Source organism: Amphibalanus amphitrite, unplaced genomic scaffold (genome assembly GCF_019059575.1).
Source record: "Amphibalanus amphitrite isolate SeventyFive unplaced genomic scaffold, NRLGWU_Aamphi_draft 000884F_arrow, whole genome shotgun sequence".
NCBI lineage: Eukaryota > Metazoa > Arthropoda > Thecostraca > Balanomorpha > Balanidae > Amphibalanus > Amphibalanus amphitrite.
Genome location: NW_024882378.1, coordinates 1 through 288,358, shown reverse-complemented (window position 1 = coordinate 288,358; position 288,358 = coordinate 1). Strand labels below are relative to the sequence as shown.

The following is a 288,358-nucleotide window of genomic DNA, read 5'->3' as shown; positions in this document are numbered from 1 at the left end:
GCGACACAGCAAAGGTTGAGGAGAAAAAGGGCGCCTCCACTCAGAAGTTGGGCTCACCAAGCACGAGAGCGACGCCCAATTGCCCGTTCCCAGCAGATGAGAGTCGCCCCAGCAGAAGAGCGGCGTCTTATTAAAAGAATAAAAAGATATCTTCTGTTCAAGAGGGGCGCCCCTGGCAGCGGAAGGGCACCCCCAGCAGGAGAAAGCACCCCTGAAGAGGAGCGACGCCCCAGCAAACGGAGAGAGGCGCCCCCATTCCGAGAAGAAGAGAGGCGCCCTGACAGCAGATGGGCGCCCCAGCAAAAAAGGAGCCCCATAAGAAGAAAATGAATGCCACTAAGAGAAGAGGGGTGCCCCCGGCAGCGGAGGGGGCCCAGAAGAGAAGGGTTTCCAACAGGAGAGGGGCGCCCCCACCAGAAGAGGGGCGTCCCAGCAGAAGAGAGGCGCCACAGCAAAAGTTGACCAGAAATAGGGAGTCTCCGGCAGAGTTTTGGCTCGCCAAACAGGATAGGGGCGCCCCATTGACAATATCCGGCAGAAGACAGTTACCACGGCAGCAGATGGGCTCCTCAGCAGGCAGCAGTCGTCGGGTGCCCCCAGTAGAAGAGGGGCGCCTCATTACAAGAAGCAGAGGAGCATATTCTGCACAAGAGGGGCGCCCCTGACAGCGGAAGGGCAGCCCCAGCAGAGGGGCGGTGCCCCAGAAAAAGGAGAAGGGTGCCCCACTCCGAACAAAAGAGGGACGCCCCAGTAAAAAAAAAAAAAACATAAAAAGGGGGTGCCGCTGGCAGAAGAGATAAGTCCCCGCAGTGGAAGGGCGCCCCCAGAAGAGGTGTCTCTAGCAAAAGAGAAGTGTCCCCTGCAGAACAGGGGCACCCCAGCAAAAGTTGGACAGAAATGGGGCGCCTCCAGCAGAATTTGGGGTCGCCCAACAGGAGAGGGTCGCCCCATTCACAGTAGAAAAGGGGACTCCCCAGCAGCAAAGGGGCGCCCTATGAACAGAACAGGTGCACTCCAAGTAGAAGTGTGACGCATCAGGAAGAAGAGGGGCGCTTCTAGCAGAAGATGGCCGTCCCAGATAAGTGGGTCGCCTACAGCAAATAGGTCGTTCTTAGAAGAAATGATGCGACTCAAGCAAAGTGGGCCTCCCTATGAGGCATTGGGCGATCCAAGCAGAGGTTGGGCGCCCTCAGGAGAAGTGAGGCAAACCAGCATAAGTGAGACTCTTCCAGAAAAAAAGGAGAAGAAGGATGCACCAGCAAATGGAGGCCACCTTTTTGCTAATATTTTTTGCTAACGTAGCGGCGCCCATCTACGACTTTTAACCCGCGCCGTGCTGGTGGTCTGAGTTTTCCGTGTCGTGCTGGGGGGGGGGGGGGAGGTCACGTCCCCTCGTCTAACTCGGCTCTTAGGTCGCGTAGAACTAGAGGCGCGGTAAGCGGTTTTCTAGGTTAGGTCAAATAAGGTCAGGTCACCAAAGGTCATCAAAGGTTTAGGTATAAAATGTTGCCTATTTCAACAATTTTCGAAACGCCGGCACATAGCTCGGAAACCAATAGAGCTATAGTGCCGCGGTAAAGCGCATTCAATAGCCCTTTCAAAGGTGCTTCTGTGAACTGCCCTCAGAATTGACCTCTGGTCAACGGTCTAGCCTCCAGAGGGCAAAAACTCTAAAAATAGCAGTTTTACGAACAATGTTTTCCTGCAATAGCTTTTGACTCAAGAGAGGCTCGACATTACGTTTGCCAGCATCACGTTTCTGTCGTCGAGACGCGTCGAATGGACTACAGGATGACCTTGAAAGGTAATTTTGATAATTTGACCTCAGGTCAAGGTCATGAACTCACCGGGAAATGTCATGTTGCATATCAGTCGATCTGTATCGTCGAGCTGAACACAACGGAGGTGTTTTTATCGTTCTAGCATATGTATCTATCAAAAACTATTTTCAAAAAACTGTTCAGGACCTTTCATGACCTGGGATGACCTGTAGGACACAATGAATGGTCACAGGTGCAATTTTCTTATTCAGTGTGTTGATTTTACATTTATCCTAATGCTTGCGATTGTCTAGAATGGCGCTCGTCCAAAAGCCTTTCAGTTGTCTCACATAAACTTAGGTATACCCGGTATACCTAATGGAGATTGGAGAGGTCGCAAAACTGACTTGACCTTAGCCCACAAATATCAAAATTCCGAGATATACATTTTATGAATATTGTTGCTTTCATCAATCGCTGACAGTTTCAAAGCGACCGTTCTGTCGGTATAGCAATGGTGAGCATTTTAACATTCTGGGGTTAGGTCACTTGTCATGACCTGGTGACCTGCCGTTGCATGACCCGGGCCTGACACTTTCACAACATGTGCGAAAAAGGTGCATGATAATGTGTGCTGAAAACGGCGGCGCTGCGCACAGCTGTTTTTTCAGATATTTGCGAAAAACCTGAGGGGGAGCACGACAACGTCCCACACCACGGCGCGGGTTCGACAACTTTCGATTTTGACGACGGTTTGGCGCCCCTTCGTATGGAGCGCCCCCAGATTGCCAGGTCGCCCCTATTTTGACTTGCCGCCCCCCCTCCCGAAAAATCCTGGATCCGCCCCTGCAACAAGGGACTCTTTAACGTTCACATAAAAGAAACGGAAAATTGACTGAAGATGAGAGGACTTTTTGACGTGTTGACTGTTGAAGTCTCGGTCGTCTCAGTCATATACTCGGAATCGGACGAAGGCGAACGAAAGACTAGTCCGATCAAATTATCAAGGATTCCATAAAATCAGGATGACAAACAGCGGCAGCATTCCAATAGCCACAGGTATAGATGACTATTGTTGGAAATAAAAATTATCGCAATCATCTCAATCGGCAAATAAGAGGCACTTCTATATGAGCCGGGTAAATACCATAAAAATCGGGTTTTACCAAACAGGTAGCTATAAAGCAGAAGCTGGTGGCAACAAGAAACTTACGAAAAGATTCACGGAATAATTTGCCAGTGTATGAAGGACGAAGGTGTCTGATTTTCACATCTCGTCTACCTATTATAACCCGTTATACCCCCAAAACCTCCCCTAACCGGTCACCAATGCCTCTTCCCCCCTCCCCCCTCCAAACGCGGGCATACCTGACTCGCCACAGTCATTTAGCTTTGCCCAACATCCTCAAAGTTCTGTCCACTGTATCACAGCACCACGACGCCGGTGGGTAGGGTAGCACAAACCTGCGGGAAGGGCGGGTCGTGGGGAGGGCCAGAGGGAGGAGGCCTCGGGGCAGCGGCGTGGAGGGTCGGCGTGGGGACGGGTGGGGAAGGGTGGGTGACCCACCAGGCCAACCCACGCCGGAAGGAATCGTATGGCAGGCCGGGCAGACGGGCACCTGTTGCGGTCGGTAACTGACGCCAATCCACCCGTCATTGATCAATCACTGGGCCGCCACTGATCAGTCACTGTGGAAGGCAAGCAGAGGGCGCCAGGCAAACACCTGTTGCACCCGTTTTCTGGTGAAGCGACCCCTGCGATCGGTAAGGAAACCAAACTTAGAGCAACTTCTGCCATCGTGATGAACGGTAAGAACGTTTGGGAGTTTGTGCATCAGCCACTTGCAACTTTGCCGAAAAACGGTAGCAAAGTCGAACATCTTTCTATAGTTTTTGATATTCGACGCTTCTGAACAGTGGCAATCTAACACCTTCATGCGCTCTGCTCCCTTTCAAAACGCTGACAGAAACCCACTTATCGGCGCAGTCAGCTGATTAATTATCACAATCAGCTGATTAATTGCCATGTCCGGGCGGCGGCGCGGGTCGAGCCCATAATTGGCGCGTATCGCACTACCCTCGGATTGGATAATGACCGTTATTGTGCGCCCGAACCGCCGACCCGTCACCGACAGGTGCCGCGTGACGCGTAGTGACGTCATCGTGACAGAGTAACGGCGGCGTAGGCGTAGGGTGATGTCCTAAGGCTATCCCTCAGTGTCTGTGTAGAATCCAGAGAAAGCAGACGGTCCGGATTAAAAGGAGGGAAGAGCTGTTGCCTCTCCAAGCCAAGACCCAAAGACCCAGAGACCCGAACCGAGAACTAAAATACCTATGCATATAAAGCCAATCACCAGCCAAAACACCTAATCTACCATCCAGGCACCAGAAATCCAACCAAATCTCCAGCCAGAGCACCAAATCCCTACATTCGAATCTGATTTCGACCAGTCCGCCTCAAGTCACCAGAACCCAGAGTCCTTCCCTCCCTTTCCACTCCTCCAGGCTCCGTCCGGGGCGGCCCACCGGCACCGGCTGCTCCTCCGACACCCAAGACCGATGGCGGACCCCGCGGGGGTAATTCTACACCCCCAGAGATTCATGGCCCGCCCCGTGTGGGGTCGCGTTCCGGGCCGACCGGGCGGCGCGACAGGAAAAAAATCACGGACAGGGGAGAAAGAACTCGGTGACAAGAAACGGAAATTCCGGGGAGGTGTGAGAGTTTGGTGAAATGTGTGATTAGGGCAGCAATGGCAAAATTGAAACAATTTTATTTATATAGTCATTATGCGACCCAAATAAGGTATTGTCTAATGTCAGAGTTGGTTAAGGGCAGAAAATTGGCAAAAAATGGCAGGTATTTGTAAAAGAGGACAAATAATGGATCGAAGGCAGGCTTCCTAACCGACTAAGCATTGACCAAGAAATGAAACACACCATTCGCCGAATACTTTACCGCGTGATTTTGCCCCAAACTTCAGAACCTTCCGCAGTCTCGGTTTCAGTACCATGCACAGTGCACACGGTCCACATTTTAGCACGAGCGTGCACGTACGCTGCGGCGACGAGTGAAAAAGAACAGTCGCGCGCGTGACACCATACGTGTCGGCTGTCGAAGAACGTGTTCAATGACACCGATACTGGTGTCCGGCCTGCCTCTATACGTCCACGCCAAGTGCCGCTCGCTGATTTCAAAATCACACATTTGGATACAGTTAGTGATATCAAATCACCCAACTCTCAAAGTGCTAACATGAGGTTAATGACATCGGACGATGATTGAATTAATCAAGTGACAAGCAGTATCCGCCGCCAATGACTCTAACTACATCACCGTCAACCGCACGCAAGCTAATCGCCCACCCAAGTCCACAGAATGGAAAACAAATCGTTCTAGCCCTGGTAATGATTTTCAATATTTGAAAATACGTCAGCTGTGCTATTTCCCCTCCGGCACTACGCCAGACCTCCACGACTACCGCTGCCGTAGCCGCCGCCGCCGCCGCCGCCATCATCGCCCCAGGCGCTGTCCAGGGCTAGTCAAACATCATGTCACGCATGTGAGGGTCATCCGTCAGCCCTCGGCGCCGCACCTGAAATAGTCGGCCCGTCGACAGCGGCGCTGTTAAAATATTTACCCCGAACGCCGCCCGCCCGGCCGGCCGGTCGGCCTGTCGGCCGCTTGGCCACACCTGGATCATGACGAGGACATCGCGCATGGCCATAAGAACGGCGAGAGTTGAGAGTTGAGATACAGCAGGACAGGCTCAGGACTTGCATGAATCAAGACAAATTGGAGGACATACTGCGTTTGACATGCCTTGTTTGTTTGGTTGTTTGTTTTGTAAGTGTTCGGCAGCTGGCATACCTACCTATAGATACCGACATTGAAAAATAATTAACATATTTGAGTCGCACATCATTTCCGATCACTCAGAAACATGTGAGCTACAAGCTAACCACATCAAATTTTCAGAAACCGCCAACTTCAAGGGGCCAAGCAACACAAGAATGGGGCACGAGTTACCCTTTTCAGTCACCATCACCGGAAGTCTTTCAAAGAGGCAGTTCCCGCTAGCGACAACAATTGACATTCACATGTGGCCTCTGGTCGTATCATTAAAGCCCGGTTGGTGCTCGCCGCGGTGCGCCAGCTGGGTCAGCCGAGTGGGCGGTGCCGGCAGATCGCCGGCGAGTCCACTGCAACATCAAAGGCGCCGCGGGGGAGGTAATATCGAGCAGCGCACCCAGCGCCAGATCAAAACTCGGCTAATCTGCGCCTAATTCGGCGGCATGATGTGACGCACCGGCGGCGGCGGCGGCGCGCGGCACTTTGATCCGACTGAGCCACTTCATGGTATCGATATGACCGCAAAACGGTGCAGAGTCTAGTAAACATCAAACCGAGTTTGCTCGTCGAATGAGTGCAGGCGAGCGCGCTTACCACAAGGAGTATCTCTATCAATAACAGCCTGCGCGATTTTCCTAATGAGTCATGACGGACAACATGGAGTTGAATCAGTATCATATGATGATAACAAAACGCTCACGGTTCTGGTATAAGACCGCGTGCACGATTTTAAGCCACCCGACCCCACCGCACCTAGCCTAATCCTCAGATTTGTCGTAATGCCCGTCCAGCTGGAAGAAACTGAAACATAAGGCGTCGGATGATATGCTGACGGGATTTTCCGGTTCTAAGTCACGAGCTGTGATTCCACGGGATCCCTTGACCACACATTATTGTGGTCTTGAGTGTGGCGACGAGGCACCAGTGGCCCCAAAAGACTCATTATCTGATATGACGATATCATTCACGAGAATCGTAATGTTGCACACGACGAAAATACTTTAAAAAGTGCATTTCACGCTTCGGAATGAGTGAATCGACAGCCAAAAGAGTTATTAATGATGCAAAGAGTGATCAAATACTTCAATTCTGACCTTGGGTTTAAAATATGGCACCTGACTAGTCTTGTGGACTTTCAGATATTGCGTTCGCATGTAGGTACCCACGACATTTTATCTACCTTGCAAGTTGCAACTAACTCAGCAACTAACACTTACGTGCAATGTGGCACTTGTAGGCTTCTGTTGACATTCAACCATCCTTACAGCGCGCATGACCTCAGCCAAACCCTGCCGCCGATCGCTAACGAATCCCGAAAATAACTCAATTACAGCATGATTCCACTCTCGACCAGATGTCCATACAGGACCTTGCAGAATCTCCTCAAACATCGCCATGCTGCACGATGATGATGATGCTGATCGAGTGTATGATTCATGCACTTCGCAATGAAGGTCGCCAGTGATGATGATAATTTGGATTTCAGGGGATAGGACTGCAGTGTTCCGACTATCAAGTCGTCCCCGATAGAACAGAGTAATGTGTGTTTGTGACGATTCACAGTCACTTTTGTGACCTTGTGGAATATGTCTTCGTCTTTGACCGCTCTGGTCATGAGTTGCATGCAGCGTCGCGAGTTTGAGGCCAGGAAAGGGATTCAGCAGTATAACAGTTGTCTTTATCGCTATCTCTATATCGATCCAGCCTGTATTCAAAACATAGTTATACCAGTTGGCATGGGCGTGCCAAAATTCGAAAATTTAAAGTAGCTGAAGAGTTCTCAGGAAAAATGGGTGAAGTTTGCATACTGTTGTTTGGCTACGGGGGATACCAAAGCTTTGAAAAAGCATCCACTAGGGAGGCAGCTAACAGAAGCCAATTTCGTTTTCATGACTTGTCTGGGCTGCATGCCATGCCACCATTACGTAAAAATCTCTTTACATTAACAAGCCTCATCATCTTTCGTTTCCTCTTAAGCTGTATGCATTCACCAACCTCAAGCACACCCAGATTCGGAAATAGCACTACCATAAAAGCACAAATACCCTCAGCAGCGTGAAAAAAATCCTCAGCAACTGCGAAAACACTTCCACACCACCTGTGCACCGTGCAGCGTCTACCCCTGATGACGTCATTTGTGCGGTCTCCCGCAAATGACGTCACTGAAGGCTCTAACGACTAACGAGCCGCAGTCAGTCACCCATAACTAGGTGCCGTGCAACTTCTATCTGCCTTAGATCAATCCATGCAACTTCATTTTAGGCGGACCCTTCTTTGCACGAAACCAGAAGCAGAGACCAAGTCTGTGGAAAATAGCCATAGCCGCGGAAAGAAGCCATTCTTCAAGTACGGCTTACCAAAAGCGGATTGCAGTGCAGTTGCATGCTGGCACGAAATGAGAGGGAAAGCAGGCGATAGAGGCGCTAGTTTGGAGTGTTTCAAATGTGACGGCCTCCCCGAAATAGCACCGTGGGACTGAAATACCACATAAGCCACCTGGCGGGGGAGGTACTGTTCCCTTCAGAATCTACAAAATGATTAAACATTCAATACTGAACATAACTATACGCCGGGAATGAGGCTAAGGTATGTCTTTATTTAAACCGTCATTACACTGCTGTGAAATCAACACAACAATCAAGCCCTCGCGAGACGCGGTGACGGGTCATTACGCGAGTCCACTGACCATGAAACCACCACCATTTCACAGCGTCAATCACAGGGTGATAATCACGGGCAATCACCAGCTGATTCAGCGGCGCTAACCACCCCGTCGCCAGCGCCAGCGCCGGTGACGTATTGGTAAGCGAGCGATACTCAGCTAGACCCGATGGGTAACAGACGGACCCTCAGCTTTGTGCTGAGAAAGTAAAGGGCCTAGGGGTGTACAGTTGTCCACTGTGGACACTAGACACTGGCGGATCCAAAGAGGTTGTAGTTGACCGGCAGCCAGCGAAACCGCCCGCTGACGCCAGCCAGGACCGAGGCCAGCAGTCTTCCAGCTCTAGCGAGCCGCTATGGGACACGGCCCGTATCAGAGCGACCGTCCATCTCTTCACGCCAAGAAGCGTCGCCCGTAAACTGACAGGACGCGCTTCGCGGCATGACGAGCGGCAACACCTCCGAGGCGTGCCCTCTGACCCCACGGTGACGGCTGGACGCCCCCCCCCCCCCCCCCGCGGTCAGCCCCCCCCCCCCCCGCGGCGCCTGACCGCCGCGTGGTGCGCTAAACCAAGACGCGTGTAGCCACCGCAGCAGGAGCGGTCAAAGTTTAACGGTTCTTAAGTTCGCGTATCCAGGCAGCCCCTTACAAACGCGTATAAATGCATAAATATGATGCATCGAATCCCTAGAGACTCTTACATTGCTCTCATCCGATTTGAGCCTCTATACAGACGACAAACACCGCAAAAACGCCTCGCACTGGAGGGGGGGGGGGGGGGGTCCGGCTAGGCGGCGCCCCGCTCCACCACAAGGCCAGCCGGATGACCGGCCGGTGCGCGGTGGCCGGCCGGCGCGGCGCGGCTGGACCCGCCGCCACCCGGCACCCGGCGCGGACGGCGGCTCAGCTCCGGCGCTCCGGCGCTGGCGATCTACAGCCGGTGACATTTTTATGAAGACGCGAGGGCGCGCGCCTATTGCGGCTGCTGCTGCTGCGGACGCCCCCCCCCCCCTCTCCCGGTGGGTTCTGCAGGCGGTGCCCCCCCCCCTCCCCCGGCGTCGGACGACCACCGGCCGGTCGGCTCGTGCAGGGCCCACCCAGCCGGCGCACTGCATGCCAACGACGCCGGGCCACTCCTCCCGGCCGGATCTGTATGAAAACCGGCGCCGCCAACAAGCCGACTATAAACGGTAATTACTTGGCCGGCGGATTTATTTGCCAGTTGAAGGCTGAAAAATGCACGTCCGCAAGAATGCAGAGAGCGGTGTTGATTGCTTCATAAATATTATGAGCGAAATGCACGAAAACAGCGCTTATCATCAATGCCATGCCGGTAAGGTTGATGTGACGGTTGTTTAGTGCAGTATTATGAACATTATTGCCGACAAAGAGGGTGGGTGCCATGATGCAACCTTGCGCAACGCTATATACATTATACACCCCGGGTTGCTGGGTTTGCCATGACAAAAGACTGGGATTGAATGAAGCCGAAATATAAATTTAGCCAGTTTGTGATATCATTTTTGAGATAATCCAGCTGCAAACCACTGAATAATCGCATGGGGTAGTAAACTGCACATGCAACATAAATATATTACCGAAAAATCAAGAATTGAGCGATTTAAAAGAAAAAATAACCAAAATCAGCTTCACGATATCAAAAATCATCAACAGATGAGTTGAACTGTATCTGTAGCCGCGCTCATTCCCGAGTCTGATAATTATGATGATAAATTGGGGTTTTTGGGCGCCGGGACTATAGTGGTCATCGGCACTCATTCCCGAGTCTACAAAAAATATACAAATAAAAACCTGTCAATGGCACACGACAGATCAGATATGATATAATCACCTGTAACTCACATTGCGCCAGCCCATGCACGATGCATCGGATCTCAGAAACCGAGCAATTACCGGTTTGCAGATTTCGCCCCGCCAGAGCGGAGCCTGAAGCGCCGGCATGTCCGCTCCGGTGCCAATACCTAGCGGTTCACCTCCCCCCGCCGACCGGCCGCTCTCCAGGGACTCGTCATCAGCCTGCACTTGAGTCGGCGCTCGGCTCCTCAGGGACCTCCGCACTATTGACTGAGAGCTCCTCATCTCTGGCCAAAACCCGCCGGCGCACGGTGGGCCGGCCTCAACCCTCCGGAGCGCTAATGAAGTCTCCATTGTTCCGACTCTCATTATCCCGGATACTACAATCAGGCGGCGGCCGGCTCGCTTTCAATCAACCAACCGGCGGCCAATCAGCTGGCGTGACGTCACTGGTGACGCGTGACGTCACACGTGTCGGCACGTGTCGCGCCGGAGGCGTTATTTGGATACGAGCCACTTTGCCGCGTTCGCCTTGTTGGAAGCAGTGGGGGTTGTTAGTCGTTACTGAGCTTCAAACACACCGAGCTCGGGCAGGGGTACGCGATTTGGTCGAGCGTTTTGCTACAGACCAGCATAGTTAGTGAGGTTTCCCTGTGCGTGGAGGTTTTTAGTTTATTTCGAGCTTAGTCTCCAAGACCGTCAAAGAACCCGAAAAGACAGGAAAGCTTTGAAATATCCTGGATATTCTGAATCATATTTGTCACACAAGGGTTGATTAATTGCCCGTGATAATATCTCCTCACTACCCAGTGGAAAGCATGGGGTAAATATTACGAAATGGTGCAAACACTTGGACCGTTCTATTGCCGACACATTACTCATGCCATTTTGGCAAATATTTACCCCGCACCTGGTTTCCTTTCCCCTGTGATTCACGCCAAATTCCAGGTACAATTTAGACGGTCACATTCAGTTTCCCGCTGACAAGAGTCCATCGTTGCCGGAGACTCAACAACGTCCTCGGGGCATGGAAACAAGACAGATGCACAAATTGTCTAATGATGTGGTCCCGTGAAATAATAGGTCTGGCTGCTCGAATGAGCCGTAATTTTCCCGACACGCTAATGCGGGGGGAGGGGGGAAGGTATTTCTCTGTTTGTTCTCTACAGAGAGGCGAGGGCAGTGGAGTAAACGGGGGAAGCGAACACGACTCCTCGACCCCGCCCCGGCGATGGCCAGACGTTAATTCCTACCCTCCGTTCCACGCTTAGAGGCGGATATTTCACCGGCCCAACCAGGCGGCCGATCCTCCCATCTGACAAGAAAATCACTGCAAAGAGCGGCGTCTGGGCGACAACGGGTGGTTGCCATGGTAACCGGCAGTCAGCTGACAGCGAGGCGCCGCCATGGGCCGATGCCTATCGCTAACAACCGCTTATTACCTCACGGTCAGAGCCGCTGGCAAACATGAAGGGACGAACAAAATCAGCCGATGAAATGCCTACAGGGTACAAAATTCATCGCTCAGGTATTCAAACAAACGTCAGGTTTCAGACGTGTTTTGTGTGCAAACTGTCTCCAATATCTTTTATATGAAAATGTCGCCAGCCATACATCATGCAAATTTAAACTGACATAAAAAGAACATTGAGCAGCCGAGATAAGTGAGAAATTTGAATATGACGGACATCTCTGCAAAGTGCAGGTGCATTCGTTCTCAGTCAACAGACTCGCCAACCGACAGCACCAGTTGCAACTTCCGCGGCACCTGCACTTCGCTAACAGTACTGCCGCCGCGCGCCAAAGTGCGCATGCCCGTTTGTCGACACACTCATTTATTGTCTCTCGCGACAGTTGCGGCGCGTGTTGGCGTTTTTCGGCGCACGTCGACAGAAACTGAGAGGAGTATCAGCCAGAGCGGCCGTATCAAACGCTTCCGCCGGCCCAGAAACGAACATCGGCGAAAGACAGGTGGGAACAGGTGGGAGCCCTGAGGTACACCGGCGGCGGCGGCGGGATCCACGCAGCAGGCCGACGACAGACCACCCGCCTCCCGCACGCAAACAAGCATATTGATTTCGAGCTGGGGGCGTTTTGCTGCCGCCCTCATCAGCGCCCATTGCAAACGCGGATGATGTCGAGTGACAATGAGGGGTCGCGTCATAACGCGAGCCTAGCCGTCATCGCCGGGTTACATAGCATGGCAGGAGCGAGGGGGACCCGTCGGAACAGCTGGAGAGCTAACGGAACACCCACGGAGAAGTCCGAGCATAACTAGAACACCTGCGTAGCCCTGGATAACCCGTTGAACGGCCAGGCCACCTTCAGAACACCCAAAGATCTGCACAAATACCTACTCGTAGATCGTGGCGAAGAACATACCCAAAGAACTTCCCAACAAAGCTAGAGTAATCAGCCTTGGAAAACTCGTGGAGCACCCGTCACTGTAAACAACCCCGCACCGCAGATGCACCCATACAGCACCCAACACCCACAGAGCACTCGCAGAGCACCCACAGGGCTCCTGGGTGCTCCGGAGACCCGACAATCCGCTAGAGAAAATCGACACCAGTCTGCAGGGATTTCCACCCGCTCGAAACGCCGGACTCAGGTTGCAGGGAGCTGCCCGTTTCAGTACAGCCTGTCGTCACGGCAGCTAGACAGGGCGCCGTCACCGGCTGGCGACGGTGTAGGATGATTGAGTGATAGTCACGCCCTGGAGACTAACCGATTTTTGAGTGATATTCACGTTCCGAACTGCGGCATTAACCCAATAAGCTCTCTGCAGGAGCAAAGACGGGTTATCAATCGGTACGTTTTCAAATTCGTCTGTGCAATTTACTTGTTTTATTCATTAGTAAACGTAACATCCTACCAATGGAACAAACTATTTTTTTTTTTTAATTATTTGACCAAGTTTGTTTAATACTAGTTCAACTCAAAATGAAAGCAGACTTGGTGCCGGCGGACGCTGTTGAGAGCAGTCCTACCAATTCCCGTCCTTCGAGCGTCCCTATCTTATCTGACCTGTCACGCACCCCCACTCACCCCCACTCCTCCCCCAGCTATCGGGCGCCAGACGCACACACATACAAACACCTAGACACTGTGAGCACACACCAGCACCTCAGGGGTGCACACAAACACGCGCAGACCCGCGCGAACAGGGGGACATCCCGACACATCCTTACAATTTCTACAGAAAAAACAGTCCTGGTTCGTCGGTTAACCATCATACTGATTAGTGGTTGATGTGTGAAATACAAATTTTAAGACATATTATGCAGGAGATCCGGCTTGCAATACTAAGTAATGCGTAAAGCAGGGAGCCAACGCCATAAGCCGGAAAAGGAGGCTTAGATTTAGTGCAATGTCGTAGATGCAAAATGGAATCCTGGATCATCATTCATCGGGCATTATTTTCAAAAGCCCAAATCCGTACCTATTTTTCTTGAATAAGATTAACAGAAATAACATTCTGACGGATATTCGAATGTTCGTCATGTCTGCCGTAAAAAAATCAAACACAAGATTGGAAAGTTCCACGCTGAACTGTGACGCATATCGCACGGTACCTCACTTCCATGAAGCGTCGGGCCGGTGAGAACTGAGTAAGCACCACGGCGGTGAGCGCCGTGATCTCACCACACGGTGAGTGACATGACCCGTAAGCAGGTAGCGTCCACACGGGTGGATCCGATCGGACGGGCTACCGGCGGCCACCCTTTGAAGTTTGGTCACTTCCTGGTGGCTGCATTTTAGCGAGCTGAGCTGTCAAGGGCTCAGCGTATCAGCGCTAGAAATTCAGCGGAATTGACTGGATTTTGCTCCAGGTGCCCGGACAAACGGCAAAATAATCCATTTAGCTTGCAGGCATAACCTCAGGTAGACGTTCATGGAAATTAACGCTGAATCACACAAGGAAGTTAGAAGTTGTATGATGCCACTGGGGCATGCGTAAAAACGGATTTCGAGGCTTGGCATAGCAAACACTGACTTACGCCAGCATTAAATCATGTTCAATGCGATAGAGGCACTCATACAAATGAAAATAACAGTGAATTGATTTGGGATTTAGCAGTCAGCCGGCGTCTTACGTTTAAACTGCTATAAATTCATAAACAAATTTCAAGCAAATCCACGTACTTTTTAGTAATCCTCACAAATCATGCATAATGCATCATAACGTAATCGAACTTTGAAATGCCATTGGGTATTCGAACGACGAATATATATGACATGAGACGCCGTTCCTAATTCGAAAAAAAACTACGCACTGCAGTGTAGAGTGGAATCCTACTCCATTCCACGGAACTCAGCCAGCGGCAGCCACCAAAGGAAACCTACAACTCTGATTTCAAGTGATGCTGCACAGTTGGTCTTTCATCTCGGAGACTGAGCTCGTGTTTAATTTTATTATTATCCAGTTCCTGCGACATACTGGCTTTTCCTCGCAAACCACAATTTATCAAATTACTAAACGTTGACAGGATTGTCACACAGTTTCCGACGTTTTGCGTTCAGTCCACGCATCACAACATCAAATGCACCCAACACCATGATCTTTGGCACGCATAAACCACATCATTGTAATGACCGACATAACGAGACAATAATTCCGCCAATCCCCAGCGGGCGTTACTCCGAAGGCGCGTAACAACCATTAACCAAAACACCCACCGTCGATCCGCTAATACCACCATTACAAGTCCGAATCCCACGCTTCACCCCACCGCGGCCGAGCGATCAGCTGTGGCTCGTTTCCGTCCCGTCCCCTCCCCTCCCCTCCAACCCTTCACCGAGGACTGTGGTGTGGGGGTCCGTCGCCTCAGCCCAGCCGGTGTCTCCGACAGAGGCGGGGTCAGGGCGGTAAACAAGGGAGGCAAGAAACTCGCCAACACGAGAAAAAAGTACAAACATTGTGAACTTCATTACATTTTACCTGAAGCCATGTGATGTAAGTTAGGTACAACGATGAAAAATGTGAAATGACACCTATCTGATCAGAAAATTTGCCTTTATCCCAAGAACAAGAAGTCACATGCCTTATGTCTCGTAGCAACTAAAACATGTCTCAAAGAACTATGGTTCATTAGTCACCTGCTTCAAACCCATTAAAAAAAAAAAAAAATCTGCCCCTCCTGCCCTCCCCTCCCCCCGGGTCTCTCGCTGGGCGCGCCGCTGACCAAGGTGGGGCCGACCGGCGCCGCTTGGTCCCGTCCGTATAAACACGTCATTACGGGGCCGGCCGGCGCCGACCGTTTTTACTGCAGCGGAGACATTGGCGCGCAGTGGCGCGACCAGCGGAGCGCGATGGGGTAGGTGTGGGTGGGTGGGCTAGATACGGGAGGTGTCGCTTTTAAATAGCTGTCTAACGCCAATAGACACCTTACGCCAAGCGAGAGACATTCTTCAGGCCTTTTCTCGCCACCCAGCAACTGCTACAGGAGGTAGGGTTACACCCCGCATCCTCCCGGATCTCTCGACCTGACGCCGCCACTGGCGTCGCAGATAAGCCGCCAGTCGTCGCCGCGTGCCGCCACGGCCGCCGCCGCCACCTGAGCCAAGCGCGAGCGCGCGAAACAGACACCGCCTCATGGCGGCGGCGGGTCGACGACGGTGGTGGTGTTCAAATTCGCGTGACTTTTTAAGGGCAATGAACTCAAAAGAGTAGTTGCATTAAACCATTCAGCTAAGTCGGGCACTCGCCGTCTAGCTTGAACTTGAACACCCTGTACAGTGTACAGTGTACACTGTGTGCATGAACATGAATCCAGGGACGTCTTCGTCCAAGATGGATGCATGAAGATCATGAAGATAGGGGCTTCGAAATGGCGACCAGTCGTTTATAGTGAGAGAGGTAACCACCAGACATGGGCCCTGGTGAGATCTCGTAGGTCCCACAGAGAACATCTTCAAGAGTATACAATAGAGGGAAGGAACGCGATCGTACGTCAAGACCCATGAAATTGCAGTAAAGGGAGGACCGTAAGCCCTTTCCAGAGGAACCCTTTTCCAAAACGTGACGCCGATGATCAATCAACCAGTTAATTCGTTCCCTATAAAGAACTTCGACCTTCGAAAACACGTCAGATTCTCTCCTGAAGCGAGCCTATACGCGCTCGCGACACATGCGGCGCACACCAGCCGCGTCAGAAGCGCCGCAAGCGCGGCGAAAATCCGCCAAAGAAGTGCGGCCCGGCGTCCTAAGCGGCATAATCTGCGCGCCTTCCGCTGGCCAAACACCGGAGCACCCCGACGCTTTGTGGTGGACCGGGGCGGGTGCGGGGCGGGTGAGAGAGGGTGCCGACCCTCAATAATACAGATCCCAGGTGGGATAGGCAGCGGACAAATCCATCAGACGAGCCGATAATCTGACAGAGGCGGCTGTCTCGGGCCGGAGGCTTGACCGGGCGCATAGTTTGGAACGTGGTGAGTTTATGGAGAGTTAATAACAACAAGGGAGGGGCTGCAGGTGATTTTATCCAAACAAAGTCAACCGTAGCTTATATTACGGTATGGCAACATAAAACAAGCCGTGAAGAATTCCACAGAAATTTTAAGGGGCATGTTCCGAAGAAGCCCGAACGCATTATAAATACATCACACCAACTATGAACACGACTCAATCACAGTTATTATTCCCCTTTTCCCAGCCGGTCACCGGTTCCCGAAAAGTTCCGGCAGGGTCCCGGCCGCTCCCAGCAGGGTTTCTGTCGGGTCCTGTCGGGTCCCTCGGCCGGGCGCGGCTGGCCCCCGGGGACCGGGGATCCACGGGGGGTCTGCCCGGCCCCTCCATCCGCGGAACGCCCCCCGCAGAGTCAGCCGGTCCGTACGGCTCAAAATAGCCCTCCGCTAAAGGGGTAAGTCACCCTTACGACATGTGGCGGCGTACAAAGCCCGGCTAAACGGTGGGACAGGTCGCGAAATTGTGCTGCCACGCCCTCTGGGTGATTTATTCACCTGCCTGTCCGGACCAGAGACAGGTCCATGGACGGGCGTAGGCGTTCCTACACCAACCCAAAGCTGCCTTCACAGAATGGCACGGTTTCCGGTAGTCGGAATTCAAAACGAGAAGACGGCACACGCCACCGGTTCGGCGCGGTGTTTGTTTTCGGTTTGGTTTTTCAATTAGTCGGGGAACGGCCAGGTGACATGGTGTTTGAACGAGGCGTCGTGATAATAACGGTAAGTCTGGCGCTGAGACTGGAGCACCGGATGTTTTTTATTCAAAGTACTGTAAGTTAATAAATAATACTTTTGCCGACGTGACTTCTCATTCCATACGTAATTGATGGAAAACTGCGACTGCTTTTTCAGCAGATACAAGTGACACCATCAGGAAATAAATGAAAATCTCCCCCGGGCTGACCCTTCCCGTCCTATGCTTACCTCTAACCTTCGCCCCCAGTCTGACCCCGCCTCTACCCCCTCACCCCTCGCCTGCACCCGTGCAGGCACGGGCCAGCTTCCGGGGAGACCACCGACCCTCGCAGCCGGCTGCCAGACGCGCCTGCCAAGACTGACCGTCCGTGAGGTGCCAGCACGCAGCGGCCGGGCCGCCGGCCGCTGCCAGCAGCCGCCTGCGCCAGTCATCGTCTGCAACAGTCATCCCCCGGGTTCTGTTCGCCCCTCCCCCCCCCACACCTGGCGGGCCCCTGTGCGCCCCACCCAGACACCCCTGCCCGTCAGGACCGCAGCAGCGGTGCCACGGAAACTGCGGTTAAGAGTTAAGACCGCATCCAGCAACAAACCCAACTGCCAAATATTTTCATGTTTTTATAAATAATTCCTCAAATGAATTTCAATAGAAGCTTATTTTTTTCAGCGAAAGTATTCATTGTGCCTTGTATCACCCCACCAATTAAAATACAAAAGGACTGTCAGTAAAGATGTTTGTTTCGTTATCAGCTCGTGACAGGAAATCCAAATAAAACAGGCCCCAAACGGCAACCCTGGCGAACACCTGGCATCAAACACAGCCAAGCACAGGCGGAGGCCGGGGGAGAGAGCACCATTTTTGTAAGGGTGCAAATGCATGCTCGCCGAAGGTGCGTTCTCCCTGACCCCGCTGAGCAGAGTGGAGTAGAGTGGGGGGAGTGGGAGGGGGGGTGCGTGCTCCCAGTCGGGTTCAAACCCCACCTCTCTCTCTAATGGCGCGCTGTCTGGGCGGGAGCCGACGGCTGAGAGCGCGGCTAATAACACATCAAAGGTTCAGACAGCACCGGCGGCACGGCCCGTAACGAGAACGGGGCGACGCGACACGGCGAAAACGATATATGGGAGGGCGAGGAAAGGCGTGGGCGGGCAACGCCATATGCAACGCTTCTGCAAGGGCGACCAAGCCTATACCCTCAGAAAACTGAAAAAATGATGCAAAAAAATCAGCTTACGACCAACAGTCACAATTGCATGCGGTGTTGTAAAAATCAGAAGCGAAAGTTTTCAAAGAAATGTGATTCCGTATTGGACAAAAACCTTATGATAATCGCAATTAACACTCCATTATTATGTACAATGTAAGCGCCAGACGTGACGAAGTCATCATCAATTGACAATTGCCAGCTCTTTACGAAATCCATCGAGGTGCCAAACCACACTTCATCCACCCATCTGACACCTTACAGCGAATCAAACACCTGTCCCCAACCTCACAGTGTCTAATGACGAGGCCTTCGCAATCATCGCCGAAAAAAGCTGTATCGTCATCCCCACTATACCCTGTCCATCAAACCACATACAAAACTCCTCATCCACCTAAACACCGTCATATGGCCGCGTCGGTGGCGCCGCTGGCGTCGAGGCATGAAAAACGCGCCGCCTTTCGGCCACAAAAAGCGCCAGCCACTCGCCAGAGGTCCCATCATCGCCGCCCGGGCGCCACTAACGCCGCAGTTATGGCGCTGTGGCGCACACTTTGTTTGGAAACAATTAGCCCGTCCGCCCCTGGCCTAGTCACCTCATTGAGTGGACCATTTTCCATTTGACACGGTGGTTTGGGGACAGGAGCGATTTCGCGCGCAGAGACACCTAAGTGATTTTCGCTTACGAAAACAGTTCTGCTAGTTCAACTAACGATTTTGACATGTGGATAGATAGGGGACATGACAGTCGCACACTAACAACCACGCAAATCACTCAAAGGAAATTATCACTAGACTCGTTCCTCATTTTCTGACACTCCTCCACTCCACAGACCTCTTCTCCCACGCTTCTGCCCCAAATCCACACTGGCCCGGGGTCCAGTGAACAGAGGCGGGGGCAGTGGCTGACCCTGCCACCGATTACGACCCGTTTGATTAATTTCCTCCAGCGTCTTGCGAGCGGTGGTCTCGAGCGCGAATCTCGCGCGCTGGCGCCGCCTCGTCCGCAGACCCCGCTCCCCCGCCGTCCAGATCCATAAATCATTGGGCCCACTGCATTCCTGGACTAACGAAACACAAGCACAGTCGGCAAAAACAACGGTCCACCCCGGGACCGGATAATGAGAGAGGATTTGGACCACTGGTCGGGTCTAAGACCGAGTGGGGGATCGGGAGAGATAGAGAGGACGGATGTGAACCCTTTCTTCTTTCATGCGTGAAAGGGTTTCACGACACCTGCACTTCATAACGATTATTGACTTGGTCAGGGCCAATTGAGAGATTCGACTAACCCCAGACCAGCAGAAAAGGCTGAGTGAGGTTAGAAACTATCCAGCTGCACATACCTACGTGAAACCTGAACTTGTAGCTCGTCTAGCCAGCCACATCACTCTGATTCGTAGCTCGTCTGCCACATCACTCTGGATACGTCAGCCACATCACTCTGGCGTCCACCCAACCCTGCAACTGCCTCAGCTGCCGGCGTCCTCCACTTCGCCCACCGGAAGCTGCGGCACGCCTCTTCAATCCGTCCCAGACATCTCCTTCCCGTCCAACCGCAGCGCCGCACGTCTGGCGCAGACAAACCTGGCGCCGCACGGCGGCCAATGCGCCGCAGGTGTGCACACATGAGACAGATGTGACGCAGGCGGTGCGCCGGCCACGCCTCGTTAACCGGGAGCCCCGCGATAGCGTCGCATGGCTGGAAATAGTCCATGGCGCGCGGAGCTAGGCGGCCCGGTTGGAACCCGGCGGGACCATCTGGCCAGGGGCGTAAAGTTTAGGTGAAGTCGCCTTGGCACCGGTTGCAGTGAGTCAGCCTGATGAATACTGGCGCCTGCTCTTGCCGCAAAGTTTCGCGGTTGCAGTCAGACAGGAATTAAAATAGAAAGTGAATGATGGTAAACGTTGGCTCAATAAGACAATTAAAAATATGTTGATTTTCAATTGTTCATATCACATTCATGGCAATCAAATGGCCAGCTCGTTGTCTTCAGTTGTCATGACAGGCAATGGCAGTTGCCGTCAACGCTAACGTCAGTTCAGCCGTAATGTAACGTCAGTCTCAACATCAGTCCACCGGGCAACGTCAGTCCCGACCGTCAGTTAGAGACTCAGTCGCCATCAGTCCTATCGTCAGTCGCCATCAGTCGCCGTCAGTCACCGCGTCAGTCCCACCATGTCCCACCGTCAGTCGCCGTCAGTGGCCGCTCCAGTCACCCCTCCCCCACTCTCAGTCAGTTCCAGCCTCAGTCGCCATCGGCCCCAACGTCAGTCCCCACGCCAGTCGCCACGTCAGCCCCACCGTCAGTCCTATCGTCAGTCCCACCGTCAGTTGCCGTCAGTGGCCGTCAGTCCTTGCGTCAGTTCAAACCTTAGTTCAGTCCTACCGTCAGCCGCCGTCCGTCTCCGTCAGTTCCTGAGTCACTTCCAACGTCAGTCCCACCGCCAGTCCCAACATCAGTCCCCAGCCACGTCAGTCCCCACGTCAGTGGCCGCTCCAGTCCCACGTCAGTGGCCGCTCCAGTCACCGTCAGCCCCACCATCAGTCCCACGTCAGTGGCCGCTCCAGTCGCCGTCAGTGGCGGCTCCAGTCACCGCCACACCGATCCCTCTGATAACCGGACGGGTTCTGGCCGACCCGGCGCGGTCCGAGCTGATCGCTGCCCTGATAACGGCAGGTACGGCGACGGGTCCGCGGCGCTGTCAGACTGGCCGGCATACCACCCAGTCTGGACACATCCGGACACCTTAGTGGGCAGACTGGAGTCTGGACACAGACTGGCCGGCATACCACCCAGCCTGGATACATTCAGATACCTTAGCAGGCAGACTGAGGCAAATATGTACTGGACACAGACTGTTGGACAGTCTCGACTCTCGAATCGACAGACTTGGCGACTTTGCCGGACAGTCAGGGATCGCCCAGTCACCCCGTAACGCAATTATTACACTCCTGGTTCCAGGACGCCTCGTGGAGTATTACTGGACACCTTGCCAAATAGTGTCGAAAGCGACACTTGCAACCTAGCGGAGAGCATTCTGGGCATCCTGGCCCCTTCCGCAAGCGAAATGGACAGTGGACACTTCGAACAATTTAGCGAACAATTCTGAATTCGCAAGCTAATAAGCTGCTCAACAGCCAGACAGACGATTGGCAGACAGCCGGCCAGACGGGACAGTCTAAAGGCTAAACGCATATTTGCTGGAAGCCGCTGCCGTAACCAAACAAGCCCCACCAATGCAAAACGGTCAACGCACACTGGATGGAGTCCGGTAACCAAACGAGCCACCTGACGAACAAACAGCGGAACGGCTGCCGAACTAAGCAAACATGGTGTCCAAGTTGCGGAACCACCACGTCCTTCCAACATCAGCTTCAGAAGGATTGGTTCGATAAGACGAATCGAATCGCTTGATGTGGAATATTCTATGGTCACCTTTTAGTGATGAATATATGGCGGAAATGATGAGCCGCCAAGCATAGCAAGTCAGGGTCAATCAAGCTTCCCTGGCTTCTCCTGGTCCACCTTCTAGCATGTCCCGTCTTGACTAACCTCCGTATGTGGTACGCCCTGTACCCCTACCCACTCACCCCCCCCCCCCCCCCCCGCCCAGTATCCCCACAGGACTTACCATTGAGAGGGATCCACTGTAGCTCGAGTAGAGGCTGTATGGGTAGCTGAACGGGTGACGCTCAGCCAGGGGCTCGTACGGCCTCCCACCTGCCAGAGAGCACGCCAATGTCGCAGGGTCAGCATGTGGTCAGCAAGCGTAAACAGGCGACGATAAGGGCTATATTGGTGTGCGGCAAACAAGGACTAATTGTGAGATGGGGAAAATATATATTGACAGGAATAAGCGGAGCCCTTGTCGTTTGAGTGATCATCTGAAATAACTTATGTCGTTGCCTCCAGAAATTGCATCAGATGTATGATACCTACATAGAACAGCAAAGTTATGCTGAAAGCTAAGCTCAAGAGACAATAACTTGGGCAAAAAACGCTTGCAAAATTACCTTGTCAACTTCGAAATCAATAACAGTCGTCTTTATGTCACTCAATGTCCATTTCTCCTGTTGATCAACTAACAAAATACCAGCTCTATAAGATCACACAAAAACACATCTTGTCATTCCGTTCTAATCCCCCACCCATCCCCACCTGTCATCTTGAGGCACGAAGCGCTCCCCTCCCCCTGCCCTCAACTGCACCAATCAGCACCTATGTAACCATCACCACCTAACACCACCCCCGACACCTATCGTGACGCACACGCCACATCACACCTCTCGGGAACCAATCGCGACGCGCGTCGGATTCCGAAGGCAAATTCGGCGCGGACGCTGTCGCCTCATTAGAAGGAGGAATTTAATAATGCTGCGATGCTGGTGTGATAGTATTGTGGTCAGACAAGCCAAGGTCGCTGTTAGCGTCCCGTCGACAAAAACGACCCCGAACTAGCCGTCACGGAGGGCTTAACGACCGGTGGGACACGATGGGATATTGTGGGATACAGTGGGACACGGTGGGGTACTGTGGGACAAGGTGGGATACTGTGGGATACGATGGGGCCAGGTGAAATGGCAGCACGAGACACAGTGGGACACGGTGGAAATAAGTGGGCAGGGTGGGACATACTTGGATACAGTAGGACCAGGCGGGATATCTTACTGGGATACAGTGGAAACAGCTGGGATAATGTGGGGCAGGTTGGGATGGTGGCGAGATATGCAGTGGGACAGGGTGAGATAGTGAAACAGGGTGGGATGTAGTGGGACCCAGTGGGACATTGTGGGATACAGGACAACGTGAGGAAAGTTTGCACCTAGTGGGATAGTCATACAACAGTGGGATCGCCGATATTTAGTGAGGTTAAGTGAGAATGATATGACGCAGGAATGTGTATGCAAGCCATACTGCAGATATTTGTTATGGTTATTCAAACCACAAACCATTGACTTGTTCATCAAATTCCATCAGTTCAGAAAAAAACTAACTGAAAAAGCTGACTGTTCTTTCCTTATCGTATGTAGTCGGTGTACCTTCAAGACAAGATATATTCTATGCTGACAGATTAAGAAATTAATTGCTTCACAACCAGGCCATCACATACGACACAATCCGAACCCCAAAACATCGATTAATATGTCAGACTCGCGACAAAAACCAGAGAACCTGTCACCTGTTCCAAATTAGGGTGACCCACACCACCCTTCCTTGCCTAGGTCCCTAATGAATCGGTCAAAAATATCTAGGAACAACACATCGATAAAAAGATCCAACGAAAATCGTGTCCACTTCACGTGCTGGTGAGGTATTTCATTTAATCCATCACCGATTTCGATTTGATATGAATGAATAAGCACATCGGAGAATCAATAAACAAGTAATTTATAACAGCTGTGAAACGGGAAAAATGCAAAGCTATTTTTCAGAACATCGAAATAACTTTTTGCAAGACTTCTTCAAACCTTCAGTGCAAAACCCAAGCTAGACATTAAGCGAAAGCAGAGTGCCACAAATGTCACGTTGGACCTTTTCCTTTTACCGAAATCACGTCAAAATTCAGAGGCAGCTGTGCAGAAGCTGTTGAAAAACGACGTATGCCAAAAATTCCATCACGTCACGCGTGCACATTATCGCTTTCCGCCCTCACCGCCAGGTGGTATCAGAAATATGGCCGTCCCTTTGTTTTGATAAATGAAAAATAATGTGTAATAACACGGTGTCATTGTTGAAATTAATTGGATGGGGACGGGCCCACAGACGTTATCTCAATCTTCTCATCCAAATTATTGATTAAATAAACGCTGTGATGTTATCAAACCCGTCTCGTTTATCTATTTCCCGAATTTAGAACAAATTTTGGATCATTAATATCGTAACTTAACATCCACTCATCCCTTCCCAAAAAGTAGCGAAGGAAGGTGGCACAGGCACAGGCCAAGAGCCAAGAGCCGCGGTCACGGTTTTGAGCGCATCAAAATCGCATGCATGTGTAAAAAAGGCAAACGTTAGTTCCGGGAATTTTAATTCATATTTCTTATATTTCTGGGCCCCAATACCCGCACCCGTTCCCTCCAAAGTGCAGTCAGTTTTCGCTCCGCGACTGCGGATTGTCGGCCGACGGGGAGCCGGGTTCCCCGATCCCCGGCTTACCGAGAGGTCCGAACGCCGAGCCGCCTTCATTCTCACGGTTGGAGCCCGCATCAGTCGCTTTCTGGAACCAAAACAACAGGAGACAGTGTCACATGTTGTGAGTCAACTCTCCCTTCCCTCAGGAGGCCCTAAAGGGGTGAAATAAACACTCGCTAACATTACACCCCACCAAAGTCCGGCCGCGCTGGCATAGCGACAACGTGCAGATCTGACTTTGGCCGGGTGTTTTTATGGCGGTCGCAGCGTGGACGTCGTCCAAGTAAATAACATGTCCACTCCGGTAGCTGTGAGATGACCGGCGAAAATTGTGCACAGTTGCTGAACGGCCCGGGGCCCCATCTGGTGTCCGAGTCCACTGCTGCGGGTTGGCCGGCCGGCGCGAGCCCGCTCAAGGTCTCGGAACCAGTTCCCGACGCGGCGCCGGCCACCGCGCGCTCTTGAGACGCTGGCCGGCCGGTATCCCCGACGCAGTCAACAAAGCCACAATGCACGGAGTTACACGCTCATTGCAGAGTTTCTGGGGAATGATTGAGTTCACCTGACGGCTCAAGTGACTCTAGATAGATGCTAGAGTCATGACTCACCGTCTCCGACTCGGTGATGAGGCTGCTCTTGTCCTCCGTCAGCCCATCCTCCACGTTGAGGTCCTCCGCTCCCAAATTATCCTCATCATCCTCCTCGTGTTTGAACACCTTCACCTCATCCGTCGAGCCTTGTTCGTCGCCGTGCGGCATTTTGGCAGCGGTCGCGCACTCGTTCACAGCACCCACGCGGCCACGAGGCCCTCAGCACCCATCACCAGCGCGACCGTCACCGTGCGCACACTGGCGGCCGCGGCGGCGGCGGCCGGCGGCCGGCCGTCGGCGAGTCTATGTCGGCGGCCGACCAATCAGCGGCCGCCTCTGATCCGGGCGCCGCGGTGCCTTCAGAAGTGGGAGGGTGCTAGCTTCTGAACCGGCGCGCGCGCGCACGGGCGTCAAAGTGCCGACGCCGGCGGCTGCCCTGTGTCGGTGGGATTGTAGTTTTCAGGTGATGATAACTGGGCCAAACTGGGGTGGATTTCAATCGGGTTTTGAGTAGATGAGTGAGTGTGTCAATGGGAGAGTAGTGGCAATGAATGGTGGCGTGAACACTGAATGGGAAGGTGCTATAGTGGCTTCCCCGTGAGGCGGTATACTGACTTACCGCGATGTACCGAGTGATCTATATGCAATGCAGTTTCAGCAGCTCACTCATCACTGACATGTCCAGGGGGGCGGGGGGTATTTGGGGCGAATACCTCCCGGAGTACCGATCCAAGGCCGGCTTTTGGATTCACCAGCCTATACAGCAGCTCATCGTGAAAATGAAAAACCAGTGGCACAGTTAAAAAGTGATTGAAAACCAGCACACGTTCCAACCGAGTGCATTACACAATTATTTATTTTTCGCAATATAGATAGATGGCCTCTGAATCACGTAACATATGAAAGTGCAGGCCATGACCTGGGTCAGGGACAGACGTCACTTACCTACCTAAAGTTTGCGAAGTGCGAGGTCAAACTCAGGTCAAAAACCCAGAGCTCTGACACATTTTAACCCCATCCTCCCACGCCTTCCAAATATTTATGCTTGCCGCCACCTGGACAGCTCAAGCAGCAGCGTTTGACTCAAGCAGCTTGAGCGAACCGTTCTGGCGCCTCTCCATTGCTTTAAATTAATGTTGTCAATGCCAATTGATCATACATGATTGCGCTCAAATGACGCTCGCTAAAGTTGCTCGCATCGATACTGATGGGAAGACACTGTCGGATCCAGAAAAGCCGCTTTAGACGCTGCAGGGATCATATCATACTCGACCCCCCAAAAGAATCAAATTCCCAAAAGCATAAACGCATATTGTTTCCTTATACCTTGCTATGCAGTTTTCAGCAAACTTTTAATACGAAAGGTATTTTAGCTTTATTGTTATGTGAAGAAAACTGCAAAATTACGCCAGCTTGTTTCGTGCACTGCGGGAGGGACAAATGTTTTAAATGTCCCAGTGGCATCCACCAGTATAGGAATAGAAATATTTGAGTGAATCTCACATTCATTTGGTGCATCGTACTCGCTTGCTGATCAGCAAAAGGCGTTATAATGAGCAATATTATACAGAACTTGCAGTAAAGCTTAATTGGGCTACGCACGCAAAACTGTATAAACCAGCTAGCACTTTCAAAGCTCTAGCAATTCACTGACGGATTAAGTGGGGGGGGCATTTAGGGCTATGCCCCCCCCCCCAAGCCCGTTTGCCCACCTCAAGAAAAAGACCGAGTTTTAACATCTATGTTAAAACTTGTTACTTGTTACTTGGTGCATGGAAAGAAAGGGGCCATTTCGGCCAACTGCCCCCCCCCCAAAAAAAAAAACGTCCGGCTGGGTTCACCAATGTTCAATTGCAATAGCACTTTCCGAACCCTCATAAGAGTATGTAGAACTCAAAAGAAGAAGCTCCAAAGAATCCCCTCTTTGTTTGAGCAATTAACTATCACTGGCAAACGCAAACTGTTGCAGCAGCTAATGGTCCAAGTGTGGAATTTATCAGTTCAGCCGGATACGCTATCGAAACCATGCGTTGACCTGCAATGGACATAACACAGTGTTGGTGACATTAATGAACTCTACTGGTGCTATGGAAGGGGGATGGCAGGGGGTCTGTTGATTGACATGATTGAAACCAGTACCGGAATTCATTAGACACACTCCAGTGGCAGTCCTCAGCCAGTGTTATTTGTCAAAATGCTGTCACTTTGGACTCTGCGTGTTCAGTGGACTGGTATACAACTCTGCGGAGGTTATTCGATATTCGTTTTCGATATTCTGGGTTGTCTATATTGACTTAGGTATATAACGGAGTTTGTGTCCATAAAATAAGTCTTGTTTTTGCAAACTAGGCACACCTATCAGTGTAAGCCTGCGTGCAGCTTGAAATAATTAACCCGCGCATGACTGGGGTATTTTCCAAAACGAGAGTGACTGAGGGGGCTCTTCAGAGCCCCCTCCTATGATCTCCGAAACCACTGGGTCGATCGTCAAAATTCAAGGGGCTTCTGATCGCCCTGGAAAAACTGTCAAGGGAAACTGATTTGCATTGACCTCGAGGTCACCGATGACGTCACAGGTCAGGTCAAAGTAAAAATTATCAGCATTTTTGCTTGTTCGCAATTTAGCATCTGACCGCCGGCTGACACAGTAGCGGCGGAACACCTTCAGTTAAGGGGGGGGGGGGGCACTGCCGACTTTTGGTCCCATTCTTTCCATCATGCAACGCCCATAGGGCTAATGTTAAAATGCCCAAATCAAAGGGGCACGGTGCCCCGGTGCCCTCCCCGTTCCGCCGCCTATGGGCTGACAAGTCCGATCAGGCCCATTTTTGGTTTACGCACTACAATCGCTCTCAAGAGCTTAGTTTTTAAACTAGATCAAATTTCCTTGCAAGAGAGGACTCAGAATACTGCCCGTGGCTGAATGCCCGGGGCTGGGGCAATTCACTGGGGCAATGAATGAATGGAGCTGAACACCGCACCCAACTGTCTGAACCATTCATTGAATTCATTCGTTCATTCATTCATTCATTCATTCAATACATAGTTATGCCCTGATATGGACGTCCGGGTCGCGGCTGCAGCTCTGGTATTGGCAAATATTTGATGCTCGTTTTTGTCTGCTGCCATTGACTGCTCAATATGGCAAATTTTACCGACGAAGGTACCGCATTTAATCTGCCACAAATAACTTTTCATAACGCTTTTCTAAAATATCAAGATCTTCCATCTGTGTAGCCTGCGCCCCACTGGGGGGGGGGCTATACAGAGCCCCCTCGGCCCTCCCGTTTTTCTGCAATATTTTCTAAAACACTGGAGGTATCAACACGAAAGTTTCAGTACCTTTGGCTGCATTGATTGGACACCTTGTGTACCAGCAACATCTTGTAGCTACTATAGGTCGGCCGGAAATGACATCAGAGTGACGTCATCTTCGGCCGATATTGATGCAAAACAGCGAAGTACGACAATTGCTCTCAAAAGCTTAGCTTTGAAACCGGCAGCTAAGCTACGGAACCGGCAGCTAACCGTAGTTCAGTTGGTAGAGCGTTGGACTCCGCGTGGTGAGAGCACGCGTTCCCGGTTACAACAGTCCGGGTTGGAAGCGCGACGGGCGCTTGACATTTATGGGCCTGGCCTGACAGGTATGGTTGCGGTTGGTGGCAGGCCGTAACCAGGTGAAGTCAGTGAGGGGACCGGCCGTGCGCGGCTATGTGCGCACGTTAAAATTTGGACTCTAAATTCCAGGGCGTATTACAACGGATTTTCACTGGGTCGGCAATAACGATCAGGGGCGGCATTTCGCATCTGATGGGGGCGGCACTTGCATCTGATAGGGGCGGCATACCGATCTTTGATGATCAAAAAAAGGCGCATTCTATAGCTCTTTTATAACTCTTTCTGAGTGATGACTCAGCTCTATCCTAAGATCAACGGTATTACGTTTATTTTACCGCGATAGTAGTTCTCTGGCCACAATGCGTCAAACGAACTATAATTTGAATTTAAAAAGTAGAGTTGCAAATTTGACTTGAGGTCAAGTTCATGACCTGACCGGAAAAGACATGTTGCATACTTACTAATCGGTCCGCATCGTCAAGCTAAAAACATCCAGCGTTTTTTTTTTTTTTTTTGCTCTAGAACAGTGGTCGGGCAGGTCCCACCAGTCCCACGGGGTGGTGCCCACTTTTTGAGCGCTGGACGGGGTCATTACCCCCACTTATCATATCCCATTGCTTACACAGCAAGGGTCATGATATTTCATATCTTTTGGTGCTTCTATTTTTCTGCGTTAAGTTCGATCAGGTACCGTTTTCCCGACACTTGGATCATCGATCTGACCCGGAAGGTCAACGTAGGTCCTTAACCTGTGCCGTGCTGGGGGCGTTTTAACGCCCACTCCCCCACCCTCAGTTTTTTTTTTTGCGAATATCTCAAATGCAGCGGCTTTGGCAAATCTTATCATGCATCTTTTCTGCAATACCTAGGTCGTTCAAGGTCAGTTCACTAGGCCACGTCAAGTGAATTTGCCTCAGAAAAGTTCAAATTCTCGCTCGATTTAAAGTCAGTGGGAGAAAATTGAAAGGAGCATCTTTTGAAGGATTGTCAAACTAAACACTCAAAAATCCAATAACAGGTAAAAATGACACATTAAATCGGAAAATTGCCACCCATGACCCCTCATAACGTCCTTGAAATCATCTCAGGTCATGGAAGGGCTCCAGCACTTTTCTGGCAATAACTTTTGATATAGACATGCTAGAGCGATTAAAACACCTTAGTTCAATGACCTTGACCTGAGGTCAAATTTTCAAAATGACCTTTGAAAGTCAAATTGTAGTTAATTCGACGAATCCCTACGAGAGGTGCACGGTGCTGGCAAAAGCAATGTCGTGGCTTTTTTATGTCAAAAGTTTAAGTCTATTAGAGAAAAACATTCTTCATTTAAACGGCTTAATAGCGGTGGGTGTTTAAACACCCCCCTCCCCGTCCCGGCGCCGGTTAGGAGTTCCTGCCTAATGGAGGCTAGGCCGTTGATCTTAGGCCAAAGCAGCTGAGTATAGTCTACAAAAGGAACGTTGAAAGAGCTATCGAATGAGCTCTTCCGCGGCGCTGCAGCTCTATTTGTCCCCGAGTTATGCGTCGGTTTGTAAATAAATGTTGAAAACAAGCAAAAATTGACCTTTGATGACCTTTGGTGACCTGACATTTGGCCTGACCTTCAACTGACCATGCCACCTACACTGTAAGGAGCGCAATCATCACTTTGAGGGGCTGTGGCGGCACCATCACATTGAGGGGCGCCATGGGCATCTTGAAGGGCGGCAACATGACAATGATGAGCGCCTCCGACACTCAGAGACGCGTCAACATTACTCTGACGAGCGGGACCATCACTTTTGCTTTTGACGACACCACCGACACTCTAAACGGCGGCACCATTACTTTAAGGAGCGTCACACTCACGGATACTTTGAGGGGCGGCACCATCATATGGAGGGGCGTTACGCATTGTTAGGGGGCGGCAACATGATATTGATGGTTTCCTCCGATACTTCGAAGCATAGGCGTAGGAACAGGGGGGGCCAGGTGGGCAAGTGCCCACCCACTTTTCGAGGTGGGGAGGCCAACCATGTGTTTTGGCCCACCCACTTTTTACTCGAGGCCCCTCGTCTCGATTTGAGATGACGTCGTCACCTTCCAGAATAAACAAACTCGGTAAAAATAAGTTACACGAATCCCCACGCACGGACTCCAAGGGGCCGTGATGGATCCAAGGAGGCCCTGTGTTCATACTTGTCAGTCGAAGCCCCTGAGACTGATGGCCTGAGAGGCCCTAGTGGATCTGAGGAGGCCCCAATATCCACACTGGTCTGGGGAGGCCCCTGACACTGGCGGTCTGGGAGGCCCCTCCATCCACACTAGTCAGAATAGGCCCCTGACACTGGCGGTCTAGCCGAGGCCCCCTACCCTCACTAGTCAGAGGAGGCCCCTCTATCCTCAATAGTCAGAAGAGGCCCCTGAGACTGATGGTCTGGGAGGCCTATCCATCTACACTGTAGTCAGAGGAGGCCCCTGAGACTGATACCTGAGAGGCCCTTATAATCACACCAGGCAGAAGAGGCCCATGAGACTGATGGACTGAGAGGCCCTTCTATTCATACTGGCCACAGGAGACCCCCAAAACTTTCGGTCTGGGAGGTCTCTCAATCCGGCACCAGTCAGAAGAGTCCCCTGAGACTGACGGCCTGGGAGGTCCTTATATTCACACTAGGAATAGGAGGCCCCTGAGACTGATGGTATGAGAGGCCCTCATATTCACACCAGTCAGTAGAGGCCCCCGAGGCTGATGGCTGTGAGGCCCTTCTGTTCATATAACTGGCCACTGGAGGCCCCTGAAACCGGTGGTCTGGGAGGGCCCTCTCTCTATCCACACTAGTCAGAAGAGGCCCCTGAGACCGATGGTCTGAGAGGCTCATTTATTCATACTGGCCACAAGAGGCCCCTGAGACTGATAGTCAGAGAGGTCCACTCCTAATGAATCTGAGGGGGCCCTCTATCCACATTTACACTTCTCTAGGGAGGCCCCCGAGACTGATGGTCTGAGAGGCCCTTTTATTTATACTGTCCACAGGAGCCCCCTGAGATTAATGGTCTGAGAGGCTCTTCTATTTATACTAACCAGAGGAGGTCCTAGGATTGATGGCCTAATAGGCCCTTCTATTTATACTAGCCAGAGGAGGCCCATGAGACTGATGGTCTGAGAGGCCCTTTTATTCAAACTAGGCAGATGAGGCCCCTGAGAATGATAGTCCGAAGAGCCATGCGGCGGCAACTGGCCGTGGCCATATTTCGGCTCGGTAGGGCCCCACAGAGCTCATGAGAGCACCTCAAGGGCTCCTAAGTAGACACGCTTATCCTCACAAGGGTGCCACGCCGGCTTCTGAAGGCTCATTGTAGCCATCTTTACGGCCTCTAACGGCTCCAACCGCCTGTGATGGCTCCACACCAGTGTTTATGAGCGCCACACAGCGGCGCCTTTGAGGGCCATACTATGTAGTGTCTCTTAGCGCCCTATATCGGTGGCTCTGGGGCCCCCACACCGGCGCCTCTGTGGGCCACCACACCTGTGCATCTCAAGGCTCTATAGGTATGTATAGTCCACAGCAGAAGTAATGTGCGGTTTCAGTCATGGGTATGTTCTGCTTCTGAAGCTTAGGAACGATTAGCCAGACTACAATGAAACTTTGAATGTAGCTTATATGTATCGTCACCCTTGCAGCTGCAATTTTAGCTATTGACATCTTCTTTTCGATCACTCCGCATTAAACAATCGCCGGTCAAAGCCAATCGTTGAGATTGGTGAAACCCTACATTACTTTAGCGGTGGGCTGTACATCTGAAGGACCCACACAGACACCTCTGAGGGCCCCACACCAGTATCTCGGAGCTCTGAAGGCCCTACACCGGTGACTTTGAGGACTCACTGGCTCCTGAGAGCACCATGTTGATGTCTAACGGCTCCACAAGGCCACTGAAGGCACCACACAAGCTCTCACTGAGCTTAAATGTCCATGCACCAGCCTCTGAGGGATTTAAGCCAGCGCATTCATAGCTCCACACCAGCAATTGTAAGGATCTGAGGGTTCCACACCGGTGTCTCTAAGGGCCACATACCGGCACCTCTGAGGGCCCCATACCGGCGTCTCCGAGGGTCCACATCTGGCGGGCACCCATCAGCGACTGAAGGTCCCATACTGTCGGCTTCGAGAGCCCCATCTGCGTCTGGGAGCACCATGCCGTCTCTAAGAACCACAGCGGCTCCTCCGTACGAAAGATGGGCGTCTGCATGTCAAAGGGGAGCGGTGCTGAGACAGTAGGGCACCTACGTGCAATAGAGTGGCGCCTATGAAACCCATAGGGGCGCCTCAATGCGAAAGAGGGGCGCCTCTGAGGCCTACATATATGGGCGTCCACATGCAATAGAGGTCTGCAAATTGCAATTGATCAATGCCATGGGGGTGCATTCATAAGAAACAGGGGCGCCGGCATGGCAAAGAGAGGCGCCTTCAAGTGTCCATAAAAGAGAGACGCCTATGATAAGCGCACATTGTATGCGACAACGGGGCGACTGTGGGACATATAGGGATGTCTCTGATGACTATACATAGGGCGCTTATATGCCAAAGAGGGCGCCTATGAACCTAATGGGGGCACCTGGGAAACGAGGAAGACATTTGTGTAAGGGTTTTCAGGGGTCATGCGCCGTTTGCGGCAAATAGATTCTAATAAAAATCGGAGGGGGAATAAGTTTAAAAATGGTGCGGACTTTTCGCACTGTTTGCTTAAGCGGTTACGCCCCTAGGTACATCTGCCCGATCTCAGAAGCTAGATTTGGAGGTCATACTTGAAAGCAGCCAGCAGGACGAGGCAAAAGTTGGAGGCCCCTGAAAATACGAGGCCCCTGGAAAAGGAGGCCCCTTGACAGGGTGGCCCACCCACTTTTCATGACGTTCCTACGCCCGTGCTTCGAAGGGCGCCACCGTTTCTTTGAGGGGCGACACGATCACTTTGAGGGGCGCCGCCCACACTGTAAGGGGCGCCACCAACATTGTAAGGGGCGCCACCAACACTATAAGGGGCCCCACCACACTGCAAGGGGCACCACCGACACTGCCAGGAGCGCACCATCACTTTCAGTGGTGACGCCATCAAATTAAGGGGCGCCATGGACAGCTTAAGGGGCGCACCATGACACGGAGGGGTGCACCATGGCACGGAGGGGCGCTACGGAAGGTTTGAGGGGCGGCAACATGACATTGAGGAGCGCCTCCGACACTTCGAGGGGCGCCATCATTACTTTGAGGGGCGGCACCATCACCTTGACATTTGAGGCCAGACACCACAGACACTATGAGGGGCGGCACAATCATTTGGAGGGGCGCCACGGATACTTTGAGGGGCGGCACCATCATATGGAGGGGCGCTTCAGAAAGTTAGAGGGCGGCAACATTAAATTGAGGAGTTCTTCAGACACTTCAAAGGGCGCCACTGTTTCTTTGAGGGGCGCCACCGACACTGTAAGGGGCGGCACCATCACTTGAAGGGGCGGCAGCATCATTTTGAGGGGCGCCACCGACTGGTTGGCGGGCGACACCATCGCATTCAGGGGCGCCACTGGCACTTTAGAGGGCGGCACCATCCCATTGAGGGGCGCCACCGATACTGAAAGGGGCGGCACCATCTTCTTGAGGGGGCGGCTCCATCACATTCAGGGGCTCAACGGATGCTTAGAGGGGCGGCACCATTACATTGAGTGGGGTTACTAACAGATTTAGGGGCGGCACTATGACATTGATTTGCGGTATCATCACTTTCTATGGACGGCTGCTTCCCTTTAAGGAGCGGCATTATTATTTTGAAGGGCAGCAGCCTCACTATGAAGGACAGCGCCTAGCCTGCATGTGCTTGCTGCATCTTAGAGGGGGGCGGCAACTGGGTCGGCAAACGGCTGTCACTGGGTCGGCATTCTCCGTGACTGGGTCGGCAATTGCCGACCCAGTTAACATGTTAAAATACGCCCTGCTAAATTCTGCCATAGAACTGGAATTGCGCGATCGGAGGGTAGAGGGCAGGGTCACCTAGCAGTGGCTGTGTCCTTGTGAATCCTTCCCATCAAAAGGTTCGGACTAAATTTATATAAAAAAAGCTTTTAAGCTAGATCCAATTTCTTTGCATGAGAAGACTAAAAAACACAGGACTATCAAACTGCTCTGTCGGATTTTCAAAATTTCGAAATTTCTGAAAATAGTTCACATAAAAACTAAAAAAAAAATCATTTTTATTTTTGCTTATTGGTTTTTGATATTCCGAAAAAGAAAAATGTATGGTAGAACACATAGGTGGGTCTATTTTAGGACGTTTCAGCCTACTATTTTTGAGGATAGCTAAGTTAAATGCTTTGAAGTCAATATTTCAGCATTATCAAAAATTAAAATTCATTTTCAGTACGTTTTCCGTTTCGACATCGTAAACCAAAATAAAAAGACCATCATGCTTGTGAGCTTCAGCCGCATTTGATAGGCATGTTTCGCTGAAACATTTCAACTAGAAAACTGGACCTTATTTCCTCGATAATTGCCAAGACTAATGCTGTACAAATATATACTTTATTTGAAAGAATGTAATATTTCGACCACAGGTCTTTTTCAAACAGTTTCAAATTAGAAAAGATACCATTTCCATTTGCCGCATTTCCAATTTGCCGTAAAATAGCTGAATCGCTGCTGATAAGAAAGAACCGTCCGGAACTCAACAGTAATGTATCGTCTTGGCCTATTTTGTAAGGTAAACAATGCTAGGAACAACGCCGATGTATGTGTAAATGTGTACTGTATATGTTTACTGTGCACTAGGTACTGCGTATGTTCACGCGTTCAAAGCTAGTTAGTGTTTGTGTGTGTGTGGGGGGGGGGGGGGTGGACTATATGTGTTATTGATTATGGGCATCGAACGCTATATGTTATGGCATTGAACGCTATAGGTATGTTATGCGAGTATGCCAATTATGCCCATCTTTGCTTTCTTTGTATTCCATTCTGGTGTTACGGTGTTATGTGAATACTGGACGGATAGACACGTAAATGTGTAAAAGCCTGGACAGCATATGATAGTTGCTGGCATGCTGCATCTGTTATGCCTTGTAGACAGCTGGGTGACTTTGGACGAAATTGTGAGAAATAATGGCGAAGGCCTGTAGGATGTTTTGTGTTATGGTCAGTCGGTATGTTAATACTTACTTATCTCGTACGGCTGAAACTATGTATTTTGAAAAATAGGTGCCCTATGTGATGCTATTTTTGCTAGCCAAATATTTCATGAGTGGTGCGAGTGAGCTAGTGGGCACGATTCAACCATAAATTTTTGTTGAAAGGCAGTTGGAAATGCGGCAAATGGAAATGGTATCTTTTCTAATTTGAAACTGTTTGAAAAAGACCTGTGGTCGAAATATTACATTCTTTCAAATAAAGTATATATTTGTACAGCATTAGTCTTGGCAATTATCGAGGAAATAAGGTCATGTTTTTACATTTTCTACTATTTATGAACATGTTCCTCGCACAAGCACTAACCTCATTAAAGAACTTAGAAAACTGGACCTTTTTATCTGAATGTGACCCGATCTCAGCTGAGTTAATCTAAAAACAGCATCAAGTGACACATGCGACACTTATTCCGAAATATTCATCCTTAATGTACCATAAAATGTGTTACCTGACCGATGCCTTATATGAAAGTTTCGTGACCTAGGATGACCTAACCCTGACCTCAAAACAATTATAAGTACGGGGTTGGTGTCCTTAGGATATCTTAGGCATATATTCACGAGTGCGTAAACCAAAAAAGAGCCTGATCGGACTTGTTAGCCGGCGGCCAGAGCCCAAAATGTGAACAAGCCAAAGTTGATAATTTTCATTTTGACCTGACCTGCCACGTCAGCAGTGACCTCGAGGTCAATAAAATTAAGTTTTTTTCACGACCGTGTTTTCGAGGGCTATCAGACGCCATTTGAATTTTGACTATCACTCCAGTTAGCCCCCCTTCCCAGTTCCCCCTAGTGAGCCGGTGATAAAGATGGGCCGCGGTGGGGCGCGGGATATCAATATTGAATATTCACAGGATCATTTGGATACATTGCTAATTATCATGTCGTTTTGATAAGAGGCCAGTGGCCGAAAGCTCACCGTTTTAGGATATACTATTCGGTTTATACTTTTTGATGACGAGGAAAATGTCAACTTTATTTATTTGTTGAACCCTATTTATACTATGTAGTTTAATTTATATAGGCTAGTCTCCCACACAAAAATATTATAAACCTTTGAGCCGGGGAATATCGTTGTTTGTAATTTTTGATATCCAGATCCACAGATGCAAAGTGAGTAGTGAGTATAAATGAACAGCCACCCATTAAGCATACGACATGGACACACCGCTAGCTAAGCATCTCTCACTCGAGCTTTGAAACCAGCCAGTTCTGCTAATCACCAACGCTTATCCTATTCTACGAAATAACTGACAAGCTGGGCTTAAAGATTACATTATACGGCATTGTATTTTGTAATAATCTGGGACTTTACGTCAGATTCCCTCGCATTTATAATGTTTATGTATATTGCTTTTTTACTCACGAGTTGCTCTCAGATTTTAAGTCAAGATAGGCAGCTTCTTAAATATGGAACGATGTACCTAACCATGCACTACGAATTATGCACAAAAAGCGTAATCAGGGACCAGGGCCTCGTTTCATAAAGCGAGTCCGTAACTTACGCCGGTTTTTGGTCTTGTATCGCAAGTGTATGTGAAGCGATGAACATATTCCCACTTCTCCCTTCTGTTCTTGCTTGCAAGATAAATAAATTCAACGATTCAAACCAACTTCATCGCTTCACATGCACTTGCAATACAAGACCAAAAACCGCCGTAAGTTACGGACTCGCTTTATGAAACGAGGCCCAGATTTATCAACGCTATGAGCTATGACGTGATAGCAGGACTTGGTTCAAACATATATGGCCTTGGTTCAAACCAATCTGGCATGACGAGATTTTGAGAGAATCGTGAACAAAGTTGCGCACGAGGGATGCTGCAGGGATGCGCTCGCCTGAAACGGAGTCGTTGTTGCTGAAAGTTGCATAATATCCTGTATATGACATGACAAATTTGAGCTGGAAGATCATGGGAACAGTTGCCAAGGCGTTATGACGACAATCATGAAGCGTTTGGCGTTGTGATACAAAGTGCCGCACATCTAAAGGCAGGCTTAGTTATGACACATCCACTCATTGCCTTAAAATGAAGATATCATAATTCGTCGTCAAAAAATACAATCTGATATAATCTGAAGACGGGAGAAATCATAGAAGCTTCAGTGTATTGTGTATGGGGGGGGGGGGGGCGGGGGGAACTACTACCTACATTTGCATCTTTTTCTGTCTGGGCCCTCCTCCACGTAACCACATCCCCAATGTCAACTAACGTGGCTAATTGGGCTATTGAGCATCACTGCAACGGATCGATATCGTGTTTAGTTGGATCTGCGTAGCGAACAATGAGGCTCTTACCACATCAGTATTATTGTCACCCAAGTGGTGCGACACAGAAAAGAAACATCCGCGTAAACAGATTGATTCCTTCCTTCACTGAGTGGTGTGCATTGGCTTTTGATGAATAACTTTCGTCTCTCATGGTTTGTAACATAGGTATGCATTTTGTCCTCTTTGTTCGTTTTGTTGGGATAGGTTCTTTTAGCCTAATTAGACCATTTGAGAGCCATGGGATGAAATAAGGAGGCGGACCGATTTTACCCTTGACTGGAATGGTGCGAGATATCCTATCCTTATTATCCATCCCATTGGGTTGGGAGTCACTTAACATTCAGTCCAGAGCGCTATGACCCTTTTTAATTTTACCCCCGTACTCCCGTACTCCCAGTTCTTAGGTATGGAAACATTCAAGTATACTAATGGGCTGATCCAGAATGATGATTAGCGGTCTTCCGAAAAGAAGACCAATCTTGTTGAACTCTCAGATCGACCCTATTCGCAACTTCTTTCGAGGCTCAAGCGCTATAAGCGCGCTACTAGCGCCACGTGGCGGTAAATATTGAAACAGAGTTAGCTAGGTGGCAGCACTATCCACGCCAGCTGTGAGAGGTCCGGAGACGGCCTTTCGGCTTCGGAATCAACCGGGGCTGTGATTTGTAAGTAGCTAAACAAAAACATTTCTTTTAATCCACAACAGATGGCGAAATGGGAGAAGAAAATTCGCTCGTCCGTTCAACTCTGGAGAAAGCGCTATTCTAATTTGTAACTTGTTAGGTACTTTTTTGACCTATGTCGGTATCCTGTCAATTTATTGTCAAATACACAGGATGCATACGGAGAGGAGCTGGATGGGGGAGGGATGTAAGCCACGGCTGGAATCTGGAATAAAAGCAAAGTGATACATTAAAATGCATTGGCACACATGACCTATTACGAGCTTTTCCGGACAAGTTATAATAATTTTAGGCCCACATCGCCTTAGCTTAGGTCAGATAGGTATTCAAGTCTCGCCTTTTTAGTCACCTCAACCTCAGCCTCATACTGCTGAGGTGGCTAAAAAGCATGACAAATAAAGATGGACGTCTATTTATAAACGTTAATTTCCTTACAATTAATTCGCTCCCGTAATATAGATGAGGATATACGAAGAGCAATCCGTCCAATCCGTCACAAGTCACAACTGTTCGATGACCTTTGTCCCGTCCCACACCTCTCTCAATCACACCCCTGTCACCTCACCTTGCCTCACAGTGGCGTATCCAGGGGGGAGGCCAAGAGGCCATGGCCTCCCCCTTTGGCATCAAACATGCAAGTGGGCCCTTTGGGTCACTGGAGTGCAGTGACTTACCCAAGGGCGTCCACGGGGGCCCTGAGGGTCCCCCTGGTCACCTGAGGGGCCCCTGGTTATCTGAGGGGCCTATGGTTGTCTGAGGGGCCCCTGGTTATCTGAGAGGGTCCTGGTTACCTGAGGGGGTCCTGGTTACCTGAGGGGTCCCTGGTTATCTTAAGGACTCCTGGCTACATTAGGGGTCCCTGGCTACGGGGTCCCCTGGTTACCTGAGGGGCCCTGGTTATCTGAGGGGTCCCTGACTACCCAAGGGGCCCGTGATTGCCTGAGAGCCCCTGATTATCTGAGAGGCCCCTGTTTACCAAAGGGGCCTCTTGGTATATGAGGGGCCCCTGGTTATCTGAGGAGCCCCTGGTTATCTAAAGGGTCCCTATCTACCTGAGGGGCCCCTGATCCCCTGGGTGGCCCCTGGCCAGTGATCTAAAGAAACCCTGGTCACCTGAGGGGCCATGTTTACCCGGGAGTACCTGGTTATATGAAGGGCCCCTGCAGTCACATGAAGGCCCTTAGTTACCCGTGGAGCCCCTGGTATAACCGTCCTCTGTTTGTCAGAGGGTCCCCTGGTCACCTGGTGGGCCCCTGGTCAATTGAAAGACCTCTGGTCACCTGAGAGGCACCTGATTACCTGAACGGCCCCTGAACACTTGGATTCAATGGTATTAATTACCAAAGGGTAATTACCAAAGGGGCCAGCGTGGCCAGCGCGGACCCTCTGCCGCCAAATGGCACCGCAGGGCCTCTCGGGCCCGAGGGGACCCTTAACCCTATAACGGACACGTGCCCCCTCGCATTTGATCATAGGCCAGCGTAGGGCCCTCAGAGGCCAAGGTCGAGCCCCCAGAGGCTACCGTGGGGCCCTCAGAGGTCGCTTTTGCGGCCATAAAGAAGCTTAGACTTGAGCGTGGGGCCCTTTGACGCTGGCGTAGAGCACTAAGGAGCCAGCGCTCAGCCCTCTAAGGCCAGCGTGGGGCCCTCTAAGGCCATTGTGGGGCCTTCTAAGGCCAGTGTGGGACCCTCTATGTCCAGCGTGGGGCCGTCTATGTCTAGCGTGGAGTCTTTTAAGCCCAGCGACATGGGGCCTTCTTAGGTCAGATTGAGGTCCGTTGGCCACCGAGACCAGCTTGGGGCCCTCTGAAGACAATGTGGAGCCCTTTTAGGCCAGTGTGGGGCCTTCTGTGACCAGCGTGAACCCTCTGAGGCCAGCGTGGGGCCATCTGTCATCTGACTTCAAACTTCAGAGACTGGTGCTGGGCCCTCAGAAGTCAGCGCGGGCCTTCATAGGCTGGCGTCGGGCCATTAGAGGCCACCTTGAGGGCCTCGACAACCACTCTTCAGATCTTATGCATGTTTGGGCCTCGTGAGGTAGGAGTGGCCTTTAAAGGCCGGCGTGGGACCCTCAGGGGGCATCATGGGCTTCTAGAGACCAGCGTGGGTTCGAGAGCGGCATTGGGTCAGTACATAGAGACTGACTCAAAGCCCGGTGGCCAGCGTGGTTCACTCTGTTGCAGAGGCCTGAATGAGCCTTCAGAGGTCGAAGTGAGGCCAATGTGGGCGACATAGAGCCATCAGAGTCTAGATCAGAGCTCAACCCGAGTCGGGTCCTTCTAAAGTTAAGGGCATCAGCCCTCAACCAGCGCAAGACACTAAGAAATTTACATCTGCCCTTTGAAAAATGTTGCAATCGTATTTTTTTTTTTTTGATAATCTTTAGTGACCCTAGCGACGAACAAAGCAAAAAAAAAAAAAAAAACGCTATACCTACTGCTGAAATAATTTTTTTACTACAGAGCTATCGATATCAATGGCTTTTTCACATTTTTTTTCTTTTTTAAGATTGCCGAGTGTGCTTAAAAAGACTCCTCACAGGGCGAAAGTGGCAAAGAACCGCACCTGGGCGTGGGTTAAGTACGCTACTATTGGGGCCCCTAAGGTAAGGATGGGGCCCCTTGAGCAGGTTTGGCCTCCCCCTTTTCAAGATCCTGGATACGCCACTGTTGCCTCACCTGATCATGATCCACGCCTCCACATGCGTTTTGAGTGCATGTGTCCTCGCCTCCGTCACGTGCTGGGCGCTCCAGCGCTCGGCCCAGACATCCCCCCCCCCGCCCCCCCTCCACCGCCTCAGGCGCCGTCTGGCACCTCCTAGCGCGTGTGTTGTCAAATGAACCAATCAGCGATCGGTTGACATCCATTACCCACAATGCGTGTCCTACTTGCAACGCATTATGAGGTGGCCATTTTTGTTTGTTTTCTTTGGTTGTGATCAGAAGTGTGGTGAGTGTTGAGGTATAGTGATGCCAATGTTGTGTTGCCAGTGATCTAACCGTGCGTTTGTGTCGTGTTGTTGGACATGACTGATGTGATTGAAGAAAACATCAGCATGAAAACTGAAAAGATCTAAGCTCTGAGGTCAAGGCCATCCTCCCGCCCCCGGTGGCCGGCCGGTGTCACGGCGAATCATGGAACGGATCAGCGAACGGGGCATGGACCGACAACATGATGGTAACGTACCGATAAAAGCCTAGCTTTTTAGTTATTGTGTGGTGGTTGAAATTTTTTGTCGTGCATGTTCAATCGCCCAGTGTTATTTTGCCGACAATGATTTGCTTCAATTCAGTGCACTGAAGCATGCCACTTCAGTGGGTGCTTAATTTAAAGACTGATTGAAGGCAACGGTGACTCCGTCTCCGTAGTGCATGCTGCTGTATTGGGCGGGGGGGGGGGGGGCTGGTACTTTGTTGTTTCAAAGAGCCGGTAACCAATAATCTCTATGTAGTAATATATAATACTGAACGAGGCCGGTGTAAATAAATTTTCAAGAAGGTCTTGAAAATTTATCACCGGCCGAGTTTGGTATGTATTTTACTGTATGCCAACGATAAATTTATGTTCTGAACCGAAGCTCTTAGCGGAACGAGATCATCCCAAAATGTTGGCTTAAGTGCAAACTGGTAATGCACTTTTGACCGTGGTCAATTTGCTTACACCAGTTATTACCACACCCCTCCGGCTAATGTATTTGAATAGGCCAGGCATACAGTACAGCCTTTGATTTCTTTGAATTTTAAAGAAATTCAATCATATTAAAATGAACTCATCTCCATCCTACCCTTGAAGATTGCTGGCATTTTAAGTTATCTCATCTCGTAACGACTCTGGAAACTGGTGACATTTTGCTGTTTTTATTTTGGTGCTTAATTATCTGAAGAAAGGTGCACACCTTCAAGTAAGGGGGTGGGGGCACTGCCGACTTTTGGTCCCATTCTTTCCATGCAACGTCCATAGGGCTAATGTTAAAATGCCAAAATCAAGGGGTGGGGGCACGATGCCCCGGTCCCCCCCGTTCCGCCGCCTATAGTGCACACACGGGGGAAAGGGAAGGAAAGCCAAGGAAAGCTCCTCCATATGAATTTCAGGGGCTCACATGAGATGGCTAAAAGTGGTCTGCAATCGTCCTGAGGCGACCGGCTGGGTCAATTATTTTTTTTTTAACTTTTGTGGCGAGTTTTGACCGCTTTTAGCTATCACATAGGGCACAGAAAAAAGTCAATTTGGCTGAAGCTTCCCATTAGCGGCCATCCGTTGATCTGATCTGTGTATACTCAGCAGCCTAAAAAGGCCTCCAAAGCTTTTCCCTCGACTTTTTAGCCTCGCTTAAAGGTCGAGGGAGCCATTTTAACGGGAGCCCTTTTCGGCTGGACGACCCAGCGTGGAGGTACCTTCCCGTTCCAAAACCTTTGTAAAAAGAATATATATTGTACCGCGAGTAGGTAGAACAAATCTTTTAAACGTCGAGCCGATAGGCGAGACGTTTAAATGATTTTTCTACCTACGAGCGGTTTAATAATTTTATCCCGTACCGCTGATTCCTTTCGAGCGCTTAAAGGTAAAAAAATACATTTTATTTAAAAATACGACACATTTCAGCGGAGCCAGAGACAAAGAGAAGCCGACAGATAAAGCTTTGAAAAAACGGTCCAGACAATGTGCTCGGTCTGGAATTGACAGGTTCATTGAAGCTGAAGTCGCAAATACAAATAAAAAAGAAAAAGAAAACGATGTTTCATTGCGTTTCCCATGCGCATACTGGTGAAAATAACGAGACAGTCAAATGGAAGAAATGTCTACTAGACGTTTAACAATTTGTTAATCGTCACTAGACGTTTAACAAATCAGTCAAACGGCATCTCTTAATTTTCTCTCTTTGCACGTGAAGCAATTGTAAACACTGTCTTCGGTGCGGGATAATATATGTATATTATACCGCGAGTAGGTAGAACAAATCTTTTAAACGTGGAGCCGATAGGCGAGACGTATAAAAGATTTTTTTTTCTATCTACGAGCGGGTAATAGTTTTATCCCGTACCGCCGGTATCTTTCAGGCGCTTAAAGGTAAAAAATACATTTTATGTGAAAAAACGATACATTTCAGACTAGACGAAATGTGTACTATTTACAGACGTTTAACAGCTTGTTTATCGTCTATGTAGACGTTTAACAAATCAATTACACGACATCTCAGATAATTTTCTCTCTCTGCACGTGAAGCAATTGGAAACACTGTCTACGGTGCTGGAAAACATTTTTAAATCGGTATTTTTAATTTCAATCTGCTGACTATGGTATGCATTACGATTTTTTTGGTGCAATTTGAATTAATTGTCAGATCAATCCGGATCCTTTTATTGTTAACGTCTTAGATATCATGCATTTTTGTCAATTCAAGCAATTTTTTTCTCCGATTCCATTTTCTATTCAATATTCAGGTAATAAGTTCTTAAAGTTGGAACAGTTTGTGGTTTAGGTTTGTTGGTGCATGTTTTACTAAAATCCCTAATGGCCGTTTTCACGACGGAACTTTCGCGGTGGAACCTATTTGATACCTGGAAAGTACCAACCCTTTAACCCTCGCCCTGGCAGGGCATTTTTCATAACACGGCCTGGCAGGGGGGGGGTCGATGCGACCCCCCTCGCGATTGGCTCCTATGGCACCTAGAAACACCAAATTTGGTAGGTAGGTGGGCCCCTTGGAGTTCTCGCCCCTGTGCAAATTTGGTTGTTCTAGGTCAATATTTAGGGGGGTTTTGGGGGGTATAAATGTAAAAATTTCGCTAAAAACAGGTCAAAAGTTTTTCGCTTATAACTTTTGATCTAATTAAGATAGAGCAAAAAGAAAAGCACCAGTGAACTCATCACGTCAAGGCGTGTCGAATGATATACTTTTTAGCTTGCTTAAGTGTACTTAAAGTTTTTCTTAAATTTTAAGTAAACTTAAATTTATAAGTTAAGTTCAAGTTAACCAAATTGCATGATATCGCATATCATTCGATTCGGCTGATCACCAGGAACACAATGATACCATTTTTAAGCTCTAGCGTCATTGTGTGCCAAGTTATTGGCAAAAACGTCATTTGACCTCAGTTGACCTCATTTGACCTGACCCATGGATAAGTACACCAAACAAAGAAGCACCAAGTGACCTGCTGTTTAGTACTGTGGTTTCAAAGCACAAAAGTGATGGAATGAATTGGATATCTCCAGTATTTTCCGAATTTAGTATTTTCCCATAGGCTTAACATTACGACGTAATGACCTCTAACTGACCTGAGGTCAGTGACCTCAAAAAACCCGAACTATATGTTATACAACTCGGTGAACTTAGCACATCCTGAAAGTTTGAAGGAACTCAGTCCAAAACTGTGAGTTGGACAGGTGCAAAAAGAAAATTGAAATTTGACCATGACCTTGTACCGGTTTTTCTGACCTGGTGACCTGACCTTAGGTCACTCGGACCTGAAATTTTCAGGTCATATGTAAAAAGGTTGTCCCATAGGCTGTGCCAAATTTGGCGGCGCTGCGCGCCGCCGTTTTTACGCTATCTTCGAAAAACCTTAGGGGGGTCGCATCGACCCCCCTGCCAGGGCGAGGGTTAAGGCCTTAGAATCCTTACAACTGAGTTCTTTTGCCTTCAAAATATTTTTAGAAGTTGTAATCCAGGCGGTTTTTGCCATCAAATCGCTTATTTATTTACAAACAAGTCAATTTTCGGTTCTAGTAGCCCACCTTTCGGCTATGAGGGATCAAATCAGCCTAGCAACTACATAGATACCCGGCTTCTGTTTCACCGGCCCGACGCTGCGCGCGCCCTGGTGGTGACCGGGCGCAACAAATCCGCCGCCGCCTTAGCAGTGGCATTGAGTTCCGCCGTCTGCTGCGGCTCCAAAGCCAAGCCAGCGTGGAATTGGGAGAGCTCGGTCACCCGCAGCTGGCAGCTCAGCATATTTCCTTGTCATTGTACTGGCATTATATAGATATGCTTATTTCATAAACGTGCTTACGCTTTAGGTTTACGTGAGTGGTAAACCCTTAGATAAAATAAATTAAAGGGACTATCCCACCTTTAACATGGGGTTTGAGTTGAGATAGCCAAGCTTGCGGCGAGGTTCAGAAACCACTATCTATCTAGGTTGCAACCCCCGCGGCCTCTTGGTGTTAAAGAAATTCGTTCCCTTCATTTGAAAATGGGCCTTGTACAAGGCCCTATCTTCAACATGGAGCGACCGTTAGTGTGACGTCACCTCGTTTAGTCATTCTGGTTTAAATGGGTTTGTTCGTTGAAAAATCGCTTAAAACTTGGTCTGAACTTTGTTGTGGTGCCTACAGAGTAAAAAGAATCAGCTTTATGACAGTAATGTGGCCTGGGGAAGGAGGTAATTTTGGGCTGTGACGTCACATATTTGAAAGTTTGTGTTTGGAATATGGGAAGCCTAAGATGTTTAATGAAAAATAAATGCCAGAACCGTGTTCCTGGTCATCCAATCTATAAAGTCGGGCACAATTTAACTGGTTTTAACAACATTTTAGAAGGTGGGATAGTCCCTTTAATGTAATATTTAGTAGAAAAACAGCAAAGTAACGGGCCACTTATTCGAAAGGTAGAAAACCTACTACAAAGAACTCCTAGAATTCCTCAGGCATCAAAGAAGACTACTAAAATTCCTGAGGTATCAAAGGACCAAACAGGCATCTATTAGGCACCCGCTATTCTGTCGTGAAAACGGCTAATATAATATGGCATGTAAAATTGCCGCTACACTGCAAGCATTGCAATAGCTTAGTTTTTATTTCTCTGCGGAGGCTGTGATTCCTCTTCAATTTTAATTTCATCTCTTTTTGGAAACTTAAATCTACATGGGATTTAGAAAATTGTTCCCCTTCAGTGGTGTTTTTTCTTTTAATGAAAATGAGAAATGTGGTGAGCAACATCTCAACTCAGCCGACATTGGCACCGAACAATCACAATCACTCAACTAGTACACCTCTGGCATATTCTTATTCAGTTCAAACACCTTCCTCAATTGATGAGTGTATTTTCCAGTCTCGATCCATATCTCGTTTCCAGACACGCCGAATACAAGCGTTTGAATGCCACCAGACAATGCTAGTTTGCTTCAAGTCAGCAGAACATATTTGCCTCAAATAACAAACATCGAAATTACTCGGCATCCACCTTGACGGAGGAGCTGTGCACGTTGCCATGGAGACCGGTGACCGGGACGCCACTGTACACGGGGTGGGTGTAGGGAACGCCGGCGACGCCAGCCACGTGAACAGGCTCGGCGGTGTAGGTGCTCACGGGGACACCGTTCACGGAAACTCCATGATAACCCGTCACGGGGACTCCGTGATAGCCAGTCACGGGCACTCCGTGATAGCCGGTCACGGGAACGGCATCATAAGTCGTCAGGGGCACTCCGTTGTAGTTGGTGACGGGCACTCCGTTGTAGTTGGTGACGGGCACTCCGTTGTAGTTGGTGACGGGCACTCCGTTGTAGGTGGTGACGGGCACTCCGTTGGTGATGGGCACTCCGTGGTTCACCAGACCGGCGCCGTAGACGGTGGCCGGCACCACGCCGTGAGTGGAGACACCAACAACCGGGTCTGTGAAAATACCGGAGCAATGACGTCATTTTGTGTTTATTTGTTTGCGGAGTTTGTTGGGATGTCAAAATGGGGATCATCAGCTTATGTGATTTAAATGCCTTGTTTTGGGCCAACAATTCTGCCTTTTCCTACACAAAAATAACACTTATCAGTTATTCAGCTTAGTTAAATTTCACCCACACTGTTCAGCGAACGACAAATGCACAGCCACTGAACAGAAAGTGGCAGGTGCCAGTGAAATTTCCGTAAAATCAATCTTAGGTACAGTTACTTTGGTCTCCATCAACATTCGATTATAGCTGCTTTTGAATAAGCTGATTTCCTATATAATCAATCAACGTTTCACTAATAAAAGGCGATCTGTGGTTGGAATGATCTGTGATTCACCAGATTTTACAATGAACTGCAAGTGAGCAAATTGTACTCACGTGTGACGGGTGTGTGTCCGACGGCGGTGTAGGTGAGGGGTGCCGTGCTGGCCGGCACGGTACCCACGCGCTGGGACACCGAGCTGCTGTGGTGGGCCGCAGAGGCGGCTCCCGCCAGCAGCAGAACGGCCAGCTGCAGGGACCAGATGGGGGAGGGGTTAGTGCGACACGAGGGGGCAATGGGGAGGCATAGGGACTACATGCGACAGGGTGCTTGGATACGACAAGAGGGGGAAGTTATTCCGCAAAAATCTGAGCGATGATTTTTTCTAATAGATTTGCATGTTGATCAATTTGATTTAAATTACAACCATCAGGGGTCGCTTTTACCAATAAACAAAATATTTGATAGTTAATTTCATAAGTAGTAAGATTTTTCAAAAATGATTGGTTTCATAATAATCTGGTGAACCCTAAACATCGAGCTCAAACCAACTTACGACTTTCATGATGAATAGATGAGCTGTGTAGAGAGCGTAGCAGAGCAGGACTCGAACTGATGCCCATCTCCTGTTGGGATCCCATTATATACCCTGGTCATCCCTCCAGCGGTCAGGTGCGTCCATTCCAGGACTGACCCCGACAAAAACTAAACCCCGCGCCGGGGCGGCCTGTTGCCAGGAAGAGGCAGACACAAAGGATGAACGGCCGGACGGCCCCGCGTTTCAGCAGGCGAGTTTTAACTGTCAGTCATTCCTCCAGAGGATGGAACTGGTTTTTAGTTGAATGAATATTCGAAAATCCGAATTTTTCTAGTTCTAGAGAGCAGATATGGGCAAATGATTCTGTTCTTCGCATTTAGTTTTCTTTGATGCAAAATACAGGCTGCTATAAAAGTTTTACCCTCAAAGCAAGCCCCCATGCTTTTGGTGAATGGTGTCAATTTATTAACTTGTTTTGTGATTGAACTGGAAATTTAATGCCACTCTGAAACCCATATAAAATCATCACGGATAGTTTTACAGATCGCGAGAGCCTCTTTATATTATCCCGCGCCCCACTGGGGGTCCTGGATTTCCACGCCCTGCTGGGGGAGGGGGGATTGAACACCCCCTCTTAACTCGGCTCCTGGGCCACGTAGCGATATGCAGAAGGCGGCGTTCAAAAGAGCGCCAAAAATATAGACGAAATCACTTCAGTCCCTTTTTTGGTCAGGTCAAAGGTGAGGCCACCAGAGATCATTGAAGGCAAAATTTCGCCCATTATCAGGTCGAATGTTGATAATTTTTAATAAGTCAACGCGTAACTCGGGAACCAATAGAGCTACAGCGCCGCGGAAAAGCGCATTCGATAACCCTATTAACGCCCATTCTGAATAATTCTCTCAGATTTGACCTAACTTCAACGGTTTTGCCTGCAGGGGCAAACACTGCCAAAATAGCCGTTTTTCTGAGTTTTTTTTTATGCAGCAACTTTTGACCCAAGCCTTACACGAGCTTACTTTTACCGGCATGGTGTTCCTCCCGTCAAGACGCATCGAATGAACTATAACTTAACCTTGAAAGGTCAACTTAAAAATTTGACCTCAGGCCAAGGTCATGACCTGACCGAAAATGGTCATGATGCGTATCAGTCGATCCGTATCGTCGAGCTCAACACATCTAAGGAGTTTTCATCGCTCTAGCATGCATCTACAAAAAGTTATCTGCGAAAAACTGTTAGATACCATCCGTGACCTAAGATGACCTCAGGGGCATAAACAGGGGTCACGGACACCATTTCTATGTTGAGTGTGTCTAAGTTACTTGTACTACGGTGTTTGGCAGTGTTTATAATGGCTTTCTTCCAAAAGCGGCGCATTTCAGTTTTCTCCCCTTAACCCCTTGGTAATGGGGAGATCGCAAAATTGACCTGACCTTAGGACATAGATATCAAAATTATGAGATGTACATTTTGTACATGCTATTGCTCTTAGCAATCGCTGAAAGGTTCCAAGCGATCGGTCATTCGGTGTAGCTATGGCAGACATTGAAACTTTTTATGAGGTGAGTTCATTTGAAGACCTGGTGACCTTACCTTGAATGACCTTCCTCTGGAAGTTTCACAACGTGTGTACAATTGATGTATGATAAGGCGTGCCAAAAACGGTGGCGCTCCACGCCACCGTGTTTGAGATATTCGCGAAAAACCACAGGGGGGGGGGGGGGGGGGTGCAAACAATCCCCCTCTCCCCAGCAATGCGCGGGTAATAGCCTCTTTTAAAGGGAAATTATCATGCAGATGAAGATGCTTCTCTAAGTCTATATTCCTGTAAATATGTGCAACTCAATATTAATTTCTGTACAGACCCTTTCTCGCTGAAATGTAGAAACCTTTTAGACCGCCTGGAGGGCCTCCAGGCACCATTTGGGCCTCACAATGACTATGCGAATCTGTTTTACGTTGGTGTGTGGCACATGAGGTCTCCAAGCATGCCTACAAAGTTACACCATTCACCAATGACCTATACGTATCAGCCTGAGAACCATACTATACCTACAGTAAATAAAATCAAGCTACAATTGTGCATGGCTAAACTACACCGAAAATACTTATATTAAGTTTGCTTCTCTCAATTTCTGACAATCTAATTTCCACAATAGTTTTTCGACCGAAAGAAATATCCTTCTACCTCTTCCTCTCCCTCCCTCCCTCTCTCTCTCTCTCTCTCTCTCTCCTCTCTCTCTCTCTCTCTCTCTCTCTCTGTCTCTCTCTCTCTCTCACTCTCTCTCTCTCCTCTCTCTCTCTCTCTCTCTCTCTCTCTCTCTCTCTCTCTCTCTCTCTCTCTCTCTCTCTCTCTCTCTCTCTCATCAGTTCCTTCTCTTCCTACGTATCTTCCTTAGGTAATTCTTTTCAATAATTTCAAGCTGCACACATGATATTGATCACATTATATAATTGCATTTTTAAGAAGCTACGATTGAAATATATCTTAATAGAAACTTTTCAAGCACCATAAATCTTCCGTTTTGCTCCTGTCCATCACACGCCGCACAGTCAAAGGGTGCCGCCCATGCCCGAAATAGCAGGCGTGACCGGACAGTGCCCCTGACAGTGACCTTGAGCCGACCCCAGCTGCTCCCCTCCCCACCCCTCCACTCCCTCTACCCCAGGAGTCTCCCCGTGAACGCCCAGCCCGGTAACAGGGGGCGGCAAAAACTGGACGGCGTTTAAAACCGAGCGTGGGATCGTGATTGGAAGATACCTCGTCGGACGATGCCAGGCCCCATCTGAATTGATCTCTGGGGAGGCAGTAGTTGTAGGTGCGTATTAAGTGAGAGACGGCTTCACTGATTTTGCATAGTTTGCTACGATTTGGGATGAACCACTGGACTGAATTGGCAATGTTTTAGGGCTCGATAATTAAACGTTTTCATGTGAGCGCTAGCAATACCGTGGTCCAGTTTATTTTGATACCATGTTCCAATTCTGTTTCATTTTACTGTCACTGCTTTTTACATTTTAAACATTAAAAATGTATTTGATAATTATATATTTATTCTATAAAATTATGATGTTGCTAATTGGTTTCATACTTATAACGAATCTAAAAAATGTTGTCAAATCAAATCCTACGTAAGCAATTACGTAACAAAGCCAGTTATCATTTCAAGTACTTACCTTACCGTGAAAAGTTGTAAATTATTGCCTGTCTAAATAACAACAGTAGGTACTACTACTATTTTTATTTTATATCTTTATGACAAACTTTGTTAGCAAATTCTGTATTGCCTGCTTTGACTCGCTTTCTGTTGTGCGTAAAATTTAAACCCAGCGTTTCTCACTTAAATGTATAGCAGAAGGGCTGGCTCGAAGGAAAGGGAGGTAGAAGAGCAACTCAGGAGTCAGGAACGTGAGCAGAAACAGTCTCCAAACGACTTGGATGATGTCAGAGGAGTCCTCATCTTGACGGTAGGCTGCTTATTTTTGTGCCAGTTTTGTTTGAAGGTTTCTTCTGTTTTCAGTTTTCATCAGCTTTTAGCCTCTTACCCGAAATTGCCGATCACGCAGCAGTAGCACGCATGCAGTGATAAAAGTGTTAGGAAACGCTCTAATAAGCTTACATCCCTTTGTCGTAAGGTCCTGTCATAGGTGTCGCCGTAGTCGCTACGCCAGGTGGCGCTAAAAGTCACAAAATCTGGACCGGCTGATCGATGTTGAAACATTTACATAGAAATAATTTATGCAGTCATACATTTCACTGAAACTGCATTTCACCGGACTGTATTCCGCCGTTCCGTCATTTCCACCCTCATGATGGTCCAATTCTTCTCCTCCACGCCTCAGCCCTCTGTTCCGGGCTGGCCGGACACCTTTATCCCACACGGGTAGCTCCATCCCGAGCCGGCCCGTAGCCGGCTGCGGTGACCGTCAGGGATTGGGTGGCCGGCCTGTCGACATGATGGGCTCGCCCACGGTGGAGCACCAGGGTGCCCACTCAGACCAATGTCTCCCCCTAATTTCTATCGTCCTTTCGGCTCCAAAATGGTCTTGTTAGACCGAAACAGCCTGATCCCCCCCCCCCCCCAAATAAAACAAAACCATATTACATATTATCGCGTCATCCGTTCCGACGACGACATTGGAATCGAGCTTGGCTTAGATCTTTTCTGTCAGACTTGGTACAGCTTACAGTAGCTCCCACATTTAGCCCACGTCGATACAGTTGTTGAGACTCTCGTCAACCGGGCGATGGTGACTATCCTTTAGGTATGAGCTGACCTCCATGATTGAACTCTTGTGCCGCTGTGATGCCGCTCCGCATCGGAAGCCTGGGCGTCAACGCGTAGACTAGGCTCGACGGGGAGTGGGGAAACATGTTCAGATTGCAGGTTAGGTTAATTTCAGATTGCATTGGTTAGTTTAACTCAGGTATGTAACAGTTGCTGAAGGGGTGTCTCGATGCAGACGAAAGAGAACGTCAACTAAGCCTTGTAGTGTATTCCAGACAAATGCACACGGGAAAACATTCGGTCAATATGCGCCAGTGCTCGCTATAACAACTTAGTAACAACAACAAGAAACAAATATCTGTGAAAAAATGAAATACAGCGCGGATGCCTTCTGATGAGTTGCCGCTGTCGTTCATCGTTTGCCGTAGAAGCTCTTGGTTCGCTGTGGATGGTAATTCGCCCTTGGTCCGTTGTTAAACTTCTTCAAGAGACAATTTTCTAGGGACTGAACCCCTAGAAACACTTTGGCCGCTGTGACTGATGGCGTCTTCAAGGGAATGTTTCCAAAAAGAATGAACCAGAGGATAGTTCGAATTCTCGTCCACAGCGAAAACTTTCCAGGGTGTCTTGAAAAGTTTCCCTAGAAACACTGGGGCTTGGGGCAGCAGTGCGGGTACTCTCCGTTCGGCTGCTCCACAACAGTGATACAGTTGGGCGGCGCCACGAACGGCGGACAGCGGAGCCGCGACACGCTTGGAGCAGACGAACCTCTCACAGCCTGGCCCGGTCCAGGGCACATCGGGCTGGTGGACCCGAGAGCGGATAACCCCGTAAAAACAGCGGGAGACGTGACACAGCGTGCCCTTCTCCAGCCACAGAGAGCCGTGAGCGAACACCTTGTTCTTGGTAGGTGAGAAGCAGCTGCTTGAGAGCACCCCGGTGAGAAGGAGTGAGAGGGTGAGAACTCGGAGAGCTGTGGAGAGAGCCATGGTGAGGCGGTGGTATGGCCGGCTGGCTGGAGAAGAGTGAGGTTTGGTGAGGAGATGGGGTGCTTTTAAGGGGAGTGGAGTGATGACAGGGTGACCTTTTGCGACGGGACGTCCTGGTCTTGACGGCTCGTCGTGAGGAGGGGGGGGGGGGGGGGGGGAGGGGGCGTCTGTCGGTGGCATGTGTGAAACATAACGGTGCTGGGGTCATGTGTACTTTGATGACGCTGTGCGAACTTTGCCGGGTGCGCTTAAATTCAGAGCGTAATTGCGCACGTTGTAAAATATAGATGCGTAAACAAATAGCGTCCGTGCTCATAGGCTAGCGCATATTCAACGAATTAATGATTTTTCACGACTTTAAATACGCATCAATGCTACCAGATTAAAGGCTCATGTCTCGCCTGGTTATAAATGAAAGCATCGTTTTGCCTTTGGCATCGGCCATCAATGCACAGAAAATGCGGAGCCTTCAAATATTTGTCAATACTTGGAATCGGTGTGCCCCGTCGCTTTGACACCTGAAATCTAGAGCACTCCGGTCTGTTTTCGGGGAACACTGGCGGTCGTTGCCCTTTGAGAGGCACGGGGCAGGAGAATGACCTCTGTGACGTCACATTGGCGTCACTGCAGGCGCGGATACAAGGGGGGGGCCATGGGGGCCATGGCCCCCCCCCTTGGCCGATTTTTTTCAAAAATAAAATAAAAAGTTAAAAAGCTGAAAAGGGGGCCTCCTGAAAATAAAGTGGCCGAAATCCGATGAGTTTTTTTTTTTTTAACCTACCCACTTAGTTATTTCTTAGAAGACTAGCTGAGAAGACTTCTTTGTTAGAAGATTGGTAAAGCTTTTCATAACTTGGAGGTCTCTTATACTCACAGAGATGACCACTTTTACAGGGCCTCCTAACCTGCATAGAGGGCCTCCAAGCCTGCACAGATGTCCTAACAAACACAAAATCTCTTAGCCTACACAGAGGCCTCCACTCGCATCCGAACAAAGGGCCTCCTAGCCAACACAGAGGGCCTCCTAACTCACACAGAAGGTCTCCTATCCTGCACAGAGGGACTCCAAGCCTGCACAGATATCCTCTTCGCCAACACAGGACCTCTTAATCTCCACAGAGGGCCTCCACTCGCATCCACACAAAGGGTCTCCAAGTCTGTACTGAGGGCCTGCGCTCGCATCTGCACAGAGGGCCTCCTAGCTATCACAGAGGGCTTCCTAGTTCACATACAAGGCCTCCTAGCAGGGGCGGATCCAGGGGGGCGATAGGGACTATAGCGCCCCCCGGGCGACTTTCTCATTTTCTTTTTTTTTGCAAAAAAAGCATGATAGGGGGCCCCCAAAAATAAAGTGGACGAAATCCAGGCTTAAACTTTTGGGGGTAGGTAGGGCCCCCATCGATGGGGGGCCCCCGATTCGGAATAGCCCCTCCCTTGGCAAAATGCTGGATCCGCCCCTGCGTCACTGTGACGTCATCATCAACTGGGACACCCGGAGCTGTGCGCTTATTGCACGTGGGGGAAGCATCCCGACACGGAGATGAAACGGAGGCACGGTATTGAATTATCATGTCGTTATTAAACTCTCGGTATCTTTTTGTTATATGCCTATTATCCGCTCACAGATTTGTTACGCGACGGACAGCGACCGTCACCAAGCCCTTTTTGTATTTCTTCCCACTTGCTAAAACACACAGAGAGATCATGCAATGATTCTGCAGCGGCGACAATGTGAAGCTCAGCTTTGATCGGGGTTAGGACATAATGCTCCATTATATATCTTGTCTATGCATTAGGTAATTTTGGCGCACAGCTGATCACTATTTACGTAAATTTATAAAAGTAACTTATTGAGACAGAGGAGAGTTCTCAGGCGTTGCGTCTATGACAGCATATGATAATCATGAGCATTATCATTTGCTGATATGATAATGCCAGCAGGCTTCTGGTAGCATCTACCTACACTTAGACCAATGACAATTCTTTCCGCGACGCCATCAGTGTTTTCGGCTCAGTTAACTCTGCGGGGACTTGTCCGCCGGGTCGGTCGGTTCCAGTTTTTACAGTCCGTCGCTGCCGTTGGGAGTGGTCATCGTCGTACCCCGATCCTGTCCAGTCAGTGACCTGTCTGTGTGCTGACCTCAACAAGGTCACAGGACCGGTCGACGCTAGTTTGAGGCTAAAATAGTTGTAACTAGTTTAGATTTGCACTCTCGTGCAAATATTTTGGTGAAGTTTGTTTCGAATCTTTTAAATCCTCCCATTGCATGGTTTTTAGGAAGTTTGCTACGTTTTTTTGTTTTTGTATGTTGACTTAAAATTGTTGATGTATTTGTTTTTCATTTGTGTGATCAACACATTTCTGCGAGTTGCATGATTTTCGATTTGTACACCTTGCGTGCTTGATGTGGTTTCTGTATTTGCGTGCGGACGCGTCCGTTGTATGATGTAAAAGTTTGGCTGGATGGGTAAAATTAGTGCCATTCGAAATAAATTGCTGCTCTCTGATACAGTGATGATCTAAAAAGTAGATGGATTTTGAAATGTTTTGGGATGTTCTCTACATCTGCATTCCACAATAAAGGGTGATATTGTTATTGCTATTTAATACGTCGCGTGCTATGTGAATAATAAAAATCATGCCTTCTATTTTCATGACCTCAGTAGCCAGTTTTTTGGTAGCATCCCTTACGACGGCCCGTGATATTGTTGGCGCTGCCACCTAGGCATGTTTTTATATAAGCCGGTGCCGACAAGTTTAGTGCGTGCCGGGCTTTTGACCTCACATTGGCTGCTCGTCGATATATAGTCGTGTTATCGAACCGAACCCGGCAGTGGTAGTCCTGCAGTGAAATCGATCAGAAGCGATCATGAGGGCGGTAAGTAACTAATCATGCTTTTTTTCTACGATCATAGCTAAAGAAGGCTCGAGCTAATTGCACTTGCAGAAGTGATACGGCTAGGTATAACCCGGGAAAGCGAAGGAAGTTGAGGTTTCGGTTGCATTTTTTTTGCGGTTTCAGTGTTAGCGAGATCCTTACTGAGATATTTTTGTCCCATTTCACAATGTTCTTAGCTTTTTAAGTCTTCCTTCCTGAAAATTACGTGTTTTATTTGACATTATTTGAGGATTTTACTATACAAACTGTTCATGGTTTGCCATTTATTTATGACTTTACTCCTAACTCCTAAGTTGTCTCAAAGTAACTTTCCTAGAGAAGCTGGCTTAACTGCGCTAGAATACGCCTCTTTATTACCGTTAGAGTTGCCCGTCGATCTTCCTCGGTCAATCTTCGTTGCATTATGTGCTTTTCCTGCTTTATGATCGAGTGTTTTCCCCGATATTCTGAACTCTCCCCCTCCCGGACCCCGCAGTTGTCAGTGGTGCTGCTGGCGGTAGCGGCCGTGGCAGAGGATGTCACCTTCAGGTCACCTGAGGGTCATATCTACCCGGCCAGCACCGCACCTCTGAACAGGGAGGACCTGGAGCCGGACAGCTATCACATGGGTGAGCGGAACTGGGGGAGGGAGTGTGTGTGGGGGGGGGGGGAAGGGAGAGATAAACAGCGAACAAAATGCGTATAAGTGAGCTCTAAATAGTCTCTCGGCAAACTATTTATCAAATCATAAAATAGGTTAATACTGGTACTTCCAGTCTCGCTGTGTTATTTCTGTTCCATTTCCACCTCTCTTGGGAGCTTTATAAATTACTGGGCTACATTATTTCGTACATAATCCACGTTGGAAACTTCTGTGATTAATTGTGCACTTCAAGTTCGACTGCTTTAATGGTAGTCATGCAAAATTGATTATGCAATTTTCGACTTTTTCTATAGCGACTCTGAGCTTTATTTGACGTCTAAGCTGAGAATGATTTTGAATGATTTGAAAGGAATTATTTTGAATGATTTGAAGTTAATCTAAATATAGATCTGGCTGAAAGTCTGACACCCGTCTCCGTTTCTCAGACGACGCCTACAGCGTCCACCGGTCACTGGGAGCGGCCGCCGAGGTCCACACCAGAGCCCTGCTGGCAGGGGTGCAGGAGGCCACAGAGCACTCCGACCGCGGAGTGCATGCTGCCGGACACTCCGGAGTGTCCGTCACCGCTTACGACGATGCAGTGTCTGCTGCTAATTATAACGGAGTGTCGGAGGCTACTTATACCGGGGAGTCTGTCAGCTCTGTACCTAATCGAGTGCATGTTTATTCTCACTCGTACAGCGTAGTACCCGGCAGTGCTGCCGACGGAGTTTCTGCATCCCATTACTCTTACAATGGGGTTTATCCGAGCGTTTACAATGGAGTGCCTGCTACCTCTTACAACGAACTGCCTGTTACGACTTACAACGGAGTGCCTGTTACTACCTACAATGGAGTGCCTGTGAGCACTCATAACGGAGTACTGGTGAGCACTTATAACGGAGTGCCTCTAATCCCCTACTACGGGGTGCCCAACTATCATCAGGGGGTGCCGTTTTTCGGCTATACGGCCGCTCAGTTGAGCGCCCTCCACTCGGTAGGGGGTTACAGCGTGGCCCCTACCCCTGGCGAGGTCGGTTCCGATGTGTACGATGGGTACAGCTTAGGGCCGTTCCCTGTTGATGTCTCCAAGAATGATTATTGAGCGCCCCGTATCTCTGTATCTTTTGAGTACATGGTTCAATATTAGGTCAGAGGCTGCATTTATATGTCCAACATTGTTGCTGACATATGTACTGACTGAACGAGGTGATGCGAAAGGGCATGGAAACACAATGATTGAACGTAAATACACGTGAAAATGCGCGATATATGCTGTTTGATAACGTCTGTCAAACAAGCGGCGAGCAGCGAGCAGCGAATCCAGCAGCGAGAAATGGGCCATCGCGATTTAGCTGAAAATTTGCTCACAGAACCTTCTCAGCACGTTGATTCCGAAAATCATGGTCTCTAGGGTGGGAATCTTTACCGTTCTCGAGATAGAACCCTCTAAAGTTCTTACCACCCATGACCAGGCCATCCCGATTTGGATGTGCTCACAGAGCCTTCTCAGCACGCTTATTCCGAAAATCATGGTCTCTAGGGTGGGAATCTTTACCGTTCTCGAGATAGAACGCTCTTAAGTTTTTTTACCACCCATGACCGGGCCATCCCGATTTGGCTGAAATCGAGCTGTTAAGAAAACCCTTTTAAGATTGAGCTGTTCTTTACTAAACGGTGTGTGAATGTGATCCTGATGTTATGCCCTGACTGGCTGGCACTTATTCACTGGCACATTGCAACAACTGAACACATGGAAATAATAAACAACGCCAATTAGTTGTTTTGTGACGTTTTTATTGTGACAAAACGGACAGGGTAAACGACTCGATCAGCCTTGATTAAAAACTCATTGCGAAGCCGTTTCAATCCTGCTTACCTCGCACTTCGTTTATATTCAAAAGCTTTCAGTCAAAAACAATGCATAATATGCCTGCACCATGGTAATTACTCTGTATTTATTATTTTCTTCTCAGGTCTGCAGCTTAACATAGTTGAGAACACGTGAATCAAAAAGGGATAGAGAATCAGTGAAGCTAAGTAAGGTTGAACCCTTGCCATTTTTAAGCATGTGAAAGGATCCCATTAAAATGCATCCAGGTTCACAGTCGGAATAGCCAATGTCCTGCAGTCGATGACCTGGTTAACACCCAGTGTGGTTAGGAATGCCAGCGGCTGCACCCGGGTGAAGTCGTTCCCAAACTCCGGCCCAAGCGTGTCACACAGGATCCTGGCCCAGCTGCTCTTCCGAATTTCCTGCAGCTGTGTCGACGAGAAACTATGTGGGAAGCCACCGTTATCGTAGAAGAACCGGTCTCCGTAACGCAGGTCGAAGAATTGCTGGCCAATCAAGCACTGGAAGGTGGGACCGACCTGCGCCCCTGGTGCACGCTCCTCCGCTACACCTCCGATGAAGAGGTCCACGTCGCGAGGATCGTCATACACGGAACGAAGCTTGTCGATCGCTTCCGGCGACATGACTCGAAACAGGTCACCCCAGAAGGCGACGTCGACTATACCGCAAGCTCTAGCGACCTGCGCGTAGGTTGGAGTTCCGTGGTCGCGCCCGCGCTGGATGTTGAATGCGAGGAGGTCGAGGCCGAATATGAAGTTTGTGGTGAAGAGCTGTTCGTGAAGTCCTTCCGCCATGCTTGTGTCGAACGTTTCCGATCGGCGCGCGACTAGCGTCCGCGCGTGGCCGACGAGACTCTCTGTGATGATGCTCGGGTCGAAGAAGGTTCTGGTGATGTTGATCGACCTGAACACCTGACCTTCCGCGTTGATAAGGTCGTAGACATCTCGAACCATGCTGTGGCCGAAACGGAACGCAGCGCTAGAGAAAGAGTTGGACATGGACGCGTCAACGAGGGGATCGTATAAGTTTGAAAACCCGCTTCTCAGTGGCAGTAATCCATGCGCATTTGCGTAGTCATATCCAATGATGATCGGCAGCCACTCATTGTAGATGATATGCTGCCATTCGGCATTCAGGACCCTCCTGGCCTGCTGGAAGAGCAGCTCGTCGTTCCAGTTGGGATGCCTGCGGGCTAGGCCACGAGCGATGCGGTTGTGTTCGCGCACAAAGATGGTGTGGATGACGACCAGACCGCTCTGTTCGTTAACACGACTGTCACCACCCAGGAAACAAGCGCCGGCGGATGGGCGGCAGTCATTACCTGTCCGCGGAAGGAGATCCTGCGCGCTGGTAAGCATGAGACCACCTCGGAAGGCGCGCAAAGCGTTGAACTTCGTCTCGTCGCTGCCATAGACGTTGGATGAATCTAGATAAGCGGTGAGCTCGTTAAGAGGATTGGCAGGACGAGCAATGCACAGCGGATCTGGAGCTAGTAAAGAGCGAACAACGCTCATACAACGCTGGCCAAACTGGCTGTAGAATGGGTCGTCGCTGGGAATACGGATGGGGATGCATGCAGGATGAAGTGGAAAGTCTGGGAAAGTCCTGCCGTTATTCAGGCAGCACTCAATACCACTGCCATCGCTGCGTCTTGTCAACAGCGCATGCGTTAGATCATGATCGATAAATTGACCCCATTGCATCACAGACAATGTGAAGTCGCGTAGTTCATTTGACATTGTGTCCAGCACGCGTTCACTGACTTTCCTTGCGCTGGGAAGGGTACCTCCTCGGATTGCTCTGGTTCGAGTCGTGAACAAACCGTCGTCGTAGGTGTTTGGAAGGAGGCGCTTGAACCCTGTTCTTCCACGCCCTCTTGTTGGGAACCGCAAATTGTTGCAAACACCGGTGACCGAGCGGTAGAGACTGGGCTGGCACAGGGTCGGCGCCTCTGGGACACACTCAGGGACGAGCAGCACTGTCGCCAACGACATGGGAGCGCTCGAGCCGATCCTGTTTTCAATTTCGTCGGACGCTCCCGTCGGTCCAATGCTCTGCACGCGTTCTAGGCTGCCACTAGAGAAGGACTGAAGATCAGCAACTGTCGAGACAGACTGCTGCGCTCGCTCGTTTAGCGCCAAGGCTTCGTTTGAGGGCATGGAGTTAAGAAAGGTGAGAGCTGTCGGACTTTCTGGATCTGGAGATGGTGCTTGAGACTGAGCTGCTGCCGCGAACGTACTTGTGCTCGGAGAGAACGCCTGTCTTCCGGATTGGATGACGCCTTGAAGAGAAGTGACGGCAGACTGAGAAACTCGGAAAAAGTCCTTCGATCCCATTTTCGTCGTATCAATAGGACTAAGACTGGCCAGGGGCGAGGAAGTTGGAATCGCTCGTTTGGACCTGTGGGGTTTTGGGCCACCAGCGTTCTGGCTGCTTTGGGTCTGGGTGGCATGGAACTGGCAGATAACTCCGGGAGACTGATCTGGAAGACGACACCAGTTGTAAAGCAACAGATGAGGCTGGGACGCCACTTGGGCACACAGAACTAGTGGGACACAGGCGCCACCTCTTGACGTACCCTTCAGTCCTCTTCCGCTTGTCAGAGGAGCTCCATCACCTCGAACGAGTGGGGCTTCCTGACGAGTGTCAGATCCCGTACCGGAGGAGAAGCACGCGACTCCTGATGAACCGTCAGAGAGCTTACAAGTTGAGTGGGACCCTATGGCAGAGTGAGAGGTGGTTTTTGGACAGAGCACCGGGGGAAGGCACGTGACGTTGGGTTCATGAGGCAGGTAGGTCTCGTAGCTGTTCTTGTCCTTTGTTGTTGTTGCAGTTGTTGTAGTTTTTGTCGTCATTGGCTTGTTATCCAACTTCGTCGCTGTTGTTGCCTTGCTGTCTGGCATCTGTGATGTCTTTGTTTGGTTTTGCTTGGAAGTTTTGTTTCTTCTGTCTTGCTTCGGTGCTGCTGTGGTCTTGTTGTCTGTATTTGATGCTTTTGGGCTCGATACTATTGTCGTATTGTCTAGCTTCATTCCCATGGTTTCGTTGCTAACAGCGTGTTCGCTTCCTGTTGTATTCTTGCTTCTTCCATGCTGGTTTGATATGATTGAATTTTTCTCACTCTTGTTTCGATGGTCTCGTTGACGCAATTTTCTGTCATTCCCCTTTCTTCCGCTGTTTCTGTGTCTTGCATTTCTGTTCTTTTTATTTTCATTATCGTCATCGTCATCGCCATCGTCATCGTCATCGTCATCGTCATCGTCATCGTCGTCATCATCATCATCGTCATCGTCATCATCATCACCAGTTTCATCGTCATCGTCGTCGTCTTTTGACTTAGGCCTGCTGATGGAATGTTCATGTGGTCCTGACGCCTCGGTAGCCCCTCTCTGATGGCCCTCAGAGCCCTCACAGCACTCTCCCTTGTCCCCAGTGGAGAGGGCACACCCAGTCTTGGTAGCTGCTCGCCGCGGACATTGCTTCTTGCACTCACAGCCGGCTGTGAATTGGCTGACGCAGAATAGAATCACCGCCACGAGCAGCACCTGAAAACGGTGCAGAAGAAAGGAATCAGATGATGTCACACATTGAATATGCATGTTTAGCAATATTGTTTTTAATGCACGGACGTACGAATCAGAATTTTCCATGCAACCAATGTCATGATAAATCTTTTTGCAGTTATGTTTTTTAAGTCTGGTGCTAAGTCTTGAACTAAATTAGCACAATGAATAGGGCCGACTTTTGCACTGCTGCTTACCAAGTGAATGTTTACCAAATAAATAAATGCTACCAAATAAATAAATGTTTTAGCTCAGTAAGCAACGGTGACGATTTTATTGGTAGCATTTACGAAGAACAAAATAATATAAATAACCTCTGATGAAAAACAATAATTTTCTTACACTTGGTAAAAAAAGAGGAAAAATCACACGATACAAAAATAACGCGCGCGCTACGTAACGCTACGTTATAGTACTACGTATAGTATATTACAAATGCCTGAAACAGATCACAGTGGCCCATATAATTTTGCATACCATATACTCATTCTTACACTCTTACGTACCGTTTTGGTGTCCATGGTGGCCCGCCTTCTGAGACGACCCGCTCCGCCGCCCAAGCACCTTCCGTGAAGAAGGCACGGTACCTCGGTCTAGACGCTTCACTTCCCTCGACGGTACCTCTGCCCGTACCGGCCCGGTCTCGGGCCCGGCTCCTGCCGGGCTCTGGCCCCTCCTCGCCGTACCCCGCCTATATAGCTTCTCTGCAGGGTTGTGACATGTCAGCAACGTTTTCCTCAATGTGTGGTCAAAATTGATAACAATGGATGGTAGTGAGAGGGATTCCTGAGCTATAGTGCTGCGCCACAGTGTTTTGCAATGGTTTGGCTTCCTTGTGGCCATTTGCTGAAGGCATGCACGGTGCACCCCCTAGTTTTAGTTAATCATTGGAAAGCGGCAAATGGAAATTGAAGAGGCCCACATGTATGAACATTTTTGAATGTTGACTTGATCTTGGCCGGCTTAAAACATCGGTATTATAATCAGAAGTGTGAAACCTTTCAATGGCCCTTAATCCATTAAATTTCCTTTCAACTTCAAGTAGACGTGTTTCAGTGACATTTTGTCTTGACGATACCTTTGCGATCAATGCGATCCTTGTTTTTCTTGTGGCGTTTTATTTTATTGTCTAGTAGGTATCTACATTCTACACTCTACAGGCCCTTCAGTGTTCAATTACTGGTCAAGCTATTTGATTCGGTTCTGAACTGCAATGACATGATTCTGTTTCATTACTCGAGTCATGTTGAACACTGTTTTTAAACAAGCCGTGCAAAATGACGGAAGGGCATGTTTGTCATGTTCGGTGACAAATTCTCTTGTACCGTACACAAGCACAATGATGTGAACATATGGTGTCCCACAACGAACACAGTTTTGGGGTGTAACAAGGAAAATGCCAGCTGCGCATTTATTTGCGGCTGATAGATGATGGTATGCCTCTGCTGGTTTTTATCTCAGTACCCGATTCCAACGACGCTGTTGTGTTTTGACAGTATGTTACATGACCAGTCAATGTTTTGATAATTAAATAGGTGAAGGTACAGCAGCGCGAATAAGGAAGACCCAGACAAAGCTGAGCTCTTCGCCACTGCAGTTGCAGCTGATGATCAATGATTCAGTTTGAATTATGGATTATTTGGGTAAAGATGATGGATTGACACTGACACAGTTTCTGTATCGGAACCTTTGTTAGTCGTGCTACGCAGTTCCAGAGTCCAGGAAGTTCTTTGCAGCTGTTGAAAATAACTAACTGAAGACGTTTTCCCGGCCAGGCTGCAATGGCAGGTGGAACAATGCCGTGAAACCGGGGGGGGGGGGGGGGCACGGGGCCATAACCTACCTACCTATGTTTAGAATGTACCATATGAATTATCCAGATGGTAGGATGCATTGTATTCGAACTTTCTTACGCTCAATAGCTGTCTTACGTCACCGCTTATCGATCATCTGTGAAATACCCTCCACTCTGCAACGTTTTAGATATGTTGATTTTGAGGCTTAGACGGTGTACAGAGATCTATGGGCGATGCGTTTGGCTGTTAAGCATTGTCACTATTTGGTGAGATATAATCATATGCATGACTTGTGACTCGTGAAACACTGGGATTTTACCACTGGCACTACAAAACATGAACCAGAAATCGGCGGATCATGGGTTGGCATTAGATTGGAACCAATAACGAGCGTTTGCCGTAATATGCTTAAAAACTACGAGATAGGCGATTGAATCGTTTGACCGTGGGGTTGACCCAGCTTCACCCGTAACACGAACCATGATCACTTGGACACAATACGTTTTCTTCGGGCTTTTACCACACTGTCAGTCAAGTGTCAAGTATTTGTCCCCCAGCTTTTCAGTAGACTCCATCGGTGCCCCATTGCGTGTCCTCGGCTTCAGTCGTTCTCTGCAGGATTGCAACAAGCTCTACAAACATAACTGAATTGCGAACGGTTCTGCGGAAACTCCATATCACTAGAAAAATTTGCGAGGCACCAATCTGAGTCATAGTTGGTGCATCTTGATATCCTGGGCCTCTTACCGATGTGACACGCTCTGTGGCCACTATCCTGCTTTGAGGCAAAGGTAGGCTCAGGGTTGCCCGGAGTTTTTACAGTTTGCATCGTTTAAAAAAAAAGGCGTGGCGTCGACCTGTTGCGCGGCTGCTGTGTGTGTATGCTGGGCACTGGAATGAACTGGATCATCGTTATTTTTACGTTCGCTGCTAGAACCTACAGCAAGAAAAATTTCAAAGCTGCAACATTACATCAAACACCTATAGACATTGAGGAAACCTCTATTATACATCGAACTCGCTTTTTAACCCATTAGATACGCTTGGCAGCTTTTGCTGCCACCGGACAAAATAGCGCCGCATTCCTAAACGTTGCGGTGAACATTCAAGGTTTCTCACCAGAACGGAAGACCAAAACAATGCACGTCATGTGCGCTCCGAATTATTGATCGAGAAAGCGAATGTGCTGAGAAATAAACAATTTATCGCGAGGGTGCAAGGGGCGCGCGATGGCGGCCGTGCGGCGGACACCAAAGAAGGAAGTTGTTCGCGCGCCGTCAATGAGAAACGTCGTTCACGGGCTCTCAGTCCTCTATATTTTCTCCTCCATTCCTCCTCCTTCTTCCAGCGCTAACGGCCTGAGCCGATACCACAGAGCCTCGTACAACAGGAGCCAGGAGCCAGGAGCCTGAGCCGAGCCGTAACTAAAACACGCATACACACAAAGAAAACAAGGTAAGTTCCAGACAAATACATCCGTATCATAACATTAGTCAGTCGTATCACGATAATTTCAGAATAATAAGCAAAGCGCTTCACAATAGCATCCGACATTTGGTACGATTTAGTGCTTACCGACAAATTGTCACTCTCCGGCGTAACGAACAGTGTTCATGCTTAAATCAATAGCCAAAATTCTTCCTTTTCACTCAAACAACATTTTTGCCAGTCATCAATCACATCTTTCGTCTTTATCTTTCGTAATTATTCATATTCTAGCCAGACCTTGTCAAAATCGAGCCGAAAGAAAGTAAAAAACAAAACAATCCGGTAACCATAGCAACATAGCGTAGTTACCATAGGCGGAGGGCACCGCCGCTGAGCGGCGTCGCAACGGCACCGCCGCTGGGGGCCGTGCGGCGCTAACACCCGCCCCCTTTGAACCATCCAGGTTCAAAACCAACTTCTTAACTATACCTACATATAACAACACATAGGCACACTGCACAGCCTACCGAAACAAGCGTCGCTGAGATCAGCATCAACACACGCAAGTAGAACGCATCCTATATACATGCACCGTTCCTGATTTCTATCATTGTGATTGTATCATGAGCCTGTGTGGCGTGTCATGATCTAAAGTGTCCGGTGTCAATGACTTAGCGGTGTGCTGCTAGACTCATGCTGTGTTATACAGTGTAGCTGCAGCTCCATCGCTTCACCAAGACTGCTCTTCTGCGCCCAGAATCTTCACTACCTTCGTGACAGGTCTCAGAAACATGGTTCCTCGAGCGCGGACCTTCACAGAGCGCACACGCCCGTCCTTACTCATCAGGGTCTCCTTCACGAGACCCAGCGGCCACACACCGCGTGGTACCGATTCGTCTACCATGACGACGACGTCACCGATCCGCAGGTTCGTCCGACTTCTCGTGGCAGCGCGAGATCGCTGCTGCAGGAGAGGCAAGTATAGCCGTCTCCACGAACGCCAAAACTGCTCAGCTAGGTAAGCAGCTTGTCGCCATCTCTTGGGTCCATCCAGGTCATCTTCACTTGAAGAATCACATACCGGTGTCACACACTTCAAATGCAGGATGTGATTCGGAGTCAGAGGCACCTCGTCACGAGGGTCCGACGAAACCGGCACCAGCGGCCGATTGTTCATGATGCACTCGGTTTCGCACAAGAGTGTGTGCAACACAAGAGTGAGTGTGTGAGAGTGAGTCGCACAAGAGTGAGTGTGTGTTTGTGTGTATGCGTGTTTTAGTTACGGCTCGGCTCAGGCTCCTGGCTCCTGGCTCCTGTTGTACGAGGCTCTGTGGTATCGGCTCAGGCCGTTAGCGCTGGAAGAAGGAGGAGGAATGGAGGAGAAAATATAGAGAAACGTCGTTCACGGGCTCTCAGTCCTCTATATTTTCTCCTCCATTCCTCCTCCTTCTTCCAGCGCTAACGGCCTGAGCCGATACCACAGAGCCTCGTACAACAGGAGCCAGGAGCCAGGAGCCTGAGCCGAGCCGTAACTAAAACACGCATACACACAAAGAAAACAAGGTAAGTTCCAGACAAATACATCCGTATCATAACATTAGTCAGTCGTATCACGATAATTTCAGAATAATAAGCAAAGCGCTTCACAATAGCATCCGACATTTGGTACGATTTAGTGCTTACCGACAAATTGTCACTCTCCGGCGTAACGAACAGTGTTCATGCTTAAATCAATAGCCAAAATTCTTCCTTTTCACTCAAACAACATTTTTGCCAGTCATCAATCACATCTTTCGTCTTTATCTTTCGTAATTATTCATATTCTAGCCAGACCTTGTCAAAATCGAGCCGAAAGAAAGTAAAAAACAAAACAATCCGGTAACCATAGCAACATAGCGTAGTTACCATAGGCGGAGGGCACCGCCGCTGAGCGGCGTCGCAACGGCACCGCCGCTGGGGGCCGTGCGGCGCTAACACCCGCCCCCTTTGAACCATCCAGGTTCAAAACCAACTTCTTAACTATACCTACATATAACAACACATAGGCACACTGCACAGCCTACCGAAACAAGCGTCGCTGAGATCAGCATCAACACACGCAAGTAGAACGCATCCTATATACATGCACCGTTCCTGATTTCTATCATTGTGATTGTATCATGAGCCTGTGTGGCGTGTCATGATCTAAAGTGTCCGGTGTCAATGACTTAGCGGTGTGCTGCTAGACTCATGCTGTGTTATACAGTGTAGCTGCAGCTCCATCGCTTCACCAAGACTGCTCTTCTGCGCCCAGAATCTTCACTACCTTCGTGACAGGTCTCAGAAACATGGTTCCTCGAGCGCGGACCTTCACAGAGCGCACACGCCCGTCCTTACTCATCAGGGTCTCCTTCACGAGACCCAGCGGCCACACACCGCGTGGTACCGATTCGTCTACCATGACGACGACGTCACCGATCCGCAGGTTCGTCCGACTTCTCGTGGCAGCGCGAGATCGCTGCTGCAGGAGAGGCAAGTATAGCCGTCTCCACGAACGCCAAAACTGCTCAGCTAGGTAAGCAGCTTGTCGCCATCTCTTGGGTCCATCCAGGTCATCTTCACTTGAAGAATCACATACCGGTGTCACACACTTCAAATGCAGGATGTGATTCGGAGTCAGAGGCACCTCGTCACGAGGGTCCGACGAAACCGGCACCAGCGGCCGATTGTTCATGATGCACTCGGTTTCGCACAAGAGTGTGTGCAACGTCTCTTCTGTGAATGTTTGGCTGGTTAACAGACCATTCAGGATCTTCCGGACGCCTCTGATGAGACGCTCCCACACACCGCCGTGGTGGGAAGCGGCAGGAACGTTGAACATCCACTCGATGCCCTTGTCCAGCATCGCTCTCTTCAACTTCTCTTCGTTCGCGTGCAGTGCATCAACTTCTTCCTTCAGCTCCTTGTCTGCTGCTGTGAAGTTCGTTCCCCTGTCGGAACGCATCAGGCGAACGTTCCCGCGTCTTGCAATGAAGCGGCGCAAGGCACAAATGAATGAGTCCGCAGAAAGGTTGTCTGCGAGCTCGAGATGCACGGCTCTCGTGCTGAGGCATGTGAAAATGACTCCAAACTTCTTCACCTGACCTCTACCTCTCTTGGCGTATAGCGGCCCGAAGTAATCTACACCAGTGCTACTGAACGGGTGAGTGGCCTCCTCTACACGATCCTGTGGCAAGTCTGCCATCTTCTGTCCCTCAACTGGGCGCTGTCGTCTTCTGCACTTCACACATCTGTGCAAACACCGTCGTACTGCGCTGTTCCCTTTCAGTACCCAGTATCGAGTCCTGAGTTCAGAAAGAACATACTGGCGTCCTTCGTGTCCTGCCCTCTCGTGACGATCAGCGATGATCAGGTCAGTTACCTTGTCCTTGTCTGGGAGAATCAGAGGATGCTTGGCAGCCCAGTCCAACGCAGAGTTCATCAAGCGTCCGCGCATCCTGATGAGACCGTCCTCCACGAATGGGCTCAGCCGCGCCAGACGACTGGCACATCGCACCTCACGTCCCACTCCCAGGTCAGTCAGTTCTTGCAGAAAATGAGTTTTCTGAACATGCTTCACGATGATCCTCTCGGCATCTTCTATGTCAGCAGGAGTGAGCTCCCTCACATTGGAGGCTCCCTGCTCGTCTCTGGCCTTCAGCTGCAGAGTCTTGATCGTTCGGCGGATCCATGCCACCGCTCTCGTGAGTCTCTTCCATGACGAATGATATTCAATCAGACGATCGATGGGATTGGCGCTGGAGTTGTCAGCCTTCTTGTTCTGCACGACGACAGCTGCCGAACTTGTCTTCGCTTGCTTCACTTCCGGGTCATCCGGGTGAATCTCACCGACGCACGGAGACCTTGGCCAATTCTCCTGTGAGCTCCTGAGAAATGGCGGGCCGTTGTACCACATGTCGCTGTCTTGCAGTACTCCTCTTGAAACCATGTCAGCAGGATTCAGCGACGAGGGTACGTACCGCCACTGTTCGTTCTTCGATCCAGCGTGTATCGCAGCAAGTCGATTCGCCACATAGATGTGATAGCGCGAGGTCTCGTTCTCGATGTAACGCAACACGGTCGTGCTATCCGTCCAAAAGGTGACGTCATGGATCTTCATGTCCAGTGCTCGCAAGAGCTCTTGGTTCACGTCTACGGCAAGCTTGGCTGCGGCTAGTTCAAGACGCGGGACCGTAATCGCTTTGAGCGGAGCGACTCGGCCTCGGCTAAGAGCCAGGGAACAGAACACTTCACCATCTCCGCGCACAGTGCGTATGTATGACGCGGTGCCATAGCCCTTCAGACTGGCGTCACTGAAGTGGTGCAGACTCATTGCATCCGCGGCACTTATGCCATACGGATCATAACATCTTGGCACGCGTACGTCTGGCAGGGACTTCAACCCACTCAGCCATCTGTTCCATTCTTCTTCAACTTCATTGGGAATGTCATCGTCCCAGCCGGTTCGTAGACGCGTCAGTTCCTGAAGAATCATCCGTCCTTGAAGAACGCGAGGAGCAGCCAGGCCTAACGGGTCGTAACAGGCTGCGGTCGCGGAGAGTATTCCGCGTCGAGTACGTGGTCTTCTGTTTAGAGCGTCTACGTCGATGCTGAATCCAAGCTCATCCCTGTGAGTATCCCAGAGTACACCTAAGACTCTCTCGCTAGAAGAGGTTTCCTGTCCAAGGTGAGTTTCAGTCTTTCCCTTGTCATCTTCTGATAGCGCTCTCAGAACTTCGGTGCTGTTGGAGTTGAACTTCGTGAGTCGGAAGCCACCCATGCTGCACAGCTGCTTCAGGTCCTGCGCCATCTTCGCAGCGGAGGCTTCTGACGTCGTCGATTGGCATACGTCATCCACATAGAAACTTCTTTGCAGTGTCTTCTTCACTTCGGGGGTGTATCCTGTGCCGAAGTCTTCTGCCGTCCGATGAAGAGCGTAGTTCGCGCAACTGGGACTGGATGTCGCTCCGAACAGATGTCTTGTCATCCTGAAGACACGTGGTGTTGAAGAAGTGTCGCCTTCTGGCCACCACAGGAAGCTCAGATAGTTCCTGTCGCTCTCCGGTACCATCACCTGAAGAAACATGGACTCGATGTCACCGGTAAAGGCTACCGTCTCTTGTCGGAAGCGGACTAGCACGTCCACCAGGGAGTTCGTCAGGTTCGGGCCTTGCATGAGTACATTATTCAGACTCACTCCATTGTATGACGCGCTGCAATCAAAAACTACTCTAAGCTTGTTTTTGGTCGGGTGATACACCCCATGGTGCGGGATATACCAGCGCTCTTCTTTTCCTTCTTCTGAGTCTGGTGCTGCTTCCTCAGCATATCCTTGAACCAGAAGCTTCTTCATCTGCTCCTTGTAGTCAGCTGCATATCTTGGATCCTTCTCGAACTTTCTTCTCAGTGATTCCAGTCGTCTTGCTGCCATCACTCTGTTGTCTGGCAGATCGGGTTTCGCATCTCGGAATGGCAGACCGATTTCGTACTTCTTTCCGTCCTTCTTGCATGTATCTTCCACCTTGAGGCACCACTTGACGTCCTCGACTGAGTAGCCTCTGCGACTATCATGGCTGTCAAGGAACTCGAGCTCGGGATCTTCCAGCATCTTGATGCGGTTGACACGCGCGACGTGTGCACCTGGTCCCTTCTTACCCTCAACGCCACAGACCAGCCAACCGTATCTGGTTCTGACGGCGTAGGGGCCCTTCTGACCTGGGCAGCTCACCACTTCCAATGGTTCTGACACCACGCTGGCGTTTGCACCGATGAGCAGACCGATCTCTCTTGATGTCTTCTCAGTAAAACCAGCTTCAACTCCACGTTGTCGGAGATGTGGCCACTTGCTGATGTCTTCTTGCCGTACGATGTCTTGCTTTTCCACCGGTATGTGCTCTAGAACATACAACGCTGGAAGTTCAACTTGGTTGCCACCATCTTCAGTTCCAATACTGACACCAGTGACCAACGAGGTCTTCATTCTTCGCTCTCCATTGATGGTGGACATGACTACATATGTCTTCTCGTCTGGTTGAATGCCTAACTGACTTGCCAGCTTACGTGAGATGAATGAGTGCGTGCTGCCAGGATCTATGAAGGCTCCAGTCAGCACGGACCGTTCCTTGACGTTGGCTGATACTGGAAGCACCTGCAGCTTTCCACCGCCTTCACACTCTTGTGACACATGTCCTGCCGTCACGACGTTGGCGTTGGGCAGCGCATCTCTGTGCATACTTGTAGGATGCGACTTCTCGCACTTCTTACAGCGGCTTCGTTTCTGACAGTTCTTGGAGATATGTCCTTCATGTAAGCAGCCGAAACATAGTCCATGTTGACGTATGTAGTCAGTCTTCTCTTCCTCAGTCTTCGCCCCGAAAGCTCTGCAAGTCTCCAGGTCATGAGGATGCTCGCAGTAGGCACACTTGGCCGGTTGCTTCATGTTGCTTGCGTAAGCTCGACTTCTTCGTTCTTGGTGGAGCTGATGCTCCCGATTCTTCATCTGCTTTCCTGCAGGCTGCTGTGCTTTCTGCACGGTCGTGGCTTGTGGTCGTGTGTCCTTCTTCTCTTGAGCACTGAGCACATGTCTTCCATAGACAGAGTGGGACACGATCCTTGCTTCTGATTCGATGAACTCGACGAAGTCTCTGAAACTGACCTGCCTCTGGTCAGTCCTCTTCCTTTCTCCGTCTTCTCTTCTGTCTCGTCTCTGATCCTGTTCGATCCTGTCGACCGCTCTGCGCCAGCGATCAGCGACCCACGGCGTCTTCTGAATGGCCTGGCAGATCATCCATGAATCAAACCCACTGTCTGCCAAAACAGGTGAGTGAAGAGCGTTGAGAGCACCTCGCAGAAACACTGAGTAGTCATCAAGGCCGTTCACATCTTCATATCTCACGCGCGGGTAGTTTTGAATCTTCTCGATCACTGATGCTCTAGACTTCATCACATTGTCATATCTCACCTTGAGTAGACGAATAGCTTCACTGTAACCATCATCACCCAGGTAGACGCAGGTGGCTACAATGTCACGAGGCTTACCTTTGGTCAGCTGCAACAGGTACATCAGCTTCTCTTCTTCCCTGTCCAGCCTACATGCAATGTTAGACTGGAAAGCTGTGATGAATGGTAGGAAGTCTTCTTCGGTTCCATCAAACGCACGTAACTCCAATGGCTGAAGTCCGATTCTTCTCATCACCAGCCTGTCCGTTGTGTTGAGATCCATTTGCTGAACTGAGCCAGCCGACTTGTCATGAGATGCTCTTCCTGCACCTGCATGTCTGTCTGCTTTCGTTTCATTGTCTTGTTTTTTGTCATGTTTCATTTCATCTTGTTCACTTTCATGTGCTTCATCATCTTGCTTATGTTCATTTCCAGCTTCATCGTCTTCTTCATGTTCAAGTGCTTCAAATCGTGCCAGCACAGCTTCTTTGGCTTCACACTCCTTTAGTTCAGCCAGCAGTTGCACTTCCTCTTGCTTTCTGCGCAAGTTTTCTATCTGTTCCTCAAGTTCATGTTTCTGCTTCAATGCATTCATCTTCGCCTTCAGCCCGGCTAATCTGGCCGCTTCAATAGCTCTCTGTGACGTGACAGATGCTCTGCTGGACGTAGACTTGACTGATCTTGCATCAGTACCATCGTGACTTCTTACGTCCATCTGAAACGCTTCCTTTCTTGCGATCGACTCTGGATCAACATCGGCTTGACTTCTTGCATCTTCATCGGGCATCACCGCTTTCTTGAAGCACGCCTCCTCTCTCAGAACTTGCGCCAACCGCTCCTTCAGAACAGCTTTGGTTCCTCTGGAATCTTCTCCGCGGGCGTCCAGCTCACGCTTCAGGTCCCGCACTACCAGTTTCTCGATGTCAATGTCCATAGCTGATGTATGTTAATATACCTATGTGCATGTGAAAGCGTAATGCCAAATGTGTTCAGCACTGATAAACAGCAGCTGTCATAGTCGGGTGCATCTCGTGTCAATGTACCGCGAAATGTACCAATAGCAGTACCATATTGTACCCAAGAAGCATATAACTGTCAATGTTCAAATCGTCTGACTGTCAAATGTACCTACCAATGGCAGCATCATATGGTACCAAAACAAACCCATTGTCAAAGCTCATATTGCCTGGCTGTGGAACGTACCAAGGCAACATCATGTTGTACCAAATCAAGCCTGTCATCAAAGTTCACATTCCCTGGCGGCAAAATGTAAGGCAGCACCGTACCGTACACAACATGCGTCGACCAGGTTATATCCGGCCAGGCTGCGAAACGTACCAACGGCAGCACCGTTCTATGCACAACATGGGTACACTGCACTTGTACCAATGGCAACAGTTCAACATGGCAACACTGATCATCGGTACCACTTAGTACCAATGGTACACTCGTACTTCTAGCGCAGTCGGCGCAGGCTGCCAGTCGTACCAACGGCAACAGTCAACAAATGTTCCACGAGCATTAACACTGACGAATAGTGTTTTTCAAAGCAAGAGTTCATCTGGTAGGCAATGCAATGCGCAAATGGCGACAGCATCAAAGCAAGCTGCTGAAACTAGTGACATTGTGGCACTTATCGCGTTGTAGAATTTGAAGTCTGATGGCGCTGGAGAACTCGCCGTTTCCGCCGCCGTTCTTGAAGTCGCATTCTTGAAATTTGTCGTTACTAAATGTTCGCGCGCCGTCAATGAGAAACGTCGTTCACGGGCTCTCAGTCCTCTATATTTTCTCCTCCATTCCTCCTCCTTCTTCCAGCGCTAACGGCCTGAGCCGATACCACAGAGCCTCGTACAACAGGAGCCAGGAGCCAGGAGCCTGAGCCGAGCCGTAACTAAAACACGCATACACACAAAGAAAACAAGGTAAGTTCCAGACAAATACATCCGTATCATAACATTAGTCAGTCGTATCACGATAATTTCAGAATAATAAGCAAAGCGCTTCACAATAGCATCCGACATTTGGTACGATTTAGTGCTTACCGACAAATTGTCACTCTCCGGCGTAACGAACAGTGTTCATGCTTAAATCAATAGCCAAAATTCTTCCTTTTCACTCAAACAACATTTTTGCCAGTCATCAATCACATCTTTCGTCTTTATCTTTCGTAATTATTCATATTCTAGCCAGACCTTGTCAAAATCGAGCCGAAAGAAAGTAAAAAACAAAACAATCCGGTAACCATAGCAACATAGCGTAGTTACCATAGGCGGAGGGCACCGCCGCTGAGCGGCGTCGCAACGGCACCGCCGCTGGGGGCCGTGCGGCGCTAACAGAAGTTGTGAAGTTGGTGTGAATAAATGTTGCCTTTTTATTATTGATGATTGTAAAGAAATCTGTAATTATCACTGGGAAGAGCTCAGGTGCGACATCAATTTCTCTAAACATCGCCAATCGTGCGTTATATTTAGGTGGCAGCAAAAGCTGCCAACCGTATCTTACGTAGTCAAAAATGGAGCAGTTACGTCCTTTTTGCTGTGCCATTCGTACATGAGCAGCAATGCCTGACTTTATGGCGCATAGTGTAATGCCCCAGTTCCTTGCCTTTCCAAAAAGGGTCATTATCGGGGTTTCTGCTATGTATTCTTGTCTGCAGAGCATCACATACCAATGCACTACCAGGCGTATAATGTATTCCGCCATAGCTGAAGCATGGGGGCGTTGAACTACGCTCTAACGGAGTGGTGCGGACAAACTGTCATCAGAGGATCCATCCCTTAAAAGGCACGCCATCGCCTAAGGGAAGATGGTGCCGTGGCTCTATACTCTATAGACGAACGGGAAGAGGGGCGCCTTTGAGGCCTATGGGGCCGCCCCCGCCCTGCTCCCGCAGTAGCGGCGGAACACCTTCAATTAAAGGGGGGGGGGGGGCACTGTCGACTTTTGGTCCCATTCTTTCCATGCAACGCCCACAGGGCTAACGTTAAAATGCCAAAATCAAAGGGGGGCACGGTGCCCCGGTGCCCTCCCCGTTCCGCCGTCTATGCGGCTCCCGCCCCCCCCCCCCCCATGCAAAAGAGGGGCGCCTACAAAGGTCATGGCCATGATGGCGCATCTGCACTAAGAGGGGCGCCTGCATGCCGAAGACGGGCGCCTATGAAGCCCAGTGGGGCGCCTCAATGAGAAAGAGAGACGCCTGTAAGGTCTATAGGGGTGCATCTGTTGTCCACTCCATAGGGACACCTTAATGCGAAAGAGGGGCGCATTGCATGCGAAAAACGGGCGCATTGCACAAGAAAGAAGCGCGCCTCTGAGACCTATAGGGTTGCCTTTGATGACCAAATGGGCGCTTACCTGGGAGAGAGGGGTGCCTATAAAGCTATAAAGGGACGTCCGCCATGTGAAAAAGGGGCGCCAGGGACTTGAGCGCCCTTCCGAGCGGTCCGAGGTCGCCGGGAAGTTTGCACATGTCTAGCTCCTGCTGCACTATCCTCCAAAATAATTCGATTGGATTTAGGCCAGAACTGTTCTCTAGCCAAGTGTCCTTCCCCCAGATATCGGACAGATGGTTCTGGCACCGCCTAGTTCCGGAAATGGGCGCCGATGACCACTGTTATAGTGCGGGCGCCCAAAAACCCCAATTCATCATCATCATCATAGTTCCGAAAGATTGATGAGATGGAGTACCGTCCAGCATAAAAATGCTGTCCGACCTGCGGGACACCATGCGCCGTTGGAGCACACGGTAGTGGTGACCGCCCTGTTAATGCCAGATGCACGTTTTTCTCAGTATGTTTTCTGTGTAGTAGTCGGGATCGACTTCGTCTTTTGCTAGATCACGTCCAGCTGGTTCAGCTCAGGTCCTGCTAGGACATCGTGATAGATCGGCATACCATTGCGGCGAGAATTTTACGCCGAAGTCTGTCGAAACTTGGGCCGCGTTTTCAGCCCATTCTCGTTTTGATGGTCCGTGTGGTGAAACCATTGACACGGAGACTCATCGCCGAACTAGACCCTTTTGTACATACTTACTCAGTTTCCACTCTTCTACCGACCAGATTTTCCGTTTCGTGCAAATCTGAGGGCTCTGGGCTTGCTCATTTTCGTTAATTTTGGCCGTACCAATAGTCAAGCGCCTTCAGTCCAAGGGTGTTCCTCCCTTATCAATGGACAACATTATCCGAGTGATCCTTATGAATAAGACTTTTGATCAGGTTCTCCGCAGAATGGTCAAATTTCCCAGGTGCTTTCTTCATGACAATGTTGGCGACGGTTGAGACGCAGGAGGACCATGTTGATTGGGGTTTATACCCACGTGACGCTACTTGTCCCTAAAGTTCTTCCCCCAGCGCTTGTTGGTGAAAACGGGGGCTTAAAAGTGTTAGGCAGCGTCCTTCGATGTGTTGCCAGCTTGGAGCATGCAAATAGCGCAACTACGAAGCTCTCACTGTAAAGCTGACCGTCCATGCTTAGGCGTTCAGTACATACAATTCGCTGTAAATGCGCTGTTCAATGGTTAAACAATTACCCATACCAGTAACCCCCATTCGTAGAGGTCAGCTTTTTAGCTAATCTTCGCTTCAGAGAAGGACTCAAGGACACAATGCGTTCAAAGTAACGCGATAGCGCATTGGAGCACATTGGAAACACGCCAAGTTGTTTTAAATAAACGGTCGACGGAAGTAAACCTTCGTCGCAGCCTGTATAAGATTGTGTGGGGAGGGAAAGCGTGTGTGAGCTGAAATAGTGAGAGAAAGAACATTATCTCTCAGAACGAGCTGATCTGTTAGCTGATGTCTTGATTTTTAGCCATTATTCTTGAGAATAATTGGTTACGGTCGTTATTTGCAGGCTACGGTCGAATGGAAATCCGAACAATAACACATATTCAAGACCATATCTGGTACGGAAATAAAATAGCTCGTGAAAATTGTACAAGCACCGATAAGAGGCACTCTGTGGCAAAGGTTGTTGGTATCGAAACATCATTTCCTCGCGGTCTTGATATGTTTGTGCTTTGAAATGTGACAAACTACTCCATTTTTGACTACGTAAGATACGCTTGGCAGCAAAAGCTGCCAGACCGGAAACGTACACTTCCGGTTTCGTGATCTGGCTAAAAATGCACATGTGTTCTCCTAGAGGGTGCCTGACAAACATATGTTAAAATCGCAGTGAAAGTCGACAAAAAGAGTTTTCGGCTCTAATGGGTTAAGCTCGCGCTCGTCCTGGCGGATTTCCACCATCACCGGAAGGTTTTTCGAAAATCGCGGAAATATCGCAGTGCGTAGTGTGACAAAATGTTGTATGAATATTTCCCATCACTTTACATTTGTACGCAAGCGGCGTCCCTCTTGTTTTGAATGTCAGCTCACTAGATCACTTTGAATGACCCGACTCCAAATCACTTTTAAATCATTTAACCAATTTTATTTTGTTTCATTTCAGAAAAGGTCCGCCGCTAGATTTGTCGCGACGGGTGTGCTGACGTACATTCAACGTACCTTTGATTCCGAGCTAAAACAGAAGTTCGTATCTATTATTCTTGCTGTTCATTGGTAGTTCACCAATGCACGCATACACTAAGCCATTTTCGCGACAGAGCATTGGACACCTGTTTAATTGAATTTGAAAACAAAAAAGCAAAGCGATCGACATGGCATTCGAAAGGTGGAAACCCTACTAATAATAGGGTTTACAACCTAACCTACCGAAGCAACCTAAACCTAACAATTTTGGGTTTTACCTTAATAACCACTAGAATTTATCAGTAAAAAAAAAAAAAAAAAACGGATGAAGCGTATTAAATAGGTGCTGGATATTCCGTTGTGTTGTGAAAAGGGCTTATGCTCAGAATTGGTGTCGTGCATGCAATAATTGCATTGACATTGGCGGATGCAATGATGCAGCGCAACAAAGCACAACGTTTGAAGTTCAATGCAAATGTATGCACTATTTCAGCATGAGCTGCGCAGTAGAAGATCCTTGTGATCTTTGCATTTTCCGCCACAGAAAGGTTTATGGGTGTGATCATGCTGCGATCATAAGGAAAATATCTCACCCGTTAACAAGCCCTTGACAATCAATTTCAAAGATATTCAGAACAAAATAAACTCTTCTCATGTGAATGTGCTTCTTTTATTTTGCCCTGTCGGTGGATACACCCATTAGTGAGACAGTGCTGAGTTCGGTAGCTTTTATTTGCGAATCGCATCAATGCACGAAACAAAATCTTGATAACACATTGCAGGGAAGGAAAACGGAATGACAGGAAGTCAATGAGATTGACGTTTCTATAGCCAACACCTGAAAATGTACAATCGTAAAGGGTAAAGGTACAATATGGGAGCAAGTGCTTCCACGGGAAAGGATATCAGTTGAAATTCTCAATCTTCTTTTTGTTTGGAGTGAATAAAGCTTACAAAACAGTTATGTGGGTATTTGGTAACGGTGAAGCTTTCTGACAATAATTGTAATTGAGATGCTCTATTATTATTATTTTTTTAATCATCTGGCTATTCTTATGTGAATGAGTATCAATTGAAATTACTTTGACCAGGAACCTCGAACGTCGTATATCGTTTGACGGAATATAATTTGGTCAGGGAACGTGAGTCAACTGGAGGTCAGGAAGGGACGAAGAGAGCACCTGGTGTCATGTTTTTACTAACCAAGTCAGTGGCGGATCCAGGGGAGGGCAAATAGGGCAATTGCCCTCCACAAAGGACATCATTTTTAACATTGCGTCTATGGCAGTGCATGAAAAGAAACAATAAACTGTGATGGTTTGCCCCTCCCAAAACTCTGGGTTGGATCCGCCTATGAACCAAGTGCAAGAATATCCATAGGTCTGAGACTAGCCAGAGGCTGGGAAGCCAGAGTTGCTGATTCGGTTCAACGGAACATATATCCACCAGCACTCTGTCCTCCGCCATACTGCCCGCCGGCATGATATCCTCCGGCATTCTGCCCGCCTTCGCCCGCGTTCTGCCCGCCTGCGTTCTGTCCGCCGGCGTTCTGCCCGCCTACGCTCTGTCCGCTGGCGTTATATCCAACGGCGAACTGTCCGCCAGCATACTGCCCTCCGGCATTATATCCACCGGTGTGATATCCTCCGGCATTCTGTCCGCCTCCGCCAGCGTTGTGTCCGCCAGCGTGCTGTCCGCCAGCGTTGTGTCCTGCGGCGTTGTGTCCTCCGGTGTTCTGTCCGCCAACGCTATGACTGCCAGCGCTCTGTTGGCCTCCGTCTGCGTTATTGGCGCCAGCGTACTGTCCACCAACGCTATGACCGCCAACACTATGTCCGCCAGCGTTCTGTCCGCCTCCGCCGGTACTCTGTCCGCCGGCGTTATGGCCGCCAGCGTACTGTCCCCCCTGTCCGCCAGCGTTCTGCCCATTGGCGTTATATCCACCTGCGAACCGTCCGGCAGCATACTGTCCTCCGGCGTTTTGTCCGCCGGCGTTTTGTCCGCCGGCGTTTTGTCCGCCGGCGCTATGTCCGCCAGTATTCTGTCCGCCGGCGCTATGTCCTCCAGCGTTTTGTCCGCCAACGCTATGACCGCCAGCATTCTGTCCGCCCGAGTTCTGTCCGCCTGTTTTATGTCCGCCAGCGTTCTGTCCGCCTTTTGGATGCTGGATGGAAGCAAATTCGCAGAAAACTCCGGGGGTCTGATCTGGGAGACGACACAATCTGGAAAGCAGCTGGCGGGGATGGGACGGCAATTGAGCACACAGAACCAGTGGGACACAGGCTCCCTCCCTTGACCTGCCGTGTTGTCCGCTTCCGCTGTTGGGAGCGATTCCGCCTCCTTGAACGGATTTATGAGGATTTATGGAGGCGGATTTATGAGGCGGATAAGTCTGGTGGCTCGTCTGGTAGTAGTTGTTGTTTGTTGGTGCTGGTGTAGTGGTGGTTGTGGTCGTGGTGGTTGTTGTTGGTGTCGTGGGGGTCGTTGGTGTCGTTGGTGTTGTTGGCGTTGTGGGCGTTGTTGCTGCCGTTGTTGCTGATGCTGTTGTTGTTGCTTGCGTTGTGGTTGTGGTTTGTGTTGTTGATGCCGTCTGCGTTGTGGTTGCTGTTGTTGTTGTTGTTGTTGGCGTTTCTGTCGTTGTTTTCTGTGTTGTTGTTGGTGCCTTTGTCGTTGGTTTCTGTGTTGTTGTTGGTGGTGCTCTTGTCGTTGTCGTCGTCGTCCTTGTCTTGTTCTCGCGCCTCGCTGCTCCTGTTTTCCTGTTTCCTCGTCTCGATGCTGTTCGCGTCTTGTGGCTTGACGTTTGCGTTGCTGTCGCCCTGCTGTCTACGTTCGGTACTGCTGCTGCCTGGTTGCCGGCTTTTGGTGCCGTTGTCTTGTTGTCTGGAATTGATGCTGTCGGTTTTGATACAGTGGTTTTTGGTTTGTCTTGTTTGGTTGATGCTGCCCTGCGGTTTGACGTCGTTCGCTTTGTCGCGCTGCTGGCACCGTGTTCCCTTCCTTTTCTGTTATTTCTTGATGCACGTTTTGTTGAAGTATTTGCCCGTTTAGCTTGTTTCTCCCCAGCTGTTTCGTTTTCGGCGTTGTTTTTGTCTTCCTTATTTTTGTTTCGCTCAGCACGAGGTGCAGTGCCTTCAACTCTACCCCTGTTGTTTTTCTGCTTTCTTTCGCCTGACCGCTTCCTAGAAGAACGACGTCTGCTACTTCTGCCATTTTTGCTGCGTCTTTGGGATGATGTTTTCCGAGAGCTGCTCCGCCTTCTGTTAGACCTGCGCTTGTTTTTCCTGGATCCTCCCCTCCGTCTTCCAGACTTTGCCGAACGCCTCCTGCTGCTGCTTGTCGTTCTTCTGGATTTTGCTTTTCCTCTGCGAGAAACTGAACTCTCTGAGCTACCGCGTCGCTTGCCGTCAGCATCTCTTGAGCGGCTGGTTTTTGTTGCTTCATTTTTCTCAGACTCTTGCAAGCGTCGGCTATTCTTTTGACTTCTGCTTCGATTGCCTCGTCGACTCACCTTGCCGTCAGTTCCCTTTCTACCGCCGCTTCCGCGTCTTGCACTCTTGTTCTTGTCATTGTCATCATCGTCATCGTCGTCTTTGTCGTCGTCTTTATCATCGTCTTTCCCATCGTTGTTGTCATCGCTGTCGTCGTCTTTGCCATCGTCGCCATCGTCGTCGTCGTCGTCATCGTCGTCGGCTGTTGTCTTGGGCTTGCTAATGGAGTGATCGTGTGGTCCTGACGTCTGGGGCGAACCTTGCTGATGACCTTCAATACCCCCACAGCACACTCCCTGGCCTCCAGCCGCGAGAGCGCACTTTGTGGCGGTATCCCCCCTCCTCGGGCATTGCTTCTTACACTCGCAGCCGGCTGCGATCTGGCTGATGCAGAACAAAATTGCCGCCACGAGCAGCACCTGAAAATGGAGTGAAATGTGTTAGATGTCAGACGCTGCTTACAACATGGTTTGTAGTAAAATACAGGAGCACGAATGACAACTCGAATATATGGAACAGCCGCTTTCTCGAGCATCAAGCTGTACTGATCTCGGGCAGCTTTTGCCAAATTGTCAGGGAACTCAGATTTGTTTTTCAATAGAAAAACACAATTCTAAAGAATAGTGTTTCAACTATTGACAACAATCCTTCGGTTATGCTATTTACGGCTTTGCCATCATTTTGCTTGGCGTGGTGAACGTTTATGTGTTCTGCCGCAATAGGATCTGCAAATTAAATGTATTTTAAAGGGACAGTATCATCGAAAAAAATCCATGTATGGAGCTGATTTTTTTTTACTAGCATTTCTTATTTTTCTGAATCAGAAAAACATAGTTTGAGGACCGAACTCGGTGAAAAATATTGCAACCACATTTCATTTTCATGATTCATTTTCATGAGCGAACCACCACTATACAAGCATGGCTGCCAGTTTGGAAGCATGCAAAATTACTACAGAACTGGCGCAGATAATACATTATTGACGCTACGCTTACGCGGTCGTTCTTCTGATTGAGTTGTCCTTAGGGAGAGGTAGCCTTAGGTATTGCCTATAAAAATATAACGTGACAATTGGAGGGAGTGACAATTGGACGTGACAATTGACAATGGGAGAAAATATCACGTGACAATCACGTGATAAACGTCATACATTGGAGGGAGATTGTGATTCAAGCTGGAGGAATTCCTTTGTTGAGCCGCTAGAATCCGAAGGAAACAGCGGAAATTGCCTACGACTATTTAATGAATTTAACGGTGATGAATAAGTGCGAAAAACGTTTTGGCTTTATAAAATTTGATGAAATGACCAGGGTAAAAGTTTTATTACTGGCGGTCAATTCAAAACGGCGCAAACATTTAAACAGTGAAGATAGTGAAGCACGATTCAAAGTGTGGTACACCTTTCGTACTTTGAGCGGCGATAGCGGGATAACGGTGTGGAGCTTCGAGGATCGGTCTTCAGTTCCCGGACCAGAAAGGTGGGGCCTATGCAATGTCAAATTTCATCAAAATGGTGATACTGTCCCTTTAAGGAATCAATTCAGGCATTGTTCACTGTTCAGTCCATGCCTCTTTTTGGATGAAAACAAACGAAGGCCGACCATAAGTTACTCAGTACCTATTTTAAATGTTGTATGTTTATTTAAGCTCTTGAAGCGGTTTAGGGAAAATCTCATTGATATACAATATACATACATAAATGGCCCAGCCTGCTTCCCGTGAAGTTTTTCGTAACCTTGCATCTCGGTAATCGCTTTACCGATTGCTAAATATTTTCCGCATTAGATAGGCCCGTCCTTTAAAAAAATTCAATTGCTTGTGATGGGCGATGGTGACAGAGCTACGGGACGTGCCTCGTCCCATATCAGGTGAGTGTAATTGGTTCCGTTTACAATAACTCCGCGATGACTGGGCCGATTGCGCTATGGTTAAGCGTATGAACTGAAACTCATCAGGCAATGCACTTTGATGCGTTTTAGTAGGGGTGCTACTGCACGTGCGCACTGCGCACGTGCAGGGGCGTTTTCTACATCTCCAGAACGGCTGGGCCGCTTGCGTTCAAAGCTAGTACAACTGAGATCGGTTTGAAGGGTGGCCCGAACAAGTTATCAGGAGTCTCACCGTGCACGTGGACATGCACAATGCTAACTATGTCGTTTGCCTATGTCATTATTCATTTCTAAATAGGTGTATTAATAATCCGTGTCTTTGTAGGGCCGATATGGCGCGTTTGACACATTATCAATGCTTTTTTTTAACTATTTCGCAATCCATTATCAGTTAATCAGGAATGCGCCCGCCTCCAACGCCAAAAAAATGCAAACCGTGCGCAACACAAGGGAAGTTAACGAGCTAAGTCGCTTCATATGAATGAATAGGCACAAAAAACACAATGACAGATATTACATAGACTGAACGGTCCAGACACTATTGCATAATGTATACCATACCAACAATTCTTACACCGTCACCTACCCTTTTGCCGTCCATGGTGGCCCGCCTTCTGAGCCGCACGAGCAGCGACAGTAGAGGGGGGACGCTGTCCCTTCGGCCCGGTACCTGCCCGGGTCTGGTCCTGCCTCGCCGCGCCCGGCATATATAGCTTCTGTGCAGTGCCGTCGCATGACGGTGATTTTTTTCCCTGTCCTGTTGCCGAGGGATGATGACAATGGATGATCGTGAGACAGATTCTGATTCCATAAGCAGTGCACGGCAGTTTGAAATTGTTTGGCTTCCTTGTGACAGACAGGACATCGTTTACGAGTGGGTGCATTCTTGCTTTAAGAAGGTCACTGGGGACTGACAGCTGATAATTGATAGGGTCTACCTATGTGAACCTAAGGTGAATCATAGTGGGCCTCCAGGACATCGGTCTTATCTGAACGTGAAAGCGTTCGGTCTTTTTAGCTTGCCTTAAAAGTAGCTTTAGATTCACTTTCGTGTGAAGATAAACATTGTAAACAGTAAACACAATAATCCAGTGATTCATCGCGAACCTACATGACGGTATAAACTACTGGGTCGGTTCCACAGTTTATGCTCTTACTATGAAAGCGTTAATATGAGCATCTTTATCACACTGTCGCAGAAAGAATATATCTTCACTCATTGCCTCCATGCACTATGATGTACAGATTCTCAGGTGCACAAACCTAAGTTATCGTAGCTGTGCTCATAGCATTGTTGTTATATTGGTAGATTATTTCGAAAAAAATATTCTTCCAAAATAAGGATAAACATGAGAGCTGATGACACAACGCCGAAAGCTGCTCGATACAAATTTGTTTTTCTTTTGAAATAAGTATCTTTTGTTTAAACATGAGAGCACGGCTGTTTCTATTTTTCTGTATAATGGCTCTCAGAACAGTGTTAAAAACCATTCAAGGTTGAATTTCATTTCATTTCGTTTCATGCCATGAGGCACATACCATGGTTTGCGGATGAAATTTGTGGTGTATTTACATACGTCCCGATTGTAATAACATTGCTCACATTCCGATTACTGAAATCACGACAAACATGTTTTTTATGTTGAACAAGCCGTGCAAAATGACGGGATGGTAGGATATGATTGTCGTGCCAGGTGACAAATTGTTTCAAATCATAGTCAGCATAGCAAAACACAATGGTGTGAAAATCTAGTGTCTCACAATGAACACATTTCAGAGGTGTTACAGGGAAAATGCCATTCGCGCATTATTTGCAGCTGATCGATGCTGGCATGCCTTTACTCGCATGGGATAAGTTCTATTTCCAACAGCGGGTTTCATGACCAACCTGTATTTAGGGCCTTGGACCAACCAATATTTTGTTTATTGAATATCATGGTAAGACCAATGAGGAAGAGCTGAACAAAACAATTGGAATGCAAGATTTTACTAAGAAGCGCTGAGCCACAAATTATTTCAATGGCTCCTGCTCCACGCCAAGATGCATTTTACAGACTTTCGGCAACAGACAAAGGATGCTTTCATGTGATTGGGGAGCTATGTCTGAAGTAATACGTGTATGCTGTTTTCATGACAGTTGGAGCGAAGGGGGGAAAGCACAATAACGTTTTTGTATTTTCTTACCATTGTTACCTTGTTACCCATGGCAGCGACTAAAATTCGTACTCAAGCATTGTTGATGCTCGCTAGGTATGCTACCACTAACCTTACACTCCTAATATGGTATTGATCAGTTTACACACCGTTTTGTGTGAACCGTTGGAAACCTCTGCTTGTTCGATGACCGAATCGGTGAGTAGAGTGTGACCTGATATGGAAAGTGACTGGATTGTCGCTACAATAATTAGAAAACCGTCGCATTCTCTTCGTATCTCAATGCCACAGTCGACGTAATTTGAAACTTGATTTCGCTTGTCAGGGAACCGTTCTGAATTTCCTTTAGTCATGAACATAGCGCTGCGATGTTCGAGGTTTGTTTTATGAGGTCATTGGACAGAACCGTCTTTTCTTTCAAGTTCCCTCAAATGAAGGATTTTGTAATTCAGACAAAGTGAATCGCATATTCCATTCTACGCTCACATACACACACAGGAGTACGCAAATCTATTTAGCTTTGGTGCCAATTAGAACTTTGACACATGTTTTATGGCCCATTTCAGCCATGAATTTCGGTCACTTTCAGGTCAAATAAGGTCAGATTGTGAAGTTCAACAACAAAAAAAAAAACAGGTGTCTATTAGATGCAGTTTGAGCTCAGAAACACAATGGTGCTATTTATTTCGGTGTACGATCTACATAAAGTACTGAACAATTGTTTTGAAAAATTAAAATGATAGAATATTGAATACAAAGCGTACAACTCAGCAATTTTTTGAAGGTATCGGGCGACAACTTCCTAGAGTGGGTCATCGGTATGTGTTCTATCACATCAACTCCGTTTTTTTCTCGAAAAGTCAAACTTCTAAGGAAAAAAAATAAAAAACAAATTTTGAGTTTTATATGTGGGTATATATATAATTTTCGAATTTTTCAAAGATTTGGAAATCCGAGATTACAGTTTGAAAGCCTTGTGTATTCTGAGTCCTCTCATCTAAATAAATTGGATCGAGCTTAAAAACCGAGCTCTTGAGAACGCTTGGCGTAGTTCAATATTTTGCATCAAAATCGGCCGATCATGACGTCACTCTGACGTCGTTTCCGGTCAACCTATGATAAATTTGATTTAAACACAAGGTGTCAAATTGATGCAGCGGATGGTACTGCAAGTTTTGTGTTAATAGGTCCAGCAATTTAGAAGATATTGAAGAAAAACGAAAAATGAAATGAAATAACTGAAATGAAATATTAACACTTAACCCGCGCCCTGATGGGGTCTGCCGAGCAACGCGGCCTGCAATGGGGGGGGGGGGGGGCATTTTGCCCCCCCCCCCCCTAAGATCTCGAGAACCACGCAACATAGCGACAAGCGGTAAACGGCGTTGGAGAGCCCCAACGGGGAACTACCTTGTGACCCAATTTCATTGACCTCGGTCAAACCGATGACGTCACAGGTCAGGTCAAAGGTCGAATTTTCACCATTTACAGGCATTTAAAGAAATGCGTTGTAAAATCGAGTAAAATGCATTTCATTGAAAATCATCGATGGGGAAATGTTCTTCAAACACATATTTTGCTATTTGAGGTCACTGATACCAGGTCAGGTCACAGAGGTCAGGTCACTGGGGGGGGGGGGGGTCACAATATGAAAGTGTCGTGAGATACATGTTTTATGGTCCATTTTACATGACAAATGCGATTATGTGGGTCAGGTAGACTTTTGGGCCAGGTTAGGTCACGTTTTGGTCAAGGTCAGGTCAAGGTCAGGTCAAATTAGGTCAAATTTCAAAGTTGATATTTTTGCATAAAATGGGTATCGATTCGATGCAGCTCGTCACGGGGAGTTCAATGGTGGTCTCCTTTTTGCGCTACGAGGTCTAGAACTGCTAAAAATTGAGTTAAAAAATTCGACGTCATCAATTTTTGCAGATTTTTCGCTATAACTTGGCCAAAAAAAGGAGGTATCGATCTAAAATTTGGTATGTATATCGAAGAGCGCAGGGATCCTCTCACATATATTCCTTTTTTTTCGAAATTCGAATTCTTTTTTGATTTTCTTTTAATTTTTCAAAAAAACATCAAATTTTTATTTTTGGGGGTCAAAATCCCAAAATTTCGAAAATCAGAGATAGCAGTTTTGTAGCGCCGTCTTTTCTCTACACACAACCATATAAAGAACTTTAAAATTGCTTGTTAACTGTAGAATTGGTGAGCGTTTCAAGATGTCATGTTTTTTTGCTCATTTTTACTCGAACATGACCTCAGTTTGACCTCAATAACTCCTGACCTGAGGTGACCTGTGACTTGAAATTTTGTGTGAAGGTGTCAAATTGATGCCCGGTAAGGTACCCAAAGTTTGGTGGCGCTGTGCGCCGCCGTTTTCTCGCTATTTAAGAAAAACCACAGGGGGGGGCAAAATGGCCCCCCATCAGGGCGCGGATTAAGAATGAAATAACTATAATTATTTATGTATAGTCACTTTTCGGATTATTCTCTGGGATAATAATATCTAACTCACAATTATATTAATTAACACAATTATATATCTAACTCACAATTAAAAACATATATGTAATTGTTTTTATTTTGTCCAGTGACCAAGGGTGAGCAACATCATGCGAAATATATGGACTTGTGAGTTAGATATTATTATCCCAGAGAATAATCCGAAAAGTGACTATACATAACTAATTTCCTGGGAAAAATGACTTTAAAACAACATAACTATAATTATAATTATATATATTATAATATATATAGTTATAATCAGCATTACACTCAAAACATTTAATTTGTGTGTTTTGTGACAGCATTGACACGTAAGCTGTGAAATAAAACGACAACTTTTGTTTAATTTAAATTTAAAGAACTTGGTCTTGGTAAATGTTAATACGAGTAGCTACACCGCAATCAAGGAAAATTACCCCCCTTCTCAAAGATACATGCTAAAATCCGGTCAAGAAGTCCGAATAAATTCAACCAAAGTGAAAGTAAGGCCATGGACGAGAGATGGCATCCATTGTAATTTTAAAGAAACCGATGCTACAGTTCACATAATGCGAGAACCAGGGACAAACATGTTGGACGTCCATATTTCCGAGAACTGTCGGTATATCAAAAGCTGTTTTACGAATGCCGTGTGAGGGTGTACCTAGTTGTGCTGAAGATTCTCAGAAAATGTCACGTTGCGTGACACCCGGATCATATTATTTTCCGTTGAAGCCGACAGTGATGCTGACCTTTCATTTGGTTTGCGTGCTGAGGCGGCATCCAACGACAAATCCTGGCCGCACACCCACCTTGTTGATATGCACGTGGGTTACTTGGGAACATTTTGGACATGGTTAGTACCGTTCCGGCTGAATGCATTTTCAGGGGCGACGTCAGGTATTCTGGGCGGAGGGTAAATCAATGTCTCCCTGTGGAACGTATCCAGAGCGCCTCTGGAACTCAGTAACAATATGTTCTTGTGTTCTTTACCTAGTTTCTGCGGCGTTTCTTTAGCGTAGAGTAGCCTGAAAAGTAAGTGGTAATTTGTGAAACATTTTTCATTTTGTACCGTCTCATAATACCTACATTTGGTCTGCAAAGTTGTACCATTTCCTGTCGTCAGGGTCCATTGAAACTCAATTGTAAGTCCTGTTTACCGCGCTCTGACGGACAAGTATGTACAAGGATAGACGGACGAGTAGCCCGATGAAACGATTTCGCTGATATCTATGATAGACATTCTTGGCACATGATTTCCGAGTTCGACGAGAGAGCTCCATGAAATTACTTTCTACTGAATGTATGTATGTTAACATCGTAAGCCTCCATCCCAATAGGGGTACGAAACAAATCCATGCCCTGGCTCAGAATCGACAGGAGTCATCTTTTTTCATAAACATACCGTATATGTTGCATGCTGCCCTCCTCCTCCAGCTCCTGCTCCTTCCTCCTCCTCCTCCTCCTCCTCCTCCTCCTCCTCCTCCTCCTCCTCCTCCTCCTCCTCCTCCTCCTCCTCCTCCTCCTCCTCCTCCTCCAGCTCCTCCTCCTCCTCCTCCTCTCTGTCTGTCTGTCTGTCTGTCTGTCTGTCTGTCTGTCTGTCTGTCTGTCTGTCTGTCTGTCTGTCTGTCTGTCTGTCTGTCTGTCTGTGTCTGTCTGTCTCTGTCTGTCTCTGTCTGTGTCTGTCTGTCTGTCTGTCTGTCTGTCTGTCTGTCTGTCTGTCTGTCTGTCTGTCTTATTCTCCCTCCCTCTCTCCCCCTCTCTCTCTCTCTCTCTCTCTCTCTCTCTCTCTCTCTCTCTCCCCTAGCTCTCCTCGATTTAATTGAGTTCCCCCGTATACTAGACTACACAGACAGACAGACAGACAGACAGACAGACAGACAGACAGACAGACAGACAGACAGACAGACAGACAGACAGTCACAGAACCCTCACCCAACCGGCCCGACTCACCATCTCGGAAACCCGCCGGCTCACAAAGACAGCAAACACCGGTCTTTTGATCGGCGTTTTGAACATTCAAAGCCTGAAGCCAAAACTACTAGAACTCACCGAAGAACTAAACCGTCACGATTTCGACGCCTGCCTCCTGGCCGAGACCTGGCTGCGCCCTTCTACTCCAAATCGACTTCTCGTGATTCCCGGCTACTCTCTCAGCCGAGTCGACCGACCAGACGGCAGCGGCTACGGCGGGGTCGCCGTACTGTCAAAAACGGATATGAAAACTGTGACCATCAAACCGAGCACATCCCCGCACCCCGGCAGTCTCCTGGAAACTCGGTGGATGTTGTTCAAGCTCGAACGAAATCGCCAGTTAATTGTTTGCTCTGTGTACCGGCCGCCCCGACAGACCGATGCCGCTCTGCGAGCTGACTTTTCGGACCTCGAGACGCAGTTACAGCGTGTATTAATTGATTTTCCCAAGATTCCATTTATGGTCTGTGGCGATTTAAACTGTGATATGTTGAAGGAGGAGAGTTTTCGTGCGCGTGTACACCTCAGTGACTTTTTATCGAATTATTCTCTTGAGCAGCTTGTAACCGTTCCAACGTACACTTCCGGCTCGTTGCTAGACGTCTGTATGGTTAAAAATAGAGAGCTTGTGCGTGATTGCTCTGCATCCTTTTGCCACTTCAGCCCACACAAACTCCTTCGTGTGTCTATTAACGTTCCGAAACAACGCAAAAATCCTACAGTTGTTCAATCCCGCTCGATCAACCGTATAGATGTCGATGCCCTGAACTCTGACCTGATGTTTGCCGATTGGGAGGGCGTGTTTAGTGCCACGAACGTAAGTGACCAGTGGGATGCTTTCCTGACCGAATTTCTGCCGATTTTTGACGATCACGCACCTATAAAGAATATTACCATCCGTAATCCTACAGCACCACCAGTTACCCCCGCCACACTTAAAATCATGGATCAACGTCGTACCGCGTTACAGCAGTCCGGTAGAAAGTCGGAGGTTTACAAAGACTTAAACCGAACTGTCCGGGCCGCAGTGCGACGAGACCGTCGCGGCGAACTTCACAGAGAGATTAGTGGGCGGGGTCCCAACAAGGTGTGGAAAAGTATTAGGTCGGTTGTGGCTGGTAAGAAAGACGGACCTAGTGTTCAACCTGATGTATCGGCTGACGTTTTAAATTCTTTTTTCGTTTCTGTGGGTCCCCGCGTCGCTACAGAGATCCGTGACCAAAATCCAGTTGTTGAGCAAATTGGCCGTTTGCCGCGTGTCGTAACCGGTAGATTTAAGCCCAGACCTATCTCTCTCGGTGAACTCGGTCACACCGTTTTCAATATGCGCAATTCTGCCGCCTGTGCGTCTGATGGCGTCTGCATTCGCATGCTGAAAACTGCTTTCCCATCTATCGGTGACGTTATCCTTCACATCATTAACACTTGCATCTCAAGGTCCGATATCCCCTTTCATTGGAAACACTCTATAGTTCACCCCATCTTCAAGTCTGGAAACCCATCTGATCCCACTAATTTTCGACCTATCTCCTTAGTACCTGTCATTATGAAGGTGGTCGAGCGAGTCATTCACAAACAGCTCTATCGCTATCTCTCCCAAAACCATCTTCTGGCCAATACCCAGCACGGTTTCCGACCCCGGCACTCAACTGAGACAGCACTTCTGTCCGTCAGTGACCAAATCCTGGCCGCCACCGATAGGGGGGATGTCTCTATGCTATGCCTTATTGATTTAAGCAAATGTTTTGATGTCATCAACCATGAGTTATTACTCGCTAAATTGGCAATGTACGGCATAGAGACATCCTGGTTCGCCGCTTATCTCCAGGGTCACACACAGAGTGTGTCATTGAAGGACGAGTCCGGTCGCCGGGTATTATCACAACCTCTCCCCAACTCTATGGGCGTCTTTCAAGGCTCGGCACTCGGTCCCTTACTCTTCACGGTATTTTCCAATGATCTATCACTTTATTCTGAGGATGCAGCAGTCTTCCAGTACGCTGATGATACTCAATTGTTGGTGAGTGGCCCTTTAAACGACCTTAGGGGACTCATCTCGCGCTTGGAAGCGTCACTGGCGTCTCTCGACCATTGGTTCAGTGCAAATGCTCTTAAAGTAAACACTGCTAAAACTCAGCTCATGGTTTTCGGCAGTCGGCAAAATTTGAGAAGCATACCTGCTTTCACCGTTTCTTTTCGCGACACCAAACTAGTGCCATGCAAGCAGGTGGGCAACCTGGGCGTTATCTTCGACGGCACCCTGTCCTGGGACGCGCATGTGTCCGAGCTCAGTCGCCGATGCACGGGTCTCCTAATTGGCCTCTCCCATGTCCGCCACTATCTCCCCGACGGTGTCACCAAGACACTAGTGGTGGCTCTCGTCATGTCACGGATCCAGTACTGTCTCTCCGTATTTGGTAATGGTAGCCAAAAGAACTTCGATCGCATTCAGAAAATTCTTAACTTTGCCGCTAGAGTCATTTTCGGTCGCCGTAAATTTGATCATGTCTCCCATCTCCGGGACCAACTCGGCTGGATGGCACCTAAAACAATGGCTGAATACCATACCCTTATCACGGCGCACAAGGCCATCCAGAGAGGTGAACCCGAGGAGATCGCGACCCTATTTTCCAAAAATTCCCAAACACGAGCAAGGTCTACTCGCCAAGACCACCTTTTCCACTTACCGCGACCCCGACTAGAGACCGGAAAACGTAGATTCGCCTACCGTGCCGCGGCGCTCCTAAATACTCTCCCCCTCGAGCTAACGCAGTTACCTCCAGCCAGATTTGCCCGTGCTGTAAAAAAGGGGCTTAAGCCTAGCCAGAGTAGTCATAGGAGCTAGCCTCATGACTCTTGGACTATGAAAGGCAAACGAGTCTGTGTGTACATAGTTATGAACGCGGCTTCGTGCGGGTTACACCAAGTATGTGCGTGCTCTGCGTTCGCGTTGTGTATTTCGTATCCGTAAGTGTGTGCGTTTTCTTGTGTAGGTACCTATTTCTTGTGTTATCTTCAACCAGCTCGGACTCGGAGTGTTTCTCTATATACCGTGATAGAATTCAGTGAGGCACACTGACACACACGATTACACGGCGTGGCGATTACACTCGGGGGCGGAGTGTAATCGCCACGCCGATTGTGGATTGCTCTTGATCGTCAATACATACATACATACATACTATTTGATCCGCCTCTGTTTGCATCCTTCTGTATAACCACGAAAACGTTACCTGACAATCCATTCTGCATAAATGGTTCACTGAGTTACTTCTCATGTTACTAATCTGTCTTGCATGCTGAACTTCTTCAAGGTTTCAACTGTAGCGGGGGCATTACATACAAAAAGAACAACATGCCTCATATTTAATGCAACACCTGTGAAGGCATGTGAGTCATTTTGTTTTTGTGGCCACTGTTCTGGTGTGTGGAACAAGCAAGTCTTTCTTCATTGAGACAGGCAGACAACTGCGGTTTTCCTGAAGCGGACGGTAAAAGAAGTAGATCCTGCTCGATATTGTCAAATGCCGTGAGTTACATTGAGGAAGAAGACAGGTCAATTTAGTGGGAACTGGGAGATAGGATGTTTTCTGTGCTCGTAAATCAATGGGATCATATGCGAGCAGTGCAACGTGTAATACTGTAGGCTTACCCGGATTCTCCTTTTGTTTACAAACTTAAAAAGTTTGCATCGTAAAGCGTTTGAACCTAGGCAAAATCTGGCAATGACAGAATCTCACCGGATAATAAAATATTTCACACAATGAGCAAAAAGATGCACTAATGGACCCGAGGCGTATTGTCGGTATAATTTGGTGAGTGACGAGATAGTTTTGGTGGTATGTGTTTTTGTGCGGGATGACTATTAACCCTAAAAGGGGTACTGTCGTTTTGTAATATTGTTGAAAAATGAGTCAGGCATTGTATATTGCCTCACCTGCCAATGACGCTGCGGTTCGTTTTTGCTAGGTGACTGTCATTAATTTCACACACCGTTAAGTCTGACCTAAAAGCCACATGTCGTTATTCGCTTATATGCGCACTGCGTCAGTTACATTGTCACCATGATACTTTACTAAGATGCTATGGGCCTGTTAAGTTTTCTTTCACTTGGTGAGACCCGATTGATCTTAAAATTGATCACGTCAAGACCGTGTGAGTGGAGGATAGGGGAAGACATTCGGCTGATGAAATTTATGGCTAGTGTTGCACAGTAGGGTGTGTCACTAATCGCAATGCAAGGTGCACCATCGATTTTATTGTGCCCCACTCATGTGGAAAGGCATTGTTAATTTCCCGCAAATTTTAACCCCCAGGCGGCGCCGAGCGAGAGAAGTTTACCCTATCTCACAACATAGGCGACCCTAGCGCCCCTGGCGGCTGTTTGCGAAACTAACAGGCCGCTGACTGTATGGGCTTATCCTTGCTCTCTGTAACATAGGCGGCGGAACGGGGAGGGCACCGGGGCACCGTGCCCCCCTTTGATTTTTGCATTTTAACATTACCCCTATGGGCGTTGCATGGAAAGAATGGGACCAAAAGTCGGCAGTGCCCCCCCCCCCACTGAAGGTGTTCCGCCGCTACTGCTCTGTAAGCGCGTCTAGGGACAAATAATAGTATGGGCAGATTGCAGAGAGTGCAAGCTAATGACGAATACCTATAATGAATACAATATATTGTCACAGGGGCCCAGGAACATTCTTCAAGTTGGGGTGCAAGCCCAAAATACCTGACATGACGCATATGAAATAGTAGCGTAGTCAGGGGGTCCCAGGAGGCACGTGCCCTCTATAGTCCCCCCCTATCGCATTCAGAGGACCCCTCGGGTCGGAGGGGCTCTGTGGCACCAGTTTACCGCTCAGGGTCTATGCTGGCCATATTTCGATTCAGGAAGAATAGGGCTCGTAACAGCACCTCGTGAGTCCAAAGAAGCCTCACTAAATTGTCCATGAGGGTTACGCGCCGGCTTCTGAAGGCTACTGGCGGCCTCTGAGGGCCCTTTACCGGCCTCTTATGGCCGCTAGCGTGCCTCTGAGAGTCCTTGCCGGCCCAAGAGGTGCCATATCTAGGGCCTTACGCCAACCTGTAATCAGTAATGGCCTCACACCAATGTCTCTGACGGCCCCATTACGGCGACTGTGGGCCCTCACTGGTGCTTCTGAGAGCCCACCCGGCCATAAAGGGCCCTGCGGCACCAACTGACCTCTGAGGGTCTACGCTGACTATATTTCAACTGAGAAAGACCTCACAGGTCTCGTAAGAGCACCTCATGAACCCCTAAGTAGCCACACTAAGATCTCCGTCAGTGTCTACGCCGGCTTCTGAGGATCCCATAACGGAGACCGTGAGGGCCCTCAGCAGGGCCTCTGAGGGTTCACAACCAGCACCTCTGAGAGCCCCACACCAGTGGTTCTAAGGGCCCATAAGGACACCACTGAGGGTCCCCCAAGCCAGTGCCACACCATTTATGCAACCCTTTATTGGTGGCTCTGAGGTACCCAGTACCCACACCTGCGCCTGTGAGGGTTCGGCAAAAGCATATCTGACGGCCACCTACCTGCAACTCTGAGGGCCCTACACCGGAGACTGAGGGCCGCACTGGCGTCTCAGAGTACCTTGTCGGTATCTAAGGACCCCACAGGGCTTCTGAAAATGCCGCCGGCCTCTGTGGGCCCCTTGCTGGTCTGAGGTCCCCCTCCCCGGTCGTTGAGGGCCCCCTGCCGACTTTTAACCCTCGCCCGTAAACGGCGATCTGCCACCTTCGCCCATGCAGGGGGGGGGGGGGGGGTGCGACCCCCCCTTGGCGTTTGAAAACGGAGCGTCGTAGAGCTTAGCGGAAAAGACCAACGGATTGCTCTCGCCGAGATCTCGCGATTGGTGGTATGTTTTTTGGTCCTAGGTCAACATTTAACCTACTTTTGACCGGTCAAAGGTCAAATTTTCGGAAAAAATAGACTTTTTCAACTTTCCGCGGCGATTGCGGCAAAACGGTGGGAGATATCGACTTGAAACCTTCACTGTCGTGTTCCTTGATCAATTTTCTATCGTTTGGTATGTATTTTGTTTCCCTAGCTCTAAAAATGGCGCGTTGGGAGCGCCGGAAGTCGGCAAGGTCACAGTCGGCGGCAGAAATTCGAAAAATCAAAATTTAAATTTTTGAAATCTGATTGTAGTTTTGGATTTGGGAGGTCCATTTGCTCCCTATAGAAGCTAATATTGCTGCATATTCCTATTGAGGTGACAAGAATTAGCAAAATAGTGGTTCGGGCGCTTTTCAAAAATAGTACCGGACGCTGTTCCTCTTGTGACGTCATAGCTCCGTGACCTGACCTGACCCGGTCAAGTTTCTTATACCATATGATAGCCAATACTTGCCCCAACATGCATGGGAAGTTTCATCACGATCCATCAACCGATGTCCGTACCACCGGCAGGAAACCTCGGGCGTTGGCACTCAGTTTGTGAAAATCCGGCCGGAGGCTGTTCCCTTTGTGACGTCATAACTCCGTGACCTGACATGACCCGGTCAATTTTTTTTTATCAAAAGATGCGCAAGGTTTGCCCCATAAGGTACCCAAAATTTGGCGGCGCTGCGCGCCGCCGTTTTTGCAATATTTCCGAAAAGCCTCAGGGGGGGGGGGGGTTGCACCAACCCCCCTACATGGGCGAGGGTTAAAGGGTTCGCACCAGCAGCTCTAAAGCCCGGTTCCCACTGGGCCCGTCACCCGTCGAAACGGGCCCGTCGCCGTCACTGACCGTTTTGAAGGCCGCTTTTCCCAAGTTGAATATGGTAGCCATGAAACGGGCCATCTGGTAGCACTTGTCGTGACAAAAACGGCGCGCGTGATTCGTTCTACGCGCAGTGTTGGGAAACGGGGAGGCCGGCTGGCCGGCGGCGTCTCGCTGTGGGGAGTCCGTCCCGGGTCCGGCGGGCCGTCCCGGACCACGGGGGTCTGTCCGAGCGGCCGCGTCCCCCTTACCGCCTTCCGGCGGAGAGGGGTCAGTTTGGCGAGAGGTTTGGTGCAGTGTGCACGTGAAGTGAACATACTGATACTGGACAAGTGGACAAACACAGGTTTGCTTTTAATTATTTGAAACACCTACTATCATAGTATTTTCCGGACAGGACCACACTTCAATCAAGTTGATTACCTAAAATACCATCACATTTCTAGCCAAACCGCTGGATGATCAGTAATGTAATATTGTGCTGGGGGGGGGGGGGGAGTGTATAATGCTCCTGTTTGAGCTTAAATTTGAGCATTGTCCTCATGGCTGGACCGACATATGTGCCATTGTACCAGAGCGGCGCAATGCTAGACGAGTTTAACGACAATTTCTCTTCAAAATGTACGACATTCTACGTTATTTTATTGAAATAATCAGTTTTGCATGTTTTACAATCATCTACAACCTCGTTCAAAGCATACTCACACGTAAAATTAGAAGGAACACAGAAGCACCGACACGAAAAACGGGCCCGTTCCGCACCAAAACATGAATATTTTCATGTCTCCGAAACGGGCTCTGACGGCGACGGGCCCGTCGCAGTCAGCTGTTGCGCCCCGTCATGTGGCGTCGCCGCCCGGTTCCCACTGAGCCCGTCAGGGACGGGCCGTAAACGGGCCCGTCAACGGCGACGGGCCCGTTTCGACGGGTGACGGGCCCAGTGGGAACCGGGCTTAAGGGCCACACACCCACATGTAACGGACCCACACCAGTGTCTCTGAGGGTCCACAACGGCGTCTGTATTCTGTGAGGACCCTCACCGGCGCTTATGAGGGATTCACACTAGCACCTCTGAGGGGCCACACGGGCGTCTGTGAGGACCCCACACCAGTGCCTCTTAACCCGCGAGTTGCTGGGGGGGGCGTTAAACGCCCCCACTTTTTTCGCCGGGCCATAGCATAAAAACGGCGCGCCGCAGGCGCGCCAAATTTTGGGTACCTGTAGGGAATTGACTGAAGTTTATTGTGACAAAGTTTCAAAAAAATCGGTCGGAAAATTTTTGAGATATCGAGGTTTTAGTGACGTCATGATTTCTGAGTTTTCGACCAAAAACGGCATATGTTCAAAAAATCATATAAAATCACAGAATAGACATATAGACATGCCGTAAACGCCATTAGACTGCCAATACCATGGAGATTCAAATGGCTATCTTCGATTATTGATTATCGTTCCGCATTTTCCAAAATCTTGAACTGAATCTTGGCAATTTCTCGTGACTACTTCACGACCATGATACATGAATTTCTTAAATTGAACTTTTTTAGCCAAACACGTACACATATGATAAAATGAATGTCACCATCGTGTTCTACGCCCCAAATTACCCATAAAACATGTGTCACAGGCTGCGAATATCAGTTTTTATTTTCGGGGATATGTGCCTGCCCGGTTGACCTGACCTTGACCCTGACCTATGCTTGACTGACCCCTGCATGGAGCTGACACTCTTGTAGGCCTTATATGATGGATTGTGCACCGTTTTTGACAGAGTTTATGACGAGAGGCGCCCATTGCGAAGTCCTGAAGTCCATGCTACTGAAAGCCCGATTTCAGGTGTTTGACCTGACCTTGACCTGACCTGTGACCTCAAAATTCAACTTTAAAGTACTCATCTGAAGCGTCTCGTCGCGTTCTTTCGTTTGCCGCCTCGTGCGTTTCGCTGCGCCTATTGGTTCTCGAGTTATCGGCTGGGGGCGTTTAACGCCCCCCCCCCCCAGCAAACGGTGGGTGGCGAAATACCCCAGCAACTGCCGGGTTAAGGCCCCTAATTGGAGGCTCTGAAGGCCCTGCATCGGTGATACTGAAGGTCCTACCAAAGGCACAACACAAGCCATTAGTCTCCTTCTGAGTCCCACACGCCGCCCTCCCACCATAGGCGGCGGAACGGAGAGGGCACTGGGGCACCGTGCCCCCTCTGATTTGGGCATTTTAACATTAGCCCTATGGGCGTTGCATGGAAAGAATGGGACCAAAAGTCGGCAGTGCCCCCCCCCCCCCTCCACTTCATTGAAGGTGTTCCGCCGCTACTGCCTCCCACCGGAGCGAGTAAACCTGTATCAATCAACGACTTTACCACCGTTGTACGTCATAATGTTCTCATCACGCCAAATCAAATACCATCCGGAACGAAAATGGTCCAGTATAAGATGTGACCTACCAAAGTTATGATCAAGTTCAGATAAAATCAAAGTGGGATGACAATAGCAGGTGTTCTTAAATCGATGCCGAATCAGCAGTAACCATTCACATGCAAGAGAAATACCTTGTGCTGATGTTTATATAAAAACAGACATGTAGGTCCATAAAAGGGAGCAGAGATCCTTCATCATTGCATCAATGTTGAGGGGGCGGCGCCCACTCGGCTCTCAAGTTGGAGGGGGGGGGGGGTAAGCGCCCCCACTGCCGCCCCCCCCCCCTGTTCCCCGGGGTCTATGCAGTGAACGACGCTACCCAAAAAAAAAACATGTGACACCTAATAGCAGGCACTATAAACATGCGCTCGTACGTATCCCGTCAGACCAGGACGGGGATCGGGGGTAGTACTACATAGTACCTATGCAATATACATTAACACAGAACTATTTCGTGCTTTAAGATGCATAACATCACATTTTCACCAACATTCTGAGTGCCAGACAAGCCAAAAGCAAGGCGTCAGTTCGGTAAAATGCATTTAATGATGATCGTAAGCTCACAAAGCATAGCGAGCGTGTTAGTTCAAAACATTGCCGCTAGGGGCGCTGAGGTCGCTAATGCTGAGAGATAGGCCAAAGTGTCGGCGGTCGGCGCCGCATGGGTGTTAATATTTGGGGGAAATGAAAAATGTCACACGGTTTCTACGTGTCTGAGGCACAATAAAATCAGTGGAGCACCATGTTTTGCGAAAAAAGTGCCCAAAATGACACACCCTAATGCACAGTAGTTCAGCTCGTCCAGTTGGGACAGTTCGTTCGTGATAGACGGTTTGTGTCCCGGTGGGACAGCCAGTTCGTGTCCCAGTGGGACAGACGGTTTGCGTCGAGTTGGGACAGGAAGCCCAGCTGCTCAATCGGTCATCCTGGTAAGACGTGCTTCTATTGGAGCTACTATCACTGGTTAGTAGTTTGTAGTGAGCGGACCTTCACTCCGGGTCTGGAAATGTGCACAACGATGGGGCTGTGGGCTCGTCCCGAGGATAAGGAAGGTGGGGTCAAGGCGATAAAGGTGGGGTTATGATACAGCGTCACCTACGTTAGTACATCGACACTAGCGCCACCTGCCCTCAACCCTGCGCATTGAAATCAGCGACCGAGAAGCGGAGGTCCGGAAGGGAAAGATGGCTAGTCTCAGTCTCATTTATTTTGTAAATGCTCGTAAAGAATATAATTTGTGATGGTTTATAGATAGCAGTTTGGTTAGGCTCTTAGAAAGCAAACAAGCACTCCCTCTGACTGGTACATACTGTCACTTACTGCTGAGTGCTGACAAGGTATTGGCACAATATTCTGACTTTGAGCGGTCCTATGTGAATGCCTTGAATAAACAGAAAAAAAATGTGAAAGATAGTCTACATCACGTACCTACTAGGCATGATTTATTGTCCAATAGACTAATTGCTGACGTGTTTCATCATTGATTAAAACACTGAAATAAATTCATGAAATAATGATATTTGCTTGTAAAAGAGATTATTGTGCAGATTTGGTCAAATTAGGTGCACTCGCCGGATAGCCCGTCGTGAAAACGGCTAGTATGTGTCATACGAATCCACATTTAAATCCCCACTAAATGTATTAAAACCTTTGCATTAAATCCTAGCAACACATATCGGAGAACGCATCATTTTATTGTTGCTTTGTACGTTCAGTCATATTGTATGCGGCAGAGGTACAACGTGTTGATAACAGAACAAACAAAATAAGGAACGTCGGCGGCTTTCAGCACCACGGAAACGTGTAACAACTCTCGGAAAACCGTTCGATAACCGTGTGAATTATTGACCGTAGTTTTCATGACGACACTCGGGGGGCACGTGACTATGAGGACATACGACGGCGTCGTCACGTGACTGAACTCTACATTCACTGCGACGTCTTGCGACACAGCAGTCATCTATCGTAACATAGTTCAGCTAGTTACTCGCATGGCTAGCGACGAACGGTATCCTTTGCGCGGCTCTCTCCTCTCTCCCCTCTCCTCTTTCTCCTCTCTGGTCTCGCGGCCTTGCTCTCACTAATACACCACTCCCTCAGTCCATGCTGGGTTGAAAGACAAAGACACACCACTTAAAATCCATATTATGCACGCACACGCACGTCGAGTTTGTGTCCACTACGGTAGTTTTGCCGCTTAGAAGCAGCACCACTGAGCTTTTTTTGGACTCATTCGCTGACCTTCCGATGACCTTCCGGTCACTTTTCACCATGCTAACTCGATCTTTGATTCTAATTCGTGACTTCTATCGACTCCGTCACAGCGACCACTGAACCGATTCCGCCTTTCCGCCACCGTCTCCGCCTTTCCGCCCCGCCCCGCCTCCGCTTTCGCCTGCTCCTCCTCCGCCTGTGACTGGAGGCGGCGGCTGGAAAACGGCGCGGTCAGGTCGGCCGGCCGGCCGGCCCGCATAGCGCCGCATGGCACCGGCTAGCCGGGAAATGGGTCAGCTGGTGTTCCACTTCAGAGGTCACCGGGCGGCGCGCCGGCCCGGCGGAGGCCGGGGGTGACGGCAATTACCCGCCGCTACCACCGGTGACGGTGACGTCGGCCGCGCGCCACGGTTGACTCTGCTGCGGCACGGTCAGCGCCGTGCGCTACATAGGAAGTACGAGTACTATGCACAGTCCCAGAGCCGTTAGCTCCAGTGCCGGAGTTGGCTGGCGGTTGAGACGGGTCGGGTCGGCTCTGACCCGGCCGTCACGGCTGTGGTGTGGTCTGCCGTGACGCTGTGGGTGTCATGGCCCACCCTCACACGCCTGTCGGGGTCGACATAAGCCCCGCGCCGGCGGCCGGTTGGCGAGGTAGATCTCGTGTGCTGGGAGCCACTGGCTGCGGTGGCGGAATCTGAGGAATGCGCCGACCCGCCCGCTCCATTCGCGCTGCTTTGCGCTCCTCCGGGCGCGTGGCGACGGCCTCGCGGTGTACGCCGGCCGCAGTAACACGCGTCTGGGGTGTTCTCTTCGATCCAATCGAGGTAGTTGACGACTCGGGTGTAGACGCCGGGCAGGCCGGGCCGGCCGCAGCCCTGGCCCCAGCTGACGATACCTGACGAGGGAGGGGGGGGGGTGTTAGGGGTGCTGTACTGGGGAACAAACTCACAGTTCAGGGTGTGGAGGGTCATGAAACCTGGGTGATTAATTGAGGGCGTTTCCGACCTATGGCATTCTACGATTTCAATCAGAAAGGTGTCATGTAGCTTACATTACTACTAATTACGGGGCTGGTAATCTACGAGTTCATAATTATCGACCGAGCTCATTGCTCTTGTCTTTAGCAACACCTAAATTAACTGTTACGTAAAAGTTACAAGCCGTAATAATCGTCGCAGCATCGTTCATTGTTACCTTCACAGCCATTTAAATTATCGCTGATAGGAAATTATGTTTGCATGAACAGTTTTAGCACCTCGCTTCCACAGTACGTGATGAGTATGGATTATGCGGTGTTCTTGGCTGAATACATTCGTAACGCTCCCCGCATAACACCTCTGACATGAGTGACATTTATTGTTTAAATTTCAGCATTTGAAACTTACCGATTAGATCTGTCTTTCCATCTTTGGACTGCCACAGCATTGGTCCTCCGCTGTCTCCCTGCAGAAGAAAAACAACACACGCGTCATCAGTCTGTACAACTGCTGTTTCTATACCTAAAAGCATCATGCACCGTTAATACAGCTCCAGTGTGTGTCAGAGAAACTCTCACGCACAAACGGCACGACACGAATGGGCTCCTCGCACGCACCATGGCCGAGCTACGCCCTAAATCTGCTCACGCACTGACACGGCTCGTTTATAAACGCGTTCACAGAAACGGTACGCGCTTTGGGAACACTTTCCGGGAGTTTGCCGTTCACATGGAGCTTAAAATGCACGTGCACGATTATGTGCGCGCTCCGTGCGTGTGACTGTGCATGCCTGTGCACGTGCCCTGAGGTGCTCGTGCACTGGGTGCGAGCGTGCCGCCGAAAAAGCGTCCCACTTTTCGGTCAATTGTTGTCGATTGGTCGCGTGTCCGTGGTTGTTTCTCTTGGTCTCACTCGTAGCTGTGCGTGACTGTGGTGTTTGCTTGGGTGGCGGTGATGGATTTAGAAGTTGTAGGTGCGCTGAAAAGCGAGGGGCTGTGGATTTTATTTTTCGGGATCCACTCATACAGAGGCTGGTTGAAATGCGTCTTCGGGTTTAGCCAAAGCCTGATCAGTGATCAGTTTAACCTTGATCAGTGTATCATTGAGTCTCATGGTTGTTTGATTTGGTCATTAAGAAGTTTGTCAATATCAAAGCAACTATTTGAACCTGGAAAGAGGTGTTTTTATTTTTTCGTGTTAAGAATATCCATAGGTGTGCTGTTTCACTAGCCGAAGAAACATATGTTCCGTTGGAGATAACTTACGTGTAACAAGCTTCTGTTATGCAAGAATTATACCTATTCTGAACGGGTAACCAAGGAAGGAGAATTTTGCAAATGTTTCCAGCTGACGACTAGACCGGCTCCCGCAAATTACCAATCTATGCATTTGTAATCCACGGCAAGATGCTCCTCATTACCGGCTGTTTCATACTAATATCTAGAATAAGATACTTATTTCATCGCTCACATGATATACCATTCTCTTCAAGCTAACTTTCTTCAAATGGCAGACAGAAGCTATTTCGTAAGCGACTTTAACATATTGCACAAGCTTCAAACTGCTACCACTCATGAACCATAGTTTCCACGCCTAATGATTTAACGACAACCTTCACATCAACATACCAATTAGCAAATTAATCACTTCAGCGAGATCTCACGCTACCACTGCCACCAGTTGGCAACTCGTCGCGAAGCGCTCATTCATTCAGGCCCTTTCGTTCCGTGCGACAAGCTCCAGTTGAGGGACCACGTCTGACCGCCAAAACCGCCCTGGGGCATCTGCAGCCGTCACCAGTGTCGGCAGCGACGCGAATTAAGTTTCACTTTTGTCGTTTTCCGTGGGAAATGTGCCGCACCGCTTGTCGCGGGGTAGAAAGTGACACCGTCTGCCGGCGATGTATCTATCAGGGGTGTGGTGGGGGTATAGTCGAGATGTTTGTCGATGTGGTTTTTGATGCCTTTGTTAGTGGTTTTCTTTACATCTGTATTTTAGGCCTGGTATGATTGAAGCGATTTTTTTGCATGCAAAGAAAGCGTCTTGAATTTCGTCAAGCGGGGCTGAAAGGATTAAATCTTGATTCGCGCCAAATGAGGACCTTTGTTACTTGGCTAGTGGCTGTTATAACGATACGACCAAGCGTAAAGTGAGCGATACATTAAATCATGCCGAGACCCTCCAGCACCCTTGAGACTGACCTGACAAGCGTCGATCTTTCCCTGCGTGTAGCCGGCGCAGAGCATGTTGTTGGTGATCTCCTCGGGGTCGTATTTGAGACTGCGACACTCGGCGTTGCTGAAGACGGGCAGCAGCACCTCCTGCAGCAGGTTGGCCGTGTTGCCGCCCTCGGAGGTCCGACCCCATCCGACCACCGTCACCTTCTCGCCAGTGTAGTTGTAACCTGAGAGTGGGAGAGACGATCGATTAGGGACGCTGATCATGGGTGGTTTGGGTGAGACAGGAGAACAATATTAATCATTTGTCAAATATTTATACCCAGTCATTACGAATTGATTGATTGATTTGTTTATTTATACTCTGATGGATTATATGTTTGCAAAATATTTGAGAACACAACAAATAAACTTTTCTTTTTTATTGGACGGCATAACTTCATTTATTGCAGCCCCACTTCCAGTCATATATGTTACCCGCTATGTATCTGATGAAGCATGGAGAGGCGACCAGTCGGGAATCATGAGGAGGTTGAGATGCTGGTAGGTTAGGCTGCTGCACATGCAACCCACGAACGTTACGATAATGTCACAAATGAATTATGAGGTCCAGCCTAGTGAAAGATCGGCTCAGGGATGTGATTGCATTTGCATTTGTTGCATCACATTCGAGCTGATTTTGTTGCGACGAGCACGTGCATCCTGATTCTAACGCCTTGGGATTCGGTTTCTCTATCAATTTCTCTCGGCGAGATTGGTCAACAAGAGCTGCATAGTGCATACTCTTACGAGGTATGCTTACTGAGTGAATATCGGGCAGGCGTAAAGCAGTCAACATTTTAAGCAAATAATAGGCAAACGATTTTTTCTTCGGGGGGGGGGAGAGTAGATACTTTGGCGTCAAGGGAAATTATCATCCTCACCTGGTTTGGGCAGACAGACAGGCCTCATGATGCGGCTAAAATCCACCGGATCCTTCATGCGTATCACGGCGATGTCGTTGTTGAACGTCTTGGCGTCAAAGTCGGGATGTTTCAACCACCACAGCACCCTCGTTTTGAGGGTGATGGCCTCGAAGGGCAGATTCCGGTCGTGTTCCCCGAGCGTGACCTCGACCCGATGGTGGTTCAGCCTGTTGTGGATAGAAACACGCCATGTTATTACATATGTACAATATTGATTACGAAACACGTTTTAGTAGAAAGATGTGCTTAGAATGAAGGTAGATGAATGTTTTGGTTAAACTTAAAATACATGCGAGTTTGAATGTTATTGAATTAAAATGATATGAGTATTTTATTCGAAGATAAAATCGAACATAAACCCTAACCTTCTGATAGCAAATGAACTTCTTCTTTCCCTATTACAACCTGCTGCTCAAAACGTTTCATACATTTATTATCAAATGAGATTGTTCTTCAATGTCTTATGCTGACACATGAGGGTGGTACTGGCACTGGCCACCATTTACACTCATAAATGACCACGATGTTCATTGAGCTGCGACTGTCGTGTAATGGTCCTCCGATTTCGAAGCATCCATTCTCACTTTCACGGCGTTTACAGATGGCCCGCACAGTGGCGTGACAACGGTTCCGCTCGGAAGTATTTCTCTCTAGCCGTGGTATCCGACGCGACACGTCACGTGAGAGCTACACCGTGATTTAGACATTTCTGCTGATACGGTTGAGCTAGCGTAGTAAACGGAAGTTAGCAAGTGCCAAGTCATGCTAGAGGAGAGTGGATAACGTTCCGTAAGCTTTAGTTTCGACAAGAGACGAAATGGAGTGGACTAATAGCACTAGCGTAGCATGTTTGATGGCTGGTATCCAAGTCATGAGTTGTCATTTTTCATGGCTGAAATGTGGTTGTCATGTTGAACCTTATGTTAAACGGCCTTAAATACATTTCTTCTTCTAAAGAGTGGTTTTCATTTTTACTTTGTCGACGAGAGCTAGGAGTAGGCTGAGCCAAGTGGTCTTCCTTTTGATAATCCCTGAACTCTGGTGTTTTTGTTTAATAAATCTTTAACGGACTTGGTAAGTGTTTTTCTGTCACCATTGTAGATTTGTAGCATACATTTGCCACATTTCATTCATCAAATCCACTCAAATATTTTACTTATAGCCAATAAATCACGAGTGACCATGAAAGAGATGTTTTTTCATCAGTACCTGCCAAACACTTGAATAACGCAGCCATCACCAGCTGTCTGTCTGGCTCACAGCGTTCGGAGAAACTCGCTGCCTTTGGGAGCGTGACGACGGAACGATTTTAATGACGTCACGGGAGCATACACCGGTCACACGGCGCACCGCACGCACAGTGGGGCTGAGTGCGTGACGCAAGGGAGGATATTGTTCTACAACCGAGAAACGGAGAGAGGAAGAAGAGGGAGAGAATGAATAAATAAATGAATGAATGAATGAAAAACGAATGACTGACTGACTGACTGACTGACTGAATGAATGAATGAATGAATGAATGAATGAATGATTGAATGAATGAATGAATGAATGAATGAATGAATGAATGAATGAACTAACAAATGAATGAATGAATGAATGAATGAATGAATGAATGAATGAATGAATGAATGAATGAATGAATGAATGAATGAATGAATGAATGAATGAATGAAAGTAAGACTATACTAGCAGGATGAGCCATTACTTCGATTATTCTAAATATGGACAGTGGGCCAAGAGGTGATTGAGCTGGAAAAGAGGGTGAACCAAACTCAAGATGTGGCCATATAAGAAAAGAGGTAACAACCTAAGGATGTAAATAAAGCCAACTTTTCCAGTAAACCTCAACAAGTGATTCCAAGTTACCCGAGGAAGCACTCGTCGAGTCTGGGCTTTCTCTCCAAAAACAAAACCAATGGAGGAGACACTTAGTCGCCCAGTGGGCCATTCTCATAGGCCCGGGCAGCGCTTGTCGAACAGCTCTGCGGATCCGAAGGTTGGGACTTTAATTGTGAAAAACCGCCCGCCCGCCGCCAAACGCAAACACCGCAAAACGCACGCCCAAAACGCAAACGCAAACTTCGCAAAAAAACAATCGCCCGCCCGCCGAAAACCGCAGAAAAAAACGCAAAAAAACGCCGCAAAAAAAACGCCCGCCCGCCGCAAACCGCAACAACGCAAATAACGCCCGGCCGCCGTCAACCGCAAACGCCGCAAAAAAAAACGGCCGCCCGCCGCAAACCACAAAAAAACGCCGCAAAAAACGTCCGCCCGCTGCAAACAACCGCTAAAACGGCCGCCCGCCGCAAACCGCCAAACGCCGCAAAAAACGACCGCCCGCCGCCTGCCGCTAACCGCAAATAACGGCCGCCAGCCGCAAACCACAAAACGCCGCAAAAAACGGCCGCCCGCCGCAAACCGCAAAACGCCGCAAAAAAAAACGGCCGCCCGCCGCAAACCGCCGCCAAAACGGCCGCACGCCGCCAAACGCAAACAGAAAAAACACCCGCATCGCCCGCCCGCCCGCCGCCAAACACAAAAACCGCAAAAAACGCAAACACCGCCGCAAAAAAAAACGCCCGCAACGCACGCACGCCCGCCGCCAACCGCAAACCGCTGCAAAAAACGGCCGCCCGCCGCCAAACGCAAACACCGCCAAAAACGCAAAAACGGCCGCCCGCCGTCAAACGCAAACACCGAAAAAAAAACGCAAACACCGCCGCAAAAAAAACGCCCGCCGTAGGCAAAACGCAAACACTGACGCATAAAGACAAATATGGCGCCCTGCGGCAAATGTGGTGCATTCATATCTGCCGTTTAAGCAGCCATCTCTTAATTACAGCGCATCCTAATCGTCCAATGTTCGACAAAGTTACGCACATTCTGCGCTTTGCGGCAAAAATGGCGCTTTGAGACAAACGTGGCGCACTGCAACAAACATGGCGCATTCGTTCATGTCGCTTAACAATTCATCCACCCACCAAATTCTAGCCCAATCGGACTTAAACTGAAAAAGTTATGTACATTTGAATATTTCACTATAAAATATCTCCGCAACGGAGGTGCCCATCTTCGCACGTGTGCCACGTAACCACTGGTGGTGTAAGCAGGACTTGTCCCCTCGCCGGTTGCACCATTTCAGGCTTCCTGACTGGTGCTGTTTTCGTGCTATAACGCCACAAATCGGCAAACACACGATAATCTGGGAGGTACGCGACTCAAACACGTGGGCACGTGGCACGTGCCGGACCTCTGATAGCTTCACCGTTCACGCCACGTGATGACCCATCGACGTGGCCATCAGCATGTAAAAGATGACCCCGGCCGGTGTGACCGTCTCTGAACAGTGGACGGCTAAACTCGAAAAACGGGAAAATTTAGGGAAATTTCACCTTTCAAATATATAATTTCCCCAGAATTTTGAATTTTTCATTTTACAAAAAATCCGAGATAGCAGTTTTTTAGCTCCCTTCATTCTGTGCCTATACCCGTTTTCAGATCGACCCTATCAAAAAAACTGACGGCCTGACGGCTATTTCCCCCAGTCCTTGCATTTCACTATGCTAGTATATTTAAGCACCAAAATTGACCCCGTGCCACAGCACGTGCAATAGCACGTGCGCCACGTGACCACTATTGCGACAAGCTGGACTCATCTGCTCACCGGCTGCACTGATTTGGTGTCGCTAGTTGAAGTCGTTTCCACGCCATAGGACCCCCAGTTGGCCAATGTCGGATTTTCCGGGAGGTTACCCCATCAAACACGTTTGCACGTGGCACGTGCTTTTCAATCGCCCCATATCTGACCCATACCATGTGGTAGCCGACACCCCGGGGCACAACATATTGGAACGTTTTCAAAATCTAACGTGGAAATTTTTTGCAAAATCGATTTGAAAATAATTTTTCGAATTCGCCATAGGCTCAACATGGGGTAACTGTTCGTGACGATTACCCGAAATTTTGTCAATTATATTTTAAATAATTACCACCGTCAGTTGGGGTGCCTGCCCGAGATCCGACCCTAAAAATATCAGCAAATATAATTGACGAAATTTTTCGCAAATCGAATTTCCAATTTTCCCCCATGTTAACCCTATGGGAAAATGCACGTGCCGATTACCCCAAAACGGGTTAATTATATTTCAAGCGACCGATGCCAGCCGGTAGCTCCCCGATACGGCACCAAACGCTGAAAATGGCAAGAAATTCTACCGTGCCGTTTTCGAGGGTATCAAGATGACCCAAATCGCGGCCGAAACGCTAAACACCCCCCTAGAGAGGTAGCTCAGGTTGGGATTTTCAATAGAAAATCACAATTCTAAAGAATAGTGATTGTTCTTAATTGAAAAGTCCCAACCTTCGGATATAGCCCGGGCAGCGCTTATCGAACAGCACTGCGGATCCGAAGGTTGGGACTTTAATTGTGAAAAACCGCCCGCCCGCCGCAAAACGCAAAACCGCAAAACGCGCAAACCGCACGCCCAAAACGCCAACGCAAACTTCGCAAAAAAACAATCGCCCGCGCGCCGAAAACCGCACAAAAAAACGCAAAAACGCCGCCAAACACCGCCCGTCCGCCGCAAAACGCAAACACCGCAAAAAACGCAAACCACGCCGCCGCAAAAAAAAACCGCATCGCCCGCCGCCAACCGCGAAACGCCGCAAAAAAACGGCCGCCCGCCGCAAACCACAAAACGCCGCAAAAAACGGCCGCCCGCCGCAAACCGCAAAACGCCACAAAAAAACGGCCGCTCGCCGCAAACCGCCGCTAAAACGGCCGCCCGCCGCCAAACGCAAACAGCAAAAACACCCGCATCGCCCGCCCGCCCGCTGCCAAACACAAAAACCGCAAAAAACGCAAACACCGCCGCAAAAAAACGCCCGCAACGCACGCACGCCCGCCGCCAACCGCAAAACGCCGCAAAAACGGCCGCCCGCCGCCAAACGCAAACACCGCCAAAAACGCAAAAACGGCCGCCCGCCGTCAAACGCAAACACCGAAAAAACGCAAACGCCGCCGCAAAAAACGCCCGCCGTAGGCAAAACGCAAACACTGACGCATTAAGACAAATATGGCGTCCTGCGGCAAATGTGGTGCATTCATATCTGCCGTATAAGCAGCCATCCCTTAATTACAGCGCATCCTAATCGTCCAATGTTCGACAAAGTTACGCACATTCTGCGCTTTGCGGCAAAAATGGCGCTTTGAGACAAACGTGGCGCACTGCAACAAACATGGCGCATTCGTTCATGTCGCTTAACAATTCATCCACCCACCAAATTCTAGCCCAATCGGACTTAAACTGAAAAAGTTATGTACATTTGAATATTTCACTATAAAATATCTCCGCAACGGAGGTGCCCATCTTCGCACGTGTGCCACGTGACCACTGGTGGTGTAAGCAGGACTTGTCCCCTCACTGATTGCACCATTTCAGGCTTCTTAACTGGTGCAGTTTACGTGCTCTAAGGCCACAAATCGGACAACACACGATAATCTGGGAGGTACGTGACTCAAACACGTGGCCACTTGGCACGTGCCGGACCTCTGATAGCTTCACCGTTCACGCCACGTGATGACCCATCGACGTGGCCATCAGCATGTAAAAGATGACCCCGGCCGGTGTCACCGTCTCTGAACAGTGGACGGCTAAACTCGAAAAACGGGAAAATTTAGGGAAATTTCACCTTTCGAACATATAATTCCCCCAGAATTTTTAATTTTTCATTTTACGAAAAATCCGAGATAGCAGTTTTCTAGCCCCCTTCATTCTGTGTCTATACCCGTTTTCAGATCGACCCTATCATAAAAACTGACGGCCTGACGGCTATTTCCCCCATTCCTTGCATTTCACAATGCTAGTATATTTAATCACCAAAATTGACCCCGTGCCACGGCACGTGCAATAGCACGTGCGCCACGTGACCACTAGTGCGACAAGATGGACTCATCTGCTCACCGGCTGCACTGATTTGGTGTCGCTAGCTGAAGTCGTTTCCGCGCCATAGAACCCCAAATAGGCCAATGTCGGATTTTCCCGGAGGTTACCCCATCAAACACGTTTGCACGTGGCACGTGCTTTTCGATCGCCCCATATCTGACCCATACCATGTGGTAGCCGACACCCCGGGGCACAACATATTGGAACATTTTCAAAATCTAACGTGGAAATTTTTTGCAAAATCGATTTGAAAATAATTTTTCGAATTCGCCATAGGCTCAACATGGGGTAACTGTTTGTGACGATTACCCGAAATTTTGTCAATTATATTTTAAATAATTACCACCGTCAGTTGGGGTGCCAGCCCGAGATCCGACCCTAAAAATATCAGCAAATATAATTGACGAAATTTTTCGCAAATCGAATTTTCAATTTTCCCCCATGTTAACCCTATGGGAAAATGCACGTGCCGATTACCCCAAAACGGGTTAATTATATTTCAAGCGACCGATGCCAGCCGGTAGCTCCCCGATACGGGACCAAACGCTGAAAATGGCAAGAAATTCTACCGTGCCGTTTCGGCGGCGATCAAAATGACCAAAATCGCGGCAGAAACGCTAAACACCCCCCTAGAGAGGTAGCTCAGGTTGGGATTTTCAATAGAAAATCACAATTCTAAAGAATAGTGATTGTTCTTAATTGAAAAGTCCCAACCTTCGGATACCCGCCGCTAACCGCAAATAACGGCCGGCCGCCGGCAACCGCAAAACGCCGTAAAAAACGGCCGCCCGCCGCAAACCACAAAACGCCGCAAAAAACGGCCGCCCGCCGCAAACCGCAAAACGCCGCAAAAAACGGCCGCCCGCCGCAAACCGCCGCTAAAACGGCTGCCCGCCGCCAAACAGCAAAAACACCCGCATCGCCCGCCCGCCCGCCGCCAAACACAAAAACCGCAAAAAACGCAAACACCGCCGCAAAAAAAAACGCCCGCAACGCACGCACGCCCGCCGCCAACCGCAAAACGCCGCAAAAAAACGGCCGCCCGCCGCCAAACGCAAACACCGCCAAAAACGCATAAACGGCCGCCCGCCGTCAAACGCAAACCCCGAAAAAAAAACGCAAACACCGCCGCAAAAAAACGCCCGCCGTAGGCAAAACGCTTACACTGACGCATTAAGACAAATATGGCGCCCTGCGGTAAATGTGGTGCATTCATATCTGCCGTTTAAGCAGCCATCCCTTAATTACAGCGCATCCTAATCGACCAATGTTCGACAAAGTTACGCACATTCTGCGCTTTGCGGCAAAAATGGCGCTTTGAGACAAACGTGGCGCACTGCAACAAACATGGCGCATTCGTTCATGTCGCTTAACAATTCATCCACCCACCAAATTCTATCCCAATCGGACTTAAACTGAAAAAGTTATGTACATTTCAATATTTCACTATAAAATATCTCCGCAACGGAGGTGCCCAGATTTGCACGTGTGCCACGTGACCACCGGTGGTGCAAGCAGGACTTGTCCCCTCACTGATTGCACCATTTCAGTGTTCCTGGCTTGTGCTGTTTTCGTGCTATAAGGCCACAAATCGGCAAACACACGATAATCTGGGAGGTACGCGACTCAAACACGTGGCCACGTGGCACGTGCCGGTCCTTTGATAGCTTCACAGTTCACGCCACGTGATGACCCATCGACGTGGCCATCAGCATATAAAAGATGACCCCGGCCGGTGTCACCGTCCCTGAACAGTGGACGGGTAAACTCGAAAAACGGGAAAATTTAGGGAAATTTTACCCTTCGAATATATAATTTCCCCAGAATTTTGAATTTTTCATTTTACAAAAAATCCGAGATAGCAGTTTTTTAGGCCCCTTCATTCTGTGCCTACACCCGTTTTCCGATCGACCCTATCAAAAAAACTGACGGCCTGACGGCCAATTCCCCCATTCCTTGGATTTCACAATGCTAGTATATTTAATCACCAAAATTGACCACGTGCCACGGCACGTGCAATAGCACGTGCGCCACGTGACCACTAGTGCAACAAGCTGGACTCATCTGCTCACCGGCTGCGTTGATTTGGTGTCGCTAGGTGTAGTAGTTTCCACGCCATAGGACCCCCAGTTGGCCAATGTCGGATTTTCCCGGAGGTTACCCCATCAAACACGTTTGCACGTGGCACGTGCTTTTAAATCGCCCCATATCTGACCCATACCATGTAGTAGCCGACACCCCGGTGCACAACATATTGGAACTTTTCCAAAATCTAACGCGGAATTTTTTGGCAAAATTGATTTGAAAATAATTTTTCGAAATCGCCATAGGCTCAGCATGGGGTAACTGTTTGTGACGATTACCCGAAATTTTGTCATTTATATTTTAAGTTTTTACCACCGTCAGTTGGGGTGCCTGCCCGAGATCCGACCCTAAAAATATTAACAAATATAATTGACGAAATTTTTCGCAAATCGAATTTCCAATTTTTCCCCATGTTAACCCTATGGGAAAATGCACGTGCCGATTACCCCAAAACGGGTTAATTATATTTCAAGCGACCGATGCCAGCCGGTAGCTCCCCGATACGGGACCAAACGCTGAAAATAGCAAGAAATTCTACCGTGCCGTTTCGGCGGCGATCAAAATGACCAAAATCGCGGCCGAAACGCTAAACACCCCCCTAGAGAGGTAGCTCAGGTTGGGATTTTCAATAGAAAATCACAATTCTAAAGAATAGTGATTGTCTAATTGAAAAGTCCCAACCTTCGGATAGGCCCGGGCAGCGCTTGTCGAACAGCACTGCGGATCCGAAGGTTGGGACTTTAATTGTGAAAAACCGCCCGCCCGCCGCCAAACGCAAAACCGCAAAACGCACGCCCAAAACGCAAACGCAAACTTCGCAAAAAAACAATGGCCCGCCCGCCAAAAACCGCAGAAAAAAACGCAAAAAACGCCGCAAAAAACGCCCGTCCGCCGCCAACCGCGCAACGCCGCAAAAAAACGGACGCCCGCCGCAAACCGCAAATCCGCAAATAAAGGCCGGCCGCCGGCAACCGCAAAACGCCGCAAAAAACGGCCGCCCACCGCAAACCGCAAAACGCCGCAAAAAACGGCCGCCCGCCGCAAACCGCCTAAAAAAACGGCCGCCCGCCGCAAACCGCAAAACGCCGCAAAAAACGGCCGCGCGCAAAAAAACGGCCGCCCGCCGCAAACCGCAAAACGCCGCAAAAAAAACGGCCGCCCACCGCAAACCGCCGCCCGCCGCCAAACGCAAACACCGCAAAAACACCCGCATCGCCCGCCCGCCCGCCGCCAAACACAAAAACCGCAAAAAACGCAAACACCACCGCAAAAAACGCCCGCAACGCACGCACGCCCGCCGCCAACCGCAAAACGCCGCAAAAAACGGCCGCCCGCCGCCAAACGCAAACACCGCCAAAAACGCAAAAACGGCCGCCCGCCGTCAAACGCAAACCCCGAAAAAACGCAAACGCCGCCGCAAAAAACGCCCGCCGTAGGCAAAACGCAAACACTGACGCATTAAGACAAATATGGCGCCCTGCGGCAAATGTGGTGCATTCATATCTGCCGTTTAAGCAGCCATCCCTTAATTACAGCGAATCCTAATCGTCCAATGTTCGACAAAGTTACGCACATTCTGCGCTTTGCGGCAAAAATGCCGCTTTGAGACAAACGTGGCGCACTGCAACAAACATGGCGCATTCGTTTATGTCGCTTAACAATTCATCCACCCACGAAATTCTAGCCCAATCGGACTTAAACTTACAAAGTTATGCACATTTGAATATTTCACTATAAAATATCTCCGCAACGGAGGTGCCCATCTTCGCACGTGTGCCACGTAACCACTGGTGGTGTAAGCAGGACTTGTCCCCTCGCCGGTTGCACCATTTCAGGCTTCCTGATTGGTGCTGTTTTCGTGCTATAACGCCACAAATCGGCAAACACACGATAATCTGGGAGGTACGCGACTCAAACACGTGGGCACGTGGCACGTGCCGGACCTCTGATAGCTTCACCGTTCACGCCACGTGATGACCCATCGACGTGGCCATCAGCATGTAAAAGATGACCCCGGCCGGTGTGACCGTCTCTGAACAGTGGACGGCTAAACTCGAAAAACGGGAAAATTTAGGGAAATTTCACCTTTCGAACATATAATTCCCCCAGAATTTTTAATTTTTCATTTTACGAAAAATCCGAGATAGCAGTTTTCTAGCCCCCTTCATTCTGTGTCTATACCCGTTTTCAGATCGACCCTATCATAAAAAATGACGGCCTGACGGCTATTTCCCCCATTCCTTGCATTTCACAATGCTAGTATATTTAAGCACCAAAATTGACCCCGTGCCACGGCACGTGCAATAGCACGTGCGCCACGTGACCACTAGTGCGACAAGCTGGACTCATCTGCTCACCGGCTGCACTGATTTGGTGTCGCTAGCTGAAGTCGTTTCCGCACCATAGAACCCCAAATAGGCCAATGTCGGATTTTCCCGGAGGTTACCCCATCAAACACGTTTGCACGTGGCACGTGCTTTTCAATCGCCCCATATCTGACCCATACCATGTGGTAGTTGACACCCCGGGGCACAACATATTGGAACATTTTCAAAATCTAACGTGGAAATTTTTGGCAAAATCGATTTGAAAATAATTTTTCGAATTCGCCATAGGCTCAACATGGGGTAACTGTTTGTGACGATTACCCGAAATTTTGTCAATTATATTTTAAATAATTACCACCGTCAGTTGGGGTGCCAGCCCGAGATCCGACCCTAAAAATATCAGCAAATATAATTGACGAAATTTTTCGCAAATCGAATTTCCAATTTTCCCCCATGTTAACCCTATGGGAAAATGCACGTGCCGATTACCCCAAAACGGGTTAATTATATTTCAAGCGACCGATGCCAGCCGGTAGCTCCCCGATACGGGACCAAACGCTGAAAAAAGCAAGAAAATCTACCGTGCCGTTTCGGCGGCGATCAAAATGACCAAAATCGCGGCCGAAACGCTAAACACCCCCCTAGAGAGGTAGCTCAGGTTGGGATTTTCAATAGAAAATCACAATTCTAAAGAATAGTGATTGTCTAATTGAAAAGTCCCAACCTTCGGATACACATTGTACGCACCCGTTGATGCAGTGCGCGGCGGTGAGCACGTATCGGTCGTTGATGAGAGTGCCCCCGCAGTAGAAGCGGCCCCGGTAGGTGAGTGCCACTGTCCACGGGTACTCGTTGATCCGCGAGGGCCGGCCGCCCACCACCCGTGTGCTGCGGTTCGGTACCCCACACGCTGCGGGAGGCGCACAGTGGGACTGGTGAACGTACACTGGGGAAAAGAGATACACAGGGAGTAGCCGTCTATTGAAAAACGCGCATCAGGCTTATAGACCAGTATAGCGCCTTTTGGGGCGACTAACGGAGCGAGCGAGGGGGTGAGTCTTGCACGTGCGAAATTTCGAGGGGGTACCTCCAACTGACTTGTGCACGGCACCCTGCTGACTGGTCTCTAGCGATGTGCCAAATTTGGGCACAATCGGCCCAGCCGTTCTCGAGATCTGGAAGCGGCACCCTGCACGTGCGCACGTGCAAAATGGGTCCCAACTGACTTGTGCACGGCACCCTAGTAACCGGTCCCTAACTGTGTACCAAATTTGAGCGCAATCGGTCGAGCCGTTCTCGAGATCTGGAAACGACCCCTGCACGTGCGCACGTGCAGCGGCACCCCAACTCTGGCACATGGATATGCAGTGCCTAGTGGGTGCCTACCTACATGCCAACTTTCAGCGCAATCGGTCAAGTAGTTACCGAGATATTGCAACAATTACAAAAGTGACACCTCTTCGTTTTGCACGTGGCACGTGCATAAGCGGTCACCCACATGCATCGGGAATAGTCCAATACTTGGTAGAAGGAATGAAGCTACCCTACAAAAATTACCGCATGTAAATCGGTCAAGTGGTTGCTGAGATATAAGCCTCGCAAAAGCGTCCGCACGGCCGGCCGGCCGGCCGGCCGGCCGGCCGGCCGGCCGCTCATACTCAGAAATTTCCGTTAATCTAAGGAAAGACTACGCTCGCTTCGCTCGCTCCGTAACAACTAGATGCGCATTGGTATTCTAGATTTTATGCATCCTGCTAGGCAATTATAAACTGTCAAAATTTGGGACGCATGTACAAGTTACCGATTAAAAAGGTTTTACATTTAAGTCGTTGTGACGTGTATGTAATACAATAAACACGACTCGAATAATAAATGAGTGACAGTAGCAGGTAGATCAGAATATGTTGCCATGTAAGTGATGTTGATTGAAAGCTAAATTGCTGCACAACAATATACACGGCCACTGGTTTCAGAGTCTATAACAGGACATAGGTTATCTGTATTAGTGTTAATATAGCTCAGCAACTAGGCTTTGTACAGCCTTATGCATATCGACATCAGCAAAACGATTATATACAATCAAATACATTGAAGGTTGAAGCTTCGTGCGTTTGCATTCGCGCTGCTCTTGTTTACTGCCATTGCTGCTTTGTACAAAACATGGCTAAAGCATCTATGTACAAATACGAATGTGAAGCACAAATGTCAGGTAACGACATTCGATCCAAGCACTTATGAGAGCACCTTAAAGAGTTGCTTCAATGTAGATTTGGGTTCTCACGCTATTAAGAGCACCTATATTTCAAGAGTTAACTGTTTGGATCAAGGAGTCATTTACCAAAAAGCTAAAGCTACCTTCTATCCCACAGCTGCTATTTACATGCGTACATACACTGTATATAGATGTTGGTAGGCGAAAAGAGAGAGAGGGAGGAGCCAGAGAGAGAGAGAGAGAGAGAGAGAGAGAGAGAGAGGGAGGAGAGAGAGATAGAGAGAGAGAGAGAGAGAGAGAGAGAGAGAGAGAGAGAGAGAGAGAGAGAGAGAGAGAGAGAGAGGGAGAGAGAGGGAGAGGGAGAGAGAGAGAACACGAAGCAAATGTTCACGTCACGTTTGATCACGATACTGCTGAGATGTATGGCCTCGATAGACCAACTCAATAAGGGAGTGGTCAATAGTTGAACAGGAGAGCTGCAACCCAAATGCACATTGCACACTTTATTGAGTGACGTTGAAAGCTGGCAGACCTGCAAGACAAATGCAAACATCCTATTGGTATTGGCTTGTAAAATTGTGGGTCATGCAATTCACAGTTTTACTGTATTGATGACCTGAATCTGTCAGTGTGATATGGCGTTGATCTGCCTTTGTGATGCTTAGACACTAAGAAAAAAGAGGCAATGTGATGACAGTAATACGGATCTACGTTTTTTATGATGCTTCCATAAACATTAAGTTATTTTGTTTGCAACGATGTCTACTATCAAATAAGGGGAATCTTGTGTTGGAATGTTTCGAAATGCAGCCTACTTATTTTACCTGCAAACTCATTTTTACATTCTTCTTCGCACCGTTTTTCTTTGGACGCCTCGGTTGTGTTGGTTGTGGTGACGGGGGTCGTTGCATTTTCTGCGCTTTCTATTGGTTTGGCGGGCCCAAATATTGCTTGCAGATCATCAAATAGTCCCTTTTGGATCACTCCGGCCTGTAAGGAGTGACATTTCAGCTCTCCGCATTCCGGGATCTTCAGTGGTCACGGCACGCGCGTCTTTTGATTGGTCGATGTCGGATGATGTCAGAGTCGTGGGGCGTCGTTGAGTCGCTAAAAGTTAACTGTTTATTTTTTTTAGAGAGCCGTGGTCAGTCTTGTCTTACAAAAGTCATAGTTCTTGGGCTTGATCTATTTCTTTTGAATTTGTTGATGTCGAAGCACGGAGTCTGTTTTGGACATCCGTCTTAAAAGCGTCTTTATCTTGTTAGTGTTGTTTGCGTTGTTTGTATTGTTGTACGTATGAAGCATGCTGCGTAAATTCTTCCCTCGCGGTAAGGCCTCCAAGGTAATATCTTGCGTAGTGTATCGCTTTGCCTTCTTAAGCGTTCATTGAAACGCCTTTTAAGCCGAATTGATCTTTGTAAGGGATTGTTAATCAAGTTATACTGGCTGGATTACTTTATATGGGAAGCAAAAATGATTGTGTTTAAAACAGTATAACAGAGTTGGATCAAGCGTGCCAACGATGGAGCGCAATAGTTAGGTATAGCAGAAGTACCTACTGAATGCAAATAAACGTGACACAAGCGTACCATTGTAAAGGCATGCAACTTCTGTTCAATATCTACCATCCTATATGGCATCGCATTTTATCAGCCTCTGAGCTATTTATTCCACTCGCTAATACCCATCGACAGTGTCTAGGATGTGCGAAGACTTCCCCGTATTGTTCGTAAGACCATTGCCACCTGGAGCTATGTTGGTGCTAGTTTTAAGGTCTCCGTTGAAGGTACCGGCCATTGGGGTTTGTGTGGTATGCTTCGTTGCAGTCTCCCAGAATCTACCAGCAGCATCTGAGTAGATTCTGAGTAGATTCCATGCGTCCCATCTGAGGTGCTTTCTTTGCAGTAGTTTTATTATCTTTTAACGGTGTTGATAAGCCCTTGGGAAGTGTTGTTGCGTTATTTGGAGGCAGCAGCAATGTTTTTTTCTTCACCGTGTTGTGCCGTTTTTAAATTTGTGTTATGATCATCACAGCCAACTTTCCAGTCTTGTTTCAAATCACTTGGTGAGCATTTTATTTGATTATTGTTAATAATGAATATTTATAAATTTTGTTGGTGACATCGATTATTATTCATTTACTAGTGAGTGCAGTGCACTTTGCATTCTGCAGGGGAGAAAATGCCCTTACGCCATGCTATTCAATCGCTAGTGGACACTAACACCCTTTCTAATATGTTAATTATGGATCCCATCCCGCGTAGAAACATTCACGATCACCTTACTCTCCTAACTTCATTAATATTTTTGCACCCAGCACAGGAAGGATTGAATTAGGTGGTAGTGAAAAATACATTAGCTCATTTTCACTGAGCCAGTGTAGGACCTGCACTGCACAGTGTACATTTTAGAAGTCTCTTGTGGTGTGCGGGAGAATAGTAACAGTCTCTTCATGAGGACACATTCCTTCCGAAGGTTAAATTACCGATGGATCGGAAGCCACTCGCTACCGGGCGGCACGCCGAAGTCGGAACGCTGATCCAGACAATGCCAGAGAAAGTACAGACGGTGGTACCAACATGCCCCGGGCATGTCTCAGCCCGTGAATGTCTCACCGCGTGGCAAGCGTCACACCGCTCTGAACGTTTCCATCCGCCAGGAATAGTTCCTTGCGCCAGGAGCGTCTTAGCGCGCCGCTACTCTATTTACGAGCCATGAACAAATCGTCACTTCCCGCGCTACCGTTTCTAAGATGGTCGGTAACCGTTCTAGAGTCAAGGTCTATTCTGAGCTCTCCGGCAGTGACGGTGATGATTTTTGGTCACTTTCACTGAATGGCCTGCCGTCTGGAGAGTGGCTCGACCTTGCTCGCAGTCATGTCTCTCAGAAACGGAAGGTGAAGGGCCCTTCGACTCCCCCCCCCCCCACCACGGCGCCCCGCCCGCCGGGAAATGAACTAACTACCTGGGAGGAAGTGGCTGTTTCCCAGTTACAACATGTGCCGTGTTCTCAGCGTGAGAGAGATGGCCGGGTTTCGTCAGGGTCGGACAGTGAGCGACTTTTATCGGCCCCGGTAACAGGTGGTGGTGACATTATGTGAGGTGATTAACTAGCTTGTTGGCGGTTGGTGTATCTCAGGCAGCTTTTGATAAATTGTAATAAATCCTTACATTATATAAGTATACGAAATTAAGGTTCTTTGTCACTTGGGAGGCGTAACCAACTAAAACGTGTGTTTTGATGCTAGGAAACTGGGAACTTTGAAACTACCAACATCTAGCAGGATATAACTATGTTACCTTTACACGTTTCCGTAGTCTCGTCCTCGTGTAGAACATTTGTGTCAGTGTTGTGGGACAACACGCAATTGAAAACAGCATTTTACACGGCCACTAACTGTCCAGCGAAGACCACCAAACCCCTGAACGGACAAAAACATCCCGAGACGATCGCTTTCCAATGTTTACAGCTGCGGTGTCGTGATATTCCGTGTCATGATCATTACGGTGAGCACAAACGTGACATTGCATCAGGGCGTGAAAAGAGACCCACAGGGGAAAGAGAAACACGTCCATTGCACAACTCAACTCACAGTTGAGTGCGTGAGATTTGACGAGCTATTAGCTGCTCTGGTAGCTCCTCTCGGATCTGAGGATTTGTTCCGCTAGGTGTCTTGCAACGTACGACGAGGTGTCACAACTGTCCTTTCTTTTCTCTGAGCGTTCTCTCATTGGTGATGGAGGGCTAGAACTGTGCAGTTACCCTCAGTGTTTTGTCTTAGTGACATCGGGTAAGATCGTGCAGTAGCTGGTGGAACGTGACGGTCAACTGTGCATTCATTCGTGAGAGAAATCAGCAACAGGAGGGAGGGAATGGCCAGATAGGCTTTCAGCTTTCCTTCAGTTGCAGCACTCATCCCACGGGATGGAGCGATAAAATCGACCGAAGATTCTAAAGCATCGTGTATGGTGGTACGCACTTTTTTCAAAAGTATTCGTGGGAAGTGGAGATGTGTTTGATATTTCTCTGTCCTAGAAAACTGATTTTAAAATGTCGAAATCAATTCAGTGGTTAGTGCATGTGTATTGTGTTTACGGGCATATGTGTATAAACATTTTGGCGTTGATGAGACTCGAACCTGGCTCAGTCGTTGCCCGTCTTTTCACGTCCATGGGTCCTACTCACCGCAGTTGCAGCGTTTGGGCGGCTCGTAGCGCCTCTCACCGAAGAGAGTGTTCCAGCCCATAGCTGCCTGGAAGGCCGGGCCAGGTCGGGCGTCAGGTCAGGTCAGGTCAGGTCGGGTCAGGTCAGGTCCGGAGTGTCGCGGTCGTCGGGGCGAACTCGCGGTCACAGCATATACACAGTAGCGATGGCAGCGGTGGCATGCAGCGATGGCAAATAATGAAGCAGCAATTTACAACAGTTAGCGCGATTTTATCAGCTGCAGCAGCTCCTACACATGAGCAGTACCAATGGTTTACACCAAGCAGCTGTCTTTTATGACTGGTAATTATATACAGATTTACATATATGCATTGTTAGTAGCTTGCTACATTGCAGTCGACACAACATTGATGTGCACTAGCATTGGTAAAGATATCCGTGATTCTAACAAGAAAATGATGGAAATATTTATATTCTAGCTACCTGGAACTTGCATGCATTACATAAAATGTTTCCATTTACATGCATTGCGTCTATAATGTGCAAAATTCAAATAGGGGAAGAGAGAAACAAAAAAAAAGAAGAGTGCCTTGTGCATTTACATGCATTAGGACAATATTAATGTCTAGCAGTTAGCACCAATGGGATTGGCACTGAATCAGCTTTTAACAAAACAGAGAATGCCCGTGCTGCATGAAATAGGTTACTCAAAAATAATCAATAGACTTATATTGCTCGTAGTCTGAGACAAATGTTCAGACGTCAAGGGGGAGGAGGCGGCCAGCGGAGCCGTACCAAATTCCTTATGACACTTGTTTTCAAGTATCATCACACGATTGTCGTTCAAAAATCATTTTGGGTTTCTGGTATCATTTTTAGACAAACTATATTGAACGCTAAGATTTACTGACGCATTTGCATCACTTTTTCTCCATTGGTCACGGCCGCGTTCCGTTAGCTTTGGCAGTTTTCTAAAGCCACAGCGCCGCACTCAAGCACACTTCACGGCGTCAAAGCCAAAGCCTGTGTACTCGTGGCCTTATAGCTGACATCCAATCCACTCGGCTTTAAACAGTGTCACTCGCCATCCCCCCTGTCACCTTGACAGGGGTGTCGAGGGCGTCTCACGGGTGTCACACATTGACACCGAGGGTGCTAATTAGGTCGTTTCTTTCGTGCTAATTAGCGGTCAGATTGGGTCGCTGCCAATCGGACCGTAACCGACCATTCAGGGCTATTAGTGCGGGAAAGATGACGTGTCATCCGCGACGGTAAAAGTACGAGTGCACGTGGGGAGAAGTCGGAACTTGGATATGCAGTCAGATCCTATCCTCTTGAGCCATCTATCCAGGTAGCCAGGTGTGCTATGCCATGCTAAGTCAGCATAGCCACTAGCCAGCCATGCCGAACTGCCCAAAACTACAACAAAGGCAGAGACAAAAAGACAGAATTTGATTCTCGCACTAGCCATGTGACCTTGTCGCTGGCTGTGTGCGAGTTCCGCATAGCGCTTAGTAGTTGAGATGCGTAACTTCTCAACAAGCAACCAACCAACGTACTGGACGCTCGACAAGCCGAGTGATACGGTTACGCTAGTAAGACACGCGAACTGAATTACAGCATTTGAATACGAATTAGCGTGAGGTATGCGAAGTACCGAGTACTTGTTACGACAAATGCGAGCGAAACTGTCTGAGATAATGAGACGTTATGTGGTATAAATGACCCTCTATTTGACATGATGAGTGCGGATGAACATTGAACACTATGTTTTGCCGCTAAGCATTTCATGGAGTATTGTTTTCGTAACACTTATTCCAGCAGTTAGGCATGTAAAAGCCGTAAGTCACATTATATTGAATGACAATAAGTAAAAATCAAGAGCATATTCTGGATCAGAGAGTTTGGGTATCATTGGAGTAGAAGGGTTGAAACTTTTCTCTTGTCTCAATGATGAAAACTGGGTTGGCTTAGGTATATTGTTTGTCATTTGATACAATCCTAAACACTGATGCCAAGGTCAGATGCATGGTGCATATTGCAGACGTGTTTATACTTATAGTTCAGGAACAGTTCAAACAGTTCGCTGATCATGAGCCAAAATGACTCGCTTTCGGCCTAGTCATGCCCCTAATGAATGTCTGAATAAGTCTGGATTAGGACGGAGAACAATCGAAAACTACCGGAAGACATTCCCACTTCCAAAGTATCTTTACTTACTAGTTACTACATCAACAACTGCTGTGTCAACGTTCGTATTTTTTTTTCAAGTCACGTTTCATCGTTATCGCACCACTTTCGCTTGGGGAAACACAAAAGATGGAGTGATAAAGGAAAGATGTCTGGATGTAGGGCCAAGTTCAGGAGTCTCAGACGAGTGTGGTGATGCGAGGAGTTTCAAGTTAAGTGGCGACAAACTCAAGATACAATGAGCGTCCGACTTCATTACGATAATTTAGCGATCTCCCTGCAATTTCAATACTTGTCAATACAATTTTGAGCAATAATTTAATGAATTTGTGTGGCTCATCCGAGTGAAAAACAAGTTTTGTGTTTAGTATGCACCATCGATTGAAGCCGTTTGTAACCAAAGACATTACAGAAACATACGTGCCTTTCAAAAGAAAAACCTCCGAGGAAAAGGCTTCCGATCGGCCTGTCACGTGTTCTAAAACAGACGGTGTCGCTTTCCACGGTTTGAGGTCGCGCTGACCGAATTCATTCATTAGTCATAGACCGAGTGCGTGTTCGAAATGAACATCTGGTGAGGCTCGTGGGAGACCCACTCCAGGGGCTCACAATCTCGCGGTAGAGGCTCTCAAACCTGGACTGATGTCCGGCGCCTCAGCCGGGCCCCAGCTGGTTTTGAGTGATGATCGTTAGACAAGCGCATAGAGAATGGAAATGAAGTGGGAAGGTTTCGTTGAACCAGAAGCTTCAAACTCCTCGAACCGTTATCACAGCCGATTTCAGGAATATGATTGTCACGTGCCTATTTTTACAAATTTTTATTTGACGTTTTTATATTAAGAAATGCAAAGAACTACCAATTTTTACACAATAATTTCATGGATCAATAGTAAATGTGACCGACGATCTTCATTCGTATCCCTACCCTCTCGATCTGCACTGCACGTTGCTGCGATCTTGACGTGACACATTTTTCAAACGTTAAGTACAAAAGCGATGTCATTTTCGTCCAGTGCCGTGGTGAGCGTTGGACGTTGGGCAATTGAAACGAGATGCGAGACGTTAGTCGCAAGCTCTTAACTTCCAGGCAAGTGCTAGTTGCAAGATTATTGATCAGAGGCGGGAGAAGCGATATACTCTCGACTTTACACGCGAGATTCAACCACGAGAGGTGAGAGAGACGAGACGAGCGGTGCCTCCGAGACCTGTTCCGTCTCCCGCTGACCCAAATCAGGCGCGGCAGGCTGGCCGAGAGGCCGCCATGGCCCGGTCAGACATCAACTCGGCGGTCCGGGGGCGGGTATCGATCCGACGGAGAAACCCGACTACAGGCCGGATACGAGCGGTGGGAAGGTAGCAGGATATACCAGGATATACCAGGACATACCAGGGTATACCAGGATATACCAGAATCTATCAGGCCCTACCGAGGCCCCAGAAGTTGCTCGGGGATATCAAGAACTAACAGGACTTCATGGCAGCTAGCAGGAGCTAACAGGAGGCTCCAGGACCTACCACAATCTACCGGGAGGCATTATGGAGGAGCTCGTAGGACCTACCAAGAGATGCTTGGCTCTACCGGGAGATACAAAGAGCTAGCAGATAAAATCAGGAGCTACCAGGACCAATTAAGACTTCCTTGAAGCCATCAAGTCCTTCCAGGAACTATCAGGCCTCCGCAGCTATCAGAAGATACCAGAAGATAACGAAAACAGCGGCAGACGGCGTAAAACAAGAGCTCCGAGAGACTCGTAACGTGGAGGATCCGAGGTGGGTTAACCGGTGTGTCACCGGGTCAGGCGCCGCCGTACCCGAGTACCGTTATGACCTTGTGAAACGTGAGCCGACTGCGCGGTGGCCCCGACGACCTCGTCCGACGACCTCGTATGTGACCTCTGGTCGTCGGTGATTGTACGAGTGACTCACAATGGATGTTATAGACAATGAACGTTATACTTCGGCGAGTCGGATGTGTCCTTACGAAGGCAAGGCTCGATTTTACATGACAGACAAATAAACGTGGACACCAGTACCAATAACAACATGAATAGAGCTTATGTGTTTTCTGTTACCGACATTACATATGAAAATGACAATTGAAGAGCACCACGCCGACCCTTTTAGAGCAAAGTGTTGCCATTTTGATGCCACTTGTCTAAAAGATTTCCCAGCTACTTTTGAAAAGCGCTGTTTGGTATTGTTCCCACTATTCGTTCCTTATTTGAACAGCTTCTATGTGTGCGACCTACTGCTTTGTCACATCCATTGATACATTTCCATGTTCAAATATCAGCGCGGGCCAGCGATCACAAGTCGCCGGCGACCGTCAAACAACAGTCTATGACCAGGGCAGTTTGTTCGTTTTCTCACGTCCGGCCTGGCCGCCTGAGTCGTGTGGGCGCCGTTTCCGTCTCGGTGACTAAACCGGCGCACCGGCCCGGTATGTGACACAAAACTGGCGCAACGCGCCGGCCGCCGTAACGTGTGGGTGGTGGGAGCTCTAATGAGGTCATTTGTGTTATAATTAGGGTGTAAAACATGTCGCCAAGGGTCAAACAAGAGACACAATGATATAGTGGCGACTAAGTTATCTCAGGCATGAATTACGTGTGTCTGACTTTTCCGGTCTAGAAATCTTCACGGCTTGTTTTTATGGGTCTGGATCTTGGTGATATTACATCAAACGTTTTTACCCTACCTTTTTTACACTTTGGACTCATGTGGCTTTCTGGCATAGTTACCTTCAGGAGGACAGTGAAACAAGACAAAATACAGTTAAAGCGGGCTGTCAGTGGCTCTATGTCCAATTCGGTGAGACCCGTTTGATTTTTGTCTTCTCTGGTATTTCAAATTTAGGGACGGAGTTTTTGCTCAAATTTATATTCCGAAATTGATATTTGTATGTGGTGGCAACTGACAGCATATTTTTTATTGCCTTTTTGTTTGAAATGGGTTGACATGAAGAGGAGATTTGTCTTTTCAACTAATACTTAGCATGCGTTAGGATGAGATTTTAGGCATTTTGTACACAACCACCACCAGGCATGCAGCAAAAATACACAGCAGCATCGCACATTCGTGATTATTCCAATTATATGTACACATATGTCCATAATCAGAGTCTTGCATGACCCAATTAGGCTGTGCGTCTCAGACTGCATCCAGTTAGTTTTAGTGCAACTTACCTGAGTTCTATGTGAGCAAAGAACTAGTGCAGCCACCACGCCTGTTACCGCCGACGCCAAATTTCTTAACCGCATCGTGGTGTGTTCTTTTGGGCTTCTCTACACTTGTTCGCAAGAACAGAACACAAACACTGGTCACACTCGAAGATGAGTTGTAGTTATAGTGTGTCACTTCTTAGGTTGATCTTGAAACCAACCGGGTCCCCACGCTATCTCCTCATGATGCAAACGTCGGACTTGGAGTACAGGATTGAGAGAAAGAGGATGAGACGAAGGTCACTATGAGGTCAGGATGTCGGGACTTGGAAGCTATGACGAAACTCAAGTAAAAAAAGGTAAGGGTTGAGGCAAACGTCTTCGAAATGGAGTTGATTCGTATCCAGCGAAGATTGACCTCGTGCGACGATGAAACTCCAACTCCAACAAGAATCTTTTAAAATATCAACACAGCTTGCACACAAATGCTGATGTTATCTTCGCAGAAGACAGGTCCACAAGTCCTCAGGAGGTAGGAACACGCGAACTCCAACGCAAGCGCTACGCTAGCACTGACGGCAAGCTTCACGATGATGATGACACTAACGTTGATGGAGATGAAGCTCTTGACGAAGCTCCTGATGAAGGCGCTGACAAAGTCGATGACACCAACTCTATCGCTACCACTTCCGAATGACGCAGACTCTGACAAACACTCGTGAGTTGACGTTGAAACGAGACGCACCCCTTGCCGTTGCCGTTGACGTTGACGACGTAGCGTCTCGTGCGGCGGCCCGCGCGAGCAGCACGAGCCGTGAGTCGACCTCGACAGCGCGCGACCGACTGAGCGGGACGACCGACCCGCGCGCGGCCGTCGAAAGTGAGATGAAACAGGAGCGTCGAGGTCACTGGAGCTTGGCGTGGTCGACCAACGAGCTCTGCGGAGGCAGCGATGGATGACCAGAGGAGAAGGAGGAGAGAGAGAGAGAGAGAGAGAGAGAGAGAGAGAGAGAGAGAGAGAGAGAGAGAGAGAGAGAGAGAGAGAGAGAGAGAGAGGGTGTGTATGGCAAATAAATGGGGAAGGAGAGCAGGAGAGGAGGGATTTTAAGCTCACGTGTTGAGCTTGCGACTTGCGTCCTTGCTGTAGGTTGCGCGTACCTACATTTCATTGGTTGGCGTATGGATGTCACTTGAGAGATGGCTGAGAGTAGGTAAATGAAAAAGTCCCTCCAAAACTTGTTAGTTTCCACTACTGCCGACTTCCACGCCATCGTCGCTTACCAGTTTTACTTCGGGCTTGGACCCGTAAGCTGCCGATTGTGCGATGTCATGAGTTTGTAACTCCGTTGGGAGGCGGCTGGCTGGTTGAAACCAATCTAAGAAGGTTAAACTCACATAGCGAGAGTCGGAAAATTGTGTTACGCATGCACCAGAGACAGGCATCAGACAAAAGAGAGAAGATCAACATTCCCTCAACTGGATTGTTTTTGTAGAGGAAGAAGACAGTTGTAGAGCACTGGCGTGTCCAAAGGTACAGAACTTTTGGGGGCATTTATGTAACCAAGGCGCATTGTCCGAAAATAACAATGTTTTGAAGCCATCTTTCTGGCTCGGCCAGTGTTGTAGAGGTTATTGTCGTTTTTTGTGATACCACCATATTCAACACGGTTGAAAACTCTGCTTCCTTGCGATAGCGAGATACATATGTCTTCTTTTGATTGTCCCCACCTGCCAGAGCCCATACGTATCCGTGATCCCGGATCCACCATTCCTGGTTGGCGGTCACTTGACCGGTAGCCAATGACGGTCGATTTTAATTGGAACACATCTTTCCAGGTTGATCGTTTGAACGTCCTGGTGGCCTGTCTCGCCGGATACTCCCGTCTCCCGGCCTTGGGACAGGCTCAGACACCACAGCTCACACCTTTGCTTCTGTGTAGTATTCACAGCTAGTTCGTCATGTTGAACGACATCCACTTCCCTATCATTTCCTCAACACATGGCGTCTGACCCTGGGGGTCCTCTCGGTGGCTCATTGGCTGACCTTTCTCCGTCCTTCAGACTGCTGCGCTGCTGATGGCTCGCTCTGCCGCCGGCGCCGGTCGGACCTTTCTAGCCCCGGGCGATGATGGCGTGTCGACATGTGCCCCGCCACCGACCACTTCCTGAAGGTCATGCCGTCGACGGTGCCGCCTTTCTCGGCCCGAGTGACCGGCGATAGGGAAATGAAAGGTCACTCGGCTGTGGAGTACCCTGGGGGAGGGGAAAGGAGGGATCATAGTTACCTCTGCTTGGCGATAGGGAGAGATCGCTTTTGGGTGGGAGATGAAACAAGCGAGAGTGGACACTGCTGAGGATTATCCTGGCGGGTTATGTGTCTGAATAGAAATAAGCAACGGAAGGAAGTCGCATGGGTGTTGCAATAAGGGATGAGGCTCGAAAAGCCTTAGCACTGTTGAGTGGGAAGAGAAGCATGTTGTTGAGTGCTCTCACGTTGAACATCTTGTAGCGATATGGCGATTCACTAACTATAGAATATACCACTTTCCACTTTTAACCCTCGCATGTGTGCGGCGTTTGCCAGCTTCTAATGTGTAGGGGGGGGGGGTCGGTTGGACCCCCCCCCCTTGCCGTTTGGCCCCTGATCGAGCTAGAGCTTCGCGGAAAAAACGAGCATGTTGCCCGTCACGAGAGGAAGCCGATGATACCCAATTTTAAGGTCCTAGGTCATTGGTTGACCTTCCAGGTCAGGTCAATGACCCAAAGTCGGGAAAATCGGGACCTGTTAGAAAGTCGTAAAGTGTGGCTGCTAAGGGGTTTTTCGGGGTGCTGATCACGAATATCGTGTTAGTTTTGATCACAGATGATGTCTTTAAGCATTTAGACCAGGTCGGGTCAGGTCAGGTCAGGTCAACCAGTAGGCGTCGTGACGGGTATTCGTAGTACGTGTCAACCGCCTCTGACAGCTTCGTAACATGTTACGAAGGCACCAAAACTACTTCGTAAATGTTCAAATGGTTGCTAAATTCGAATTCAGCTCCAAAAACTAGCCTAGAAACATGTACAGCTCGAAAAAGTGAACCGAGGTCACCCGAGGTCACCAAAGGTCAATGATCTGACCTGACCTTCAGGTGACCTTGACACCCACCCTAATGCATGGAAGCAACATCAAATCACATGTTTGAACGTTTGAAACCTCGAAAAGCTTGCAAACGCGCGGCTAATGCGAGCCGACATACGCAGAATCGCGATCCCGGCCAAACATGGTCTCGGAAAAGAGGTCACAGGTCAAAGGTCATTTGGGTCAGGGTCATGAAATTTTCAGGGTAGGTGTAAAATTGATCAATGGGAGGGTACTGAAAGTTTCGTCGCGATCGGCCGCTTTTTACGCGAGTTATTCGCGAAAAACCATGGGGGGGGGGTCCATCCGACCCCCCCCCCTACACATGCGAGGGTTAAACCTTTCTTTATTTGAGGAAAAGGTCGCTAACAAATATTCAACAATATCAGGACGAGAAACAGTGACACATTGTGGTATATGGGCAAAAGATACCGTGACTAAACTAAAGCTCAAACAAGGGGGAAATGGCGTACCGTGTATTTTCCCAAAAATACATCTATGATAGGACGACACACGCATCTGGTGAACTCCTTAACAGTGAGGTGACTCTGGAATCTAACCTTATCCAGCTGCGTTACCATTAAGAAAAGGAACACCTTTGGCAGTCACTTGGATAGGCTTAGCACATTTGATGAGTGCAAACACATCACTGTTGACATTGCCAAAACATTGCAATGTAAGTGACTATGATCCTGTTATGTCGTAACAGTAGCCAGGGCTAATAATAAAAATGGGATGGTCATCCAGATTTACCAGCGTTTTCATTTGATTTTCTCTGCATTTTTTCTCTTTACGGAGCTATTCTGGCAGGGCAGTTGGCATTGATTACACTACATTTAACAAATACGTCACTCGTGCTCCACACGAACGACACAGTTTACGTTTACAACGAGTGGCGAACGACGCGCATGGCTGCGCAACGCGCGCGCCTTTTTTTCACATGCACGTGTCGTGTACACAAAATACGATGTGAAAACCCAAGTGCACATTCACTGGGTTGCGACACACAGTTCGCGCACATGGTGAATGTTTTCTCTGAAATGCATGCCGCATGTGTCTCATGTCAAGGAGGCATGCAGAACACAGATATACCACTAACACCTAAACCATCGGGTTTCAATCGTACATTGCATAATGGATAACATATGCATCAGCCTAGCATGCAACATACTTGACGCATATCGAGCGCACGATTATGCACGCGTAATGCTGCACATAACCAACAGTTTGCTACACGCGCAATGCTGCACAGTGCGCATACACATGACGTAACACGATGCCGCGTAAACGTTTAATTACCTAAACGCATCGTGCTGCGCATCACGTGGTTCATCACGTATTGTTGCGCAGGCACGTGCATAAACACGTGCGATGTTGCGCAAACACCTATTTATACATATCCAACGTCCCGTGCAGCTGACTGTGATGATTTGCTGAGTTGATGAGGTAGGGATTCGGTGAACATGGTACTATGTAAAATTACCAGCTATGTGAGGTTTCAGGGTAGCACTGAGATGCTGACAAGACGGCAATTCATCGGTCATCCTGTTCCAAATGATCAGTGTTGCTAGTAGGCCTACTGAAATATTAATGCTCTTGTAATAAGTTTAGGAAACATTATAACCAATGCCATGTAATAACGTTATGAGGTTTTCAGGAATCTGTAAGTCTTTTTTCCCGACTATTTGGGAAATAGAAACGCGATTGGTTGCAAGAGCAAAACGGTGAAATAAGAAACGATGCAGCGTGATGCCAATACATACATAAGAACACGTTAACTAGAAAAGAGGAAACTTAATTGACAGACACTGCAAAAATATGGATAGTGTCGCCAATGAGGGTAAGAGTATTGCAGCTGGTGAGGGTTCAGTCGAAAAAGCATAACGAATTCATACAGAAGTTTGCTATATGGTTGAACATATGAGGGCTTTATACGGGTTTCACTAGCTTGATTCCAGAGAACAAAACAATTAAGTCACCGAGAAGAGCGTCTAAAGATGCTGCAAAGCGATGACAGCTACTTTGGCTTTCGCTAAGTGACGATAAGTGCATGGTAGTAATACATTGAAGCAGCATGGCTATGGCCTTATATTAAAGTCCCGAGTCCCGACACCGTACTAAACAAAAAAGAAAAAAACTGTCACAACCCAAAGAGCACTATCATTCGTCTACACTAACGAGATATCTTCCTACAGTAACATGAAATGCTCACAACGTAGTGAGAATCAACAATGAACGGTAGTTGGACCCCAATTATTCCTAGGGAAACATAGACATATTAAACATCACCTACATGAATTAAATGTGACAAAGCACTGTGTGCAAAATCAAACGAGATCGGATCGGTTTGATTGCTTGAAATAATGGCACAAGGTTAGCTGTGATCTCATATTAGGAGGCAATACATCAGTTAGTTCAGTTAGCATGTGTCTGAGAACTATTGCAATCGCGCTCTGACTGAGTTTCATTGTGAAACTATTGAGGTATATTGACACTGACACGTTTGCGTTGAATGCTGGGATTTCCTTTGAAGTTGGGATGTACCTACTCATTTAATTTCACGCTGGAAGTGTTTGCGTTGGTGAACCTATGAATATTCTTTTAGGCAGTGTTCTTCCAGAACGGGTGCACATTAGCAACGAAAAGTGTTATGTGGTGCCGTCGTCGAAGAGTGAATGCGAAACCAGTAAATCCAGCAAAATGGTCAAGAGGTAATGCTCGTAGTTCCTCTCAGAGCTCAGCGGAGAGAACTGCTTCAGCAAGTGTGTTGACTGTTGTACAAGAGGGAGGTAATTAGGTAATTAATTGACTTTTTACATGTATGTCTGAGGTAGTAGAAAGGTTGTCCCTTAATTAAGGGGCTCTCATTGACACTGGTGAAAAATGACGAGGTACATGTTTCGAATATTGCAACTGTGTTTAAAAGCGTGTGACATAGATCCGGTATAAGCACTAGTGAAAATTGAACAGATTTAATTTTCAATGGACCCTATATTGCTCATCGAAGGAATCTTTGGAGCACTGAATGTGTAGGAGCAGCATCTTAAATAACTTATTTTCGTGTTCTGGTAATTAATTATTCGTACTGACAACTATGCTGATACTAAACATCGCCTGAATCAAATTAAACCTGCTTTAAAAAAGGAATGAAGTCCGAGTAGCCCGAGTATAAAGCTGGATAATGACATCGCCTGAGACGTCAGCAAGCTCTGACCTGTGGAGTGCTTTTACAAATAAGGTCGCTGAGCCACTCATGACAACAAAAATTGACTACCTAACTCTACATTACTCCCACAACTATACAGGGACAAACAGACCTGCCAATCACTTGCATCTAGCCTGTGAAACCGATTCACGAAGAAACACTCGCAACAAGCAAAATAACAGCTTTTTGGATGTTACGACGTTCATCGCCCGAGGGTATTTTCCCACACCTGCCACCAGGTGGCGTTCATCACTGGGTGACGTCATCACTAACGTCCAATCACCGTTCACGCTTTGCCAGCGTTCGTAAGTGCCAATTCTAAAGCACCGCTCATAGCGTCCAAATATTCGCTCAAAGCGTCCAAAGGAGATCTGACCACATATGTCATGACTGTGCGATTGTTCTTTCTATCACCAAAGCTGCTTACAGTTCGAAGCGTATCTCTCGCAGTTGTCTAAATCTTGACCATCCACCACCGCGTGCCTCTTGTCTACACAATTGTTTATCGATATGTGACGTCACGTCACATTTTATCGTCTCACTTCACTTTCATCTCTTCTCACTATGGCAAAAGTTTGCCGTTTTTCCTATCTGGTGATTCTATCACTCAGCAATTATTCACAAACATCATCGAGCATTCCACGGTATCTTCAAGCGTTTGTCATCCCTTGCGCGCGTGGCTCATTTTGATTGGTTGTTGGCTAGTAGACGGCGACGCCGATTGGCTGACTCCCTGATGCCGGAGATTGCGATTGGCTGGTTTCCCTGAGCGCGCTATGTGATTGGCTGTGCCGTGCCACGTCATTGAGGTCCGGTGACCCCCGAGGGGTCGCTGCTGTCCACGCCGTGCGCCTGCGAAAATATGGACTGGTATGAGGATGCTTGATGAAGATACTTGACATGACATGAGACATGCATGACAGGGCTGTACCCTCAGCATTTTGAGAAGAGGCCTTTTTACATATTATCTGCTTTCATGTCGTCTTTGATTTTATTTGCTTAAATAGTGTCATTGCTCAGTGAAAACTAGGTTAGCAATTTTACATACCAAACGGGCATATAAAATGAATAGCCCACCGCCCACGTGTTACATTCTATACCTAATTTATGATTGAATTTGCACAGCATACATATTACATACATCATGCACCATCATACACCATCTCCATACATCATCAATCAACAATTAAATGTGAATCAAATGAGGCCGCTGAACCATCAGGTCGCCCCTTGGCATTGGGTGTAGCACAGACCGCCTGACGCCACCGACCTCGGCTGCGGTGCTGCCGTCTGGCGGTGACCCGGCGAACTCATCACCCGGCTGAGGACTGCTCCCCTGACTGTGGGTCACCATGTGCTTGGAGAGGTAGTCACCGCGAGCGAACCGCCGGAAACAGACGTTACACTCGTAAGGCTTCTCGCCTGTGAAAACAGCAGGCAGAACGAGGCTCGGTAACATCATCAGAGGTATGATGGGCTTTAACATCGTACTCAGAGTGATAACAGATAAGAGGGTGGAAGGATCTGTTCCTGTAGGAACGGAGACAGGGCCTTCTGGCGTTTGTTATTGATACACAGTGCCTAACAGTAGAAAAACATAGTCGTAAAGGCATTGGAAATTGAAGTCAGATAGCATACTGTTCATTGGCCTATCAAATGCCAGAAGAGGTTTGGATTTAGTAATTTTTATTTTGTTGTCGTTGGTCCCTCACCCGTATGTACGCGCAGGTGCCTGTTGAGATCGGATTTCCCAACGAACTTCTTATCACACATCCCGCATTCGTATGGTTTTTCCCCTGCGATAACACAATAGATGTATCTAAGCCATATGTTACACTTTGTTGCTTTCACACACACTGGCGGATCCAGGCTTGCGTTTTGGGGGGGGGGGCAACTCATGCGGAGCCAAACCTAGGGTACCCCCAAATCCTGTTTTCTCATCGGATTTAGGCCACTTATTTTTCGTCACAGCTCTGACACTATTAATTTTTTTAACTAAAAAGAAAAATATATAAATGGTAGTCCACCCGACCCATGCCTTTATATTACTTTGTGAACACTTACCATTGCTTTTGTCGACCAGTTAACCCGCTTCGAGTCAGTTCTTGGGTCCCTTTGCGGGCCGGGAGGTGGTAAAACACCCCCAGTCTAACTCGGCTCCTGGGCCACGCACATGACCCCCCTTGGTGCCCGGGGGCACCACCGGCCAAGCAGGGGCACCACCGGCCTAGCAGGAGCACCACCAGCCCGCCAGGGGCACCACAGGCCTAGCAAGGGCACCAAGGGCCTGTGACGGGTCCCACAGGCTTGTCAGGGACACCCCAGGTCTGTCAGGGACACCAGAGACCTGCCAGGGGCACCACCGGCCTCGCAGGGGCACCATGGGCCTGTTAGGGGCACCAGAGGCCTAGCAGGGGTACCACAGGCCTTACAGGGGCACCACCGGCCTTGCAGGGGCACCAGAGGCCTAGCAGGGGCACCACAGTCCTGTCAGGGCCCAGGGGCACCAGGGGCCTAGCAGGGGCACCACAGGCCTGCCAGGGGCATCACCGGTCTAGCCTTTACAAATCAATATATTATGTATCAGTGGCAGATCCAAGGGGGGCCACATGGGTCATGACCCCCCTTGGTGCCCGGGTGGTGCCTGTCAGGGGCACCACCGGCCTAGCAGGGGCACCACCAGCCCGCCAGGGGCACCACAGGCCTAGCAAGGGCACCACGGGCCTGTGAGGGGCCCACAGGCTTGTCAGGGGCACCCCAGGTCTGTCAGGGACACCACAGACCTGCCAGGGGCACCACCGGCCTCGCAGAGGCACCATGGTCCTGCCAGGGGCCCTGCCGGCCTCACAGGCATCACGGCATCACGCAGGGGCACCTTGGGCCTGTCGGGGACATCACGGGCCTGTTGGGGGCGCTTTAGGCTTGTCAGGGGCACCGCAGTCCTGTCAGGTCCCAGGGGCATCAGCAGCCTAGCAGGGGCACCCTAGGCCCGCCAGAGCCACCACAGGCCTGCCAGGGTCCAGGGGCACCACAGGCCTAGCAAGGGCACCATGGACCTGTCAGGGGCACCTCAGGCTCCCGTGCCCCCCCCCCCCCCCCTGGATCGGCCAGTGATGCCACACCACGCGAAACACCGCCAACTACCAGCTGCCGCGCCATAAACACGTGCCAACAACAGTCTTTTTTTAAGGTCGACTCCTCTCGCGCAACTTTTGACTGACCCTCACTGCTACCATATTGCTTCCATATTATGCTGTGGAAAGCTTTACTTCACCAAGTGGCTAAAAACCTCCATCAAGGTATATTTTCTTAGCATTTTTTTCGGACGTTTTGGGGGGGGGGCAAACCGGCCACTTTAGGCCTTTGGGGGGGGGGGGCATGGCCCCCGTGCCCCCCCCCCTGGATCCGCCAGTGTTCACACATGTACTTACAGGGAAGAGGCAAATTTCACAAAATATTTTTTCTTTTCTTACTTTTGACGTCCCTACCGGAAATTTAACCCGAATGAAGCAATCAGTGATATAAACGTTTGTGAGCTAAAGAGGAACGCACGCATGCTTACATATTTCCCAAGGAAATTTCTAAATAACACGTTGCGCTAAGACAGTATTGTTTTATCAGCAGCCTTTTAATTTTTAGGTGAGTTGTAAAGACGTTACGTGAATCTTACCTAGCGTTTTACGCGCAATAAAAGCACAAATTTACTGGCCGCTTTCTCACCTGTGTGAGTTCGTATGTGTAGTTTGAGATTCTCCTTTCCCTTGAAGCCCTTCAGACAGTAGGGACAGATCCAGCTCTTTTCACCGCCCTGAGACGCGTCTAAAGTCTGCGAGTCAGTACCTAGAATGGGCGAAAAGGCGGTTATGGTAGAATATAAATTTGAGTAAAGTAACGCGGAAGAACTTCACCATGAGGGACCAACGATATTTGCTGATTCCAATACCCTATTACGCCAAAGCTCATTGTCTTACGTGTATCACAGCACCTGCTATACATTCAACGCCTGGTATACAGGCAAGATGATCGGGTACGAACTACATCTTCTTCAGCAAATCCGCAATCACCTGCCGTCCACACCTTTGTCTCTCCCAAGCACTACCTCTACGACCCGTCTCATCAGTCTGCTTACTCACCCCGGGAACCCTTCCCCCTCCACCCGCCCATCCTGGCAACCCTTCTCCTCAGCCTACCCACCCTTGCGACCCCCCGCCTCCCCTTCCTCCCCGCCTACCCGCTATCCTTACAACCCTCCCCCTCCCATACCCACCCTGCATTGCGGCGGCGTGCTCCAGACCCTCCGGGTCCGTCGGAGCGCCCTGGGGCTCGTGGGACCCTCCCGCAGGCGGCGTGTCCGGCCTCTCCGTCTTGATGGCGGTGATGGTGATGCTGTTGGACTCCTCCTTCACTTCCTTCAGCGACAGACCCTGAGGGAGAGGGAATGCGTGGGACGGTTAAGGATGTGGGGCTAATGTGAAGGCAATTATTTTTTAAAATAAAGATTGATGTAATTATGAAATTAAAACAATTTTTTGCGCATCGTGATGCCTTGACCACAATATTTTCTTGTCATCTACCCCATACACCTCGCTGTTACTTGCTTAAGATAGAGAAAGGTTTAAAGAAAGATTTCGAATCAAACATAAATATAATCGCAAGTTCGTCGAGTTCGTCTTCACCTTTAGGCTCGTCGCACTAAGGATTCAATTTTGCCTTATGTATTCCATGGCCACACACCGACCCGTTACCTTATTGTCGCTGATAAGCTGTCTGGGTACCGCTAGCACCGGGGGTGGCGGTGGCGGTGGCGGGGGTGCCGGTGGCGGGGGTACCGGGGCCGCCTGGTGGGCCCGGTAGGTGGCGTCCATGGTCTCTGGCGTCAGACAGGACGCCGCTGGACCGGGTATCTGCAGCTGACAGAGAATAGACGTCAGATGGCGAGGGGTACAGGTCACGGGGGGGGGGGGATAACCGGGCAGAGCTGTACCGGGCACCTCTAGCTGATAGAGAATAGACGTCAGATAGGCGAGGGGTATAGGTCACGGGGCTGGACCGGGCAATTGTAGCTGAGAGGGATCACAGGTCGGTGGTCAGATATGAGAGAGGGACAGGTCGCAAGACGCCGCCACTATACTGGGTACCTGCAGCTGACAGGTCAGAGGAGGGAGGTCAAAGTTCAGAGAGGTACAGGTCAAAGGAAGGCTCGGGATAGCAAGTCGATATGCTACACGGACATGAAAGGGCAACGACATCACATATATGATCATAATACGACACAATGAGAACAGAGGCATCTCATTCTCATGAACCTTGCACTGTTATTCTTTTTTATACTAAATTTAAGAGTTTGTCAGGCATATCATCTGCGATTTTCCTCCACCATCAGGAATCGTTCATCAGTGATACGGCTGCACAAGTTCTGGGTGATTTCGCCGCATTTACCACTCACCTGAGGTACCGTGGGCGGAGGTGGCGCCATCCCAACGCTAGTTCGCGGGAACTCCGCCATGCCACCGGTGGCGCTGTCGTCGCTAGTGTTCAGAATACGGTCTATGGCCTGTTGGGCAAAAATGGGCGACCTCATGAAATATACGCCGTATAGCTCCCAATGCTTTTAGTTTAAAATGACAGCCAGATTCTTCTCGAAGTTGTCCCATGGCAGCATAAATGCATGGTATAGTGGCAACAAGTGGCCCATGTTCGTTCAATCTCTCTCATTTGTGAGATTATGAACAAATAAAATAACTCACACTATGATTGGCTCGGTGTTTGTGGAAGCTCTTGAGGTACTTGAAGAACTGTCCGCAGACCTCGCAGCGGTAGGGCTTCTCCTGGGGCAGTCGGGCCGTGTGGTTCATGTCGATATGACGCTGGTAGGCCGACTGGTACTTGTACCTGAAAACGGGGACGAGGGGTTAGGTAGAGGGAAATGTAGAGGTGTCATATAATTCATAGTCATAGTCGTAAGCTCAACTCATGGTCATAAGGAGCTCAAGCGGGATGGATTGCATACAGGGTAGCTGATCTTTTTCGCATGGCTAGCGAATTTCGTGTGCGACTTTTTTGGCCCAGCCGTAACCGCACCCGGCCATTTCTCCGTTGGCATGAGTGGTATCCAAGCTGTTTCACTGTATAGTCCTGTCTCGACTGATCTCTGTCTTTGCACTGGAGACATTTTAGACAATATGATCACATCTGTCCACACTGGAGACACTTTGACTGACCTCTGTCCGCACTGGAGACACTGACTGACCTCTGCCCGCACTGGAGACACTGACTGACCTCTGCCCGCACTGGAGACACTGACTGACCTCTGCCCGCACTGGAGACACGACTGACCTCTGTCCACACTGGAGACACTGACTGACCTCTGTCCACACTGGAAACACTTCGACTGACCTTTATCCGCACTGGAGACACTGGCTGACCTCTGTCCGCACTGGAGACACTTCAACTGACCTTTATCCGCACTGGAGACACTGACTGACCTCTGTCCACACTGGAGACACACTGACCTCTGTCTACACTGGAGACACTTTGACTGACCTAGGAGCTGTCCACACTGGAGACACTTTGACTGACCTCTGTCCGCACTGGAGACACTTGTAGGGCTTCTCCTCCTCATGGATCCGCAGGTGCTGCTCCAGGGTGGGCAGATCGGGCATGATCATGGCGCAGACGTTACAGCTCAGACCGGACATGGTCGTCTTGGCCAGCTGTGGGGTGTTGCTGATGACGTCCACCTGATGACGGGATGACGACCGGGGAGGGGGGGAGGGTGTGTGTGTTATGTAGGTTATCCTGACTGGGAGGGAATCAGGTGGTTGGGGAATTCTTCGTTCTCCCAATTTATTTGAAAAAAAGATCCACGCAAGTATCAGTGTTTTGCATGGAAGCTGGCAGATTTCAGCAAAATGCGTCGTGGCGTGTGAGCTGGTTAAAACCTCCTGGGGCACAGGACCCGTCCTCATGTCATGTTTTGAGCCATAGCGAGGATGGTGAAGTGCTTAGATACACCTGCATGTTCAGGTGCCGACTTATTCAGACCCATGGTGAAGTCACTGAATGACTTGGAGCTCATTGATGACAAGGCGATGTTTCTTATGCTGCGGGGGTTCACTCTCAAACGAGTTTCTCAAAAGTAAGAACTCACCCCCGGCGCCGGCATGGTGAGCCCCATGCTGAGGTTGTTCAGCATGGGCATCATATACTCCTGGAGCATCTGCATCTGCTGCTGCATGGCGTCCCGCTGGGACGGCGTCATCGCTGCCGGCAGACGGGGGAGCAGCGTCATGGCCTGAGGTCATGGGGTTTGGCCACTGAGGTCATGGTCATGATCTGAGGTCATGGGGTTGGGGTTTGGTTTGGTGCTGAAGTAAGGGTGACTCGTAATATAAAGAAAATTTGCAAATGCAGGCATGGCAGCTGAAAATGGTGGGTAGCTACATCGATATAAAAATATTTTGCACATTAATAGGAGCACAAAAAGTGTGCATATCTGATAACTCATATGCATTGACTTCAGGGTCGACAGAGGTCTCAGGTTTGACACATTGACTTATTTATTATTTATTTATTATTTATTTGACATCGTAGGCTCATTCCACAAAAATGGCTATTCCTGAACCAGGGTCGCAATATAAAATGATGGGTGTCGTGGGAAAAACATACGCACGCACGCACACAGACAGACATTCATTCGCAGTCACTCTCTCACAAACGTGTCGTCATGAAGTATTGCTAACGGTCGGCCGCCTGTTGTCGCAATAAGTGCCGGCGCAACTCTGCCTTGAACGCGCGCAGGTTCAGGTCACACATCGCCGGTGGTAGGCTATTAAAAGCTGTCACGGCGGTAAAGAGGAATCGTCTCCTCCCGGACTCCGATTTGATTCTGGGCACATGTAGCATATCTATCTGTCTTGTGGCTCGCTGATGTACGTCACGTCTATGCACTATTCTACTCGCGATTGACTCGGGCTGCGCAGTGACCAGCATACGTTTCAATAGGGTCAGCACATGGTATAAGTACATGTTACGCGCGGACAGCCATCCCAGGTCACGCAGGACGTCACTAACATGATGAAACTTCCGACGCCCCGATATCACACGGGCTGAGAAATTCAGCAGTTTTTGCAGACGTGCGAGCTGAGTGGTATTGCAGGAGCCGTACACACTGATACAATAGCGGATGAGCGAAATGACTAGACTTTGGACTAGGGTGGTGAGCGTCGAATGCGGTAAAATATGTCTAGAGTGACTCAATCCGATTAAAATACCTGTGCAGCGCCGGACGACATCATCGGTATGGGCGGCAAACGACATACATTGGTCAAATACGACACCCAGATTCCGCACCGCGGGAGAGCCGGAGACAGTGGCGCCCATAAAGTTGATGCTGACTGTTGGAAGCTGCCGGAGATTTTGACGAGTGCCGAGAACAATGAGCTGAGTTTTCTGAGCGTTGATTTTCATACCATTTTTGCCAAACCAGTTCGAGAGCAGTGACAAATTTCGTTCCATGGATCCGATCAGGGCGCCAATGTCTCCGGGCCTCCCGCCCACGAGAACCTGAGTGTCGTCCGCGTACTGCACGATGCTCGCGTCATCAACGAATAGCGACATATCATTAGCATAGATGCTGTACAAGAGCGGTCCGAGCGATGTCCCCTGATAGGTGCCGATGGGATTCGGCAGCGCCGCCGACAGAGTTCGAGAGCCAGAGTGGCTCTCAGCTACCACCTGCTGCTGGTGGTCGGCCAAATAACTCTCAAACCAGCGCGTGTCGACATTGTACAGTTCGAGTTTACGTAAAAGTCCGGCGTGCGGTACGACGTCAAAGCATTTGGACAGATCTAAAAGACACAATAGTGTGATTTCCTTACGGTCCATAGCCTCAAACACTCGGTCTGTAACATCTAAAAGTGCGGTGTCGGTAGAATGGTTCGTCCTAAAACCGTGCTGACTAGACGAGAATAAATAATGACAGGTGAAATAGGTAAAAAGCTGCTCGTAAACGACTCGTTCAGTGATTTTGGCGATGGTGGGAAGGATTGATATGGGGCGGAAGTTGGTTACGTCTGTGGATTTGGGTGATTTCTGGATGGGATGGATCAAGGCTAATTTCCATGAGCTAGGGACGCTGTGACTGGTGATGCTGGAGTTGACGATGTGGGTGATGACGGGATAGATGGAGCCAAAACACTGTTTGATAAAACGCATACATAGTCCGTCAGCGCCACACGATGTACTGCTGGCCATCCTACCAACGACACGCGACAGTTGTTCCGGTGTAACGGGTGCCACCTGGAAACGGCCGGTGGAAACGCGCGGCAGCCGCACCGCCAGCTCGGGCCCCGCGGAGTCCACCCGTCGGGCCGTGGCGGTCCCAATACTGGCGAAGTACTGGTTCACTGCGTCCGTGTCTGCGTCCGGTGAAGGTTTGGTCGTCCGCTTCCCCGCGATGACCGGCCGGACACTGCGCCACAAGGAGCTCGGCCCGCTCTCCCGCACGCGCCGGTCGATCTCCTCTCGCGTGTCACGGCGGACGGCCGACCTAACCTGCCGGTTCAGTTCCTTATACAAGGCACGATCTGAGGCACGTAGCGCCGCCCGTCGCCGGGCCATTAGGTCCTTTGTGGCTTCCGTCACTGGGGGCGCCGTCGGGTTACGCACTCGGAACCGTCTGGCCGGGGCCAGACTGTCAATAATGGGCATAGTCACCGCGATAAAATAGTCCCACTGCTCGCCCGGGTCAGCACTGCGGTACACAGGGCTCCAGTCCACAGCCCACAGGCGGCGGCTCGCCTCGGCGGTGTCCAGTTTGCGCCAGCTCCGTCCTGTCAGAGTGCACCGCTCCGGTCGGCGGCCCGGGGTCGGCACCACTGCACGGCACCAGTTGTGAGGACTGTAGTGACAGTGCAGCGTCCCGGCCCGCTCAACACCACGATTCGTTGCGATCACATCGATGGTGGAGCCTGATGACCGGAACGTGGCCCCGTCGATATGCTGGTGCACTGCGTAGGCGGTAAACAGCTTTTCTACAACCTCATCAAACCCTCCAAACCCCTAGCCATAAATAGCCGGTACTATGAGCGGTCATGAACCAAATCGAACCTCTACCCAACCCACACAATAAACCTGGCGCATACAATCTACAGGCCACATGCCTAACCTTCAGGTCACAGGGCACAGAGCAAATCATAACAATGCGTGTGGCTTCATGGTCCACTCACCCATGCCCTGGGGTGTGACGCCGACGGTGCTGAGCGCCGCCTGTAGCTGCGGGTCGTGGCTGGACGCCTCCTCCGACAGCAGCTCCGGCTGGCACAGCTGAGCCGGCGTGTCCACCGACTGCTGCCGAACGGAGGCGGATGTAAAGCGCGGCCGCCGGCGGGATTCGAACCCGCGGCGGGGCGGGTGTGCTTTGTTGTGTGGTTGGATGTGCGGCTTTGAGTGTAATTTGAGTGAAACGATGCCTTGATGTTGTCATAAGATCATTGTTTGTGAGATTTGAAGTTTCAATGCTGGGCAGATAATGTGTTGGGTGTGCTCTTTGACTTACATATTCCTAGATTATCTGAAGATAGGTGTCATTCCGAAGGCGATCTAATAAATTTTCGTTGCTTTAAATTGCATACAACTATTTTCGGGTAAATACGAAGTGTATTTTTACAGTCCGCATGTAGTGAGATCCACACAGATCCCAGATCCTTGTCCTTTGGTTGTTACAAAAGCGTATGAGATCATAGATTTAAGATATATTTTCGTCTGATCACTTGATTAATCATATCGTACGTTTTTAGGAAATGTTAAGATCCACAAGGAGCATAGCTCTAATTCTGAGGCTGATGCCTCAGAATTGCGCTTGTAAGCTGTATGACTATGTTTTGAGATCCTGAAGAGTCATCCCTCTGTATGATAGGTACTTAAAAAGTTAGTTCTGTGGTCAGACACACCGACAACGTTAGAGACTATGAGTTGTAGCAGTCTATTTCTGCACCCCTGTCGCGCCCACTGACCAATGTGACCTTGTGCCCTTGTGTTGCTCCCTCTCTTTCCTTGCACATAAACTTATCCCGCCTCATGTCATGCCCCTCGTCCCTCGATGGCAACTTTTAAAGCTATCATTGGAAGTGCCTGATTATCTTATCGAGTGCGCTCTGATGTATATGTCTATCATTTTGTAATCAGTTTTAATTCGTTCTTAATTTACATTGTATGCTTTTACTTGTCTCTTACTCGTTTATCTTTGTATATTGTAGGTACTGACGCTAAACCGTAAAAGCCACCTTGTGGAAGGTTTAAATACTCTGATACTGATACCTACTGACTGACTGACTTTCTGAAGAACGACTTTCTAAACTAAACTTTTTTTCTGAACTTTCTGTGTTGCGCTCGTCTTTTCCTTCGCTCATTGATGTCAAGTGATTGCCTTTTATGCTGAAATGTCATTGCCATTGACCAAGGTAGGTATGTGCCGACTGTCGAGCTCTATGCGTGGGAATCCTGAAGGCTCAACTACGCTACTTGTTCCCGTCGTCTTGACCAAGTTATACGCATGAACTTGATGTGTTTCGAGTTGATCATTTGTGTTCTGGGTCTACTAGACCCAGCACCTATGCCCGGTGTCGTTCGTCCAAAAGTCCTTGGAGTTGTCCTATTGACCTCTGCTTGTGAGAAGGTCACACACACTTCTACACTGCAATCACGTTATCATACCACGTCTTCATCCTCAAACCAGTCCGTATCCGAGGGAAACTGTTTATTTGAAGCCATTACTGTACTATAGGATAACCGAGGACAGAATCACCAGAGGCAATATAAAACGGCGGCCGCCGCGGACCCACCCGTGCTGCCATCTATTGTCGCGATAGCTGCGCCATCTGCAGCCGCGGCAGCAAAACAGACAGAGGGTGAGTCCGCGCCGGCCGGCACAAGAAGGTACGGACACTGCAGAAAAGCAAGGGTCGCCTCACGGGAAACCCAAAACCGGACCAGCACCGCCGCAACGCCCGCGGTCACGTGATCAGCAAAGACATGTGACCGGCAGGCGGCGCTGCTGCACTGGTTACTATGGTAACGGAACCAGCCGCGTCCACGCACGAGAAGATCGCACGAGCGCTGGCCAATCCCCGTTATCAGGCATGTAGCTAGTGGATATAGAGGTCTAACCCAGGGCGCCCTGCGCCTGGTAATTTTGACGCGAGAAATTTTGATAAAATATGTTTCGTAGTTATACTTGAGCTGTTGAGCGATGTTTTCGATGAAGTGTATGCCAGAAATTCAGCGGAAATTGGCTCTAAATTTTGCAGAGATGTGTAATGTGCACGTGGGTTCTTGACGCGGCGAACCCCCGTCTGCCAGCCCTGGATTTGACCTCTGGTTGTTGGGTGGTGGCACCGCCGGGTGTCAGTCGAGCACACGCACAGCACGGGACCTCAACACCATCCCTCCCCTGCTGACCGTCACCCGGGGGTTCCACACAGCCCGTCCTAATATGGCCGCGCTGCGACACTAGCGACCCTAGCGGGACGCCGGCGAATCAGCGCGGCGCATAAACTATTGCTGACAGGACAAACAGTGGCTATGGTAGATTACAAAATAGTCCACAGACGGGTCGTTTCAACAAAACACCAGCACCAGACTATTTTTCGTGGCCAGACAGCGAAACGGTCTGCTGGCTCCGACCGTTGACGGCGCATCGCCAGCCGGGCAGTTCTAGATCGCTACGACCCTATTGTACCACGGACACTGCCAACATACGGAGCTATTGAATGCAGTTAATTACTATGGCTTAAACTAGCGTGGATGAGACACTGGACTCCCACACAGGAGAGTTTGCGACGGACGACACCTGGCGACAATGCGGCGAACCGAACCGCCACCTAGCGGGGAGAGTTTCGTTGAACAGGAGAAGCACCGGGCCGCGCGCGGCGGCCGGCTCGGCCCCAGAGGCGACCCCACCAATCAGGCGCGCCCGCTTGCGTGACGTCATAAGAGCCGGACCAATGGTGGCGGAGAGAACCGGGCGCCCGCTGCAGTCCTCCGTCAGCGCCGGCCAATTGGAAGCGCGCGTTGCGGCTGTTAGCCAATCAGCGTCGGCCATCGCCGTGACGTCACGCGGCGCCCGGGACATGCAGTGAGCTTAACCTATTGTTTACGTGTTTTTGCGATCGGATGATCTCTATGGAGCGACCTCTAGCATTAACATAACAAGTCGACCGGGTGCGGCAGCGCCCGGAGGCACAAGTTCCGCCGGCCGCCAACGGATGGCGCCACTGTGGCCGCCGGGCGCGCCGCCCCGCGGCCGAAGCGGAAAATATCACAGTTATCGCGCGTCGTTGGGCGGCGCCGCTGACGCCACCTAGCGGCGTGCGGCCGTCGGCACGCGCCTCGCGCTCTCACTCTCTCTCGCTCTCTCACTCGCTACAATAGTCGCCGACCCGCGCTGGCTCGCGCCGTCCGCTGGGCAGCGCGCGCCCCGCTCGCGCTTCCTCGCTCGCGCTTGCCGCTCCTTCCGGTATCACAAAACGTCCCTGAACTTGCGCCTCCTGCCGGCTGCGCGGCGCGGAGCGGCAAATCGTGCTGTAGGCCGGGTCTGGACTGGACTGAACCGGATTGATCTGAATTGAACTGGACTGGAGCGGTTGAACTGGATGGTGGCTGGGTGGCGGTGGCTGCTGAACGCGCAGAGTGAAAAAGAACAGAGACAGCCGCCGTGCGCAAGCGGCCGGCCGGGCTGGGATGGGTAGCTGCTGTTACCGGAAATAGCTGATTCTAACCGGAAATGGCTGGTTCTAACCGGATATGAGCGGACCGCGGCACTGCGCGCTGGCCTGGAGGATGGGGGCTACCTGGGGTATGGCGCTGCTAGTGACATCTATCGGATGGGCGGGCGGGTGGGTGGTTACTGCGGTCACCGCTTGGCGGCGCTCCGGGGCAAGTGGCGAAGCAAAGAGCTGCCAAACTACACTGAACTGCTCTGGGTACCGGACTGCGCGGGGTTGAGCTGAACTGGACTGCTGTGGACTGGACTGCGCGCGGGTTTGAGCGGAGCTGAAATGGACTGATCCGGATGGGTTGAGCTGATCTGGGTGAACTGGCTGGGCGGGCGGCAGACTGTCGGACGGAGCCAGGGCCGAGCTGGGCTCCGAGCTGTGGACTTGTGGCGGGGATGGATGGACTGAAGAACCTCACTGCTGCTGCTGACACTCTGCCCCGCACCGACCGCACGAGCGTTCCTGGTGTCGAGAGGACTGGCCCCCAGACAGTGACCTGGTAGCCTTGTCGGAGTGCTCGTGCATTTTTATGCTCAGAAATCTTCAACATAGTTAGATTTTGCGACCGGGAGTAAACAAAACAAGTGCATTAAAGGGACACTCCCACCTTAACATTAGTTTTGAGTTGAGATTGCCAAATTGGTGGCCATGGCCTGCAAATACCGGTTTGGGCACTCACAACATCGAAAAATGCTTTAATTCGAAGATATGGAATTTCAAACTTGCAGTTTTCGGATTCTAAGGGGCTAATGCATTGGAATGCCCCCTTAGAATTTGTGACGTCAGCGGAGATCTAACGATTTTTAAATCTTAGACTAAAACCATCGTTAACACGTGGTGGTATACGCTGCTTTGCGCGCAACGTCTGCCGCACTTTAAGGCTGCCAAATTATTGCTTCCAAATAAAGTCGCTAGTAACAGGAGAGATCCCAAAAAGTAAACAAAAGTAAAAGCCTAATATCTTGAAAACCAGTGAATATTTTTCGGTGAAATTTGGTAGATATTCGTTTTCGCTGTTTCTGAACCAAGGGACATCACTTTAATGTCAATTCATTAACTTTTTTGAAGGTGGGAGGGTCCCTTTAATCATCATCAAGACTGAATTCCTGCACTCCCACAAAATGGGACTTTGAGTGACCACCAATTACAGTTTTTTTTTCAACCAATGACGTAGGAACAGTATAAGACCAGTGACGTCACGGTCGGTCCGGGGCAGAGTGTTCCTTGGGTTTCCTGCGATACGTACTGCCAACATGCTTAATCAATCGCTTACGAGCCTTTCCACGTCCTCGGAGAGCCACCGCTAGAATTTCGGGGCACTCCGAGGCGTAACAATACATAGCGAACACACCAAGAACTCTCCTTAAAAATCACATTTTACCACAGGTACAAATTCCCTCCAAGGTACTTCGCGGGACAATATAAAAAGAGGCGCGATTCGGTGCCATGACCCCCGCAGAAAAAGTGACGGCGAACGAGCATCGGAAGAAGGCGGATTTGGGATAATCCAAGGGAGCGACAATATAATAATGCCGACTAATGAACAACATCAAACGGTATTTGAACAATAAACATCGTAAATGCGTCAGTGTAAACTTACTATTTACAAGTGGATTTTGAGAGAACAAACGAACTTGGTATGAGCTGAATACGCAGGAACCGGAACACCTGCAACTAGGTGTAATTTCAAAGCCTGCAAGCAAGGACTCTAAAATGTCAAGGGATGCCAGGTCCACACATTAATTCGAAAATAAAAAAGAATGAACCGGTGAGGCTCAGACTATACTGGTGAGGAAAGCCAATAATTCGAACGAACAAAGGATGCAAATGTAATTACTTGCCTTGGAGTCATGCTGCACTCAGCAAACGCACATTATCTGGCCCAGAATCTGATAAAACGTCTTATGGAGCTATTTCGTAGCAGCCAATCATCGCCCAAAGCGATTCCTTCTTTCACAGTATCTGAACATCACAATCCGTTCCCATGGCAAACCGACTAGCAGTTCCAAACCTAACGCCCTCTATCGCCGCTACGCTAAGGCGCAAGTGCAGCATGTCACCACCAGATGGCCGCCGCCGTTCCGAGGGAAGACGCCGAGAAGCCGGCGCTCAGGGACCGTCGGCCAGCCTCGCACGAAGCTGCTCTGGCGAGAACGAAACAGGTGAAGAAATAATTCACAGCCAAACGTTAAATCGAGTCCATCAGCCGCACTCTCGTGTTTGCCGCTGGTCACCGCACCTCTGCCATCTAACGCAGCGTTGTGCAACTGGCGGCCGGTCTTGACACGACAGAAGAGTGCTCTGATTTAGGCCCGCGCAACCAACAGCCGATTTTGGAGCCCTGAGGGAGAAGACAGCGGGCCATTTCCGACTCTTTCCACAGCCGGTGTAGAACGCACGTGCGCGCTATGGAGACGGGCCTTGCAGTCAAAGCGAAATGAAGCCAACGAAAGCGCTAAAATCACCACGAAAGACTACTCTCGAATCACATAATTGTCAGGAAAGAAACGAAAGCCAAGAAAACTCCGTCAATACGACAGAGAGAAACGAAAGAGCGAATTTCTTTCCCATGTAGCCACCTCGCTTTTCATCCACACATGGGTATTAGCGCTCGTGTCCCCGTGGCGCGCCTGCTGCCAGCTATTGTTAACCTTGCGAACCACCGGTCACCCTCGTGTACGCCGAGGTACCCTGATTCTTTTCTAACACTCAAACACGCACTAGTTTAGCACGTTACACTAAGAAAACAAAAACAAGAAAGACTAAAGGCTTGCCCTCCATCACCGCCATCCTGGAAGCAGCTGCACTGGCGCCCCTGGCGGCGACTCTCCGAAGCTCCGCCGGCGGGCCCACTCACTAGGGGGCAGTGCAAGTCTCATATCACATTCTTCGGCGGTCGGCGTCGCCCGATTTGCGTCTTCAGCGGCATTTCTGCGCTTTTCTGCGGACCAAAGCGGACGCCGACCGCCACCGCCAACTTCAGCCACGTCCGGCGTTGTCACGCCGCTTCTTTCACTGCGCCTGCGCAGCTCCCTCATCAGCTATGGGCAGTGGCGCCATCTCGGGCAGCGTTGTACCCGGCAGCGGCATCTCGGGCGGCTCGGGCGCCGCCGGCGACGGGAACGGTCCGACCATGTCGAACCGCCTGCCACCCTCCTGCCGATGGATCTTGGTGTGCGTTTTCAGTATCGACGAGCGCGCAAACGTCTTGCCGCACGTGCGACACTCGAACGGACGCTCGCCAGTGTGGATTCGCGAGTGGTCTTTGAGATGGTGACGGAACTTGAAGCCCTTTTTGCACCATTCGCAGAGGAACGGCCGGTCACCCTGGTGTACGGGCATGTGATCCATGAGCGCTGCGATCGAGTCGAACATCCTCGTGCAGTACTTGCACGTGACTGGATTGCCGTCCTCGGTGGGTGTCGGTGTCGAGGGCGCCGACCGCTCGCCGGACGGACTGGCCGCCGGCGGAGAGGTGCCCGGCGTGCCGTCCACCGTGCTCAGGTCGAGCGGTGAGCGGCTGTCGAGCAGGCCGGCCGCCGCGCTGGCCGCCGGGGGAGTCAGGTGTCGGCGCAGACCGGGCAGCAGACCGGGCAGCAGACCCCGGCCGTTGCCCAGACCGCCCAGCGGCGGCAGGAACGGGCTGAGGTCGTGCTGCGGTCGCAGCAGGTGCAGCGGCAGCCGCAGTGGCGGCTCGCGCCGGTCACTTAGCAGCGGCGGACGCTCCCACGGCAGCCGCTCGGGCAGCTCGAGGCGCGGCTCAAGGCGCGGCTCGAGCCGCTCGCCGAGCCGCTGCGGCTCGAGTCGCGGTTCGAGCCGCTCGCCGGCGGCCATTCGGAGCGGCTCGAGGCGCTGCTCGAGACGCTCGCCGGGCCGGTGATCGTGCGGGGGCCAACTGTGCGAGTGGACCGGCTCGTCGGGTCTAGAGTGGGGCGGCGCGCGGCCCGGCGGCTCGCGCACCACCGTCTGACGCTCTGCGGCCACGTGCGCGGCGGCCCGGTGTGCGCGCAGCTGGTGCTGCGAGCCAAAGCTGAGGCCACACTCTGGACACAGGTAGGTGGTAGCACCTGATGCCATGCCCTGGAACGGACGAGAGTGAGAGTCAGCACCGGCGGCTGCCACCCATCCGAGAGAGAGAGAGAGAGAGAGAGAGAGAGAGAGAGAGATAGAGAGACTACGGAGGAGACTACGGACTGTGCGCAGACACGCACAAAGAGAGACTACGGATAGACTACACAAGGACAGAGACTGGAGGACTGTGAGAGACCGAGGACCGCGCACAGACATCATAGGTGGAGAAGGAATTCAAAGGTGCAGATATTGGTGGGATACACAAAGACCACAAGAGACTACAGATACAGAAAGGCAGGTAACCAAACAGAACTACGAAAACTATAACTACAAATAGACCATGAAACCAAGTGAGAATCGAACAGAGAATGATATAACGGAAAAGGATGTTGGAATAAAAACGGCGCGGAAGTGCCGAATATCAAGTGTTTCAAAAGAAGGGATTAACGGAATTTTCAACAGGATCAATGGATGGAACATCAATGGAGGCTCTCGCAAAGTACACTCAACACTCCACATAATACGGGGCTTAACATGGTCATTAAAATAGCGTGGATTAGTCGGAGATTAATGGAAGAAAGATGTCGCCCCGAAAACCGACCCTGGCGATACGAAACTTGAGAAGCTAAGGAATATATCAAGTTATGTCAATGACTACGATATGGATGTGGTTTTCCATGGACAAGTGTTCGACATGTTCAGTATTTAAGAATGAGCGATTGGAAAACCAGGTGAGTGGTTACATTATAATTTTAACGGATGTATCAGCATAGGAATCACATAACGTGTTACGCGTTCGTCCACACTCAGCTCCATGCTTTTGATGCAGCAATCTTAAAGACGTAAGGTGGCTCCTAGAGAAATTTCGGTTTCGTTTCGTCACTTTTCATCACACCGTTCGTCTCTTTGGCAGTGTGAAAAAACGGTGAGAAATTATGCGTAATGGGGGACTCTAAAAATCTGACTCCGTGGAGTAATTTTGTTGCCTCGTTTTCTCATCTGGCAGTACCGGCCTTCCGATGTTGGAATTTGGAAAGCAATGTGGGACGAGTTGCTGAATGAATGACACACCATTGGTGGAATTGGAATCGAATCGACGAATTGGCGTGGTCTTGCCCAGCTATGTGAGCACAATAAACTTAAGCTTCTAAATTTTGCCGACTGCGAAAACTTTCGATCGGACGGTAAATGCAAGGAACACATTCGGCTCCTCCGCCTGGGATGGTTAATCGTCAATTCAAAATTCCAGCTTGAGAAGGAAGACTCGATAGCCACTGGCAATTCCGCATCCCACGCAACAAAGTTTCGGTTTGCAAAGTTTGTTGCGCATTGTTCTCAATGGGGCAGCAAAACAAACAGTAGTTGCTATTTTAGGATCCAGTCATGTGGTATCCAGCAACATAGGTGCCCAGTCTCGGCCGAACTTTGCCGTGCTCCTCGCCCTCTCCTAGCCGGGGTCGTTCCCTACAGCGCACGCCGCTCGATGCTGCCCCCCCCCCCCTGCCCCGCATGGGACGGGGGGTGGGGGCTGCGCGCCACCACAATCAATAAGGGTGATAAATCAGCCGGCTACAGCAGTTCCACTCGTCTGCGTACAGATGGCAGCACCGGCGACGCAGCCGCCGTCAGAAGTTTTCGTGACGCAGCGGCGGCAAAGGGCGGTGACGTGGCGTGGCCCAGCCAAAGCGCTTTCAAAGCAGAGACTGATGATGCAGTGTAAGTTGAAAAAGGCAGCGCATGAAAAATGTCTGGGTAATCTGGTTACTTTGAAACTTGAGAAATTGATACGGCCGAAATTTGATCACGATTAATTTTTGAGAACAAGAACTATCCTTTATTTGCAAGCATTAAGTTGAAAGGGAGAAGTATGACAATTTTCCGAAAATCAATGGAGCTTGTCAGGTTTCAGGGTCTGGATAGACGGAGGACTTTCATTCGCCGAGCCAGATTCGAAAAGGCAGGAGTCTGACCATCACTGAGAGGAATATGGACGCACAGTGTTAGAGCTCCATTAAAACCACCGCACACCCATAGACAGAGAACAGAGACAGAGACAGAGACAGAGACAGAGACAGAGACAGAGACAGAGAAGAGACGGATGATAAGCGGTCGTTGAAAAGCGAAGGGGGCGGGGGTCAGCTAGAGCTCGTGAAGCCCCAGGGCATGGCTGGCAGTCAGGGTACCCTCTACCTGGTCCTGAAACAGAGTGGGCACAGCGGCACGGCACGGGCACGGGCACGGCACGGGCACGGCACGGCGCAGTACGGTACGGCGCGCGATCCGACGCAGGCGAGCGCAGGCGAGCAGAAGTGTAAACGGTGGCCCAAAATGGAAATGTGGTGGCGTGTTGGGTTATGTGGTAGGTGTACAGTGTTAGCAGTGGCATTGTTTTGCTGAAAGAAAAGTGGAATAGCGAAGGCAGAAACAAGCAGACTTGCGCGGATTGGAGTATTAGGTACCCGTGTGCGTCTGACGACAATATGTTAATGTTGCACTTACATGTAATTGATTTCATCGTCTTTATTCATGCGTAGGTATAGCAATGTTTCTCAAGTAGACACCGACGATTTTACTTCATTCGAAAATAGAATAATGATAACACAAATCCTAAACTAACGTCTCTATCCCCAGGGCATTCCATTTTCACCATTCACATAAATATAAACTGAAAATATATTGTGTGTATTTTTTGAATATATTGGAATCATATTATATGAATAGCTATATAAATGGCTATAAATGCATTAGGTACCTAGCCTTTCCACCATTACCCCCAGTCAATGATAATGCACCTGCCATCGAACTCTGTCGCTCCCGAAGCCTCTGTCTGTTACAGTAATCCACAATACCGGATAGCGACGGCAGACCTTTTGACCGGGTCAGGGTGCTATTATTAACCCCCTGCTGCCAGGTCATTGTCATTCAGCAGCTAGCCGGATAAGACGGAACAAGGATAAGGTTATGCTAGTTGTTTGTTTCATTTCAGTGGGAACATTCTGTTTTCCTTTGTTTTCCATGAGTGCTATTCTAGGGTAGTCGAAATTGCTTTAGCTAGTTGAAAGATCAAATATATCCATGTGACCAGAAGTCATAAAGAGATTGTTCTGTTAGGTTGTTTCTCGGCTAGCTTGAATAATCGGCGACAATATGCAAGAAGTCACTGTGAGATGATGTTTTTCGTACTCCAGCGTAGATGGGTAGCCATACGGCTTCCACGGTTGACAATGATGACATTAGTCATCTTTTGCAAACTTGTTAAAGAATTGGGCTGTACGGGGATTCGAACCCCGGGCCTTTGGATTAGCGCTCCAATGCTCTACCTCGGACCTATACAGACCAAGTGCTTAACGAGCTTTCTGCCAAGTTTTATGCGGATCATTCTTAGGTGTTGTTTTTATTTACGAGTTTGCTAAAGATGACTGATGTCATCACTGTCAACCGTGGAAGCCGTATGGCTACCCATCTACGCTGGAGTACGAAAAACATCATCTCACGCTCTCAGTCCCAGCGGATAAAAACAACACCTAAGAAAGAAGTCACTGTTATTTCGCGAGCTTCTGTATTTTACGCTGAAGTGTGTGTACGGCTCTCGCGAGATTAAACGGTAGGTTTTGCACTTTTACATTTCCGGTTATATCTCAGAAACTAATCGATCTACGATGAAGCCATTTTACACGATCATGGCCGGCTTGTGAACCAACAAGTCGATCGCATCTTCAACACTCAAAAGCTTAAGACAACGAAGATATATCCTGAAGTACACTAAATTTTCTAGGTGCAAAACCTACCGCTAAAACCCGCGAGACCTGTACCTACCGCACGTAAGGTTGCCCTTCATTACCTCACGACTAGCGGACCGCATCGACCGTTACCCCTGACATGGTGTGGTGCAGTTATAGACGTCGACCCCGGCGGTAGTATAATTTAGCAGACACCCGCGATCACAACTGCCCTGTACATCGCGCCCGATGGCACATTACACAACAAGCATTGCCCATCGAGAACAAATAAACTCCAGCACCAATGTGCTGATGACAGTTATGACAATTGCCAGGAGCCCTCAACGTCGAGTTGTGGTTTGAAAACCAATGAACGGTGGGTGATTTCTACACAATGGCTCGCCTCGAATAGGAGTTTGCTTGCGTTTGCAGAGTTAAAAATAACTCTGTAACCAATGGCATGCGATCAGCACCCTGCAGGTGCCTCGGGCCGGCAGACGCCAGGTCAGGTCTGTGGGCTACACGTGTCCGCTGGCTAGTTCAGCAAGGTCAGGGGAAGGTCACTACTGGGGAGTATTGTATGTACGAGACGACCGGCGCAACTGGAGCTGCTAAGATGACGCAGCGCTCCAAGGTTATCACCCTCAGCGGAAACATAACCCCCGTGGCGACAACGCCACCGAAGGTTTGTTTATCAAGTGGAGAAAAGTACCATCAAGGGTTATGCCTGCATCGCGTCCGGAGACATGTTGCGATGCACTTAGCTGGCTGAATGTCCGGTCAGCCTGGTTTTCAGAATACTCCACCCATTTCCAGGGGTCGACGCCTGCCCTGACCGAGCCAGTGTTGTCACAACAGACGTCGTGGTCGTGGCCTTTTCACGTCGCGCGGCCGCCACTTGACAGCAGTTCGATGTCGCCACAGCAGAGAAGAATGTCGTGAATCGACCAAGACTTGGCCACTGTTTGCCAAGGTGCTCTGTTTTTGTGATATAAACAGGTGCAAACTGATGTGTGCCTTCTCAGTTCAGGTCAAAGTGCACACACTATGATGGGGGACCCGGTGTGCGGCCATCGCGGCACAAGGGTTACGCCCCTGGTCTAGGGAACACATGACGCTGCTGGAGGTCCACCAACCTTGTGGTTTTCATCACCCCCTATTTTATAGACTTCAATGGGGGGGGGGGTGGCACCAGAGTGAAGGATCTACCTGAACACTCAAGCGTAGAGGACTCTGCTATAGGCATGATGTTCTGCAGGGATGTCCTATGCTAAAGAACTTCTCTTGGCGATCACCATCGCCCTGAGGTCAACGATAGATATGATGAAGTTGCCAAAATGCCTTTTGTTCTGAACGCTGGAACGACGTCAACAGCAGAGATGTGTAACGGTGCTTCCCATTTCATAGAGCTGAAGTATTTCCTATGGGACACTAACGTGTCACATGTATTGCATAGGCAAGCGGCAATAGTTGGGCTATAGACACCCGGTGGATGACATCTGGAGGGTGTCATTTATCTATTGGGATGACTGAGGAGTGGCAGGGCAAACGAGCCAACGGTGAAAAACAAAATGTTCGTCGCATTCCTAGAACAATAAATGAAATCCACTTTGTGCCACCAACTGGTATAGCGGCGAAATACATTCGCCATTGGTATCAATCACACTTCGAATTATATCTCCGAAGTTCATCTCCTGAAGCCCAGGGTGTTCTCTTCAGGGTGGTGGCGGCGGTGTGTCAGTCACGTTTCTGGGCCACCTTTCGGTCTGTCTATCTAGGGCGTTGGGTGGATGTTCCACCTCTGATCTGGACCCGTCTGAGTCACGACAGGACTCAATTATGGTCGGGCCGCTGATGGAGAATGTCAATGACTCGCCGGGAGGAGCCACGGAGCGCTCAGAGAGGGTCGGTAACGCAGCAGGGTGGTTGGGCGTGATGACAGGAGTTGGTAGATACAGCTTGCTCGAAGCTTCATGATAGCATGGAAGTTTACAATCACCTGATCGATACTTGATCACTGCGTGTAAGGCACACGCATGTTTGCGATACTGATATTTGTTTGTGATTGTAATTAGGCTCTTTTATCATGGGCAGTTCGCCAGCCAAAAACATTCCAAAGAAGCTCTGTGGCAAGCACACGACTCCCGAGGTCCGAGTATCCAACGAAAATGCATTCATTTTCGTCTGAGGACATCTGAAGGTCTGTTGCATACAACTCCGCAGAACTGATCACCAGCCAATTTTATCCACCAGGCCTTGCCTAGGTACGCAAATAACAAGGCACTTCACTACTGTTCTTCCAAACCATTCAGACCTGACTCCTCAAGTATCATCTTGTCTCGACTAGTCGTCTCGTCTCTAGTCTCGTTTCTAGCCTATTCTAGTCCTGTCTCTAGTCTAGTCTAGTCTTGTCTCGTCTCGTCTCGTCTCGTCTCATCTCGCTTGTCTCGTCCTGCCTCTTTTAGCCTCGTCTCGTCTCGTTTTGTCCCGCCTTATCTCGTCTTGTCTCGCCTTGTCTCGTCTGGTCCTCTCCATACCCGTCCTTGCCGCAGCGTCGGTGACCGAGAGCTCGTCTGGCGGACGGTGCCACATCGGAGCCACACACTGTATAATCAGATGGCTAGCGGCCATGTATAGCAGCGCGATACCGCCACAATGGATACGGGGCGAGTTTTAACAGAAGTTAACGCCCCGGCTTGGCCGGTGTTTGCGCTCGGCTTGAGATTGCGCCGGCAATGCGGGCCCGACCAGAGTCAGGGGCGGGTACAGGGGTGAGGGGAGGGGTTGGGCGGCAAATGCACTTGAACGGGGTGAGAAAACAGGACGCGGTGTTTGTTTGCTGTTGGACGGTGGAATGTGATATAACACTGAGAATTGCTAACTTCGATAAAGTGTTCGTGTAGCATGTTTTGTTGAAAGCAAAACTTTGAAGACTTTTAGAGATGTCTGCTATATGCAGTGCCAGATCGCCATCCCTTTCATTGTTGCATAGTTACACCAGCGTTGGGTAACAACAGGTCATGTCCGTTAGAATTCTGGGATATAACTGGACCTAACAATCACCCGGAACACGAAGTGGACACATGCTATGACCCCAAAGGTTGGATCAATTAACGTTCTAGTGATGACAATTATGCAAGATGAGGAAAGGGAAATTAAAAAGGAAAAGGAAGAAGGAACAGACTATGTAGAGTGGCCTGGAGTAAATGCTTCGCTTTTAGCTTTAATTGGTGTCATAAGGTCATCTAGGCAAGAACTGCTCGCACATGTGACCGACTAGACTCATCCCTGGATTATGTAAATAGGAAAAAGACGCGTTTTAATGACACGGTTACGCAAAAGGGGTCATGCAAGTGCATGCTTGCAACGTTTACCTCAAGATACTTGTATCTATTTCGAGCCTCACCAGATGTAACCGCGACATGGTCCCCACGATAATACATAGTCGGACCCTATCCCAACATCCTTGTTCTGACCCGTCTTTCCTGATGACACGGGCGTCGCTTTTGTTGTTAGTAGAGCTCTATTGAATTGCAGGATGCTGAAGCCATTGTTATTTTTTAGTATGTAATGCCATGGGGTTAATCTTAGAATACCGAACTTGGTTGGGCTTGAACCCCACCAGGCCTATAGGTATAAAGCGACACCTTTATACCTATGGCCGCTGTCCTGATTGCGCTCTTCATTTGGGTACACAACGCCGGGGGGGGGGAGGGGAAAGGGTGCGATACGCCGCCCATACACCACTCGGACACAGTGCCCCCGGTGACGTCATAGACACACAGACTGACGTCATCAGAGTCGCGCTGGCTATTGCATCAGTGGTGATAAAGAGCCACGAGTGGGCGGTAACGGCTTCTGCAGGCGGAGGAGGGAAGGAAGGAAGGGCAAGAGGGAGAAATAAGGCGAGGGTGCGCCCAGAGGCGACATCGGTGAAGGCGTTTTGGGAGAAAATGCCACCTTCACGATGTGATTTGTTTTTATGATCGAATCCGTTATCGATAAGGCCATCTGGGTGCTACCGTTTTTTGCGTGTTTTTCTTTTTTCTTTTTAATAATTTCCCACCTTCTGATGGTTTGCATGAGTATTTTTCCCTTGGGCGAGTCTTGTTGATGTCTCGGCCGCCGTCTGAGAAAGGCCTCCACTTGGAAAGTTCCCACAGCTGTCCAGAGCACCTGGACGTTCCTTTTTCTGTCTCCATGGACCCCACATTTCGCCGCTCTGCCGCTCCCTCCCCTGAGACCTCATTCTGCCGGCCCACACGGGTCGGTTACCCCTGCACTGTCCGGCCCCGGCAGGTCGGTCACCCCTGCACTGTCTGCGCCGTCGGTGACCCACCCATGGCAACACGACCTCGGCCGCCGCCGCCGGCTATTGATCACTCGGCAACGGCGCGGAGATGGCCGGTGCACGCACCGCCACCGCCGTGCAACGTGCATGGCAGGCGTGACGAAGAGAGGATGGTCACGTCGCGCCTGGTATGTGCGCGCTGCTCACAGTGCACATTGCTTAGGGGAGAGTGGGGAAAGATGCCCAGGGTTTTGCTTTGTCATATATTATTCGAAAATGACGATTGGAAAGCAAAAATTTGGAGTTTGAACGGAAGCCGACATCATTTTTCTCGAAAAATATCACACTTTTGTGCCTGAAATATGATAACTTTTTTTGCTATTAAGCATTTTCCTGAAGAAGTGAAAGGGGGCATCTTACCCCACAGGGTGGGAAAGACGCCCCCTGGGGTTGGGGAAGATGCCCCCTGCACTATAAGTGACATAAATGGGCACGTGAATCGCCTGAACGAATCAGTAGTCCCTTCGAGCCTGCAGTAGACACCAAACGTCATCGTAAGGGCCCTCAAAAGTAGTCGTAAGGGGCTTCAGAGGTCATCGTTAGGGCCTGATCATAGTCCAGCACGGCCAAACAAGCCTCCGTGGTGGCGTTCGGAGACCACTGTGGGGCCCTTATAGGTCTTCATGATTCTTGAGGGCCCTCGAGCCCATCGTGGGGACCTCAGATACCAGCGCGGCCCGTGGAGCCAACGTGGGAGCCCTCAAAGGATGTCGTGAGGGGCCCTGGAGCCAATAATGGGGCCCACAGAGGCCGTCGTGAGGGCTCTCAGAGTCAGCTGCCGCCCAAAAAGTCGCTGTGTGGGCCGAGAGACCGGCATGGGGAGCACCCGACCGTATTGGACTCTCAATAGTCCCAGATCGGCTTTTGTCTCTCATCACAAGTATGTAATAAATGATTTGACGGGCTGCTTGAAGGACAGCCTACGGATTTAGGGGGGCGTCTTTCCCCATCAGGACAGGGGGCATCTTACCCCAAGGTACCGAAGTAACATTAAATCAGTACAATTTGTTAGCCATAAAACTACACCCTGAAACAAACTGTTTGGGACACAGTACACGCATGTTAATGTATCACGACTATAGCAAGGGACGCAAAAATTATCTACCTTCTTTGATATTTACAATGTTTTGACACCAAAATATTTTTTGAAAGCAGCAAATAAAAAACATACAATCACCAGCCAGCCGTTGCCCAACTGAGCTTCGCAAATTTTTGTGCAGTTAACAAGGCAGGCTTCCGCTTTACGCTAAGAACATTAATTTCCAGGTTCGATACTTTGTTTCCCCGCTAGAGGGGGTGGGGCGTCTTTCCCACCCTGGGCATCTTACCCCACTCTCCCCTACATACAGCCCAGTGCTTAGGCTCCAGAGTTCCAAGAGGGATACATTGGTAGGCGACGACGTCAACATGACCTTAAATGGAGCGACCTGAGGGGTTGGCAGACAGCATAGTCTAAAGTCGCGATGTTGACATTGCAAAAAATGAAAATGTCGTCGTCTAACAACGTCTACAACGGCCATATCGTCTTCAGATTGAATCGCACTAGGCGCAAAAGATGAAGAAACTGACGCAACTCATTCATCAATATCTCTAACTCGACAATAAACAACACAGAAGGTCCATCGGAAGAACTTACGGCCCCATAGGGCGCGTCTCGACTCGATATCAGTCAGCCCGGCCGACCCCTATCGGGCGTCCGTGCCGGCGGCGGTAAATATTGAACGGAGGAAGGTGTTTGTACGCGCCTCACGTCTGGGAGATGGGAAGGAACTCATAAGCAACCGGGCGAAGTTAGGGCGAAACGCCGGCCTGCGATAAGCAAGGAAGAAGGTGAGGCTAGAAAGGGTAAGGTGAAAGTTGTGTCCAGAAAAGATGGACTGAAACGGTGAACAGAGATGAGTAGAAAAGTCGGTAAAATTCGGATCAGGCAAACAATCTAAGGCTGGGCAGTGTCAACAGTCTTCATGATTGAATTCATGATCATCAGTCACATGATTGACATTTTCATTTATCATCGCCGGCCTAGACGATAATAAATAGTGTGACATGGTACTTCAATTTGACTTCTATGACATTAATATAAGACGCGTGTGCCTAAGCGAGGCAAACTTCTTTGAATTTGTATTGTTTATTTCTTTGGGAAGTCCCGAACACGAGCGAAAACGGACGGCTAAAGTTGTGCCAGCGTTAACCCGCGCCCCGTTGGGCTCTGCCGAGCAACGCGCCCGGTTGGGGGGGGGCCATTTTGGCCCCCCCCTAAGATCTCGAGAACCACGCAACATAGCGACAAGCGGTAAACGGCGTTGGATAGCCCCAACGGGGAACTACCTTGTGACCCAATTTTATTGACCTAGGTCAAACCGATGACGTCACAGGTCAGGTCAAAGGTCCAATTTTCACCGTTTACAGGCACTTCAAGAAATGCGTTGTAAAATCGAGTAAAATGCATTTCATTGAAAATCATCGATGGGGAAATGTTCTTCAAACACATATTTTGCTATTTGAGGTCACTGATACCAGGTCAGGTCACAGAGGTCAGGTCACGGGGGGGGTCACAATATGAAAGTGTCGTGTGATACATGTTTTATGGTCCATTTTACATGACAAATGCGATTATATGGGTCAGGCAGCCTTTGGGGCCAGCTTAGATCACGTTTTGGTCAAGGTCAGGTCAAGGTCAGGTCAAGGTCAGGTCAAATTAGGTCAAATTTCAAAGTTAATATTTTTGCATAAAATGGGTATCGAATCGATGCAGCTCGTCGCGGGGAGTTCAATGGTGGTCTTTGTTTTGCCGTACGTGGTCTAGAATTGCTAAAAATTGAGTTCAAAAATTTGACGTCATCATTTTTGAACAGTTTTTTCGCTATAACTTGGCCAAAAAACGAGATGTCGATCTGAAATTTCCTATGTATATAGAAGAGCGCTGGGACTATCACATATATTCCGGTTTTTTTCGAAATTCGGAAAAATTTTGGATTTTTTCAAAGTTTTTCTAAAAAAATCAATTTTTTGAATTTTTTGGGGTCAAAAACCAAAAATTTTGAAAATCCGAGATAGCAGGTTTGTAGTGCCGCTTTTTGTCTACTAGACCATATAAAGAACTTTGAAATTGCTTGATAACTGTAGATTTGGTGAGCGTTTCAAGATTGCATGTTTTTTGCTCATTTTTGCTCGAACATGACCTCAGTTTGACCTCAATAACTCCTGACCTAAGGTGACCTAAGACTTGAAATTTGGTGTGAAGGTGTCAAATTGATGCCCGGGAAGGTACTGAAAATTTGGCGGCGCTGCGCGCCGCCGTTTTCCTGCTATTCAGGAAAAACCACAGGGGGGGGGGCAAAATGCCCCCCCCCAACGGGGCGAGGGTTAAGCTGACAGCACAGTTCATCTTCTAATGGATGGTGTTTTCCCGACACACCACTCGCCGGACAAAGGCGACTGACTGGCGCACACTGGCGCGTTCTACATTAGCGCACGCGGGCGCCTGGCGTCCGGTATTAGTTGCTGGCGCCTGACGCCCTATAGCGTATACCCACACACCATTCTGGCGTACTAGCGTTGCACGTTGGACTAGCGTTGGCGCTTGGCGTCTGGTGTTAGTTGCTGGCGCCTGACGCTCAATAGCGTAATACCCACATACCATTCTGGCGTACTAGCGTTGCACGTTTCGTGGCGCCTTATCTCTGCAGCCCAGACGCTTGACGCTCTTTCGCGCAATCTGACGCCAAATGTCCCCCTACTCTCCATATGACCTCAAAATGACATTTTCGGGGTACCGCCTTTGTACATATTGTCGCCTCCTGTGGCGCTACAAGCCTAATGCGAAGTGGCACACACCACACGCCGCTATGACGCCCCCCAAACACTCCAATCCCACACTCCCTGTGAAGGCCCCTGGCGCACACTCCCAGTGTCCATCCGGCGTCTGGGGTAACAGCTGGACTTGAGTTACCAGCTGGTATAAATAGGTGGCCGGAGAGGCTGCGGCGGAGCGGCCGGCGGCTGGCCCAGCTCCAGAGTAAATACTCGCGCATCACACCGCCTGGCCCCACACCGCACCCCTGATCCCGGGGGCAGTCACCGGGAGTACACGCTCCACATCGCGCCACTGCTCCGGGGGTAGTCACCGGGGCATACGTCCCACATCGCGCCACTGCTCCGGGGGCAGTCACCGGGGTACACGCTCCACATCGCACCCCACCTACGGGGGCAGTCACCACGGGTGCATGCCCCACACCGCACCCCTGATCCCGGGGGCAGTCATTGGGGGTACACGCTCCACATCGCACCATGGATCCCCGGACCCTCACCTTCCCATGGGTTACACATCCCGCACCGCATCCCGGCTCGGAAACTTCACCCATCCCCCTGGGTTACACACGCGTTAGCCCGTGCGCCTACGTGCGTCATTGAGTTAGAGTCGATGCGAATGGAGCAGTTATTTGTTATGTGTTGAATTTTGAATCGCCGGCAGTGGCGCGATGAACTAATGTGTTGACTTAAAAGTAGAGGTGGCAAAAGATGAAAATTTTGGGAACCAGACTCGAACCAGACCCGGCTGAACATTTCTGGAACCAGTCGGACCCGGTCTTAGTTGGAACCGGAACCAGTTGGACCCGTTCCCCAAAAGTCAATTAATACAAACTACTTGTAGGAATCATTAGTTGCATCATGTAAAACAGCCTATTTCCCACTGGGAATATTCATGAGCTATTGTGTGCAAAGAAACATTCACTTAATTCCCTTCATATTTTGTAATAATGTGTAGTGTGCAAGATGTATAGTTTATGGTAGGACCCGGTTGGACCCATCAGAAAAATTTCCAGGAACCGGTCTGGACCCATATGGGTCCAGACTGGTTCTTTGGACCGGGTCCTCGGGTCCACATTTTGCCACCTCTACTTAAAAGTGTTGGAAAGGGTGCAAGAACTCGGAGAGCGTTGAGTTCCTGCGTTTTGCATCTTGTTTTTTTATGATTAAGATGTAAATGCTACATTATCCGATACCTATAAAAAAATAGGAGAGTAGGTATCCAATTGTTTGACACTTCAGTAGTGGATACGACATTTATCACGGTTGCATTGCTGCACCGTGAAATATACACCCGAAACTAAGGGTGAATCCCACCAGATCTTGACGCGCAATAACGTCAACTGGGGAGTGGGGAGATCCCGGATCGATATCTCCGAATCAAATGCGCACGCCTCAGAGGAGCAGTAAGCAGGTCTCTGGAATTGCATGAAGGGGACTCTCTCAGATGCGCCGAGGATCGAACTGCGTTGGAAAAGCCTCATAACTTTGCTACGATTCGGAACCACATCGATCATACTCGTGTCCACGATTTTGATCATTGCAATTTGTAATGTTTGTCGTAGATCACCATCACGAATTGATACTGTCTCCCCAACTGTGCAACTGAACAGAGAACGCTACACGGTAGCCGCTTCCACTCATTTGTCACGCCACGGAATCTACAGTTCGTCAGCCTTGACTTGTTCGTTCACAACTAGCGTACGTTTGACTGCGGATGACGTGCTGTATCCTGTGGCCCATGTGCATCCCAAGGTAGTATGGTGTGCCAAACGAATAGGCTTCTATAGAGGCTGTTCGAAAATCGAACTCATATGCCGAGCGGAAGAGGCTTCCGGCCGTTCAGCGCCACGTTTGTCGCCGATGCGCCACGGTCGCCGCCGGGGCGCCGCGTTCGCCGCGCTGTCTGCGGGCGCCGCCAGCTGACTGCCCCGTCGGCCCGTCAGCTGAGCGAGGCGCCGCTCGAAGTTCACGGTCACCGCTCTATCGACCGGCCGGCCGGCCGGCTGACTCAGAGCCGGGCCGAGCCGAGAGTCGCGCCTAGCCAACCCGAGAGTCGCGCCTAGCCGAGCTGAGCTGCCGGAGAGACCGGCGTGGTGCGCATGAGGCTCAGAAAGGAACCCATGACGCCCTCAGAAGAGTCAAAGGCGCCCATGACGCTTGGAAAGAAGTTCAGGGCACCCATGACGTCCGGAGAGGAAGTCAGGACGTCCATGACGCCCTGAGAGTGTCCCATGACGCTCAGGACTCACGGAGACGAAGGAGACGACATGACTCACTCATGACGCCCATTGCGCCCATGACGCCAGAACGGATATCGTGACGCCCATTGACGCATGGGAAGGAGTTCATGGCACCCAAGACGTCCGGAGGGAAGCCAGGGTGCCCCGAGAAGAGTAAAGGACGGCCAAAGCCCATGGTGGTCGTGACGCCAAAAAAAGAAGCTCATTGCGCCCAACAGCTTACGGAGGAAAATCCCCCGAGAGGAGCGCAGGGCGCCCATGACTTCCTGATGACAGCTCAGCGACGCCCGGTGCATTGTGCAATGCGCAATTGTGTGGGGCTGCTACTTGCCTGAAGAGTGATACAGAACGGCCGTTACTGGGTCAGAAAACACCGGAAAAGTCCTTGACAAGACGAAGGCCGACGCGGTACGTGAGATTAGGTGCCACAATGAAGGGGTACTGGGTGGTGGGTACCCTTCAGGGGCGAGGTCAGTTCTGACGAGGAGGTACTTGCTCAATTACTTGACCGATCGAGTGCTCTCAAGCTATGTCGGGTACAGGTATCCTAGGACGCCAGTCGCCAGCATTGTTGATATGGCACTTACCGCGCAAAAGAGATTATGAGGAAAACTATCAAAGCCGTTGAACATTTCCGATTAATGTTAGGGGTATCCGATCAGTTTTCTTGGCAACATAAATGAATGAATTCCCATACACTTCTCACAGTTCCTCGCCACGCCACGCATCATATTACATCCCCTCGCCTTCCCCCCAGAGTATCTCCTTGATCCTCCGGGAATTCTGTCTTTCATTAATCATCCTCCCTTTTTCTGTGGGTTATTTTCATTGCACGCGATGCCGTCCCAGTCACCGTCTGGGCGTCGTCGCCGACATCGCCCGGAGCCAGGGCGACGGCGGGACAAAAAAGTGAGTCGATGGGGCGCTGCGATCAATGTCGGCGAACGCAAAGGTCATGCGGAACTGCGGAGCCGCAGACGTGGTGGGCGTCCCACGGGGCGGGTCGCGACGGGACGGGTGCACGCGACCGGTGGGGATACGTGGAGGAAGCAGGGCTGGGAGAGGTAGCTGAGGGAGTGTGGCGTGGAGACAAGGAACGATGTAGTAGGGAATAGGGACATCGAAAGGGCAACGAGACGGAAAGGGTAACCATGGCGGGAGAAACTCTTGAGGGAACGTCGAAACTACAGGGACACGCGGTATAGTGTATTGCGGTGGTGAAACGAGTGGGCGTGTTTGGGCCGACGTGGTAACAAAGAGCCATTGGACAGGGAACGTTGGTGGAAACGAAATAAGCTTTGGCGATAAGGTCCCAATAAGCCGATTTTGATGCCCGGCTGAGCTAAGGACACGTTGGTGAAATGATTAAACCATCTTCGGAGCAAGATACTATAATTGTAGTGAGAATTCAGCATCCAAACTCAGACGTTGACTCGGTTAATTATTCTTTCGAACTTAGTGTTTGACTTCTAATGATGTCGCTTGTTTAGTGTTTATATCTGTAAATCCTCGCATGCCACTAGAACATTCTGAGCCATAAATCATATTGCGCCCTAATCACCGAAGGGCCGACTATACTGCATGGTGTGACCAAACCCTAATCTGCCGTTTCAGCAATTATACACCAGCGTTTCAGATGAAATTAATTCGTGGTATCTTGCATTCTTCATAACCAAATTACCCACAGTCTGCATCTTTGTGATCAAGAAAAACCGCAGCCCTTTCTCCCACGGTTGCAAGAGTGCAGAATGTATGTGAAACGCACCTTGCATCCAAGCAGTTTTTCTGTACAATCCTGTACAATTTGTTTTTAACCATCTACTTCCATTCTCCGAATGTGCTTTTGCCTACAGGCAGGAGTAGACTACCCATGGCTACACAGCGATCTGGAATGGTCTGCCAGAAATGATGTGGGCAGGAATGATACACGCCCCACTCGGCACCGCGTAACGGTGCGACACACGCGTCCCTCGCGCCTCCCGCTCCCCTCCCCACCCTCCCCTGAGTGAAGGCCCGGTGCGAAAAACCGGAACGGCGCTGAAAAAAGCCGGCGTGCAGGAAAGTCGGCCTGGCAGGGCGTCCCAGCGCGTGCAACGGCCCGGAAAGTTTTCTGAGAACTAACGCATGCGCAGAGAGGATCTACAGACCGGTGCCGCCGCGGCGGCAGCCCTGGCACGGGCTGCAAATGGTGTGCGAAGTGGCATGGCGTCGACGACTCTTGGCATGCACGTCACCGCCACGAGTCAATTCCCACTTCCCTTCTCTCTTTCTCTCTCTTTTTTCATTCCTTTTCTCCGGGTTCTAGACTAACCCCGCGTTCGATGCCTCTCGGACGGCGAAGATTCTACGCCGTCCGGCCAATCACGTTTCATAACCGCAGCCGAGCCCCCGCTGACCTTGGACGTTATTGGCCGGACGGCAAAGAATCTTTGCCGTCCGGGAGACATCGAACGCCGCCTAAGCCACGTTCGCTGATATCACTTAAAAAAAAAAAATATTAAAGCACGTCACGGCTGATCAGCTGTCGGAGTCCCCGTTTTGTACGCCGGGCATCCCGAAGAAATAAAGCACGTGTGGAAGGGGACTCATCCCCTTCCACAAATTTTTCCTTTAATATCTAGCAAACCGTCATCTTCTGCCGTCTTTCCATCGTCCAATCCAACAGTGTACTGACGGCGGCTTAATGCCACGTGGCACGTTATCGATAAGCTACAGTGCTTTTAATAAACATCAACTACCACTAGGGACCGCCGTCCGCCATGCTATCCACCGCCTAACAAGTCCCGGTTTGATGACGAGCAACGGAGCGCACGGAGTTTAGGGATTTCTCCCCCTTCTGAGGCGGAGCTTCTTTGAATCTTTTGTTGAAAGCATGTGGTGTTTTGGTGCATATGCGGCAACTCGATCGAAGGTATGCAACAAGTTAGCATTGGCGCCACATCATGGACATCAGGACATGGTTCAGTGGACTTATGAAAATATATTGGACATTCGGACATCGCACAGCCGGACATCTGGACATCCCTGCCCTGACACGGAGCGGGCACCACGGCGCACTGGGCTGGGCACTGCGCCAAATTAGCCGCCGACGCGCCGCCGATGGCCGCAGCTCAGCGCGCCATGGTGATGCAACGGCTCGGGGGTCGGGCTGCCGCGGGAGGAGAGGAGGGGAGGCTGGACCGCAGCTCTCTTGGCTTTGAAGCGGCAGCTGTCAGTGGCCACACGAGGAGAAATGGAGCGGCCAGGGGCCGGCTCGGGAGCCCGGCCGACGCTGCAATGGCTGCAGAGATGTGCCGTAGGTTTTTATAGCGGCTGATACACAGCGGGCCAGCGGCTGGTACGGCCTGCGTCATCAACGTGCGAAGTTGCGGCTGGTGAAGTGTAATAAGCGTCGGTTTTTGATACAAGCTTGATCATGAGTCCAACAATACTGAACTCAGAAACTGGGGTAAATTTAAGCCAAAATGAAAAATCACGCACCATCTAAACACCGCACCTACGAACTCCAAATAAATATTATGCAACCAATGACATCCCCTTCCTTCCCTTCCGGCTGAGATGACCTGACTCTCTCTCTCTCTCTCTCTCTCTCTCTCTCTCTCTCTCTCTCTCTCTCTCTCTCTCTCTCTCTCTCTCTCTCTCTCTCTCTCTCTCTCTCTCTCTCTCTCTCTCTCTCACCCACCACACTCTCTCCCTCCTTCCCAGCCGGTCGAACCACCACCACCTCCCCCCCCCGGAGCTGCAGCCTCCAGAGGACGTCGTTGTGTTGTCGTGGAGAGCCGGGACAGCTCTCAGCTGGGGGCTGTTGCAGCTCGAGACCAATCAAAGGCCATTGAGACTGGAGTCTGGGTGAACCACGAGTCAGTGGGAGGCCGGCTGGGTGGACGGTGCTCTCGTGCTCTCTCTCTCTCCCCTTATCGCTCTCTTCCTCTCTCTCTCTCTCTCTCTCTCTCTCTGTCTCTCTCTCTCTTCCTCTCTCTCTCTCTCTCTCTCTCTCTCTCTCTCTCTCTCTCTCTCTCTCTCTCTCTCTCTCTCTCCCTCCCTTTGTTTCTCTTTCTTTCTCGCTCATCTCACTCGTTCCTTTCTTTTTTTCCCTCCACTTGAACACCATATAAAACTTGATGTCTACCATATTTTGGCATACCCAATACCAATTCATCAATCCAACTACAGCCACACATACACATCATTCCTTTTCACAAATCCCATTCAAGCGTCATTTCATGTCTTACTGTTTAAGTCCGAAAGTGAATGCAGTTGATTAGATAATTAAGATGGAAGAACATAACATTTCGTTGGTTTAAAATGAAGAATAGCCTTTACCAAACGATTTACCAAGAAGCCCAAATCACCATAGGTTAATGAGTCCACGGCAAGACGCTGGGCGTGTCTCCACCCCAACTTTACATTTGGCAACAGTTTCACGTCCTTGCAATTTCCAGTGCAAGAGTGGCTGCAAAGTTCGTCATGTCTGCACCATAGCACCAGTCGGCCAGCCGCCGTTGACTCTATTCTTGCTCAGTATTGTGATGTGTACCAAACGACCTTCTTAGGCTAATCAAATGCAAAAGCGTTGGCATTCGAGGCACTCGGGAGATAGCCATATTGTGGGCCGAATTGAGCTGTTCACCGTTTATCATCATGCATCTCGTTTTTAAAATAAATGTTGTTGCAGTGTTTAGCCACAGTTGAACAGAGGTAGATGCTGCTCCGTTTACAGATTCAATAAGTTGTAACGTTAGTCGTCAAGCATCTACGAAAATGTTGCATCTGGAAATGGTAATGCCTATGGCTCAGATATGTGATGCATGTTATTGTTCATTTTGAGCTCTCTCTCAATTGAGCAGTGTTCAATGTTCAGTAATATCACCGTATTTATAGTAAGTTTTCCGATAGGACGCTGTATGGGCGTATGCACAGCATCAGTATCCCCATGCAGTTTTCAGAAAGAAACGTTCATCTAACCTAGATTTTCATTCAGGTTTAAGATCTATTTGTCTATGACATTTATACATGGACATTGTCAAATGACGAGGACGGAGCATGCAAGTCATGACCAGGGCGACCATCATCCCCCTCCCATTCAAAATTTGACCCACACTGTTCTCTGTTATGTCTGAGCGGAAGTCTATCCATAGCCAAGCCGATTCCGTGTCATGAAGCCCAACTTACCGCGCTTACAGGGTGAGCCATAAAGATTTACCCATCGAAAATTTCACTTTGTTTTCAAGGCGCGCTGACATAGCTATGTCATCTTTTACATTCATATAACAACTTCATCTCCTAACTAATAAATGTAGTCTGTTTTATGTATGCTCGCATTCTTCTTATGTTACGCGCCCGAGACGCGAGAGCACTTTGGCACGCGGCCGCCGCACCGTAGTTTCAATTATTTTCATCGATCATCCACGCTATAACAATGCTGCGCCGTATGTCATTTGCGGTGTTTCAGGGACTAGGTAGAGTAGGGTTTTCAGGATATTTCAGTTTGGGAAGCCCGTGGGGCTGAAGTCGGGGATAAATTGTGCCCAGCATTCTTTAGACCAAGGAGTGTTCAGCAGCCAACACCCAGTGGTGATTCCCGAATTTCAGGAGCGGCGGATGTGCGTTAAGACGACCTCGCATTTCAGGAGCGTAGCAGAGACAGTGGACGAGCATATAAAAAAAGAGCTACACCGTCAGGATTGGAGACAAATTTGCGGCATATATGCGAAAGATGGCATACCTACGCCAACCCGTTTGGAAATAAAGTGAAATTTGCGATGGGTAAATCTTTATGGCTCACCCTGTAATTACAGGTGCCTACCTCGAAACCTCACTTCCACGGGATTAAAGTTTCAGATGCTGTCATAAATAGAGAGTGTAATGAAAGCACTCATTGCTACTGGCGTTTAAAGCTAAGGCGACAAACCCTGATGATATTACAGTGATGACTGCACTGCAATTCAGTCTACAACGACAGTATGTGTGTCTGCCTTGATTTCATTTTAGATTGTTGCGGGATTTGTTGGACATCATGGCCTCCAATGATGTCCGGCTAACGACTCACGACTCACGAGTCGAGAGCCGATGCCGTTTCAGTTCTGTGACCGCTTGGTGTCAGATGGAGTGTTGAATGTTTAGACTCGTCTATTGGGTCCAAACATGCGATTTGTTACCATTCCCCCATTTGTTGGATGACCTCCGTTTTGTTAATATGACATTTATTCCTGTACTCTTAGCGTTGCGAAAACTTTGGTATGGTAATATTTGAAGGTTTGTAATAAAAAGACCCACTGTGTCCCGCAAGCTTTGGTAAGGATACTGTATCAATAACACTACCTGGGCGAAATTGAAAATTGAATTTCTGTTCAGATGTCCTTATCTCGATTCGAATATGCTTATTGAAGGTGCTACTGTTGTTTTCAAATACAATTAAAACAATAGACACTGAAGAATATTGCGGTTCGGGTGACATACGAGTCCAAAATTGCAAATGAGTAAGGATCCAGGAAAAAATCAAGCATATTTAATGGGGCATCGTTATCCCTTGGCAAAAGCTACTCACAAATGTGAACGTCGCAGCATTGACTCCCTAAGCAGAGAAAAATGTAACAATGTCCCAGTCAGGAACCATGTGTTCTAAACCACACTAAACCTTCAATGATAGCTAAGTTGACAGATCCATTATTTCCTCATATACCTTCACGTTTGATGCTCCACTTTAGCAAACTAACAGCAAATATCGGCATTGAATTAAAGAAATTGTCACGCGAATCAAAGAGATAATGCCGCGGTAATGCTGACTAATAGATTCACATCCTTTTTACGACACAGTAAACACCTCGCAACTGGCTCGTCACTAAAACACAACTGGCTCACGGCGGCGCCAAAGAGCCCAGCTCAGACCTCACGGCACTGAACCGGCGTCACCTACACCGGGCCCCGGGGCACTTGACGGCGGTCATGGGGTTTTCGGCGAACCGGACGGCAATGCAGACTTGCAGACTGGGCTACCGCGTCATCGAGCCGCTTTAGCGCACACGGCGGCAGCCCGGGCCCGTTTCTGCCGCGTTTACGGCCGACCGAACGACCCGGTCGGCGCATTTCCATCCATTTGGGGGTTCGTTCGCGACAGGGCGGCACGCAGTGGCGGCGGGCGATCGTTCGCTGGGGCCGCGGCCCCCGGCGTCGAGTGCGCGTCGCTGCCGGCTCGCTAATTGAGATTCCTGGCCATGGAAGCGCGCCCGATCGCGTCCCCGCCGTTAAAAAGTCTGCAGTATAATTGCAGAGACGAGCGCGCGGCAGCGCCGCCGTCTGCACTCTGACGTCAGCCGTGGACCGAGCCGGCGACCAATCAGCGGCCGGCTGCGCTGCAAGCTCCGCCCACCGCCCGCGGCGTGTCGGCCGCGCTTGGCAACGACGGTGCGAACCCTGGCATCGTTGCAATCGCGCGGCTGCGAGCGCTGCCGGCCCCGCACCCATGGCTCAAGGTCGTCCGGTGCGACCGCGCGCGCGCGCGAGCGGGGCTCTCAACTCCCGGGCGCCGCCGCCGCGCGCAACGCCGGATAACGGGCGTCGCTCGCAGCGCGCCGCAAGTTTGAGAGCCACTGGCGCGCGTCTGAGACGGTAGTTTGCCGCTCGGCCGCCAGGATGCTCTGCGAGCGGCGAGCACGCACCGCTGCGCTGCCGAGTCTGACGCTGCGGCGCAGTCTATCCGCCCATTGCGCAGCGATTTTCGGCGCCCCGAATCGACCGGGTGGTGCAGCCGGGCAAGCGCAACGAATGACGCACTCACCCGCGGACTCGGGACGTTTTTTAAGTTAAACCTTAATTTCATTTATATTTTTATTCGCTCGGGACAAAGGTTTAGCCAAATCAAAGCAGAGCAGGATGCTCGCTAGGCGTTCCTTTGCGTTTGGTATACATATCATCGTTTCTGATTTGACTATCGAAAACACTATTCACTTCGAGTATCTGAGACCTCAAGACTTGCTGATTTGCACGAAAAGGACAATTCACCCATATTTTCAAGAGATACTGTTTAAATTGAAAGTCGATGGACAACAGCACTACTTCTCATTTTAATTGTCATTAACAAATGTAGAAAAGGGACTTCAATCACAAGTACACTTAACCTCGAATTAACAATTGTTCTTTCTATTCAAACAGTTTTTGGCTAATGCCAGGACATCCACCAACTTCCGCCGCAGTTCGAATCTAACTGACGGGTCGGAGTCGCTAGGCTTCGCTAGCTGATCGCGATAACAAGCAGTTGATTTTCGTTCTAGTAACCTGTCTAGTAAATGGTCAAGGCTCAGCCACAATTAATGTTCAGTCTTATCGCCGCAGTTATTGTCAAAGCAAGCATTGGTTAAGTATCCATTCAGCAAAAGCACTCTAGTTATATTAGATAGATGTGAACGACTTGAAGTGCTCAAGTATCTCACAAAGCAGTACTTATGTTGGCACTTTGTGATGACGGATATACAAGGTATGGCAATGCCACACACTCGGCGAAAAAGTTGAGGGTGTCGCCCCTAAGCCTACCGCAACGGCTAACTTGGCGGGGATGGTCACCAAAGGACTGTCTTCCTAGAAATTGTGGTTTATGCAGTGGCGGGAGGCCGTCTGTTTAAGGACAGCCTTTTAGTATCGCAGTCAGCATGGAATAGTTAAAGGGGCGTTCCACGACAAATCGACAAATAAAAAATTAAATTTGCACCCTCATATTTTATTTTTCGTTGAAAACTGGTGTAAAGGGTTGTGATGGGCGGGGAAGCCAGCTGTGGCAAGGATTTTTTTCTTCGAATAACGGTTTCCGAGATATAGCCTCGGGCAATTCCTGGAGGTCGCGCTGCAGCCCTATGTTTGGCGGCCTATAACTAAAAAACTATTGGTTTTCTACGATAAAAACTTTATATGGATCAACTCCCAATCAACCAACAAACATTTTGGCCATCTCGGATTTTCAATTTTTGAAAATTTTGATCACGTGACCTTTTGACATATTTTTCGAAGAGTGACCTTGATCTTTTCCCCACTGAAAGTTGCAATTTTGTCTGATGACGATTAAAGCCTTATCAATTGTCATTCATATGCGAAAATAAAAAAAGTGGATATCGCCCTGCTTTGACCTCAGGTCAGGTCATTTTTATGACCTGTCCATTATTACGAGCGGGAGCGACAGCGAGATCTCGAGAATAAAGCAAGATAGCGACAAGCGGTAAACGGTGCAGGGTACACACGGATAAGGTCTATAATATTTACTGAGGTCATTTTCAGGTCAGGTCAAAGATGACGTCACAGGAGCAAAAAGCAAGTCAAAATTGCGGCACTACATATATATGAAGTTTTTCTCGAATAACTTTCAAGGTATCCCAGCTAGGAACAAACTAATAGCACCATCGTGATCCTCTCGTCGATCCGCATCGAAACATATGTATGTTGACCTCGAAAGGTCGAAAGGTCAAAAGTTGACCTTAGGTCACGTGACGAGCGGGAGCGACAGCGAGATCTCGAGAATTAAGCAAGATAGCGACAAGCGGTAAACGGTGCAGGGTACACACGGATAAGGTCTATAATTTTTACTGAGGTCATTTTCAGGTCAGGTCAAAGATGACGTCACAGGAGCAAAAAGGAAGTCAATACATATATATGAAGTTTTTCTCGAATAACTTTCAAGGTATCCCAGCTAGGAACAAACTAATATCACCATCGTGATGCTCTCGTCGATCCGCATCGAAACATATGTATGTTGACCTCGAAAGGTCGAAAGGTCAAAAGTTGACCTTAGGTCACGTGACCTAAGGTCAACATTTGACCTTTCGACCTTTCGAGGTCAACATACATATGTTTCGATGTGGATCGACGAGAGGATCACGATGGTGCTATTAGTTTGTTCCTAGCTGGGATACCTTGAAAGTTATTCGAGAAAAACTTCATATATATGTAGTGCCGCAATTTTGACTTGCTTTTTGCTGCTGTGACGTCATCTTTGACCTGACCTGAAAATGACCTCAGTAAATATTATAGACCTTATCCGTGTGTACCCTGCACCGTTTACCGCTTGTCGCTATCTTGCTTTATTCTCGAGATCTCGCTGTCGCTCCCGCTCGTAATAATGGACAGGTCATAAAAATGACCTGACCTGAGGTCAACGCAGGGCGATATCCACTTTTTTATTTTCGCATATGAATGACAATTGATAAGGCTTTAATCGTCATCAGACAAAATTGCAACTTTCAATGGGGAAAATATCAAGGTCACTTCGAAAAATATGTCAAAAGGTCACGTGATCAAAATTTTCAAAAATTGAAAATCCGAGATAGCCAAAATGTTTTTTGGTTGATTGTGAGTTGAACCATATAAAGTTTTTATCGTAGAAAACCAATAGTTTTTGAGTTATAGGCCGCCAAACATAGGGCTGCAGCGCGACCTCCAGGAATTGCCCGAGGCTATATCTCGGAAACCGTTGTTCGAAGAAAAAAATCCTTGCCACAGCTGGCTTCCCCGCCCATCACAACCCATTAGACCAATTTTAAGCAAAAAATAAAATATGAGGGTGCAGGGCACTTGTCGATTTGTCGTGGAACTTTCGTGGAACTTTCGATTTGTAAAGGGACTATCCCACCTTCTAAAATGTTGTTAAAACCAGTTAAATTGTGCCCGACTTTATAGATTGGATGACCAGGAACACGGTTCTGGCATTTATTTTTCATTAAACATCTTAGGCTTCCCATATTCCAAACACAAACTTTCAAATATGTGACGTCACAGCCCAAAATTACCTCCTTCCCCAGGCCCCATTACTGTCATAAAGCTGATTCTTTTTACTCTGTAGGCACCACAACAAAATTCAGACCAAGTTTTAAGCGATTTTTCAACGAACAAACCCATTTAAATCAGAATGACTAAACGAGGTGACGTCACACTAACGGTCGCTCCATGTTGAAGATAGGGCCTTGTACAAGGCCCATTTTCAAATGAAGGGAACGGATTTCTTCAACACCAAGAGGCCGCGGGGGTTGCAACCTAGATAGATAGTGGTTTCTGAACATCGCCGCAAACTTGGCTATCTCAACTCAAACCCCATGTTAAAGGTGGGATAGTCCCTTTAAGTTTGTAGCTTGGTCACTGGTATGTGAAGTTAATGTTGTCGTGAACAATTTTTCTTCACCTCTTTACGATTACTTCCCACATGAGAATTACAAAATTTGAAATATTATTTAGTATTGAGAACATTGTGAGGCATCGTCACTGGCCCAACATGAGAACGTTTCATGTAACTTAACGCTGGTTATGAAGCACTTAAAAAGCGAATATCATAATTATGCAGTGGAACTATGGGATGAGAGTGACTGCACTACAGACATCTCGCAAAACGAGTTTAAGAACATCATATAAAATGACAGCTTTGCAGCACTCAACACTGCCCTTTTATGTAAATGAAGCTCTTGACCACGATGAAACTTATCTGCTGCCTTACTGATATATGTAGTTTTAGTTGTGTTGTTGTGTCTTCACCATCACAACATCATAACGTGTATGAACGGAATAACGCTTTTCCGGCCCAGTCAGTAATTCACATCATTGCTGCCACATTTGTTGCAGTGGCTCAGCGACAGACCCCTGGAGCTAGCAAACACAGACGACCGCACGGTGGTACAATCGTCCTAAAAAGTGGCCAAAAGCCCGCAAAGCGAGACGGGCGCATAGTGCGGCCAGTATATCGAAACAAGTCAGAATATCGTCAGGATAAAAGCGGATGGGCGCACGATCAACGATGATAACTCATCCTCTCGACCTCTAGATGCTTGAAAACAGTCAAATGCCGCCTTGTGTCACAGACTTAAAAATGTTAAATAGTGTGCCTCGCCCTGTGGGACAAACCAGATAGACGCTCATTTACCCTGCATATGAGACGGACGCACTTTGTCATCTTCGATGACACTTTGGTCACCAATGTCTTTAATTTTTGAGGATGGAAGCGATTGTCAAAATATCGAACAGAGGAGGAGAACAGGTGGTCGAACGGTGTCATGAAATGTCCGAATTAGTGCTGTCAACATGCCGCCCTTGACCTGCATCTGATTTGCTTTTGACCGTCGTACCCAATACGCATGCCAAGTTGTTAAACTAATCCAAGCATCCGTTGTGCAGTGGCCAGTGCAACTGCACATTTAGCAGCCTCCACTCTCTTCTGAGCCCTAGCAACCCCCGGGAACGTTCCCGTTCGTGGCTGCCCGTCCCCATGGGCCCTTCCCGAGGATCAGCCAGTTCGATACGCGGACGCTGTCCCTCCCCCCTCCCCCCGCGGGCGCTGCCCCCCTCCTCCCCCCGTGGTGCGGAGCTCTGCAGCCATGAGCTGGCACAGCGCCAGAAGCACGGACCACGGTCGACTCGCTGCTGGGCCAACTGGGGAGAGAGGGAGGGAGGGGAGAGAGTGCGGGGGACCGGTTCGGTCCACCCGGCGGTGACTGGGGGCCGGGGGGGGGGGGGGGGACGCGAACCAAAAGGACGTGGCGTGATCTAGGGGACAGTGGAGGGTGCGATGGGGCTGAGCTCATTCAGTTGTGTCTGATGATGATTATATTGTAATGTTATCAACCCTGTTGTTCTTGCCATGTGTCGATATGATATTTGTATAAGCAGAGTTTGGTGGAGGGACTAAGCGAAGTGATAACGTGATTCAAGTGTCGCGAGACGAATACATGCGCAGTTGCAATTGTAGCTTGCGATGGTAGACGTGAATTGGAGCTCATGTGAAGGTGCAGTAAGCATGACAGACGCCAAACTATCGGCTAACGTAACGAGATCATTTCAATCATGCCTCGCTGCAATCGTGTGATCAGTATCGCCGTTGAACTTATTACTAGCAGCTAAGCTTCGGGCATTAGTACCCTCAACTCGCCTTCTACTTGCAAGTTGCAACCCAGTTGTATCTTTTCCAAAGATAACGTTACCCTCTTCGCAACGTCCAATCCTTTGGGAACTCTTTTGGAGGCAACGATCCGTAGGCACTATTTGTCCCATAGAGTGTCGACCTTCTGATCGATCACTGATGGCCCGACTCGGCCGTTCTGCAGCCGTACCCGCTCAGGTATGATTTACGGCGGCGGAATGGATGTGAGGGGTGTGGGAGTGACCTCGCGCGCGACCGTGACTTGGAGCTGGCGTACGCTAGTACACACCGAGCAGACGCTGCTGAACATTAGCAACTCTGGCTATTAGGGATTGGCGTTCGAGAGTGGTGGGAAAACGGAGAGGAAGTAGGCGTCGATAAAATCGAGAGAAGTACATATGAAGTGTACAGATGGGTGTGCAAACTGCGACAAGTTTGTCAATGGGCTGGATGATCGAAAGTAGAGGTAGCTCTTCTCGTGGAATCCCGAAACGTTGTCACAAATTTACAGCAGGTACGTGTTTTGACTTTTGACAGGCTTCGAGCCTACATGATATTCTATCCAGGCGATGTGCTCACAAGACAAGAACACTATTTCCTAACTGACCCTACAGACCTTCGTAAATGCCGTTCTCTGGTGGAATCCATTCCTCGAAGACAGATTTCCCGAATCAAACGAGCTTCCTTCAGTTTGGAACCCCAGCTGGTCACACAGCTATCCTCACGAAAACCGTGCCGGTCTAGAAGTACCCGACGACCCTAGCTTACCCCAAGGGACCATTACGTATCCTTGCTATTCCTATGGGAGTCCTTCTAGAATCTAAGACCAACGACCACATTGTTTCACGAAGATCAACGACATCCCACTTTATGAGGGTGGGACCAAAAGAACTGAAAAATGAAAGCTTCATCGCCTTTTTGTATGACCGGTCCTCTCGTGAGCTGCTCACGCAACTTAACCTACCACCCGACCTTGCCCGGGTTGGAATCTTTCCCATATCCTAACCCTACCCTCAACCGAAACCCTGTTGACTGCACTCAGTCCAACTGCCAGTCGCCCGGCCCTCCTCAAGCTAAAACAGAGGGTAACCCGTCTATACATGGCGGAGCCCATTAGATGTCGTCACTGGGGAAGTCTCGGGGAGGGCCGGGAGGCAGGGAGGGGCTGCGTTCCCAATGGCCCCGATCGATGCGCCAGTTTTGTCGGCAGCGCGCCGCCGCCGCCGTTGTCGTCGTCGTCGGCGGCGGCGGCGGTGGCGGAAACGCGTCGACAGCGGCGAGACGACGCGCCAGGCCCGTTACCGAGTGCGTCTGACCTTGGGACGTCTGTCGCGGTACGCGTGTGGGTCGCCCCATCCCCCCGTCGGCCGCGACGAGAGGTCAACGACCGACGCACAGTCGCGCCGACGATCGTCGACAGGGTCACTGCCAGGGATAGTCGGAGGCGCTCGATGCCAGCCAGCTCTCAGGGTCGTCTGGGAGGCTGAGGTCGCCAGAGAAAAGAAAGGGTGGTAGGAAAGGGGTCTGGGGAAGCTATACGATGGGGAGAGAAGGAGAGAGAGAAGAGGAATAGGGTGAGAGGGATAGAGAGAGAGAGAGAGAGAGAGAGAGAGAGAGAGAGAGAGAGAGAGAGAGAGAGAGAGAGAGAGAGAGAGAGAGAGAGAGAGAGAGAGAGAGAGAGAGAGAGAGAGAGAGAGAGAGAGAGAGAGAGAGAGAGAGAGAGAGAGATGTTAGAGAAGAAAGGATTGAGAGAGATAGGGAAAGAAACAGTTAAGTAAACCGGGCTGACTTAGACCGGGCTGAGAATCACACATCGGAAGCAAATGCTCGGAGGTCGAAAATGATTGGTAGCGATGCTTAGGGCTATACTTCCTTGGGTCAACGGTCAATAAGCACCAAAGTATACACAAACGCAAGCAACCACGAAATGAGCACTCTATGCTGAAAGCTGACTGCTTCCTGTGCCATGCCGTGACTTTGAGACCGCGATAAAAGCATTCGTGAGGGCCTGTATCAAACATGTCACCCAACTGGTCCGCAGAGGTACGACAAGAACAATCAATTACTCGGTCGTCGATGCGAATCGCGGCACGGCCCGTCGCCCGCTGGCGACGCCACCGCCCTGCGAGCCCCTCAGAACGGGTGGCGGTCTCATGTAAAATTCCGGGCGCATGTATCGCCATGATGGATGTCCCGTCCGTTCGGTGTCCGTGAAGCTGCAGAGAATCACCATGGAAAGGGGCTTGACGGCTGATGTGGACCGAGGATGATACAGGGAATGACAAAGGTCAACTGGGAAGGGTTCGTCTTGGATGAGCGACTCTCAACGGGTTCGAGGCATCCTGAATAGTTCTCCGAAGAAATTCAAAAGGGACTCTCAGCTAACATTGTCGCATTGCATTTTGACCATTACGACTCAGCTAATATGATTTATCGCCCAAAACATGTTTCAGGCCATTCACCAATAAACGTAGCTATACTCGTTGACTAACCCCTAAAAAAATAAAAAAGAATAGATATTAGTTGGGAGGAAAGCAGAGTATTCGCAACCCGGAGATGCGCTGATGCCCCTGGCACTGATCCAGTGCAGTCGGCGACTTGTCGACTGCTACTCAACTGCCGAAACGGCCTAACCCCATGGACATAAAGCAGACAGTGGGAGCCTGCAGTCGGCAATCAGAGATCGCAAACATGCAGTTCGACGTCTTTGACAGCCTTGTGCCATCCGCTCGCCTTTCTCGTCAGCCGACAAGGTTCGTGATTTGATGTCGTACTTTCAGCAGGACGGCGAGCACCAACAACCTCATGCCGCACTGATACAGGACCGGTGGACTGTGTATTAGATTAAGAAAGAAAAAAAAACACACATAAATGAGCCACGCAGACTACATGCTCTGCGTGGCTACAGCAGAACATAGTTCATCGATTGAATACAAAATCGGAGCTAGTTTTTGTAATGTTTCTCACCAAAAAACACGGAAAAAGGGAATCGAATCAATCACGAATTCTCTTGGCATGTGAGCTGTATATTTCATGTCACCTCTAACGGGTTGTAGAATAATTCACACAATACCATCACGTTCCTCCCACTTCCGTATGGTGGCCATCATTGATTGAGACTCCTATCGTCTCTTGTCGTTTATTTTGTAACGACGCTCGCCTCCACGGAATGGTCGAAACTCCGGAGAGTGGCCATTCCTACCTAACTCAGAGTCGGGTCGATTGGGTACCATAATGTCGGGTAGTTCGTGGGGTTAGCCGACCCCTGCACTGAAAGTTGTGTACTTTGAGAGCAGTGCGCTTCAGGTTTGCCGGGGTTGCGCGTTGCTTTCACATAATTACGACAAATTCTGTGTGGCAGTTGGTACTCAGAAGCATTTTCTACATTGTGGTGTCAGAACGTGAGTTTAAATGAAATGTGTCTGTAGTTTGAGGTTTTTGTTGTGCCATCGTGCAAGAATTAAAAAAAAAATGGAATGCTACATTGCAAAAACAGACAAGTATGTAGTTAGTTGAATCGGGCACAATGAATGCAAAAGCTGAACGAATTGTTCATGTGCATATGGTATGTCTGTATGAAAGTCATGAAAGGTAGTTTTAACATTACTAAAGAAGGATTTCTGCGATTTATCAATGTCAGTGGTGAAATGTCACTTTGCCGACTGCTGACTCCTGACGTCAATCGTTATCTTCGTGGAAAGCTGCAACACGTGGCAAAATGGCGAAAAGCCAAAGGAACTTTCCGATCGATTTCGGATGCAGGTGTTTCGAGGTGGCCAAGTTAGCAAAAGGCTTTATGCTTGCAATAAAAAATCTGAGCATTGCATTATGACAAAGTTGTCGTTAATGTATGACAGTCACTTTTTATGCCAGTTAATTAGTAGTCGTGTAAACAATATATATTTTGTAAAGTTGATAATATTTTGGCACCTCAAGTTAGAGGTCTGCACCGGCCGGCTGCAGCCGCGGCTGGCTGCAGCCCCACGGCTGTGGGCCGGGGCGGCTGCAAATATCTCCAAGAACACGGCTACGGCTGTGGCCACGGCTGTGAGATTTCAAGCTCAATCTTAAGTACTCAAATATAAAATTTTAAATCCTTAATCTTACATTCTGATAAGCAGCCTAGCCTGTAAAAATCATGCAAAGGATGCCCAGCAATATTGAAAGTGGTGAAGCCTTTGAAAACCTGTAATGGTTTTACCATTTGCTGTAGAAGAGTTTGCACTCTGGTACAGAATACTAATTATAGGCACCAATTGTTCCTTCATCATCAATAGCTTGACAGTTTCAGAAAATGCAACATGTTGCTGTCACATCCCCCTCAAATCAATCTCAATCTTACCTGGTCATTAGGAGAGCACCTTACAGCTATTGAAGATGAGCGTTCAATAATTCTTTCAGGTAATAGAAAAAGAAATCACGCCTAGGTAAAGGCAGGTAAAGGCTTCATAAAATATTATCTAAAATAACTCTTAGATGTACTTCTGGATTTTCGGCAAGTCCAATTACATAATATAAAACTGGCGCTTTATGTTCTAACTGGCGTGTGAGTGACCGCTAACAGAAAATGCTGATCAACGAAGCCAATGGAATTAGATTATAAGTGAGTATGAACCTTATTTACGGTTAATTCACATGATGGTGGAAACCCTGAACACGTAATTCACATGACGGTGAAAACCCTGAACACAATATTTCTTACGCGAGCTGTTGATTTTACTAATATAATGACGTCTTCCTCTAAAAATGTAAAAATTTGATAATTGATATTTGTTTGAGAGCAAATTTTTAACTGTATAGCATTATTATTGATTAATTATGATTTCTATGGCTGTTTATGGTGACACAAAACAATTTATTGCCACTTCTTTGCTTTTTACGTCATTTGACTCAAGTAAAATTTTTGATTGAAAGAGCAATCGCACGTCCTTGGGGATTTGAGCGAAGATCATTATTTGGAAAAATCAAAATAGATGAATGTTTTTCTTTCTTGGATGCTCACTAGTGTTTTGATGCCTTGCATATCAAATTAGTTGGAGACTTGCTCAGAAGGTTGCTTCAAGCCTGGCATATCACACCCCAGAAAATATGCAGGGTAAGAAAGAAGCAAGAGTTTTGACTAGACAATCACTGTTTGTCCATCAACTTCAGTTTCATTTTCCATACCTAACATTGATAATGAAAAGCATCAGGGTCTGTTGTTCTGTCCCACAACCATGCTTCAGGATTTGGCATTAGATGTCTATTCTACACTGCTAGTGCTTCTATTCTGGTTCGTTGTTTATGTTTTCTGTTGATGTAGGTACCTACCTTACCTAACCTACCCATCTTTCTTAACCCCTTGCAAGGGCTTGTGTAGGCATGCGATGCGCATCAGGCTTCAGGCCTTCGGCCTAAAGCCAGATACACAACCACTTAGCCTATGATGCTTCATGAGCTTGAGAATCTATAGCCCATTGCAATGTGCTTTTGGCTATATGTTTCAACTAAAAACAACTTATTATATACTATTTGGTTGCATTTCATCACGGCCGGCTGACGGCTGGCTGCCCACAGTTTGCCACGGCTGTGGGCGGCTGTGGCTGTGGAGCCACGGCTGCGGGGCGGCTAGGCTGTGGAAAATTGCAGCCGTGCAGAACTCTACCTCAAGTCAATTACCATCGGATATTAGATAACTGCGATCATGTTACAAGAACATATCCGTACAAGTAATGTACCACACGTCGTTTGCCACCCTCATCAGTCTCTGAATAACCATCCGCAATTGTCGTAATACAATTCCTCCGTCTGTGGTGCAGCTAGTGACGAGCTCAGTGGCAATGGGTCCCATCGGCCCCCGGCCGGCGACCGCCGGGTATTTCGGTATACCGCCGTCCATATTTTTAGTATCGACCGGATTAGAAGCAGGAAGTGGCACAGCGTCAAGGTCACGTGCCCTAACGGTCAGCTGTGGATATTTTAAAAACAACACCCATCTATGCTAATGAAGAAAATTCCAAAAAGGTTAGATTTAGTCCATATTTATCCTTATCAAAAGAGTATGGAAATTCTTGCTCTACGGAAGTAATGAGCTGTATTTTCTTTCACAAGCATGTTCCATATCTACTATGCTGTGAAATAAAATATAGCTACTGTTGATTTGAGGCTAAGACCAAAATTAATGGTTCCGCACATGAGCGCTCCATGGATGCGGGCTAATATATCAGCAGTCCCGTGTTGCCGATACAGTTGCCCGCCTGGTAACACCGCGTGACCAACTGGCTCGGGCGCTCCCCGTGCACGGCGGCAACAAAAAGGCTATCTACCCAGCGGCCTCGGCGCCGGCTTCTGACACATTCGCCGCACTTGGTTTCCGAGATAAATGGGTGTCGTTACGCTACTCGATGTGACACATACATAGTGAGAACCAGGGGCGGATCCAGCATTTTGCCAAGGGAGGGGCTATTCCGAATCGGGGGCCCCCCATCGATGGGGGCCCTACCTACCCCCAAAAGTTTAAGCCTGGATTTCGTCCACTTTATTTTTGGGGGCCCCCTATCATGCTTTTTTTTGCAAAAAAAAAAGAAAATGAGAAAGTCGCCCGGGGGGCGCTATAGTCCCTATCGCCCCCCTGGATCCGCCCCTGCTAGGAGGCCTTGTATGTGAACTAGGAAGCCCTCTGTGATAGCTAGGAGGCCCTCTGTGCAGATGCGAGCGCAGGCCCTCAGTACAGACTTGGAGACCCTTTGTGTGGATGCGAGTGGAGGCCCTCTGTGGAGATTAAGAGGTCCTGTGTTGGCGAAGAGGATATCTGTGCAGGCTTGGAGTCCCTCTGTGCAGGATAGGAGACCTTCTGTGTGAGTTAGGAGGCCCTCTGTGTTGGCTAGGAGGCCCTTTGTTCGGATGCGAGTGGAGGCCTCTGTGTAGGCTAAGAGATTTTGTGTTTGTTAGGACATCTGTGCAGGCTTGGAGGCCCTCTATGCAGGTTAGGAGGCCCTGTAAAAGTGGTCATCTCTGTGAGTATAAGAGACCTCCAAGTTATGAAAAGCTTTACCAATCTTCTAACAAAGAAGTCTTCTCAGCTAGTCTTCTAAGAAATAACTAAGTGGGTAGGTTAAAAAAAAAACTCATCGGATTTCGGCCACTTTATTTTCAGGAGGCCCCCTTTTCAGCTTTTTAACTTTTTATTTTATTTTTGAAAAAAATCGGCCAAGGGGGGGGCCATGGCCCCCATGGCCCCCCCCTTGTATCCGCGCCTGGTGAGAACATCTCTTGAAGCTGGCGCACCGCATCCAGCCACCAAATGCCGGCCAGCGCTGTTCGATAGCGCGATAGCGGTAGTTTCGTTGACAGGTGCTGGTTAGGGGAATCAGATATGCGTCCCGACATATATTTCAACTACAAAACAGTACTAAGTGGTACTGCTGGCTGTGGGGGAGAGACAGATGCGCTGAATCCGTAGCTGATTGGTTCTGAGACATCTTCCCATTGCCGGTAGGTGTTCTTAGGCCCAGCGAACGGATAAACTCGAGGTTAAACCAAATGGTGTACGAGTGTACGAGAATACGGATTCGATTAATGAAACGTTAACGCCAGTCGCCTCTTCTGGATTGAGTTAAAGATAAAATATTTCATCAGCCATGAATTTTCATTTGAATGCGAGAAGGCCCTGTATTCAGTGTGTGCATTGGTGTAAAACGGAGCATCTATTTTCAAAGTCCACCTACGTCCTACGATTCCCTATAGACACCGACAATTCACAAGAGATAACAAAGGATTTTACTCATTCCGGTATAACCAATGAGGTATTTTAAGATTTTATTATAATTAAAATCATTGTTATGTTCTGCACTACCGATCGATACCGCTGTGTGTACCTATACAGCTTAAGCAACGCATATCAGTTCCAGGACCGGTTTTAGGCCAACGGCTGTCTGGTAAGATCGGCGCACCAGTAGTCACCAAGGGAACAGACGACCGTCCGGTCAGTTGTCCAGGGTCATCGCATGGGACCTATAAAACGCCACAAAAAATCTGCAGATTATTGAAAATTCTAACCGGCCGCGCTGAGCACTAATCAAAGAGCTGTTCTTCTTTAGGTAAAGATCAGCTGCATGAGGTGTTGGAACTGTTTGATGTTGTTATCTCAATTGTTACATGCCAATCATCTCAAATAATGACTAAGATCAAGATCATGGTCTTCCAGATCCTCACCTATGCCGTTATCCAATGCGAAAGTTATAGGCTGGTGATATGGAACAAGGTTCTGCGACACCTGAGCGAGCGTCATTTCAGCGAACGACATTTGAGCGAAACATTTTCAGCGATTATCAATTTAAGCGATTGACTTTTTCAGCGATTGTCAAGTCGGCGAATTCAATTACAGCGATTATCAACGTAAGCGAGGACCAGAATCAGCGAAACCAGATTAAGCGAATATATGGTGGTCAATGGGAGACCAATTGAGCGAATACAGTTACAGCGGAACCGAACGCGACGAAAGACAATCATTTCTACGAGTACTTTTCGGAAATTCTTGCCCTTTGAATACCCATTTGGTTTGTGTCATGCTTCAAGCTGCGCGCGACAAAATAAAAAATTGTTTTAAAGCTTGAAAACCTGTTATCTTGTTCTAGTAATCTTGTTGGAAACCTGAAACCACAAAAATATCAGGCCTCATTTCGCAACGTTTAATCATTGATCTTGCAACGTTTCGTTTTTAAATTTTTGTTTTATATCATCCGTCATGATAACACCTAACAGTTTGTAATCCACCAGAGGCAGGGCTGCGGAGTGCGGAGTCGATGGATTTTCGGCGACTCTGACTCCGACTCCGGCTTTCAAAAACCAGCTCCGACTCCGACTCCGACTCCGGGCAGAATTGTCGACTCCGACCGACTCCAACTCCCGACTCCAACTCCGCAGACCTAGCAGGGCTGCGGAGTCGACAGATTTTCGGTGACTCCGACTCCGACTCCGGCTCGGGTTTCTAAAATCGGCTCCGACTCCGACTCCGACTCCGGTCACAACTGTCGACTCCGACCGACTCCGACTCCGACTCCGACTCCGACTCCGCAGCCCTGACCAGAGGTAAAGGCAAAATTAAATACAATGGATTGGCTACCGTTCAGTAGCGGCGGAACACCTTCAATTAAGGGGGGCACCGCCGACTGTTGGTCTCATTCTTTCCATGCAACGCCCATAGGGCTAATGTTAAAATGCCAAAATCAAGGGGGGCACAGTGCCCCAGTACCCCCCTTCGTTCCGCCGCCTATGAGTAGGTACCGTCTGGACAAAGCTTAATATATTTACCTAACTATTCTATTCGTTAAATTCTATAAAGAGCAGGGGGTGAAATTGAACCGTTGGAATTGTTTAGAAATGTAGCATTACATTTGGAGCTCAATGTCTGAGGTCTTTGGACGTGACATTCGCCATCCAGTTCCGGATAACCATGAGAAATTCCGGAAACATTCGCGCGTATACGCTCGCAAAAAAAGAACGTTACAGGACGATGAAGTGTTTCGCTGAACTGGCAGTCGCTCAAATTGTAGTCGACGAAATAGATGTCGCTGAAACATAGCTTTCGCTCAAATTGATAATCGCTATATTTGATAATCGCTGAACTTGATAATCGCTGAATTGCCATTCGCTGAAAATGGTTCGCTCAAATGACGTTCGCTCAAATGACACTCGCTAAAGTCGCTCGCACCGATGAAACAGAGCTGGACGAAATGTCTGTTTCAAGCCGTTCCCAACTTGAAGCTTAACACTTTGAGACGCCCTGATCGTAAAGAAGATTAGAAAAATGCAGCGGAACATCGCCACTAATACTCATCGAGCCACCTTCCCAGGTTACTGACCCCGACTGATTTATCAATGGCTGGCGACATCGATGATCACAGAGTCAGACAAATAGTTCGGTGTGTGGTCGATTACTTTTTGCGGGCGCTCTGCCCTGAGCCATTTGTATAGAAACAAGCATATGCTTTTCTTGCAGTCGGAACTTAACGCCGCTAAATTGTGTCACATTTATTGATGCTTACTGGTAAGCTCTTTCGCCGCCCGCTATCATCGAGAAAATCATCTTCAGCTTCTGAATTAATCAGCGTCTGGCCCCTGGGCCTGAACGCTCCTAGCCTACGGCTACGCCGGTGGGTGGCGAGAAGAACGGTACCTAGCATGCCGCCGCGTCATCCGCCGTCATCGGGGGCGTCATCCGTCGTCACGGGGCGTCATCGGGCGTCATTAGAGGTGGCGATTAGCCTCGCTAAACTCGGCCGGTCACGCACCTGCTCTGACCGCCGACCGGTCGCTGAGCTCGACTGCAACAGCTTCCTAATCGCCGACCCCGACCGTGGCGAGGAGAGGAGGCTGGGAGCTACCACTGGGCGAATGCCGTGTTAGAGATACCTGTTTGTAATAGTTTCAATACTATTCTTTCAAGACGATATTGATTCTTTAGGTTTATGGACTGATTAGGAGTGAAACGAAAAATAAAAGCTGGGCATGATTTGTGTTTCACTAAACATTGCTCTCAATCACTGCTTTTTGGACGAGACTTTGATGCAAGTTGAATACGCTGTCGGAGAGCAATGCCCACCAACTTAGGACAATTTCCATCCACGCCTACCCAGCCGTCCACATCTGAGTGCTTACATAGTGCACTTGGTGACTCCAATTCTATGAGATGACTGATATGGACGTTGATCAGGAAGGAGAGAGTGTTGTGCCTCTGGGGGTTCCCTGGATGGGAGTTTACTGAGATCCAATTGCGGGTCACTCATCTTCAGACGCTGCGCGGGACTGAATACGAGTGTCTTGTATCCAGGACTTCCTAAGAGCGGGAGAGGGGTTGCTTACTTTACACCGAACCGGCACTGGTCAGTGATCAATCATACCAACAGCATGCCAACGGCATGCCACCTAGCTGTTCTCATTTGATTATGAGATATCCATTGTACTTACGAAGATAATGCATGTCTCTCCGCCACTGTATTTCTATTAGCAAAGTTACTGATACGCCTTAGTAATTGAAAGTAATTATAAAATAACACCAGACTCGAGTTTCAGAACCGTAGGAAGTTGTTTACAAATTTGACGCAGTTGCACGTGCTGACCTTTAGGGAAGTGCTCTGAAACTTTCCAGCACTCCTGATGATGCTGAGATGAATATCTGCGCAGCCACGTTAACAACCCAAGACTGGTCTTATCTACGCCTATATATACGTACACGTCCACGGCGTAGTATCAACTAACATGACTTTTGTCTGCTTTCAGTTGCCAGCTATTTGCGTAAGGCCTAGTGGTGATTTGTATGCATAATCTTTGTTCGCTACTTGGGTAACGTGAACGTCGTCTCTCTACCTTAGCTGCACCGATTGGCTCCAATGATTCTCTTCGGACATGGAAGCTTCCCTGGCTCGTGTTAGGTAAAACAATGCCAATAACCAGAAAATAAATGCCGCAATGTATGACTGACAAACTATGTGTGATAAAATGCTCGGATGGCCCACACCTAAGATAAATAATTGGGCTGAGTACGACTGACAATGGCTCCGTAACGTTCAAGCAGTTTACAACGTGGTGACTTCAGGTTTGGGCTGTCACAGAGCTGGCCTTTCGACAGCTGAGAAGATCGCAGTTGGGTCGGGCGCGAAACATCACGACAGGTTCTGGGCTAAGACAGAAGCACTGCCATTGATGCACCTGTACTGGCATTGTCATAAACAGGTTTCAGACATTTCAAGGCTGCCTCTATTCTGGAGCCGTCGCAGGAGCTGATCAGTTGACATGTCCCTGATGTGATCTTGAGGGCCATATTTTCGATATGTCAATTGATTGGAACGTCAATTATTTTATACTGAGGTCGAACATTGGCAGTGGCTGCGAGTAAGTAATGCAGCTCATTCAATGAATGTTAGACAAGATCGTCTTCCGAAAGGTCACGATTTAAATGTAAGCAAGACTGAATATCTAGGGTCAATCTGTGAGCAGCACTGACAGCGATAGCCTCGCTTGACCGAAACCGCCAGTGGCAGAGTTAGTCGCATTCTTTAGCCGCTCTATACCGGTGCCGCGATTTGCGAGCGCAATGCTTGTTTTACTCTCCAGCCCACCATCTTCAGTGGTTGTCCTTGACATGGATCTACCCATTACACACAGCCCTGTGCTCAGCCGCAGCGAGCACGCCAAAAACACAAACCGGCGAACATTCTAGACACGCAAGGAGTTTTCGGAAAAGGTGGGCGCTCCGAGCTGAGCCGGGCTGAAACCAGTCTGGGATATGATCGGCGAGCCGGGCCGCTGAGGCGGATGTATGTACGCGTCTAATCGGCGGCCGTGGGTGGTTTTTCTCTTATCAAAACGAAAACTGCGGGGCGTGGGACTGCCGCATGTAGTCACGCTTGAGATACGTCTTTGGCGCAGTAGTTTGATAAAAGTTGGGTAAAAGCAGTTGGGTAAAAGCCAGGAGAGTTACAGTTCTCTGCATTCTACTTATACTGAGACTGCTCGTCCGCTTTATCCCATCCGCCGTCAGCTTACAACGCATCTCCATCAATTCGAAAAAAGAGATGATCTGCAAATTTTGTCACATTTAGAACTATAGTGCCGGACCTGGTGTGCGCAAGTAAAACGAATGTCAGAGAGCATGCATAAGGACCTGTTTTCAGTGTCAATTCAGCAAAGGTAACACCTAAACTACTGCTTTCGGCTTGCATTACCTTTCTGCCTTCATCACTAACTGCCCGAGCGAGCCCAGTTCGTGTTTGACGCGCCGAGGGCTTATCATTGCCTGCCGTGCGCTGCTGCAGCCATCTTCAACTGCGCAGGTACCCATCGCAAGCTGCGCACGTGCTGGAACAAGCGCAACGAGGAGGCGCCCGACGCCCGGGGCGCCCATGGGCGTCGCGTCGTCCTGTCACCGCGCAGCTGAGGGCGCCCGGGCGCCGGGCGCCCCTGACCTTTGCGGCAATTCATCGCTGAGACCGAGCATACCGAATGGAAGATGGGGGGGGGGGGCGTCTGCAGCATGGAGTCAAAGAGTACATCTCTTGGTACTCTTCAGACGAATGTCTGAATGTTAAGTACGTCTCTCAGACGAGAGTCTGGTGGTGTTATTAGGTTATGCCTTACACAAATAGCTAGGGATCGGTATAAAAGCAGAATTGGGGTACTCCCCAGAGTCTGGATGAAATACTGAATGAACGATACGGCGTGACATTGTGACGAAAAACAGGATAGAGAATGAAGATGGTATGCAATGCTAAAGAAAAGTGCGATGTGGACAGGAAAAGGAATGGAAAGAGACGCAGAAGGAAATGCCTCAAGTAAAATTCGTGAGCAACATACAATTGTGTGAAGGAAAACGTATTCGCATGAGAAGATTAGGATCATCCGATACAAACGACGGCATAGAATTGTGTCTGGTTACTGGACAAGACATGGAAAGTGAAGGGAACAACAGGTCTAGCGTTTTTATCCGACGGTTTCGCATTTGTAAGCCTGGTAACGAGGGTGTTCTGCCTCCGTCTTCCAACTTTCCTTTGTTTGATTTTCGTTGTCTCGACATTCTGCACGCATCAAACGACCATTGAATGAACAGCTCTTCTCTATGTTTCTTGATTGTCCAGTTAAGTTAGACATCTGCCTCTTATAGGGTAACCGATTGAGAATTCTGATACGTCAGATACGCGTACTGAATGATGGCTGTCATAAATATCCTGATAAAAATCCAAAATATCCCCGAAAGCCTTCCATCAGAAGAGTATTGCCTAAATGGCATCACGATAACGTTTGGTTAGTTGGTGTTTTTTTTGGGTATATCATCAGCGGGGTCACTGTCCGTCGCCGACTGCCTGCAACGATAATGTCCAATATTTAAAATACATGACAAATTTTGGCTTATGATGCATCATGTGCATAAATTCACGGAATCTGAATCCATGATAATAAACGTGAAAGGTCAATCGACATCAATGCCGGAGATATAATCTGCAAGTGGCGTGGGTTCACTCGTGACGCGGATCGCAGCTGCAGTTTAAAATCGAGAGGCAGACCGAGAGAGGGCATTAGGGACACGAGATCCTCCCAAAAAGAATGATTGCAGAATCTTAGACGCCAGGCAAAAATTAGACAAATCCTCTCACATAACTTACAAAAAGGAACTTTAATTAAAAGCGTTCGCAATCGGGACTTCTTTCGGATGAGACGACGAAAATCTGTGAATCTGTTTTCAATCGTAAAATGATCTAAACATGATATTTTGGTCATTAAATGGTTTAAATGACCAAAAGATCATGGAACTTCGAGATCCTTTGGTTTCACGATCAATAAAATAATTCATGCTTGTTATTTTTGCTTCATTCTTGTGTATGTCTCTCCAGGGAACGTCCCAGAATGCATTGCGAAGGTCACCAACTATGTCCCATGTGACCTTTAGCCATCCAGAGGCTGCGCTCTGCCCGCGCCGGCCAGTCTCTCGATCACACGGCTCGGCCTGGGGGCGCCGCAGAGCTGGCCACTTGGCCGCCTGCCAGCCGCGCACGTCCCAGCTCCGGCAGAGCGGCCTGGGACGGGCCCAGGTCACCGGGGACACCGTGACCCGACCACTCTGCCAGAGACTGTCCGCCCCGGGGAGCACTCTGTGGTGTCGAGCATAGGTCAGCCCGAGGGGAAACTGAGAGTTTTGGTCACTAGCCTCAGGTAAGACATGTAGTAAATGTCTTTCATTCCGTATCAAACACGGAGTCATCTTCCTTTGGTCTTGCTTGCCTCAGTCTGAGTATGCCTGCCTGCCTGAGTATGAGACATAGTCAATCGCCATCGCCCCGAGTCGAATGCCAGTCTTACGTCGGAGTCAAGCAGTCACGCTTCTTCCCTCCACTCCGGGCCACACATGAAATCAGGTGGCTCACTTATTTTAGGAGTTATGTTGCATCACTTCTCCGAGTCAGATGGAAGATGAAATTTACTCCGAATAGGACTCAGAGTCATGGGGCCTCATGACTCAACGTTAAGCACAGGCTACAGTCATGTAAATCCTCATGGACCTAAGCGAATCGCCCAAATTTTGATCGAGCCAACATGCTGTCATGAAATGGTAAATGGACTCTCGCAAAGGACAAGCCACACGGTAGCGGATTTACGATGTTACTTGCCGACGTCAAATAATGCGGTTTTTTGCAAGCCTAGAATGCTGGAGGGGTCAAGGGTTCAACAAGAACGGGTCAAGCATATGTATAGGAAGCACCAAGCTACGTTGGATGGTTCTGAATTATGAACTCGTAGACCCATACGATGCAGATTATTTGCCACTCCGTCCGTAAAATCGATGGAATTAAGGTAGGATTCGTGCCATAGGTTGTTGTCACACGTGGCCGAGTTGAGAGGACGATGACCGTATAAAATTGATTTACCCATGCAATATTTAAATGTATGAGGATATAAATAGAAATCCACTGCGTAGACTCGTCCATTGCACCTATCTCTGGCGACATGTCTATGAGCCAGAGATGTCAATGCCCAAAGTCCCAAGTCTGTATGCGCGTTGGCCGCTATACCGGATATGACCCAACGCACTGTCTTTCATCGCTGGCAGTAAGTGCATACATTGCGTACGCACATATGTTTGACCTGACCTGTATTGTGTCAGCGTGGGTCACACGTGGTTCCATTCGAGAGTTCCGTCGACACCAGGTCGGCTAGAGTGACCTCGACCTTGGCCCCACCACCAACATGGAGAGCGTGAGTTCAAAATAGCCAGACATGGACTGCTTCACCTCATTCCGAGATGCCTCGGGTTACAAAGTTTTGTTTTAGTTGGTCGAGTTGTAGGTCGTGCGAACCACATCTCAAATTCAAATGAGGAATACCGACTGCGTGCTATAATAACTACCTCAAAACGATACCGATTCTCGCTGTGTTGGACTTTTCCAGTAAGGCATATTTAGATATCAAACAGTGCTGGTTAAGCTGTTTTTATCTAAAACATTCTTCCAGGAACTTTCTGAGCAGCTGGCGGATTCCCATCACTTTTACAACATTTATCTCGAGTCGTTCATGAATTATCAACTTCCAGATCAGCTCTGACTATCAGATCGCTTCATCAGGTGGTAGATTGTTCTACATTTTCCCATCAGAAGTTCCCTGCTTCCTTCGAAGCATCGTCGTATACACTATACGCTATACCTATGTGCACTTATCAAGCTGTTCTTTCCAGCATTTGTCAAAACCTCCCTGTTTTATTACCCACCCAAAAGGTCCCTGACAGACTATTAAACCATGTTACGCTCTTACAACAACGGCTGTTTCATTACGTTTAATTATTTAATAAGCACTGTAAGACATTGATGGTGATATAGATCCACGGTCTCACAGCTGTTTGCTCTAATACCCCGTGAGTCACAGACGCCCTCGGTTAATCGTCATCAACCGTGACGATACCCACATGGAAAGTGCTTTTTTGCCGTGACGGATCACAAAGCTTAGAAGCCTCGAGCTGAAACACACTTTTGAGAGACTCTTGAAACTCATGCGAGCTGGATGATGCATTTTTTTTTTCAAGCGGGCGGAAAAACAAGCGCGCCCCAAGAGGCACACCCGGGCCCCACGTGCCGGGTCGCCGCTCGCGCTATGTCGTGCGGATTAGTGCGGCGGTGTGCAGTGCGCCGTCGGCGACAGTGCTGGGAACACGATTACTCTCAAATCCGACATTTTTGCGCCCCCATGCAACACGATGCGCTCAAATCCGACAGCGCTATGAATCGACTGTCGGGGCGAAATTGCACATGGAGATTGCGCTGTTTCTGGACATTTGATAAAAACGTGATTTTATCGAAAACCAATGCCAAAGTATACGTGAAAATGGCATAAAACGGGTAAATGAGGTAGGCCGATTCATTATGTATGACTTTGATTCGACAATTAAGTAAGCTTTCTGCAAAATGAGCTGTTTTGTAAATGACTGCTGAATTGCTCCACAACTCGACTTTTGGATGTAATTTTGCGCCAAGATCCGACCCTTTCGAATCAGTGCTTAGTGGTCGTGAAAAATTTCATTTGACTTGTATTTCTTTAAAAATGAACGTATAAAGGAATGTTAAAAACAGAAATGTACAGTTTTTTGCGCTCTTTAATGTGATGTGCGTTTATAACCAATTGGTATTATGTAAAATCCATTATTTGCAAAAATAAATTTCGAGGAACGACTTGGCCTTCACGGTCAAGTGAGATCTATAGTAAGTACCTAGGCATTCATCACGAAATCATGACTTTTCAATTTCTTAAAAACTGATCCAAACAAAAATCGAAGTGTTGGAACTTGTTAATTGCAGTGCAAGGATCACGATTATGGTATTTTTATCTTTAGCCGTTCGATATTTTCGCCAATATCTTTGATTTTAAATATTTCACAAGTCAACGACGAGCGCAATATTCAATTTTTGCGCCAGGGCAGAACACCAGCATGTCAATTGCAGGCGCATTGCGCTATTTTTTGACGACTGGCTGGCGGATTTGGGCGCACTGGACATAATGCGCTTCAAATCAACTCCCGATGAAGGGAAAACTTCAATTTGGCAACACCAGCATGTCAATTCCAGGCGCATCGCGCTATTTTTTGACGACTGGCTTGCGGATTTGGGCGCACTGGACATAATGCCAGGGGCGGTTGCAGACTTGGCGTTTGGGGGGGGCAACTTGGAAAAGGGGCCCCTGCACTGACCTGGGGGACCCGGTGCTAGCTTAAAGGGGCCCACGGGCGTAGTGCATGGGGGGGCAGAAATCTAGCCATGGGCGGTGAAGGGGGGGGGGGGGGTAGGGAGCGGCATCCGAGCGGAGGCTCATTGCCAGCTTTGAGGGTGTACCATGTCAAAAAGGTAAGTTCATTTTGAAGCATTGGTGTAATGTCAATAATTCACGCAACTGTGAATTGACTACCGGCTACCGCAAAAAGTAAAACCGACTAACTTAGCCATTTTCGAAGATATCGTGCTAAAACTTTTGACAGTGGGTCATCGGTATGTGTTCAATCACATGAGTTCCGTTTCTTATTTTTTACTTGAGCACAAATGTAAGTTTTGAAGACCATCACAGTAGCAAATGCATCGAAAGATGGATAGTAGTGGGCAAAATATCCTTAATTTGTCGTGCTGCATCGAAAGTAGTGTTGATGAGAAAAGTGGTTTTTATTCCAGATTATCGTGGGTGCAGAATACATTGTCTGCACCCACTGGAGAATTATTGTTGGTGCAACTGCACCCACTGCACCCATGGCTCCTACACTTATAGGCCCATGGATAACGCTTCGGCGATACCTATCGCATAGAGGCTGCAATGTGGCCCTTAGAGTACAGTGTCAGACCCCCAGAGGCCGGATTTGGACCCAAGGGTCAGCGAAGGGCCTCAAAGGCCCCAGAGGCTGATGTGGGCCCTCAGAGGCAAGTGCGTGACGCCCAAAGGAAAGTCTTGGGCCCCCATAGAACATAATAGGGCCATCAGTTGCTGGTGTAGAGACCTCATAGGCCAGTTGGGGGCATATAGAGGCCAGTTTTGGGCACCTCAGAGGCTAATGTGGGGCCTCAGATGTCGGTGTGAGGCCCTTAAAGACCGGTATGGGTCCTCAGAAGCCGGCATCGATCCTTCAGAAGCCAGTACGGGGCCCTCAGAGGCACATAAGGGTCAGTTTGGGTCCCAGAGACAGAAATGGGACCATCAGAGGCCGGTGTGGAGCCTTAAGAGGCCGGTTTGGGCCCTTAGAGGCCAGTTTAGGGCCATCAGACACCAGTACAGGGCCTGCAAAGGGCAGTTTGAGACCATCAGAGAACCGACTTGGGCACTCAGATGCTAAGGTGGGTCCTTACAGGCCAGCATGGGGCCCTCAGAGGTTAGCGTGGGGCCCTAAAAGACCGGCATGGGTCGGCGTTGGACTCCAGAGGCAGCCTCAAAGGCCAAAGATGGGCCCTCAAAGGTGATGCGGGCCCTTAGAGGCCGGCATCGGGTCTTCATAATCCAGTGCAGGGCCCATAGAGGCTAATATGTGTCCTTACAAGCCAGCATAGGACCCTCAGAGGTCAGTGTGGGGCCCTAAAAGACCGGCATGGGCTGGCGTTGGACCCCAGAGGCCAGCGGAGGGCCCTTAAAGGCCAAGATGGGTCCTCAGAGGCCGATGCGGGCCCTTGGAGGCTGGTATTGGGTCTTCAGAATCCAGTGCGGGGGCCTCAGAGGCTAATGTGGGTCCTTACAGGCTAGCATGGGCCCCTAGAGGTCAGTGTGGGGCCCTAAAAGACCGGCATAGGCCGGCGTTGGACCCCAGAGACCAGCGGAGGGCCCTCAAAGACCAAGAGGAGCCCTCAGAGGTCGATCCGGGCTCTTAGTGGCCGACGTCGGGTCTTCAGAATCCAGTGCGGGGCCCTCAGAGGCAATTAAAGGCTAGTCTTGAGACATAAATGAGGCCACCAGAGCCTGTGTAAGGCCCTCAGCCGCCGGTTGGGCCCCTGAGACCGGTTTAAGGGCCCTCAAAGGCCAGTGGAGGGCCCTCAGAGGTCACCGTGGGTCCTCAGAGGTCAATGTGGGCGCTTGACCGCCACTGAAGGGCCCTCAGAGGTCAGTGTAGGAACCTCAAAGACCGGTATGGGATCTGCTAATATGTAGCTGGCGTGGGTTTCTCGAGCCTCGTGACAATCGAATACGGGCCAGGGCCCCATACGCCCATGGGGGCCCATCGGTTGTTTGGGGGGGGGGGGCAAATGATATGATGGCCCCCTGATTTGCCTTTGGGAGGGCATGGCCATGATGCCCCCCCCCCTGCGACCGCCACTGCACCAATCTGAGGCTGTTGACAAAGCTGACATCTGGCGAGCAGGCTGAAAACCAAAACTTTAGTCCAGACAAAGCGCGCCCTTGAAGAAGTGCGCCTAAAGCGGTCAAAAGGTGTCATCTGCCGGCGCAATCGTTGAATTTAGAGTGCGCTCACGTCACGTATAATGGCTGAATGCCAAATCGTTTCCAGACAAAAATATTCGATCTTTTGAGCTGTTTCTTGTTGGACATGAGATTTAGAATATTTATAGAGGTTGTGTCAAAGCGGTGAATGGCAAAAACGGTTCTAAGCACCTTAAAAGCCTTTGTAGATTCAGTACTTTTTAAGCGCACCATGTTGTGTATCGGCGCAGTGAAAAGTCACGTGACCCGACCTGGTCACGTGACTGCGCTTAAAACCGAAATCGTGATCAGGGAAGCGCCGTGCGCGAGCGACGCCAGTACCCAGCGACCCCCGCTCGAAGGCCGCGGTCCGCGCCGCGCCCGGCGTGCCCGGCTGCGACCGGTACCGTGGACAGGCGCCTCGCAACGGCTGCGTGCAGCAATGGCGGCCGCAAAGGGGCCATAATGGGTAAGGGACCCTCTCTTAGGGGGCCGCAATGGGGGTCATAATGGCCATAATGGCCAAAGGGGGCCCTATCTTAGGAGCGAATTGCTCAAATCTTTAATATTGTATCAATGACAGTGCATGAAAAGAAAGTTACATCGCTGAGCGGTGAACAGCTGATCATCAATTGCCTCGGTTGTCCCGTTCCTTTTCAGACGTAGCCCTTTTCAGTGCCACCAGTGTTTTGCTGTCAATAAGGCGTTAGTAGGAACTGCTGGTGTTTTGTTCGCTCCATTACGTGAGTCTGGCATTCACCATGTAATTTATGCTACCTTTCGGCTTTCTTTCAATCTACCAACCTGTATAAAATTCACATTCAGTCTGCTCGTCTGTTCATCTCGGTGTCCACTTGTCCATGTCTACATATGTCCGTCCGTCCGTGTCTACGTCTGCTCTTCTGCCCGTCTGTCCGTCTGCCAGGCCGTCATCCAGGGACTCCATGGTTTTAGGATGAAGGGGGCTCCCAATCCATCCAAGGGGCTCCCAATCAATTCATTCTTCCACCCTCCCATCCGTCCGTCGTGAACCCGAGAGCCGTTGGTGAGTTCGTCAGGTACCGGCACACCGCCGCCGCCGCGTCGGGCGCTCGGGCGATAAAAATTCGGCGCCCAGGACCGGTCGGCACGGCGTGGCGGTGTGTACCAGCACGCAATCGGCGCTGGTCGACCAGCGGACACGATGGGGCGTCCTGGGGCGTGCTGGGGTACACCTCGGGGCGTACAGGGTACACGCTGGGGCGTGCTGGGGTACACCTCGGGGCGTCCAGGGTACACGCTGGGGCGTGCTGGGACAACTTGTACCGAACTAGAACGTTGTGCACTGGGCAGAAACGCCAAGGGGCTGATTTGAGCACTGGGTAGAAGCCGAGGACTATGACTATGAAGGACTATGAGCGTCAAAATCGAGCACGTGAGCCGTGCAGAATGGGACGCCTATATCAGCGCATCAGACGCTTGAGGAAACACAATGAATTGTGCTGAGTTGGGATGTGGGGCAACCTTACTTCACAAATAAGTGTAGGTTAAAAGTTACCTGATTCGGTCAATTTAATCGTCACGCCAACTGTAAAAATTGTTATGCATTGTTATACCACCACGCTTTCCAAATATGCGTTGTTTAATGACGTTCAGGACTGGATCATTCTGGGCTGCTCCATAGTCCCTCCCCTTTGTATGTTGCCACGCCCGCCTAAATGGCAAGTGGACTGAAGCATGAAACGTTTCAAATATAATGCTTCGTCATGAGTCGAGTCAAAATGATTGATGGGTTTTAATAGCTGCACGCATGTGACCGAAATTACCCGTTGGTGTGAGAATGATATGGTGCAAATGAACGACAAAAATGATTTATTATCCGCAATGCCCTTAGCTGGCAATTTATGCAGAACGGGAAAACAAGGAAGCAGGGTCTAAGGAAGTGCATGCATTAGTGAGACTTTATAGTCGTCCAGTAAGCATTACACGAGACATTTAATCGCTTTGTTTCTGCGCTCCAAAATGAAATTCAGACATATGCACTGCAAGGTATTTGAAGGAAATTATTACACGTCGCACTTAAGAGCGAAAGGCACGCTATTGTGTGCTATTGCTTACTCATAGCGAATAATTATAGGATCGTATTCTGATTCGTTCACTAGATCAGCTTCAACAGGTGTCGTTTTTAAGAAATATCTAACCCAATCTCTAAATATCATCAGACATCAACGGAGGACATATGTACTCTCCATGTGATACTAAAAACAGCAGATACCTACGCCCCGTTTGACCAGTGGTGGTGGTGCTTCACAGATCACAGTGGCTGCTGCGTGCCATTCGCCTATATGAATATTCAGAGGCGTTTGCATCCGACTGGAGACGTGGGTCTGCATTTTGCAACGTTAGCTTTACTGGCGAGAGGCTATTGAGACTGACTGGACTCGATTGGTGAGTACCATAAGCCACCTGAGGTGAAGGAATTGGATACATGGAAATATATGTCGAACCATTAGTGGCAGTTACCGCAGGGCATTTCACGTGTGTTTCAGAGCACGCTTTTGCAAACATCGCCCTGAGTTACGTTCTGACTTTACCGCGCATTTTTACGGATCACTTTTTCGTGGCCCGCGCGAAATCTCAGGAAAACCACAATGCGAACGAGATGAACAGTGAGTGTTGTGCTGCGAAAAGCCGCCTGGTTAGGAAGCCACCGGTTGTTTCGCAAACTGGTGAGCGTGCCCCCGATCCAAGACCAGAGTAATCCACCAACTAACCCTGAGGCCCTCGTCAGAGCAGCCGGATAGAGCTACTAAGAGAAACGAAGCGCAGAACTGGTCATGTGTGGCCCTGTTTTCACGCAGCCAAAAATCACGCAGCGAATGTAGCTCACCGTGAGGAGAAGTAGGACTTCGGGGTGCAAACAAGAGAAAGCGCAGGAATCACTAGAAACAATAACTGAGAGCCAGTTTGAAACACCCAACAAGATTACATTGAACGTGCACACAAGAAAACAGCGAGCGTGCGCATGTTTGTGCCGATAATTGGCACGACGAACATCTGCAACTTTAAGTTGAGCTGAACAGTGAACAAAGCACTAACTTGGAAATAGATCGCCCACGTTAAACAATTGTTCTAGCTCCAACCATGCGTGCTCACATATGTATTTAGGTACCTACTCAAGTCCTGAACTATGTATACCGTCGAATAACCCCATATTTTCCCAGTGAACCGACCACGCCCGCTCGCTGCAAACGCGAGTTATCTGCTCGACTGCGCACGTGGGATGCTGAGAGGAGAGCAGTAACCTCCGCGCTAAAGGCCATTAGGCGTAGGCCAAGGTCAGTGACCCACGCCATTTGCAGGTGAACAATCTCAATCGACTTGAGACGTGATGTCGACTGGCAAAACGGAGCGCCGGTCGTAATAGTCGCTTAGGATGTGTGATTGGATGGGCGTGAGTCTAAAAATAGTTTCTGCACGTTGCTAGTGCAGCGGAGGAATGACCATTCCTCAGGTCATTTATGATGTCAGCGAGTATAAGGACCACCCATGATGTGAGAATCACGATCATGCAATAAGCGTACCAAGGAATGCATGCATACTGATGACACAAATGGGTCTCACTGGGCGTGACCATTAGTGGTCCTCCATGGCAACTGCAGAATTGTGGTGTGAGAAAAACTACATATAAAGCTTCTAAAATCATTAGCATGTAGTTTTGTAGACGACGCAACTCCTGACGCAAGTCCAAGCTCCTGCAATAGCGTAGACCATAAGGCCAGGTATTGCATGTAACAAAACAACATTGGGGGATGAAATGAGCGTTTCGTTCGATGCGCTTGTGGCAGAACCTGTTCGTACAGAACCGCCGCTGGCCTTAGTGCCGGCTCGCCTGCTCCAAGCGCCCGCATTCAACCTCGAGGCGACTACGTTTGATCCGAGGCGCCCTCATAAGACCAAGGCATCGGCGATCGCCTCGCGGTATCTTCTCTCGACCCACGACACTTTTGTGTGATCCTGGGCTTCTTCGCGCGATCCCACGGGCCCTATTCTGATCCGTGACGCTTTCTTGCTCTACTCGAGCCCCTCACCTGGTAGCGATCACAGATAGCCCTGTTCTTATCCGAAGAGCCCACGCTCCACCCATATCACATTCGATCACGGAACGTCCGCATGACGCTCTCGATTCGGGGCCCCCACGTTCAACCGCGGGGTGCCTATGTTCTACCCGGGGCGCCCACGTCCAACCCCCTTGTCAGCAGCTCTACGTGTGAGCGGTGCCCTGCGTGAGAGCCGGCCACCGAGACACCCCTAATCAGACACCGCCGGCGGCCGTCCGTCTGAGTGAGGCGCGGGGCTGATTGCTCCACGCCCGGCCGGCGAAGGTCGGGGCAGCGCGGCCCGGGCGGTGCACAGGGTGCTGCTACCCAGCTGCTGGCGAAGGGGACTCCAGGAAACGGCAGTCAAATCCGGCGAACGGACCGAGGCGAGGATGGTATGGTGTGGTGGTGGGGAAAGTGGTGCTGGAAGGGAAAGAAGAAAGGGAAGAGAAGGAATAAACTAGGAGACGGAGAAGAGGAGACACAGAGGAGATGGACACAGATAAAAGAAGAGGTTCTAACTTGAAGAGGAAAAATAGAATCGTGGAGGTTGGTGCGGTGCATGGTACGTCATCGGTACGTAACTCGTAAGTCGTAACCATGGTATCGGTACGTAACCATGGTACGTAACTCGTCATCCAGTTATCCTCCATGCTTGTCACAAAAGTGGACGATATGGAAAGGAATAAAAGGGGGATTCAAGACTCACAGGTGGTAACCATTGCACGAAATCAGGACACGTAGAAGCAGTGCTGCCCATGGCTGGCGCAGGCACCATCGTAGAAAAAATTTGGCTGCAACGCCGAAAGCAGCGTCAAGCCCTAGCGTAGCGGGGGAGCGGCGCCGGGCAGAACCGCTGGCTGCAGTTGAGTGGATCGTGCGCGGTTTCTGCGCTATCAGGAGGTGAACCGTGCCGACGAAAAATGTGTCATGTGCACGTGTGCCGGGGGCGCAAGTCAGGCGGTCATGACACGGCACATCTAAAAATAGTCTGGCCAAAATTGCAGCGCCGGTGGGCGTGTCAGGACGGGCTGCTCCGAGGCAGCTCGGTCGAAGGCTGCCCGACGCCTGTGGCCAGGGGTGCTTCTGCACGGTCACAAAGGGGTTATTAGGTGCCCGCCGCGCGACGCTCAGAATTTATCGCGGCGTTTGACCTGGCGAGCTGGGAGGGAACGAGGCACTCGTACACCCATTGCAGACGCTGGTCAAACGTCACGCCTAGCTTTACCACCTTCGAGCAGCTAGCGGATATCTGTGATTTTCCCACGTGTTTTTCCATCATGTTCTTGCCTTGGTGGTCTGCGTTCAGTCATGTCGAGGATCATTTCGCTTTTAGCTCTTAGTTATGACGATTGCAATGCACTCATATGCAACCACCAATTCAGTGTAGACGAAACTCACCGATTCCAGTGAATGAATCATCTCAGTTGTTTCCCAAGGGTCATCCGCTTTTCCCTTCTGGTTTGGTTACACCAAACGGGAGTACCTATCTTCGTAACGTTTTTTTTCCTCGCGCGTTCAGCGCGTGGACCAGCCTCGGCCAGTGGCTCTCCCGGGCCAACGGACGCGCCGTGAGGGCGCGGCGTCCGGCGCCGCCCGCCGTGCATCGTGGCCAGTGAGTGCAGCGTGCACACTGCCAGCCGTGCACGGTGTGCACTCTCACGGCGAGCCGGGTGAACGTCCGGGGACTGCGTGCCTCGCCCGCGGCGCCGCGCCGCTCCGCTCGGCTGGAGTGCCGCGCCCGTCATGGCGCGAGGCAGGCAGACCACTGCGGCCTTATTTATTTATTTCTGTGTAGGGTTAATTCAGTGCCTCAGCGGCAGGACATGGTCTGCTGATCTCTGAGGAGACTTTGTTGCGTAACAGTACCACGAAATCGTCGGGCGACCCAGACGGGTTCGGGTCACTGATGTGTTCCTTCGAGCCAAAGTTACTCGGGCTAATGCAAAGTTAAACAGGCCGACCCAGAGTGGGAGAGCTGTGAAGTGGTGATCCAAAAGTAAACGGGCGGATCAAGAGGTGAGGCATGCAAAGTGCGAACACGTCATGCAAATGATGTGCATTTTTCTAAGTTTTGTTGCTATGTGGGCCATAATTAGACGTGATAACAACTTCAGGCGTCATCTATCGAGGAACGTGTAGTGTTTTAGCATTACATACAGCCTTGAGCACTACAGAAAATGATCGGTAATTCCGTAGATACCAATATATTCACCTTTGCTCTATTCATCTTTGCTGACCGTCCTTGTAGCATAGAGCCCTGAGAAGACCAGCCCCAACGGCAGAATGTTCAATGTACTTCATGGACGAATAATTATCCCGCCAATAATGCACGAGTCATGTGGAAATGATGTTCAAAGGAAGTGGTTAGAATAAAGCGTCAATTTGCCTATCACATACCTATCCCGAATTCTCGCTCAGATACTAAGGAGATACAAAGGTTATAAACGGAATGGTAAGTGCTACTATTTTGTTCATCAGTACTTATGCCTGAGCACAGTGCTGCTTTGCATAGAAATATAGGGTAATTGTGTAACATCAGAAGACAAGCAACTAGTATAATGCTCAACCATCTAGTGCTTTGATCTTGCAGAAGCGCCACTTGTAGAACTGTTGTTGCACTCTTATATGCCAATTTTCTAATGGTTATGTAGATAATAGAGAATAGGAGGCCCTTAAATTTATGAAGCAGATCGTCGCATTGCAGATCGCCAACAAACTGTAAACCCGTCGTCTTGCTACTTGTTGTCACAATACAACAGAATATCCATTAAAATTTAGTTTCCTCTTCAGAACATACAAGGAACGACCTAATACGACCCATTTTGTTATCCGTGCCTATCCAAACTTCCTGGATGTCTGCACTGGGCTTGCATGGGCCTGGCCTGATCTGGATTTAGTTGTGGTCTTATTTGCGTGGACTAAATTTGATTGTGGTTTGGACTTGGACTAGACTGGTCTGTGGACTGGTCTGTGGGTCTGACTGGACTAGCCTGGGCCAGACTTGGTTATGTCTCTGCCTGGGCTGGACCAGGGTGGGTCGGAATGGGTATAGGATGGGGTAAGTCGGATGGACGGCTGTTGGACTGTTGGACTGTTGGACTTGGACTGTTGGACTGGACTGGGCTCTGAGCCGGGTGGACTGCTGGACTGGGCCTGTCTGGACCCGACTGCCCGGTCTCGGGTGGCCGAACCCCCTGACCGGCCGACTGCTCGGGTCGGACCGCTCCAACTCAAACTGCGGGGTTTGTTGCACACAGCTCGCGCATACTGTTGCACCCAGAGGTCGTGTTCGCCCCGAGGTATGTGGGCTCCGTCGAGTGTCGGGTTGAGCGCGGGTTTATGGCCGGTGTAAACCCACGGTTCGCGCCCCGAGCCGGGGACGCTCGGTGCATACACAAGTGGACTGGCGCAGCTGTGAGCCCGACCCGACCAGCTGTGGGGAGCAGGTGACCTGACGTGACCCGCGGCGTGACCTGGGACTCACTCGAGCACGGTCTCTCGAGCCAGTGAACTTGGCCCAAAACTGGGCCGCACGGGATCGGAGGCGAGTGCGGGACGGGTGATGAGTGCCGAGTGCCGAGTCGTGATGGAACTCTCAGCCGGCAGTGGCATCCACCCGTTCAGAGGGCCATTCAGAGGTCAGAGGCGAGCTGATCTGGGGGGAAGCCGCATACTAAACCGGCCTAACGGTACTGCTTCGTTAGATTAATGCGACTGCAAAGCACGTGCAGCTCATAGGAACATGTTAGATATCTGGTTCGTTTGGAATGTCTACTAGATTACTTTTACGAGCTGATAATGAAATAAAATGTGAGACTGTAATTCTTTCACTTCATCAGCATGCTGCTACACTAGCGAGCGCATGCAAATATTGGATCATGCAGAGCTATGAAATTTTGAACGAGTCAAATTAAATGTCATGAAGTTATTTAATGAAATGTATTTATCAAGACCGATCCATCTACCACTCACTGCGCTGAATATGTAAGCCAACGGAACGATGCCCACATAAACGCACAATATTTACGCCGTAAATTGTGAGCGCAAGGCGAACAGCGGACTGGAACCTCACAACAGACCAGCCTTCCCAGCGACCACCAGTCCGTCCATCCGCCTTCCGGGCCCAACTCTCGGAAAGCTCTCCGACCCCGCCCACGGGGTGCCCCGCGCAGCAGAGACGCCAGACAGAGGGATCAACTTCGCCGTGGCCATCCCCCGGGGACACTGACGTCCGGACAACCAATTGGTCGCCGCTGTCGGAGCCAGCCGGAGTCGGAACTCGGAACCCGGCGGTGTCACGGCCAAGGGCGTCGGGTGCCCGCGGCGGACCGAGAAGCCAGCCACAGGGTGCTACCGGGTGGGACGCGAACAGGTTAACCCCTGTGTGGGTAGGTGACCCAGAAGATGACGCGGAAGGTGATACAGAAAGGATTGCGATGAATGGAACACGTTCGAGCCAAGAGCGTTTCCCGAGCTTTGTGGGTTTCGCTCAGACCCGGAAGTCTGGACGAGTGAGGATTGAGAACGCTGGTTGAGTCACATGAGGTTTCTGAGATTTGATCATCTTATAGAAGTTTTGGTACGCAATTTGTGACAATGCATCTTCAGACTCGGTGCATGATGATCGCAAGACCGTCAATGCATCGACGATTATGCAGCGAAATACGTCTACTAATAAACCGATTACCAAATGACGTCTATTTCCCAGCTTCTGATAGCCTCATTCGGCTTAACCTCCGTCCCTCAACTCTTCGCTCTCCAAAGTCCCACGACCCCACTCGCTCCGGGGGTCCTTCCAGCCAACCCAGGGGCCTCTCAGAGCGACCCTTCGGCTCTCTGCGCGCCAGTCTGGCCGCTCCGCCTCCGGCGAGGCTGTAATTGTTGCGATGTTGCAATGCTGCATGCATGACGCCTGCAGGAGCTACGAACGCAGCGAGCTGAGGCGCGGACCGTAGGGCGGTGGGCGGTGGACGGTAGGGCGGTGGCGCGGCGGTGGACGGTAGGGCGGTAGGGCGGTGAACGATAGGGCTGTGGTGGACGGTAGAGCAGCGGTGGAAGGTGGTGGCGATGGTGGGGCACTGGTGGGATGTTGGAGATAGGGCGGTGGTGGAAGGACAATGGGAGGTTGAGTGATGATAGGGCGATGGGAATAGGGCGGTGGTGGCGGTGGTGGGGCGATAGGGCGGTAGTGGGGCGATGATGGACGGCTGCGCGGTGGTGGTGGGCGGCAGGGTGGTGTCTAACAAGTGCGGTGGTAGAAATGAGCTTTGGTGGGGCCATGTGACTGGTCGGTGGTCCAGCGGCGGAACGGCTGTGTGAGTTTCTGTACGGTGGGGTGATCAACAGTAGAGTGATAGTGGTGCGGCGTTGGGAGCTCGGTCCCGTCTGTACATAAGGCGATGCGGCGGTGGAACGGCAGGGTGGTGGAAGGTGCGAATGGAAGCGGCGGATTAATGGTAGAGAGACAGGATGGTAGAGCGGCGGTCGGACACGTGGAAGGTAGAACGTGGAAGGGATTGGGATGTAGAATGGAACGGTAGTAACAAGAGTAAACGACAGTGGACAGTAAATCCTTGATCGGCTTGGGAATACCGCTCAAGGCTTTCGGCAATTTGACGATGGAGCGATGGGGTAAGGTCAGGAAGAGCGATGGGGTAAGGGAGGAGCGATGGGGTAGGGAAGGGCGATGTGGTGCTAAGGCGAGCTTGGGGGAGGCCGGCGGTGCGACGACCCAAGCGTTGCAGAGCCGAGTCTGAGCGGTGCAGTGGTAGTGTGATTGAATACGACGCAAGTGCACTTGTGACGGCCAAATTGCTGTCTGGAGCACATCACTCACAAAAGGAGCGGTGCGACGTATTCGGCGCGAGTGGCGACAGGGGCGCGCTCAGGGGCGACAGCAGAGGGGGCGAATGGCGGCACGCTGAACTGTTGGATGTTTGTTGTCTGGTGTGTCAAAATTAGGAGAGTTTATTTGGAGAGTTACGTGTACACTGAAAACGTATAAGTTAATGTTTCGGTTGAATCGTCGCCACGTATCATGCCATTCATTACGCTTTACAGTGGAAAGGAGTCTGTTGTAGGTTCCCTCCCCTCCTCGGTGGCTGAATCTGCCACCGGCCAGCTCACATATTAGCCCTTGTTGGCGTCTGACATCGGAGTCTTCCCCGACACATTAGCACGACAATAAAACATGCCCATGTCCGAATGCACCATTTCGACGCGCATTGCTGTGACTCCCCAGGCGCACATATGTGACAAAATGTGCACACTGCCCTGCACTTTCCCAAATCGGGCACTTATTCCAATGGAATGTCAACACCAACAAAATGAAAGAAAGTAAAAAAACAGGGCAACTGTCCGCATTATCGCTTGTACGTGTTCAAATTAATGATATGGGCCATTTGCCATTTTTACATGCAGCATTTGTGACATGAGCATGGTCACAGATGGAGCGGCTTTCGTTTCTCTCTCTCTCTCTCTCTCTCTCTCTCTCTCTCTCTCTCTCTCTCTCTCTCTCTCTCTCTCTCTCTCTCTCTCTCTCTCTCTCTCTGAGTAAAAGTTGGGGCAGAGCACACCTGTCTCTCGTTACACAAGTGTCCTGTGCCGCATTCCACGTGTTTTCCGACGATTTTTGGCGATGGCGTATCGCTAACTAGGCCATAGGAAAGCGTGGTGGTTAGAAACTTAGCTGCAGAGACAAATCAGTGACTTTGCAAAAGCCTACGCCATGGAAAGGTGACTCAATTATTTATGCTACATTGCGTGCATCATTCCATAACTACTGAAAATCCTCAACACCGACGCAGACCAACTCCCGCGGAGTATTTTCGTGACAAGTGTCATTAAATGTTTCGCGCGTGCTCATCACCATTTTAAAACGCCTCTGGCGTGCTATTAGTCTCACATTTAAGACCAAATCAATGCCACTGGTTTGTCGCCATGGTGATTTAATTTAGTCGTCGTGGAGGTGGCTTTCTTGTTCACAGGAGGTCACAGGGAACGGAGCCGTGTAGGCAGAAGAAGAAGCGTGACACGTGGGCTATGGAGTGTGTGGGTGTGTGGGTTGGATTCTCACATGAGAGAGAGAGAGAGAGAGAGAGAGAGAGAGAGAGAGAGAGAGAGAGAGAGAGAGAGAGAGAGAGGGAGAGAGAGAGAGAGAGAGAGAGAGAGAGAGAGAGAGAGAGAGAGAGAGAGAGAGAGAGAGAGAGAGAGAGAGAGAGAGAGAGAGAGAGAGAGAGAGAGAGACCTCATCGCCAGGCCGCCGAGCGATGTGCGTGCCGGGAACACGCCGGAGCTAGTCACGCACCACGTCCCATGTTCTGAAGAACGAGTCACGCACAAGTTGTGCGTGACTTATATGTGCGTGCGGCACAACCACACGCAGAGGCGTCTCCTACACCCCTGGTCCGCTCTAGCTCCACACGCAAACCCCGGAAACGCGATGTTTTATTGAGGTTCGCCTGGTGGAATTGGAGATCCTCGCGCTGGTGGAGGAATTCGTAAAGCATTGTAAGTGAATGCACGGAGAAAAATAATTACTCCCCCCGGGAATCACGATCCCCTATTTGGGAATCAACTGACACCCATGGTGTAATCCGATTCTGAAAAACGGTGTCCATACACCGTTTTTTAGTGTAAATTGATCTCGGTCAGAATCACATACCCAAGGGTCATTTGACTCCCAAAATTTTGACTCCCATTTTAGGTGTCGTGTCAAAAGATCCTGCAAGGTGTCAGTGTAAAATGACACATCTAAGCGTTTTTGACGCTATCATGAGGAGTTTTTATATCCTATAGGTGTCATTTCACACAGTTGAGCGTTTTCGCAATCCACGACTCCCTTATTAGGTGTAATTTGATCCTCAGTGGTGTCATAATATTCCGTACAAATGACTTATTGAGCGTAATTTGACCCTGGGTAGTGTCATAATATTCCGGTGTCATTTGAGCCCCATTGGGTTCAAATGACACCGGAAATGTTATGGCACCACTGAGGGTCAAATTACACCTAATAAGCGAGTCACGGATTACGAAAACGCTCAACTGAGTGAAATGACACCCATAGGGTTCATGATAGCAGTATAGCGGCGGAACATCTTCAATTAAGGGGGGGGGGAACCGATAGATCCAGCTCTCAAATTTATCGAGAGATCCGTAGGGATCACAGATTCGAGTCTCATTTTTTGCTTGAGATCCTGTGAGATCATAGATCCTCACTTATTTTTTGTCAGCACAGAAATAAAAAAAAAACACTTGTTGCAACGCATAACCGTTCTGTTTGAGTGATTTTATGTGCTCGCACGTCATAATCCATAGTTTTGTGGCACTTATTGATACAGAAACCCTTTAAAACATGGTTTCAAATGTTGTGCATGGTGGGATCCACTCAGATCATAGATCCATGTTCTTGATTTATCGTCAGATCGTATGAGATCATAGATCCAAGATGAGTTTTTCACGACGGATCCGATGGGATCATAGATTCTAACCTGTTACCTGCAGTTTGCTTCGAGATCCACTGAGATCATAGATCCATCGCTCGGATCCATGCACATGTTTGGTGCTAGCCATGGCTGGTCCGCTACGAAGATGAAATAGGCAATAGCCCCATCAGCAGGCTGCACTGTCAATTTGCGGACGAAGATTTGTGGAAAAATGCGAGACGAAGAAATGCGGAGACGAAGAAATGTGCGGACGAAGAAATGTGAGACGAAAAAATACGGAGACAAAGAAATGCGAGACGAAGAAATGCGAGACGAAGAAATGCGAGACGAAGACATGCAAGACGAAGACATGCAAGACGAAGACATGCAAGGCGAAGAAATGCGAGACGAAGAAATGCGAGACGAAGAAATGCGAAACGAAGAAATGCGAGACGAAGAAATGCGAGACAAAGAAATGCGCGGACGAAGAAATGCGGAGACGAAGAAATGCGAGACGAAGAAATGCGAGACGAAGAAATGCGAGACGAAAAAATGCGAGACGAAGAAATGCAAGACGAAGAAAGGCGGAGACGAAGAAATGAGAGGACGAAGTTTTGCGGACGAAGAATTGCGCGACGAAGAAATGCCATGCAAAGATTTGTCCGGATACGCTGCGGTATCAATTGATTTTCGGTGACTCAGACTCCGACTCCAGTACCGGCTTCCAAAGTCTATTCCGACTCTGACTCCGGCCACAACTGTCAACTCCACCCAACTCTGACTCTGACTCTGTAACCCTGGTGCGAACCACAGCTCAGGTCCAGTGGTTTGAGTCAATGGCCGGCCAATCAGCAAGCTGCATTGTCGTGTGACGTCATTTGTGTTCTAGCCATGCCGGTCCGCCACGAAGATGAAATAGCTCGACCTTGCAGGAAAACCGTTAGGAAAGCCGTTGACTTCAGTTGCCGGAAGTGTGCGGTGTGCCCACGTGGGTGCGTGTGGTGTGAGCGGGGAGAGGAACTTATTTAAATTAACGCGCTTGTAATGTCGCCAAACGTTGTTTAAAGTGTAGATTTACTTCAAGTGATAGTGCTTTAACGATAGACTTCAGATTTTATTTGTAGTTTGCTCAACATGCGTATTTAAATAACGAGGCGCCCTGCACTCGGCGAAATTTTGAAGTATAGGACAAGATAGCAACGCCCCATGGAGACGGAGGTAAGTTTTTATGTCATTAAGCAGCAGAATAACTCTACCTAAGTAAGTAGCAAGAATCACCGGTTGATGGAACATTGACATTGTTGAAATGTGAGTAATTTCTTACGGTGAATGGAGTCACGGACCCATGAGCCTTACGATAAGTTTTCATTAGATTTCGCCATACATTTCGTGCCCAAATGTTTTGGAATTTATTGTTGCATATAAAATAAAGAATGACATGCATGTATTGTTATTTGCGGCACGTGGTTAACAACTGCAATTATGACTCTGTTTGAGAGTGTATTTTGATCCCATAAGGTGTATGATTCCGAGAATCATTTGACAATATCTGGTATAAAGACTGATTGAAAAGAAGACGTCATCGTCAATAGATAAAATTGTAGCTGCAAGGGTGAAGACACATGTAAGCTACATTTAAAGTCTCGTTGCAGTCTGGCTAATCGTTCCTATAAGCTTCAGAAGCAGAACATACCCATGGGTATGTTGGTTAGTTGTACGGGGACCCGCAGTTGCTACTGAACAGCGACCCTGAGTAAATTGTCCCAGCACCCTCACAGGGAACAACGAAAAGCTGTCAGAGGGCACGCACAGAAAACCTCAGCTGCTCTTGTACACGGACCGTCAGTCGATATCAATGTTATCGGTCGTTACTGGACAGGACAGACGGCTAGAGTTAGGGTTCGTGGACACTTCCTAGAGTATTATGACTCTGATTTGGGGTGTATTTTATACCACATGTCGTCAAATGATTCCCGGAATCATACACCGTGTGGGATCAAAATACACCCTCAAGATCCGATTACTCCCTGAAGTGACACCTAAAAGGGGTGTTTTTTGAAGCGTACCAAAAACGCGCAGTTTCCAGGAGTCAGATTACACCCGGAATCAGACTTTTCAGACACTTCCTAGAGTATTATGACTCTGATTTGGGGTGTATTTTATACCACATGTCGTCAAATGATTCCCGGAATCATACACCGTGTGGGATCAAAATACACCCTCAAGATCCGATTACTCCCTGAAGTGACACCTAAAAGGGGTGTTTTTTGAAGCGTACCAAAAACGCGCAGTTTCCAGGAGTCAGATTACACCCGGAATCAGACACTTCAGACACTTCCTAGAGTATTATGACTCTGATTTGGGGTGTATTTTTATTCCATAAGGCGTATGATTCCGGGAATCATTTGACGACGTACGGTGTTAAAATACACCCTCAACCAGTGTCATAATACCCTAGAAAGTGTCTGATTCCGGGTGTAATCGGACTCCAGAAAACTGCGCGTTTTTGGTACGCTTCAAAAAACACCCCTTTTAGGTGTCATTATTTTTTTCAGTGTGGGGATAGGTACTGGTTGATGCACTGCTTGAAAGGTAAATGCTCGAGACATTTTACGGAGAGAGGCGTTGCCTGAAATGTAGCTGCTCGAGAAATGTTTCATGTGATTATAGGCAGTACATACTACCAGGGATTGTGTTCAGTCTTAGTGCAATGCGATTATGCTGATTCATCGTGAGTTGACATATGTATGCGATATGGCACCCGGCCAGTGCTCATTAATAGCTTCCATACGAGGTTATTGCACGTTTCACGCAATGAAAATAATTTATGCATGCGTAAATGTACTGGGCATCAATGACAACGTATGTATAATTGCGAGTGAAGTAGATTTTATTCGCTTCACTTTGTAAGGGGTTCAATGGTACAGTTGTGAGTGTCGTGCAAAATCGTATGTCGTTGAGTCCCGCAAATCATGCATGTCTAGCAATAAAAATAATTATCCTGCATTTTCGTACGGTTTCACGATGGTGGATTCATTTCGGTGCCTGAATGTCTACAAAGTGTTGCGTAAGATTCAGTAATGACAGGTCACACGCATTTGCTAGTTCGGAAACAATACAAAATCGGTCCTCATCTATGAAATGGCTCTGACTGTATTGCAGTCAGTTCGCTACGATCTAAGCTAAGCTTTCACATTGTCCCCAAACGTCAAGGTCGACACGCTTGATCAGCAAATAATTCAGGCGACAGCTATTTTTGGTTGGCGATCACCGTATAGACTTAGCACATAACATCTGGCACTGATCCCAACTAATGACTAATGCAAGACGCCGCGTCAGGAGGCAGGAGCCAGTCTTTTGATCGGATTTCGACTGCAGCGATACCCGAGGAAGCCAGTGATCCGATTTATAATTTCGATTCACAGCCGATATTTGGGGATATTTTTAGCTAGAGTTATGGTGTTTTTGAACTTCTGCCTTTACAAAGATGACGCGCGCAATAATAATGAAACGAATGCCTCCAAGTTACTTTTGGTGTGTGATTTGTGACGTTATTTCCAAAGCCATTGTGGCGCGGAAGGAAACGTTAAATGTGCATTTATTTATGCACATTGCACACCTTTATTTTGTTACACAAACATTTATGCATCTTTCTAACCTTGCAAATAGCCACTCGAAAAGAATGGCATGAACTCAACTACTTATGGTGTTTGCGGCGAATGGACCGATTCATCGCTTGCTCATCAAATTACAGTGGTCACCGTTCTAATCACTTTAGTTCTGTCGTATCTGCCTTCCTTCCACCTCAGCCCCAGTAGCGTACCGCGTACCCCGTACCCCGTCTCACGGGTTCGTTTGCGCCTTCACCAACACACGCTGACCGCAGTAACCAACCTCATGTCGCGACATTCAGAGAACGGATCCCGTGAGATAAACCAAGACGCCGCGACCAGCTTCTCTGAAACCCAACGAAAGCTCTCCGCGTGCCAGCCAACCGGTCCGAGGTGGCTCACGGAGAATCCACGCGGCAAGGCCATCGGTGGTACGGGACACTCACGAGATGTTCGTGATACTGACAATGTCACGGGCAGGGCTGCGGAGTCGGAGTCGGAGTCGGAGTCGGAGTCGGTCGGAGTCGACAGTTGTGACCGGAGTCGGAGTCGGAGTCGGAGTCGATTTTAGAAACCCGAGCCGAAGTCGGAGTCGGAGTCACCGAAAATCTGCCGACTCCGCAGCCCTGCTAGGTCTGCGGAGTCGGAGTCGGGAGTTGGAGTCGGTCGGAGTCGACAATTCTGCCCGGAGTCGGAGTCGGAGTCGGAGCTGGTTTTTGAAAGCCGGAGTCGGAGTCGGAGTCGGAGTCGCCGAAAATCCATCGACTCCGCAGCCCTGGTCACGGGTGATGTCCCGTGATCAGTGTACTGATTACTGAATCGCGGGAGATCCGTGATTCGACGTTCGGTTCGTAATCCGTGTACTGAAACACGGGAAACTGTGCGATTTCGGCATTGACACTAGGCGTCCTTAACCCGCGCCCCGCTGGGCTATTCAGCCATACGCGCCCTGCTGGGGGGGGGGGGGGGCAGATTCTGCCCCCCCTGTCTAACTTCCGAACCGATGGTCGTAGAAATACGGGGAAAACGGCAATCGAAAGCTCTCAACAAGGCGGATCTTAAGAGCCCAAATTTTTTTGCTTAAGTAGGTCAGAGGTCAGGTCAAGGTCAGGTCAAGGGTACAAAATGCAAGTTTGTACAGTATCGGCCTTGCACCGTAGTTGCCGAAGAATGGACTGAGACTGATTGCCCAAAACGTGTTCTTAGACTACCAAGACAATATTCGTTGCACACAATGTCATTCAAAGGTCAAGGTCAAGGTCAGGTCAGGTCAGGTCAGGTCACCAAAAACAAAATATAGAAAAGGGCATGTGCGACACATGTTTTATGGGTCATTTTACTCATGGAATTCAATAGGCACACTCAATAAGTGATATGGACCACCTCTGGATGAATTTCAGGTCGAGGTCAGGTCAAGGTCAGGTCAAGTGAGGTCAAATTTTGAAGTTGGTTGTTAAGGCCTAAAAAGGTGTCTATCCGATGCAGTTTTTCACGGCGAATCGAATGGTGCTATTTTTGTTTCCGTACGAGGTCTAGAACTTCCAAAAAAAATCATTTTTCAAAATTTTTGTGTGTCGTGACGTCATAAAATTTCGAATAACTCCCACATTTTTGAACCGATTCTTCTAAAAATTGGTATGTGGGTGCACATAGACCACTTCTTTGACATATATTCCGGTTTTTTCGATAAACTCAAAATTTTGGATTTTATAAATATTTTCCCAAAAAAGTCAGTTTTTTTGGAAAATTTTTGGCCAAAATCCAAAATTTTCAAAAAACCGAGATAGCCATTTGATAGACAAAGTAGAATCACGTATAACCTTTTTTGTTACGTCTTGATTCCTTTAAAAATGAAGATGTTAGCGGCGTTTGAAATTTTGCCGTTTTTGAGGCGAAAATGGCGAACATGACGTCACTAAAACGTCAATTTCTCAAAAATTTTCCGACGGATTTCGCTCAAATTTTCAGGGAACGTGTCAAATTGATGTGTGATAAGGTACTGAAAGTTTGACGTCGCTGGCGTAACGCGTTTAGAAGTTATTGGCGAAAAACGGGAGGGGGGGCAGATTCTGCCCCCCCCACGAGCCGCTGGGGGGGGGGGGGCATAAAGTTGCCCCCCTTTACGTTTTGTGAAATATCTCCGAAACCTGATGAGCTACGCACGTGAAACTTGGCATAGCTTCAAATGAACACCTAGGCAATGTTTGAGGAAAGTTTGGTGGTTGTAGCACCTAAGATGACGTCACAGTGACGTCATTAAGTTTTGTCGTTTTCCGATATGGACCGTTTCTGATGACGCTGAGCATGAAACTCGACTGTAAATGAACTAGACAGCACCTGCTGTCATCCTAAAACATCTTACTACACTTCCATCTAGTTTCTGACCAATAATCGGCCCTTTATATTCGGTCCCATATATGTGATGTATCGTGAGGAATATGAGAGTCGCAAATCTATAATTTCACATATGACGTCACTGTGACGTCATTTCAAATGGGATCGACACCAAATTTGGACACAACCTCGGCTAGGTATTCCGGAAGATGTGTGCAAAGTTTCGTTTCTCTATCTCTTCGCGTTGCGACGATATCGTCGCAGAAGTAAAGGGGGGCAACTTTATGCCCCCCCCCAGCGGCCGGCGGGTGGCGCGGAGGCCCAGCGGCCGCCGGGTTAATACAGGTGCTGTCACGAACAATTTTTCGTGGTCCGTGTCAACATTTGTGAACCAGGCATTCCCGGGTAATCTGTGATCCAGAAATGACAGGGATTATCTGTATTCCGACATTTCATCGGGACATATTTGACCCCAATAACGTGTCACGGGTCATCTGAGACCCCCACTTCTGTAGTAAATACTTATGGTGAAGGATTACAGGTGAAGTTTTTCTGAAATAGCTCATTAGCTGTCGCACAACGTACCGTTTGTATAATCGATATTTTTGATATCGACGACATCGAGCACCGCTTTATAAATAATGCCGGTATTTTATCGAGATCCACATGGATTGTCCCATCAAACTCACTCGACTATGTGGAATGATAAGAGTTGCTGATGCTAAAATAATGCCTTCAATAATGCCCATGTGAGCTGTGTGCATTTTTGGGTAAATCCGTAGGTACCTGTTGTAAAATAGACCGCACACTACAAATCCGAATAGATGCTGTGTGAATATGTATGTAGATACCACTGTATAGTGGTAAATGGAGATGATAGCATGATATACCATGGCGCCCATGAATTTGCATCTCTAGTCGATATCCCGCTCGAATCACGGGGCCGGCGGTGTCGGCGGTCTCCGTGACGTGAGGATCGCCTCACGACCACGCAGCCCGGCGGGGCCCCGCCATGTCAGGCGGTGACATGACACCTGCAGCGACTGACACCGGACACGACACCCAGGGCAGCGTCTGGCGGACACGGGAGGTGACACCCCCGGCTGACGTCCTGTCGAACGCAGTGGTCAGGACTGACAGGCTGCGAGGCGTCGGTATTTCAAGAACACTTCTACTCGATGTAGTCCCTCTCCAGAGTGGGTTTACATGCGTGAGACAGCGGGTTGCCGACACCCACGGTTGCCATCGGGCGTCTGCCACAATCGCCGTCACGGTGCTCGTAAAAGCCACCACCGGGTGAAACCGCATGCCGTGGAAAATCAGTTTACGTCCCCGTTCACGACACTAAAACCAGGTAAAGGACGATATTTTGCACAGGCGAGCGACCAAGGAGCAACCGACTTCCTGTTGAGGTAGCGATTCTGCGTGTCGTTTTCCCAGTTAGTCTCGCCGCATGAGAGAACGGGAGTGTCTGTGCGGAGTGTCGAGTGTTTCTGCAGTGTGACGAGTGACTGCGCCGCGCGGAGTTACCTAGAATCACCAGCCCCGGTAACCGTCCTCTATTATTCACCGTTTCGTCAATGGACAATTCTTTGGCGAGACCGTGTAGTTGTGCAGTTTGCAAGACCTTTGACGTTTCACCAGCGAGGGCGTTGATGCCGCGGAGGCGGTCTGTTGCCTTGCCCCAGCTGTTTCAAGGGCGTTTGCTCGTCTGCAGCGCTGGCGAGCTCCGTTCATGGATCGGCCTGTCGGCCACGGGCAGGCATGCAGCCGCCTCGCAACCGAGCCGCCGCGCAGAAGGGGTGTCGTCTCCCCGACCGGGCGACACCACAACTGCATTTGACCGCTACAGTCTCCACTTGCAGAGGCGCAAAAATCCGTGCCGCTGCAGCCGGCACCGTGCCGGACCGGCAGGCCGGCAGCACGCCGCATCTGCGCGCTGCCGCGCCGCTCGCCGCGCGACCTGGCAACATCTGGCAACGGCCGGCCGGCGGCGGCGCAGGGTGCGCCACGAAAACTGCCCGTGAGCGGCGGGCGGCGGCGGCGGCGGCGGCGGCGGCGGCGGCGGCGGCGGCGGCGGCGGGCCTCGCCCAGCGCGGGCTGCCGCGCGTCGGGTCGCTGGGTCCGACTAGTGCAGCCCGGCCGGTCGGCGCCGCTCGAAGGATTCACGATCCATGGCGCCCCCCTCACGCCACCCCCCCCCCCAACGGCGTCCACCGCAGGCGCGGCCTTGTTGCCGAACGCGAGCGTGCGGCGGCGGCGGCGGCGGGCCGGCTGCAGCCCGCGCCGTGCCGTGACCGCGCCACGGCGAGGGCTGCGGACGTGCAAAACGCTCTGGGCACGACGTGTCGGCGGCCGGCCGGCGGAGTCGCCTTTCGACGCCCGCTCCGATTGCGCCCCGGGGAGTGGTGCCATCGACGGAGCGCTGCGAGGGACTTGACCTCGGTGATTGAGCGCGAAAAATGGCGGTGTGCCGCAGGGATCCGCACTGTGGCCGCCTGTCTTTCTCATCATGAAGAGTGACCACGTCAAATGCTACTGGGGTGGGTTGCAGGAAACTTCAATCGGCAGCTTATTTAATTCGATTGTTTGAGATTAGTCTATTATACCGTACATTAAAAGAGTCGCAATACACGGAGCGAATACCTTAAAACATCTAAAATTTGTGCCTACAGAACGAGGCAAGTTGATGTCCTTCATTGACTATGAACCAATTTTTGGAAAGCCTTCGTCACTGACATCTAGTCTCCCAACTGATCGTTTTCTAAGCTTGGCACTGATACAACTAATGTCGCTATTAGCACAATACCAGCGCCTGCAGGGCATATAAAACCACAAAAGCGACATACAAATGGCCTAGTTACGTCCACTGCCATTGGAGTCATACCGTTCAAATATCATGGCAAGCGACGTGAAGGCGACAACGTTAAACATACCGTGATATGCGCATGCCTCAATGCATTTGTTAGTTTCTGCCGACCTACGACCTGCGAGTAATGCGTTGGGGGCACGAGGCCGCGCATTGATTCGGTGGCTATAGGCTGTGTTACCAAGGATGTAGAATACACTGGTTTGCCTTTCAGTATAACAACCACAGTGGAAAGTTATTTCACCCATGAATCATCACGCTTGCCATAACAATTGTCGTAATAACATAGGCCATATTCTTCAGATTGTCGTTTGATATTTTCAATAAGAACGAAATAATAGGGTAAATAAGACACTGTTCGTGTAGGGAAATCAAGGCCACAGGCGTTTTATGTCCTAACTGGAGTGATCATAAATAATATATGTACTGAAATGAAAATAAATGAAAGTTAGAGGAAATTTGTTTTTATCGCAATGATTTTCGCGACTAAGAATGTTAAATTATTTACGTAATACATTGAGACCTCTGAAACGAGCGTGAACTAGACCGAACGAATAACATCGTATTATTAGAACTACGTTTATAGCTGTTCTCTGAATTCCCGTAAGTAAGCTTGTAGGTATCAGTTTACGATGAGACATATACGAGTATCTGTGAGCTGTCGATACGACACAACTGGCATGTTAGTGTTGGGCAATCAAGGCCATAGGCGTTTTATGCGGATTGCGTTGTTTCGTGTGTAATGCGACAGGGGCCCGGGAACGATTTTCAAGTTGGGGGGGCGAGCCTAAAATACCTGACATGATGCATATGAAACAGTGGCGTAGCTAGGGGTCTAAGGGGACACGTACCCCCCCCCCCCCATCGGGTTCAAAGGGAACCTCGGGTCCGAGGGGCCCTACGGCACCATTTGACCGCTGAGAGTTAACGATGGCCATATTTTGACTCAGAAGGGTCCCATGGGGCTCGTTAGAGCACCTCATGGGCCCTAAATAGCCACACTAAGACCTCCATAAGGGCCCCACGCCGGCTTCTGAGGGCCTCTTGCGGCTTTTAAGAACCCCTCGGTGGTCCCCAAAGGCCCATTACTGGCCTCTGAGAGTTCTTACCGGCCTATGAAGGGCCAGTTCTAGGGGCATTTCCCGCCTGTGATGGTCCCACACTTATTTTTCTGATTGCCCCAAAACGGCAACTGTGGCGCCTATGAGGGCCCACACCGGTGTCTCTGAAGGCTTCACACCCCCAACTCTGAGTGCTTACACCAGTGCCTATTGAAGCCCTATATCGGCGGCTCTGAGGACCCAACAGTTAGCACCTGCGCATCTAAAGGCCACCCACTGGTGACTTTTGAGGGCCCCACACCGGTGACCGGCGTCTGACAGTACCTACCATGCCGGTCTCTAAGGATCCCACGGGACTTCTTCTGCCGGCCCCTTGCCGGTCACTGAGAACCCCCTGCGGCCTTGTAGAGGGTTCGCGTCAGCAGCTCTAAACGCCCCACACCCGTCTGTAACGGCTCCACACCAGCGTCTATGATGGCCCACAGCAAAGCCTGTAAGGACCCTCACCGGCGCCTCTGAGAGAATCACACTAGCACCTCTGAGCGCCCACACCGGTACCTGCATGACGGCCGCACACCGGTGCCTCTAAAGGCCCCTTACCGGCGGCTCTGAGGGCCCTACGCCGGTGATTCTGAGGGCGCTACCGATAACCGAAGGCACCACACAAACCCTTAGTGTCGCTGAGCTTCAATCCCATACCGGCCTTCCGAGGGCGCCACGTCAGTGCACTCATTGCCCCACACCCCTCCCTCACACCCAGAGCGGGTAAACTGTGTTATCTGGCCTGCCAAACTTTTGGCCAAGGTCAGGCCCAAACCAAAGAGGAGGGATGACAATAGCAGAAGTTATCAAATCGCATGTATCAGCATGGAAACCATTCAGATGGCAAGGAAAATGTCATGTGTTGATGTTTAGATGTATAAAGGAAACAAGAAGGAAAAAAAAAGTCCGGAAAAGGGAGGAAAGATCCTTTATCGCTGCCTCAATCTTGAGGGGGCGCCGCCCCCTCGGCTCTCAAGTTGGGGGGGCAAGCGCCCCCGCTGCCCCCCCTGTTCCCGGGTCTATGTAATGCGACGTCTGTAGAATAATAGAGGCATGTGTTGTGCGTGTCGTTATGTCAAGATGTCCCCGCACCGTGTACGTTATTATTAGTGCGCAAAAAAATCACTTCAATAGGGCGGCGCTCGCGTCATTCTTGCCGTTCCACCTCTATCTACGTTCCAGTTCTGAATAGCAGTACTGCAGCATTTAGAGGTGGACAAGTCGCGGCGTCTGTCGGTACTTACCGATTCCATGCCGTCCACGGAGTTGTTCTCCTCGCCGGAGCCGGAGCCGGGGTCTTCGATCTTGGGCCGCTTTATCTGTGAACACACGACGGACGTTAGTGACAGATCTGGACACCCAATGAGCGACAGTGTTAGATTCAAGAGCTCACTACGAGTATGCGTGTTGCGTTAGACTTGGGGGCACAGCGGGGAGTCAGCCCTAGTTTTTCGCGTTACGAGGGGTGGGGTTCGCGTTAGGTTAACGTGTATGTGATGTGGTCACTTTTTGGCTCGGCGGGCACGTGCGTCATTATATTTGGTGGCGCACGTGACCCGTTGCGTCAGATTTGGGCGTACTTCGGGCTCTGGCATATAATTTGAGCGCACAGTCGGACGATGTTGTCAGTTTTGACCTTTCTGTGCGGGCTGGCGTTAAATTCGGACGTTCTATGAACTCTTGCGTTGTGAGAGCGTTGGCGTTAGATTCGGACATACATTCTGTGCGCATTGGCGTCATGTCCGGATACTCTACGCGTGTTGGCGCTAGATTCGGACGTTCTTTGTGCATTCGCGTTAGATTCGAACGTTCTAGGCGTTGGTGCTAGATTCGGCCTTTCTATGTGCGCTTGCGCTGGATTCCGACACTGTATGCGCGTTGGCGTCAGGCTCGGACACTGTATGCGCGTTGGCGTCAGGCTCGGGCGTTCTATGCGCGTTGGCGTCAGGTTCGGACACTCTATGCGCGCTGGCGTCAGGTTCGGACACTGTATGCGCGCTGGCGTCAGGCTCCGACCTTCTATGCGCGTTGGCGTCAGGCTCGGGCGTTCTATGCGCGCTGGCGCTGGATTCGGACGCTCTGCGGCCGCCGAGTTTCAGATTGGAGCGCACCAAACCGGTCCGGGTCGGCCGGCGGCTGGCAAAAATCGCCGCTGGAATGATGGAGTGGGTTCGCCCACATGGGAGGAGGCCGGCGTAAAAAACGGCCCCGAAGATGGCGGCCGGCCGCGCAGACCGCCGCAGCTGCGCCCCATTAATTTTTGTGGACGCTGGACGGTCACGGTGCTAACGCTAAACTCGACCAGCCCGAGATCAGAGCAGTGTTTGAGGTCACTATGTAGAATCAGGGTGGCGTTTGAGAGCAAAGTGGTGTTTGAGAGCAGGGTGAGGTTTCATCCGTCCTCGCCACATTTCAAAATCACGGTTGGCTTCATAATCAAACTAATTAAAACTGGTGCCTAATTTCAAGCTACAGTGAACAACAGCTCACGCACAACGCAAATGCTAAATTATCAGACACCAATCGCATCAATTAGACTCGTTTTCCTCCTCAAACTGACATCGCGTTCCTGCATCTTAACATGTATTAAACCAATGGTTTTAAAACCAGCGTGAGTTGGATTACCTGCGACAAAACGCTAAGTTTAGAAACCTCTGCAAGTTACACACCTTCGTACTTTGCACTCCGCAGTTTGCGAGTGCAGAAATCGATATGGGCCCCCCGGCGAGGTGGATTTATAGCGCCGAAACACACACATACAGCCAGGCTCACACACCTAGAGGCAGGGAAGTACCGCGTCTGCCCTTCCGGGTACAAAAATAGGCCGTTTAAACAAGCAGTGCAGTGTGCTGGCAAACAGAGCTCGGCTTCTCAGAGCGCTTAATGTTGACGAAAGGAAAGGTGGAAAGCTGCAAGCGTGATAATAAGTTGTGGACAGAACATATTGGTGGCGGACGAAATAAAATGCTGATATTGAGCAAAGCATTTGTGGCTAATGCCCAATGCTAAGCTGAATAATTTTAAGATTGCCCTGGCTGATAAAATGTTCATAATATGGTGTCGCTTTGCAAACGAGCCGCCAATAGACAATCTAATGTTTCACCATTTTTTTTCGAATTGTATGAATCTTCATTACGTTTAGAGAATCTATGCATTTTTTACAAATTAGGCTAACCCCTCCAGGCATTTAGCGAAACCAAGAAAAAAATATCAAGGAGCCTTGCCTGAAATTGTGCCTCGGCTTTACCCAGCCCATGCTGCTAGCAATTTAATCGTATTAACACCTGCTATTGCTGTCATATAATGTACAAGATTATCTCCCATTGAGGCTGAAAATTACAGGCCCGGTTCCGAAGCTGCCGGCAGGTTCATTTCGTGCGAGCTTTATACACACTCATTGCCGCAGTGCCTGTTTTATAATACTGAGCCGAATATTGGTACGTAGAGCTGCATCGTCAAGCACTTAGTATGCGACCCAGGCTTAAAGAGAAACCGTGCGCACCCAGCCGTTAAGCAGTCCATTCCTATTACTTTAATATACATTATATATAAACTTGAACCTTTGCCCTTTTCTTACACGCCTATAGAAAAACACACTCAACACAGACATCATGGTTGGCCTATTTCTAATGTTATGGAGGCTCCACTGACCACTTCTTTGAAAAACAGCAACAACAGCAACAACAACAAGAGATGAATGGACAACTAGAGCATCACCTGGATAACGCATGCCCATTGCCCACATTCCTCACAGCCTCCAACAGCCTCCTCCACATACTCCATCTCCCTCCTGTCAGTGCTTACCACAGAGCCGTCATCTCCGTTGCTGGAGGTGGTGGTGGGCGGCCCGGAGGGCGGCAGCGAGGGCGCCGGCTCCCCGCCGCCGCCGCCGCCCGAGTCGTGCTCGGAGCGCGGCCTCTTACGCTCCTGGTCGGATGATGGCTCTGAGCGCGGTGTCAGGTCGTGACCGGTCGGTGGTCGCAGCTGCAGGCCACTCACTGTGGACCGGGAGCCGGCCAGACCTGTGGGAGCGCGCAGAGGGGTTGTCGGGGTCAAAGACAGGTCGGTGAAGCGGGCTTGACCGAGAGCCCTGACCTGCGGGGCGTTGCAGTATGGGTGTTAGAGGGTTAAAGGGGAAGATATTGGACCTGTAGGGTGATCAGGGGTGGTTGACTGCGGGGAAGTCGCAGGGAGGGTGGAAGGTCAGAGAAAAGGAGTAGGTCAGGAGTCGAACAGGCCCGACCGGGAGCCTAGCTTTGAGTAACGCACAGTGGTGGCGCAAGAGGTCAAAGAAAAGAAGGGGTTGCAGGAAGGCGCAAGGGAAGCCCGACCGAGAGCCTAGACGCGCGGGACGTCGCAGTGGTGGTGGTAGGAGGGAGCTTAAGGACCGGGGGACGAGCCCGCTGACGGGATCAACCGAGAGCTGGGGAGAACTGCGGAAGCATTCAGTGATGGCGTTAAGGATGAGGAACTGGAGCTGGTAAGCCACACAATGACGACTGAATGTCGTGGAGGAGCCCAGGGACATCTCTGTCATGTGACAGAAAAGCAAGAGACAGTTCGCATCAGGTGATGCCAGTCTTTAAGTGCGGGGTTGGCACTGACAGAAGGAAACGCAAAGACGCCTGTCTTCAGTACCTACATACATGGATCACCTTCGATAAAAGGCACCAAGACAACCTTCATCTTGCTCAAGTATAAGGACCAGTTCCCAGCGAACCAGGGAACGCGAAGACCTCGCGAGACCCGACGCTAGCCCAGTCAGCGATGATCAGGTGCAGATACCGATTTGCAATGCATGCGGTCTGGACGGACGTCAACACATCCCTGTTGTGTGACCGTGACACTGGACTAACTCGTGACGGGCACGAAAGACGTGACGGATGTGACGGACGCGTCGGATGTCCCCGACTTCGTGGAACAGCGGTAACACGTCCAGGACTTGGGTGCTCGTTCCCACGAGCAAGGAGAGTACGCCACCCTCTCACAAGACTCGCAGATAGATGGTGATGGAAAAAGATGACAGTATGGATAATCAGGAGCGATTAAGTGTCTTATCTACGAATTCACCGTTGGGCTTTGACTTAGGCTCAGCATGGCTGATGGTTTGGAAGTGTTCACAAACGATATCACCGAAGCGCATGAAGAGATAAGCAAAAGTGCTATGCGTAGGAGATAAGTTATGCCAACAGAAAGATCGCCGGTAGCGGTTATTTCTATTGGTAGCAGTCGCTCGCAAATTTGACGAATGAAGCGAAAAAAGAGTACCTGATGCGATAATATCAGTGAGACTGGCTGTCGGCTAATATTTTTCCCATCAGCCGTCATTTCTTTTTAGGGGGGGGGGGCATGACTGAAGAACCTCGTCGATGACTTGTGGCAAGAAATAACCACAGTCAACGATTTTTCTGTTGGTAAGCAACCTGGCCTCTGATGCAGAAAATCATCACACTTTTTCTCTGTCACCCAGCGCGTGGCTTCTTCATGCATTTTATTCAGCTGCTAAGCATACAGAGGAGCCAGCTCTTTATGCGGCCTTGGGATGCACACAAACATCCCGAGGGCTACCACAGGGCTCTCCACTTGGTCCCGTCTCATTGGCGCCCGGTAAAGTACCACCGAATGCAGCACGACACTCGGCGTGTTAAGCTGATCAGCTGTCCTGAAGGACTGCCAGGGCTGGATATTAGTATCAGAGGACACTGAACAGTCGACGGAATAGAGCCGGACAGGAGAGTGGACGTGGTGTGGGTAGGCTTGTTGGATGGATCATGGGGTCCAAATTCTCAAGATTGGGAGAAATAATTGTGGCGTTGTGGGTTGTCGCGTGCCGGCCGCCGGGCCACCGGCGCCAGCTGACCGTGCCTGAGGCCGGGACGGTCACGTGACTGGGCACCGGCGAGGGACCCGTTCCGTCTGAATACAGTCAGTCTAGACCGAGACCTCGTTGTGTTTCATTGGCGACGAGTGCGGAACCAGCCATGGCGTGGCTTGGGGTGCCGCCCGTGTTTAAGCGGAACGAGGAGAGCTTTGGTGGCTATGCCAGGAGGCTAGAACAGTTCTTTGTCGTGAACGATTTGCTTATTCCCGACGACAAGAAGGCCGCGGTTTCAGTGGACGCTAAGCGGCGTGCTGTGCTCCTGACTGCTCTGGAGCCGGACACATTCTCGCTCCTGGAGGACCTGCTTGCCCCGGCGGGGGTAGCTGAGGTGACCTGTGCCAGAATCATCGAGGTGCTCACGTCTCACTTCGAGCCGGATGAATCGGTGATCCTGTCACGGCACCGATTTCACACCTGCAGCCGGGAGGATACCGAGACGGTGTCGGCCTTCCTGTCCCGGCTGCGTCACCTGGCTCGGCCGTGCCAGTTCACCTGCTGTGCCGGGATACTGGAGGAGATGCTGCGCGATCGTTTCGTCAGCGGTATCCGGAATGAGCGCCTGCAGTCCCGGCTGCTCAGCGAGAAGAACCTCACTCTACAATCGGCTACAGCGATTGCGACAGCGCATGAGGCAGCCGCCCGCCAGGCCGGCGAGATCGCCCAGAGTCAGACGGGCCCGTCTGGCGAGTCAGCTGTGCACCACGTGTCCGGTGGGGAGCGGCCAGCGGCGGTCGGCCGGCTTCATGCGCCTGCCCGGGGTGGTCGGGCCGGTCCCTGCCCTCGCTGCCCTCGCTGTCTGGGGCGGGGTCACTCATCGGAGAAGTGTACGTTCCGCAGGCGAGTGTGTTTCTCGTGTGGAAAGCTTGGACATACCCGAGCCGCGTGTGCGGCCACTCGACGTGCGGGCATTGACCAAGTGCAGTGTGACGCGGTTGATGTGGGGGCTGACGGCTCTCAGCCGGCGATAGTGCCATCGTCGGCCAGTGCTTCGGGACGTCCGGAAGGGGCAGCGGCCTCTGCCAGCGGGTCGGTGAGCGCGGCGGTGGAGGAAGAGGAGCTGTACTCGCTGTTCCGGTGTTCGGGCGACCGGCGCGCCCCGATCAAGCTGAACGTGATGCTGGATGATCGGCCCGTCTCCATGGAGCTGGACACTGGCGCTGCGCTGTCTGTATGTGGTGAGAGTGTTTTCAGACAGATTTGGCCTGATAACCCGCCCGTCCTGGGCAGCTGTTCGTACCGTCTCAGGACATACAGCGGGGAAGTGTTACCTGTGTGTGGGGAGGCGACTGTGCGGGTTCAGTATGGGCAGCAGGTGGTCCGGTTGCCATTGGTGATTGTGAAAGGGGAGGGACCCTGCCTGTTCGGTCGTAACTGGTTAGAGGCCATTAAGCTGGATTGGCCAGCCATAGGTCGGTTGACAGCTCATCCCCAGGTCGAGCCTATTCTGGCGGAGTTTCCGGAAGTATTCCGGGACGGCCTGGGCTGCTACCGCGGTGACCCTGTTCATATTGGTGTGGATGGTAACGTTCAGCCCCGGTTCTTTAAAGCCAGAACCGTTCCTCTGGCATATAGAGCGCAGGTTGATTCTGAGCTTGACAAACAAATCAGCGAGGGTCTCTGGGAGCCGGTCTCTAACAGTAGATGGGCCGCACCACTAGTGATCGCACCGAAAGCAAACGGTTCACTGCGTATCTGTGGAGACTATCGTTTGACAGCTAATAAAGTGGCCACGCCGTATCAGTATCACTATCCGTTGCCGCGGGTGGAAGAGCTTCTACCCAAGCTGGCGGGAGCGACCGTGTTCAGTAAGATAGATTTAAAGTGTGCTTATAACCAGCTGCCATTAGATGAGAGCTCCAGACAGTATCTCACAGTGAATACCCACCGTGGGCTGTTGAGACCGACTCGTCTCAGTTTTGGGTACAGTTCAGCGCCGGCGTTGTTCCAGAAAACCCTCGAAACGCTCCTAGCGGGCATTCCCGGTATCGGGGTTTTTCTGGATGACGTGGTTGTGTCTGGGGCAGACATTACCTCTCACAACGCCGCGCTGAGGGCCGTCCTCGGCCGCCTGCAGGACTCCGGCCTGCGAGTCAACCGTGAGAAGTGCCAGTTTGGGCTGGCCGAGGTAACGTACCTTGGTCACAGGGTGAGCGCCAGGGGTGTGGAAGCCACCGAGGAGAAAGTCCGTGCCATTCTCCGGGCACCCGAGCCAGCGTCAGTGGGTCAGCTGAGGTCCTGGCTGGGTGGTATTAATTATTACGGAAAGTTCCTGAAGGGTCTCTCTACAGTCTTAGCGCCATTGTATATCCTGCTTCGCCAGAACCAGCCGTGGCGCTGGGGTGACACTGAGCGCTCCGCGTTCGAGGCTGGCAAAAAGCTGCTGCTAAGCCCGCCTGTGTTAGCCCATTTCGATCCGAAATATGATGTGATTTTGTCCGCTGATGCGAGCCCTATTGGTCTCGGGTGCGTGCTTAGTATTTTGACGCCAGGCGGCGAGAGGCCGGTGGCCTTCTATTCTCGTACCCTAAACGACACTGAGCGTAGATATTCGCAAACTGATCGGGAGGCACTATCCCTGGTGGCAGGCGTCAAGAAGTTCCACTATTTTCTGGCTGGTAGATCGTTCAGAGTTCAGACTGATCATAAGCCCCTGCTGGGCTTACTCGGTGAGCAGAAGCCTCTGCCGCTCATGGCGTCGCCGAGAGTCGTGCGCTGGGCCATGATGTTGTCGGCCTACGATTATCGGCTAGAGTACCGTGCTGGCAGGTTACAGGGCCATTGTGATGCACTGAGCCGGCTGCCACTGCCCGACGTACCGGCGGACGCCAGCAGTCCGGTGCCAGCGGAGCTGGTCCACATGATGGAGGTTTTGGACTCCAGTCCAATAACAGCACAGCAGATTCGTCAGTGGACTGCGCGTGATCCAGTCGTGTCTGCTGTCTATCGATATGTTCAGGACGGCTGGCCTTCGTGTGGTGTACCGCTTTCTTCTGAATTTGGGCCATATAAATGTCGGGAGTCTGAGCTCAGCTCACAGGGTGGCTGCGTACTTTGGGGAGCACGGGTGATCGTTCCGCCCCAAGGTCGCGCATCGGTACTGCGGCTCCTGCATAGTGGACACTGTGGGGAGGGCAGGACCAAGTCATTCGCCAGACGTTATGTTTGGTGGCCAAACATGGACCGTGATATTTCTGAGATGGTCAGTAAATGCTCCACATGTCAGGAATGGCGCTCCAGTCTACCAGAGACGCCAATCCATCCCTGGGAGTGGCCGTCTGGATGCTGGCAGCGAGTGCACATTGATTTTTGCGGTCCGTTTCAAGGTAGTATGTTTTTGATTATAGTCGATGCCTATTCGAAGTGGATGGATGTTTTTCCCTGCAGACAGGCTACTACTGAAACCACCCTGGAAAAGCTGAGAAGCTCATTCGCGTGCTGGGGAGTCCCCAGAACCCTAGTCTCTGACAACGCCCAGTGTTTTGTCTCTCCAGAGTTCGAAGCGTTTTGTCGGGTGAACGGCATTTGTCATCTGACCTCACCTCCGTTCTCTCCGAAATCCAATGGGCTTGTAGAGCGGGCTGTTCAGACGTTTAAGCGAAGCCTCAGTAAGCAGGGTAGAGGCTCGGTCAACACTAAAGTGTCTCGATTTTTATTCAACTATCGCACAGTCAGCCATAGCACGACACATACGTCACCAGCAGAGCTGATGTTTGGCCGTCAGTTACGCACGCCGGTCGATATGCTGCGACCCGACCTGGAGGAAACTGTCCGACGTGAACAGGACCGACAGAAACGGTGTAAGGACCGGGGGTGTCGACAGGCAGACTCACACTCTGTGAATATAGGCGAACCAGTTTATGTCTCGGCTGTCGGACAGTTGCAGGGCTCGAGGGGAAGAAACTGGCTTCAGGGGGTATTGATTGGACGACGCGGTGTGAAACTCACTGTCCGTTTGAATGATGGCCGTGTATTGGTGCGACATGTCGATCGGGTGCGTCCATGCCGCGGTGTTCCGGGGGCGCAGAGTCCGGACTGGGGTCCGGATCCGGCGGATCTGGCGTCGCCGCTGGCTGACGCCGGGTCGCCTGGCTCGCTGGCCGGGCCGGTCTCCCCTGAGTTGGGCGCTCCGCCGGCGGCCGTAGCGGCGCCGGCAGTGTCCGACCGGGTGCTCCGTCCCAGGCCGCTTCCCGGACCGGACCGATTGAGTTATGCGTAAGATCGTACGCACCGTCCTATGCTTTGTCAATTCATGGTCGTGTTCGCTTTGTATGATAGGTTTTAATTCGTGTATATATCGTGCATTGTTTTATGTCAAGATCTGGTGGGGAGGAATGTGGCGTTGTGGGTTGTCGCGTGCCGGCCGCCGGGCCACCGGCGCCAGCTGACCGTGCCTGAGGCCGGGACGGTCACGTGACTGGGCACCGGCGAGGGACCCGTTCCGTCTGAATACAGTCAGTCTAGACCGAGACCTCGTTGTGTTTCATAATTATGTCGGTTCATGAGATAGGAGTTAAAATCTGAAAATTGATAAATTTCCAGGTGACGTAGGAAACTGTTGCTAAAAGAGAAGATTGAAAGCGAACTCGCTTGGAATGCTTCCGATGTCGCATATTGGTAAAAATGAGCCGAGGCTTTGTATGTAATTTGTAAGAGCGCAAAGCAATGCATGCGTGCCAAAATTCAAAACATTTGGTCCGTGTCATTGCAACGTATAAAAAGAAAAAGAGACATTCAGAGTCGTGTGACATTGGAAAAATAGCTAACAAATATCATAAGAAGCTTTGTCAGTCTCAAATTGTTTCACGACGGGAAATTTGCCAAACCATGCAATCTTGTGGAAGTTCAACTTCCGAAAAATGTGATTTCCGGTATGCCAACTTCCGACAAATGCATTAGTATACACCCGGCTTCCGTTGTTTGAACAAAAAGCACCTCGACTGCAAATCTGATCAACAACTGCTTCGCTCATACTGGCTAGTCCAGCGCTAAGTTTTCCATCACTGGTGCAGTGCTTCTCTGTATCACCTAAGTCACACGCGTCTGCCATAAGCCATTTTTAATCAGATCTGCCGATTTTGGAGCGAGCCAGTCGGCGTTAGCCTCGTGACATCCGATGTTCGAGGAACCGCCGCGCAGAAAGGCGGTAAGCCCGACCAGGTGGTATGACCAGGGTGTGAAGCGGTCCAATTTTTGACACGCGACCACACGTGGCGGCTATAGGTGGCTGATACAGGGGGAAGCGACGGGACTTTACGCCGATTTACTGGCCTGCTTTGGCCACCAAGTGGCGGTTGTCTTTAGGAGGAAGCGAATTCCTAATCCATTAATTAGATTTTCCAAATAAATAAACTGAATAGCAATGGTCAACATTCGCTTAGAGCATTAACAAAACAATGAGAAATGAATTCCAAAACCCAAATTACACAGGTACGCTAAATTATACATTTCGCTCAGCCTGGTCTGGTCTAGTTTCTGATGTGGTTTTCCAAAACTGCCCAGGACGCTGGACAGTGGTCAGCGATATACTTCTGCCAGCGTGAGTCCCCCGTGTGAAGCGAGCCAACACTGAATCACCATACACTAATCACGAGTCTATACATAGTGGCCGAGTGCGTCACTGATGTGCCAGGGGTGACACCCGTCCTTTGATGATGACACACCCTAGCGCGAGACCTGCGAGCAAGAGGCGCGCGTCTTTGGAATGAGCTGGGGTGGGGTGGGGTGCCAGGCTTGGACCATAAGTGGAAAATTTTGGGTGCGTTTGCTCTTGCGTACAACCGACCACGAAAACTGTGAGCAGATGGTTAAAATGTTATTTATAAAAAGCAGTTTTAAGTAAAAGATTAGTCCCCATTCCGTGAAAATGAGACGCTATCATATGCATTGTGCGTATCAGCAGACATTTTTAATAGAATTCAAAGAAACTATAATATATTCGAGGAAATTTACTCTACGACACCTCTCGTGTGTGTTGTCTCGCATATCTGAAACCCTCCAACCGCGAAACTGTGATGGAGACATGAAACAGGCTCGCTCATGTTCATATTCGGTTATCTGCAGTATGTAGATACACACACCAGAATAGCGAGGGAGAAACCCAGACACAAAGTGCGATGTGGTATAAACCGTTATGCCAGTTCCAGGACTTGGTGCAGCCAGCACTCGTGCCGTATTTCTGTTCTGGCATGGTGTCAAAAGCGAGGCGTTTGGAGTGGATACGCCTATACAACATATAGAGATGAAATGTTATTCTGTGTTTTCCATTTCTTGCTAGTTCAAAAGCAGAAGTTTGTTGCGTGGTTATTGGTCATTCGCTTTTCAGGACAACTTAACCTTGCTGTTCGCTGATCATGTCAACAAAAATTAATCAAACGAAAGCAGTAAAAATCATGGCGTTGTTCTGCTACTTTTTACGACCTGCCATATGATTGCTTCATCCAAGACAAAGAAATAATGCAGATATCAGCAACAAAAGCAGCAATGACGTATTCAGACATAATCCAATCCGCAGCAGTTCATCCCCCCTTTAGCCGTTAAAATGTGGCCTTCAGACCCCTTGCCCTCCATAACATTCGTCCCCATAATTTCTATTTTTACGTCGGTCTGCGCAGAATGGGCTCGTCTGTTCTCCTTTTGCCAGGCTATCATTGCAAACTTCTTTCGATTTATCATAATAAATCTACATTGTGGCAGTTAGTTCGGCGAAAAGTTCGTGAAAAACGTATTATTTAAAATGTGAGGCCCGCAGTGTGTGACGCAACCAAAGACAAATCGCCCGTTGGGTCGCACTGCTTAACAAGAATGGACGCCGTCAATTGACAAACATAAATTTGCCAGTTGACTTATTTGAACAGGACACTACCACCGCTTCCATGGTGCATGCCGCTAATTCTAAAGAAAAAAAATACGACACACAGCTCTCCTGCTCTACTTAAACACAAATTTCGACATTCAAACGGCACCATTTGACACTTATCCTCAAGATTTGAAAGCTCCGGTACTACTAACTAAACTGTAGTCCCCATAGGTACTCTAGCATGTTTCCCACTTCCCAAACATGGCTCCCGATGCATAATCTCGACTCCCGTCACTCAAATACAACTCTCGGCACTCGACTACGACTCCAAACACTGAAACCTTACTTCCGACACTCAAGCTTGAATCCCGACAACCAAACACAACCCTCGCACTCAAACAAAACTCCCGACACTCGCACATGACTCCCGACTCTGAGTCCCGACTCACCTCGGATCATGAGTCCCTCGGCGGTGCCGATGAGCGACTCGATCTCCGACTGGTCAACTTCCACTTCACCTTTGTACATAAATTGTATGATGCTCCTCAGTTCGGCAAACTTCACATCTGGAAATTAGCGACACGATGTTAGCAGACAGGAATGACAGTCGGTAGTGAGCGGTGACAGAGCGGAAAGAAATGTAAAATTAGACACCAATTTGACAGAGTAAGTTATGCAATACAGGATGTATCCCAATTTCATGGGCTGACCGTCCAATATAGGACGTAGAATGACCCAATTCGATGGGTTGCCCTGTCAAGATTTTTGTCAATTAACAGAGTAATTTGTCTTATTTGCATAGTATGATGCTAAGCGCAACGGCTCAAAGGCACAAAGATAGCCAGTCTGACACGAATAAGGCGTGCATAAAATGTTGAAAGGCGGCGGCGGCGGCGGGAGCGTACACAGACGGTACCTATCATCACGATCCAGCCACTGCACGCAAAGAGAAAGTTATCAAATAGAATACCAAAGTCAGGTGCACGATAAACATTTTTTATTTGTGTGCCTCTTCCTACACACGCAAAACAAACAGTTCCTGGTTGCGAACGCTGATTTGTATTCATAGTTCCTCATTCTTGAACAGCATTTTTTTTTTTTTAAATTGAGAACGTGCAGCTTTGTAAACCTGTCTTCCGAATTGGCTGGCATTTGTAGAATATATCACGGTTCAAATGTTGAGCTTTGATTTTGCAGTCCATTTCCTCGTTTCCTCGTTCCTCGTCCATTCACCAACCACCGCTTGCCGGTCCGTTTTAACAGTTTGAGTCCCACATGGTTGATCCACTCTTCAACACTCGCCAGCAATGACTGGTAATGCCGATTAGCACGAAGGTCGAGTTACATCTGTTCATTTTTTACGTTTTGATTGCCGCTGTACAGACTGAGTACATCGCACCTATTATTATTACGCTATTTAGTAGCATAATTCGGCAAATAATGGCTGAAATGGCGGGTTGTCGAGCGGCGGCCACGGATCGGAGGGTAAAGCGACACCATCCATCATTTACTTCTCGCTGCGGACGACGGCCATAAATTACCCAAACTGGCTGACTGGCTTCGGGTGGACTGAGAAATTGGTCCGGCCGTCTCGGTTCCGTCCCCCGGAGGCTGGACTGCTCCAACATGGCGGCTGCATGGCGCCAGGACGGTCTGTGACACTGATATCACGCATGGTATGGTCATTGGTCATGGACCACTTCCGCCGCCACTGTTCTTTCTGACCAGTTGTACATACCAGCTTGGGGTACACATGGAATTCCACGATCATCTGACGTCAGCGCTCAAAAGACTTCAGGTTTGACGCCGCTTTACGTCGCATCAACGTGCAATCGTGGAGTAAAATTGTTCCGCGCCGGCATCTCACCCGTATTTGTTATCCTGTTGTACTGATACGGTACCGTCTCATGAAATCGGACCACCCACTTCACACATGTCGCAGTTTTTTTTCCTTCAACTACGACAGCCTCAGTCTCATTCACTGTGGCTCTGCCATATATCATAGTCCCTCTTACCACGTGACACACGCACTAACCACGTGACTGCGACCATGTCTTAGAAAAAGACCACCCACACTGACCACGTGACTCACCGTGTGGTGACACGTGACCGCGTCTGTCTGCGAGTATAAACACCGTATCCAATGACCCGGCGTGGCTAGACGGTCATATCAGAGCACGGCCTGCCTGATAGCGCGCGCCCAATCAGTCTAGATGACTGGGACAGGGCGGCTTCGGGACTCACCGTGATTATTCACGGCAGTGTTCTTTATTCACGACAGGCGATCACTGACAACGTGATCCGTGACCGTCCATTGTGGTGGTAGGGGGTTATTATCAGAGGTGGCTGATGATGGCGCCGTAAGGATGAGACTGCGCTATGGTCAACTATACCGCGAGGCGAATTGACTCCAATGGGTTGTTGCTAAGGGTCGATGTCGTAGATATAGCTTTGATGAGGATAAGGAATGAGTGGTGATGTGATGGGTGAACAGAATCCCCGATATTTGTATACAATTGTGCTTTTAATTTGTGTTCGATACAGACAGTCAAAATGCATAAAATCAATGCCCTATAAGGACAGCCAAGACAGGGTGGTAATGCATAATGCAAGTAACAGCTGCACCCGCGGCTGCATTATAAAATATTTATCGGGTTTAAGGCGAACACTTTTACAACCCTCTTTTGTTGCAACATGCTGAAAAGGCTACTCGACTGTCTGAAAACATTCGTTCTCCCTATCTAGGAAACCGCATTTATTGCTATACCAACCACAGCCAAATGCCCTCCAATCTTTTTTCCAACGTCTCCACACCACAGCGCATGTTCGCAAACCAATCAGCCAATTATTTTCGGCCAATTGGTGAATTTCTCCACCGGCGCCGTGTGGTGGCAGCTCAGCTGTCACCGCCGGCGCCAGCTGACAGTGACCCGGTGAACAGGCCACGTGCCGGGGTAAAACTCGCTGACGACTGCCAACGTGCTGCCAACTGACCGAGTTCCGTGCACCGCTTACCGGCGGCGGCCGGCCGCTAAAGCCCTCCAAGGCTGAGTAACCTTGATTCGCGGACGCGCAGCGAAATGCACCAGCAAAGCTTACAATGAGACACAATTTGTGGCATGCGGGCATGCCGGCTGCGGATTATCGGTGGATTGGGGAAGCAGCACCATTGATGCCTGGCATTAAAATGCTACCGACTGTTATAAAACTTGTCCTAAATGTTTTGCATTGCATTGAATACACGTGATCGGTGCATAATTTACCCAGTAACAGGTATACTTAACGAACAGTCAGGTGCTTAAAACACAAAGTGTTCTACCAGTTAGGCTAATTTTGGACGACTCGTAATGCTCTAAAGAAGGCGCAGCTGGCCGAGTCTTACCTTCGATTAATTAATTCATATGTACTTTTGAGCTCTGCTTCCTTTTTATGTGCCCTGAATAATGTGTTTAGAAGATAAAAGCGGCGTGGTTGTCAATTTCCTTTTAAACTCAGTCTCATGCTAAAAACCAATTTGAGATAAGACAAGACAAACTAAATAATGACAATTTAGCGCGCAGAACTTACCAAAACTGCGTTGCATTGCTGTTCAAGTGGAGCAATTTTAGCTGCCGGACTTCTAACGTCCAGCCTGGCTTTTCTTGGCACACCACGGCCCGCCCAGCCGCCAATAGTTCCCATTGGTCACTTACCCTTCAATATCACAATAGGATGTGCCTCTGAGTGGTCTTGAAAGAGTGTTTTGAAGTAGGGCGAGCAGGCCGAGAGGACCAGTTTGTGTGCCTTGAGGCTCTGACCCTCGCACGACAGCGTAACGTCTACCAGAGATTCTGAAACAGAAAAACAACGGGGACATAGGTTAGAACAGGTGGAAGAGTAGCGGTTCGAATAGTGTCAGAACAGCCGTCCACCAGAGATTCTGTAAAAAAATGAGACAGTTGCCAAAACAACGGTTAGAACAGGGGTAAAACAGTAATCAAGGTGGTGATCAGAGCAGCTGATCATTCAAATTTCCGAATTCAGAAATTCTGAAAGACTGAGGGTGTGATAGTAGTCAAAACAGAGTTTAGAGTTATGAACAGTGGTTTCAACGGAGGTCCACCAAAGATTCTGGAAATGGAGAGCAGGACGGTGGCGAGAACAGCGGCTTAGGGTCAGAACAGCGGCGAGAACGGACTTCTATCACACATTCTGAAAATCCCATAGGTACAGCTTCCATTCTACGGCGCAGCTCACTCAACCGCAAAATAATCGATTTGGAAGGACGAATCACTTGCACCTGAACGGAACAACTGACAAGCCTAAAAGAAACCTAGAGCAATCATCTCACACCAACAAACGTGGTTCTCTTTCGCCCTCTCTTTACATAACTCATTCATGTGCTGAGCCGAGGTTACATCTGCGCCTTGCACGCACCCTCATCGTTCCTCAAGCCACGACACCATTGGTGGATCCCTCCGCCTCCCTCCTCCCTGACTGGCTACCCGCAGCGGCGAGCCCAACCCGCACGCATCCGATTTGTGCGTCTGTGCGCGTCAGGGTTCCCGGATGAGCGTGCCACGCAGCCCGCTCCGCCAATCATATGCGCGTTGGGTGAGAGACCCTCTGCGTAGCGGCAGCGGGCGACCAATCATAATCCCGACTGCAACACGCCGAAACGACAACTGCCGTCGGCCAATCAGAACGCCAGTTGAGTCGGTTTTAACGCAACATCCGGGAACACGCATGCTGAGCGGCGCACGCAGACTGGGGGAGAGGGGAGGAGGGGGCGGAGCGACGGCCCGCCGGGCGCGCTGATTGGTCGAGGGGCTCTGACGCCGCAGTGGGGCTCAGCAGGGGAGTGTGTGGTGTGTGAGGGGTACCACCGCAGCGGTCAGGCGCTGAATCGATATAGGGTGGGCACTCATGGGGGAATGTTCACGCGGGACTGGACGCAAAACATATCACTCATGGTGGTAGGCCAGTGGCGTTGCTTCAACGTGCACTTTTATTTTCGAGTGTAGGACAGTTGGACGGTCTAAAACTCTAGACTGACAGGAGATGCGACAGCGATGCCGAAAAAAAAAAAACAGTTTGATGAAAGTAACAGAATCACTCGGCAAAGACAGAGGTCGACATTCCACCAGTCACCTTTACCGATAAATGAGCATTCACCCCCCCCCCCTCTCTCTCTCTCTCTCCCTCGCCCTATCCCTCCCTCTCCCTCTCCGTAGTGAACTAACGCCCGGCGTGATATCGACCCACGCCTCGGCGCGGGTGTGCCCCGACAGCGGCCGTTCCCCGGGTTTGAAGCCGACATCAGCCCGCAGCTTACAGATGATGCGGGCTGATTGGTGAGACCTCTGTCTCCGACTCTTCCGACTGATGGTTTTTGTGCGGGCCAACCCTAAAGAGTCTGTCTTTCTGCGCGACCCGGCACGGCACGCGATCCGTTGTTAGCTGACGAGTTTTTTGTGAGTGAGATCGATAAAAAATATGGTTTCTCGCTAAAAAAAAAAACTGGGAGATCATTATACCTATCTTGAGTTTATATCAAAAAGTGCGGAAGTAAAAAGTGTTTGATAGATATCGAGTGAAGCTGTTCAGTTTTGGGGAACTCTCTCTTCACTCATGGTAACAAAGGCTGTGCTGAACAACAAAGCTTATTCATCAATTTTGTATGCACGATGCAAAATGCAGTCTGCATGATCCCACTAATTTCAGCTAGGATAAAATATCCAGCCTAAAATAAGTACTCCTCTAGAACCATAACTTCTTAGCTCGTGCCAAATCACAACTTGAGACCAAATAATGAAATGAATAACATGAATTAATTATAAAAACAGAACAAATGCGAGGCTGGAAGCTGGCGGTATCGGTCGTCAAAGGTCGCGCCGGACGGGGGGTTACCTCTGAATCACAGGCCGGTGACTGGGGGACCTTGAGGCCCCCTAGTACCCTCTTCCCCCACCATCCCACCGCCGCCGCTCCGCCGGCCAGCCATGCGGCGTTCGGCGACCTTTCCTTTCGGCCACGTGACCACACGTGGCTCAGTGTTCAGTGAGCCACAGTTGTCACGTGGCTTCACGTGATCCCAGACGTCACAGGTCACGTGGCGGGACTAAGAGCGAGTCGTAATGACAAACCATGATCGTAATGATCGTACAGTAATACGGCGCCATTGTTCGATTTGGTTCATGTTTCTATTTGTTATCGGTTAATTAATGGTGGATATTCTTGGATTATCCGGCATGAGGTGAAAGAGCATAAGGAAATTAGGGGGTGGAGAGAGGGCTAGCTGGAAGCCAATGCTCTGTGTTTAGCTGCTCCGATCTTATAGATAGGTATACAATTAGCCATAGCTAGTACACAGCCATGGTTTTAACCGATTTGATTTATCCAGGCGTGAGTTCAAGTTCGATTTGGAGATGCATCACAGGAATAAGTATTGCAACAGGTCGTCAAAAAGATGCCGCGTACAATTGTTTTCTAAGTGAATTATGCACTATTCTCTCTGGTGAGCCATCCTCCATCGGTTGTGGTTCGTCTGCGGGTAATAACCATGTAACCACCGCCACACCTTGGTTACCTCTGATCCCCGGCACCCTGACTGTACAGGATAGGGAACCAGGGGAGCCGCCATGGCGTCCGACAGTAACCGCTGTGGCCGGGCAGATAATCACCGCCCCCGGTCGCCATAGATTACTGCCAGTTGCGTCAGGTGACATGACGCGCAAAAAACACGGGGTCTGCCACGGAGCCCTGCGGTACGCCCAGCCGAGCGTGGTATTGGAACGCCCGTAGTCTGCGGAGGTGTGAATTTTAGCGTTCATATACACATTACACAGTGCAGGTAACTGAAGATTGTGAAGACTGAACGCTGCATCGTGCTTCAGGGATTAGTGCCAATTCAATGCCATGAATTCGTGAGGGCTGACTTTAGACGGACGTTTACTGAGGAAGAAAAAGGCATTGTGGTTAGGTGCTAAATTTAGAATAAAGTTACACGTGTCACTGAGAGGTTATATAAAAAGTTTTTTTAGCACCGTTTGTCGGCAAATTGAAGAGCACAGCGCTATAGCTGCTAAACTTTGATCCTATCGTTGTAAAATACTTCTATTTTGCCTACCTATCTAATTAGTATAGAATCTGTTATTTAATACTGCTAAGGCGTGATTATGCAATAAATATAACTGTATCACTAAGTAAACTACCTGAATCGTGCAACTATGCAGCATATGCTGATTGGAGGCCACCATGTCATTCAGAAGCTCGCATTGAGCATAGTCTCTTCCTTGTCTAGCCGTAACCGCAACACTTCAGTTATGCACTTATGCAGATAAGTTTTCTGTATTGTGACTTGCGAACAAGGACATTACACACTGATTGACATATTTAGACCGGCACAGCAGGAGACATTATAATATTTTGTGTTAAGCGGTTCGAATAATTAATGTGTGGGCAATTCAAAAAGCCAAATCCTGGTGTCTATGTTTCCATGGGTATTTCTAATATTCATGATAAATTACCTGGCTCACTTGGCACTTGCAATCATTTCGTCGAGTAGTTCAAAGCGCAGGCATAGTTTTTATCTCAGTTGTATTAGGATTATGTTATCCCACGGGCCAGGATCTTTTGTCACTTACCAACTTACCAAGAATGCCTCGTTATAGAGCCCAACGATCAACTAACCACCAAAAAGGTGAAGTATTTCTTCCTAACCAAGGTGAAACAACGACCGCTTAGCTGGAATTAGGGCAAATATCAATTCTAGGAGCTTTCCAGTTAAATCCACTTCACTCACTGCCACTCTATCCTGTATGAACCGAGAAAGTTGAGACAAATTAGGCTTACGTTCTGGTCAGGTGTGAAATGACAGCGGAATCAGGAGTAGTAAGGCACCTTCTTGCCTGACAGTGTCATCAACGAAATATTTTTTCGCAAAAAGGGGTAAAAAACCAGGCAAACATACATGCCTAATCAATAAGATTAACAAAGTTCTATTAAATTATTAAAAACGAAAAAAGGAGAAAGGGAGAGAGAGAGAGAGGGGGAGAGAGATAAGGAGAGAGATAGGGAGCGAAAGAAGAGAAGCGGAGAGAGGACAAAAAGAATGAGAGAAAGAAAGGGAGAGATACAGAAAGCAAGGATAGAAAGGGAGGGAGAGGGAGGAGGACGGATAGAGAAAGAGAGAGCGAGAACGAGAGCGAGAGCGAGAGAGAGAGGGAGAGAGAGAGAGAGAGAGAGAGAGAGAGAGAGAGAGAGAGAGAGAGAGAGAGAGAGAGAGAGAGAGAGAGGCGGAGAGGCGTCGGTCATGCGCGGCGGTCGTTGGTCCGTGCCGCCGCGGCCGTGTACTGTGCAATGTTGCAGAGCTGGGCGGGCCGGCCGGCTGACCGCGTTGCGCGCATAACGGTCAGAGCGGTCAGGGGCCAGGCCCGCTATCTGGGGTGCTAGATAGAGGGAGAGGAGAGAGAGGGAGAGAGACAGTGGGAGGAAGAGAGAGAGAGAGAGAGTGTGTGGAGAGGGAGAGAGAGAGAGAGAGAGAGAGAGAGAGAGAGAGAGAGAGAGAGAGAGAGAGAGAGAGGGAGGGAGGGAGGGAGGGAGCGATCTCCGCACGACAGAGGTCAGACCCGCGGCGTGGTGGTATTTACGGGAGCGGAGGGAAGAGGAGGGGGAATGGGGAGGAGAGAGGGAATGGCGAGGGAGAGAGGTGGTAGTAGTAGGGTGGGAGCGAATAGTAAGAATGCATAGTAATGTTGAACGGATGTGAACAAATAGTGTGAAAAGTGAGTCGGGAGAAATACTTCATGATAGCAACACTTCGGAATCTCTTCAGAAGCACTGTGGTTCCAACATACCTATAAGGATTGATCCTTTCTATCCATAAACTCGTGGCAAGTCGATGCCTTATGGATTGCTTCCGGATGGAGTATTTAACATAAAGTTTGCCCAATTCACATCACATAAATAACAGCTTCAAGACAGTAGCTTAAGCATATAATAGTTACGAATTGTTGGTGGCAATCGGTGTAGGTGGTTGTGCACTAGCTTGAACTCTCACGAAGTGGAATCCCGTGCGTCTCCCACATATTTCATGGATCCATGTCAGCACTACATCTTTATATGTTGATTCTTGTTGTTGATGTGCTGGTTTCATGTGCTGAAGTGATAATGGGGTGGAGCAGTCCACATGGAATATCAACAATTATCAGCGCCATTACTTAGCCGCTGAGGGCTTGCAATGGATCACGATATTAGCTCTATTGATGATTTCATTACTTACGGGGACAATTTCTGTTATAAGAGACAATGTGTTATTGGAAAGTTATGGATATATATTAAGTATTTCAGTCATCTATTTTATCATATTTTTACCATATAAAAATGGTGTTTTGTGTTGCCTGTGTGTAACGATTAAATACCTTCCATTAAATAAGGTGAAAAATGTATTAAATAAGTAAATGATAAAATCGACAACACATCGGAATATTGATAAAGTATAGAGAGCGTTCATTTAATTTTGACATATTGATATTGATAAATTGGCCAGAAGTCGACACCGGGGGTCGCAAAACCCATTCTACAAACGACTCCTGAATGGCTGGTCGTTCGGGCCCTGGACAGGAATGTCCCATTCACAGGTCACAGGGGTCAACGACCGGTCATATTGCCCCGGTCCGAGTGGCGATTCCTGAAAACTGTGACGTCATACAAACGCTACGTCACTTAACAACGTTTCCAGAGCACTAGCTCATAAAACTACGTGACTAATAATACGTCACAATTACTACGTTACCCATACTACTTCACAAATGCTACGTCACAAACACTACGCCAAAAATACTACGTCTCATATTACGTCATTGGTCAATGGTCGTGACGGCCTTCTGCTTGCTGCACGAGCCCCTATCATAACGGATGTATGAATGAATGGGGGGATACGAAGACCGCAACTCCAGATCCCCCTCAGGCCTGCATTGACATCTGCACAAGCTACTAACCATACATAGCACGGCTATCGACACATTAGTTAATGATACGTAGGTGATTGCTACTTCACATTTTCCGATGTCGATACGACACCAATAGCTCTGATGGGGTGTAGGCACGTTGACCGAGTGGTTGTGAATCCTCAGCTAGTTGACAAAGTGGATGAGGAGCATAAAGTCATGCCGGTTGTTAATGGTATTGATGGCATGTCCGCTACATTTGTTGCATATTCCCTCGGCAGTCAGAAGGGTGTGTGTGTGGGGGGATGGAAGTGCATGAAACACTGCGTTTGAACGGAACGAGACGGAGCTGTTGGTGTTTGTGCAAACATATAAATATGCCGTGCTAGATATGAGAATAGAGCGGGCCCTCTACGTGAGAACTTGGGAAATATGAAAGACTGATCATGAAACACGATCATTTCTACCTACCAAAGCTTCAGTTTCCAAACAAAGTTAAGGTTTTAAAATGTGAAATTGAAGGTAAGCGGATTCAGAGGTGATTCATACAAAAGAGGTAACAAAACAAGATCCAGATCACCTATGCATGTGTTCCCAGAATTATCGTATGTATGAATGACAATCTGCGCACGAAGTAATGACTCGCTGGCGGATCCAGAAAGGCGGTCTTGGACGCTGTGGCGGTATACCCCCAGAAAATTCTTCAAATTTCAAAAACTCATCGAATTTCGATTCCCTACGTACTGCTGTGCAGTAGAAAATTCCTAACAAAAGTTGTTTAGTTTTCGTTTTATTCTTTAAAAAACGCAAGTTTTAATCGATTTCGGGCAACGCGGGGGGGGGGGGGATTGCCCCAAATGCCCCGACTAGATCCGCCAGCTTAATGAATACACACCATCCCACGCACAAATGTTTGCTGAATGTCACACCCCCGCTAGCACGATTTCCTCCATTGGTTGCAATGTTTCTGTGTGGGGGGAATTCCCCCCATCGGTAACCGAATCGTGCTCCAACAATCCCAGACTGACATTATCACGAAACGAATGGCCAGCGCGCTTCTGTCGGGCGTCTGTTTTCCCAGAAAAGTCCCGGCACTCTGCTCTAAGACGCAAAAATTTGATTCGCTGCACGTGAAATGTGTTTCAGCGGGCTCACTCGAAAGAAGCACGAAAACGTGTACAGTAGGCATTAGGCATGGTCCTCGGTATACAAGAAAGTGTATAGTCAAAAGTCAAAGCCTACATAAATACTGAAACTTTCGAGACGTTTCTCTTAGGGTCTCTGTGCGGTGTAAGTGGCGGCGGGGGAGGGGCCGCTCTGCCGGCTAGGCGTGGCCGAGCTGCCCTGCTGGGCGTGTCTGAGCCCCGGGCCGCTGCCAGGCCAGGCCAGGCGGGGCGGGGCGGCCCTCAGCGTGCCAGTCGGCGCTGAGGTAAACATCAGCTGCCGAGGACGCATGTCGGCTGGCCGGAGAGTGTATATGGGAGCGGCGGGCCCTGGGCGGCCGCCGACGCGGCATTAGAGGCTGCACCGCCACCAGGCGCAGACACCGCCACAGACACAGACTTTACACAACGCCACAGACACAGTCACAGACTCTATACACCCCTCCACAGACACAGAGAGAAGACACCGCCACAGACACAGACTTTACACACCACTACAGACACATACTCTACACACACCTCCACAGACACTGAGAGAAGACACCGCCACAGACACAGATTTTACACACCGCCACAGACACAGTCACACACTGGCGGATCCAGACTTGCGTTTTGGGGGGGGGCCAACTCGTGCAAGGAGCCAAACCTAGGGTACCCCCAAATCCTGTTTTCTCATGGGATTTAGGCCACTTATTTTTCGTCACAGCCCTGAAACGATAATTTTTTTAAACTAAAAAAAAAATAGAGAGAGAAATGGTAGCCCACTCAACCCGTGCCTTAATATTACTTTGAAAACACTTCAAATTGCTTTTGTCGACCACCGCTCCGGGTCGGTGCTTGGCGCAGCCTTCGCGGGCTGGGAGGTGTCGGTTGAACCTCTCTGCCGTTCGGCCCCTGATCAAGCTAGAGCTCGCGGAAAAAACGAGTGTGTTGCCTGTGAGTGACGAGAGGAAGCCGATGATACCCGATTTTAAGGTCCTTGGTCATTGGTTGACCTTCCAGGGCGGTGTTTCACGGTCGCGCTGCCAGCCGCTGCCAGCGCATTCCGCGAGCTAAGGTCAACCTTCGGTAGTGTTGTAGGTATAGGCTAGTTGATGTCTCCATGGAAACCAAAAGTGCCAACAGCGCTGGCAGCGTGCCGTGAAACACCGCCCAGGTCAGGTCACAGACCCAAAAGACGGGAAAATCAGGGCCTGTCAGAACCTCCTAAAGTAAGGCTGTAATATATTTTTTTGTGCTGATCACGAATTTCATGTTAGTTTGGATCATAGATGATGTCTTCATGCCTTTAGGCCATGTCGGGGCAGGCCAGGTCAGGTCAACCAGGTCAACCAGTACTTATGGGCGTCCGTGTAGCAGGTGTCCGACTACCACTGGCAGCTACGTAACATGATACGAAGGCATCAAAACTACTTCGTAAATGTTCAAATGGTTGCTAAATGCTAAATTCAAAATCAGCTAAACGAAACTATCCTAGAAACATGTTAAACTCGGAAAAGTGCACCGAGGTCATCAAAGGTCAATGACCTGACTTGACCCTAAGGTGACATTGACACCTACCACAATGGTTGGGACCAACATCATTTCACATGTTTGAGCGTTTTAAACCACGAAAAGACTGTAAACGAGCGGATAATGTGAGCCGACATACGCGGAATCGCGATTCCGGCCAAACATGGCCTCAAACATGGCCAAACATATGGTGCGTTCGGAGAGGCACATTCCACGTGGAATCCGTGGAATACTCCATGCGCGCGGAACATTCCCGGAGATTGGCCGTTCAGAGAGATAGGTACGCCTCCGAACGCGGCACGGGGAATATTCCAGGCACGGTATATAGAGAACTGGGGACGGTGAATATTCCATGCTCTCCGAACGCACGGATAGTCTCGAGAAATAGGCCACAGGTCAAAGGTCACTTGGGTCAGGGTCATGAAATTTTCAGACTTTGTCAACATGAGGGTGCTAAAGTTTCGTCGCGATCGGATTGATGATAACTTACACGATAACTTCACGCGTCGATCGAGAGGTAAAGTATGCAATAAGAACTTCTTGGGTGAAGACGAGACCAACACTCAAGCTCACATATTTTTAATGATACGGTAGTTTCTACCTACTACGCTACTTTCTCACATTCATATTTCTTAAGTGTTTTTGGGGGCCAAAATACATGTTGCCCCCTTTCAGGCTTGGGGGCATGACCCCGTGGCCCCCTGGATCCGCTAGGCCGAAACTAACTAGGCCGTTTTCAAACGGTCTGATATTTCAGGTCGTGGTTTGCAAACGGCCGGTGTTTTCAGGCTGTTTCATATGCCCTGACTGGGCCAGGCCGTTTGCAAACGGACAATTTTCATACGGCCTGTAACATATATTCATATTTCACCATCTGTCGCAGCATCAAATGCTGATGTGGTGCACTCAAAAGCCGGAATTGGTCCTTGGATTCCGTAAGGACCCTTTTAAGAAATAAGTGACCCGACTGACCCCTTAGAGATTGGCCTGAGCTCTGACCGAAATAAGTCTTTTACCGTTTCACGGGAAGGGACAAAAAGGTCCCTGATATGCTTCTTGTACAATTACCAAACAAAACAAGCTTTTCAACGCCAACTCAGTGAGTGTTCCTAAAAAAATTATTGCGCATATTCCGTGAATGAAAAATTGCCGGGTCATGTCAGGTCAGGCTGCCAGAGCAAGTTTGTTAACTTGACAGTTCAATCGATATGTATGCAATAAGACCTTCTCGGGTGACGACAAGACATGACGACACTTTATGAAGGAAGCTAGTAAACCAGGTAGTTTCTCCATAGGCGCGGGAACCGGGGCAGTGGGGACAGCTTGCCCACCCCCCAACTATGGGGCCGTGGGGGCGGTGCCCCCACAACTTTCAGACGGAATACCCCATTTTTTGCAAATGTTTTCTTTTTTTGTTGAAAAAAAGCCAAGGGATGAAAAATAAGTGGCCCAAAACCGGTGAGAAAACTAGATTCGGGGGGACCCTAGGTTGATCTCTGTTATGGTGTGCCCCCCCCCCCCCCCAGTCTGAAAGTAGTTCCCGCACCCCTGAGTTTCTCTAAGTACGCTATTGAATCACGCCGGTGATTCTAACTTTTAGGTATCTACTACGCAACCTTCTCACATTAATTTTTCTTCAAGCGTTTTGGGAGGGGGGCCAAAAGATATGTTGGCCCCCCTTTCAGGCTTTTGGGGGGCCATGGCCCCGGTGGCCCCCTCCCTGAATCCACCAGTGGGGGGCGGTGCCACCACAACTTTCAGACGGAATACCGCCCTTTTTGCAAATGTTTTCTTTTTTTGTTGAAAAAGCCAAGAGATGAAAAATAAGTGGCCTAAAACCGGTGAGAAACTAGATTTGGGGGGACCCTAGGTTGATCTCTATTATGGTGTGCCCCCCCCCCCCCCCCCAGTCTGAAAGTAGTTCCCGCACCCCTGACTTTCTCTACGCTATTGAATCACGCTGCTGATTCTAGTAGGTATCTACTACGCAACCATCTCACATTAATTTTTCTTCAAGCGTTTTGGGGGGGGCCAAAAGATATGTTGGCCCCCCCTTTCAGGCTTTTGGGGGGGGCCATGGCCCCGGTGGCCCCCCCCCCCCTGGATCCGCCAGTGCAGTCACAGACTCTATACACACCTCCACAGACACAGAGAGAAGACACCGCCACAGACACCGCCACAGACATAGAATCTACGCATCGCCACAGGCACAGACACCGCCACAGACACAGACTCCACACACCGCCACAAGCACAGACAGTAGACACAGACATAGAATCTACGCATCGCCACAGGCACAGACAGTAGACACCGCCACAGACACAGACTCTACACAACGCCATTCTACGCAGACTCTACGCCGTCACTGGGGTCTAAGAAGCTTCAGTCTACGTACTATATATATATAATACCACCGCCACCCATACATACATATACTCTGCAGTAAATAAAGCCACTGGTCGCTGCATTTCATAATCGTCCTTGGGGAGGAATGGAATGAAATATTGATTGGTCTCCAAATGATTGAATGACAGTAAATTCGGGTTCACAAGCAAAACAAAAGTATGGAAAGTGCATCAGGCACGAGCATGGTATGTGTGACACGTGGTATGCGCCATTATAGTCACGGATATGAAATACGAGCCGCGCGGTTACAGAATTTCGTTGGTAGCCCGATCGCTTATACCTTGGGACATTTTACCTTGGGCTTGGGAAATTTGGGTGACCTTTACCAAGACAAGGGCAAAGCGAAGCGACATGAGAAAAACAGACGAAACGACGATAAAGACAAACGAGACAACAGCGCTCGTCTTCCCAGGGGTTTCGGCGTCAGTTGAAGACGCCAAGCGGCTTGTTTGGAACAGCACAGGAAAACGGAAAACACGCTTATCGAGTCGTGAACACATAACTGGGTGAGCGTGTACCGAACTGTGAACGAGCACTGAGCCTGGCCTATGTGCGTCTTATGTTCTATTCATGTGGTGCAAATTTGTAACGAAATGATTCTCTTTTGGTATGACGGCAAAAATGATGCAAATAAATGTGACGTCGATAATGTTAAAGAAGTGGGGTGTGGATGATTTTTTCCTTGCAGTCATAGTTTGCAAATTTTCAGCATTAAATGCTTTTTATATCCACTAGTGATATATTTTAAGCCTACCGTTCAGAATATGAACACTAGTTTTTCATGAAAATTAACTGTCATGTCCCCAATTAAAAAGGATTTCTTAGAAAAACTCGCAGTGCAATACAAAATAAAACGTTTGTGCCAAATGGCTTATCCCTTCGAATCCTTATTGCTATCCTTTGGCTTAGCCCTTCGAATCCTTATTGCTATCCTTTGGCTAAATTTACGGGAACTTCCGAGCGCCCAACTCCAAAGCAGGTGACGAGAATAGCGTACAGGGTAGGTACTGCAATTATCACCGAAACACAACACATTTCCTGTTCCTTTGTATCTTTTCCCACACCTCCGCAAGTTAATCTGAGAAAATATGAGCGCATCCGCCGACTCGCGTGCGAATGTGTACCCAGACACCTCACCACCCACTGTTTTAAAACTGAGGTGCACTGCAAATACTGCATAAAAAGCATGTGGGCGGCCACTATATTTGAATTTCGAAATTAATGTTGACAAAATAATGACAACAATTAGGGTAGTAAATGTCCTCTGAAGTAAGAGTTATTTTACATGAAGAGAACCAACAATTATTTAGTGCAGCTACAACCAAAGCATGACGAAATTGCTGACGTTTGTTTTTCTTCAAATTATCATAATAATGGAAAATGAACATTATCGACATTTGACCAAATGCAGTTCGATAGAAAGAAAAAGGATGCACATGACAGAGTTCTAATATATTGAGCCATGTATCAAGCATTTTGGTAAAAGATGAAAGGATGGACTTAGCCAATATTCCAATACACAGATGAACATGTGCACATGACGATTATAGAAACAATGTAACATCTGTTCCCTCAAGTTGTGTTGCCCACAGTCTCCGCTAGTGCTAGCGGGTCCTGTCTGACTATGACTGTCATTTGACTCAGATGACTCACCTTCTTAGTTGAAGGAGAGACTCAAACACATGACTGTCATTTGGCTCAGTTGACTCACCTGCCTGTAGGAGGGACTCAAACACGCCCACCAGGTGGCGGGTGTGGTTGACTCTGACTGTCATTTGACTCTTATTGACTCACCTGCTTGTAGGAGGGACTCAAACACGCCCACCAGGTGGCGGGTGTGGTTGTTCCACTTTAAACTAAATTGTTCGGTCCCCATTTTCTGAAACAGGAGACAGAAAACACGGTAAGGACACCAGGCACAAAAACAGTGAAACATCTCTTAATTATACCCAAAATACATAGGTACAATGCGTGAGACAAAACAGCTTGAAGCATGACAATAATAAAACTGGCACGGTGCGTCTACTCGTATGCAGCGTGAGTAACAGTGATTGCCTTAGAGCCTGAGAACCACTGGATTGTTCATTTTATTTTACAAACAGTCATAACGCAATTATGAATGAACGTGCATACCCACACACACACAAACACACTGTAAAAAGCAATACACAGCTGACTTTGCAAATGTGTGCCCACTGCACAACGCACACCGTGCCAGTTTTCACAGGGCCGTTTTACACCACCCAACTGCCGAGTCATCCTGAATCTGACACACCCAGCTGTCAAACCACGGGTGCCGGTGGAACACGGCTGACCTATGCTCGGTCACTGAGAGCACAGCGGCGACCTCGCTGAATGGTGGGTGAAAAGGCAGGAGGCAGCATTACAATTTCCCCATGTTTTATACCAACGTGAATCGGGTAAACGTTCAGCTGTTTGTTTGCCTAGCTCCTGGTCACATATCGACACTCGTGAGTCGTGTTGTTTTTGTTACATGGATTTGATATTGCCAATTATCTACGTCTACGCACGTATCAAAATCACCATCTCTCCTTGTTCACTGTATTTTCAATACCATGTGCTTTCTAGACAGAGATTGCAAGGTTCAAAGACTTTAGAGACCTGGGTTTTAGGTAGCAGATGGATTTTCGTCAATATTCGCTCATACGAGCGTTAGCGTCTGACGACATTCGACCTTTGGCCGGACAGCTGACCTTTAATATTTCTCAACAGATGGAACATGTACCCCAGTACAAGAAACGCAGACGTCGCACACTAAAGCTCGACCTTGTATGTATTAATAGTGTCAGTATATATTGCATAGTGTCAGTGGAATGCTTTCAGACAACGTTCAAATCACGGCGTGACACAGAGCACGAAGTGCGAGCTCGGCCCGTCACGCTGAGAACACGGATCGAATGTTTGTTTATGAATAAACAGAACGACGCTGCGAGTGTGCCTAGAAACCTACCAGAGTGTCATGCCCAGTGTGTCAGGGTTGTACGTACTCGCACGATTAATGTATGAGGATTGAGGGGTAGAGAGGTTCCATTTGGCGGGAAAAATAAGGGAGAGATGAGAGATGTTTGAGTGAGGGAAGGGTGGTGCTGCATAAGTGCACGATGAGCGCACAGACGGTTCAAAGCACGGCGCTTTGTTGCTCTGAAGCGGCCGCTTTGTGTTTTGGAGGCGATCAGCTTGAAGCGATGAATACAGCCGACACAACATTCAACAGGAATCGATGATCATTTCAAGTTCATCGCTTACGATGGGCAACCATCTCCTTACGCATGACTTATGACAATGTCAACAAAAGCCTTTTACAATTCCTGAGCGACTGAAATGTATGCCTGCAGCAGAAGCAACCAGGAAACAGCACCCCAACGCTAGAACAAATAGTTTTTCGCAAGTTGAACATCTCTCAATACACATATTCCCTGTTTGAATAGGAGCAATTGGACCCCGGGGCGCTCTTCGTATGGCTAGCAATGCCGTTCATGACAGGTCCTTTCACAAAACTCCAATCGGAGGCACAATGGCACCCAACGCCGCACAGTGGAATGGTAGAAAATGGTCCGGTACAATGGTGCTGAGTGTGCAACAGAAGCCAAGGTCACCACTGGAAACGTGACGTCCCTGCGCGTAACGGAACGTTACGCTGTCCAAACAACAATGGACGGAGAGAGATTGAACGAGTGAGTCTGGGTAGCACGAATGTGATGCGAAAATTTAGGGAGGGATAAGTGCAGGAAAATGAATGAAATGAGAATAAAATGCACACTGTAGGTGGAATGAGCATAAGCTTAAAAATATAGGGAATCATTTTATTCTAGATACATTGACAACGCACCGACAGTGGAACAGTTTTCACTACTGCTCAAACCACCAGACGATCTACCAGGACAATGCTAAGCCGGCTACCACCTCTGAATGCAAGCCTGAGGTCAGGTCAGGCAGTAGGCACGATGACCTGACCTCGCAGACTTCACCCATCTCTACACGATTAGACGCCTGATGAGATCACATCACATGCCGCATCTGCACACGATGCCGCTTCTAAAAGTGGCTGGAAACCTTCATCCGAGACGTTGGAGCGATAGCTGTTCGTTCCGTGATGCATAGTCAATAGTCATGAGGGCGTATCCAGCCATGTACCAACAGAAGACAACGGAACCGCGATCTGAGCTCAGAATGCGGCATGAAACATGATACGTGATTGAGTTGTGACATGAAGATTGAAAGCATCTATGCATGAACTTTGAATGCAGTGACCTTGTAGAGCGTCAGTTGTCAAGGTGATGAATTATCTCTGGTGTGGTGCTAACCATATCCACCAAGCACGCTAGAAGGGCATGGTGGGTTTGTGACGTCATCACACATAATTTATGTCATGGGAGTGCATGGTTCCGTGTGAGTTTCATTGCATTATAATAGATTTATGACAGCGTGGTGTAATAATACGACTAAATTCAAATATAGAAATGTAACACCCGAAAATAAAGAAGGGGAAGAAATGAAGCAAAAATTTAAGAAAACGAAAGACCTATCAAACGGGATCGGATGAAAATTCACAATAGGAAGCATTTAAGAACCAAGTTGACTGGTAAAAGGCCGTTTGACTGGCGTTTGCGAGGCAAAGTGTGCATTCTGCCATCCGGTCAGACTCCAGACAAGCAAAAAAAAAAAACTGTGTCAACGGAGTCAGCAACAAAGTCCGTAATTTCGAGTGTATTACACGCAGCTATCGAACACCGATTGAAACAAACACTGGAAGCGGCGTGACATGCATGTTTGTAAACCACCGTAACCGGGTGTTCTATTTGACAGCAGTAGTGAATGAACGTGACATAATGCTGTAAGACAACTTCTTAGATGAAGGATTCCTCGTGTTGTTGCTGATATACGAGTACCGTTGGAGTATGAGTTCGACTGGGAGTCTCATCTGCACGTTTTCAGTTTTTATTGTTCACAGAGGGTTTTGTGACACGAATGCTGTTGACAACTGCTAACTTGACAAGATGAAATAGCGTAACGGGTCTGTTGTCTTTGGGCCTTTGGTGGTGTCTGGTTGTGGATTATATTTAAGGAGGTGTTTGCATCTCTTCGACATCTGTGGTATATGAGAGAGAAAGAGAGTAGAGAGAGAGAGTGAGAGAGAGAGAGAGAGAGAGAGAGAAAGAAAGAGGAGGGAGAGAGGGGACACAAGAACTGAACTGAGAGCTAGCCTAGTAAAAAAACCTAACATTTCATAATGAAATGGTGCCTATGTAACAAAACCGGAACACATTGAAACATATTCCCAACACATAATCTGTTTTATATCCTGAGGTATTTCAAGTTTCAATACGACAACCTGAGCACTGAAGTTGTGTGCAGTGTACATCAACATAACCGGTCATTACACACAATAGGCCAAATCAGAATGGGTGCCTTTCTTACGTTTCTATTCCCGCCTGCCATATGTTATGTGTCTAAGTCCCGTTACACTATTCCGCTATGCCGTGTTTCACAAATGACCCTCACAGTCTCTGACCTGTTGTCGCACATTTGCACCAACATTTGCTCAATATCAGCTTAGTCATCTGTGTAGCACGGCTGCAGACATATTTACACGTCGCGCTTTTGTCCTCCGCTGGCGCCTGCCTTTGGTTCTCCTCCAAATCTTTTCAACACAAAACTGGTAATTGGAAATCGTGACTGGCGACAACAAAAAGACGTAGAAAGTAGCATGGCGGTAGAAGCGATTTTTCAGTGTTTCGTTTCGGCTTCTCAAAGAACGCTGGCGTTGACAATGTGGATAGTTGTGTTGTACTAAATTGTGATACAATTGGCTGCTATTGGAAATACCAAGCGAAGGATAATGATAAGCACAACAAAACCAGCTCTAATACAAGCGCATGAATGCGTATGATACAGGCACACTGCAAAATGAAGAGATACTTGCGCGTGGATTAGCACTACTGCTTTATGAGCAAGAGCGGCCATTCGAAACAATCAGGAGCCCTGACAACACGTGTGAGCTCTGAGCCAAATATCCATGTGTCTTCAATAAATGTAGGTACTTACATGGGAAACGGGAACACGAAGTGGCATTCATAAAGTGATATTTTTATCGAAACACATGGGCTGCGGAGCTTGTGTTGTGAACACTTGTTCTGACTGCTTTAATAATTTAAATCCATATAGGTGGTTCGTTCGGAATGTGGCTTGCTAAGCGATTCACTGAAATAACTACAATACCACTACCATTGAACAATCAACAAGTACCGTTTAAGGTCGCAATGGTACAATACAACACACCTTGCAATCTGTCCTGAGCGCCTTATTAGCTCAATCCTGTGCGCCTGTATTTACCTCACAAGGTATGTGCTATTCGCGTATCGGGTGACTTAAAGCCGTTGCATAAACCCCGTTACATACTTTTTTCGTCTTTAGCTTCAAATAGAGTTATGTGCCGATAGAATCTGGAGGAAACCGTCGCTCGCCAGGAATTGAGGCGTTATGGAGGTGCCTTGGGTCCTGTCTGGTACAGGAAAATCGTGGCTGAAACGTCGATGTTTCATTTCAGATGCTGCATGTTGTGATCTAAGATTTTCTACAGTGCGCTGGCAAGTATAAGTAGTTTCACTGTTTGAGATGATCTTGGATCAACTGAAAGCCAAGCCGTTTGTGATTTTAACTATCAGCCGGTGTATGTCAGTAACGGCAGTCCGGATCCATTGATTTCCATTCATTTGAATGAGGCCGGTACATACGACGGACGATGACTAATAACAGGCTGGGGGTCGGAGTGGGGTTGGGGTGGGGATGTGGACGGAATGTCGGTAGATAGTAGTAGTGGTGTATGGAGATAACCGACCTTGAGTGGAAAAACAGTGATTGGTCGACAGCTCAGTCACTAGGGTTAGTGCACCATGGCGTAGGAATAAGACAGAGGAAACGCTGAAAATACTTATCATTTGATAGCGAATGTACAGTTCAAGTTGTAGTACATATATAGAAACAGCTAGTTTGCTTAGAAGGTTGCAGAGTTCGCGTTACTTTTGGTTCAACATAATTTATGCGTCACTATGAGGAAGACTACGCGGTCTCGAAGCGGTAGCTAAACTTCGGAGAGAAATCAAGATAAATTCGACTCAAATAACTGAGAGTCCAATCCTTTAATGCCAACCAACTGAGGAAGACAGCCGGAGTGCAAGAAGCGAATATAAATTATGCAGCGTTCAATAATTCGAGAATAAATTGGAGCTGGCCGTTTAGTGCAAAATATCTCTTTCTCTTTATTATTTTACGGTTATCACAGCATTTCAATTTCAACGATAATCGGCGAGTAAACGGATCGATCCCAGATCCCACATCCGTTTTCAAAGTTCAGTGCCGTCCGTGCCACGCCGCCACCATGGCTACCACTGGGCCGGCCTTCCACTGGGCCTCACACGCGCCTTCAGGCCCAGGCACGACACGCGATAAAAACTTTTTTACACACCGACACCGACAGCCGGTCGGCGAAAAATGACAGCGCGATCCGTTGTTTCCACAAGTTTCCGCCGTGGCACGCTATCAAATTGCAATGCGGGATTTAGCGCGTGCTTTTTCTGCGCGGAATGAAAAATTTCATGCGAGCGATGATATGCTCAAGGTTATGGAAAAAGGAAGAGGCGGACGTTAAATTGGTACTTTGGATGGATTTGGCAAAACGAACATTAAATATATTTGGCGGTGGGATTCGAAATGACAAGCCTGGCGAGTGATGAGAGAACGCGATAAATATTATCGTCGCTACAAAATCATTGAACATCGATACGGTTTAACTAAACTGGATGTTAACAAAATCCCTTCCGAATTGCCTGCGTAAAACTTTTAAAATCATTCTCGCTCGCTGTTTGTTGCTGATAGGCGTGCTCATTACCGGTAAGGTATGTTACCTGCGAAGTAAAGTACATAAACATACCTCCTCCAGCGGAAGGTATGATATGATTAAATGCCAAGCCTGAATTGCATTAAATAATTTGGGAATGCATCTTTTGTGCATTCTGTGCAACTGTGCAATGCACGACCAAAATAAATTAACTGGTCAGTCACATTGTTGAAAATTAATGGGCTAAAGACATCCTTTAATTGACATGATGCCATCTGCTTTGCACGTGACCTCACACGAAAATGCAATTATTATGGTCTTGTTTCCTGACACAATGTAAAAGATAATGCAGAAAGATATACGTACATCGGTCCCTTGATTACCATTTATAAATTAATTTATTCAGCACTGGTAGTTGTTGATATCAACATTGCATTGCTCATGACGCTGACTGAGTTGACGCTGAACAGTATGGCTTTCTCGAGTTCATGGGTAAATGATAGAAAAAAAGGTTTAGTTTGTTTCACATGATCAATTTGAAGTAGTGACGTGTAATTGAAAGATGATACTATATTGGTTTTCATCAATGAGCCGGAAGCATTCAGCAATGTTTTCATGTTACAATTCGCAGCAAATTTTCATTGATTCAGCAATAGCATAGTCAAATATCTGCATCGCCGAAATTCCTGTGTGACAGTCCTCCACTAAATACAGCTTTACAAGAAATCGGGACAGGTGTATGTATCAAAGTTTAACAAAGTTAATTATGTTAAATAAGAATTAACCCTCGCCCTGGCAGGGCATTTTTCATAACACGGCCTGGCAGGGGGGGGGGGTCGATGCGACCCCCCCCCCTCGCGATTGGCTCCTATGGCACCTAGAAACACCAAATTTGGTAGGTAGGTGGGCCCCCTGGAGTTCTCGCCCTTGTGCAAATTTGGTTGCTCTAGGTCAATATTTAGGGGGGTTTTGGGGGGTATAAATGTAAAAAATTCGCTAAAAACAGGTCAAAAGTTTTTCGCTTATAACTTTTGATCTAATTAAGATAGAGTAAAAAGAAAGGCACCAGTGAACTCAGCACGTCAAGGCGCGTCGAATGATATACTTTTTTAGCTTGCTTAAGTGTACTTAAAGTTTTTCTTAAATTTTAAGTAAACTTAAATTAATAAATTAAGTTCAAGTTAACCAAATTGCATCATATCGCATATCATTCGATTCGGCTGATCACCAGGAACACAATGATACCATTTTTTAAGCTCTAGCGTCATTATGTGCCAAGTTATTGGCAAAAACGTCATTTGACCTCAGTTGACCTCATTTGACTTGACCCATGGATAAGTACACCAAACAAAGAAGCATAAAGTGACCTGCTGTTAAGTACCGTGGTTTCAAAGCACAAAAGTGATAGAACGAAGCGGATATCTCCAGTATTTTCCGAATTTAGTATTTTCCCATAGGCTTAACATTACAACGTAATGACCTCTAACTGACCTCAGGTCAGTGACCTCAAAAAAGCCGGAATATATGTTATACAACTCGGTGAACTTAGCACATCCTGAAAGTTTGAAGGAAATCAGTCAAAAAATGTGAGTTGGACAGGTGCAAAAAGAAAATTGAAATTTGACCATGACCTTGTACCGGTTTTTCTGACCTGGTGACCTGACCCAAGGTCACCCGGACCTGAAATTTTCAGGTCATATGTAAAAAGGTTGCCCCATAGGCTGTGCCAAATTTGGCGGCGCTGCGCGCCGCCGTTTTTACGCTATCTTCGAAAAACCTTAGGGGGGGGGTCGCATCGACCCCCCCTGCCAGGGCGAGGGTTAAGATTCATTCTAGGCTGATACAAAGAAGCATCCACAAGGTCAAAGTTATGGTCTCGAATGATAATTTTGTTATAAAATGAATTTATAATCAAATCAATCTGTGCTATTTTGTATAAATGCACCACAGTTTTGGATGTGAGTTCTCAACTGGTGCATGCCAATTGCCTAAAGTGGGACCACGGCCTCCTTTTGGAGATCAAGCACAATTATTATAAATTTTAGAAGCAGAACGAAAGAAATACAAGAATTTCTAAGCCATCTCACGCAGCCATCGATAGAGTGGACATTGCTGCAGGGACTCATTTGTGTATCACCAGCCAGCACATAACACCACGTGGTGTCGATTGGGCACCAGTCGCACCACAGGTGTACTTGGATCCCCATTCCCACACCTATGCCTCCGCAGTAGGTGTATTCTATCGAACATCCATCACTATTCTACAGCCACCAAACCAAACCATATCACCAACAGCGCCTCGGCTGCTTCTCTGCTCACTAGCGTGGGGGCGCTAATCAGCACGCGGGGGCCGGGCTCAGTTTCTCCCGCCGCCCGCCGCCCGCACCGCCCGGCGAACCGACAGACGAGTGACCTTGTACGAGGCGTCTCCGTTTTCCTTCCGACCCCCATCCCAAGGACGCTCTCCAGAAATGTCACACCGTCCCCTGTCCCGTGGATGAGTGGAATCTGGGCTGGGTGGGCCATGTGGGGCGGTCTGGCGGTCTGTCTCCACCCTTTCTTTCCGCCTCTGGGCCAAGTTCAGGGTCATTCAGTGCGCGGTGGTTTGCCTGGTAACAGCGGCTGGCCAGGGTTCATGGGGGAGTCCTGGTGTGGTTCACGGGTTCAACGGGTTGAGATCCCGCCGGTGCCTCCCTGGGTCCCAATCATGTGACACTTAGCTGCTGCGAGTACCGCCGCGTGCCCAATCCTCTGGTGAGCCGCCGCTGCCGCCGGACCGGTCCCAACACCACCGCCACTGCCGGCTCACGGTCAGAGCACACACACATACACACACGTCCGGGGCCTCTCGCCGGCCCGCGGTCTCACACCGTCTCACGCACCATGCATGCATGGCAGGAAGGCCTCCGTTGCGCCTCCGCCGCCGCCGCCGCCGCTGCCGCGTCCTCCTTCGCCACGCAGCGCCGCCCGCCGCCTGCACCGGCGCCTTTTGAAAACCCTTTGCTGCCACGCCATGAGTTACGCAAAAACCGACGCCAGCGCCCCTAGCGGCCGTCGACGGCAGTAAGTCGGCCATGCTCGCGAGGGGGGAGCCCATCCCCCTCATGGACGGCGGCTCGGCGACGGGGGGAGGGGGGGGGGGGGCGACGCACGGCAGCGCCAGCCGGCGGCGACGCGCAGGCGGGGGGAGCTGGGAGCGGGGCGTGAGGTGGGGGGGTGAAAGGGGACGCCGCCGGACACGGGGCAGCCGATCGACGCGCCAAATCGACTCACCGGGAGCTGAGGGGCGATGTCACATCCCACGACACGGTCGACCGGCGCTGGTGGTGCTGGTGATGACGTCACAGCCGCGCCATGGGCGTTGCACGGTGCCGCGTGGCCTGCCGCCGCCGCCGCCGCCGCCCGCCGCTGCAGTCCGCGCGGGCGTCAGTTGCACGGGCGCCGCGCCGCGCTGCCAGCCGGGCCCGGTTCACCTGCGAGCTGCTGCCATGAGCGGCGCCGGCACGGTGCACCCAGTGTACAGTCTGTGCGTGCCGCGCTACCCATGGCCACAGCTTGCAACACGACTGCCACCCTGCAACGGGACGCCGTGCCGCGCCACCGCCGCCGCCGCCGCGCCGCCACCGCCGCACACACCGCTCCGACGGACACAGCACACAGCACAGAGCTCACAGCACACACAATTAGCTCACACAGCTCACACAACGCAGCAGCACGGAGACCGGTCCGCTCGCCACCACACCGCCAGCCAAGTAATGGTGCGTTGGGACAGCGGCGGCGCCGGCGCCGGCTAGTCACGAGCAAAAAACCAGACACGCAAAAAAGGGAAAAACGACTCGCCGCGTCCGCACGCAAAAAAGCACGCCAGCGCTGGACAAAGAGGCGGCGGACGCACGCAGGAAAAAGTGGAAACGGTCGCGGCAGCACTGGCGGTGCAGGAAGAAAATCGACAGGATTCTGCCGTGGCTAAATGGAGGAATAGAGTGAGGTTGGTAAGTGTGAATCCTGTTTATTGAGGTGCGTCTCTAGGAAGTTTTAGCGATTTTGGTGGGTATCGGTACAACTTTATCTCTAAACGTAAGTTTTATGAAAGAAGTTGACAGCTAACAAATGATCTTACTATATAATTACAACATTATTGTACAAATATGAAGAAATGTATGGACCCTTTTCAAATTGGCAGAGCAGTCCATTCATTTGAACGACTACAATACAAAGTACGGGAAATTATTAATCAAAACTCATAAGTCCGCCTGAGCAGCCGCTTAAAAGATAGCCCTGAATCCTCCAATAGCATTTTGCTTGTCTGTGCATAAAGTCATTTATTATCCTCATAAGACACAGCCCGTGTTTCGAGCCAGTGTTGGTTGGGGTTCGGTCGAACTGTGCGCAGCTCTAAAGAGCAAAAAAGGCGACGCACATTGGGTGGCGAGCTTTCCGCTGAAAATGGCACGGCATTTTTGCTGCGTGTCTGCCGGACGAGGGAGGAGCAGCGGTGGAGTAAGAGAGAGAGAGAGAGAGAGAGAGAGAGAGAGAGAGAGAGAGAGAGAGAGAGAGAGAGAGAGAGAGAGAGAGAGAGAGAGAGAGAGAGAGAGAGAGAGAGAGAGAGAGAGAGAGAGAGAGAGAGAGAGAGAGAGAGAGAGAGAGAGAGAGAGAGGGAGAGAGAGAGAGAGAGAGAGAGAGAGAGAGAGAGAGAGAGAGAGAGAGAGAGAGATGGGGAAGAGTGATGTAACTACGTTCAGTGAGCATATGGTTCATAAGTGCTCAGTTACACAACACGAGGACCATATATAACTGAAGCCATTGGTCCATCTTTACGTATCAATTGAAATGTTGATCGTAAGATTGATGAAAGACGAGATATGGCTACGACCATAAATATACGCTCAGTATAACAAAGCCATCCATCATTGCAAAGGTAATCGTCATAGTCGGCGGAACGGAGGGGGGGGGGGGGCATCGGGGCACCGTGCTCCCCTTTGATTTTGACATTTTAACTCTCGCCCATGTAGGGGGGGGTTGGTGCGACCCCCCCCCCCCCCGAGGTTTTTCTTAGCTACACGCCGAACCGTTTCAGATAGCCTGCTCAAGTTTTCAGTACCCTTTGGGGCATCCTTTGCGCAACTTTTGGTAAAAAAAAATGTGAAGGCCATGTCAGGTCATGGAGTTATGACGTCATAAAGGGAACAACCTCCGGCCAGATTTACGCTAAATTGGAGATTGCTTCACAATGGTATAAATGCCGACTGACCTGACACACTGATAAATAGTTTTAGAATCATAACTGGCTGATTTGACATTGGCACAATGTCCGTTGACCTTTTCAAGGTTACTAAAGGTCAAGGTCAGGTCAGTGACCTCGGTTGACCTGTAATGACTTCTTGCACTTGTTTGCCTTTTCGGGGTATTTTGATGCCCTGAATTCGAATTTGCTATCCATTTCAGGCATCGTCAGTTGTTTCTTGTAGTTCATTTTGGGTCAGGGTCAGGTCAGTGACGTCACACGCCTGACGTGACCCAATGCACAAATGACCTTGCAGACTTCCGATGCCCCCAACGCATCATTTTTAGAGTTATGACATCGAAATACACACCAAACGATAGAGAATTGATCAAGGATCACGATAGTGAAGGTTTCAAGTCGATATCTCTTACCGTTTTGCCGCAATCGGCGCGGAAATCTGAAAAAGTTAGATTTTTCTGAAAATTTGACCTTTGACCGGTCATAAGTAGGTCAAATGTTGACCAAGGACCAAAAAATATACCACCTATCGCGAGATCTTGTTGAGAGCAATCCGTTTGTCTTTTCCGCTAAGCTCTACGACGCTCCGTTTTCAAACGCCAGGGGGGTCGCACCAACCCCCCCCCCTGCATGGGCGAAGGTGGCAAAACACCGTTTACGGGCGAGGGTTAACATTAGCTCTATGGGCGTTGCATGGAAAGAATGGGACCAAAAGTCGGCAGTGCCCCCCCCCCCCCTAAATTGAAGGTGTTCCACTTCCACTGGCAATCGTTGGTTATTTGATATCAGACAAGAAATATACGTACATACGTACTTCTTCCGTTCATCTTCATGCGTTTGAAGGCAGGTGTTGGAAATATCCACCCTATTCCGTGTAGCGCTGAGCACAGCTCGGCTCGTCACCGGGTCTGAAGTGTCATTCACCGCAGTTACCCCCATTGATGTTGCAGGCAAATTACTCCACAAAATCTTTCACCTGACTCAAGGGCTTTATCATGTGAGTAACGACTGCTTGATATAGGGATATGTTTTGACGTTGAAGTCGGGGCACGCAAGGCTTCACGTATTGCCACCTCTACTACGTAAGGGTGGCCAGTCATTTGTGTTGTTTAGTTTGGAAGAAGCTCTTCCTGCCGGAAATGCAGAGCCATGGGATTGGTCAGAGTCGTTTGACTGAGACGACCACCGACAGTGCTCCGCAGCGGTAGAGGCCGTCCCGGTGGGACAGAAATGTCCCCTTAGGACAGCCCATCCTACCGCTCAAACGGTCACTCCGGAGAGGGTGTACACTGTAGTCCAATGAGGGCTTGCCCTCTCCACCGGTCGTCTGGTGGAGATGATAGCCACCCCAGAAAGGCCCATGTGAGTGAAGATGCCAAATGGGTAGATTCTGATGAAGAAGAGGACGGATGTGGGCAGTGATGTTGCGTTTGCGGGATAGCAATTGGCTGTTGAACTTCGCTGTCGAGAAGTGCGCCGCCGGTATCATGTAGGAAAGCGTGCTGTGCTGCATTTGGATAGCTGGGGACTCGGATGGCTCAGGACAAGTTCGTTCGCAGCGGACTCCATCCATTCCTTTGCATGAAGTGACTGACATCAAAGATGACGCTGTCCTAACCCCCGCCCCGTTGAGGTCTGGCAGGTTAAATTGTGAATATTCGAGTCTTTATGAAGACATGTGATATATATGCATCCACAGAAACCTCCTTGACCATTTTTCTTGGACCTATGACGTCACAGGAAGGTCAAATTAGGTCAAATTGTACCGGTTTACAACGAAAAACATTTTTTTCGTTAAAGTGAATTTAGTCACGTAGGTAAAGGATCATATTCAGTCAGCAAAAGGTTGATAAGAATCATAAATATTACACTTGACTGACTTCAAGCACAAATACCGAAAATATTGTGACGTCACAAGAACAGTCGCTACTTTTTCAGTCATTCAAATGGCTATATCTCAGGCAGTTTAAGAGATATTTTGTTAATTTTTGGCATGTGTAAGGCCAGTAAGAGGTTCTCTAACATATATTCCAGTTTTTTGAAAATTTACCCCAAATTTCAAAGATATCTCAAGAAATCTAAATTTTGAGTTAGGAAATCCCTAGATCTAGATGTTATTATATTTGGAAATTTCGAGATAGCCATTTTGTTTGCCATGCTTTTTATACCTACGGTCCAATTTTTGAGTCGTTAAGTTGAAGCCCTGATTTTCTGCGATTTTTCTCCGCGAACAATTTTTCGATGTTCAGTTTGAGCTCTATAATAGCTCGTGACCTGAGATGATCTGGGACCTATTTGTTTCAGGATTTGTGTAAAATTGATGTCTACTTGAAAGGCTGAAACTCTACTTGAGGCTCATTATGAATAATAATAATATAAGAATAACCAGTAATCTCATTATAAATCAAAAATAGGAGCCAAAAAGTTATATTTAAAATGATCGAATATTTCGCTCCTGGAGCTTCGTCAGCGATAATTACAGAAACAATATCACTGTAATTTTTCTGTAATTATCGCTGACGAAGCTCCAAGAGCGAAATATTCGATCATTTTAAATATAACTTTTTGGCTCCTATTTCTGATTTATATTATGAGGTTAACTGGTTATTCTTATATTATTATTAAAATTGATGTCCGGAGAGGTACTGAAAGTTTCAAGTCGAAACTCTAACCGTTTCTGAGGTATCTCCGAAAAAACACAGGGGGGCTTTGGGCCCCTCCCCCCCTACGGGTCGCGGGCTAACCATCCATTTAGCTATAATAATATATGCAGCCGAATGCCATACACCACACACAGTGCTGAGCACTGAGCAGCGCTGCACTGCCCGGAACGGGGTGAACAGGGTGGTTGAGGAAAACAGCACTGCGTTAACACATTCTATCGTGAAACTTTACATGAAGTGTTACCCTGAAAATCGTCCTATTTACCGTGGTGCATAATACAATTGTTAGGGAGTAAATGCAAAGAGAGAGGCATTGGCCCGCGAAGCTACATTTGAGACAGTTGCCTTCATAACTGCTCAGTGCACACTGCACAGTTGATGACCAATATTTAGGCATTAGTGTATTTCATGAAATAAACATGCTGTGTGATGACTCGTGCGTGCAAAATGTCAAACGAAGAATGCAGCTCAGCGATTCAAACTTAAAAAACTCGTGTCGTGTATCAGTAAAAAATGAAGTGACACACTTATTGGAGTCGTTTTGAAATGCGTACTGGTTGCGTGACGAGTCGCGTAATCGCTCGGTGTCATTTTGCTCCAGTTTGGTAGTTGTCAAATGTCAGTGTGATAATGTCACTCTGGCTGGCAGGGGTGTTCTGGCCTTTGGAGCAATTTTTCGTTATTTTGCTCTGTAATTTTTATACGAGTTCTTAAACATAGCCAAATGCTGTTAGGTATTTGGCTATGGAATGGAGTTCTACGACACGTTTAGCTATGCGCCATTATTTTTATCTAAAAAACAAAAAACAAAAACGAAAAAGAAGTGTTGTCTTTCTGCGCTCCTTGCTATGCCGACTGCCTTTGATCCACAGCGGTCGATCATGTGCTTTGACGTTTTGTGTTAATGCTTTTGTTTTCCTAGCATTTCTTTGGTTTTAAACATAAAATGCTTGTTTTACGCACTTGTCTCAAATAAAATATGCAGACATCTTTTGGTCTATCAGTTGGCTTCGATTAGTTTTCCTAGCGTGTGCCTTTATATCGAATCCACCACCACGCCGCTCCCTCCCAGCCATGGCTCGCCAAGTTGCGTGTCGCCTCTCATTGGATCGAGGGGGCACCTTGCCGACGGACCGGCCGACCTTTTTTGCGTCGGGCGGGTTCTTTTCGGGCCGTTCACCCCTCCATTCAGACCTCGCACAAAAATACGAGCCCTGTGCCGAGGCGTCGTCTAGAGCGGGCATCCAGTTATTGACTTGTGTTTTTGCCACTCTCTTTTTTCTCTCTCTGCGCAGACTTGTTTTTGTCGCCGATAGGCCGCTTTGGCGCAACAATGTGGAAGGTTTGGGCGGGAAGAGGGCGAGGGGAGATTAGAGAGCAAAGGAGAGGAGGGGAGAAGGTCCTGAGGGAGAACAAAATATAAAATATTGAAGAGAAGTGGAAGAGCCTGCCTTGGATGTTTGAAGCAGGCTGATGGCCCATTCAAGGGCGATCGAAATTCTTTCAAGTTGTGGGGCAAACTCAAATACCTATGGATCTATCCGAACCTGTTGGGGTCAACTGGCAATAAGAAAGTTGTTGAGCTGGGGGGAGGGGGGTATCCGATGCAATGTCTAACTTAACCCGCGACCTGGTGGGGGGGGGGCTATTTTTTGCCCCCCTCCAGACTTTTCGATATATCTCCAGAACCGCTGCGCCGATCGTCACCAAACTTTCAGTACCCTCCCGGACATCAATTTTACACATTGTGACCAAAAATTTTTCCGAAGGCTATGATAGGTTGGCCGGAAATGACGTCAGAGTGACGTCATGTTCTGCCGTTTTCGACCCAAAAAAGGGTTTCGCGGGAAGAGCTGTCAGGCCTATAGCTTTGCAAATACAGAAAAATGATATAGACATAAAAGCTGTAGATTGGACAGGGCTACAAAACTGCCATCTCGGATTTTTGAAATTTTTGGATTTTGACCCCCAAAAATCAAAAAATAGATTTTTTTGAAATAATAATCGAAAAATCCAAAAAGTTTTTTGAATTTCGCAAAAACCGGAATATATGTGATAGTCCTTACCGCCTTACATCCACATACCAAATTTGAGATTGATACCTCTTTTTTTGGCGAAGTTATAGCGAAAAAACTGTTCAAAATTGATGACGTCAAATTTTCAAACTCAATTTTTAGCAATTCTAGACCCCGTAGCGCAAAACAAAGACCACCATTAGACTCCCCGTGACGAGCTGCATCGAATCAATACCCATTTTATGCAAAACTATCAACTTTAAAATTTGACCTTTTTTGGCCTGACCTTGACCTGACCTTGACCTGAACTTCACCAGAAAGTGACCTACGCCGTACCTGATAGTCTTATAACCAACACCATTGAGTTGGAAATGAAAAATTGGCCATAAAACATGCATCACACAACCTTAGTAAAGTTGGGCTCATGTGACCTGACCTGTGACCCTTGGTGACCTGACCTGTGACCTGACCGGTATTGCCAGTGACCTCTAATAGCAACATATCTACTAGGCAACTGACGCCCTACCGCTGATTCTCGACAAAATGCGTTTTCCTCGGTGTTATAGCGCATTCCCTAGAAGACCCGTGAACGGTGAAACATTTCATCTTTGACCTGACCTGTGACGTCATCGGTGACCCCGAGGTCAATGAAATTTGGTTTCCTTCGACAAATTTGATAGGCCTTTCGAACGCCGTTTGAATTTTTCGGATCCGTCCAGTAGTTTCGGAGATACGAGGGGGGGGGGGAAATAGCCCCCCCCCCCCCACCAGGTCGCGTTATAAACAGACCCCACCAGGGCGCGGGTTAAGTAAATGGGGCCTGGGGTAAAGATAACTAACATGGTAACAAAATAACTACAAAATAACTACAACGTAACCTTTACCACTCAATTCCAGGCATCGCGTGTATCTCTAGGATGGCTTGCGTGCAATGTGTTCATGGGATTTGAGCCATCAACACCCCACCGGGTCTCCAGTTCTGCTCAACTTGCCAAAGAAAGGAAAATAGATATAACGTTATCGTTAAATACCAGTTTTTACTTTATTAGAGTTACCTCCGTTAGAAATGTCGGATAGACTCCGTCACTTAAATAATTTATTCGTAAACGATGTGGGGGCAGCGCCCCCATGACCTCGAACTTCGGGGGGGGGGGGGGCAAGATGCGTCATGGTTGGGGTGCTGCTGCACGTGCGCACGTGCAGGGGCTGCTCCCAGATCTCGAGAATGGCTGCAGGCCGATTGCGTGCAAACTTGGTACACCATTAGAAACCGGGGAATATAGGGTGCCGGGCAAAAGTCAGTTTAGAACGCAGTCTGCACGTGCGCTCGTGCAGAAGGACGCCTTCACATTTCGAGAACGATAGACCAATTCGCCGAACTTGTCACACCGTTAGGGAACGGTTATTAGTGTGACCCGCATAAGTCAGTCGAGTGTACCACTTCACACTTTAGCACGTGCACCGCTCACCCTCTCGCTCGCTAGTCTGTCGCCCCAAAAGGCGTCTTACTGCTTATATGCATATCCAACAACTCATTTTTGTGCTGTATTAATAATATGCAGACTATGCTGCCATCTGAGAAGTGAAAGGGAGGCCACTTTTTTAACCCTCGCCCGCACATGGGGGGGGGGTGGTTGCCACCCCCCCAGGTAGTCTTTCTGCTCTGCACTCAACATTTTTAGCGCTAGAAGGCTGATTTTTCGTATAGCTGCTTCTCTATCCTTTCTTGATGTCCACTGAAAATTTCAAGTTTCTGTGATTTTTGGTTTCGGAGATATGACCTTGTTTTTCAGGTCATGTCATGACCCAAATGGCCAATTCTCAACATCTTGCGTTTGCCATGGGCCTTGCGAGCTTTTGACACCCTGATTTCGACCTTTTTGCCAGTATTACCTCCCACCTATCATGGAACATGTTGTTCGACGATGTACAGGGGTCAAGGTCAGGGTCAAGGTCAACCTAGGTCATCTAAGATAATTGCGTTTTAGGCAAGCTGAATTTACTTTTTTTGAATTTTTTTTTGACTGCATTTTTGGTAAAAGCTTCTCAGAGCATGATTTCATGTAACATGGACCCAAAAACAATCGGTGCACACATCAGTATACACACAGACACACACACACATACAAACACATATAATTGACCTTGACCCAACTTGACCTGAAATGACCTCAGCCGCAAAATTCTGGTCGGGTAGTGTGACAAAGAGGTTCTAGCTGGCCTGGCACCAGAAAACAGCATCGTCATCGGTATTTGATAAGCAGCGCACTTGATATCCAACGGTGACCCAAAACAGCAACATTTTTTAGTTTGACCTGACCTGGAAGGTCAATAACTGACCTGAGAAGGTAAAACTGGGTATCATTGGATTCGTCTCTTCCCAAAGAATCTTTTTGGTCTTACCGCTAAGCTCTATCTCCAACAGGGACGAAATGGCGCGGGGGGGGGTGGCAACCCCCCCCCATGTGCGTTCTAGGATGGGAAAATGGCATGTGCGGGCGAGGGTTAAAGTAAAACAGCAATACTAACAGTTGATCGACTCAAGGGCTGAATTTGTATCGACCTGTTATAACCAAGAACTTTGTCCAAAGGCCCAAACTAATGTAAATAAATCATATATTGGAATAGTCCGCTATTTTTCGCTGTCATTCCGTCTCTGCAACCATGAAAGAGTCAAGTTTTACGTAAGTCCGTCAGGTGTATTTATGTAATTTGATACTTGATGATTGTAATCGAAGTTGTATGAATTTGGTGACAAATTAAGTTACATAAATGTCTGCAGGGAACCAGGATCATGTATCTGGTACGGGCAGTACGGCTTCCTTGTTTCGATTGTGTCTGCCACGAAAGAAAGAGGACCTAACCTCGAGACATGCCCCCGTGGTCTATCGCCACGTGGCCAATGACGGCTAAAGGACAGGGATTGGCGGTGTCTTTCAAATACGCTAAAAATGTAAATATCATGCATAGACCGTTTCCTCATAGTACGACCCTTCGCTGTAATTAGGTAGTTATCTTTTTTAACACAGCACGAAATTTGCTGAGAGAGTGACTTGGAAAACTGGTCACCGCACAGTGTTTTGAAGAGATGGATAGTAGGTAGCCGTTTTCACGACGGGCTATCCGGCGAGTGCACCTGATTGAACTTGAACCTGATTTGACCAAATCTGTACCTAATTTCTTTTACAGCAAATATCTTTATTTTATGAATTCATTTCAGTGGTTTAATCGATGATACTCTCTGATAATATGACAAAGCAGGCATATAAGCAAATAGTGCAGCCCTAGCTGATAGCTACTAAGAGACACACTGAACCTGATTTGACCAAATCTGCACCTGTCTGCACCAGATGTGCACCAAATGTATACCAGATGGCCGTCGTGAAAACGGCTAGTATTTGCAAAATGTGTTTGGATACCGACGCAGTGCTGTAGTGCTAAACGCCGTGAGAGACTTATTGATAGGTCAGTTATAATAGACAGGTCGAACATCGCTGTGGGGTGGTAAATACAGGGAAATACAAAATGCTAGTTGGGAAAATGGGCGTCACGTAGCGATATTGTGATCAAGTAAAACGACTGTGAAATGCAATGTGCGCTAACCAGTTTTCCAATGAACTCAGCTAATAAGTCTCGTGCAGTGTTCAACTAGACGTTTGCAATGAAAAGCGAACTTAAAAAAAAACACGATTCAAGTAACATTTCGCTGAAAGGCTCGCGCTTACGTCCGATGAACATCTTCATTGTATTCGTTTCCCATCAAAATTCACATTATGTAGATCCATGCGTGCCAAAGAAGGTGCTTTATTGTTGTACTTCGACATAGCTTGCATAACGGTTATCATAACATGTGCGTTACACAGAAATCGTTTCAGTTAACACAGAAATACTTGCAGCGTACATATACCTACTCTCATAAAAACAAGCCGGTAAAAAATTCTCAAGTCTCTTTAATGTACTTTACAACGCTGTACATTGCAAATTGATATTGAAATGTGACTTAAGATGAGGTGTGCAGTGCATGTTACCTACTGAAGAATGCACGAATGCATGAAGATTGAAGAGTGCATGTTACTTACTGCCTTGGTATTTGCTACTTGCTAGTGTAGTAACTCTCCCACACCAATTATATTATGGCACCGTTAGAAGTGATAAACGAATTAGACAGTTTTCGGTAATTAAATCGTTTGAGTGCGCCATTTGACTATAGATCTTTTTGTTCTATTGTACATTCACCAGCAGATATAATATCAGTATATCAGTATATCAGTATATTAGTATATCTTACTTTTCTGTCAGCTGGGTTGCTACCCACACATATTAAATTCTAACTAAAGTATTAGCTTAACTTTAGATAAAACAGTACTGTTGCAATATAAATAAGTCCTACCGCGATACAGCTATGGTCGCTTTCTGAGTATTCCTTATACATTGCACTATATTTGCAATTTTACTACCTTCACCTCGAGCGCCTCGCCGGCACTGAATCGCTTACAGAACATGTTGCAATAAATCGAATATACATATTTGCATTTTACCACATGTGCTGCGTTACTATGTCCTGTCCTTACACCCTTACATTATACAAAAACGTCAGGCAACAACAAAATTAAACACAAACGATGACAACATAACTAACACACCAGGAGATATCTTCACAAAACAGAAACAAAACAAGTAAGCATACTAAAATACTGTCACATCGAAAGCGATTCTCGAGGCCTACTTATTTTTCTTCTCCTTCTCGACGTAATCAAAGTTGGGGAAGTGCTCGAAGCCGACCGGGTGGCTCCTGAAGAACTCCCTTCCTGGGTCCTGGTACTGCCGGGTCATGGCCGAGCCACGGTTCAGGCTGGCGTATGTTTCCGGGCGGTCATACCTCGTCTCCGAACCGTCCCCGTACCCGGGAGCCGATCGGCCGTTCGTGGGGCGAGTGTCGCTATGGAGGTACCCCCGGGGCATGCCCAGGTCATCTGTCAGAGAGGGCCTCGAGTGGGCGGATACCTCGTAGGAGCGAGTGGCGTCAGGGTTGGCGTAGGTGTGAGTTTCGTACGGGGCTGGTTCGTCGTTTAGAGGTGCCATGTCTTGCGCTCGCTCGCGCTCTTTGACGCTGTTGTCACGATCGTCCGCCTGATGACGCTGGTATCGGTCTTTGTTGTAGGTGGCAGCACCATCTGCGCCGTAGCTGCGCTGAGATGGCTCGGGTTCCTGACTGTCAGTGCTTCTGGAGTTCTCCGCACCGCGGCGCTGCTGTCGCTGAGCTGGATACGAGTCGACTGCGGGGTAAGTGTGTCCGCTGGGGTTTCTTGAATAGTACTGGGGAGGGCCGTCTCGGTAGTCGGAATATCTGGAACGTATAGGTGGAAAACGTACCGTGGTGTTAGCTTTGTAATTTGTTGTGCACCCTGGCGATCAGTCCACTCATGTTACAAAATGAATGATTAAATGAACATAAATGGTTATTAGTCATCTATCTATGAATAAATCAATGAATGAGTAAACGGTTAGTTAGTTGAATAAATTAGTGAAACATCCTACTGTCCTATAGCTCACCTGTTGGGTGTGTCCTCAGGAGCTCTGGACGGCCGCCGCTGTGAGGGGTAGTCCACATACTCATAATCCTGGCCACTTCCCTGATAGTCATAGTCATAGTCAGGGACGTTGGGGTCTTCATACTCAGGCCTCTCGGAATCATCGTACTCATATTCAGCAGGCTCGTCATCTTGACGGTCTTCCTGCAGCCTCTCGACAAACTTGTCATCTATCGGCGCTTTTCCGAACCTGTAGTCAAAGAGATCGCCGATGGTGGCGCTGTGGTCGCCGTCTCGGTAACCGGCGTCGTGCTCCTCAGTGTAATCCTGAGATGGTGGAGGGGGCGCGGGCCGGCGCTGGCCAGTGCCGTACCTGTCGTAACCGCCACCGGAGGACTGGGAGGACTCCACCTTACGGTGGTACTCGGGTACAACTCCCCGCACGTGGTACCCGCCTCCGCTGCGACGCTGTGCTGGACGAGCGTCCGAGTGGTACTGTGGTACTGTGGTAGTGGTACTGTGGTACTTTGGTACTTCCTGGAGGTACTTTGGTGTATCTTCGCCGTACTGTGCTACCCCAGCGCGGTACTGTGGCTCCTCAGAGCGGTACTGCGGTGTGTCCTCATGGTACTGCAGCTCACCCTGGGTATCAGTCCTCGGCCCGACCTCGTGGTTATGCTCATCGTCACTTAGAAACCTCGCCAGGGCCCGACCGGTGTACGAGTCATCCGCTACAGGCTGATGTTCGGTGGTGTTCGAGTTATCCTCAGGACCGTGATAGTGGCCCGCGTGACGCTTAGACCGGGATCGGACACGACCGGCATAAGTATCACGGAACCGACCCGACTTGAACGCTCCCGGGGTCTGATAGCGGGCCTTATCCTGCTCCTCGTCGGGAGTTAGGAAGTCGTCTTCTCCTGAGAAATGTTCGTCTGGATCCTGAGAGTTTCTCCCGCCTTGGGAGCCCGAATGATAATCGTCACGTTCCGAGTCGATTTCGATCCCGTCAAAGTCCGGCTCGTAGTCAAAGTTATAGGTGTCGCCACCGTCTCGCTTGTGCTTGTCGCCGGGAGTGGAGGAGTGTTTGTCCTGTTTGGGGTCGCCGTAGGAGGAGGACTCGCTGTAGCTCACGTGCTGGTTGTTGGGGTCCTTACTGTTGCTGGCGTAGGCGCAGTCCTCCGTCTGTGGATAGATTGGGGAAGGAAGTGATGGGGGGCTCAACCATGAGAGCAACGGCTATTGGGGAGCACAAAGCTGAATGACTTGATCATCGATGAACGAATAAGTAATACAGGGACATTTAAATTATTACCGATGAATATTCGTTAGTGTGACGGAAAGTATGAATCAATGAACTCGGTAAGTGGCGAGACAAGTCTAGTTTGACCTGCATTGGTTTTGCAAGCGTCAAACGATTATGCATGCATAGTAATTGCATGTGGCAAATGCTTGGTTTTAGGGCATTTCTATTCGATGCATGGAACGAAATTCGACATTTTGTCGATTAAGCTATTAAAAACTTGATGTAAAACACGAAGCAACGCTGGAGGAAGCGATTAATCCGAAATTTATGCCTACACCGAGCAGAAATTCATCGAGGAATCCTCTCCGCCCGTCACATCCCTCACTCACCTGGAATCCCTTGGCGTCGGTGCACTGGTAGCAGGTCATGCCGTCTCTGGCCACCTCCTTGCAGTTGGCGTCCGTCTTCTTCTGTGCCAGCGTGTCCAGCATGGCTGACACGGTTCGTCGGGAGTCAGCGTAGCCGCGGTGAGCTTCGTCCCGGATCTCCCCTGGGAGAAATGAGACGTCATTGGTTAGTTGATTGGGGTTAATATTTGTAGGCTTTATATGATCACGACACATTCGATCATGTTTCTGTCATTTGCTGAGGGTGTGGACTGTGGTGGGTGATGGGTATAAATGACTTATCAAGTCAAAGAATAAGTTGAGCGGCAACATGGTTATTTTTGACACACATTCTTGATTCGTATGTCATTGGAGTCTGGAGGCAGGGGCTAAAGATCACTGACCTTTTTTCATTCTACCACGCGTGATCTCGAGAGTTCACGTTCTAATGAGAGCCATTTTGTGTCACGGTGCGCTGCCCTAAACTGTCTGAGGAGCAATGATTGGCGATTTTTCCGGTCTCCTCGGTGTCTGGAGGCGCGGGAACCCCGAGAGTAGAGCACTTTCATTGGACACGGATCAGGAGGCTCACTGACGGTATATGGCGTGTCATGACGAGAGCCGTCAGTGCCAGATTTACCTCAGCGCCGGGGGACGTGGATGGTGGTCTGCAGACTGATGGCGGACTACGTGACTGCGTGAAACGTTCTTGGGTTATTCTAACGTCAAACGGCAGGAAACGTTTTTGTTCAATGGGCCGACAAAACTGCGAGAGTTGACAAATAAAAAGCGCTTGAAAATATTGCTGACGCTAAATCTTACATGGTACGAGTTGCGCTCAGCGACAGATCTGCAAGCATGATCCAAAGTAGGATTTGAGGCAGACGTGTCTCCACTCAGTTATGGGTTCATGTTTATAAATAATAAGCATTTGCAGCTCGAAGCGTTGCGTATTGGAAGCGAGCCATGGATTCCAATGGGAGGAGCAAGAAGCGATTTGTGCGCGTGAAAGCTGCTGTGTTCCAGCCCTAAAATAATGATACCTAGTTTGAAATAAGTGTAAGTGTCCCAATATACGGGTCGAAACTATATGCACGTGACTGCACGGTTAACCGACCTCCCATCCGACATTTTCGGTTAATAATTCACCCCGTACGTCTCATAGACCGTATCAAAACGGCTGTGCTGGACTCATTGTTCCATGGCGCATCGCCCCCAGGACGGGCAGCGGTTACGGGCTGTGCAGATTGAAGCCACACTTGCGGCAAATTTGAACAACTGCGGTGGTGCCCAAGCCGGAACACTGCACAGTTTGAAACGCTTGAGTACCACAGAGGTCACAGTGATACCCTGAAGTGGCTATGCTCAGGCGAACAGCCGAAAAACAAGGCAGCAAACAGGATTATCTAGCTCATGCCGGACTCTGGCTGAATCGGTGCTAATTACTGATGTAGATCTCCGTCTCAGGGGTGGGCTGAGCCGGCGCTCAGGCCCCGGGAGAGAGCTGGGATCTGGTCTGAACGCTGAATTACCGAGCTGTGTAGGCAGGCTCAATGTAAATGAACTGAGGCCAGGGATCTCGGCGGAACTAGCGGTACTGGCGGTTCTAGGATCAGCTGAGGGTCTGTTACCGAGGGCCAGAACAAAGAACAGACCACGGGCTTCAGCGATGATGAACGACTATAAGAAACCGAGTGGCGTTGAAAGCTGAAGGAAAATACGTACACTTAAATCTCTCAGCTGTTTGGGACCATCAGTACTAACAGGAACATGTGCTACATACTCACCGTCAATGTCCCTGATGCGTTCATCTCCGCTCGCCCCGTAGTAGTCTCTGGTCGGGTCGTCCTTGTATCTCCCAGACTGGTAACCGGGGTCGTAGAACTTGCTCTTGTTTCTGCTGCCGCCGGTGCCGCGCCTGACGCCGTCACCATGGTAACCACTGTCCTCGTCGTCATGGTAACGGTTGTTGGCGTCTCGGTAGTCGCCGTGATCTCCGTAGTCGTAGTCGTCAGCGGGGTAGTCTTCGTAGTCATAGTGATAGTCGTCCTGGCGTCCCTGGCTCCTTCTGCAGAAATGAATAATCAGCTTTAAACCGCTCTGTGGAGCAATCATATGTAAATAATGTGGCAGAAAATATCTCGTCTTAGACGGCTTTATACTTGCTGAAGGACAATCTCGGCCTAAAAATAGCGACTTAATCTCTATCCAGGCACCATAATGGGGTAAAAGACAGGTTTTTGATACTCATATCCCATCTGCCCACAAGAGGCTTTTTCCATGCAAAGCATTGAACGATATGAACACGATCGTTATGCTGGCGCTAAAGCAGCTCATTCGCTAGCAATTCGTCGTCATTCTGGCTGCGTTGGAAAGTGTGGGTAGCTCACGCTCAGTGACGGTAAATTACACGCGCGTTGTCAGACAGCGTGTCCGCGATCGCGCCGTCACTGGCCCGGGTAAAAACCCAGCAACTCAGAGCAGTCACTAGTCACGAACAGCTCAGCAACTCAGAGCCGTCACCAGTCACGAACAGCTCAGCAACTCAGAACAGTCACCAGTCACAAACAGCTCAGCAACTCAGAGCAGTCACCACTCACCAGTCACACGCAGCTCCGCAACTCAGCAGCTCAGAAGTATCACTGACATCTGGGTTCTGAGTTGCAGCAGTCCAAACAAAAATACACAGTGAAGTACCAAGCATAGAACAACTGCCATGTGTCGTTGTGCAAACAAATAAATATTTAAAAAAGACGTATTTTCGACTTACGGTGGGCCGTCGCGATAGTCCCTGTCGTACTCGCGCCGGGCGCCGTAGTCGTTGTCGTAACCCGGGCCGTACCCGGCCGTGCGCCGCTGTTCTCCGTCGTACCGAGGACGTTCTCGGTCATTGTCGTCGTAATAGTAGTCGTAGTCAGACTCAACCCTCGGACTGAAAATGGGTTGAATAAAAGTAAATATTATTTGCAAGTCAGGTGATTGATCTTGGGTCTCATTTGTGCAAACAAGTTTCAAGACAGGGTGAGGGTGCTTGATGAATTGTTATGTCGTAAAAAACTGCCAACCTTACCTGAAAATGAGCATAGTCTTGAAAAGGTGAACGACGAATAATCCAGCTAAATTTTATGTCGGTGAGATTGCATCTACCTATTCCTTCAGTGCTGAAATATAGGCTGGCTGAAACACCACAATAAGTTAACTGGTAAATGCTTGCAAATATCATTTCTAGTCTTTCGACCGCCCATTCATTCGGTGCCCTTACGCGTGTCGAGGTTTGTTGCGGCTGAAGGTGGTGGGACGTCTTGTTCCTCTCGTTCCGTACAGATCGTGCTCCTGATGACCCTTCAGACGTTCATCTACCAGCTCAGGAGGCACGTCACTCTCGTGCGAGTGTTGGATGTTCTCTCGAGATGCGTACCTGTCGGAAGCAGGCATGGGTAAGTTATATCGGGAATTAGGGATCCATTGTCATGTCATGGCATATGGCATATGTCTTGCGCAATATGCAACAAAACTGTGCATATTGTCATATAAACGGAACCTGGAAGAATGCATGAAGACTAAGGCCGGGGGGATCCAGGGCGTCGCAAGTCCATTTGCGACACGTCGCAAGTTACGACACATGTCCCGTCGCAAGTTGTGTCGTAGCGAAAAAGGAGGGATGTTGAGGAAAGAGGGGTTTGTCGGAGGATACGACAGAACGTAGCTGCGACAAGGTTTAAATACCCGCTTTACTCGAGAATTTAAAAGGCTACACGATCAGCTGATCCCGTAGTAAGCGTCAGTAAGGTCGAAAACTCTATCAAGCATAAAGGAACATTCGCCCTTCTGGTTTGCGAGCTTATGAGACAGCCAGTTCAAGCATGTTCTCTGATTCTGAAGCTTTGTCTCAACTGGGTGACTTGTGGTTGCTAACGCTCACGTGAGTTGCCATGAATTTTGGGATCGATCACAGGAGATTCGTGGCGCTATAGGGCATCTAGAAGCGATGCTTTAGAAGAAATGAGTTAAGAGAGTATGAGGTCACAGAGAGTTAGTAGAGTTGGAGATTGAGGTCACAATTGGATGTTACAGAGGTCATCTGGGACACTTCAGGTCACGGAGGTCAACTTGGGGTCATCACAGAGCTCAATTGGAGACCACGGAAGTAATCTGAGACACGTCAGGTCACAGAAGGCAACTTGGGGGCAGGTCAGGTTACAGAGGTCAACTCGGGGTCATCACAGAGCTCAATATGGGGTCATCTGGGACACGCCAGGTCACAGAGGTCAGCTTGAGGTCATCAAAGAGCTCAATTGGAGGTCACGGAGGTCATCTGGGACACGTCAAGTCACAGAGGTCAACTTGGGGTCATCACAGAGCCCAATTGAAGGTCATGGCGGTTATCTGGGGCACATCAGGTCAGATAGGTCAGCTTGGAGTCATCAGAGGGGTCACTTAGAGGTTACAGAGGTCATATGGGACACGTCAGGTCACAGAGGTCAACTTGAGATCATCACAGAGCTCAATTGGAGGTCACGGAGGTCATCTGGGACACGTCAGGTTATAGAGGTCAACTTGGGGTCATCACAGAGCTCAATTGGAGGTCATCTGGGACACGTCAGGTCACAGAGGTCAACTTGGGGTCACCACAGAGCTCTATTGGAGATCACGCAGGTCATCTGTGACACGTCAGGCTACAGAGGTCTACTTGGGGTCATCACAGAGCTCAATTGAAGGTCATCTGGGACACATCAGGTCACAGAGGTCAGCTTGGAGTCATCAGAGAGCTCAATTGGAGGTCACGGAGGTCATCTGGGACACTTCAGGTAACAGAGGTCAACTTGGGGTCATCACAGAGCTCTATTGGAGGTCATGGGGGTCATCAAGGTACACGTCAGGTCACAGAGGTCAACTTGGGGTCATCACAGAGCTCTATTGGAGGTCACGGAGGTCATCTGGGACACGTCAGGCAACTTGGGGTCATCACAAAGCTCAATTGGAGGTCATCTGGGACACGTCAGGTCACAGAGGTCAACTTGGGGTCATCACAGAGATCAATTCGAGGTCATGGGGGTCATCTGGGACACATCGTTTTTAGAATTTGGAGAATCTTTTGGGGGATGCCCCTCGCAACGTCCAAGACCGCCTTTCTGGATTCGCCAGTAGTTGCTGGAATGGTGTTAGGCTACTTCATATCCATGAATACCCCAATAAATGTGAATATAACATATTATGCACCATGTTCAACACTCTCGCTGGCGCGGATTGAGGCCTCATAGACGAACCGTTGGTTCTTGCTTAATAACTCGCGTTAGCGGCAACGGATTGCAACGAAATTTTCAGGATCTCAAGTTTCAACAATTTTCCACGTACCATGCAAATTTCGTGACCATGACCCCAATGACCTGTGACCTGTGACCTCTCCCTCAAGGCCATATCAACTTGCGACACAACTTACGACTGCTATTTCAAATTCGTAAGTTGTGTCGTAAATCAGGCACTTTGCGATAGACTTTACTTCTTAAGTAACGCTACTCATCAATAGATCCCTCCAAAAACGACTTACTACACAACTTGCGACACGTCGCAGCTGCGACGAGGCTTACGACGCTCTGGATCCCCCCAGCCTAAGCATTACAGATAATGTAATAGAGAGCTGAAAGGATGCATGGTTTGTTATAGTCAGGGATTCCTCAGAGACTCATGCACAAGTTGATGGTATGTTCACCTTGTGATAGCTGACTGACTTCATGTGATATGAAGAAAAAAATTATGACGATGCGCAAACAAATCTGCCTACAGCCCAGAGCACGGGTTGTCCTCATTTTCAATGGGTGCTTACCTAAAGTAAGGGTCGTTCTCGTCTTCTCTGGGCAGATATCTCTGGTAGGGGTCCTGCTGGGTCTTGTAGTTGCGGTAGCCGTGGCGACCCTTGTAGTTGCTGTAGTAAGGCTGGTAGTCGGACTGACGGCGAGAGCTTGCCAGCGCCAGGTCTGCGGGAGAGCTTGATGAACCTGTGCTATTCAGCAGCGATGAACTGATGTTGGTATTGGAGTTTTGGACTTGTGGTAAGGCTGTTGAATCTGCTTGAGCCGAAGGCGTAATAGACGTTACTGTATTGGACTTAAGCTGCTCCGTTGATTTGGCGCTGAGACTTGACGATACTTCATGCTTGCTGGAAGGGCTCACTTTGGCAGCCTCGTCTGACAGGCTGCGACGACTGATGTGGTGCTTTGGCGGAAGGATGGGAAGGAAGCCGTGCTCCAGCACCCCAGGCTTGAATCCGGGGCTGACCTGGATATCGTTTCTCCTGACCTCACCGATAGTCGACGCCTGGGTGATGGGGTCAAACAGAGCAAGATCACTGGCAGAACTTGGTTTTGACTGGGTGCCGAAATTGAGAGTTTCGTAGACTCCATCGACATCAACGAAATTGTCGCTCAGTCGCTGGTCGGGATCTTTTCCTTGGCTGCTGATGCTGGTAGAATAAGCGGTTGATTGGGGATATTCGCTATGCTGCACGTTAGCGAAATGATTCACAGTGTATGACTGGTGGTTTCCGCTAAACGGTTTCTTGAAAGACACTTCTGATCCCTGCTGAGCTGTTAATGGAACGACGTTTTCAAAACCTGGAGTTTTCTGAGTTGTAGATGCTGAAGCTTCCTGCTGAAGACTTGTGGACTCTGGTACGCTGATATGAGGCGAGCGGAGCTGTCCCTGGTGAATGCTTGAATGGAATGGATTCAGCTGTGATGGCTGATCCTGATGCTGCGGAGATCCGTGATGCAGTGGCGGGTTCTGGTTGCCGTTGAAGCTGCTGGTTTCTCTCTGGGGAGGAAGTTGTCCGGGGAGAGAGAACACCGGTCTCACAGCACCTCGACTGTGCTGTCTCTGGTGGTTTCCCGGCGGCGGCGACTGATGGAACCCTCTCGGAGGATGGAGAGACACAGGACCGGGATGGTTCCTCTGGGTTCCTCGCTGTGGTCGACGGACCAAGGGACGAGATCTAGAACTAAACGGGTTGCGGAATCCTAGACGAAACCGGCGGGCATCGCGGCTCGACTCCGCCAGCTCCGACTTGCCCTCAACGTCCTCAAAGACTTCGTCACCCATGTCGCGGTGAATCATGTGCGGCACACCATCAAAGTAGCGATGAATGACGGGGTGTACCTCACGCGGCTCGCTCTTTTTGTCCTCTCTCGAATTGATCCCTGATTCGGATCTGGAGTCGATCTCTGCTACAGATTGCGGCAAAGCGTTTGCGTCCTCGCTGACGGAAATGTTGCGTTTTGTGCGATTGTGCAAAAGCTCTTTGTCGGTTTCGTTGAGGTTGATGATGTCCGCTTCCTGCTCAACAGTTGGAGGATCGACTGCTTCTCTGGCCATAGCGGTTACTTCCTGATAGCGACTTTTATGGGGCATTGTGTCGGAAGCATCGTCGTGCTCACTGAACTTGTGAACATCATCACTCTCATGTGCGGGATCTTGCGGTCCGTGACTTTGGAACGGGTTGGATATTTTATCAAACATTTCGTTGACACGAATATCATACTGGCTGTCTGGGCTCCTGAAGTCGTTTTGAGTGACTTGGTGTTGTTCTTGTCCCCTGGTAAAGAACGCACCATCGTTCGATTGCTGCTTTTTGTGGCCTTGATGGTTATTTCCCTTTACAATCTTCTCATTACGCTGATCGAAGAATGAATCGCCATTAAAGATATGATCGGGAATGTGAAAATCGCCAAATGTTTTGCCTTCGTTCTCGCCGTTTTTCTGCTGGATGTACTTAAACTGTCCTTTAAAAGCCGGAGGCTCTTGGATGAATTCATCAAAACCACTGGGTCGCTTTAATGGCTCACGCTTAGAGGGTTCTCCTTTGCCATGACCGCCGAAATTATGTTCAGCTGGCCCTCCCAATCCCTCATATTTCTTCTGATATTTCATGGGTTTCGAGTTTATCTTGAAATGCTTCTGGTTGTTCCCAGTGTCAAAGCTGTAGTCTTTGAAGTTGTTGAAGCCACCTTTTCCTCCGTATCCTTTCTCAGCGTATCTACTTGGTGACTCAGGCTCACTAAACGCCTCTTCAGTTCTTTGGTTGATCATGTCCAACAAGCTCTGTGCCTTTCCACCGCTCGAGAAGTCCTCAAAGTCATCTTTTCTATCAACACCGGGAGGTTTTGCAACACCGTATCTGAAGGTGTTCCCCTCTGACACTGGCCGCCGGAGACTGCCTCTGTGGTGACCACCCTGTCCTGGGTCGCTCCTTCGGCGGTACGTGCCGCTCATTTTCGGGCTGTACACGGCGTACTCGTCAATGGGATCCTCTGAGTGGCCGTTGGAGCCTCGTCCGGGACCGCCGTACCCCCCGCCGTGCCCGCCATGGTCGTACCCGCCGTCAGAACCGTGACCGTACTCATCATGAGAACCGTGACCGTACTCATCATGTCCACTGTATCCGCCGTGTCCACGGCCGTAATCGTCACCATGGCTGTCTCCCCCATACCCGTAGTTGTTCCCGCCACCACCGTAGTGGTTTTCGTCACCCTCGTAGTGGTTTCTACCGCCGCCATACCCGTGGTCGTCACCGTCGTAGTCGTTTCTTCCGTCACCGCCGCCATTGTAGTGGCTATCACCAGTGGTGTAGGAGGTTATGTCATCGTTGTGGTTCCTTCCACCGTCGTGGTTTCTACTACCTCCGTAACCATCACCGCCGCCGTAGTTGTAACCATCGTCGTAGTTGTTTCCACCACCATCATAGCGGCCACCGCCTCCACCGTAGTGATCGTCGCCACCTCGGTAGTTGTTTCGTCCGTCTCCGTGGTAGTTTCCCCCACCGCTGTGGTAGGTTCCGCCGCTGTAGTGGCCCCCACCGTAGGGTGTTTCCGAGTGGTAGCTGACAGAGTCTGAGTCGCCGCCCTTGTGGTTGTATTGGTGGTGGCCCTCGTCGTTGTACCTGGCGTAGAGAACAAACTCTCAATTACGAAGCTCTCAGTGTTAAGGGGGGGGGGGGTAGAAATGTTATATTAAAATCCTTTCGATTATCATTTTATTATTGTCATTTAAAGCCAATGAAAATTGCAACGAGAAGATAATCAAACATCAGCAAAGGATGCAGCCCACTTGGGCTTTCCACTTGTGTTGCAATAGCATGATGCATAGCATGAGGCAATTATTGATGAATCCAGCGATAGGAATTAGGAAAAACAGACCGCATCAGCCTCCGAGCTGAGCTGTCTGACCACAGGACACGCCCGTTCGGACTGACCTGTTGGAGTCTCCCTTCTCGGGAGCGTCATAGCGACTGTCATAGCTGGAGCCCTTGGTGGGCGACTGGTAGTGGTTGTTCCAGGATGTGCCGTAGCTCTGTGAGTGGCCGTCACCGTACTGGCGGCCCGAGGCCGGCTCACTTCCGGTGACGGCACCGGAACCGGAAGTGGTACCGGAAGTGGAACCGGGAGTTGATCCCGACTCGGAAGCGTAACCGGACGAGTCATTGCCGTTTGTCTGGAAACGAGTGATATTGTCACTATGAATAGAAGTAGAGCAACAGATCTAAATTGGACATAAGCAAGGAACACGCTATCTTTCATAACCCTCGCCCGTATTGGTGTTTTTCCAGCCGCGAACGTATAAGGGGGGGGGGGGGGGTCCGTTGGACCCCCCCTTGCCGTTTCGCCCCTGATCGAGCTAGAGCTTGGCGGAAAAAAACGAGCGTGTTGCCCGTGACGAGAGGAAGCCGATGATACCTAATTTTAAGGTCCTAGGTCATTGGTTGACCTTGCAGGTCAGGTCAATGACCCAAATGTCGGGAAAATCGGGACCTGTTAGAACGTCGTAAAATGTGGCTGCTATGGGGTTTTTCGGGGCGCTGATCACGAATATCATGTTAGTTTTGATCACAGATGATGTCTTTATGCATTTAGTCCAGGTCGGGTCAGGTCAGGTCAGGTCAACCAGTAGGGGTCCTGCTGGGTATTCCTAGTAAGTATCAACCGCCTCTGACAGCTTCGTAACATGTTACGAAGGTACCAAAACTACTTCGTAAACGTTCATATGGTTGCTAAATTCGAATTCAGCTCCAAAAACTGGCCTAGAAACATGTAAAACTCGAAAAAGTGAACCGAGGTCACCAAAGGTCAATGACCTGACCTGACCTTCAGGTGACCTTGACACCCACCCTAATGCATGGGGGCAACATCATATCACATGTTTGAACGCTTGAAACCACGAAAAGACTGCAGACGCGCGGCTAATGCGAGCCGACATACGCCGAATCGCGATTCCGGCCAAACATGGTCTCGAAAAGTAGGTCACAAGTCAAAGGTCTTTGGGGTCAGGGTCATGAAATTTTCAGGGTAGGTGTAAAATTGATTAACGCGAGGGTACTGAAAGTTTCGTCGCGATCGGCCTCTTTTTACGCGAGTTATTCGCGAAAAACCATGGGGGGGGGGTCCGTTCGACCCCCCCCCCCCCTATACGGGCGAGGGATAAAGCCTTGGTCATATAGTGCCGGCATGAGTACCGAGGGCGAACCACGAGCGACAATTTGTGTAATATATATCACCACTCCCTTCCCGAAGAAACGAAATTAAGTCGCCTTTAACATTCCGTAATTATTATAAACATAACATATAAATGTGCTTTAAGTAAAATAGAAATGAAATCACCAAAATGTGACATTTTGATCTAAATAAATTGGAAAAATAGGGAGAGTGGATGAAATCGCTGTTGCTTTCAATTTTGCGTATTTAATTAGGATGCACTTTTGGCATGTCGTGTACCGGTATTCAAGCAATAGGTATTCATTCAGCATTATGCGTTTGAAATGAGTTCCACTGTACGTTAAAAATACACCTCCGACATGATCAATGATCATGCACGACTGACTCACGCAGATCATGTGATAGCACGTGCTGTCCTTCGGTGGAGTACCGCAACATGGCGCGATTTAAACTTACGCTGACTCATATACATACATAGTTGCATATATCAATTATCACTCTCGTTCAAGTGTGATTATGACTTATGATGCATCGCTTGCACGTCATCAAATGCAGACTGGGTCGCATGATAATATGGATAACGCAATGCGGGACTTTTGGAGTGCAATTGAAGGGTAAGTGGGGATTTTATTTATCACGGTGATTGGTGCGAGGGCTTATGTGAGGCTGATTTGGATCTACTTGTTGAGCTCATTGAAAACGATTTAGCTCTAACAAGTCGCTATACCTTCACGGGGATACATTATGTAAGTGAAACTAATCTATGCATTTTGACGCACACTTTATACTGATTGTTACAAAAACAGCTTTTGGGCGAGAGGGACAATTTGATGTGCATTTTTAGCAAGAGGCTGGTCAATCGGACCAACGTAAAACGTGAAGCGTGCGTAACCTACAAATTTCAAGGAGCATATTCTTTGTCTGGCGCAACCCAGTCCAGCTTACCTGAGAGAATCGTCGACCACCTAGTCCCGGCGTGCCGTCCGCACGAAAAGCTTCCTCTAGGTTCGCCGGAAACCGAAACGGAGTGGTGCCAGCCGGCGAGCTGCCAGCTGACTCGGTTGCCGTGGCAACGGCTGCCACTAGCAGCAGTGACGACAGACGGCGAACACACTGCTGAAAAACGCATTTTATATTGGTCACTTGGGATGGGGTCTCAATTAAGGGCTCTTGACAAGACGGGTCATATTGTGTTTGCATGGTCTGCATCTTTTCATATAGTATTGTGTAAATGGATATTTTCATGTTGTATGCTGTAAATATAACGGCATTGGTAGTTTACGTATCTTTTTTTGAAAAGTTGGATCCTAGTTGCTTAAAATAACAAATCTATAACCCCTATTTCGCAAGCAAACATTAGAATGATGACATTATTACAATTAGTGATGTCAATTACGGAAAATCTTGATACCGATACCAAACCAAATGCCAGCAATAACCACGGAAGAATACCGAAACTGAAGTGAACCAACTTGGTAAACTCAGGAAAATACCAACTTTTTACCAAATTCACAACCTCTTTTATATTAGGAATGATTCACAATACCAACAAAATACCAAATGCATTAGCCTTGAAATACCAAATACCAAGATGGTATCGGTTTGGTATCGGTATACCAAAAGCTTGGTATCTGATTGACATCTCTAATTACAATCGAGTAACCGATTGACACACTAGTTGTTGACGGGGTCGATATTCATTCATGATTAGAGCGAACATTTTACCTATTTGTACATATAACCAAAGCTCATCTGAATTGAACAATTTGGCCACTCACGTCTGGTCACATTGGGGGGGGGGGGGCATGAGTCTTCCCTAAGAAACAGATGCTAAGATAGGTTCTGCGCTAGGAAAGCGAGACGGGAGACCGGACATTGAGTCGATTAGGTATGTCAGTGGTGGTAGATGACCCCACAAACAGCATAGTTTGCGGCTACAGCGATGGCGCGTGCTTGCATTCATGTTTACGATTTTCGTGCACTTTTGTGCATCCGCAAGCTTATCTTGATGTTGAACACAAATAAAGTACGATCATAAGCAGGTACGTACGCTTTCCTATGGCTAATGTCGGTTACAGTGTCTAGCCCGGAGAGCATGGCATCGTGTGTGACGGTACGTCTTAATTCAAAACAACGCTGTTTTGTTATTCAAGCAGGGAGACATATCCCGTTTTGCAAGTTGCAACTAAGGATATTTAGGGGATTTCTGTAAGATATGCAGTCCAGAGCTTACACCGAGTCTTGACACTGCCCTGGAGCTGAGCTTTGGTTTGGCAAAGAAGCTTAAAAGTGGCATGAATATGTATGGATATCTAGCAAACAGTGTGCAATGGAGCCTGACCTTTCTTCTGTGTAGGGGAGAGTGGGGCAAAGCGGCCACCCGGGGCAAAGCGGCCACCCATCGTTTTAGCCCCTCATAGCTGGCGTCAGTTTCAATTTATGGTTTCCAATTATACTTCTCTTCACGGTCGTTCGAATGAGCCAGACCGGGGTTTCAGGCCCATCACCATTGTTCTGTGAAACGCGGAAAAGCATTTCTTGCCAGGTTACCAACTATGTTAACAATTTTTAAATGTTATGTTATTCCATAACCGTTCGGAATTTTTATAAGCGTTCTTGTCCATGCATTGCATGGTTATCGTACATGTATTCTACCAATTTTAATGTTCTTTACCCCACTAATAGCTAAGCTGGAATATTTTTGTCTCGGACGGTATGCGCGGGGCAAAGTGGCCGGGGCAAAGTGGCCACCCCCCAATTGGCCATAAGTTGCTCCCATCTGGATAAAAAACATTATTTATATTCAAATGTGTCGTCATGCATTCATCTTGGCCACTTTTCAGTTGCATGAGTTACCAAATAATGCAATTAAATGTTTATTTTCATGAAAATCCTTTCTTTGTTTACCTACAGGTGGAAGATGATAAAGTAAACATCCATCCTCGCTTAACCTTGTCACCATCAAATACCCTAGTCGTACACAAGGCAACTATTTTGTTTCTCATATCGGGACTTGAGAAAACGCCGGTGGCCGCTTTGCCCCAGGGTATGGGGCAAAGTGGCCAATATGCATAGGTTTAAAGTTTGGTCAACATCTTTCATATGTGAACGCCTTTGGAAATAAAACGCAGCTGAAATAAAAGGCAACTTAATAGGGATCACATTGGTATAGAAAGAATCTTTCCAAGTTTAAAAATCAAGCGTTGGCATCGTGAGAAGCGTTAGGGTGGCCGCTTTGCCCCACTCTCCCCTACCTACACCAGGAACTGGTATTCCAGAGTCTTCACTGCCACTGTATGGTCTCTCTCCCTCTCTCTCTCTCTCTCTCTCTCTCTCTCTCTCTCTCTCTCTCTCTCTCTCTCTCTCTCTCTGTCTCTCTGTCTCTGTCTCTGTCTCTGTCTCTCCCTCTCTCTCTCTCTCTCTCTCTCTCTCTCTCTCTCTCTCTCTCTCTCTCTCTCTCTCCATCCCTGCTCTGCCCCTACTCTCCCTCCTTCCTTTCCCCACTATCACCAATAGCCACTCACCTTCATTTGCTCTTTGTGTTGCACCGTCCAGCAGCTACCAACAACCTACGGTCACCCTCTCCTTCAGCGCACCTTCACACTCCTTCACTCACTGTCCGCTGCTCTCCTACGTGACTCTGCCGTCATAGGCGTCACTGCTCTACTGGCCTCGACGCGCCCGTGTCACTATTTAAGGGTTTCCCCGACCCGGTCGGTTGGCTGCTTCACTAATCTCCGGTGTCGCGAGACCCATCGTCATCGACGCACGTGCGACGCGCGTGCGAGCGCCGGAAATCGAGCGTTGACCGAGGCTCCGGCGTGTCGTCGGCGTCGGCGATCCGGGGCGTAGAGTGAGCCAGGCAGACACGATCAGAGCTATCGTGATCAGAGCTTTCGTCAGCGATTTTCACTGCCGTGCCGCGACGATTTTCGCAACGTGATCCCTCCTTTTTGGGG

General features: G+C 49.2%; 10 protein-coding genes across 12 annotated transcripts; all 10 read right to left on the bottom strand.

Annotated features, from left to right (window-relative positions):
• Positions 1-20,357: 20,357 nt before the first annotated feature.
• Positions 20,358-25,613, bottom strand: LOC122367639. Its single transcript, XM_043340945.1, has 3 exons — positions 25,196-25,613; positions 24,612-24,672; positions 20,358-22,175 (listed from the first exon to the last, which is right to left on the bottom strand). Exons 1-3 carry the CDS (start codon positions 25,343-25,345, stop codon positions 22,042-22,044), a joined length of 345 nt encoding a protein of 114 aa, XP_043196880.1. The 5' UTR covers positions 25,346-25,613; the 3' UTR covers positions 20,358-22,041.
• Positions 25,614-46,984: 21,371 nt separating this feature from the next.
• On the bottom strand, positions 46,985-48,508 carry LOC122367635 (small proline-rich protein 3-like). Its single transcript, XM_043340941.1, has 3 exons — positions 48,444-48,508; positions 48,004-48,136; positions 46,985-47,572 (listed from the first exon to the last, which is right to left on the bottom strand). The coding sequence occupies exons 1-3, from the start codon at positions 48,450-48,452 to the stop codon at positions 47,127-47,129; spliced, it is 588 nt and encodes a 195-aa protein (XP_043196876.1). The 5' UTR covers positions 48,453-48,508; the 3' UTR covers positions 46,985-47,126.
• Positions 48,509-59,035: 10,527 nt separating this feature from the next.
• LOC122367634 (peroxidase-like) lies at positions 59,036-63,822 on the bottom strand. The gene is made up of 2 exons (XM_043340939.1): positions 63,091-63,822; positions 59,036-62,566 (listed from the first exon to the last, which is right to left on the bottom strand). The coding sequence occupies exons 1-2, from the start codon at positions 63,103-63,105 to the stop codon at positions 59,252-59,254; spliced, it is 3,330 nt and encodes a 1,109-aa protein (XP_043196874.1). The 5' UTR covers positions 63,106-63,822; the 3' UTR covers positions 59,036-59,251.
• Positions 63,823-65,641: 1,819 nt separating this feature from the next.
• On the bottom strand, positions 65,642-71,521 carry LOC122367633. 2 transcript variants are annotated; one of them, XM_043340938.1, is made up of 2 exons: positions 68,504-71,521; positions 65,642-66,967 (listed from the first exon to the last, which is right to left on the bottom strand). In XM_043340938.1, exons 1-2 carry the CDS (start codon positions 71,432-71,434, stop codon positions 66,539-66,541), a joined length of 3,360 nt encoding a protein of 1,119 aa, XP_043196873.1. In that variant the 5' UTR covers positions 71,435-71,521; the 3' UTR covers positions 65,642-66,538. The 2 variants fall into 2 exon arrangements, 1 of the variants encoding a protein (XP_043196873.1); XR_006254091.1 differs by lacking the exon at positions 65,642-66,967 and adding an exon at positions 67,190-67,340 and having other exon boundaries at positions 67,492-71,521.
• Positions 71,484-75,075, bottom strand: LOC122367638. Its single transcript, XM_043340944.1, has 3 exons — positions 74,808-75,075; positions 71,555-74,656; positions 71,484-71,516 (listed from the first exon to the last, which is right to left on the bottom strand). The coding sequence occupies exons 2-3, from the start codon at positions 73,697-73,699 to the stop codon at positions 71,484-71,486; spliced, it is 2,178 nt and encodes a 725-aa protein (XP_043196879.1). The 5' UTR covers positions 73,700-74,656; positions 74,808-75,075.
• A 3,872-nt stretch (positions 75,076-78,947) lies between these two features.
• LOC122367632 (uncharacterized protein DDB_G0290685-like) lies at positions 78,948-84,750 on the bottom strand. The gene is made up of 2 exons (XM_043340937.1): positions 84,197-84,750; positions 78,948-82,140 (listed from the first exon to the last, which is right to left on the bottom strand). Exons 1-2 carry the CDS (start codon positions 84,473-84,475, stop codon positions 79,660-79,662), a joined length of 2,760 nt encoding a protein of 919 aa, XP_043196872.1. The 5' UTR covers positions 84,476-84,750; the 3' UTR covers positions 78,948-79,659.
• Positions 84,751-101,046: 16,296 nt separating this feature from the next.
• Positions 101,047-128,636, bottom strand: LOC122367631 (trypsin-1-like). 2 transcript variants are annotated; one of them, XM_043340936.1, is made up of 7 exons: positions 127,816-128,636; positions 122,462-122,528; positions 116,812-116,974; positions 105,663-105,871; positions 104,764-104,966; positions 102,971-103,028; positions 101,047-102,480 (listed from the first exon to the last, which is right to left on the bottom strand). In XM_043340936.1, exons 1-7 carry the CDS (start codon positions 127,888-127,890, stop codon positions 102,071-102,073), a joined length of 1,185 nt encoding a protein of 394 aa, XP_043196871.1. In that variant the 5' UTR covers positions 127,891-128,636; the 3' UTR covers positions 101,047-102,070. The 2 variants fall into 2 exon arrangements, with proteins under 2 accessions (XP_043196871.1, XP_043196870.1); XM_043340935.1 differs by lacking the exon at positions 122,462-122,528 and adding an exon at positions 119,101-119,266 and having other exon boundaries at positions 127,816-128,074.
• A 6,282-nt stretch (positions 128,637-134,918) lies between these two features.
• LOC122367637 (zinc finger protein 865-like) lies at positions 134,919-259,806 on the bottom strand. The gene is made up of 16 exons (XM_043340943.1): positions 259,721-259,806; positions 250,775-250,859; positions 237,663-237,800; positions 234,420-234,536; positions 225,098-225,315; positions 222,538-222,612; positions 144,347-144,467; positions 141,268-141,380; positions 140,697-140,857; positions 139,865-140,009; positions 139,564-139,671; positions 138,863-139,027; positions 138,385-138,541; positions 137,838-137,957; positions 135,388-135,539; positions 134,919-134,969 (listed from the first exon to the last, which is right to left on the bottom strand). Exons 1-16 carry the CDS (start codon positions 259,721-259,723, stop codon positions 134,919-134,921), a joined length of 1,929 nt encoding a protein of 642 aa, XP_043196878.1. The 5' UTR covers positions 259,724-259,806.
• Positions 259,807-270,546: 10,740 nt separating this feature from the next.
• On the bottom strand, positions 270,547-274,155 carry LOC122367630. The gene is made up of 3 exons (XM_043340934.1): positions 273,922-274,155; positions 272,312-273,471; positions 270,547-272,105 (listed from the first exon to the last, which is right to left on the bottom strand). The coding sequence occupies exons 1-3, from the start codon at positions 274,153-274,155 to the stop codon at positions 271,481-271,483; spliced, it is 2,019 nt and encodes a 672-aa protein (XP_043196869.1). The 3' UTR covers positions 270,547-271,480.
• Positions 274,156-279,738: 5,583 nt separating this feature from the next.
• Positions 279,739-283,303, bottom strand: LOC122367636 (glycine-rich cell wall structural protein 1.8-like; the record flags this gene model as incomplete). The annotated part of the gene is made up of 4 exons (XM_043340942.1): positions 279,739-279,864; positions 280,090-280,233; positions 282,019-282,850; positions 283,163-283,303. Coding segments are annotated over 4 exons (1,243 nt in total), but the record flags the coding sequence as incomplete, so codon positions are not given.
• Positions 283,304-288,358: the final 5,055 nt, after the last annotated feature.

What these genes read in the sequence shown, in the direction of transcription:
- LOC122367638 (XM_043340944.1), bottom strand. Translation starts at nt 73,699, where the DNA reads ATGGACATTGACATCGAGAAACTGGTAGTGCGGGACCTGAAGCGTGAG. An exon ending in TGTCAGAACCATTGGAAGTG is followed by an intron (nt 71,517 to 71,554) that starts GTGAGCTGCCCA and finishes CTACGCCGTCAG; the next exon opens with AACCAGATACGGTTGGCTGG.
- LOC122367637 (XM_043340943.1), bottom strand. An exon ending in AGCTTATCAGCGACAATAAG is followed by an intron (nt 138,542 to 138,862) that starts GTAACGGGTCGG and finishes CCTCTCCCTCAG; the next exon opens with GGTCTGTCGCTGAAGGAAGT. An exon ending in GCACGCCGCCGCAATGCAGG is followed by an intron (nt 137,958 to 138,384) that starts GTGGGTATGGGA and finishes CGCCCATTCTAG; the next exon opens with GTACTGACTCGCAGACTTTA.
- LOC122367633 (XM_043340938.1), bottom strand. Translation starts at nt 71,434, where the DNA reads ATGCTGGAAGATCCCGAGCTCGAGTTCCTTGACAGCCATGATAGTCGC. An exon ending in TCATGAACAATCGGCCGCTG is followed by an intron (nt 66,968 to 68,503) that starts GTGCCGGTTTCG and finishes AATCGGCCGCTG; the next exon opens with GTGCCGGTTTCGTCGGACCC.
- LOC122367639 (XM_043340945.1), bottom strand. Translation starts at nt 25,345, where the DNA reads ATGCCGCACGGCGACGAACAAGGCTCGACGGATGAGGTGAAGGTGTTC. An exon ending in TCATCACCGAGTCGGAGACG is followed by an intron (nt 24,673 to 25,195) that starts GTGAGTCATGAC and finishes TTTTGGTTCCAG; the next exon opens with AAAGCGACTGATGCGGGCTC. An exon ending in CTCGGCGTTCGGACCTCTCG is followed by an intron (nt 22,176 to 24,611) that starts GTAAGCCGGGGA and finishes GCTCTCTGGCAG; the next exon opens with GTGGGAGGCCGTACGAGCCC.
- LOC122367630 (XM_043340934.1), bottom strand. Translation starts at nt 274,155, where the DNA reads ATGTGTCGTGATCATATAAAGCCTACAAATATTAACCCCAATCAACTA. An exon ending in CCGACGCCAAGGGATTCCAG is followed by an intron (nt 273,472 to 273,921) that starts GTGAGTGAGGGA and finishes ATCTATCCACAG; the next exon opens with ACGGAGGACTGCGCCTACGC. An exon ending in CCTGAGGACACACCCAACAG is followed by an intron (nt 272,106 to 272,311) that starts GTGAGCTATAGG and finishes TATACGTTCCAG; the next exon opens with ATATTCCGACTACCGAGACG.
- LOC122367631 (XM_043340935.1), bottom strand. Translation starts at nt 127,890, where the DNA reads ATGCGGTTAAGAAATTTGGCGTCGGCGGTAACAGGCGTGGTGGCTGCA. An exon ending in ATGTAAAAATGAGTTTGCAG is followed by an intron (nt 116,975 to 119,100) that starts GTAAAATAAGTA and finishes CGCCTCCCGCAG; the next exon opens with CGTGTGGGGTACCGAACCGC. An exon ending in GAAAGATCGACGCTTGTCAG is followed by an intron (nt 103,029 to 104,763) that starts GTCAGTCTCAAG and finishes TTTCTTCTGCAG; the next exon opens with GGAGACAGCGGAGGACCAAT.
- LOC122367632 (XM_043340937.1), bottom strand. Translation starts at nt 84,475, where the DNA reads ATGTCCTGTCTGTCACAAGGAAGCCAAACAATTTCAAACTGCCGTGCA. An exon ending in CCACCATGGACGGCAAAAGG is followed by an intron (nt 82,141 to 84,196) that starts GTAGGTGACGGT and finishes CTCCATTTTCAG; the next exon opens with GTGCTGCTCGTGGCGGCAAT.
- LOC122367635 (XM_043340941.1), bottom strand. An exon ending in CGGACACACACCCGTCACAC is followed by an intron (nt 47,573 to 48,003) that starts GTGAGTACAATT and finishes GTATTTTCACAG; the next exon opens with ACCCGGTTGTTGGTGTCTCC.